The following is a 273,914-nucleotide window of genomic DNA, read 5'->3' on the forward strand; positions in this document are numbered from 1 at the left end:
ATATATAAGTAAAACCTGCCCAGTCTGTATAACGTTACCTGTATGTATGTTTTCAGGGCTGACCGTCACTTGGTATTGAATAACCGATTGATATGTTCTTAGAGAAGACCATTTCTCCTGTCTGAGCATACCTGTAGCTCTTTGTGTAGGGTTGAGGCCTCATGGAATTTCTCTATTCCATGTTACCATGTCTGTTGTCCTTGTTCAGCTCATGTTTAGGCAGTCATGTTAGTGACTTGATGGGTGCAGTTTCTGACCTTAATAGGAGACAGCAAACTTTGAGATCCTCTGGCCCTTACTGTACATGAATAATAAAAACAGAGACAGATATTGGGATTCAGCCTGAAGATCAGAAAAGCAAAGCAACTAAGCCACTAGAAAGCTCTTATCTCTATGTGCACTACCACAGTCTGGCCTCTAAGGCTAACTAGCATGGCTGCTGGGATTAAATGTGTGTGCCACCATTGCCTGGCCTGTATGGCTGACCAGTGTGACTGTTTTGTGTTTTGATCTTCAGGCAAGCTTTATTAAAATAAAAATGAAATATCAATTTTGTCTGCAATAAAAAAAAAGGCTATAATTAGCCGGGCGGTGGTGGCGCACGCCTTTAATCCCAGCACTCGGGAGGCAGAGGCAGGCGGATCTCTGGGAGTTCGAGGCCAACCTGGTCTACAAGAGCTAGTTCCGGGACAGGCACCAAAGCTACAGAGAAACCCTGTCTCAAAAAACCAAACAAAAAACAAAAAAAGGCTATAATTAATATAAGAAAAAATGGTGCAATAAGAACAGTAACTATATATAATATATACAGGCAATAAATACATTAACAATGTCTGCTGTGGGACAATGGTCTGTACCCTGTCACTTGTATTTTAATAAAATGCTGATTGGCCACTAGCCAGGCAGGAAATACAGAATGGGGTGACTAGAACAGGAGAATTCTGGGAAGAGGAAAGTCACAGTCCACAGTTGTCACCCAGATGCAGAGGAAGCCAGATGAGAACACCTCACTGATAAAGGTACCAAGCCACATGGCAAACACAGACAAGAATTATGGGCTCAGATAAGTTTTAAGAGTTAATAAACCTGAGCTAATAGGGCAACCAGTTTATGATTAATGTAGACCTCTGTGTGTTTCTTTGGGACTGAATGGCTGCAGGACCAGGTGGGACAGAAAACTCTGTCAACAAATGTCTAGTTCATTTGCATTTGACAAATTCAGAGAAAATACTTCTTATCTGTCCTGTCTTGGTGAGTCCAAAGTCTTGTACCTAATTTACTTTCTATCATAACTAGCTTTCTACATCTGGTAAACAAGGACAACTATAACTATCTAGTCTTCAACTCCCTCAGAGACCCAAGAAGTAAATAATAGTAATTGAGTAAGCAGGAAGTACAAGTAAGTGACTTCCAAAAAATGTGAGAAATGACAGAAACAGCTATCTACCTAGGCAGTCACCCAAAATTCCTCTGCAATGTTGGGGCATCCAATCTTTAGCCTATAGGCCAAGGCAATCCAACAAACTTTTCCATGAAGCAGGATATACTGAGGGACTGTTCCTCCTGTCTTGACAATGTTTGACAGTCACTGTCTTTTGTGTCCTACTTGTCCGTTAAGCTAGTATACTGTCAGCGGTCAAGGCAGGGACATTTTCTTGCCCAGGAGCTTACTTTTACCACAAAGTAAACTCCATGTGGAGTTTCTTCCATATCCATTGTCATCTCTGAAGTAGATTGGTGCTGCCAGGAGGAGACATGTCTCATTGTCATAAAAAAAAAAAAAGAACCCATGCTATTTAAAAAAAAAAATCTTAAATGTTATATTCTATAAATCTCTGAAATGTTTGAAGATGACTTATCTAAAATATCTTTGATTAATCTTGAAAACATTCATAATGTGACTATAAGTTTAATTATAATAGGTGATTTAGCTACTAACCTGCATTTCCTTATTATCCTAAACAGTTGGTAATAATAATTTTCAAAGACTAGAAATTTGCATTACATTGTTAAATAAGTTATATAGGTACAATAACTTGAACAAGAGTAGAAATGTATATACAATATGTTCTAACACAATTTCAAATTTATATCAATATAAAAAATTTGTATACAATATACAAAAGTCTAATCCAGTGTAAAACTAGTAGTTGCTTTTAAAAAGTAGATTCTAAAATACATGCTTTTATATCCTATCTGTATTTCCTTTTTCAAAACAAGAACTCTGAATCTAATCTCCCTTATTCAACTTTCCTCCTGGCCATAAAAATAACAACTTGTAACCAACCCCTGTAAACAATGACAAATATCCATAACCCAATGAGAGACCCAAAGCCACCTACCCCACCTCTTGGAAGTTGTGTTCCTAAATTTATTTCCTGCTCTCTGGGAGCAATGGCGTTTTTAAGGGATCCTGAAAATAAAAATTTGGGTTACTTGTCAAGTCTTGAAAGAGGTAGCTGTATCACTTGTTGCCCAGTTTCTGCATAGTGAGAAAACGTAGGGCTTATCTCAGTTCCTGGGTAGAGTAGTCTGTTAGGCTGGATTATCTCAGCTAACCACCTTGAAATTGTTCTGATCAGTTTGTACTCCAAAGCCAGTCTTTAGGTGTGTTTTTCGGCTTAATGGTGTTATCATAGTCCTAGAGGAATTGTTGTGAGGCCACATTATCCTTTTTAAGACTTCAAAGGACAATGTTAGGTGTGCTCATCGTTCACTGCAGAAAACTGATAAAGATTCAAACCCAAAATCATGTACAGGAAGGTAGATGAAACCTTTTATTAGAATTAGTTAGTACCATTAATATGTATACATAATAATATGTATATATTAAGTTTACAAGTCTTGCACCTTAAGAAAAACTGTTAAAGAGTCAATAGAAAACCAAAGGATTATGAGATTAGGGACAATAAAGTAGTCCTTAAATTTTTGTTTTTCTTCTGTACCATATAAGGTGGCTCTCTGACATGAGACAGAGATTTTGGATTTCACATTAATAAGCATGCCTGGGTTTAGAGAAGGAGAAAGCCACACTCCAACTCCAAAGCAAGCTTTATTTTTTTAATTGGACTGGGACTACAAAAATACCATTTGTATTATATGTCTGTAGAGAATAGCAGAAACAAACATTTAAGACAATTTATGAAATTTTATCCTGTTGGAAATGTGATGTACCAATAGGCCAATTAACTCTTTCTTGAGACATTTTTTTCTGGATGATTTGTTCTTTTTCTTCATATGTTTCCTTTGTCCAGTGGTCTTCAGATTTCTTAGCTGGATACCTTTATTCTCCTGAAAAGACAGAAACAAAACCCTTCCCCAACCCTAATTTTGGGGAAGATTCTCTTTTACCAAGTTATATCTGATCAAATGAAAAGCACTCGTTAGTTTTATAGGTTAGTTTAAAACATGCTGTTTGATGAACTATCATCTCTCCTAATTAAGAACTGTCTCTTGTTAAAATCACATCTTTATTAATTTTGATGATTCCATAGCTTTTCTTCTCCTGTGGAAACAAAAGCAAACCTTTCCCAGTGCAACACATGTCCTGGTTTCCATTCTGAGGTCATTATATCTTAAAAGTATTCCAACTGAATTAATTCCGTAGTTTTTTCTACTATCCAATGTCTCTCTGCAGATGCTGTTCCTTTCTCATTAACATTCAGAAAATCCAAAGTTAGTAAGTTATACTATCTATTTCTGGGGGTATTTATTAGCCCGTTATGTTTATTTAACATTTCCCTTTGAATTCATTTTGGTCTTTCTATAACTGCCTGACCTGTAGGATTGTGTGGTATACCTGTAATATGTTTATATTATAATAAGCAAATGTTTATTTATTTATTCATTTTGATAGAAGCATATGGTATAGCATTGTCTGTCTTTATTTGTGCAGGTATACCCATGATGGCCTTAACTTGTAGCAAATGTGTAATTACCAAATCAGCCTATTCTGAACTCAAAACAGTTGTCCATTGAAAACCTGAATAAGTATCAATACTGTAGTGTACATGTGCTAGTTTTCTAAATTGTACAAAACGGAATACATCCATCGGCCAGATTTCATCCCTTTGAGTACCCTTTGGTTTACTTCCTGCAGGTAGTGGTGTTTAGTTGTATAAAGAACAAATAGGACATTTCCTTATAATTCCTGTGGACTTCCTGTGAGCCTTCTGAAGTGCTTATCCAGGAGATTCTGCCTTGTGAAATTTCTCATGTGAAGTCCTGGACTGGTGCCAATCCTTTCCTAATACCTCCGCAGGTATTGCTTCTTAGTATTCTTCATAGTTAATCAGATTAATGTCATTTAGAATCTTTCTTCTTCATTAAACAACAACAACATTGAAATGAGGAAAAACAGTTTAAAAAATACGGAAAATGGGCTGGAGAGATGGCTCAGCGGTTAAGAGCACTGACTGCTCTTCCAAAGGTCCTGAGTTCAATTCCCAGCAACCACATGGTGGCTCACAACCATCTGTAATGAGATCTGGCGCCCTCTTCTGGCCTGCAGGCACACATGGAAGCAGAATATTGTATACATAATAAATAAATATAAAAAAAATACGGAAAATTGAGGATAAAAACCAAACACATGGAACAAGTGAACTCTTGTTCTAAAATTTAAAACTAAGGTTACGGCAGTGTTGTATAAGAACATACATTCCTGTACAAGTAAAATTAAAAAGCTTTAAAGAATGGAAGTCTATTTTACGTGTAAATTCCATAAAGTTCTTTAAATCAGCCTAAATAAACAAATCACGCACAAAAAAAATAATAATTCCTGTGGCTTGTTGCCACATGATGGGAAAATCTTTTTTAACCTTTGGTATTGACATATCTTTATGAAATTCTGAGTCCTCCAGCACATTTCTAACCAGTAATTAATCCATTTCTGCATTACCTTGTGTTAGAGGACCCGGCAGGTGTGTATAGGATTGAATGTGTGTTATGTATATGGGAAGATTCCTATTCCTGAATATATCTTGTAACTGAATAAATAATAAAGTCAATTCTTTATCATCTGGTATAAATTCAGTGGTTTCTATATGCAAAACAACTCTGCATATTAAAAATCAGTAACTATGTTGACAGGTTCTTTAAAATCCCTTAGTACCATGAGAATAGCATATAATTCTGACTTTTGGACAGAATTATAAGGGCTTTGTTCCACATTACCTAAATTTTCTGATTTGTAACCTACCTTTCCTGATTTATTTGCATCAGTATAGAATGTAGGGGCTCCAGTTATTATTTTGTCCCATTAAGTGCAAAGAAGAATCCAATGAGTTCTCTTTATAAGTTTAATTCTCTTGCTTTTGGAATATTTGTTGTTAATCTCTCCCAAAATATTACTACAGGCTCTTTTCTATAATTTATTTCTTTCCCATAATTTGTCAATTTCATTATTATTAAAACCTACTATACTTTCTAATGGGTCTATACCTACTAATTAATAAAGTCTCAATTTTTCTTTTAGAATTAACTCAGAGACCTTCTCCATACAAGTTTTTAGTTTTTTACTCGATTTATGTGATAAAAAGATCTGTTCTAAGATAATAACTTCCGTCTGCATTTGAATTTCTGTACGGGAATATTTGGAGGGTGATATAACCAAATTCAGTTAAGATCTGGAGCCACACAATCCACATGTGCATTCTGTAATTTCTCTTCTATCAAAGCCAATTCTCTCTTAGCTTCAGCTGATAATTCCCTGGGACTATTTAAGTCCTTGCCACTGTCTAAGGTTCTGTTTAACTGAATCAGTTCATCAGGTTTTATCTCAGTAGAGCTCCATAGATGGGAAATGTCTCCTAGCAATCTCTGAAAGTCATTAAGAGTCTGCAATCGATCTCTACTAATTTGTACTTTTTGAGGTCTAATTTTTTGTGCATATTTTATACCCTAAATAATTAATATAATCACCGCTTTGCATTTTTTTCAGGAGTAATTTGTAATTCCCAACAAGGCAAAATTGTCTTTACTTCTTCAAATATCCTTTCTAAAGTATCGACATTTGAGTCAGATAACAAAATGTCATCCATGAAATGATAAACTATAGACTGAGGAAACTGCTTACATACCATTTTCAATGGATGACTTATAAAATATTGGCACAGGGTGGGACTATTTACCATTCTGCATGGGAAAATCATCCATTAATATCTCTTAGCATTTTGAGAATTATGATAAGCAGGGACCATGATGGCAATTTTTTCTCTGTCTTTTTCTTGTAAAGGTATAGTGAAGAAACAATCTTTTAAATCAGTACCTGTAAAAGGCCATCCTTTAGGCAACAGAGAAGGAAAAGACTGTAGAGGACCCATTGGCTGAATCACCTTGTTAACAACAGCTCTTAGATCTGTCACCATGCTCCATTTCTCAGATTTCTTTTTAACAATGAATAAAGGAGCTTATCAGCTGTATGTGTTCCCTTATAGAATTTTTGGGGTCATTTATGTCTACTATTATATCATCCGCAAATAGCAAACGTTTGACTTCTTCCTTTCTAATTTGTATCCCTTTGATCTCTTTTTGCTGTCTTATTGCTCTAGCTAGAAGTTCAAGTACTATGTTAAATAGATAAGAGTGAACAGCCTTGTCTTATTCCTGATTTTAGTGGAATTTCTTTGAGTTTCTCTCCATTTAAGTTGATGTTGGCTGTTGGCTTGCTGTACATTGCTTTTATTATGTTTAGGTACGTTCCTTGTATTCCTGATCTCCTCAAGACCTTTATCATAAAGGACTGTTTGATTTTTTTTCAAATTCTTTTTCAGCATCTAATTGGATGATCATATGGATTTTTCTTTCAGTTTATTTATATGGTGGATGATATTGATAGATTTTCATATATTGAACCATTCCTGCATCTCTGGAATGAAGCCAACTTGATCATGGTGGATGATTTTTTTGATGTGTTCTTGGATACCATTTGTCAGTATTTTATTATTTTTGCATCAGTGTTCATCAAGGAGATAGGTCTAATTCTCTTACTTGCATCTTTGTGTGGTTTGGGTATCAGGGTAACTGTCACCTTGTAAAAAAGAGTTTGTCAATGTCTTTTCTGTTTCTATTCTGTAGAATAATTTGAGGAGTATTGGCATTAGCTCTTCTTTGAAATTCTGGTAGAATTCTGCAATGAAACCATCTTGCCCTGAACTTGCTTTGACTGGGAGACTTTTGATGACTACTTCTACTTTCTTAGGGGTTAGAGGATTATTTAAATTGTTTCTCTGTTCTTGATTTAATTTTGGTATGGGTACCTATCTAGAAAATTGTTCATATCCTTTAAATTTTCCAATTTTGTGGAGTTTAGGTTTTTGAAGCATGACCTGATGGATCTCTGGATTTTCTCTGTATCTATTATTATATCCTCCTTTTCCTTTCTGATTTTGTTAATTTGCATACTCTCTCTTACTCTGCCTTTTGGTTAGTTTGGATGACAGTTTGTCTATCTTGATTTTCTCAAAGAACCAACTCTTGTTTCATTGATTCTGTGTATTGCTTTCTGTTTCTATTTTGTTGATTTCAGCCCTCAATTTGATTATTTCCTGGCATCTACTCCTCCTGGGTAAGTTTGCTCCTTCTTGTTCTAGAGCTTTCAAACATGCTGTTATGTCACTAGTGTGGGATTTTTCCAGGTTCTTTATGTAGGCACTTAGTGCGATGAACTTTCCTCTTCCACTGCTTTCAAAGTGTCCCATAAGTTTGGGTATGTTGTGCATTCATTTTCACTGAATTCTAGGAAGTCTTTAATTTCTTTATTTCTTCCTTTACCCAGGGATGATTCAGTTGAGCATTGTTCAATTACCATGAATTTATGGGCTTTCTGTAGTTAGTGTTGTTGAACTTTAAGCCATGGTGATCTGATAAAATACAGGGGGTTAGTCCAATTTTTTTTGTATCTTTTGAGGTTTGCTTTGTGACCAAGTATATAGTCAGTTATAGAGAATGTTCCATGAAGTGATGAGAAGAAGGTATATTCTTTTATGTTTAGGTGAAGTGTTCTGTAGATGTCGATTAAGTCCATTTGAGTCATGACAGCTATTAGTTTTCTTGTTTCTCTGTTAAGTTTCTGACTGAAAGACCTGTTCATTGGTGAGAGTGGAGTGTTGAAGTCTCCTTCTCTTAGTACATGGGGTTTGATGTGCGATTTAAGCTTCAGTAATGTTTCTTTTACACATGTGAGTACTCTTGTATTTGGGGCATAGGTGTTCAGAATTGAGACTCCATCTTGATGGATTTTTCCTGTGATGGGTATATAGTATCCTGCTCCATCTCTTTTGATTGATTTTAGTTTAAAGTCTATTTTTTTTTAGATTCTAGGATAGCTACACCTGCTTGTTTCTAAGGTCCATTTTATTGGAAAAATATTTTTCTAACCCTTTACTCTGAGGTAATGTTTATCTTTGAGGTTGAAGCGTGTTTCTTTTATGCAGCAAAAGGATGGATCCTGTTTTCATATCTATTCTGTGTTAACCTGTGTCTTTTTATAGGTCAGTTGAGTCCATTGATATTAAGAGATATTAATGACCAGTGACTGTTCATTCCTGTTATTTTTTGGTGGCAGTGTTTGTGTGTTTCCCTTCTTTGGGGTTTGCTACTATGAGGTGTGAGGTTACTTGTTGCCTATTTTCTCATGGGTGCAGCTAACTTCTTTGGGTTGGAGTTTTCCTTCTAGTACCTTCTATAATGCTAGATTTGTGGATAGGTAATGTTTAAATTTGGTTTGTCATGGAATACCTCGTTTTCTCTATCTATGGTGGTTGAAAGCTTTACTAGGTATAATAGTCTGGGCTTGCTTCTGTGATCTCTTAGTGTCTGCAGCACATCTGACCAGGACCTTCTCGCTTTCAGAGTTTCCATTGAGAAGTCAGGTGTAATTCTGATGAGTCTGTCTTTATATGTTACTTGGCCTTTTTCCTTTGCAACTCTTAATATTCTTTCTTTATTATGTATGTTTAGTGTTTTGATTATTATATGGCAAGGGGACTTTCTTTTCTGGTCCAGTCTGTTTGGTGTTCTGTAAGCTTCTTGTACCTTCATAGGCATATCATTCTTTAGGTTGGAAAAGTTTTCTTCTATGACTTTGTTGAATATATTTTCTGTGCTTTGAGTTGGACTTCTTCTTCTTGAGTTTGGACTTTTCATGGTGTCCCAGATTTCCTGCATATTTTTTGTTAAAGATGTATTGGGCTTAACATTTTCTTTGACCAATGATTCTAATTCTTCTATCGTATCTTTGACTCCTGAGATTCTCTCTTCCATCTCTTGTAATCTGTTGGTTATGCTTGCAGCTGTAGTTCCTGTTTATTTACCCAGATTTTCCATTTCCAGAATTCCCTCAATTTGTGTTTTCTTTATTGCTTCTATTTCAATTTTCAAGTCTTGAACTGTTTGCTTCACCTGTTTTTTTTTTTTCTTGGTTTCCTTGGGTTTCTTTAAGAGATTTTTTTTTTATTTTTTCCAATTTTTTGATTTTTTTTTCCTTTCCTTTGAGGAATTTTTTTCATTTCCTTCTTAAGGGTTTCTGTCATCTTCATAAAATTATATTTAAGGTCTTTTTCTTCTGCTTTTTCCAGTTTAGTATGTTCAGGTCTTCCTGTTATCATCTTCCCATCTCTTCCTCCAGTTGGTGAAGGTGGGGCCTGTGGCTTAGGTAGTCAGTCTTCCTCTGTGTACAGGTGGGTCTGTCTCTACCAGATGCTGATAAAGCTCTACGGCCCCTCTCCAGGGGCAGTCTGGGCCAAGGCTTGGGTGGTCACAGATGTGGTGGAAGATGGTAGCCTTGTTACATTTTCAAACTGTCTAACATATTATCATACAGAGACACAAATCTCTCGATTATAATGGTTTTTCCCATTTTTTAATGTGGGGGGGGGGGGGGACTCTGTTTTAAGTAATTCCTGTCTTAAAGAATTCCCAATTGTCTTACTGAATCTGCCTCTGATGTTGATGATCTGAGGCTTTTTTGCTTCTGTGTAGAACAGTAAAAGCCTGACCGGATTTCAAGACAGCTGCCTAGTTTGGCAGCAGGCTAAGAAGGGGATTCAGGGAGAGGCTGCCAGGAGAAAAAAAAAGAAAAACTTAGCCAGTAGGGCAAAGACTCTGGCCTCTTGTAGCTCTGGCCTATGCCAGTAGCTATAAAACCACAGGCAAACAGCTTTTGTGTGAATTTGTACTCCAAACATTTGGAGTAAAATGTAGCATGAATAATAGCTCAGAGACAGATATTTGGGTTCAACCTGAAGATCAGAAAAGCAAAGCATCCAAGATACTAGATAGCTCTTACCTGTATGAAATCTTCAGACCAAAAGAGGAGAGTTCCTGTCACGTTCCGCTTTTTACTTCTTTCTAGTGTTGGGGTTAAAGGCGTGCACCACCACTGCCCAGCCACTGACTAGTGTGGCTGCTGGGATTAAATGTGTGCCACCACTACCTGGCCTGTATGGTTGACTAGTGTGGCTGTTTTGCATTCTGATCTTCAGGCAAACAATGGTACCTTCTGGTACTGTGAGATAGTACTCAGGCATTCCGGTCAGTTCCAGCTCAGGGACCTCTGGGCCCTGTGTCGGAAATACAGTGTTTCATCACTAGGCCTTACCTTCCTCCTCTGCTGGGACAACCCAGGGTGATGGAAATAGCCTGTAATGTTTGGGAGTCTCTTGGATGGTCATGACCAATAGCTTAAAAGAAGGCTTCTCATACCTGATGTTAGATTATCTTCATCTCTTGAGAGCATTGACAGTCCAGATGGGAAATTTTCATTTAAATTATATGTTTATTTATACACTGACTTAAGTATTGTGAATATTTTTAGGTAGATAGTTAATAGCATGATTCTTTATGACTTTTTCAGAATCTTTATTGTTGTTTTTACCCTCCTTTTTTCCTGTATTTACCAGCCTGCTTTGTGACAGGTTGTGGGACCACCAGCACAGGTGTGGGACCACCTACAGCGAATGGGCCATCCCTATCAATCATCAATAAGGAGATGCACCACAGGCTAGCCTAGGGGTCAGACTGTTGAGGACATTTTCTCAGTTCCCTCCTCCCAAATGATTGTGGCTTGTGTTAAGTTGCCATAAATCTAGCTAGCACAATGTACAAATTAAGAACCGGCAACAAGCTTGGTTTGCTCCTGAAACTACAAGCTGTTCAAGTTTACCTAGACGAGTTTGTACCACAGGAAAGATGGCTGCATTGGTCCTTAGTCTGAAACATAATATGTCCTCCCAGTGAGAAATCACTGTGCTGCACACGTGGAGCTAAAAGCAAAGCTATTCAATGTGCTTGTCTGGCTGGAGCCAACGCCAAGGAAGAGCCAGCCTCAAATAGAAGAGTTTACTAGCTTACGTAACCACCGGCTTATGCATTTTATACATGCTGTCATCCTTAAATCTCTGTTATGTCCCATCCCTGTTACACTTGGAACAATTTAAACAGACAGGAGACCAGAGTCTGACCACTTGGGCAGATGGGAGATTTTCACAGCAGATACTGACAGAATTGTTTCTTAAATTCATCAGTGTTTTCTTTCTTTTCAAAATGACACAGGGTCATTCTGCCTACCTGGCAGAATTATGCTTTTTCTGATAAGAGCACAGGGTACGTAATGGCGGAAGAGGACTTCATGGCTGGTTGTAAGTCGGGTCTATCTTCGTGTCTTTGTTGTGGGAACAGAGCTAATAGCTGATGAATCCTGGTAAACAAATACCTTACATCGCAGAATCCTAAATTGTGCTTCTCTCTAACAGGCCTGGCTAGCAAATTGCTTCTATTCAGGGTGTTTTGGAGGCAGTGTTCCTTTAAGCTCCACTTGGGTGACTTAATGTCTCCTAAGCAAATGTATTAGTAAATGCTTTATAACATGACTTTTACTACTTGGAGAGCACACCCTCTCTCCGCAGCAACACGCTGCTCTAACCCCGACACTGGGTGCCCAGCCAAGCCTCTCACCTCCTTGGGCTTCTTGAGTTCCAAGGACCCTGTGGACCAGAAGATGGCAGGAGCAATGTTGCGTCCCCATGAATGAAACTTATCTAGAAATAAAACCCACACAAAGCAAGCAGAGCCAAGAAGAAGATGAGGAAGACACAACACACCAGAATGTGGCCTCCAGCTCTAACTGCCCTGAGCTACCCTGAGCTTTTCAGTCAGAAGCCAAAGAATGATTCACTTTGCATAAGCTACTTGGAGTGAAATTTCTGTCTGGAACTGAAAGATGCCTTGCACACTCAGTAATAAGTGCCAACACTTTCAACAACAGTGAAAAAGGATTCAATCAAATTTGCATCTTAAACCACACATGATTATCCTGGAAATTCAGCTGCTCGGGGGCAAGCAGTTTTTGTTTTGTCCTATTTAATTTTGGTTTTAGACAAGGTTTTGTTATCTAGCCATGGCCCTTATCTCACAACCCTGTCAGTCTCAAAGTGCTAGGGTTACAGGCATGAAAGGAATCTTGGAAAGAAAATTCTACTTTTAGTAATTATTAAATTTCCCCAAATACTTGTTTACTCTTAGTTTTACACATTCTAACTACAATATCTATTCTAGATTTTTAAATATTATAACAGAAAATACTTATAAAACTAAACAGGAAACTTAGCCGCCCCTTCCACAGACAGCAACTCGTGTGTTTTGAAATGCCTGTCTGTATGACGCATGTGCCTGTGTTTTCACAAAGGTGGGATGAGATCGTACCATGGGTTCCTTACTCTTAGAGTACTGACAAATTAATGATCTGGAAAATAGTACGTGGGAAACCAGAACCACCAGCTTCAAGCTTTGAAGTAAGAACTCAACCCTGGAATAAGTACATGCCAAACAAAGACCATTGCTGTGTTAGAATATGTGTCGTGATTGGCATATATATGTGTGTGTGTGTGTGTGTGTGTGTGTGTGTGTGTGTGTGTGTTTGTGGCTTTTAGTATGTTTGCTGAGAAATTTGATGTTATTTTGCTGTGTTGGCCTTTGTGAATGCATTGGCTCTTTCACTAGGGCTTTCTATATTTGTTTAGTGTTGCTTTACAGACTCAGCATAGTCACTGTAATGGGTTCGTGTCTGTTTGAGATTCCAAATGTCGATTGTATTTGAATGTCCATTTATTTCCATGAGTTGGTGGAATTTTCTGCTATTATTTTGATTAGATTTGCTATGCCCCTAAGTTTGCCTATGTGTGCACATGTGTCTATGCACAAATACACACGTTATGGGGGTGTTCATGTGTGGTGGTACACATGGTGGGTATGTGTACACACGTTATGGGGGTGTTCATGTGTGGTGGTACACATGGTGAGTATGTGTACACATGTTATGGGGGTGTTCATGTGTGGTGGTACACATGGTGAGTATGTGTACACACGTTATGCGGGTGTTCATGTGTGGTGGTACACATGGTGAGTATGTGTACACACGTTATGGGGGTGTTCATTGTGGTGGTACACATGGTGGGTATGTGTACACACGTTATGGGGGTGTTCATGTGTGGTGGTACACATGGTGGGTATGTGTACACACGTTATGGGGGTGTTCATGTGTGGTGGTACACATGGTGGGTATGTATACACACGTATGGAAATGCACATGTGAAGGCCTCGGGTGCCACCCACTCATATTTCCTTTAAGACAGGGTCTCTTACTCGTCTAGAACTTGCCAACAGCTGGCTAGCCAAAGCTCCAGGAATCACTTGTATTTCTCCTCCAGCTAACTGCTTAGCTTTGTCTATGAAGGTGGCACAACCTAGAGTCATCTGAGAGAGGAATTGCCAAGATCAGATTGGCCTGTGGACATGTCTGGGGCAGGGATCTCTTGATTGCTAGTTGATACAGGAGGGCCGAGTCCACCGTAGACAGTACTGTTCCTAGACAGCTTGTTCTAAACTGCGAAAGAAAACTAGCTGAGAAGCTAGAAAGATTGCTTAGTGGTTGAGCACTTACTGCACTTCCAGAGGACCAGAATTTGGTTCTCATCACCCATATAGCAGCTCACAACTGTCTTTAAATCTAGTTCCAGGGGATCCAGTATCCTCTTTTGGCCTCTGTGGGCACCAGACACACATGTGATACACATACCTATGTTGCGGGAGCTCCTTCCACTCCTTCAGCCAATAGCTGCTGAGATACCAGCCCATTGGGGCATGGTCCCTCTCTCTCTTTAAAAAAGCTGCCACTACCCTCTGCTCGCTCTCTGGCTTCCGGCTCCCCTTCAGGCGACTAGGCTCCCTTCCTGATTGCGCAGAGGGCTGTTGTCTGGGACGGTGATCTGTAAGTTTTTCCCCCTTAAATAAATAACCATTCTACTAATCATAATTCCAAACTGGTGTGGGATTGTTTGTGACTTACGCCTTTATACCTACATTCAGGCAAACGTTCACACTCATAAAATAAAAATGAATCTTAGAAAGACTGATGCTAAAGCTGAGGATAAGGCAACTAGCAAGTCCCAGCATCCTTCACAGCTCCTGCTATCTTCTTGGCTGTGAACTGAGCTGCTTGGTTGAAGGTGTTCTGATGTGCAGAACAGCACATGGGCCTGCCTTGAGCTCCTGCTCTAACGCCCGTCAGTGATGGACTCTGACTCCTCCTCTCCTAAGTTGCTTTTGGTAATGGTATTTGTCAGAGGTACAGAGAAGAAACTAGAAGATTAACACTGGGGTTGCACGGGCACACTGACATGCCCAGCCCTTTTATAAGAGTTCTAGGGTCAAATTCCTACTCATGCTTGCAAGGGAAGCACTTCACCAACTGAGCTATCTCCCCATCATGCACGCATGCATTGTGTGAGTCAGTACTGTGAATGCCAGGCCACAGTTACATAGAATGAATAATTTATGGGTAGCAGAGAACCAGTTTCTGCCAGTTGGAAACTCAAATGCCTATCCCTTTGCCAGATCATATTCTTATTCCACCCTGTACACCCTGAGAGATGTGATTGACAGGTACTAAGTCCTGGAAACCTGGCTGGGGTGAGATGGGAATGAAGAAACAACAGACACATACAGAAAAGCAGGGTCAGGCGGGCTGTAAGGCTTACTCTGATGGAGGTACTGATACGAAACCCAGAAACTCAGGTAGCATAAGGAGAGGCGTCAACTGGTCTCAGTGGCAGGTCTCTGGAAGAGCAGTCTCAACTGTAAAGGAAGTCTCAACTTCCTCCTGAGTAGGAAGCTAATCTATACTATTTATACACTGGCCTTAGCTAATGGCATTCATTGGTACTTGAATAATACTTGAACTCAAGGACGGCTTTGTCATTTCCGTAGATCTGATTCATTCGTGGTATTGATATGGATGTTCCCCTGTTAGCAATACACATTCACTCAGGCTTCCTCCACTCGCCACAGACAGAGATGAGGAATGCCAGTTAGACTTCCAATACAACTCACAGGTTGATATTCGGGATACAGGCACAGCTCTACAACACCAAGGCAGAATGCATCCTGAAAGTGATTCCAGGCCACCAGCCTCTCCTGTCTTCACTCAACCAACACTGACTGAGCCTCTATCATGATCTGAACAATAAAGTTAGAAACATGAGCCCTTTGTAGTCTCTAAACCCAGGCAACAATCCAGGAAGGAGCAAAGAGCCAACATCAGCCTCATGGGACAGGAAAACAGGAAGAGATTCTCTTTTGCCCTAAAAACTGTAACCCCTGTCATCTGAAAACTGTTATTGTTAAGGACATGGTAAGTGAAGTGCAGAGTGGAGGCCTGTGTGCAATGATGGTCTCTGAGAAGGAAGAGAATGAGAAGGAGACCTCGGGCAGGCCGGAGAGAGCTGTGGGGATCCTCAGGGAGGGCTGTTAGCTGCTGCCACTCCTGACTCCGTCTGCTTCCTTCTTAGCATTGATGGGAACACCTCCCCAGATTTGGAACATTGCCTTCCAGGGGTTTTCAATGAAAGATACCTGTGATCTGTTAGAATAGAAAACAAAGGCGCAAGAGAGAAAATCAAATGGGCCTCTTGGTTTCAGATGCTCCAGCATAGAGTCCTAACATCTGGGACACTATCAGATAAATTATGTTTGTCTATTAAATATCTGCTGTTTTATCAACATTAAAGTTAAGCCTGTGTAAAATGAAATTATAACTTCAGAAGAGATAACTGTTTACCCTCCTCCTGCCACATTAGAAAAAAAGGAAGCACAAAAGAGACGTTCTGTGCTGCTGGGAGCTGAGAACAATCCCGTTTCCTTCCCGTTGGCTGTTTTTTTTTTTCCATGATACAACATATAATTACAGGATTTTTTAAAGTGTCCAGCAGATGTGTACTATAGACCTCAGTGCTTCCAGTGGACAACATGAGTTTCTCCCAACAGGCAAAGAGAACCGGAAACCCACAGGGAAAAGGGCTGGCTATAATGTGTACAACTCATTTCCTGTTCTATTTTGATGTTCTGGTGCTAGCACAGCTTTATTGATTAATTTATTTCTTAATTAATTATTAACTAATTAATATTTGTATAGTACTGGCTTTATCTTGTTAAAATTAAAAGTTAAACATTTGAAACACCATACTGATTCTAATTTTCCACCCTATAATCTTTGTACTACATGACACATATACTGCCTATTTTTAATAAGCTTTTTTTAATTATTTATTTATTTGAAGAGGGGTGTGCATATGTGTATGATGGTCACAGGTCAACTTCTCTTCTCTCCTACATGGGATCCAGGGAATGAGGTTGGATTTCCAGGCTTGTCTGCAAGCACCTCTACCCACGGAACTATCTCCCTGACCCCAAATAAACTCTTAGAATGGGTTCAGCAAACTTAGAAAAATGTGCATAAATAAATGAGTTTCAATGAGTTATCACAAACACATCAGTCCACCCCATGCCCTCCCAGTCTACCGCCTGTCCCCTCCCCACCACACCAATTTTTGAAAATATGAATTAGGTTCGCCTCTGTTTGAATTCAGTGCAAGTGGGACTAAGTCAGCTTTTGTGCACCTTTGCTGTCATTTGGTTTGGTTTTTGTGGGGCTGGGGCCTGAGCCCAGTGACTTGTCCATGCTGTGCTCTGAGCAGCACCCCCCCCCTTTCCTCCCTCCCTCCCCCATGAGATTGGGCTGGGAACTCAGGGTACCTGTCAAGCACTCTCCACATTGTCAGCATGTAGTAGTAGCCTTTCCTTCATTATCTCGGTACAGATGATTATCACTTCCTGGATGAGAGAAAACTGTACAGATGGGTATGAGAGTCCTCACAGCCTGGGACTCCACTTAAACCTCCATTTCCTTATCTTCACACTCCATGTGAGTGCGCAGAGCCACCACTGTCTACTGAGGGTGTGTTTCTGCCTGCAAGAATACTTTCCAGAAAACTCTAATCATTGTACCTCAGCCCTGTGAGGAACGTGTCTCTGCTTATCACTGTGAATTCAACCAGGCCTTGCTGAGCCCTCTGTGTGCACTCTGGGCTGTGTGAGTGCTGCTAAGCAGAAGGAAGCTCGGATTAAAAGCAGCAATAAATCCACTACACAGGTTACTCAAGGACACACTATAATTAGAAATGGTAAGAGAGACAGGTGGTAGTGCACCCCTCTAATCCCAACACTCTGGAGGCAGAGGCAGGCGGATCTCTGTGAGTTTGAGGCCAGCTTGGTCTACAGAGCTAGTTCCAGGACAGCTAGGGCTACACAGAGAAACCTTGTTTCGAAGAGACCAACAGAAGAAGGAGGAGGAGGAGGAGGAGGAGGAGGAGGAGGAGGAGGAGGAGGAGGAGAAGAAGAAGAAGAAGAAGAAGAAGAAGAAGAAGAAGAAGAAGAAGAAGAAGAAGAAAGAGAATGGTAAGAGAGATTCAAAGTAGTTCAAGAATTTTTAAAGCCAGCAGAAGCTTCACTCATTTCTGGGATCAGAAAAACGTTGAGGAGGTGGCTATAGAGGAGAAGACAATCAACAGGATAATCTGTGGACGTAATCTAGGTTATGGTTATATCCTTAGTAAAACCTATAGAGTGAGGGTGTAGAGACACGTATGTGATCCCAACATTTAGGAGACTGAGCTAGGAGGATCATGAATGTAAGGCAGTCTGTACTATATCTGACCTGCTTCAAAAACAAAACAAACATGCCTATAAATCAGGCATTTGTAGATAATATTGAATGTGCAGTTTGGCTTGATCAGAGGGAATACTGTGGCTGGGTCTGAAAGCCAAGTGGAAATCAAATAGGAGAACCCAAATGTCAAGATGAGGAAGGAAATCTGCACCCATCCTTTGAGCTTCTAAAACATGTTAATGCCCTCTTCCAACAGCTAAGTCCGCCTACCTTGCTGCTCAGTGAAGTGTCAGTTTCCATTACTCTTTTGAATAATGCTCTTTTTTCTTTTTCCATTTTCAAGTGTGTGCTGTGCATGTGTTTGTAGGCATGTTTGTATGCCATCCCCTGTGTACACAGGTGTGCATGCACATAGGTGCACATGCATGTGGAGACCTCATTCTTTCAGGTAGCGTCTCATAGTCAAACCCAAAGCTTGTGGATGTGACTAATCCCACTAGTGACCCACTCTGGGGATCAGCTGCCTCTCAGGGTTGGAAGTCCAAGCAGGTCAGCATGGCTCATCTGGCACCTCCACGAGCTCTAGGGATCTGAACTCTGGTCCTCATGCATGCGTGACAGGTTAACCACCGGCCCACACCCCCACTCTTCTGTAATTTAACTATAATCTGGATTCTGAACTAGACATTCTCGCGGAAATATTCCTGTCAAGATACCGTGTTTCTGTACTTTGTTTCTAACAACAGAACCCATTCTGTCTAGAGGAAGAAGGGAGGGGATTCGTGTAGAGGGGCACTGAATTATTCCCAAGATTGAAAGGCAGTCTAGGAAAGTGAGCATAGAAAATAGAACAGAAGAAAGAAATCTCTGGTACCCTAAGACTCTGCTCCCAGACCAGACCATCAGGTCTTCATGACCATTGAATATGTAGCAAGCTTTCTTTGTCAAACTATCTTTGGACCTCCAGCCTGCAAATAATAACCCAGAGACTTCTTACTAATTATGAGATCTTAGCCTTAGCTTAGGTTTTTTTTCCCCAACTAACTCTTGTAATTTATTTAACCCATATTTTTTAAATCTACATTCTGCCACGTGGCCTGGTTACCTCTTCTAGTGTGGCACTTGCTCCTAGGCTATTAGTGGAATTGCCCACCTACTTCCTTCTCCCAGTTTCTCTGTCTAGAAGTCCTGCCTATTCTCTCCTGCCTAGCTATTGACCATTTTGTTCTTTATTAAACCAATCAGAAGGCACCTCAGGCAAAGACATATCTTTAGAGTGTAAACAAATATTCTGCAACAATTGAACCCTCCCAGAGCATGTCAGTATAAGGTGACCTGGGTGCTCAAACTCTTGCAAAAGAGTCAAGATCCTCAGCAAGGGGAATCATCTGTTTGAACTTAAGTTATGATCTACCTCTCTCCCTGGAGCCAAGAGGAAGAGCAAGCAAGGGCTTCTCTTGATGATTAGATTTGATTGTTAGCTTTACACAACCTAGAATTGCCTGGAAAGAGGACAGTCTAAAGTAGGTTGGCCAGTGGGTATGTCAATGGGAGAATTGGCCAGTGGGTACGTCTGTGGGAGAATTGCCTTGATTCCCATTGATGTGGGAAGACCTGTAAAAAGCTGAATGGTCCTGTAGCACCCGTGCCACTAAAAGATGGTACGTGAGCTGGGAACTAAGCTGGAGACTTAAAAACACATAGACTTAAAAAAACATGGAGACACTGGGGGGTGGTCATCCTTGATACAAGAATGCCAAACCCTATTGTACTCAGGGGCAGCTTATAGAGGGATCCTTAGCCACACCCAACTCTTGGGATCTTTCAGCTGCAGACTCCTCAGGCTCAGAGCATCTGCAGGCACAGGTGTTTTGCTCAGTTCACTCCAGCAGGCAAAGGGTCTAAAGCAAGCAAAGAAAGTCAAGGGGCCAGGGCTCTGCGGCTCCCAGCAGAGCCCTAACTGAAAGTGGTTTGGGATCCAGGACTGTCCAAGAGTAGATGAAGCTGGTAGGGAACTGAGCATGTGCACATTCATTGTCTGTGCTCTTGACTGTGGATGTAACTAACTGCTCCAAGTTTGTGCCTTGACTTCCCAGAAATGAGGGTCTGTTACCTATCTCTCTTTAAGTTGATTTTCATCTGTGTTTTATTACAAAAATAGAAATACAACTAGAACAGCCCCACGAGTAGACAATATTTGGTTTAATCTCTCCCATCTTCTAGGCTGTGTAGTCTCTACGTCTCGGTCTACCTCCACGTCACTCTTCAGCACCAGCTACTGAACACGTCACTTCCTCAGCTCCAGGGAAATGGCTTTTTCCTCATTCTTCTTGGCCTTTCCACTTCTCCATTCCCTTCTTAAGTATCAGAGCTCCTCAAATTCCTGTCTTGGTCCAGCCTCACCTCACAAACTCCTCGGGTAGCTGGATTCATTTCATCAGCTTCCAATATGAGCTTTAATCTTTTGCCCCAGTCTTTACTCTTATCACAGGGCTAAGTCACATGGTCCCTCAGTGACAGCATGTCCCGAATAAAATTTTAATCTCAGTTCCTTAAAGCTTCTCAAATGACAACTGGCCCCGTTAGAAACACAGTCATCCTCAGTTCCCAGTTATATAGACTACCAATTTATTCCTGCTACTTCAGAAGCATTCCTTTACCTAAGAGATATTTAATGTCACCTGGCTCATGCTGCTTCCTAATAAATTGAATACTTTATTGTCTCATGGGGAGAGTGACAGTGTAAAGAACTGAGGTAGAGGGGATGACTAAGAAGATAAAGAATGCAAAGATGGAGAGAGATGGAGGCAGAATAAGAATATAATGAGAAAGGATTCCAGGTTTCTGGGCCAACCAACCAGAGAAGCCAGAAGAAAACTGGGACTTTAGAAGAACATCTGGTTCGAAAGGTAGATGAAGATCGTTCTTCAGTTTTGACCATGCCCTATTTGAAATGGAACATCTGGATTGAAATGTCTAGTGAATTGTGACATAATAATGACAGGTGCAGAAAAACAAGAGATTTGGAGGCCACAGTCTTGTAGTCATTCATTCAGCTATCTGTTGGTGGACAAGATCGTGACAGCGGGTGAGACAGACAACCAGGAACAGACAGAAAACAAAGACCCGTGAGCCAAGGTTGATCTCCGGAAAGATTATTTTATCAGAGCTGGCAGAGGAGGTCCCCATCAAAAGGCTGTGAGGAGAAGCTCCTGCGGGTAGGGGCTGAACAAGGAATGTAGAAGACAAGGATAAGGTAATAAATAGTGTGGTGCAGTCAGATGCAACAGGAAGTGTGCTGGCCTTTGCTGTAATGGAGGTGTCATCCAAACAGCGCATGTATCTGAGAGTAGCCGAGAACGGCACCAGGAATACCTGTTCCATAGTAAACCCTGAGCATGTCCAAGGAGGTTGAGGCAAGGGCAAGCTTTTAAGTCAAATGTGGAGGATTGCATAATTATAATTTGATTCAACAATCTCTGTCTACAAAGATGGACGACAAGGGTGTTGAGGCTCAGTAGCAGAAGTGTTACGTGTCAGCTGTTGGAAGATGTCTGCTTCCATTTGAAGTCTGGTCATTTTCACAACTCTCTGTGGCACTTGGGTAGTTTAGTCACAGCAAAGTCAGGAATGGGGTGAGGTGAGCGCAGTCTTCAAACTGTCTGAAGCTGGGTCCTCAGATTTGGCTGTAGTACCAAGGCATGATCCACAAAAGACAAATTTGGTAAGGTGGCTGTATTAGTTAATTACTCCCCTCCTTGTGTTACAAAACACCTGACAAACGAACAGTCCTCTGTGGGGCTGTAGGAGCAGCAACATGCGGCAGCTGGTTACATCACATCTGCAATCAGAGAGCAGAGAGTTGAATGGTGGCGCTCAGCTCACTTCCCTCCGTTCCTCCAGGACCCCAGCCTGTGGGATAGTGCACGCACACAGTGACGGAGTCTAGGAACCCCCACACAAACATGCCAAGAAGTTTGCATCCTCGGTTCTTTCAAGTCAACAGTTGGTGGTAACTATCACTGTGGGCTTCATTCACACCAAAACTGCTCCACAGAAAGCCACTCTTAGGAATGGAAACCCAAGCCATGACCTGGGAGAAAATATTTGCCAAGTGCCATCTGATAAAGGGCTTGTTTCCAAAATAGACAAAGAACCCTTACAACTGGACAGTACAAAAAAATAGACATCTCAGCAAACAAGACACAGAGAGAGCAAAATAAGCCCAGCAAAGATGTCACAAGGAAAGTAGAAGTCAGCTCTACTCGTTATTAGCATTAGCCTTGTAGAGAAGAATGAAATGTCTTCCACAACTAACTTATAAAGGCAAAGTGTTGTTTTAATTCAGGGTTCTGGAGATCACAGTTCATAGTCAAATGACCCTGTCATTCTGGAGAGGATGGCCATGCCCAGCTTTTAACATGGGTGATCGGGATCTAGAGTCAAGTCTTTGTCCTTGCGTATCAGGTACTTTGCCAACTGGGCCATCTTCCTAGACCCAGTTTCAATAGTTTTGAGGAGCAGTTTAGAGAATCACGTGATTATATTAAATGCTACTATTGTAGAATGGCATATAATGGAAAGTTCTTCAATAAAGCTAACTTAAGATGAGGGTCTGGTGCTGCCCATAACCACGTGGAAACAAAAGAAGCTTCAGAGATTGAGGCTGCCTTGCTGGCCCTAGGGAAGGTGGCCTGGCCTCACTGGTCACTGCAGAATTAGAGCTGGCCCTGACCTGCGGTGATGTTCTGTTTGGGATCTAACAAATAAAGCTTGACTGAAGATCAGAGTGCAGAGCTAAGCTACTACTTAGCCATAGAGGCCAGGCAGTGGTGGCACACACCTTTAATTCCAGGACTCAGAAGACAGCAGTAGACAGATCTCTGTGAGTTCAAGGCCACCCTGATCTGCACAAGATTTAATCTGTCTGAAAGAGAAACAGAGCTCACACAAAGATGATCCCAGCACTTGGGATCCCACGCCTTTAATCCCAGCACTTGGGAGGTGAAGATGGAGTAATATGGCTGGGCAGAGAGAGGATTATAAGGCGGGGGGAGACAGGAGCTCAGATGCAGTCTGAGGATTCAGTCAGAGGAGCAGTCCTAGGTTTTATAGAGACAACATTCAGTCTGAGGTTCATAGAGACAGGATCACCTATTTGGCCTAAGGTAGAGGTAACAGTTTGGCTGGCTGTTCTGCTTCTCTGATCTTCAGCATTAACCCCTATATCTGACTATGGGTTTTTATGATTAAGAACAATTAGATTTGTGCTACACTGACCCTCACAGGAGAACTGACCTCTGCCTGGGAGAGGTGCTCCAGCCCCACCACAGGCAAGGGAGAACTGACCCCGATGGCATGGGTGGAGGGGAGCTGGCTCTGCCCCTTGCCTGAGTGGTGTAGCACCAATGGCCTGGACTGACCAGCTCAGCTAGCACCTCGGTACTGAGTATGTGACTCTGATGTCTCGGAAAGGAGATGGACCATCTTGATACCATGATATTCAACCGTGGCTCCCTATTACAGATGACAGCTATGGTTGGGTCAAGGGAGCCCTGGCAGCATCAATTGTCCATGGCCAGACCTAGAAGGTCAGTTTGGGAGTTGTCTGGGTCTGATGTCTCCATGCCACAAGGTACAAAAGGACAATCGATCACCCAATGCCCTTCCTTGTGGCACTTCGAACATGGTCTGGGGGACTGATATGAGGATTAGGACACATCCATGTGTAATGCCCATTTTCTCTACATTAGAAACATGGACCTGGTGGCCCTCGAGCCCTGGGAGGCAAGGGAATGGCACGGCAGGACGGTTAGGTCAGCATTTGATGTTAACAGAGGTTTCTGTCCTGTCTGGCCCCACGGCCATTCACTCCCAAAGAAACACATAGAGGCCTACATTAATTTATAAACTGGTTGGTCTATTAGCTCAGGCTTTCTTTTAACTAACTCTTACATTGTACATTAACCCATTATTCTTGTCTGTGTTAGCCTCATGGCTTGTTACCTTTTATCAGCAAGGCATTCTATTCTCATCTTGCTTCCTCTGTATCTGGGTGATAACTGCAGACTGAGCCTTTCCTCTTCCCAGAATTCTCCTGTTCTGGTCACTGCACCTATACTTCCTGCCTAGCTACTGGCAAATCAGCATTTTATTAAAACAATATAAGTGACAAATCTTTACAGGGTGCAAGACCATCGTCCCACGGCAACTTGACATTTCTGTCTACCGTTCTTATCATCCCTTCCATGGCGTACCTTAAAAGCCAGCTCTAATAAGAGTTCTGCCTGTGGGGTCAAGGGGCCTTTCTCCAAATGCTTAAATTTAAACCTAAAGTCAGGGAAGCTCTGGGAAAAGAAATGGGTCGTGAGAAGCTGTTTGCCTTCTGGGGTCTCTGTATCTAAATTAGTGTATTACAAGAGAGCCTTTGTGAGGCGGTCCAAGAATTGAAATGGATTTTCATTCTTATCTTGAATGACATCTAAGAGTTTATCATAGTTTACTGGCTTGAGAGCAGCCTTACATAGACCCACCAGGAGGCAAGTCATAAACCAATCTCTAGCTAAAATACCGCCTGGGTATTCTATTATTTATTATAATCCCAGTATGGATCCGCTCTGGAGGCCTCCACCCCGGTGGGCGTGCCGCATTGCTCTGGTGCACTTCCTCTGCATGTACTCTGGCCTACTCCCAAACTCACCTGCACTCCTCAAGAAGTAGGTTATTAGTAAGGATCATAAAAATATCATGAAAGGCGAGACTGCAAGATTGGGTAAAGTACTGGAATTGTTTTATGAACGAGGTAGAATTAGACTTGTAAAAACTCAGTTTCTCTTCTATGTGAGAGAGTTCTGAGAGCTAGAAAAGAGTGAGGACCTTGACCAGCCCATCCACACCAGCTACTTCTCAAGTCACTACACCAATGAAATTACTGGGCATGAGAACGGACCATGAGATACACAACAGAACCCACTTTAAGAGTTTAATTGGGGAGAGAAGGACGTGTGCAGGCCTGGGGAGCCTGGTGCAGAAGAGAGCCTGGAGCGACCTTGTCTAGCTTTTAAAGGCTGCCTAGTGCATGTGCACACATAGATCACATTGGCCTTGAGGATCCTGGGTGTCTAGGTAACTTGTCTGAACGCTTGATGGCACACGTGTGGCTGTGGAACCCAGAAGTGCCAGCACATGGAGTGGCTAGACGTTTTTCCAGAGCTCTGGGTGATGGAAATGATTATAATTAGGTCTACTTCAAAACCATATCCTGCACAAAATTGGAAAATCTAAAAGAAATGGACAACTTTCTTGATAAGTACCATATACTAAATTAAATCAATACTGGATAAACAATGTAAACAAACCTAAAGTTCCTAAGGAAATAGATACAGTCATTAAAAGTCTCCCAACCAAAAGCAGCCCAGGGCCAGATGGTTTCAGTGCAGAAGTCTATCAGAATTTCAAAGAAGAGCTAATATCAATACTCCTCAAATTGTTCTGCACAATAGAAGCAGAAAGAACATTGTCAAATTCTTTTTATGAGGCCACAGTTACCCTGATACCTGAAAAGTTTATGCACCCCAATAAGCATCTCTGCCAATGCAGTAGTCTGAATCTGACTAAACCAAACCAAATTTTAAAAAAGCCTAGGTTTAATGGATGGAAATGCTCCGGATGGCTTTCCAGCCCCCCAGAGAGGAGACAAGACCTTTGAAGAGAGAAACTGGGGAGATCAGAAATGCTCATGGGTTGGCAATATCAAATAGTAAAAATAACAATCCTACAAGAAGAAATCCACAGATCCAGTGCAATCCCCATCAAAATTCCAACACAATTCTTCACAGACCTCAAAAGAACAATGTTCAACTTCATTTGGAAAAACACAAAACCCAAAAAAGCTAAAACAATCCTGTACAGTAAAGGAACTTCTGAAAGTATCACCTTCTCTGACTTCAAGCTCTACTATATATAGTAGTAAAAATAGTTTGATATTGGCATAAAAACAGACATGAGGATCAATGGAATCAAATTGAAAACTCTGACATAAATCCATACACCTGATTTTTGACAAGGAAGCCAAAAATACACAATGAACATTAGCTCAACTATGTTCATAACAACATTACTAATAATAGTCAGAACTTGGAAACAACTAGATGCCCCTCAACCGAAAAAATGGATAAAGAAAATGTGGTACATTTGCACAATGACAATTACTCAGTGGGGAAAAAAAAAATGACATCTTGACATTTGCAGGCAAATGGATGGAACTAGAAAAAAAAAATCATCCTGAGTGAGGTAACACAGCCCCAGAAAGACAAACATGGTGTGTGCTCAATCACAAGTGGTTATTAGAGGTAAAGCAAAGGATAGTCAGGCTGCAATCATCAGCCCCAGAGAAGTTAGGTAACATCGAGGACACTAAGAGGGATGCATGGGTCTCCCCGGGAACAGAAAATAGATGAACTATCCTGGGTAAGTGGGGGTGGGGGGAGTAAAGGGGAAGGGGTGGGGGAGGGGAACATGAGAGATCAGGATGGTTGAGTTTGGGGTGGGACAGAGGGGGAAATATCTTAAAGGAGTTATCTTGATAGAGAGGGCCATCATGGTGTTAGGGAGAAACCTGGTGCCAGGAAAACTTCCAGGAACCCACAAGAAAGACCCCAGCTAAGACTCCTAGCAACAGTGGAGAGGGTGCCTGAACTGACCTTCCCCTGCAATTAGATTGGTGACTCCCCTAATTGTCATCATAGCTCCTTCATCCAGTACCTGATGGAAGCAGATGCAGAGACCCATAGCCAAGCACTGAGCTGAGCCTGGGAGTACAGGTGAAGAGAGGGAGGAGGGATTATATGAGCACGGAGGGATCATTACAGGCCAGAGAAAGCTGACCTCAGCTTGTGGGCACTCACCGACTCTGGACACAGAGCTAGGGAGCTGGCAAGAGACCAGTCTAGGCCCTCTGCATCTGGGTGACAGTTGTGTAGCTTGGTCTTTTATTGGGCCCTAGCAGTGGGACCAGGACCTGTCCCTGATGCATGAACTGGCTCTTTGAAACCTATTTCTTGTTCATTCTTGATGCATGGGGAAGTAGCTTTGTTTCTGCCTCAACTTGATAGGCCATGCTTTGTTGATTCCCAAGGGAGACCTTACCCCATCTGAATGGAGACAGAAGAGGAGTGGTTGGGGAGGGGGAAAGAAGAGAGGTGATGGGAGGGTATGGGAGGAGAGGAGGGAGGGGGAAATTGTGGTTGGTATGTGGAATAAAATAAAGGAAAAATTATATTATTTAAAAAAAAGAAAAGAAAAAGAAATTGAGAATGACAGAATAGAGCCAGAAAATGCAAATTATGAGAGCACTGGGAGGAGCTGCTGAGGCTGGGAGGGGCTGCCGGGGCTGGGAGGGGCTGCCGGGGCTGGGAGTGGCTGCCGGGGCTGGGAGGAGCTGCCAGGGCTGTGATGGGTGGCCCAGGGCTGTGTGGAGCTGCCTAGGCTGGGAGGGGCTGCCGAGGCTGGGGTGGGGGGGGCTGCCTAGGCTGGGAGGAGCTGGCCCGGGGCATACATCATTTACCTGCTCATGTGAGTCAGTGCACCCAGCAAATATAACTGCCTGGCAACCCTAGTGATTAGTTGTTTGAAACACAGATATGGCTGCAGTCTGCAGTTACATTTAATAATGATGCTACTTAAATTGTATCTAGAACTTCGGGAAACATCCAAATCCCTTGTGATATCATTATTCACAGCACTTTGTGTCCATTCTGTTTACAAAGAAAGTGCCAACTATAGAAGGAAAGAGTGGGGGTTTGGATTCAGATAGCCCTGGATGCAAATCTCTGCCTCACCCACTTCTGTCTGGAAAGTACTTTGCCTGGGAAGGGTCGGGGTCCTTCACACACAGCCCCTAGGCTGTCATTTCGGCTTTAGCTTGGACCACCATCCAAAGTCTGGGCCTGATTCTCCAGCTTTGCACGAGTCTTAAAGACATTTTTGTGTGTGTGTGTGTGTGTGTGTGTGTATCTGTGTGTGTGCATGTGTGTGTATCTATGTGTGTGCATGTGTGTGTATCTGTGGTGTGTGTGTATCTGTGGGGGAGGATGTGTATCTGTGGTGTATGTGTGTGTGTATTTGTGTGTGTGAGTGTGTGTGTATCTGTGGGGGGGTCATGTGTGTGAATCTGTGGGGTGTGTATGTATCTGTGGTGTGTGTATGTGTGTGTATCTGTGGTGTGTGTGTGTGTATCTCTGTGTGTGCATGTGTGTGTATCTGTGGTGTGTGTGTGTATCTGTGTGTGTGCATGTGTGTGTATCTGTGGGGTGTATGTGTGTGTATCTGTGGTGTGTGTATGTATCTAAGTGTGTGTATCTGTGTGTGCATGTGTGTGTATCTGTGGGGGGGTGTGTATCTGTGGTGTGTGTATGTATCTGTGTGTGTGCATGTGTGTATCTGTGGGGGGTGCATGTGTGTGTATCTGTGGGGTGTGTGTGTGTGTGTGTGTGTGGTGTGTGTGTGTGCGCACGCGCGCTGACTGAAATAGATGAGGCTCAAGTCCTCCCACATCCTCACCAATACGTCTTTTCTCCACATTCTTTATTACAAGCATCTCAGGCAGAGTTGATTTCCATGCTTTGTAGCTAAGATGATCGTGAATAATCTCAAAATGATTGAATCCTAAACCTTGCAGATAACACCTCCCCTCACCTTTGTTTGCAACACTTCAACTTTGGGAAAGGATTAAACTTATTTGACAATTTCATACACACACACACACACACACACACACACTGCAGTCCGGTCACACTTGCCTCCCATTCTCTTACCCCTCATACTAACCCTCCCTTCTCCCAACAATTTCACCTCCATTTTCGCGACTTTTTGCTCTCAGACTCACTGAGTTTTGCAGCAAGGATAACCCACATGAATGTAGCTATGAACTATGTACTGGAGCATGGGTAGCTCTCCAGAGTTCACACTGACCCCTCTCCGCAGCAGCCATCAACAGCCACTACTTCCCCAGGAAGGAACAGGATACCATAAGCCCTAAAATATTTTTCTAAGTCTAGAAACTGCTTTCGACAAGAGGGTAGAACATCAAGAAGTCAATACTGCGTAACCACAGAAGGCACAAGCGTACAAACCATAGGAACTGTCCACACTGTTTGTAGCTGGACCCTGCCTGCAAATCTTAGCACCTGGAGTCCATACCCAAATCTAGTCCCAGGCCCTGGGTTAGTAATATATCCTGAGAGTCTGAAACCCAGACTGCTGTGAGCTGATGGGTAGGCAAATGCCCAGCTCTTCTCTGGGAGAAAAATGTTCAAAAATACTTTTATCTCTTCGTTAAATTGAGAAAATTCATACACCATAAAACTAATTTCAAAGTTTTATTTCAATGTTTTAATACATATCCACACCATTATATGACTATTATCATTGTGAACAAGCCAACAACAGCCTCTGCCATCCGCCCACAGGCACGGCTGCTGTACTTTGGATGGGTTAGGCTACGCTGGAAATTTCACATACGTAGATTCATGTACTGTGTGGCGTTTTGTGATTGACTTACTCCCTTACCATGATGTCTTCTGCCTCATTTATTATATCGTGCATCAGTAATCCCTTCCTTTGTGCCACTGAGTCACATTTCAAGATGTGGATAATTCACCATTTGTTTACCCATCATTCCCACTTTGGGTAACTCTGAGTAATGTTGCCATGAACATTCATACAAGTTTGTGTGTGAGCACGCTTCTCCAGCTCTCTCAGGTATGTGTAACTAGGAGTGAGCGGCCAGGCCACAGGGTAAATCCATGTTTAGTTCTCTGAGGGAGAGGGAAACTGTCCTCCAAAACAGCTGTGCGTTTTTTATTACTTCCATAATGACTAAGAGTTCTAGTTCCTCTACGTTCTCACCAACACTTAACATATTTTTTTTCTTTTCTTTTCCTTTTTAGACAAGGTCTTCCTATGTAGTCCTGGCTGGTCTGAAACTCATTAAAATCCATCTATCTCTGTCCCATAAGTGCTTGGATTAAAACTGTGTGATATCACACCCAGAGTACCTTCTTTCTTTCTTTCTTTCTTTCTTTCTTTCTTTCTTTAAAATTTTCACCTCCTCCCATCCTCCCATTTCCCTCCCACTCCCCCCCACTCTCCCTCCCCCTCGCTCTCCAGTCCTAAGAGCAGTCAGGATTTCCTGCCTTGTGGGAAGTCCAAGCCCCCCCCCCCTCCATCCAGGTCTAGGAAGGTGTGCATCCAAACAGACTAGGCTCCCAAAAAGCCAGTACATGCAGTAGAATCAAAATCCAGTGTCATTATCATTGGCTTCTCAGTCAGCCCCCATTGTCAGCCACATTCAGAGAGTCTGGTTTGATCACATGCTCATTCAGACCCAATCCAGCTGGTCTTGGTGAGCTCCCATTAGATCAGTCCCACCGTCTCCATGGGTGAATGCACCTCTTGCAGTCCTGATTTCCTTACTCATGTTCTCCCTCCTTCTGCTCTTCATCTGGGCTTTGGGAGCTCAGTCCAGTGCTCCAATGTGGGTCTCTATCTCCATCCATCGCCGGATGAAGGTTCTATGAATGGTGATATGCAAGATATTCACCAGTGTGGCTATGGAACAAGGCCAGTTCAGGCACCCTCTGCTCTGCTGCCCAAGGACCTAGCTGGGGACATCCCCTTGGACACCAGGGAACCCCTCTAGAGCCAGTACCATCTTTTCTGAAATCATTTTTTTCATTATAGAGTAGGCATGAAATAATCTCTGGTTGAAGTTTAAGGACGAATGGCACTAGATGCGTCAGTCTTGAACACGCTGCCCATTTATATTATCTCCTTTGGAAAACAAAGCAAGCATGCGGATCTTCACCCATTGTTGTGGGGTGCTGGTTAGTACCGCATCCAGGCAGCTCGTTCTTTTGAGACATGTGCACTGTGCCACCTCCGGGTTCACCAGTGGGGTTACCCTCGGTTTGGTCACACTGGTAGCTTGCTTGATGACATGCGTTCTTTTCATTTCACCATCTGCATTGGTTTTTCTAAGTCTATTGTAACAAAGTACCACCAATGTGGAGCCTAAACCATGAATCTCCACAGCCTCTGTCTGAAGCCTGAGATCTGAATCAGTAGTGTGGGTCCTTCTGGGAGCTTGAGGGACTTCTGTTTCACGCCTCTCCTTGATTCTAATTATTTTCAGGTAGTTTGTGGTGTTCCTTGCTCAGGAGAAGAATTAGCCTACTCTTGGCCTTCCTCTCCTCTTAGTGTTCCTCTGTATGAATATCTGAACCCTAATTTCCCTTTCCAGGATGACACAATCACACTGAATCCTACTTCAGTATCATCTCTTTTTAATTAAATACATCTGCAATGACAACCTTTCCAAATAGGATCTCATCTGAGGTCCTGGAGTCAGAACATCAGCATGTGAGTTGGGGCGAGGGATTCTTATGAAAGCTGATGATCTCTCCTGCCTCTTCCTGATGCCGTCTTGATGCTTCTGAAGTCACTGTTTGATACGCTACATGCCCTCAACTCCTTACTGTAGAGCCTGCTTCTGGAGATATTAAAGTTAAAGCAAAGGGGGGGGGGGTGTATGGGAAAGGGGCCAGCCAAAGAAACCCACCCTGGCCCTAGAGCCAGTGAAAGAAAACACACACCCTGGATCTGAGACCTGAGCCCGTGAAAGAAACACTTTTAGCCCTGAACCCAGAATCTAAGAAACATGCCCTGACCCTGAAATCAGCGCCTAAGAAACACACTCTGTCCCTAGAACCAGAGTCAGGGAAAGAAATACGCCCTGGCCCTAAGATTAGAGCCAAAAGTCTAAAAAGGACCAGTGAATAAAAAACACAGTTTGGCCCTGAAATCAGAGCTATCTTTGCCCCCTGAGCAACTAAACTAAGTAATCCCTAAGCAGAAAAACTTCTCCCTGGGAAAATCCACCTTCAAGAAGCTTTATATAAATCCCCTGCAAGTTCAGTTGGGGCCAGAGGCAGCCACTCTCGTGGACTCCTCCTTCCCAAATAAATCTCTTTCTCAAAAGAGTCTTGGGTGAAGATCTTCATTCACCAGCACCGAACAGAAGAACCTGGCTGGGATGTCCCTAGGGGACTAAGCTGAAAAACCTTGCTGAGATGTTCTCTTAAGGGGCAGGGAAGGGGGGCCGAGCAAGGCTGAACAGTACAGAAGAATCTTGCTGAGACATTCCCTTAAGGGGGTTGAGCAAGGCTGAGCAGAAAATGTAACTTTTCATGGGAGTTGGAGGAGTTTGCTACCTCAGCGGCTTCCTCTTTAGCAGAGTATAGGAGAAGTAACATCTTGGGCCACAGCAAAAGAAGCAGATAGCTCAGCTAGGACGCCCCCTTAGGGAGACAGAGCAGAGCTCGGCTGTAGCCGCTCTATAGGAGAGGGGTGGGATTGCTACACCTTGCAGGGAGACCATCTCCCACAACACCCCAGCTTCAGGTAGCTTCCCAAGTCAGAGCACCTTTCCTTCCAGGGCTGAGTGGTCCTATTGAAGCTCCAGCCTCTTCCGGAGCTATCCTATTGCGGCTCTACCCCTCCAGAGCTGTCCTATTGTGATTCTGGGCATAGCCTGGATTCCTGATAAGTCAGGATATCTTTGCAACTCCTACAAGTCAAGACACCTTTCCCTCCGGGGCTGAGCTGTCCTCTCATGACTTTAGCTTCCAGAGCTGTGTCCTAATGCAGCTCTAGGTATAGCCTGGCTTCTTGATAAGTCAGGATATCTTTACAGCTCCAGAGCTGAACACTCACACACAATCAGCATCTCCTGTCCTTCTGACAGGTTGGGAGATTTCAGTAACCCTCATTTTAATTCTCAAAAAGTACCAGAGGTTTTGGCTAGAAGTTCTAAATCATGGGCCTTTCCCAAAGAATTGGTTATGATGGTAATTCCAGGAATAGAATTTCATTCAGTAAAATTTTACAGTTTATACTGTAACAAGTCTCAGACCTTAGTAAGCCCCAGGCATTAGCACAACTGACTCCATGATGGAAGTACCATTCAGGCCATAAAACTCAGCACATAGACAACACTGCCAACCAAAACAAAAACAAAGATCTAATCCATCAAAGTCCATAGTTCTGAGAAAGTCTCTAAATGTACTAACAATGCTTTTTGGCTCCTATAGTTCCAATTTTAACTAACTGTTCTTGTTAACTGAAGTATGACAAGCCAGGACATGGTTTTTGTGCATAAAAACTCACCCTGAGGAAGGCTCAGGGCTACATTGGGACTACACAGTGTAATCTCTGGCCAGCTGGCTTAAAGCCATGTCTGAGCAGTCGTCTCTGGTAGATACTTCAAAGCTATCTGTGGAATTGTCAAGGCATAAGAATAATTACAGATGAGGTAGTACTTCAGGAGGAAAGGTTTGGGGCAAATTTATGCGGATTGAATATGAATCCTCACCACACATATTAGATTTTTGTATCCACAAACACACTAAACTTCCCCAGGCCTTAGCCCAGGATCTACCACCTACAATGCTCTTGCTATCTTTCAGTTACAATTCAGATGTGTCTTCTTCTATCAGGTTATTCCCCAGTTAGTCTAACCAATGGGGAATCCAAGAGTGATGTGGGAGCTGCACCTCCCTGGCACAGCCATATCAGACGGCAACAATGGCAGAAGTCTTGAGGCCAGCACAGCTGCTTAACAGATGCAGCCAAACCGAGCTGCATGATGGTTGCCGGGCCTCCTTCGTTTTCATCTCCACCTGCTGCATACTTGGGGGGCTGTTAATATTTGTACAGTTTGGGGATATTGGATGGATGGAAATTTTCTTATGAATCAGTTATGCCTTCTCCCAGGAGTACTGTTTCTAAGCTTCCCCGGGAAGCTCCTGAACATGCTACCCCTCCTGCTTTTAGGAAGATAGCCTTACCTACTTGAGTGTTGAAATACGGAGCGGCGGGCTGTGTCCCGCCACCCGGCTAGCTTTACCCAAAATAATTACACGGAAACTGTATTCTTTTAAACACTGCCTGACCCATTAGTTTCAGTTTCTTATTGGCTAGCTTTTACATATTGATCTAACCCATTTCTATTAATCTGTGTAGCCCACAAGCTGGCTTACCAGGAATGATCTTAACCTGCGTCTGTCTGGAGTGGGAGAATCATGGCGACTCCCTGACTCAGCTTCTTTCTCCCAGCATTCCATTCTGTTTACTCCGCCTACCTAAGGGTTGGCCTATCAAATGGGTCTAGGCAGTTTCTTTATTAATAAGAAATCACTCCCACATCACTTGAGGGTCTTCCTTATGCCTTGGAGGCTGGGACACACATACAGAAGCCAGAGGTCTCTTTATGAGGCTCTGAGGCATTAGGAAACATCTGTCCCTGTACTTATGCAGGAACAAGATATTCAAAACAAAGTAAACTCAGAGGGTCAACAAGATTCGGTGGGCTGGAGGAGTTGGCTGAGTTCAGACTGCAAGCCTCTTCCCACTACATACTCAGGCAATTACACGGCATATATGGCAACTTCAGGTTAGCTGAGTTACCTCTGCCCTACACAGGGACTTCCACTGATGACCAAAGTATGGCGTGGAAAGGCGATAAAGAATGAGATGTCAGGACCTCCCCTTCTTAGAAAAGTTAGCCCATGCAGAGCCACTGCATCATCAGAATGCCAAGAGTAGACATAGAGACAAATTCTATAAAGAAATAAATGTAAATATTGTGTTATGCCTGAATCTGAATAGTCACTACAGTAGCTTTGGCCTGAGGATAGTTCTTGGGCACTCTAACCATGAACTTAATAGACCAGGTGTCACACGCCTTTAAACCCAGCACTTGGGAGGCAGAGGCAGACAGATTTCTGTGAGTACAAGACCAGCCTGATCTACAGAGTGAGTTCCAGTACAGGCTCCAAAGCTACACAGAAAAACCTTGTCTTGGAAGAAAAAAAAAAGAGTTAATAATCCACTGTTTGGAACATGAAAATCTGCCTGGACGAGCTTGGAGATTTTGTTTTGCTCTAGTGTCCTGTAGCCACAAAATCGACCAGCCTGAGAGTAGGCCATCAAATGTCCCTAGAGTCTTAAAAATTGGGTTATGGGGTTAACGAGTAAGAATGAGTATAAAAGATAGCTCCGCTCATCAATGGTGTCAAAACTTAAGGGGAAATGATTGGAAATGATAATGCTGTTCTGTCATAGTTTAATTAATGGTGATTAAAAGATGAGCAAGAGGAAGTGAAATAGATACAGAATTAAAAATGAGTCATTCGCTCCCGGGTAGTTGTTAAAGCTGGGGTGAGTATGTGAGAGTTCCTCATACTCTGTGAATGTGTCAAATTTCCATAATAATAAAATCAGGAAAACATTCCTCCAGCTTTAGTGAAGTAAAAAAGACCATAGGAGAATTGGGCACAGATGTGAGGAGCCAGGCCGCTGCTGTAAGCCAGGGGAGAGAGAAAATGGAGCCTTGACCTAGTGGGAGCAGACAGGTTCTCGGAACACGGAGGCCTTGAACCGAAAGGACTTGCTCGCCAGCTATGCACGAGGTAGAGAAAGAGGGTGCTGTCGTGAGTGCAATCTGAGTGAACCACCGACAGAAAACCTTGGGAGAGTGTCAGGCCTTGAATTTGGATCAATATACAAAAATCCATACCAATGTAAAATATTTGAGATTAGTGGTTGTTTAAAAATAGACTCAGCCACCCACCCTTTTATCCCATCATTCTATACTATCTTCCCCTTCCCCCTTCAGAAAGAGATCCCTGAATCTAATTGCCTTTGTTTAGCTTTCTCCCTGACCATGACCAGTAACAATTAGTAACCAACCCCATAAATGTATGTACAGTCTGCTCTAACAAAAATAATCTCAACTTTGTATCACTATACAAAAAATCCAAGCCAATGTAAAATATTTAAAAGTAATAGCGTTTTGAGTTTAAAAGCAGATTTGATAATCTACCCTTATATCCCATCATATCTATATCCACACCCCTTTTTTTCAAAACAAGAACTCTAAATCTAATCTCCTTTATTCAACTTTCTTCCTTACTTTAAACAATAACAATTTGTAACCAACCCACCTAAACAATGAGAAGCATCCATAACCCATTGAACAACCAAAAATCACCCACCCCACCTCTTGGGAATGTGGGTATCACATCCTTAAATTTATTTTCTGTGGTCTGGGTGTGGCTGCATTTTTAGGGGATCCTGAAAAGAAAAATTTGGGTTAATTGTCAAGCCCTGGGAGAGATAGTTGTATCATTTGTTGTCCAGTCTCTGTGTACTGGAAAAGTGCAGGGCTTGTCTCAAGTCCTGGCTAAAGAAGTCTTTTAGACTGGATCGTCTCAGCCACCTTGGAGTTGTCCTGAGCAATGTGTAGTCCAACGCTGATCCTTAGGTGGTGTTTTTCAGCTTATGGTGTTATCACAGTCCTGGAGAAATCATCATTGTGGGGCGCCATCCTCCTTTTCGAGACTTCAAAGGTCACTGTTAGGCATAGTCTTGGTTCACTGCAGAAAACTTAACTATTTTAAATGTCACATGCAGCAGATCTCAAAGAGGTTAGAGGATCAATATGTGCTATTTACAGCCAGGTACAAAAACTTACTTCTTAGTTACCTAGTTACCCAAACCTGAAATCATGTACAGGAAGCTAGATGAAGCCTTTTTCTAGAAATAGTACTCTATATGACCATTGATATCATTATAAAAAAAACTTTAAAATAAATATATTTTAATCTTACAAATCATTAGATAATATTTATGGCTCAAGAAAAGATTCACACACACACACACACACACACACACACACACATACACACCTGCTACCATCTTCCACACATCCGAGACCACTGGAGCCTTGGCCCAGCCTGTCCCTGAAGAGCCTTGGCCCAGACTGCCCATGGCGAGCCTTGGCCCAGACTGCCCATGGAGAGCCTTGGCCCAGCCTGTCCCTGGAGAGCCTTGGCCCAGACTGCCTGTGGAGAGCCTTGGCCCAGACTGCCCTGGAGAGCCTGGGCCCAGCCTGTCCCTGGAGAGCCTGGGCCCAGCCTGTCCCTGGAGAGATGAGCATCTAGATTCCAGCTGGAGGAATCAGCTCTCTAGGCCCTTGCTCTGGGAGATGTCTCTGTGATTTCTAGAGTTTTGTAAGTTGCTTACTTCTCATTTACTTAGGTAATATTGTATCTTTCTGGAGTCTTTGGAGTTGAAGAATAGTTAGTTATAGTTTTCCTTAGTTATGATAAAGATTATTGTAATTTTTACTTGATAACTGTTTTGTTATATGTAATTTTGCTATGTTAAAGTTAAAGCCTTTCCTTTTTGTTTAAATAGAAAAAGGGGAAATGATGGAGGAAGGTCATTGGTTAAGTAATAAAGAAACTGCTTGGCCTCATAGGTTAAAACATAGGTGGGAGGAGTAAACAGAACAGAATGCTGGGAGGAAGAGGAAGTAAGCTCAGAGGCCACGCTCCCCTCTCCTGGACAGATGCACGCGATGAAGCAAGCCGCCAGGTCAGACATGCTGAATCTTTCCCAGTAAGACCGGTGCTACACAGTTTATTAGAGATGGGTTGATCAGGATATCAGAATTAGCCAATAAGGGCTAGAGCTAATGGGCCAAGCGGTGTTTAAATGAATACAATTTGTGTGTTGTTATTTCGGGGTATAAGCTAGCCAGGTGGCTGGGAGCCAGGTGGAACACAGCCCGCAGCTCCTACTACACATCCTGTTGCCCCACACCTACCCACCAAGCCACAGAGACACCTAGCAGCCTTCACACACCTGCTATCATCTGCCACCACTTCTGTGATGACTGGATACTTGGACCAAACTGTACCTGGACAAAGCCTTGGCCTAGCCTGCCCCTGGAGAGGAGGCTAAGAGGCTTATCAGCACGGACCGACCTGCACCCAGAGGAAGAGTGACCACCTAAGCCACAGGCCCCACCTTCACAGATTGAAGGAAGAGTGACCCCAGAAGCACAGGTGCCACCTGTGCCCCCTGGTGGAAGAGATAGGCAGACAGCAGTCTAAGAACATCCAACAGCATAAAGATCAATAGGCCACCACCAGAACCTACTGATCCTAGAATAGGAAGGCTTGAACATCCTAACCCAGAATAAGCAAAATAAAATGACATTCAGTATAGTTTCTGAAGATGATAGAGACCCTTAAAGAGGCAATAAAAAGTTCCCTTAAAAAAAAGGAGGAAAAGACAAACCAAAAAAATGGAAGAAATCAATAAATCTCTCAAAGAAACCCAAGAAAAAACAATCAAACAGGTGAAGCAAACCGCTCAAACAGTTCAAGACTTGAAAACTGAAATAAAGACAATAAAGAAAACACAAATCGAGGGAATTCTGGAAATGTAAAATATGAGTAAACAGGAACTACAGATGCAAGCATGACCAACAGATCACAAGAGATGGAAGAAAGACTATCAGGAGTTAAAGATATGATAGAAGAATTAGATTAATTGGTCAAAGAAAATGCTAAATCCAACAAATCCTTAACATAAAATACCGAGGAAATCTGAAACACCATGAAAAGACCAAACCTAAGAATAATAGGAATAGAAGAAGGGGAAAGGCAGGACATTTAATCCCAGCAGTCAGGAGGCAGAGGCAGGCAGATCTCTGTTAGTTTGAGGCCAGCCTGGTCTACAAGAGCTAGTTCCAGGACAGGTTCAAAGCTACAGAGAAACCCTGTCTCGAAAAAAAAGGAGAAATCTGGCTCAAAAGGACAAAAAAATACATTTAACAAAATCATAGAAGAAAACTTTTCCAACCTTAAGAAGAATATGCCTATGAAGGTACAAGAAACTTACAGAACACCAAATAAACCAGACCAGAAAAGAAAGTCACTTGCCATATAATAATCAAAACACTAAATATACATAATAAAGAAAGAATATTAGGAACTGCAAAGGAAAAAGGCCAAGTAACATATAAAGACAGACCCATCAGAATTACACCTGACTTCTCAGTGGAAACTCTGAGAGTCGGAAGTTCCTTATCAGGTACGCGACAGAAACTAAAAGATCATGGATGCAAGCCCAGACTACTGTACTTAGCAAAGCTTTCAACCACCATAGACAGAGAAAATAAGGTATTCCATGACAAACCAAATTTAAACATTACCTATCCACAAATCTAGCATTATAGAAGGTACTAGAAGGAAAACTCCAACCCAAAGAAGTTAGCTGCACCCATGAGAAAATAGGCAACAAGTAACCTCACACCTCATAGTAGCAAACCCCAAAGAAGGGAAACACACAAACACTGCCACCAAAAAATAATAGGAATAAACAGTCACTGGTCATTAATATCTCTTAATATCAATGGACTCAATTCACCTAAAAAAAAAACCACAGGTTAGCATAGAATGGATGTGAAAACAGGATCCATCCTTCTACTGCATACAAGAAACACACCTTAACCTCAAAGACAGACATTGCCTCAGAGTAAAGGATTGGAAAAAAATTTCCAACCAAATGGATCAAAGAAATAAGCTGGTGTATCTATCCTAATATCCAACAAAAGAAACTTTAAACTAAAATCAATCAAAAGAGACAAAGAAGGACATTTCATATTAGTCACAGGAAAAATCCACCAATGCCCCAAATGCAAGAGCACCCTCATATGTAAAAGAAACACTTCTAAAGCTTAAATCATACATTAAACCCCACACACTAATAGTGGGAAACTGCAATACCATATTCTCACCACTGGATAGGTCTGTAAGGCAAAAAATTAACAGAGAAATAAGGGAGCTAACAGATGCTATGACTCAAATGGACTTAACAGACATCTATTGAACATTCCATCCAAACATAAAAGAATATACCTTCTACTTAGCACCTCATGAAACCGTCTCAAAAATTGATCACATACAAGATAACAAAGAAGTGTGAGTGACGTGTGCATGCATAATTAATCGGAAAAAAAACAAGATAACAAAGAAAACCTCAACAGATACAAAAAAAAATGGAATAAACCCATGTATCTTATTGAATCACCATGGCTTAAAATTAGAATTTAAGAGCAACACTAATTTCAGAAAGCCCACAAACACATGAAAATTAAACAATGCTCACCTGAATTATCAATGGGTCAAGGAAGAAATGAAAGAAATTAAAGACTTCCTAAAATTAGATAAAAATTATCACACAACACATGCAAATTTATGGGACATAATGAAAGCTGTGTTAAGAGGAAAGTTCGTAGCACGAAGAAGCTGGAAAAATGCCACAGTAGTGAGTTAACAGAACATTTGAAAACTCTAGAACAAAAAGAGGAGATGGCCATCCACCATGATCAAGTCAGCTTCATCCCAGAGATGCAAGGATGGTTCAACTAATGAAAATGTGTCAATGTAATCCACCATAAAAACAAACTGAAAAATAAAAACCACATGATTATCTCATTAGATGCTGAAAAATCTTTCAACATAATACAACATCCCTTCATAATAAAGGTCTTGGAGAGAGCAGGGATACAAGGAAAATAACTAAACCTAATAAAGGCAATATACAGCAAGCCAACAGCCAACATCAAACTAAATGGAGAGAAACTCCCAGCGTTTCCACTGAAATCAGGAATAAGACAAGGTTGTCCACTCTCTCCATACCTATTCAATATAGTTCTTGAGGTCCTAGCTAGAACAATAAGACACCAAAAGAAGATCAAGAGGATACAGATTGGAAAAAAAGAAGTCAAACTCTCACTGTTTGCTGATGATATGATAGTTTACATAAGCAACCACAGAAATTCTACCAAGGAACTTCTATAACTCATAAACACTTTCAGCAATGTAGCGGATACAAGATTACCTCAAAAAAATCAGTAGCCCTCCTTTACACAGATGATAAATGAGCTGAGAAAGAAATCAGAGAAACATCACCCTTCACAATAGCCACAAATAGCATAAAATATCTCAGAGTAACTCTAACCAAACAAGTGGAAGACTTATATGACAAGAACTTTAAATCTTTAAAGAAATAAATTGAAGAAAACAGCAGAAAGTGGAAAGATCTCACATGCTCTTGGGTGGGTATAATCAACATAGTAAAAATGGCAATCTTACCAAAAGCAATCTACAGATTCAATGCAATGCCCATCAAATCCCAGCAAAATTCTTCACAGACTTCTAAAGAACAATACTCAGCTTCATATGGAAAAGCAAAAAACCCAGGATAGCCAAAACAATCCTGTACAATAAAGAAATTTCTGGCGGCATCAGAATCCCTGACTTCAAGCTCTACTACAGAGCTACAGTACTGAAAACTGCCTGGTATTGGCATAAAAACAGACAGGAGGACCAATGGAACCGAATTGAAGACCCAGATATTAATTTACACACCTACGAACACCTGATTTTTGACAAAGATGCAAAAAATATCAAACGGAAAAAAGAAAGCATATTTAACAAATGATACTGTCATAAGTGGATATCAACATGTAGAAGAATGAAAATAGATCCATATCTATTGTCATGCACAAAACTCAAGTCCAAATGGATCAAAGACCTCAATATAAAGCCAGACACACTAAACCTTATAGAAGAGAAAGTAGGAAGTACACTTGAACGCATTGGCACAGGAGACCACTTCCTAAATAGAACCCCAGCAGCACAGACGCTAAGAGAAACAATTAATAAATGGGACCTCCTGAAACTGAAAAGCTTCTGTAAATCAAAGGACATGGTCAACAAGACAAAACGACAGCCTACAAAATGGGAAAAGATCTTCACCAACCCCACATTGGACAGAGGGCTAATTTCTAAAATATATAAAGAACTCAAGAAATTGGTCATCAAAAAAACAAATAATCCAATAAAAAAAAATGGAGTACAGACCTAAACAGAGAACTCTCAACAGAGGAATCTAAAATGGCTAAAAGACACTTCAGGAAATGCTCAACATCCTTAGCCATCAGAGAAATGCAAATCAAAACAACTCTGAGATTCCATCTTAAACCTGTAAGAATGGCCAGGAGCAAAAACACCGGTGACAACTTATGCTGGAGAAGATGTGGGGTAAAGGGAACACTTCTGCATTGCTGGTGGGAATGCAAGCTGGTAGATGTCAGTGTGGTGATTTCTCAGAAAATAGGAAACAATCTACCTCAAGACCTAGCAATAACCACTTTTGCGTATATACCCAAAGGATGTTCAATTTTTCCACAAGGACTTGTGCTCAGCTATGTTCATAGAAGTATTATTTGTCATAACCAGAACCTGGAATCAACCTAAATGTCCCTCGACCGAAAAATGAATAATAAAAATGTGGTATACTTACACAATGGAGTACCACACAGCAGAAAATAACAGTGACATCTTGAAATTTGCAGGCAAATGGATGGATCTTGGAAACATCATATTGAGCGAGGTAGCCCAGGCCCAGAAAGACAAATATCATAAGTACTCACCCATAAGTAGTTTTTATACATAAAGCAAAGAAAAAACAGCCTACAATTTACAATCCCAGAGAATCGAGACAACACTGAGGACCCTAAGAGAGATATGCATAGATCTTATCTGCATGGGAAGTAGAAAAACACAAGATCTCCTGAGTAAATTGGGAGCATGGAGACCATGGGTGAGAGGAAGGAAGGGGAGCAGAGAAAAATGTATAGCTCAATAAAATCAATCAATTAAAAGAAAAAAGCAGGTTGAGCAACCTATGGGGAGCAAGCTAGTAAGCAGCTCCCCTCCGTGGCCTTGCATCAGCTCCTGCCTCCAGGTTCCCTCTCTGTTTGAGTTCCTTTGATGAACAGTAATGTGGAAGTGTGAGCTAATGAACCTTTTCCTCCCCGGGTTGCTTTGGTCATGGTGTTTCATCACAGCAACAGACCTCTAACTAGGACAAGATGCTTTGCAAGGGCTACAGGGGTGACTCAGTGCTGAGAGCACTTGTTCCCCTCCCAGTGGACTCAAGACAGACAGCTCACAACTGCCTGTAAACAGCCCCAGAGGGTCAGATGCCTTCTCTTGCTTCTGTAGCCATCCACACACGAGGCATACACAGACACAGATACATAAATAAAAGGCACTAGGCCATTGGTGCTATGCAATGAAACTTGCTATTGCAAAAAAATATTAATATCTGAATAAGCAGAAAGCAATTGCCTTCAAGAGTGAAACCTGGAAATGAATATTGTCGAGTCCAAAGGAAACTCCCCTCCCCCCAGTTCTGGTGGTTAGACAAAAGCCAACATTTCTCAAGAATTTGTGAGATGGGTTCCTCTCTAACAAAAGAGCCAGTTCCCGTATCACTGGCAGAAGAGACAAATGTCTAGCTGCGGCCCTCCTAGCACAACAAAGTGCATGCTGGCCTCCTGCTCTCTCAGAGTCACAGGTGCCTAGCTCTTCTCCCTCCTCCCCTCCCAGGAACTTCTCCACAGGAACTTCCCCCACCCCCAGCTACTCCTTTCTCCTTCTCAGCCACTGTTTCCGCTGTCCATCTCTTTTGCCCCTTTCTCTTCCGTCTTCCTATCCTGGTCCTCCTCTGTCATCCCTCTCCCCTCTCCTGGCCAGGCCGAGTATGCTGGCTGTGTTCAGTCTACTACTTTCTCTTCCTGCTCTGGATTCTTATAGATGCTTCTGACTGTACACAGTCTCTGTCTCTCTGTCTCTCTGTCTCTCTGTCTCTCTCTCTCTCTCTCTCTCTCTCTCTCTCTCTCATATACACAATAAAACCTTCCCTTAGCCATACCTTGGAGCAGCCACGTCCTCAGTTTATACAGAATGCTGATACTGAATTTTGCTAGAAAAAAAAACTGGTGGAGGTCGGGAACTGGTAGCTATCAATGATTACTGATAAATCATTTTATATGCCAAGCACTATGTATCATAGGCTTTTTTTAATGATAGCTTTTGATTTTTCAATACAAAATCTAATTTCACAAAGTTAGGCAGCTAACATAATCAGCAGAGCTGAAACTAAAACCTGGTCTGTCTGATGCTAGAAAACCCCTTTTAGCTAGTGGGCCAAGCAATGATTTTTTGGCTTGTCTTCTGAAAGTACAGCATCCCTGCTACTGTGAGGCTCATTTGTGTGAAACCGTCTTGACCAGGAGTTAAACAGCAGAGGAGTTTGCTTTTTTCTGTTATAAGAAGTCTGGGCACAGTGGGTAAGGGTGGGTACACCCCTTTTTCTGTTGAGTGTTCCACCCCTGCTCACCCCAGGAAGAAAACTGAGGAGAGAGGAGGAAGTCTTCCTCAAGAAAGCAAGCCTTACCTGGACTTCCTTCTGCATTTCCTTTCTTCTGCATTCCGTGTCCGGAATTGTGTAGCTGTGTTCTTCCCAGCAACGACACCTGCTGCACTTTAGCTTGGTAAATTGCTTCCCTGGAGGAGAAGTCGAGGTGGGGAATTACTCTCGTAGGCATCTGACAATTCAGACGAGAGCTAGCTGGGACAGAAGCCTCAGATCTCAGTTTCTAGGAGCTTGGAGCACCTGTCCTAATTCATTTCTCCATTTCTGTGACAAAATTCCTGACAGAGTACCTGTGACCAAATAAGCAGGTAGGCTCCTTTTGGCTCAGTCTCCAGGCTACAGCGCATCATGGCCTCGAAGGCAGGAGTCGAGCCAATATGGCCAGGAAAGAGAGAAAGAAAAGCTCAACTCGTTTTTCTCCCTTTCGTTCACTCCCAGACCCCAGTCACCTACATTCAAGGTGGGTCTTCACACCTCGGTGAAGCTTCTTAGAAAATGTCCTCCCAGACACATTCAGAGGTGTGTTTCCATGGCGCCTCTACATCCGATCAAGTTTGCAAGGAAGGTTAACCATCACAACACCCTTCTGAATGAATTTTGTTTGAAGGGAGGCAGAAGAAGCTGGAAGGAGAGAAACTGGGAAGCAATGGGTCTGTCACAGCCTCCACCACCAGCACCCTGAACACGCCCTGGGGAGGGTGCAGTCTGGTAAGTAGCCGTTCTCACACCTCTCCATTGGAAAAGCCTCAGGACAGCATTGATAAGAAATTTGGGCATAGAGGGGGAACAAGGGCATGTGAGGATTCTTGGTAAACTAGGAGCATTTGAAGACCAAGTCTGCCTCCTGGAGCACTGAGTAAGGCTCTATGAAAGCGCAGGCTGGCTCCTCGGAGCTACTTCTTCCAGCCCTGATGTTACCAAGGCACCTCTCCTTCTGGGATCGTACTGGCGGATGTGTTAAGTCTAGCATGTAAGGATGGTGTACACCTAGTTTAGAGAGATGGATGGATGGCCCTGTTTAAAGAACACACTCCACAGATAGTGGCTGTTGTTTTTCTTCTGTCTGTGATCTGCCACTGCACACCTCCTGCATCCTGCCCCAACACAAAAGGATCCCCTAGTCATTTCTGGTGCTCTACCTTCTCTTTGTGTGGCGGGAGGGGAGCACAACCACAGCTTCCCTTGAGTTCATTCACGGCTTCTTTCTTCCAGGATGCCACCTCTGAGATAGGAGGCAGGCACACCCCAGTTCCCCTTACAGACCACATTTAAACCCCCCCGGGGGGGCTTTATTACCCCGTCAGGCCATTTATGAGTTCCTGGCGAGGTCAGTTTAGCCCCCTCGGGAGGGCAAAAGGCCTAGACTATAATCCTGAACTTGGATCTGCTTGAGACAGTGGGAGAAAAGCATGTGGTATTTTAAATAACAAGTCATAAATTCTCAACAAATATTTACTGAATTAACGCTGGCCAGCAAAGGAAAAAACCACAAGGTATATTACTGCAAATTTTGATTTTTTTAAAAAAATAGAATTCATAGTGCACTAAGGCAATTGCTTAGCGGCACAGGCGTCTCAAGTCATGTCGCCTTGGGAACATCCCCATCTGCAGACAATTGCCAAGGGTAAACCTGAGAAACTGACGGCATGATGGGAGCACCTCAGGCTGGGCTTGGGTCCTCAAGGTCTCGCACCAGGGAGGGGTGCAACCTTCTGCTAGCTCTCTTTTCCAGCCTTCCCGGTGTGGCAGCCTTTCGTCGCCTCACCGGCAGGGGACGTCCTACGCAATGTCTAGGGAGTGCGTGCTCACAAGCCAGAGCCTGCTTTTTCCAGTATGAGCCAGATGGGCGATCTCTGCGTGGATTCTGGCAGCTTACCCAGAGCGCTCTTGGCCAGGCTGGACTGAGAGAAAAGAGGAGTGACCAGATTGCTCTGTTAATAACCTGGGACAGGAAGGGGTGGGGTGGGCGGGGCGAGCGGAGGTGAGCTCCGCCCCTTGTGGCTCACCTGGGGCGAGTGGGGCGGAGGTGGGCGGGGCGAGCGAGGGTGGGCGGGGCGAGCGGAGGTGGGAGGCGCGCTGCCCCGCCCCTCGGGCGTCACGAGGTTGGAGGCTTGAAGCTGCTCGCGCTAAGCAGGTGCTGAGGAGCGCCAGCCGAAGTGAGCCCACGACTCTTGGGGGCCACTTGACTGTCGCGTCGCGAGGAGGTTTCACTTCCCGGGACTCGGGGTGGCGCCGCGCCGCGCCTCGCCGCGGTGGGCTTCAGCAGAGTCGAGGTGGACGAGGGGCAGAGTCCCGCGGGCGGCTGGTCCGCACGCCGCGGTTCCCACGCTTCGGCAGCAGAGGGCTGAGGTGGGTGTGTCTCGTTCCTCGCTGGCTTTCTGGCACACGCCAGGGCGCTGCGACTGAACCTTGGGCTCTGCCGGGCGGTTAGTACTGGAGCGCGCCGACTGGCTCGGGACCCGCCCTGGGAGCGCGGGGTTGAAGCTACTTCTGCGGAGGTGGGCGAGCGGTGCCCCCCCCCCCCCACACACACATACACACTCCTGGACTGCAAGGAGAAGGAAACACACCTGCTTCGGCTCCAGCTTGTGCAAATGATCCGATAAGGGCGTTGCTGCTCACGTCCCAGAGGTAAATAACACCCGTGGTTAGAGGACACACGAAGGTGGTATCGCGTGTGCTTTATATTTATGAATATAAATGTAAACATTGACACATATAAACATTGACACCTTGACAGGGCCTATGCCTAGCCTTTCGTTATGAATCAAGTTTTTAAAGTTACTGGAGGTCGACTCCTATGAAAACTGCAGGGGTTGGAAACCTGTTTCGACTGTGTCCTGTGTGGTTTTGGAACGTTCTGGAATTTGAGGAAATGTTTTTAGTTTTAGAAAGGGTATCATACTTACTTTTACGATTTTTTTAAACACTGTGTGCATCTCTCTCTCTCTCTCTCTCGTTCTCTCGTGTGTGTGTGTGTGTGTGTGTGTGTGTGTGTGTGTGGTGTCTCTCTGTTGAGGTAAAAGGACACGTTTTGGGAGTAGTTTCTCCACATGTGATCGTGGTTGAAACTCAATTGTTCTGACTTAATGGCAAAAGCCCTGAACCATGTTGCTGGCTTCATAATTACATTACTTAAAAACTGATTTTTTTTAGGATTACTGACTGAACTTGACATATGGATTGAGAATTTGATTCAGGGTTTGGGGTGCAGGAGTGCACTGGGCCATGAGAGGTTAGCAGCCAAAGATGGATGTTCGGCACGCAAGTCTTGTCTGTTTTAGCATGTGTTGGGTCTTTTAAAAGTTGCCACACTGCTTTTCTCATTTGTTTTCCAGAAAGGAAGTTCAGCACTGTCCAGGTGACTCTAGTTTCAAAGCCTTTCATATATCAATTATTTTTCATAAATTGGATGTAAATACGGCCTCATCAGACTGATCCAAAAAGATCATAGTCTCATCTGCCTTACACAGGCTCACAGGTGTTTCTTAAGTGGATCAAGTTCATGCAGGTGGGTGCTGGCTCAGCTTTTTCTGAACACACACCATTGGCAAACCTGGGGGTTAGGCTGCCTCCAGTCAGGCGGTTTGTATCAAATGTGTTAGCATTTTTTCCCAGTGGCTCAAATCCCCTCTGAGTTATACTCAGCAGAAAGCTAGGCCCGGGCTTTAGGTCTGGCTCAGCAGTAGAGCGCTAGCCTGACAGGATCCAAGGCCTGGGCTGGGTCTCCAGCACCTTCAACTCCCCAAAACAGACCAGAGTAGTGAACTACTCGTGTCCTCTTGGGCTCATGCGCACTTCTGGAACATTCTGTATGTCAGTAGTTTTGTAATGATGAAGACAACATAAGATGAGTGGGGATGTACTTAACCCTTGAAAAGATCTGTATTTTTTTCCATATTTATTCCACTTTGCTCTCAGGATCATGAAACAAACATCCAGCCAAGAACTGACTCCCGCAGTCGCTTGGTCCATGCTGTTCTTTTCTTTTTGTTTGTGTGGAGAGATAGATACATTCATCTAAATTATTTTCCTTCAGATTCTAACCTGTAAGTCTTACCGGGCTCTGTCATACTTGATTGGCAATTTGTGAAAGCGTAGATTCCAAGATGGGACAGTTGAAGTACAGTGGATGAAGACAGGGAAGGCAGACTCTGCAGCAAGAACCCTTCTTCTAAGTAACTTCACTACAGCTGGATTGAATGTTCCTTTGATTTAAGAAGAGACACCAGAGAGAGCTGTGCCTGTGATCGTGGATTGCTGAAGTGTTAGAAAAATCACCCCAAAGGGAAATACGAGTTTATTCTTGAGTCAGGTATGAAGGACCACGGTTTAGGAACACAGATTCAGGCTTCCCAAATAAATGTTCTAATGTGGAAATGGTATCATGATGTTTTTATAGTTAGAGGACAAAAGAAAGTCATAACTTAAGTCACTTAAAAACATGCATTGCAGAAACATCAGTTAGGCAATCGCAGCACAGAGGGGAGAGCCCTGCCTGATGCTGGCTGATAGACCTTAGCTCTGGGGGGATGAAAGTTAGCGATCTACTAAGTTAATACAGTCCAGAGGATTTTACTGAGAGTCACAAGGCCGTTAGGCCAGACAGAATTGGGCAATGAGTGGTTGTTCAGGAGACTAAAGATAACACAAAATGATTTGATCTAGATCTACAGACACCCTAGCTCTCCACAGTCATGGAGTTCTCATCAGCTAAACTGTTCACAGGTATGGTGGGTTTGTGGATGTTTTCTGTTTTGTTTTTCCTTTCTGGGAACTTGGTTCACAGTACCTCAGTAAAATCAGTTGGCATATGGTTCAGTTTTCATTGTATGAATGAAAGAAATATGCAGTGGTTGCCAGGCACTTAGATCCATAAACCCACACTCCCTTAGTTTCCAAGAAAATAGGAAACCAAAGGTGACAGACTCATTTACAGTTTTGCCAAAATGAGGTGAGAGGTCTGTGTGGCTTTTCGCTCCTCTGCTTGTGGCCATCCCACCGTATGGAAGGGTTGGACATAAAGGCTGTAGCGTGTAGACTTTGACCCACACTAAGTTAACAAATCCTTCCTGTTGGGAAGGAGGCCTCGGCCACAGGTTACCTCACTGTCTCTGCATTCTGTTACTTGGCTGATGAATGTTACTTAAGGAGCCCCACTGTTTAAAAAAGAGTTTCAGTGGTTTGGGGTCTGGTGAAGTAACATCATCACCCATTTCAGGCCTGTCAGAATTCTTTGTCAGTAGACCCTATTTCCTTTCTTTTTTCTGTTTTTTTTTTTTTCCAAGACAGGGTTTTTCTGTAGCTTTGGAACCTGTTCTGGAACTAGTTCTTGTAGCCCAGGCTGGCCTCAAACTCACAGAGATCCTCCTGCCTCTGACTCTGGAGTGCTGAGATTAAAGGCATGCGCCACCACTACCCAGCTAGACCTATTTCTTTAAGAGATACAGCATATCCTTTTTAAAAAAAAAAAAACAAACTTTTTTTTTAATCTGCTCATGACAGTTTAAAATCACCCACAAACTAGAAAGAGCAAAGTTCTCTATACAAAGGAAAATATTGATGTACTATATAATATTAATAATATAGATCTCAGGAGCATTATGCTAAGTAGATTAATTAATACAAAAACACCTACATTTAAAAAATAATTTAATTCTTTGAGAGTTTCATATAGTAAGTTTCGATCATGTTCCCCCTTGTCCCGCTCCTCATCGTCACCTCCCTACCCACCCAACTTCTACTTTTTTTTTTAAGCCCATCCTGTCCAATTTATTGCCCAACTCCTCTTGGGTGTGAGCCCTGCCCTGGAATGTGGCTGACCTACCAGGAATCACACAGTTAACCGACTCTCTCTTCCAGCAGCTATCCGATGCCAGCGGCTCTTGGGCTACTGGGTGGGGTTTTATGCCCCCCATTGTCTTGAGCTTCAGCAGTTTTGTGCATGTTGTCACAGATGCTGTGAGTCCGTGTGTTGTTGTCCTGTTGTATTTTGAAAACACTGTGTCTTTGATGTTATCTGCCATCTTGGTGCTTGCACTTTCTCCCCCTTCTTCCCTGAAGATCCTGACCCTTGGGGAAAGGAGTTTGATATAAATGTCCCATTTAGATATTTTACTGAGCACTGCAGTCTTGTTCTCTGCATGTCGACCAGTTGAGGATCTCTGTGCTAATGGTCATCTACTCGAGAAGCTTGTCTGACAGGGCTGGGCAGTGTGCTCATTGACGGGATAGCCGAGAGTGACTAGGGGTTGTTTTTACACTGTATCCATCTGGCAGAACAGTAGTGCCAGGTTCTCCCCTAGGAGCTGTCTAGCCACAGGTTCTGGGCCCGGCCAGCAGTGTCAGGTATGCGGTCCATCTAACGCAGTGGCCATAACTTGTCGGACCATTTCTGATTGTAGTTTTCAGGGTCCACAGTCCGGTGGATGCATAGTACTTCCCAGCAGTCCAGAAGCTAGCCAGGTGGGGTGAAGCTTCCCGTTGAGTACCAGCTAGATCAAGTATGTAGTGTTTCCAGCAATAGGGTCTTACTGTCCATTTCTGAAGAGTAACCAAGAGCCTTAGCAATAGCCTGTACTGTTTGGGGATCTCTGGAGCTCCATTGGCTAACACAGAGTGACCTTCTGTATCTTTTCTGTAGAGGTCATCCAACTTAGGATCCTTAAAGCCTGTAAACACATTAATTTTTGTTTTATTTTGTTTTTCAAAAACAGGGTTTCTCTGTGTAGCTTCAGCAGTCCTAGAACTTATTTTGTAGACCTGGCTGACCTTGAACTCACAGAGATCTGCCTACCTCTGCCACTCCAGTGCTGAGATTAAAGGCCTGCACCCCCTAATTTTTTTTAAAGAAAAAGATAATGGCAGTCTGACATCCAGAGTGACCCCCAGAGTATTAGCATGAGATCACAATTACATAACTACCCAAAACAGTTTTCTCCCTAGTCCTCTAAAAGAAGATGTTGTGGAGAGAGAAAGTTGCCAGGTCCCTCCGTAGCAAGGCAATGGCCCGATGCTTTCTTTCTCCAGATAGATAGTGCTAAAAGCTGTTATAGCCCTACAGATGTGACACCATCTTTCTCACGACTTGTTTGCCTAAAGGGGATAAACACATTAGAAAGGCATGTTGGTGCCCTCTTTGGCCTGGATGTGAGAAGGGGGGGAGTGGCAGCCAAAGTCAGCAGCCATGTTTGCAAACACAGCTGTCATCTGCCTCAACCTTCTCGCCTGGGAGTGGGGGGGGGGGGGGCGGGGGGTTGATTTCCTTCCTTCTTTCCTTCCTTCCTTTCTTTTTTATTTTATTTAATTAATATTTTTCATTTATTTACATACTGACCACAGTTTCCCCTCACGCTTTGATTTTCAATGAAGGGTGACTTTGTGGTCTCAGGAAGCCAAACGTTGACTTTTTTTTTTCTTTCTAAAGATTTATTTCCCTTTGTGTGTGTGTATGCATTTCTGTGTGTTTGCCATGTATGTGTGGGTGCCTGAAGTGGCCAGAGGAGGGTGTCGGGTCTGCTGAACCTGGAGTTACAGATGATTGTGAGCTACTTAACAAGGATGCTGGGAACCAAACTTGGCAAGCACCTCTAACCTCTGAACCATCTCTCCAGCCCTCTTTGTTGTTGTTTTTCTGATACAGTGCCCATGTAACCCAGGCTAGCCTCAAACTCTGCCTGTGCCTGAGATGACCCTGAATGTCTCCCACACCTGCCTGCACCTCCTGCTGTGATCCTGCTCTTGGCTTTCCACAGTCCTGGGGATTAAACCCACAGTCTAATGTGTGTGGTAGGCGAGACATCTCCCACGGCTCTAATGTTCTCATCCTCTTTCCACTTTTTTAAAGTATGGAAGAAGAAAAATTTAAGAGTCCATGCTAGTCTTGTTATTAATCATACACCTTTTAATTTTTTTTTTTTTTTTGATTTTCGAGACAGGGTTTCTCCGTAGCTTTTGGTTCCTGTCCTGGAACTAGCTCTTGTAGACCAGGCTGGCCTCGAACTCCCAGAGATCCGCCTGCCTCTGCCTCCCGAGTGCTGGGATTAGAGACGTGCGCCACCACCGCCCGGCTTACACCTTTTAAATTTTGAGACAGAGTTTTACTCTATAGTCCAGGAACTCACTATATACTCCAAGCTAGCCTCAAGCTTATGGGTGATCCTCCTCCCTTGGCATCCTGAGTGTTAGGATTACAGGCATGAGTCATCTGACGTGTAGGGCAGGGGTGGAGCTATGTGTCTGTGCACTGGTGTGCTCACCCATTCCTGTGTCTCTGGAGGCCAGGGGGTGATGTCAGGCATCTTCTGCGAGATGATCTTACTGAACTTGGAGCTCACCATTTCGAGTAATCTAGCGAGGTTGCAAGCCCCCAGGTCCACCTGGCTCTGCCGCAGCTCCACACGCCGCCACGCCTGGCTTTTTCACAGGGATTCTGGGGACCGGAACTCACATCCCCAAGCTTCACCCGCCAATCTGCCCCACCAGTCCTCTTAACAAACACATTCAATTCTCACAGATCCGCCTTACACTGGGTATCACATCACAGCCCGTTTTTGGAAGGGAATCATGCTTAGAAGACTTAGTAGTTAGCTTGATGGCTTGTTACTCGCAGCATGACTGTAGCTTTAGAGCAGAGGCCTGAGCTTGTCTTCAGGGAAACATTAAATGGAGTGGAGAAGGAATTGAGACGGGCGGGGGCGGGGGGGGGGGGGAGGTATGTGTGCATGATTAAGCAGCTCTGATTGTTGGACTCGAGCGTCCAAACACCGAGGAGGAGTCGCCCCCAGAGACCATCTCACACACACAACCGATGCAAAAGCATGAGGATTTTATTAATTCTGTCATGACAAGGTCCCCCAGCATTCGGGAAGCCGAGGGACCTCGAATAGCTGGTACAGTCTACTTTTAAAGGGGCCACAGAAGCAAGGGGGGTAGTTCTTTGACTATTCTGATTGGCTGATTTGAAAGGGCTATTACCAATAATTGACTGGAGAGCTATTGCCAGATCAGATGAGGTAAGAGGTCATTTTGACCCCGTTTCCCAGGGGACCGAACCAAAGCATACGTATATGGGTAATTGTTCAGGAACTGAGTACGTGCGAGTGTAGCTGTTAGGTCCTTGGTTCCCAGGGGAGGAAGGGAAGCACTATGGCACAGAGGCTGAGAGGATTCAGAATTGTCAAAAATGGCCTCAGGATTGTCTTAAAGTCTTATATGATCAAGGGTGTCTGCTTGGCCAGTGTCTCAGTTCTGGTTCTGCAAGGTGGTCTAAGGAAGTTGTTACCTCTCTCGTCACTTTAGGGAGCAGTCTGGTTCCTACAGGGTGATTACTTCTGCTCTCAGGGGAGCCTCACCCAACAGAGATGTTGCCTTTATCTTGAGGGTAATCTGTCCTGTGAGGGTTCCCTGACCCTGGATGCCTTCAGTCTAGAAGGGAATGAGCGAGGTTGGGTGTATTGATGTTTCATTTGTATTTTAATAAATAAAGTTTGCCTAAAGATCAGAGAGTAAAACAGCCCCACTGGTCAGCCTTATGACCAAGCAGTGGTGGCTCACACCTTTAATCCAATTAGACACACTAGTTTGCCATAGAAACCTGGCAGAAGTTGTGCACGCCTTTAATCCCAGCCCTAAAGAGGAATATAAGATGGGAGAAGACAGCTCTCAGTCTCATTCTGAGATTCCTGGAGGCAGGATCGCCATTTCAGACTGAAGTCGAGGTAAGAGTCAGTGACTGGCTGTTTTGCTTTTCTGACCTTCAGGTTGAACCCCAGTTCCTGTCTCTGGGTTTTTATTAATGGTGCTACGGCTAGATAGACAGCTACTCCCGGAGTGGGTGGCATGCGTGTGGGTGTCTGAACCAAAGCGAAGGAAGCACAGCGCCAGACTTTCCTCCAGGTACTCTGCAAGCCTCGGCGCCTTTACCAAAAGTAGAATCTCACTGCCTGGTGCAGCAGCCTCCACCGAGCCCTCGCTGTGAGAAGTGAGCGGTGCATTGTTCCCAGCCTCTCTGCAGTGCCTCACGTACTCTAGGATCTCTGCTGTGCACCAGCTGTGCATCATCTAGGTGCTACCCTGATAGTGCAGACTCTCCCAGCACCCTCCATGGTGACATACACCAGCTGTCCATCATCTAGGTGCTACCCTGATAGTGCAGACTCTCCCAGCACCCTCCATGGTGACGTACACCAGCTGTCCATCATCTAGGTGCTACCCTGATAGTGCAGACTCTCCCACCACCCTCCATGGTGACATACACCAGCTGTCCATCATCTAGGTGCTAGCTCGATAGTGCAGACTCTCCCAGCACCCTCCGTGGTGACACACACAGCTGTCCATCATCTAGGTGCTAGCTCGATAGTGCAGACTCTCCCAGCACCCTCCGTGCTAACACACTGGGGACCCGAGTCATGGCCAGCCAGATGAGTTAAAAAGAAAACTGAACCTGCATGGAACATCAGATCTGGACCCAAGAGATGGCTCAAAGAGTTCATCTGAGTTCCCAAGCCCAACAACCTGACTTCAGCCCCTAGAAATCACATGGTAGAAGAGAGCTTGCTTTTGCATGTTTTCCTCTGACCTCCACACACATGCCATGACATGTGCTTGAGTATGCACATGTGTGCATATGCACACACAAAATAGATGTTTAAAAAAGAAAAGAAAATTACTTTTTTTTTTTACATGATCTGTTCTTCTAAGACATGTTCCAGGGATACTGAAACTGGCACCTCTGTAGTGAAAGCCGCTGGGTTCTTGCTCCCGCAGGTCTCCACTATCCTCCAAAGTGTTTGCGATCCTCGAGTTTCTTCCTATTTCAGTAAGTATATCAGGCATGTGGGCAGGGAGCATAGATTTGGGAGTGGCGAGCCGGTGGCGGAGGCTGTGGCACAGAGTCGAACCCAGTAACTTGTTTGTTGCCAGGCTATCAAAACTGGTGTCCCCCAGTTTAATAGCAGGACAGACAGAACTGGTTGGGTATAGTGGAGCACGTGCCTGTAGTTCCAGTTGCTCTGGTTACTGAGGCAGACTCATAAACAAGTTCAAGGCCAGCTGCAGCAAAATCCTTTCTCAAACAGACACACACAGGGGCTGGGGCCATAGGCCATGGTAGAGCCCTTGCCAGCATCCTCCAGGCTCTGGTGCATGTTTACATATGAGGGACACACATGTGGAATGACATGCTGGCACATATGTTTGCATGCATGTGGGGGCCTTAGGATGACGTCGGCATTGATCCTCAGTCATTCTTGCCCTTTATTTATTAACCCAGAACTCCCAGTGTGGCTAGTTTGCTCCAGCGATCCTGTCTCCACCTTCTAAAGCTGGGATTGCAGGCTGGCTGCCACGCCACCCATTGTTTACTTGGGTTCTGGAGACTCAAACCCCAGTACTGATTCTCACTCAGCAAGTACCTTAGCCACCGAGCCATCTCTCCAGCCCTCCAGTACCAGGGGAAAACAAAAAACAAAAACAACAGAAAAACCTAAAGGGCCAACCAAAGGTAAGTGCAGAGGCTCTTGACCTTTGAGAATGGGAGAAGGCTCGTGTTCAATATCGCATGTGCCTGTGTCGGGAGAACACAAGTTCGGTTGCTGTGCTGGCTGCCTTTATATCAACTTGTCAGAAGCTCAAGTCATTCGGGAAGAAGAAACCTTAATTGAGAAAGTGCCTCTCCCCAAGTTGGGCTGCAGGGAAGCCTACAGTGCACTTTTTAACCTTTAGATTGATGTGGGAAGGCCCAGCTTACTGTGGGTCATGCCAGCTCCAGACTGGTGGCCCTGAGATATAGAAGAAAGCAAACTGAGCAAGCTGTGGGGAGTAAGCTGGAAAGCAGCAGTCCCCCATGGCCTCTGCTTTAGCTCCACCTGACGTCCCTGGATGATGGCCTGCAGGCAGTGAGCTGGAGTCAGCCCTTTCTGCCCCATGTTGCCTTGGCCATGGTGTTTATCCCACCGAGAGCCCTACAGAGAGCAATCACCATCCTCACGCTCGTCCGCTCCTCTGGTTTCCATGACGCTCTAGCTGTGCTCAGGTACAGTTGGTGTTGGGGGCCTCAGGGTTGGGAAGCGGTGCCCATAATAGTATGCCACAAGCTCCTTGGAAGTCGGAAGGTAGGGCTAGTGCACCCTGGGAACTCCAGCCTGATGCTGGGAGCAAAGTGGTCCTGAGGCTGGGTTCAGGAATTAACCTGAGCTGGATCCCAGGCATGCTGAAAGGCTGCCAGGATTTGCCCCTCCCCGTTTCTGCTCTGCCCACCTGACTCCGGTCAACTGCAAGTCTACTTCTATATGCTGCTTAGGCATGGCTTCTCAGAAAGCTTGGCTTGGATGAGGAACTGAGGCACTGGCCCACAGTCTGGCCTCCCAGATGCTTCCGCAAGTCAAGTCTCAGGTGGCTGGATTTCCTCAATTTGAAACTTTCTGTTATGGTCATGGGGTCGGTGTTCTCGTCTCTGCTGTGACTACAGTTTCATCACAGTTCAAGTTCTCTTCAGAATATGGTTTCCTTCCCCAGAGCCTTTGAGTTCCACAGGCCTGGGCACGCACAGAAATGGAATGGTTTCGGGAAAAGGTACTGTCTTAAGGTCTTTGTCAACAGACTCACTGCAGGAATGTCGTCTGGATAATAAGGAAGCAGCTTACCATAGGGCTACAGATGGAGTTCCTGCTTAGGCCCACATACATAAGCCCGTCTTATAGACTCACAGGTTTTGTAAATGGCAGGTCAGCGGGCTGGTGGTTGACCTTCTGGGTTCTCTGGGATTCAGGTTTGACTCTGTGCTCTGTCAGGATCTCCTTGGCCAAGTGAAAGAGGGCTGCCTGACTGTTGGCTTGAGAACAAAGCAAGAGAAAACAGTCTGGAGTGAGGGACTGGGGTGTGTGGGGGACTGAGGTCTGGGGTTTCCATCCCCTCGTGTATTACAGGTCCTCCTGTGTTTAGCCTCTTCTTGTCATACCTCTTGTAACAAACAGTTAGCAGCAATGTCCTCCTTGGAGATGAGGCTCTGTTAGCGCCTGCGTGGTAGAAGGTCATGGGGGTAAGGCGTTCCCTGTTGTTCTTGGCAGTGGGGTTCCCTGTTGTTGACTGAGCCCATATGGCTTATTTACTCTGTGGACACGTTCTCTACCCGGTAATGCTAGAAGGAAGACAGAAAGTTACAGGTGCTCTCCAGCTCTAGCCTGTCTTTGTAGAAGGGGCTATGGGCTGCCCCATGACAAGTGGTGTTGTGTGCTTCCTGCACCGGCAGCTTTGAAACGGGTGCAATTTGCACCCGTGTCCTGGTCTTAGGCTCTGTTATTTGGGAAAATCCCCTCTGACTGTGACCATATGGAAACCCGCCCTCTGTATGTGTTCATGAGAGCACCAATGCCCCCCCCCCCCATGTGAAGAGCAGGCAGGCAGTAAAGAGAAAGAGCGGGCAGGGGCCTGGGGTGGAGTTGTAGTTGTGCCGACTCGTGTACCAGCTGGGGATATGCGTACCTCACAGATGGCATGAGGGCCAAGAACCATTTTTGAGATCCTGCCGTGGGCACAGTGAAGAGCGCCATCCAACTTGCTTCTGAAAGGGAGCGAGAGCGCGCAGTGAGCTGTGAGTGACCACGGTCTGGGAGCAGATTCTGTGTTTCAGTGTGAAAGCAGCCTCACGAAGTCTCCAGAGGCACAGCACGAAGAAGCCCCAAATCACGATTCTTTTCAAATACTTAGTGGCTGCGTCAGATAGGAGGCTTATAGCAAAGTGGGGCAGCTCTGCCGTGGGCCTCAGACGCTACCACCGCCCTCAGCCCTTCGATTGCTGGAGACTATGGGTCTGCTCGTACAGTCCAAGGCCAGACACAGAGGTAGCCGAGGAATGACTGTTTGGGGTTAAAGCTAGCCCAGGATCATTGGAATTAGGTTATGGACTTGCAACATTCCGCCCTCCACACAACACTGGAGTTGATCCGACAGCCAGGCTTTGTGCAGTTTGTGTCTAGAAGTTCTTATGCAGTTTGTAATGGAAGCTCCAGAGCAGAGTACAGTTTACTTTTGAACTTGGAAAAGTATTGTATTATTAACTAATAGTCCCACTTGGAGTATTAAGCACCTTCTATCCCCTTACAGGGCTCTCTGGTGTGTGGCTTTGTCAGCAGACTCTGTCACTGTTGCTGCCTGGAAGGAAAGAGGGACATGAACTGAGGTTCTGGGGAGAAGTAGCCTGGAAGTGGGCATCAGACTGGGTGTTATCTTCTTTATCAGAGATAGGGGTGTGCCTGTCCATTGCTTATGCCTTTAAGGCGTCCATGAGAAGGGTCTGCTTCTGGGGAGTGAGCTAGCCTGGTCCTGCCTTCCCAAGCCTTGAATAGTTTCTGTTCTGTCCCCTGGCCCTGCCATTTTCCAGGGACATCCTCACCTCCCAATCCTAACCCTGTCCTCGTTCTTTCCTGTTCTACAAAGTATAAAAGGAATTGAATATTTTTTAAGTGAAATGCTTACAGATTTCTGTGTCATCCTTGTACGGGGACCATGGTAGCCTCTGTCCTTCCACCTTTAGTAAACACGCTGAAATGGACCTTTAACCCCTGTGTGAAGAGTAACCACTCCAGTGACAGCTTAAGAGATGCCTAGGAGAGTCCTCAAGCTTGTCCCTGGTGTGACTGTGATGGTGTTTCCAGAGGGGATAGCAACTGAGGGTGGGTTTGGTCCAGGTGGAACAAAAACTGAAGAAGACAGAAGCCCATGGCTACTAGTTATCTCTCCTCTCTCTTTCCTTATGTCTGTCATAAAGTGGGCAGCCTCCCTCTGCTAGGCCCTTCCACCAAGAGGTTTCTGCCTGCATGGGAGCGGTAGAGCCAGCTGACCATAGACTGAACCCAAACCATGAGCCAAAATAAATGCTTCCTTCGGTAAGATGATTTTCTTAAAAGATTGGTGGTGGTGGTGGTGGTGGGGTGTGTATGGTGTAAGTGTATGAATGCCAGCATACATATGCCATGGAACATACGCAGAGGGAAGAGCACTACTTCAGAGAGTCAGTTCTGGGGTTTGAACTCAGGTCTTCAGACTTGTTCAGGAAGCGCCTTACACACTAGGCCATCTCACTGGCCCAAGATGATGGTTTTTCCTGCTCTTTCTCACAGCAACAAAGTGACTAATACACATACCTTACCCCTCCCAAGGATCCAAAGATACCAAAATTTTGGTATATTTCCTTCTTTGTTTAAGATAGATTCATGCTGTAGCCCATGTGGGCCTCAGGCACAAGGTGATGTTTCTGTATCAACCTCCTGAGTGCTAGGATCACAGATGTAATCCAGCTTTCCCCCAAAACTTAGTACATTTAACAAACAATGTTGGCATTTTAACCCAGTTGTCATGCCGTGACTAAAGTTTACCATTTTGTTTTTCCATGCTTTGTAAATATTAGTAGCCTCGTGGCCTTTCAGCAGTTTTCATCCATTCTCTTAAAAATTAGAGGGCTGGGGCTACAGCATCGTAGCAGAGCATTTAACATTTGCAAAGCCTTGAGTGTGAACCCCAGAGCTAAAATAATAATAAAATAAAATTTAATTATGCCATTGCTCATTTTTATTTTAAATTATTCTGTATTGACCATAATAAACCTTTGATCCCATTTCAGAATATTCAAGATGGTTGTTGTGGTGGTTTGAATAGGAATGGCCCCGATAGACTCATGTGTTTGAATGCTTGGCCAATAGGGAGTGGCACTATTAGGAGGTGTGGCCTTGTTGGAAGAATTGTGTCACTGTAGGGGTGGACTTTGAGGTCTCACATGCTCAGGCTTCTCCCACTGTGCCACACAGTTCACTCTCTGTTGTCTACAGATCAAGAGGTAGAACTCTCAGCTACTTCTCCAGCACCTTCTCTGCCTGTGTGTTGCCTTGCTTTCCACCATGACAATAACGGACCAAACCTCTGAACTGTAAGCTAGTTCCAATTAAATGATCTCCTTTATAAGAGGTGCCATGGTCTCGGTGTCTCTTTACAGCAATAGTAACCCTAACTAAGACAGTTGCCATAAAAATAGTTATGTATTCAAACGTTCTGCAGAATTACAAATGTACTTTACCTTATGGAATATGTAAGATGGTATAAAAAGTAAATTGTGCCGGTGTTCTCCTGTGTTCACTTGGAGATGGCCATCTTAGGTTAGTGACAGGGGCACCCACCTTATCTGGGAACTTGATAGAATGCAGACTCTTAGGCCAACTTCAACATACCTTGAACCAAGATCCTTCTCTTAACTGTGCCACCTTTTCCCCTTCCTGAGGATGGGGGAGTTCTGTCAAGCGTGCCTCTGAAAGGCCTGCTGTGTGTGGCTTCGTCTTCCATCTCTGGACACTGGTAGTGACGGTCTTTTCCTGTTTGTTCTCTTTCTCCAGAGCGTGTATCTCATGGCTTCAGGAAACAGTCTCTCTACTGACTGTGGCATAGTTCATTTGACTGATTCCCATTATTAGCAGGTTGTTTTGATTCTCAGCAGGGAGGGCATTTTATGGCTGTTGGAAATACACCAGAATGAGCTGGTCTGGTGGTTCCTTCCCCACTTCCTTTTAGTTAATTCTTAGAATGCTGCTATTGGACCGAAGGTACGATTGCTATAAATATTCTTTATATCCTCCCGGAGTGTGCAAAGTGCCTCATGCTAGCCTAGGCAGACAATGGGGGAGCAGAGCTTATGGCTCCATTTTTGTCGGGCCTCGGGGACTGGCTCAGAGCAGACGCTGAGGTCATTTAGGGTGAATGGAGAAGGGAACATAAGTGACAGAGGGATGGGCAGTTGCCTGTGGTGGCAGGGTTCTTTCCTGGCCGAGTCCTGCGTGGTCACAGATATCACTGGCTGGGAAGTGGCCTCTTCTCTGGTATGTGTGCTGTGTGCACAGTTCAGACTTTCCTCCCAGTGTCCCAGGGTGCAGGCGTGAAGTCTACCTGTAGTAACTGCTGGTGTGAAGTGACTAGTCTGTAGAATGTGACTGTGACCAGGCTTGGGTTTGCTTCCTAAGTCTGACACTATTAGGTTTCAGAACACCAGGTGCTCAAAGTATGTAAACTTTATTCTGGAAGGTGTCCTAAGATTTTTTTTTTTGATAAAGAAAAAGTCAACTGTCATAAATGTGATTCAATTAGAGTTTGAACTTGTGTACACACAGAAAGCGAGGGGGGAAGGGAAGGAGGGAGGGAGGGAGGGAGGGAGGGAGGGAGGGAGGGAGGCCAGAGCGTGTTGTTTTTGAGATTCATCTCTGTGACTGTATGTTTAAAAGTGAGTGTGTTGGATGCATATGGTTTCTCTGTCATAGCGGCTCTCAATCTGTAGGTCGTGACTCTTTTGGGGGTTGAATGACCTTTTATCCGGGGTCACCTAAGACCATCAGAAAACACAAATATTTACATTAAAATTCATAAACAGTAGCAAAATTACACTTATGAAGTAACAACGAAAATAATTTTATGGTTGGGGTCACCACAGCATGAGGATTAAAGGGTTGCAGCATTAGGAAAGCTGAGAACTCCTGGGGTACCACTTTTTGCCTTACTCCCTTAAGACAGGGTCTCTTACTGAACCTGGAGATAGATTAGTGCCAGTAAACCCACACAAATCTCCCATAGTTCTGAGTTACAGGTGTAACAGCCATACCCAGCCTTTTACATGGTTGCTGAGGATTTGAACTCAGATCTTCATGGTTGGTCAGCAGTTGTTCTTAGTTCTTACCAACTGAGCATAGATAGATGTGAACCACAGTGCAATTGCTGGGAATTGAACTCAGGACCTCTGGAAGAGCAACCAGTGCTCTTAACCTCTGAGCATCTCTCCAGCCCCTCTTAAGTAGTTTTTATTAACAATTAATATTTTGTTCCTTAAATAAGTCATAATTTTTCCATGTATCTTTTGCGGCCCTCTGAGATGCCACTGAGCTATCATAGATAAAGCTGCTGTAAACATTCTTGTAGAAATCTTTAACACCGTCTTACTAAAGCCACTTGTAAGTTCTTAAGTATGTTTTTCAAGATTTGAGCTGTTGTCACCAAGTGCAGTTTAGAATTCCTGTTGTCCCCAAACCTTCATGTCGATCCTGCCCTCTGCTGGCCCTGAGCAGCCAGCAATCTGTTTTGTCTCATAAATACCAAGGTATTTTATCTAAATGAAATCTTAGTGCATGGTTTTGGGGATTTGACTTTTGATGGGGAAGTGTGTACGGGTGTGGGTGCTCATGGAGGCCAGAGGATAACCTCAGGTATTTCTCAGGAGTCTTTTCTGAGACATGTTCTTTCACTGGCCTAGGGATCCCCTGTCTGTGCCTGTCTAGCTAGATCACAAACATACATCACCAGGCCTGGCTTTGTGTGGATGCTGGGGCTGAACTCAGGCCCTCATGATGACACACAAGTGCTTTAGTAGAGGAGACAGCTCCCCAGAGTTTGACTTCTTAAGTTCCATTTTTGAGATTAATCTGTGTTGTAGAATATATCAGTAGTAGTAGTAGGCTATTCTTTTGTATTGTTAAAGGATTTGCTTTTATGAAACAACATAATTTCTTACCTATTTATGAACTGATAGGCATTTTAATTGTTTCACTTAATTTGGTTTTGGTTATTTATATAGTTTTGGTTATTACAAATGCTTCTGGGAACATGTTGTTGTGTATATGTATTTGTATATATTTCATTTTTATGTCTCAGGTGAATTATTTTTTTTGATTTTTCGAGACAGGGTTTCTCCGTAGCTTTTGGTTCCTGTCCTGGAACTAGCTCTTGTAGACCAGGCTGGCCTCGAACTCCCAGAGATCTGCCTGTCTCTACCTCCCGAGTGCTGGGATTAAAGGTGTGCACCACCACCGCCCGGCTTTCTCTGGTGAATTTTTAAGAGTGTAGTTGTCAGATCAAGATTATGTTCAACTTTTTAAGAATCTGACAAACTATTTTCCCAAGTGTCTGTGCAGTGCTAGACTCCAAGCAACAGCGTGTGAGGGATTTGATTTCTCCACTTTCACAGCAACATCCAGTGCTGGACATATTTATTATAGCCTGCCTTCATTACTTTTCTATTGTGCTGAGACACCATAACCAAGGCAAGCTTATAGAAGAAAGGATTTAATAGGGCTTTACTGTGGAATAATAATCCCTTTGTGCACTGTAAAGATTTGTCACTGTGATTGTTTTAATAAACAAATTGGCCAATAGCTGAATAGAATAAGGTAAGATGGGAGAGCCAAACAGAGAATTCTGGGAAGGAGAAGTGAGGAGTCAGGGGTTGCCAACCAGACACAGAGGGAGCAGGAGATGAATGCACTATGCTAATAAAGAAACTACCATGTGTGGCAGAGTGTAAAAAAAGTGTAAGAGCTAGTTAGTAATAAGCTTGAGCTATTAGCTGAGCATTTATAATTTAAATTATGCCTCTGAGTGAGTTATTCAGGGAAATGGCCTCTGGGTATTTGGGAACAGGCAAGTGGGAGAGAAATGTCTAATTCCAGGGCTTACAGTTTCAGAGGCTGAGTCTATGACCATTATGGTGGGGAGCATGGTAGCAGGCAGGCAGACAGGCATGATTCTAGAGTATTAGCAGAGAGCTTGCAACGACAAGGCAGAAGAGATAGCTGGGAATGGTTTGGGCTTTTGAAACATCAGAGTTCTCTCCTGGTGATGCACATCCTCCAACAAGACCACTTTCCAGAAAGTTCCACCAGGTGGGGACCAAACATTCAAATATATGAGCCTTTGGGACTGTTCTTTGTTTTTGTTTTTCAAGACAGGGTTTCTCTGTGTAACAGCCTGCTGTCCTGGAACCAAATCTGTAGACCAGGCTAGCCTCAAACTCACAGAGATTCTCCTACCTCTGTCTTCCCAGTGCTGGGATTAAAGGCGTGCACCACCGCTCAGTCTAGAGTGCTGTGCTTATTCAAACCACCACACAACCATTCTCTTGAGCATGTGACAGTGTAGCATTATAGTTTTTATTAACATAATTTTTATTGATTATTTGGGAATTTCACATAATGCACCCTGATCACCTGTTGAGGGAATTTTGATCTCCTTGTTTACCTTGAATGGGGGTGGAGCTAGCAACTATCTGACTGGAATTGAGAAACCAACAGTCTGAATAGAGAAGATGCACAGGAAGGAAAGGGCAAGGACTTGAGCTTGGTGATTCCTTTTGGTTTTAGGACCAGTGAAGAAACACAACTCCTGCTAGGTCTCCAGCCAAAAAGCAAGGTCAGCTTGTTGCTTCTCAGCTTCTCTGATCTAACAGGTTTCCACACACACACCCATCTGACTTCCAAGTCTTTGCTGGCAAATAGAATGATAGATACATAGTTTAAACCTATATATCATGGCCCTGGCGGCCACGGTACCAGAAGGTCCTCTAGGCCTGAGTGGCCATCAGGGCATTGACTGTGGGACTGTGGAGCCCAGATGGTAATTGAAATACCACTGCAGTAGAAGCTTCCTTGTCCTTTACAGCCAGCTGGAACACGGATCATGAACCTCCACCTGGCCTCCAGTATCAGCGCCTGCCACAGACCTCAGTTGCTCCAGTGTGCAGACCAGACACCAACATGATCCCCAGCAACAGCCCGGCCCACAAACATCCACCTGACCTCCCGAACACGGCCCTCGGTAGCAGTATGGACCACAGACGTCAACATGGCCTCGGGTGGCAGCACAGGTCAGGCCATACATGTCAACATGGCCTCTAGCAGTAGCTCAGGCCTGGAACGTGGACAGTGGTTCAGCTTCTCTCTACCGTGTGTGCACTTAGTTCTTCCATCTTTCCCACCCCCCGCCATTGCGAACCCGCTCCTCCCAGTGGCTTTGGGAACTAGCACATCCCTGGGTTTAGTTTTCACCCACACAGCTCTACGTGCAAACACCTAATTACCACAAGTGTGCCTCAAGGCCTCTCCTGGCCCACTGAGACTTGTGCAGACACGGCCGTGCCTCGGGTTTTCACCTTCAGTGGTGGTGATGTGCTCCTGGATCTGGTCCAGCAGCTTGGAGATGGAATAGGTGCTGGAGCTGACTGACTCGAAGCACTATGTCTGGGCTGGGGTGGCAGCTGAGCTGCCCAGGCCCTCCTGGCACAGTAGTTTTAATTGGCATTTTCTTAAAGATGAATGGTGTAGAGGACTTTTCCATCTGATCATTAATCATTTTATGTGGTGAAATGACTACTAAATTTTTGCCAGTCCTTTTTAAAACACTTATTTTTTTTAATTAAAATACAATTACATTATTTCCTCTGCCTCCTTCCTCCATCCCTTTCATTCCTCCCAGCTCCTTCTCAAATTCATGGCCTCTTTTTAATTATTACTATTACACGTACACACATACACCCACGGGGATGGCAATCTGCTGAATCATGTAGTTTTGCTTGTATGTATATGTTTCTAGGGCTGTGTAGTGATATTTCGTTTATATTTTAATAAATAAAGCTTGTCTGAAGTTCAGAGAGTAAAACAGCCATATTGTCCAGCCTTATAGACCAGGCAGCAATAACACACACCTTTAATCCCAGTAGACATACTAGTTTGCCATAGAAACTGGGTGGTGCACGCCTTTGATCCCAGAACTCGAGAGGATTATAAAACGGGAGGAGACAGCTCTCAGTCTCATTCTGAGATTCCTGGAGGCAGGATCACCATTTTCGTACTGAGGTCAAGGTAAGAACCAGTGGCTGGCTGCTTTGTTTTTCTGACCTTCAAGTTGAACCCCAATTTCTCTCTCTGAGTTTGTATTATCGGGCTTCAGGGCTGACCACTTAGTATCGGACAACCATTTCGGGAATGCTTTTCATTTAGAGACAGAGCTCTGTGAAACTTCCCCGTTCACACTGCATGTCAGCTGGTGGTGTCACTGCTCAGGCCTTGTTTCAGCAACCCTATTGTGACTTCATGGGTGTAGCTTCCCTGTCTAGAAAACACAATTGTGCAGCAGACTTCCTGGTCCTCTGGCTCTTACAATCTGTCTGCACTATCATCTGTGACATTCCCTGACCTTAGTGCAGGAGTTTGTAGTCAGAGACTGCTCGTTTGTTTCCCGGCCACCCAGCCCGAGTAAACACACAGAAATTATATTAGTTGCAGCATTGTTTGGCCTATTAGCTCAGGCTTCTTCTTAACTCTTATATCTTAAATTAACCCATTTCTGTTAATCTGTGTATTGCCATGAGACTGTGGCCCACCAGTAAGGTTCTGGTGGCATCTTTCTCCTTTGTCAGCTACACTGCGTCTCCTTGATTCCTCCTCCTCTCTCTGTCTCTCTCTCCACACACACACATGTTCAGATTTCCCGCTACTTGTTCTTTATATCTCTGTTTGGATTTCCTACCTATCTCTGCTCTGGCCGAAACAGCTTTATTCATTAACCAGTGATATTCACATATCACATATTCACAGCATCCAGAGGGGAATCCCACATCATCTCCCCTTTTCTGTCTAATTAAAAAGGAAGGTTTTGATTTTAACATAGTAAAATTACATATAACAAAATAGGTATCAAGCAACAATTACAGTTATAATATTTAGTCATCCATTCTGTCTTTGTGAATCTAAAGTTTTATATCTAATTTATCCTTTATCATAACTAAGGAAAGCTATAACTGTCTTCAACTCTTCAAAGACCTAAGAAGGATATAATATTACCTAAGTAAACCAGAAGGGCATTGTAAGCACCTTCCAAAGTTTTAGAACTGACAGAGACATCTCACTGCCTGGACAATCACCCACAGTTCTTTTGTAATGTTGGGGCATCCATCCTCAGCCTACAGGCCCATAGAACCTGGCAGACTTTTCCATGAAGCAGGAAATTTGGAAGGCTGTTTTGCCTGTCTTGGCAGTTTGTCAGTCACTCTCTTCTGTATCCTGCAGAATGTGACAGTTTCTTCTGTGAAGAAGAAACTCTGAAGGACCATCCTGTCTTTTGGAAAGTTCAGCAGTCACTTTTCTGTGGGTCCTGCATGTGCAGTTCATATAACATACCATCTAGAAGTCCAGGAAAGAGCAGTTTTTTGCCCAAATGGCTAGTCTTGTCACATTGAAGGCAAATTCCATAACAGGTTTTTATTGATGCCCATCAATGCCCATCAACCTCTCTGAAGTAACTAGTGCTGCCAGAAGCAGACATGTCTCACTGTTGAGAAAAGTCTAAGTTCTTACAATGTTTTAAATGCCATATTCTATAGGTCTTTGAAGTGTTGAAGGTAATCTAACTGAATTATATCTCTCTATATCTAGAAAACCTAACTAATATGAATACAGTTTGACTATTAGGACTACCTATTCATCTGCAATTTTTAATTATACATTACATTTTTAAATGAGCTGTCTAAACAGTAACAGAAATACATTTAACAAAATTGCCCTTAAATTTGTATCAATAGACCAAGATCCATACCAATGCAAAGTATTCATCTCTGTATCATATCTCCCTTTAAGAGAGAGAGAGAGAAAGATTGACTGTGACCATTAATGATTTATACCCAACCTCTTTTAAATGAAAACAAACATTTATAAACAATCATTTTGGGAATTTGGGCATCATTTTGCTCAAACTGCTCCCTGCTCTTTGTTGGGGTAAGTATTTTTAGGGGTTCATGGAAACCTTTTAGGGGGGTATTGTTCTATCAAACCACTTTAGCCTGGAAGGAATCTACAGGTTCCCATCCTCTGTGGAAACAAAAGCAGAATTTCTTTTCCAAAGTAACATACCCTTAGACTCAAATTTTGAAATCAAGATACCCTTAAAACATATATGTTGGTTTAGCTAGCAGCTCCCAAAATCAAATGTCTCCCTGCAGTCAAAAAATTCAAAGAAAACACAACAATATACATAATCCAGTCTCTGTATTTTCCATCTTTACATGGCTTATCTTTCTTTACTCCTTTAATCTATGACTGTCTGTACTCTTTTATATTGCTTTTACTGTCTCTTTAAAGACTTTACTTCTTTTTATAACTGTCTGTATTCTTCTTCCTCTTTCTCCCAAGCCTACGTACATTTTAAAACACACTGTATCTCATTTAGAGGTCTTTTATGTCTGAATGTGTCCTGTTGTGTATCTGAAATACTTTTCTGACAAGGAACATTTTAAAATGGTAAGCAGTGTGATTGCAGAGCCCTAGATGCTGGTTCCACCTCTCTTGGCCTTTCAATATGGCATAGGTACATTACTGCCAACTCTGGAACTGCTGGGTAGGAGCCGTGCTCATCACCTCAACTCTGGGAAGCACCATGCAGCACATAAACCCTTTTTGTCTCAGTAAAAGCTAAATCTGCCATGCAGCATGCTGTGTGGCCTGGAAATGTCTCTGTGTATGGCAGCAGGAATCGCCATGCTTTCCTACCTGTGCATACCTAACAGACCTGATCCAGCTGCTTTTCCAGGCAGGGGTGCTGAGCAGCATGCATGCTCTCAGCTACTTTGTTTCTAACCCCAAGTATACAAGCACCTGGACCCAAAGTGTGTGGCTGGTGATGCACGTTAGCCCCAAACCTATGGGCACCATTTTGTAGTTGGAGACTGCTCATTTGTTTCCCAACTGTCCAGCCTGAACAAACAGACAGAAACTATTATTAATTGCAACACTGTTTGGCCTCTTGGTTCAGGCTTCTTATTAACTAACTCTAACATCTTAACCCATTTCTATGAATCTATGTATTGCTACAAGGCTGTGGCCTACCAGTAAGGTTCTGTTGGCGGCGTCTTTCTCGTTCGGCAGCTACAATGGCGTCTCCTTGACTTTGCCTGCTCTCTCTAAATATCTCTGTTCGGATTTCCCGCCTACCTCTGCTCTGCTAAGCCATTGGCCGGAACAGCTTTATTCATTAACCAATGCTAATAAAACATTCACAGCGTACAACAGGGGTTGTGTCATGGATGGATCTGTTCAGCTCAGGCACCCCACCAGTTGTTCTCTGCCTTTGAGCAGTTGTAGGTTTCTGCAGTGGTCTCCATCTGCTTCAGAAGGAAGCTGCTTTGATGTGTGGAGGGGCGAGAGCCACACTGAGCTGTGGTGTAAGTGTCTGGAATACAGTTAGGGATGGTGCTCAGTTGGAAGAGTGGCAGCAGTGGGTTCTCTGAGATCCGTGATGCCTCTGGCCAGGAGGGTTGCTAGGTTTCCAGTCCCAGGCATGATTTTCCACTTGTTGATGAGACCTGATATCCAGCTAGACAGCTGTTTGTTACTGCCAGAATATAAGCGCCACTATTGCACCTTTAGGGATAGCGTGCCCTGCTGGCCATTGTGGCTTGTGGGCATCCTCTTGGCAGCCTTCCTAGCACCATCAGGTAATAGAAGCTAGTCCTCAGGAGGAGGCCCTCAGGCCAGGTCCAGCTTGAACCCTCTGAATCCTGTGGGCCAAATATACCGTTGTCTTCAGCAATAAGGACATACCTTCAACTCCTGGGAGACAGCCCAGGGCAACAGTCATAACCTGTGTTGTCTGGGGAGCCTTTTGGACTCCCCTGACCCAAGCCCAAAAGGAGGTTTCTCAGACCTGGTACTGGGGTTTGTTAAATAGTCCACAGCTCTCAGAAAGAGCATTATCGTAAGTAGCTTCCCTTCGTGTGTGAGTGTGTGCGTACCTACGCTTTGTCTTAGTGACTAATCTATCGCTGTGAAGAGACATAACCAAGGCAACTCTTAGGAAAGAAAGCATTTAACTGAGTGATTTCTTAGTTTCAGAGGTTAGTTTATTATTATTATCACGGCAGGAAGCAGACAGTAATTGCACAGGAGCAGTAGCTGAGAACTTTACATCCTGAACCAAAGCAGGGAGGAGGCTAAGACAGAGACTAGGAAACCTCAAAGCCTACTACCCCTAGTGACACGCATCCTCAAGGTCACACCCACTCCACTACCACACCTCCTACTCCTTCCTGATCAGTACACTAGGGACACTCAAATGAGCCTGTGGTGACTGTCCTCATTCAAGAAACCATACGCTTACATATGTGTACTGTATATAAAGTAACATTCCCTGTGGCTGTTTCAAACATCACCAGTTAATACCTCCCTTTTCCTGTCTCTCACGTTAAATCACCCAGATCCTGCTATTCTGGTCTCTAGAGCTCCTCCACCCCAAAGGTTCACTTTCACTTCCCGGCTTCTGCAGTTATTCCAGGCTGTGTACTCCTGTGTGAAGATTTAGGGCTGGAAACCACAGATGAGAGAGAAGATGCCGCATTTGTCGAGTTCCACCCATTTACCTGTAAATTTCATGATTTCATTTTCTTTACAGTTGAATAGTATTCTGTTTGTATATGTATAATAAGTCTCATTATCCATTCAATAGTGGAAGGACGTTTAGGTTTCTGCATCTTAGCGACTATGAGTAGAGTGGCTCCATTGCCTTCTGTGGTGAGGAAGAGCACACTGGAGCGGAGCTCATCACCTCACAGCAGCCAGACAGCAGAGCGAGACAGGGAAAGTGGAGACTGAGGACAAGATAGACCCTTAGAGTCACATCCCCAGGGTCCCCGTCATCTGCTGATGAAGGCAGAGCCCCCAGTGCAGTCAGTTCCTAAAATCCCAGCCGCTGGCAGCAGGCCTTCAATATGTGAGCCTTCAGGGGACACTTCAGACTCAAATCCTGAAACACAGCACCAGCTGGGCCTCTTTTCTGGTGTTTGGTATTACTGGTTTTAACTTGGCTATTCTGAGGATGCGAGGCTGCACATCATCGTGGCTTTCACTTTCCTTATGATGGCCGTGGAGAGTTTCTAGACGTCGCTGGCTGCTTACTCATTTTCTGCTCAATGTGCTTCAGTTTCATTGATTCTGTTGTAAGTCACCTTGCTCTGAGTCCACAATGCTCTGTGTGCATAGTGTGGCCACGTGTCATTCATTAGATGCATGTATTAGAAAAAGATTTCCCAAATAATTCCTATGCTCTTTTGGCGTTCTATGATTAGAATTTTATTTTAATGAGTTTCTAATCAATTTCTGTGCCTTTAAAAACATTGTAAGGATTTTTTTTTCTTTTCTGCCTGCTCTAAAGGTTGCAGAGATACCCTCCTGACGGACAGCTGAACAGAGTCCTCATTGCTTACCTCCTCCACATGGAAAAGCTAACGATGCAAAATTGTGTTCTGAGGTGAGTGACCATTGGAGTGCCTGGGAACTAGAGACTGGACTCCTGTGAGAATCTGAGGCCAGGACGACAGCACAGTAAGGAAAACAAAGTGTCTTGGTGCCTGCCACTCGACACTCACAGCTCGAGGAGACCAGCCTCCCTGCGAGGGCGACAAAGGGGTCCATTACGGAGTCAGTGTGTGCTCACAGTTGTCACTCCTGGAAGTTTGCATAACCTTCATGCTTCTTAATGTCAGGAACCTTAAAAGGAGCTCACATAGTCCACTGTGATGCCCCAGGATGCTATTACTAAAGCCGGCTTAAAAGGCTATCTGAACTTAAACTGGCATTGGAGTCAAAATCCTCACCTGTGTGTTCCCATCTTTGGGACTCTGCAGACGTTCACTGTGCCCTATATTGTAGGGACAGGCATTGTAATAGAACAGTGTCACCCTCTAGAATCAGGACACCAGGGTGCCTTCCCTTTGGGAAGGGCTGGCTGTCAGGAGCATGACTAGCCATAAGCACGGAGGCTCATGAAGGCCCACGAACTCCTGCCACCTGTTCCCAGTGCAGCCCACCCAAGTCTCTTCGTCAGCAGTAGTGCAGTGCTCATGCTGGTCTGCCAATGCGGCTGTGCCAAAGGGGCCCTGGACATCCCGTGGAGTCCAGCATTGACCAGTCCCCAGACGAGCAAGACCAAAGAGAATGTACTCAGCTCGGCTGTGTAGTCCACCTGGGTGCACTATAGAAGCACAAAGGAGCACCAAGATTCTGCTCCCGCCTCACCCAGGAAGTGCCTGCCACCTTACCCACGCACCCTGTCTGACCATATGCTGCTCTCAAGTCTGCATCACTGATTGGTTACAGGGGCAAGTTCTACCCCGTGCACTCTGCTGGGGCCAGTCATGCTGAAAGCCTGTGCTATAGCAAAGCTCGCACGCATCAGCAGATCCTGAGCAGCTTTAATTGTCCGAAAGGGCTGTGACTCCCACTCTGTGCTGCACCCTCCTCTGCTTTGGTGTGCTCCACAGAGGAGTCGGTGGGTTTCACCTCCAGGGCTGCACACATTGCACACGCTGCACGAAATCATTACTCATGACCAAAGAAGTTATAGGGAGACTGTTCTGTGGTGGCCATCTACAATGCCAACATGGCAGGAGAAATCTGCCTTTAAGAGGGTCATTTCGCCAAAATGGTAGCACTGTCTGAATTCCAGCTACACAGATCTCAGTGTGGGAGCGTGAGGAATTGAACTGAGGAGTGACTTGATGCGCTCAGAGAAAACCCTGACTGTGAAGTTCCAAATAACCTAAAGGGATGAAGTGTTAAAGAATGAAAAGGAATGATTATTACTGGGGCCAGAAAGGGGCCTGTGAGGAGGGTGTAAAAGGCATTGCAGGGATGAATATGAACCACGTAGAGGACAGATGTGTCATAGTGAAACCCATTCTTTTTTACACTAATTTGCAAAGAAAAAATTCAAGGATGAAGGAATGATTATATTTTAAAAAGTGAGATCCAAAAGAATACAGTGAGATGATACTAAAGAGATACTACATACTATGAATGCAAGATTCCATAAAGAAACATATTGAAAAAGAACCAAACAGGGGCTGGAGAGATGGCTCAGCGGTTAAGAGCATTGTCTGCTCTTCCAAAGGTCCTGAGTTCAATTCCCAGCAACCACATGGTGGCTCACAACCATCTGTAAAGAGGTCTGGTGCCCTCTTCTGGCCTTCAGGCATACACACAGACAGAATATTGTATAATAATAAATAAATATTTAAAAAAAAAAAGAAAAAAAAAGAAAAAGAACCAAACAGCAATCTTGAGATGAAAAAACTTAGTAAATTAAATAAAAAATGCATTTGCTAGCCTCAACAGACAATCTAGATTCAGCAGAGGAAAGAATGTCTGAACCCGTGATCTTATCCCATCTCACCACATGCTGTATCTATCCTCCAAGTCCAGCCAGGCTGGCATATGCTACATCCCATCCAGCCTGGCCAGTGTTTTATTGCTGTTAAGAGACACCATGACCATGGCAACTCTTATTTTTTAAAAAAGCATTTAATTGTGGGATTCACTTACAGTTTTAGCAGTTTTAGAACCATGACCATTATGGTGGGGAGTGTAGCAGGCAGACTTGGTGCAGGAGCGGTAGCTGAGAGCTTACATCCTGACCCACCGGATGGAGGAAGAGAGAGAGGCTGGGCCTGGCTTGGGCTTTTGAAACCTTAAAGCCCACCCCCAGTGATACTTCCTCCAACAAGGAAGGCCACACCTCCTAATCCTTCTCAAGTAGTGCCACTCCCTGGTGACAAAGCATTCAAATCTGTGAGCCTACAGGGGCCATTCTCATTCAAACCACCACACCCCTTATCAAAGAAACCTCCCTTTTCGGAAGACACAGACAGACCATCATGGAAAACTACAGTTGGTCAAAGTGAAGAAAATAGCCTGACTGTGAGGTACCAAGCCCCAACTGATATATCTACAATACAATTCCTGCACCCAAGGCTCAGGAACGTAAGGGAGAGGGTAGAACGGTTATAAATGGCTGAGGGTCAGGAAGTCTGCTGTGAGGCTGTGGCTCCTAAAAGTAACAAGGAAGCTCTACCCATGACACCTCAGTATGAACCTACGTGAGACCTGAACAGTGACAACACTAATGACATTCTAACATCTACTGAAGATCTCATGATCCCCCGCCCCTAGAATGAGAACCCAGGGATGAGGCCCCTAACTAGTTACCCAGTACCAAGGGGTCAGCCCTGAAGTCCTATAGCTAGTCCAACACTAAATGGACCCAACAGGTTGTGTTTACATATTGATGCAGATGTGTAACAGTAATTAAAGAGATCGTGAATTTGAGAGGGAGGAAAGGGAAGGGATAACTGATGTAATTGTATTTTAGTTCAATTTATTTTAATATTAAAAAGACTATTGTAACTTGAAGACAGGCCTTTTGAAAGCTCAGTCAGGGCAAGAATATGTATTCAGGACTTCTGGGATACCATTAAGTGAACAAAGAGTATATATTCTTTTGAATACTCAAAGGAAAAAGGTAAGGACACAAACCATTTCAATGAAATAACGTGAGAAGAATCAAACCTTGGGTTAAATGCAGACATATATGCAAGTGAGGTATATTAGAGCCACAGTTTGACCAGAAAAGATCTTCAATACAGGATGCTGTAGGCAAGCGTAAGTGCTGAAGTTCAAAGCAAAGAAAAAAATTTTAAAATCTATTTTAACATAGGAAAGCCCTAGTCCCAATCCAGCATGTTCCAGTTGGATTAATAGCAGATTCCTTTCTGAGCTGGGGGCGGGGGGGGGGGGGAGCGGCACATCTTTAATCCCAGCACTTGGGAGGCAGAGGCAGGCAGATAGATCTCTGTGAGTTCGAGGCCCACTTGTCTACAGAGTGAGGTCTAGGACCCCCAGGACTGTTACACAGAGAAACCCTGTCTCAAAATAACAACAACAACAACAACAAACAAATAGCAGATTCCTCAGCAGAAGCTACAGGCCGGGGGGGGGGGGGGGAGATAAAGTGATATACTGAGGTCCTGAGAGAAAATCACTTCAGACTAAAGCTGCTGTACCCAGCAAAGCTAGCCTTTGGGAATGAAGCAGAAATAAGACCTTCTGTGGTGGTTTGAAAGAGAATGACCCCCAAAGGTAGTGGCACTGTGAGAAGGTGTGGTCTTTTTGGAGGAAGTGTATCCCTGTGGAGGTGGGCTACAAAGTCTTATGTACGCTCAAGATACTGGCCAGGGTAACACACAAACCATTTCCTGTTGCCTACAAGATGCAGAACTCTCAGCTACTTCTCCAGCACCATGTCTACCTGCATGGCCATGCCCCCACCATGATGATAATGAAATGAACCTCTGAACTGTAAGCCAGCCCCAATTAAATGTTTTCCTTATAAGAATTGCTGTGGTCGGGCTGGAGAGATGGCTCAGTGGTTAAGAGCATTGCCTGCTCTTCCAAAGGTCCTGAGTTCAATTCCCAGCAACCACATGGTGGCTCACAACCATCTGTAATGAGGTCCGGTGCCCTCTTCTAGCGATCAGGCATACACGCACAAAGGATATTGTATACAAAATAAATAAATTAAATAAATAAATAAAAAGAATTGCTGTGGTCATGGTGTCTCTTCACAGCAATAGAAACCCTAACCTTTCCAGATGAAAAACAACAAAAGAGGAAATTCATGACCAGAAAACAGCTTTTTTGACCCCCTGCTCCCAAAGATGGACTACCATCCCACAACACAAAACGCATTTAGTCCAGCTTGCACTTCTGTAGTCTTAACACTTCAACACTACTCAAATTCCATGTCCAAAATCTCTTCTGAGACTCAAGGCTAAATAAATCTTCTAAATTTGAGGCCCTTTTGTAAAAATCAAAACCGCAAGTCGCATGCTCCCATTAAATAGTGATACAGAGTGAACAATCCCATTCCAACCAAGGAGGAACTGGTTCTCTCCTTCCACCATGTGGATCCTTAGGATCAAACTCAGGCCATCATGCTTACCGGGGAGCTCCAGATTCGGCCAGAGACCCTGTCTCAAAGAATAAAGTGGAAGAATGGTTAAGGAAGACTTTCAGAACCAGAGGCTTACTGCTCTGATTCCTGAGTGCTGAACTTTCAGAACCAGAGGCTTACTGCTCTGATTCCTGAGTGCTGAACTTTCAGGATCACACAGAGGGGCAGCTACAAAGTAGGTGAATCAAAGACACGGATCTAGGTTCTCAAAGTCCTCTGCCAGTGTTTGCCTTGCTCCTTATGAGTACACTCAGGCACCAGTAAGATGAAGCAAGCTGGTGGCGGACCATGTATCATACATGTCAGGCCGGTTCTGCAGACTTGCAAGATGCCAAAGGCGTAGGCTCATGAAGCCTTCGACCAAATTTCAGAGCAATCCTGGGAGGCCAGGCAATGTGTAGCAAGGTCCAAGTTCTTCTAGGAAGATGCTGAGAGGGCAGTGTATGAAAGTATGAGAGTAAAGTCACGTGCTAGCAAGGAGGGACATGGAGGAGGCAGACTGCAGGCACAGCAGAACCAGAAGAGAGGAGCTGTTCATTCTGCAGCTAGCAAGGCTGTGGGGCCTATGGGCTCCATTCCCCAGCCCAAGGGTCTGCTCATGACAGTCTTCTTCCATCTGCTGTCTGTGCTGCACGCTACACATGGGTCTGTCATGACAGTCTCCTTCCATCTGCTGTTTGTGCACACGCTACACACGGGTCTGTCATGACAGTCTCCTTCCATCTGCTGTTTGTGCACACGCTACACACGGGTCTGTCATGACAGTCTCCTTCCATCTGCTCTCTGTGCCGCATGCTACACACGAGTCATTTACTAGTCATTCACTCATTTTCTAGCTTCTAGAGTTTCGTCTTAGAAAATTTATTCCTTTAGAACAAAGTACTTTTAAAAGTTTTCAAAGCCATACAGGTGACAGGTTTTTTTTTGTTTGTTTTTTGGGTTTTGGGGCTTCAGTGGTTGCTGGGAATTGAACCCAGGTACTCTCCTGAGCTACATCTTCACACTCTAACATCTTTGTAGGTACACTGAATAACCTCACTGATGGCCAAGCCTGCCCCATCCCCACTGCCCTCCACACATTTCTCACCCATGTTCACACTTCAGATTTTGAGGCAAATTCTAGTAAACTCTTCAATATGCATATTTAAAACTCTTAATTTCCATTTCCTCTGTAAGGACTCTAGAAATACAGTCACGTGCTGAGGTACTATCATTTAGGGCTTCAACATCTGAATTTGAAGGAAACAGAGTTCAAATCACCACAAAATTAAAAACTCCTTAGTGTGCTAAAATTTCTAGTTAGCACCCAACTTGACTATAATTTTGCTTTAATTCATCCAATAAGTTCTACACATTGTACCTTCATATATATCTTAAGTCCCCCTTTGATGGGTTTATATTTTTCTTTTATTGAAAATAGATGTTTAAAAAAGAATAGATGTTTTTTATACAATCTATTCTGATAATAGTTTCTCTTCTCCCAGCTCTTCAGAGAATCCCCCACCCCCCCTCCCGCTGGTCACTGAACTGTTAGAATTTTACCAATGAAACAAGTCTCATAGATTGCCAGTGGGTGATTTCTTCCCTGTCCTCTTTTTGTATGAGAAACTACCGTTGAACTTGAAGGTCCTTTGGCAGGTTGGCTTTGTAGGTAACAGTGATTCTTTCATCTCCTCCCCTGATGAGTGACTTGCCTCCATCTTGAACATCTAGGGCTGCAAAATGACCCTTTTCAGGTTTTATCCTTCCTTTATTTGGCAGTTGCTTGTCTACACTGTTCCGTCTCTAGGTGGTGCAATGTGCAGGAAATCCAGCAAAAACATGTCGCTCAGTATTTTCTCATTTAAGAAGAATAGTGATTTGGTGATTAGTGTCCTCCAATGTCACAAAAAAGGCATTCTTCTTCATTTTCTCTGTATGTGTGTGTGCATGCCTGTGTAGAAAAGACCAGCCTTCAAGGAAGACGTTGTTTTCACAAATTAAATCACCTTGCACTTTCTTGGAAAATTAATTGAATTTTTTGGATCTGTTTTTTGAATTCTTTTCTGTGCCACTGACTTATGGGAAAGTCCTTATGCTAATACCATGCTGTTTTTGTTTCTGTACTTTACAGCAAGTAAAGTTATATAAATTGTTAGATAAAACATTACATACAAATCATTTTCATTCTCCTGGGACATGTATCTTTCTAGATAAATCATAAGTCAGCTTGTCAGTTTCCACAAGATAAGCTTTCTGAGTCTTCTAGTCTGTGTCTCTCTTCACTGATTTAGGACTCCTCTTCCATAATAATTTTTGGTTTTCAGAATATTGTGCTTTGTCAGTTGTATCCTTAAGTTTTTCTGATTTGTCCTGTTCTTGTACAGCTTTGTAGTATTACATAAATATAATCATGATTTGTGTTAATTAGCCAAGCTTTACTTTGGTTCCATAAAAGCCCCTAAGTACATGGCCATGTCTCCCTTTCCTTCTTTTTAGTCTGTGTTCCTTTGAGTTCCTATTCCTGCACATTGCGTGGGTGGGGTCCCTAGTGAGACACTCAGTAGGCATTGGGAGTGGGTGTAGGACGATCTCGAGGGAAACCGCTCCCCGGGAACTAAGCATGAGGTGTAGGTGTGTCTTAATCTTGCCTGTCTGGTTGAGAAAGTTCCTTTCTGTGGCTTGTGAGTTTGTATCCTGTTGGGTTCTATGAAATACTTTCTGTATTTCCTCCGTTGATCTTGAGGCTTTCCCTACCCTCAGCTAACATGGGGAGTTACTAGATTTTCTAAACTGGTTGGCACTGGTTCTGTAGGACTTTGTGTTGGTAGATTCCAATGTGAGTGTTTTCTTAAAGGTTTGTGTTATTATGTTCATAAAGTATGTTGATTTATGATACACTTTCCTTGAACACAGTCCATACTTACTTTTTTTTTCTCAGAACCACAAGCTTTATTAGCCGGAAGATGTCCTCATGAGCCCAGACTGCTGGAACTGGATGTTCCCGAATGGGCAGTCCTAGTCCTAGTCCTAGCCCTTTGTTCCAGGTTTCGACTGGCCTTTTGAAGGACTTGGTGAGTCATGACCAACTGATCACACGTGACTTTCTCCTGGTGCTTTTTCTGCTGCAGAAGTTTTGCTGGTTCTGTAGCTTCTTTTCCTGTTGAAACAACTTTCTGTGCAGTTTGGCGATCTCTGCCTTCCTTTCTTCAATCTGCTCACAGCGAAGTGAACACTGGCCATCTTTGGGGACTGAGAGCTTCTAGAAGAGTGTCAGCAACCTTGAGGCTTCTTCCAGGATCAGCCTGGCTGTGCTCATGCTGAAGAGAAACTTGCTCAGAGGCACAGAGAGTGGAATCGTTGGCCCCAGTTTTTGACCTGTGGGGCTCAGAACCTCTTGAGTTTGAATGTCCATCTCAGCAAGCAGTCTCTGGCCACGGCTGATGGGCTTATGGGGGGCATCATAGTCCTCAGTGAGGCCCAGCATATGGTGGCCACTCATGGTGTTCAGCAGTCAGGCAGGGCATGCAAGGAGGACTGATGATGGACATGCTCCTGTCACAGGAGAGGGAGTCCACGTCAGTTCCAGAGAGCAGAGGAGGCCGGAAGCTGATTTCGGTGCCATTGCCCGGGTGGACTCAGATAGATCAAGTGAATTATCACTGGCCTCAGGACGTTTGTTGCCATCATGTTTGTCCAGCTGAAGGGACCACTTGGTAACAGGGCCTTGACAGCCAGAGTGAGGCCCCTTCCTGGGGCGTCTTCACTCCCTGTGACAGCTGCTCCTCAGGGTGTTGTTAGTCTGGATGCTCCTCTGTAGCTGCTCACGGAGAACCCCCATCTCTGTCAGGAGGCCATGCAGGTCGCTGAAAGAATCGGGCCCATTCCAGGCTTCTCTAGATGCCTCGCCTTGGGCCTCGTTCTGTAGCTTCCTATGTCCAGCTTCTTATCCACCTTCAGCTCCACTTGGAGGGCTGGCGCAGCTTATCGTTCTGTGAGAGCAGCTGCTGCCTTGACTTCACTTCTTCCTGTACCTGCTCAGCTCCTGGCGGTGGCTGCAGATCCCCTGGGTCAGCTGCCGATTGTGTCTCTCCTCCTCGCTGATGTCTCTCTGCAACCTCTCATTTTCCCCCTTCATACTGGTGTGCTCTAGCTGAAGGTGCTGGAGACCTACAGCCTTCCTAGACAGGGACTCAAGTCATTTCCCATTGCCTTTCTGTTTATTTCTGGACCCTTTCTCGAGCGTCATACGGAGGGCCTGGTTCTGCTTCCTCAGGAAATGTATCTCTGATGCCAGAGAGCTGTGCAGCTCTGAGCAATAAGCAGAAACATTTGTGGAACCTTGGTCAGTCTCAGACCCCTGCCGTTCCAGCTGTTTCCGGAGCTTCTCATTTGTTTTAATAGGTTCATCCAAACGCTTTCTCAAAGTTCGAATATCCTGTATGTGTTCCATTAGTAAGTCTTGAGGAAAATGGCTCTTTATACTCGGGAACTTCCCAGTCTTGTTGTCTGCCTTCTGGTCTCGGGACAGGAAGGACTTCCCACACATCCCACCATCTGACAGTGTGTGAGAGGCAGAAGGCCCAGGAGAAGTCAGGCAGGAGGTGATGATGGGTTAAGTCGTCTTCCTCAGTTTGTAACCTTTCTTGCAGTTTCTTCTCCGACCAACACTCCATGAAGAACCAGCTTTTCCAGTTGCTCAGGCAGCTCAGCACACTGTGTTAGCTGTTCCCAGAAGCCATCAGCCACTCAACTATCCACATCGCTGGCCTGCAGAAGCTCCTCGCATGCCTTGATCATGGTGCTCATGTGTTGACGGTAAATGACAGGTGTCATGGCTATCCTTAATCTGCTGCCGCTGAAAGGGGAGCTCCCTGGCTTGGGACTGAACCAGTGAATCCTATCTTGACGGGGAGTGGTCTCGGAACTTGTTCTCCAGGTCTTGGATTTCACTGAAAAGTTTCAAGTTAAAATTCTGCTCCTTCTGTAGCTCCTTCTGTTCCACCAGCTGCTGAGTGAGGCTCTCTGGCATCCCGCTGTCAATCATTGTAATGGCGTAAACAAATGCAGACAGATTGTAAAAATATATATACAGCTTTAATGGCAAAATAGACTTACAGAACCACCGTTCCCCCGGAGACCAGGAAAGCAGAAGGAGAGACGGCTGGGAGCACGCTAGCCAAATTTATAGGCAAACATTAGCCCAAGGCGAACACGCCCCCTAAGGGGTGGGACTTATCCCTACATCTCCCCTTTTTGTCTAAATAAGACAGAACTAAACCAAATACAACTATATACAATAATAAAAAAATAAATATAACAAACAATATTGAGAACAAAAGTTTTGCTAAACATTCTATCTCAAGGAGTCTAAATAATGTAGAGAGTAACTACAATTATATAATCTTCAACTCCGTCAAAGATCTGAGAAGGGAATAAATATTACTTAACAAACGAGATACATCCAAAATGTGCAACAATTGACAGAGACAACTGACTACCTGGGCAATCACCCAAAGTCTCGTTTGCAATGTTGAGTCAACCAACTTTGGCTAAGGCCTAACATAACTGACATACCATTATTAAAGGCAAGGAACTTTTCAAAACTATCTTACCCTGTCTTGGCAGGATATGACAGTCCTGTTTTATCCAGTGATGCATGCTTTGTATCTCTGTCAGTGGTTGAGGTATGGGCATTTCTTTGCCCAAAGGCCAGTTCTGCCAAATAGAAAGGCTCCAGGTGGAGTGTCTTTGGTGCTCAACATTCTCTCGGGAATAGAGCGGTGTTGACAGGAGCAATTGTGTCTCCCTATCACGAAACTCTGAGTTAGATTAAAGGCCATTTTCTATAGCTCTTTGAAGAGGTTGAAGACTATCTATCTATACTGAGTATAATCTTTATATATCTAGAGAACCTGATTAGTCTAATTATAAATGACAAACTTAGATGACTATTTATCTATATAATTCTCAATATCTATCTAACTTAAAGACTAAGACAATAAACAACTGTGTAACAAATGAGGATAATGACCTCCAAATATAAACACTGTACAAATATACATTGCAATATGGTAAATATATATCAATACACAAACATTATATAAGTATCTTAATCAGAGGTAGAAATGTACACTGCAATATGGTAAATATATACAATATATATTTATCAATACAATATATGTCAATACATAAAAAATGTTTTAAACAGAGATAGAAACATGCATGCATACAATAGTCAATATAATTTAACTTTGTATCAATATACAAGAATCGATACCAATATATTTGTCTAAAAGCAGTAACTCACAATTATAAATCTATTATCCCATCATTTTCCCTCTTTTTTTCTTTCAAAATGATCCCTGAGCTTATAAAATTCCTCCCCCAACCTCCCAACCCCTAAATGATGTCCCTAAACCCAGGGGTAAACTTTACTGGGAGAGGGGATGTCGTCCTCTAGAATTACTTCCAGCTGTCATGGGGACGACGTTCTTTCTGGGAGATCCTGTGAAAGTAAAATGATGGTTAAATTTCAAGATCAATGTCTTTAAAAATTGCAAATAGTCTCTGAGTATTTTGTGGAGGTCTGGCCAGAATGTTGTACAAGATGTGCACCATTTCAGCTAACCAAGTTGGGATCGTCTTGTGCAGCTGGTATCCAAAACAGGTCTTGTAGTAGCGCTATCAGTATCATGATGTCATATCAACCAGGTAGAGTTGTTGTGGGGCCCCATCTTCTTCCTGGAAATTTCAAATGTCACTTCAGGAAAAACTCATTGTTCATTGTGAAAAACTTAAACATTAATCATATAGACATACATATATATATTCAATGAAAGGCATGATAGATATATTCAATGAAAAGTATGATAGATATGGAGAAAAGCAAAGATGTTTTCTAAACTCATATTTCTTTCTGTCCCATATCATGGCTCTTGACATAAGACAGAAACTCCAGAAACTCTGGGTTTTTCTCTTATTAACAGGCTTGGAATTGGAGAGGGACTGAGCCAGAGTCCAACTTCAAAACCAGCTCTACGTATTTATAAAGAAATGTTTAATAAGACATATATATATAATTAATACTTACAAAAATGTGTCCATCCATCAGTAATTAAATATTCAGGGTCCCTTAATTTCTTTGAAGATGAGTATTTTCCTGTGGAGATAAGAAAAGAACCCTGCCTCCAACCTATCTGTATTTCTTACCATCAGTATGCTCACCATCCTTATGAAAGAATTGTTATTTATCTTTTCCAAGTGGCTTCTCTTCTTCAAACCAAACCTTTATTAATTTTGACGGTATCCACAATTTTTCCTCACCTGTGGAGATAAGAGCAAAACCCCTTCACCAACGTAGCACATCTCTTGGCTTCCATTGTGAAGTCAGCACATCCTTGAAATAAACTGGTTGATTTAGTTCAGTAGACTTTTCCGTTATCCAATGTCTTTCTGCAGCCGTTGTTCCCTTCTCATTAGCGTTGAGAAAATTGAAGGTTAACAAAGCATTATGTAACCTATTTCTGGGGGTGTTTTTCACCCCTTTCTGTTTGTTCAACATATCCTTTATAGTTCGATTTGATCTTTCTATGACTGCTTGACCTGTAGGATTATATGGTATACCTGTAACATGCTTGATATTGTAATAATCAAAAAACCGTTTCATTTTCCTAGAAACATAAGCAGGACCATTATCCATCTTTATTTGTGTATGTATACCCATGACAGCCATGACTTCTAATAAATGAGTGATTACTGAATCAGCTTTTTCTGAACTTAAAGGAGTTGCCCACTGAAAGCCTTAATAAGTGTCAATGGTATGATGAACATATTTTAATTTGCCAAATTCTGCAAAGTGGAACACATCCATCTGCCAGATTTCATTCCTTTGGGTGCCCTTTGGATTAGCCCCTGCAGGCAGTGGCGTTTGGTTATAAAAAGAGTAAGTAGGGCATTTCTTTACAATCTCCTTAGCTTGTTGCCATGTAATTGAAAACTCTTTCTTCAAACCTTTGCTATTAACATGATGTTTTTTATGAAATTCAGAGGCTTGTAGCACACTACCAATCAATAATTGATCAATTTCTGCATTACCTTGTGCTAGAGGACCTGGCAGACCCGTATGGGATCGGATATGTGTTATGTACATAGGGCAAAGCCTGTTCCCAATCAAATCTTGAACCTGGAGAAACAATAAGGTTAGTTCTGTATCATCAGGTATAAATTCAGCAGTTCCAATATGTAAAATAACTCTTTCTGCGTATTGTGAATCAGTGACTATATTAATAGGTTCTTTAAAATCCCTTAGCACCATAAGAATGGCATATAATTCCGCCTTCTGGACAGAATTATAAGGACTTTGTTCCACCTTACCCAAGTCTTCTGATTTGTAACCTGCCATCCCTGATTTATTGGCATCAGTATAGAATGTACGGGCTCCAGTTATTGGAGCATCACGGACGATTCGAGGAAGAATCCAAGAGGTTCTCTTTATGAAGTTAAGCCTCTTGCTTTTTGGATAGTTGTTATTAATGTCTCCCAAAAAATTAGCACAAGCTCTTTGCCATGGTTCATTATCTTCCCATAATTTCTTTAGTTCATCAGCAGTGAAAGGCACTATAATTTCTGCTGGGTCTATGCCTGCTAGTTGATGAAGTCTCAGCTTGCCTTTTATAATTAACTCAGAGACTTTTTCCACATAAGTTTTCAGTTTCTTACTTGGTTTATGTGGTAAAAAGATCCATTCCAAAATAATATCATCTCTCTGCATTAAAATTCCTGTAGGAGAAATTTTTGATGGTAGTATGACGAGAATACAATCGAGCTCTGGATTCACCCTGTCCACATGTGCCTATTGTAATTTTTCCTCAATCATTGTCAGTTCCTTTTCTGCTTCAGCTGTTAATTCTCTGGGACTGTTTAAATCTTTATCACCATCCAAGGTTTTGTTCAAATGAATTATTAGATCAGGTGTTATTCCAATAGCTGGTCGTAGACTGGAAATGTCTCCTAACAGTCTTTGAAAGTCATTAAGAGTCCGTAGGCGATCTCTCCTAATTTGTGCTTTTTGTGTCTTAATTTTTTGCAAACCTATTTTATAACCTAAATAATTAACAGAATCTCCCTTCTGAATCTTTTCGGGAGCGATTTGCAATCCCCATTTAGGTAAAAGTATCTTTATTTCTTCAAACATTCTGTTCAAGGTATCCATGTTTGAATCGGATAACAAAATGTCGTCCATGTAATGGTATACTATAGATTTGGGAAATTTCTTGCATATTATTTGCAATGGTTGGTTCATAAAATATTGGCACAGGGAGGAGCTATTTAACATACCCTGGGAGAGAACGGTCCAGTGGTACCTCCTCGAAGGTTGAGAATTGTTATAAGTAGGCACTGTGAAGGCAAATTTTTCTCTATCTTCTTTTTGCAAAGGTATAGTGAAAAAACAATCCTTTAAATCAATAACTATGAGAGGCCATCCTTTTGGTAATAAAGAGGGCAAAGGAATTCCAGATTGCAGAGGGCCCATAGGTTGAATAACCTTGTTGATGGCCCTGAGATCTGTCACCATTCTCCATTTATGGATTTTTTTCTTAACCACAAATACAGGAGAATTCCAAGGGCTGGTAGATTCTTCTATATGTCCAGCATCTAATTGTTCTTGTACCAGCTGTTCTAAAGCCTGTAACTTTTCCTCAGCTAAAGGCCATTGCTTTGTCCATATTGGTTTCTCAGTCAACCATTTTAGAGGCAAGGCTGTTGGTATCTCTGAAGGGACATCAATTGCTTGTTCTTGTACAGCCCGAATGGCCGGTTTTCTCCGTTTGTAATATCTTTTAATATTATTCTCAGAAATATAGGCTCTAGAAGTAGCAGGAATGTTAATTTGGGAATTCCATTGTTGTAATAGGTCACGACCCCATAAATTCATTGCGATATTGGCTGCATATGGCCTTAATTTTCCTATTTGTCCCTCTGGCCCTATACATTCAACCCATGTCGTGCTCTGCCTTACTCGAGATAGGGTTCCAATTCCCAGGAGCTGAACATTTACATTCTGAAGAGGCCAATACGGATGCCAAGATTCTGGGGTAATGATACTTACATTAGCACCTGTGTCCTGCAGGCTAGTAATAAAAATGCCATTTACACACACTCTCAGTTTAGGTCTTTGATCATTTATAGAAGTTTGCCAAAACACACATAACTTATCTTTCTGATCATTATTGCTTGTAACAGTAGGCATGGGGCTTCCTAATTGTCCTGACGAGGCACGTTCTCTGCAGAAACTGGAAATGACTGAACCATGTTTGCCATGGGGGCCTGTGAGGCCCCCCCTCTCACGTTTCCCGTCTGTATCAGGTTGCCTTGTCTATCTTTTGTAGACCTGCATTCATTCGTCCAATGTCTGCCTTTTCCACATCTTCTACATAAACCTGAAGGTTGAGTCCTCCTATTTCTGTTATTTCTAGAAGATGCATTATTATTATTATTATTTCTGAAAGATGCATTATTATTATTATTATTATTTCTAAAAATCCGTTGTCTACAATTCCTTTTCATATGACCCATTTTGCCACAATTAAAACATTCGGTATTCTGGTGTCTCCTTTTACCATTGGAAATTGCTTCTTCTACCCATGCTTCAGTGCCATAATCAAATGTATCAATATTGAGTGTATGCAAGACCCATTCTTCCAAGGGCGCTGATCTGAGCTTTAAAGGGCCCAAAATCCTTTTGCATTCCACATTTGCATTTTCATAAGCCAAAGACTCAATCATTATATGTCTTGCTTCTGGGTCAGATATCCCTATTTGTACAGCCTTAGTTAATCTTTGTAAAAAGTCACTAAAGGGTTCTCTCTGACCCTGTTTAACTCTGACAAATGATTCCATTCTCTGTCCTGGGTCTTGTACCCTGTCCCAAGCCCTTAAGGCTGCTGTAGTACACATGGAGAGTGTGTTTTCATCCAAATTAGCTTGTTCCTGAGGGTCGGAAAAGAGCCCTTCACCTAGAATTTTATCTAGGGAAATGTCAATTCCCTTCGCTTTTTCCTGCTGTTCTAAGAGTCTAGCCTCTTGCCTGAATAAGCATTTCCATTTCAATTGTGGTCCACTCTCGAGTACCGCAGAGCTCAGCTGGAGCCAGTCCGAGGGGGTTGCTCTGCTTGTTGTGGCCCAAGATCTTAGCATCTCTTTAACAAAAGAGGCTTGCATCCCAAAAGTCATGACAGCCTGTTTTATTTCCTTGAGATCATTCATACAGACAGGCTCCCATGTATCCTCCTTGATGACCCTAGGGTTTCTGGAACCAATCACCTTCTCTGTTGTTATTACTGGAAAGGCAGGAAGAGCTGTAGGTAGAGCTGTAGGTAGAGCTTTGCGGAAATTGTCCCGGAGAGATTTACCCACAGATGTAGTTAAAATTTGCCTTTCTACCCTTTGCTTTTCTTCATCAGAATTTAGAAATTCCTCAATCTTTTCAATTCTATTCACCATTGCCTTCTGCAATGTCTGAATCTCCTGTCCAGAATTATGTTCCAAAGCCTTCATTGAGGATTCTAAAGTATGAAGTTTGTCCATTAGAGATAACATCTCATCTTTGGACATAATTTTTATGGCATAAACCGTGCCTTCTTGTATTGACAATCTTTCCGTCAATCTGTCATAAGCTTTAGACAAAATCCGATTGTCACATTCAGCAGTTTTGATTCTCTCAGTTAATGTTTCATTTCCTACAGAAAGGGACTGAAGCTTACAATCCAAATCAGCTGTTCCCTCATCCATAGTAATGAATTTCTCCTTAACATCAGCCTGGAGAACTTCAAACTGATTCTTGAGAAGATTGTCATTCTCAATTGTTTTTAAGCGTTCAATCTCTGCCTTAAGAATCCTGGATTTGTCTCGTAAAGACTTTATCATATTTCTATTATCAAACCATTTAGTGCCAATGAAAACTATGAATCCCAGAAGGATCCATAGATGTGGGGTGATAGACACCTCTTGTAAAATCTCCCACATGGTACAAATTAAAAAAACTGTTAAATTCTTGAACAGTAATGTGTTCAGACATTTTATTTATAAAAGAAAAATTTTTTACCTGCAATGATCGGTTCCTGCCAGTGGTGGTCTCTGTGTTTTTGGAGCCTGTCCTAGAACTAGCTCTTGTAGACCAGGCTGGCCTCGAACTCACAGAAATCCACCTGTCTCTGCCTCCCAAGTGCTGGGATTAAAGGCGTGCGCTACCACCGCCTGGCCGGCCTGAAACTCACAGAGATCTGCCTGCCTCTGCTTCCCAAGTGCTGGGATTAAAGGTGTGTGCCACCACCGCCCGGCCAAGTCACTTTGTATCAGACCAAATCTGCCGCTGTGGAAGCTTTTGTTGCAAAACCGCAGGTACTTGAGTTTCTGCTAATTCAGGCAGTGGGGTTCCACTCCAAACTTAGCCAAGGCAGGCAGGGAGGGGTTAATTGCTCTGGCGAGCAGGCGGGGCAGAATGGGCCTGTGTGGCCGAGTGTGTCTCGGACTCCGCACTGGGGCCCGAGTCACGAACTAAAAAACAGCACCCAGGAGGGTGCTGTGTTAGCTAGCGGGCTACCCGCTTGGGTCGGGGCAAAATAGCCCGACGTTGGACGCCAAAATGTAACGGCGTAAACGAATGCAGACAGATTGTAAATATATATATACAGCTTTAATGGCGAAATAGACTTACAGAACCACCGTTCCCGCGGAGACCAGGAAAGCAGAAGGAGAGACGGCTGGGAGTGCACTAGCCAAATTTATAGGCAAACATTAGCCCGAGGCGAACACGCCCCCTAAGGGGTGGGACTTATCCCTACAAATCATCTCTGGGGTTAGTGGACAGAGGATTTTCATATGCTTCACATACCGTACTTGATGCAAACTTGAAACTGTCATCTCTTCATCATCTGTTTGGCCCATAGGCTTGTTCAAGCCATCTTGAGCCCCATCTGCCCCACAAAAATCTGTATTAATGGCCTCACTACACTGAGAGGCTTCTGTAACTGGACAATGAAGTTCTGGTAGCTATTCAGCTCGGTTTGCAAGGCATGGGTTTTCTGTTTTAAGGCTTCTGTGTCATTGGGGATATTGATGTTCTCAGACTGGTCAGTCCCAATCACATAGTCTTTAATGGAGAGTTGACTCTTAGAATTCAAGTAAATGGCTACAGAGGTTGGGCCTAAGAAGTCTCCAGTGTTCTCTTTGCATGCTGGTAATAGGGCAAGGTCATCAGGTGGACACATTTCAGAACCCATCTCAAAGCTTGTGTATTGGTCACTGTCTGCTTCCTTGTCTTTCCAAGCAGAGTATGTGGTTTCAGGTCCTGCTCTCCTGGGTTGTCCTGGTAGGCCGCTCTCACAACAGCTGCAGGCCCATTCAGCAACGCAGGGCTGGGTAGTGCATCCCCCTCCATCACTGCCTCTTCCAGAATTAGCTTGTCATGGAGTTTCTTATTGCATGGTTCACACTCTTCCAGTTCCCCCTGCAGCTCTAGAACCGGAACCTGGAGCTGAGCTACCACCTCGGGGGAAGCAGGAAGGTCATACACACTTTCCAGTAACTCAGAAGCTTTTAATTGGAGCATCAAGTCTGTCTTCTCAGCATCCTTGTTGATTGTACTAGGGAATGGAAGGGGAGTGGCTCATAGCCCTGCATCTCACACAAGGCCTCTGACTCAGGGTCAGTGCTGAAAGTGGCCTCTTCTGGTTTCTCTTGCCAAGCTTCTCTCTTGCCCTTAGATTTGAATTCATGGGGGGGTGTCCTCTATGGTGGTAGTTTGCACTGAGGCATTCTTCAGCTCCACCTTGGCTCTGTCACCTGTCTTTACTAGCCAGGTCCCCCATGTTGACTTGAGTTCATTGTGTGACTTGGAGAATGAGTCGTCTGGGTAGGAAAGGTAAAGTTCATCTCTCAGCTGAGCAGATACTTGCTGAAGTGCCTTCTTAGCTTTACTATCAAGGTGATCTCCAGGAAGTTCCTGCTCTCCCGAGTATATTCGTTCCAAAACCATGGCACCCAGTGCTTTCAGAAGATCTGGTCTGGCTCCCAGCAACAGTGTGGCCTTCTTTGGAACAGAGTGGCAAACAGGCCTAGGAATTTGTCTTCTAGGCTCTGGTCTCCAAGGATACCAGGTGTGTTGGCCCCATCATGGTCTAAAATATTGGAATCCATATGCCTTAAATATTCATTTTTGCAGTCACTCTTGGCATAGTCCCCCATGATCTCTGTTTTGTTGACTCAAGTCTGTCGTTTCCCTGGAAACCCATGGGAAAGAGAGATCAAAAATGGTTTTCTTTAGGTGCTGGTTGTCTGTGTGCAGGTCCTTCACAAACTGTATGAGCTCACTGACCTTTTTCTTGAATTCTACTTAACAAAAATGCTCCATTTGAAACTGATTGTGCTCTTAAGGCAAACAGATATGATGTCCAATCACTATAAAGTGAAAACGGTTCTTCTTCCCGCCTCCGAATTTCACTGAGCTGCTCCTGCAGGGCCTTTTTCTCTTCCAAGTGATGTTTCTCTTTCTGCCATTCTCTTGTGCAGCCTCAGCGTCTGTCTCCTTTGCTTCCTCAGAGAGGCAGAAAGTCCCCGGAGTTCTCCGGATGATACATTCTCATCGGGAGATACCATCTGAGATTTCTCCTCGTTAAGCACTGAATTAAAGCTTCTCTGCTCTTTAAAGACAGCTTCAACTCCTCAGTCTGTCCTTGTCTTCCAGAGCCAGAGCCAACTCCAGGTCCCCCGCCTGCATCTTCTTCATCGCAGAGAACTTGCTTTCCAAGCTGAGGCGAAACGCCTTCTCTGTTTCCGTCTCTGCAAAGGCCTTCTCCGGTTCTGCCTGGGTGGCTTTCACATCTTCTAGAAGATGTATCTTTCCGTCAGGAGGTCTTCCACCTGCTGCACCTTCGGCGAGGCTCTTCACTGCTTTGGAGGCACTGCTAAGCAACTGATCTCTCCCTGCTTCAGACTTCCCCTTCCACCTTGAGTTCAGTGTCCGTCCTGTGGACGCGCTCAGTGGGCACACACTCCTGCTGTACCCTTTCCTGGGGAAGTCGATGCGGAGTTTCCGGTTGTTCTCCTTCAGCTCAGTGATCTGATTCTCAAAGTCCTTCATGTTCCAGGCTCTGAGAGCACAGACCTTTTCTCCTGCCACGTTTGGGAGCACTCCATTAAAAATATGGAGCACTTCACGAATTCGCATGCCATCCTTGCGTAGGGGCCATGCTGATCTCCGTATGTTTCCAATTTAGTATATGTGCTGCCGAAGCAAGCCCCTATACTTATTCTTAGACATTCGGTAGAATCAATCAAGGGAAGCAACTGTGTTGAACCTTTTTGAGGAAAGGCTTTTAAGCAGATGTTTTAAGACTAAAATATTTTGTCTATTGGTACTTGCGCCTGTATTGTGCACTTGCAGCACAGATGTGCCTGCTGATGCTGGAACTAGAGTTACAGGTGGCTGCGAGCCGCTAAGTGGGTGCTAGGAACCAAATCCAAATCCTCTACAAAAGTAGCAAGTGCTTTTATTGCTGAGCCATGTCTCCAGCCAGGGTTGGTTTCTTTAATAAAGATACTTAGCACTCTATTTGTGGGTAAGTTTTGGTATTATCTATACTGTTTCATCACAAATACTTATTTTTAATTTATGTGCATCAGTGTTTTTCAGCAGGAAATGGGAAGTCACAGACAGTTCTGAGCTGCCTGCTATGTGGGTGCTGGGAATTGAACCTGGGTCCTCTAGAAGAACAGCCACCTCTTCAACCCCAAGATGTGATTTTTTTCTTCTTTTCTTCTTTCTTGCTTTCTTTTTTTTCTTTTCTTCTTCTTCTTCTTCTTCTTCTTCTTCTTCTTCTTCTTCTTCTTCTTCTTTTTTTTTTTTTGAGACAGGATTTCTTCATAGTTTTGCAGTCTGTCCTGGAACAAGGTTTTGTAGACCAGGCTGGCCTCAAACTCACAGAGATCCGCCTGCCTCTGCCTCCTGAGTGCTGGGATTAAAGGTTTGCACCATCACTGCCTGGCTATCACAGATGCTTAAATTATTGGAAAAATGGTTCAAAATAGTCATTAATTATCTTAATGATTACAGAAGCTTTAGCCCTGTTACTGTTCTTAAATTTCATTGATTTCTGCGCTTTAGTATGTCCTTTCAACACTCATTTCTTGATGTTCAAATTCAGATCATTGAATTGAGATATTCTTTTCCTGTTTGAACAAGTCAGAAGGAAACCTAAAAGCTACTAGAATACCTAAATTAAAATTGAATTGTAATATAAACCAATTTTCTTACATTTGTATTGCTTTTCAAAGTTACAGTTTTCTCTAATAGTTTTCCTGTTGTGAAATACATAACATGAGTTTAAAAACATTTTCAAAGGACACAGAGAACTAGTCAGTGTAGGCTTTCACAGTCATCTCAAAATCCCAGTGGCTTAATGCAGCGAAGGTTTGTTCATGCGGTGCATTGACTGTGACTCCTCAGCAGCCGTACCCATACCCAGGGCCCACACTGGCAGAGCCTCCATCATCCGGAACTGTATCACCTAGCATGTGGCAGGGAAGAGAACACTGAAGGATGTCCCCACATGGGCCCATCTCCCAGTGAGAACCTAGGAATTAATGCGCATATGTACATGGTGTGTAATATGTGCTGGTGTCAGTGGACAACACAGTCTGCTGAAGTACTAAATAAAACGGGAAATTTCCATTGTGTAGATTTCAGGAGCGTCAGTGTTGCGCCTTATCAGTTATATATAACAAGTTTTGAAACCACTATCAAACAAGAATTACATCTTAAAAGAGTGTACATTTATGTTTTGGAAGGATGGTTTTCTGAGCCAACAGCTGACTGCAGTCTCCTGTGGGTACAGTAGAGACAGAGCCCCTGCATTTGGATAGGGCCTGTTTTTAGGTGGTGCTTTCATGGATAGGCTGGGCCCCTTTCTTCACTTCCACTTGTGGTTTTGGCCATGACTGATTTTAGGACTAGGGTATGTGAAACCCTGACAAGCTCAGGAGTATTCTCCACAGGTCCTTTCCATGCAGTGGCCTCACACAGACAGCTGTGGCACTGTCTGTGTCCTGCATCCCAGGCCCAGTGTGGACACCGGCTGCTCCTGTCTCCTGCTGCAATCAGTGCAGAAACTTAGGACCAGAAATGAGGTTCTGCAACACGATTGCTGGATTATAAAAGTACCTGAAGTTACTAACCCTTTTTACTCTCATGAATGTACAGAGAATTTTCCAGAAGCAGTACAATATGTGGGGTATCTAGACAGATTAAATGCGGATGAGAATTTAGCTAATATTCAGCTAGATACTAAAACAATTGTGAAATTGTAAATTTGCTCAATTGTTTTTGGTTTGGGAAAATATAGTGATTTTTCATTTAAAAATATTATTTAGAACAAAAGTGTTAGGAAATCCTTAAACCAAACAGTAAGAACTACGTGTGTGGACACTGGGAAGACTGCTATTCTATGAGAGTTCTCTAAGCAGATGCTGTGTTAGGTGTGCCCAACTCCGCATCAAGTGGACTGTCAGTCTAAGCACAGGCCTCCTTCCTGCTCAAAGAAACCGAGATGGGAAGCAGTTGGGCTGCCTCTAGTCCAGGATGTTTGCTTTCTCTACAGGGACATTTAGACTGTTAATGATGGCCACTTCTGTTTCCCTTCACAGAGGTTAGGCATACCTTTTGTATAGTGGAACAACACACAAGGAGCCAACAGTATAGCATGTTAGTGTAGTATAGTAAGTATAGCATAGCTCTCAGGAGGCAGGGGCTGGTGAACCCTGGTCTACAGAGCGAGTTCTAGGACAGCCAGGGCTACGCGGTGCTATAGATAGAAAGCACAGAAGGGCCCCGCAGGTCTGCCAGCACTTCCCTGCTGTGCCAGATCTCAAAGACAAGATGTCTGGGAAAGGCCTTCCATGTGTGCGCTCCAGGTTGCACTTGAGGCACATGAATAGATACAGGAAAGGACCTTATTCTGTACATCTCTGAACCCCTGTGGAGCCTTCTCAAGGGAAACTCTGGACAGGTAGAGTAGAAGACGATTTCGCCTCATTCTGGGAGCCTACTGAGGAGAAAATACTGGAATTTTTAGATATTTGTAGTAGATTATGCAAGAAGGGACTACATATATAAAATTCTCTAAGAAATGTTTCACCTGAGAAAGTTTTCTTTTCTATAGCCATACTCAGGAACCACTGTAAAACGACCCAGAACTTTACTTCTTGCGTGTTCCCTTTAATTGCTTTTCCACCTCCAGACGTGTGCCTTCCCTGGGTTTTCTCCCACACTCTGTGTCAGATTCCTCATCTAGCCGTTCCAGGCAGGTTTTAGAACCGAGCCTTCGTGAGCCCCTGGGGAACACTGAGTGCTCCAGACATTAGCCAGCGCTTTCTGGCTTTGCTAATTCCTTTGGATGGATGATATAAGCAATAGAATCGCTGAAGATAGAGCATTCTCTTGCTTCTTTTACTCCAGAGATACACTCTTAAGCCTGGATTTTAAAGAAATTGCTAATTTTCATTCATTTTGGGAGGAACCACAGTCTATGTGTGGAGGTCAGAGGATGACCTGAAAGAGTCAATTTTCTCCTTGCATCACATGGGATTGTGGATTCAACTGAGGTCATTGGGCTTGGCAGCAGACACCTTCACTATCTGAACCAGCTCACCTGCCCTGAATTTTTGTGATTTTTTTTAAATATTTATTATGTATACAATATTCTGTCTGTGTGTATACCTGCAGGCCAGAAGAGGGCCCCAGACCCCATTACAGATGGTTGTGAGCCACCACGTGGTTGCTGGGAATTGAACTCAGGACCTTTGGAACAGCAGGCAATGCTCTTAACCTCTGAGCCATCTCTCCAGCCCCTGGGATTTATTTTTAATTGTGTGTTTGTGTACACTTGAGTCAAGCTGCCCATAGAAACCAGAAGCATTGGATCCCTGGAACTGGAGCTAGCTAGCTATGAAACATCCAGCGTAGGTGCTAAGAACCAAACCGGCTCCTCTATGGGAGTATCTGCTCTTTACAACGGAGCTAATTCCTGGCCCAGGGTTTTATAAATGTGATCCCTCAGAATTTTCCTCCCTCACCCCAATTTTAAAACAACATTGGCATGTTTAAATTTAAGCCAGTGTGTCTCTTGTTCCAAGGAGAGCTTTGTGTGGTCTGTCCTTCCCTCCAGGCTTTCTTCCTTATTCAGGCCACCCCAATTGGGCATGCATTGTCCATCAGGTGGACAGCTACATTTCTTTGTCCTTGTTTGCTCGATCTGGAATGGACCGTTTTCAGAGAGGGTCAAGTTAAACTGAAGTGAGGATGGGGGGGAACCTTGAGTGCTTGCTTATTGGGTTTCTTTTATACCTATAGTTTTAAAATACTGTATTTTTAACACAATTTTTACATATTTTTATAAATAAATTGTACACCTTAATAAGTTTATGGCACACAAGACTGATGGTGCTGGGTCAGAAGATCCACACTGAGTCAGCAGAGCTGGCCCGTAGATCTCTCCTGGGTCAGTCCAGTTGCCGACAGTCACTGGTGGGCCTCAAGCAGCCCCAGCAATTAGTTGAAGGCCCAGAGCAGAGTAGCCCTCCAAAGCCTGCCCTGCTGCGTCCTATACAGTCACAACAGAAGTGTCCACGTCTTAGCCCAGAGCAATTTCACCTACCTAAACAGCCCCTCGTAGGCCCAAAGAAGCCCCTGTGGTCACTTCTGGGCCCAGACCATCTTCGCAAACCCCAACCGTTACTTCCTCTACCTGATTGCCCTTCACTTCTGGGGCGGCCTGGCCCCCCAGCCTCTTCTGAGGCCCCTTTGTCAACCGAGGCGGCAGTTCCTACTGGATGGTGCCAGCCCGTCAACCCCAGCCTTTGATCCTGGGCCATCCCTTCAGGCCCTTGAGGACACAGTGGACTCAAAACTCTGCCTATCTAACCACAGGTTCTGGACCTTATTGAGATTCAGGTATGGGTTCTATCTTGTGGAACAGGCCTTAAATCCAATCAAAAAGTGGTTGGTTACTTCTATAACATTTGTGCCACTATTGCCAGGCAGGTTGTTGTTATAGCTCAGAGTTATAGCTAGATGAGACAATTACTTTTCTCCTCTGGTAGCATATATAGTATCTTCCAGCAACATAAAAACTAGCCAGTAGGGGGAAAGCTTCCAGGTCAGTACCAGCTAGATTTCTCAAGTATGTGTTATCTCCAACAATAGAGATTTGTTTACTTATTTGTTTTTCCAAGACAGGGTTTCTCTATAGCTTTGGAGCCTGTCCTGGAACTAGCTCTTGTAGACCAGGCTGGCCTCGAACTCACAGAGATCCGCCTGCCTCTGCCTCCTAAGTGCTGGTGGGATTAAAGGTGTGCGCCACCACTGTCCAGCTTAGCAATAGGGTTATACCATCAATTTCTAGAGGGCAACCAATACATTGGCAATAGGTTATGATGTTTGGATGATGTTTGGGTGCAGGTGTATGAACATCATTGACAAACAACTCAAAAATAATAAGTGACCTATCCCAGGTACTGGTGGTATGATTTGGAAGGTGTATGGTATCTAATTGGTTTGCCTATCACTCCCAGCATAACTCCATTTAAACTTGTACTTTCCAAGGGCCTTTTGTTTTTTTTTTAAGACAGCTTCTCTGTAGCCTTGACTGTCCTAGAACTCACTCTGTAGACTATCCTGGCCTCAAACTCAGACACCCACCTGGCTAGCCTCCCAAGTGCCAGAATGTAAGGTGTATGTGCACCACCAGTGACTCAAAGGCCTTTAATACTATCCCTCAGCATAGTCTCTTCTCTACTGTGCACTCCCAAGCCCTGCCCCACTTAATCATTTTTGATCCATTTTTCTCCAAAATGTATCAAGAAGGGATGTTGTTTTGTTTTGTTTTGTTTTGTTTGGCCATAGGCCTTTTCTATAACTGATGAGATGATCATGTGGGTTTTGTCCTTCTATTTATGTGAAGGATTACATTTACTGATTAACTTATATGGAACCACTCTTATATCACTGGGAGGAAGCCAACTGTATCATAATGATTAACGGCTCAGTGGTTAAGAGCATTGCCTGCTCTACCAAAGGTCCTGAGTTCAATTCCCGGAAACCACATGGTGGCTCACAACCATCTGTAATGAGGTCTGGTGCCCTCTTCTGGCCTGCAGACATACACACAGACAGAATATTGTATACATAATAAATAAATAAATATTTTAAAAAAAATTTATGTCTTCTTAGATTCTGTTTGCAGGTATTTTGTTGAGATTCTTTGCACTTACATTCATAAGAAATATTGGTCCTTAATTTCCTTTAGTTGGTCTGCACAATGGAATAACCTGAGGAATATTGGTGTTTTGAGGGTTTTGCAAAATTCCAAACTCTTTCTGGCCCAGGCTTTTTTTAGTTGCGAGACTTTTAATTGCTGCTTCTATCTTTTTAGATGTTATGGGTCTACTTCAATTTTTAACTTTGATAGGTTGTACACATACAGAAATGCATTTCTAAAGCATGTCTTTATGATTCTGTGAACTTCCTCAGTTTCTGCTGTAATGTCATTCTCATCTCTAATATTAATTTTGATCTTCTTTTGGTTAATTTGGCTAAAGGTTTGTCAATACTATTAATGTTTTGAAAGAACTAAATCATCTTTTCATTGTATTGTTGTTCTATTTCATTGATTTCACCTCTAAGTTTAATTCTTCCTGTCTACTCTTTTTGGGTGTCTGTTCTTATTTTTTAAAGCTTTCAAGTGTATCATTAAGTTATTTATATGAGCTATCTGCAGCCCTAGCTGGTCTGGATGTTCTATGTCTCTGTAGACCAGGTTAGCCTTGAACTCAAGAGATCCACTTGCCTGTGCCTCCTAGGAGCTGGTATTCATTCAACACACATGCCACTATGCCTCTATGTTGCGTAATATTACACTTTATATTTCACTTAAACTATTGTAGAAATTTATCGTCTTTAATGTGTGAAGTTTCAGCAAGAATAGAAATAGTGCTTTCACTAGAATTAATTTTCCTATCTGAATAAGCTTTTTAATGTTGTTCTTGTAGAAGGGATCAAACCCAGGGTTGTGAACATACAAGGCAAATGTACTACCTACCACTGTGCTACATCTCAGCCCTCTTGATATTTTAATGGCTGCATACAGCACATCTTAATGATATGCCTACCGTGTGTTGGGTTAACCCATCTAATTGTTGACATCCCTCAGATTTGTTGTTAGGATTCCGCTGTTTTTCTGGCTGGTGTGTGTGTTTGAGATATATGTTGCTGTCTGGGGTTTTGAGAGGGTAGAGTGCTGGAGATTACTCCAGGAGGGGTTTTGTATATTCCAGACAATAAACTTTATCCAATCTCTTTTTCTTGAAAGGCCATTTCTGGAATATTCTTCCTCTCTGACTGCTTTCCCACTTGTCCATGCATTTGACACTCAAGCTTCAGCTCCCGCCCTTTGCTCTTGTATTTTTGTTCTCGGGCACCTATGCCTCCAGTCCTGCTCTTTCCTGCGTTCTCTGCCCAGCTGCCACATTTAAACAAGTGTATCCTGAGGAGAACTCCTGCTCTTTCATAGGCTCCCAATATTCTCAACCTAGTGATTTTTGAGCTTCAGAGAAATCTAGATGGAAAAATGTGAAAATGGCTACTCAGAATAGCCCCTACACATAAGCTCTAAATTTCACTGTCAAAAGGACAAAAAGAGAGCTTGTCTGGAGCAGCTGATTACCCTGAGCCTGCTTCTTCTAATGTTCTGACTGAGGTAAATGCAAGTTGTTAAAATTAGTAGAGAAGTCACACTTTTATGTAATATTTAAAGACAGCTCAAAAACTGACCACGTTTGATCGTGATCTCTATTCATAGTGTTAGGAGAGATCACTGTCTGTGCATCTGTTTGTCACTAGAAGTGCCACTTCACTCACAAGTCACGAGTCTGTGCAGATGGAGAAGCATGTGGGGTTTTACAGTAGAGAGACCACCAGATAACATCAAGGTTTTTCTTCTTTTTGCAGGGAAAGAAAACAAAGTGAAGCTGTTTCTTGTCCTATGTCTTCATCAGATCGTCTTGAATTAAAATGACAGCTCTTCCTTCAGAGAACTGCTCTCTCCAGCCCCTGTCACACCAGTCGAAGCAGCCCGTAGATGTTAGCTGTCTGTTGTTCCTCATCATACTTGGGAAAACGTTATTGAATATCCTCATGCTAGGGCTGAAAAGGAAAGACACCCACTGGGGCTTTATGGAGTGCTTCTGCTTCTCACTAGCATTTGTTGATCTTCTGCTGTGGGTTAACCTTTCCATTCTGTTCTACTTCAAGGACTTTGTAGTTCTAGGTATTAGGTTTACACAGTATCATATTTGTCTGCTCACACAAATTATTTCCTTCACTTACGGCTTTTTGCATTATCCGGTTTGCTTACTAGCTTGTATAGATTACTGTTTGATTCTGTCTGGAGCCACCAAGCACTCATCTAAGTGGCGAAAGTTATTTTATTTCTTGACAGTCATTTTAACTTGGATTTCAGTCTTTGCGTATGTTCTAGGAGAGCCAGCCATCTCACAAAGCCTGCAGACACACAGCGCTTCTCTGTACCAATGCCCTTCCTATGTCAGTACACAGAGTTACTGGCTGTCACTGTCTATGCTGGTAGTTTTATGTGTGGCTTTTCTGATTTCGTGGCCGGAAGTTGTTGCCATGGTACAAGCTATTAGGATAGCATCCTATATGAACAAGACCGTCCTCTACTGTCCCTTCCCATCCCACTCTGGAGTGAGCACTAGAGAAGCACTCTTGCCCAGGCTTATTGTGTGCTTTCTTGGTACCTGGTTTCCCTTTGTAGCACTTCAGGTCCTCACCCTCTCACTCAGAGTTCAAATCCCAGCATACATAGAAATGAATGTGCCCTGGCTGTACTTTGTCAACAGTTTTCTCATTGCTGCAATTTCTTGGTTTAACTGCCAAAAGCTTTATTTAAGGGACAGCACATTACGTCTGGATCCTTTTGTCAACTGGAAATGCTGTTTTGTTCCAATCCATAGACTTAAGCAAGTGGAGAGGCCCGTATCCATAATCATCTGTTCACAGTCTGCTGTGCTGGGAGGAACTCCAGAAGCACCACGGACAGACCTGGTGGCTCTGGACACAGAACTGAAGCTCGTGTCCCCCTAATTTAGAACTTCTCAGCACAGCCTCTCTGTAGTGGATATTAAATAGTGCTAAGGACACAACAAAGTTTCTATGCCTGTTCAGCAACACTGTGTGAGTATTTGATGTTAATCCAAAAGTAAAATAAACACATTAACATGTGGCCAGCTTGATGTTTACTCCAATTTGAGATTTCACTGCCAACTTTAAGATCTGAACTTAAATATTTTATCAACTTTAGAGAAAAAAATAGACTTAAAATTATTTGGTATAAATAAAATTTAAGGGAAATATTAGCTCATTTTATTTTTTATTTATTTATTTATTTAGTTTTTCGAGACAGGGTTTCTCTGTGGCTTTGGAGCCTGTCCTGGAACTCGCTCTGTAGACCAGGCTGGTCTCGTATTTTTTATATTAGCTCGTTTTAAATATAGCTAAGATATTATAAATATTCATGGAAAGTTTCAGCTGTTCAGCTTATGGAACTGGGATCCATAGGAGCTCTTGCCATAACATACCAATTGCATGTTCATTTATGTCAGATCATAATCATGTTAGCAACATAGACTATAAAAAGCCTCAGACTCTTATTTAGGGCTAGATGATTCTGTCTTTTAGGGTAACTCCACACATTGTATAAATGCCAATGACACCTTCCCCAGAAGTGGCAATCACATATTCCCAAACCTCCTGGGCACAACTCCTCATCACTTCCAATCTTCTGGGAAAACAACCCCTAAAGAGAAGCAATGTAAGTCAGAATAAGCTGAACTCATATTATGAATTAAGCTACATAGATATGTTGGCTGCTCTTTAGAAACACCATGTGTTTCAAGAACCACTCCTAGCATTTCTAACATGAGTGGCTTAGAGGCTGGGGCTAGACTCACTAGGAAGAGTGCTTACAGCACACACAAAGTTTATGTATGCTGTAGTGTAGTAGTGTGTGCCTGCAATACCTGGGGAGCTGTAAGCAGGAAGACAAGAAATTCAAGGTCATCCTTATAACCTTGATGTCAGCCTGGGCCACAAGAGATTTTTTAGTCTCTCTCCCACCAAGCAAGATGTTTTAACAAGTACTTGTGACCTGCGTTTGATACTTAAGAAATCAAACATTCCAGACAACACTTTGTGATGCAAACCTAACCTGAGTCATTCTAAGAAAAAGGGCACAGGCTGGGTGATGGTGGCACATGCCTTTAATCCAAGCACTCAGGAAGTAGAAGTGGGCAAATCTCTTGAGTTCAAGGCCAGCCTGGTCTACAGAGCAAGTTCCAGGACAGGCTCCAAAGCTACACAGAGAAGCCTTGTTTCAAAAAACCAAAACTAAATAAAAGCGCTAGCACAATGAGGTGGTGAAATAAACTAGGAGGCAATCACTGGGATGTCACGTTTCATTTGTTAGTGCAGAGGAAATGCCAGCTGCCTATAACCTGAGCTTTTATTATCCCAATTTATGGCTCCTATTTTCAGATATAAAACCTCGGTGAATGGCTGACCTGATTTAAGTCATATACTCATCTGTGACGCTTGACGCTGGGGACTGAACCCAGGGCAGCAGACATGCTCCTGTGATGGTGCACTGAGCTCAGCTGGCCTTGTAGTTCGTGGTGCACGCTTTCCTCGCCATGTTTGTCTCCGCCTTCCAATGGCCATAACTTGAGAATAAAACATACTTAGCTATATTGAACTTAATGTATACTTTTAGTAGATTATATGCTAGGAAATGTATAACCAGTTCAGCCCTCCATTAAGGTTCCCATATCTCAAAATCTTAAAGAAGTAAAAATACAATAACCAGTCAGGTTTTTATTTGTAAAGAACTGAAGTTACAACTGGTCTACAATATATTATTGTAATATAAACAACATAAATATCCTGTAGGCCCACCACTAACTTCCACCCAGACCCACTCAAAGCCTTGTTACAATACTCTATGTGAAAGTGTGCAGGTAACAAAGGTGCAATCCAAGCAAGTTTAAGCAGCAGAGTATAAGGTGCTTCCATTAGCAGTTAACATCGCCAGCAAACATCTGATGCTCCGTTTTACTCACTGAATAGACATACGAACAGGAAGTCTAAAATTCATACACATGCGACTTAATATGAAAGTGCTTTCTCTTTTCTTAAAAAAATACATCAAATGAACAGTTTTTACATAGATAATGGTGTGCTCTTATAATGCAAAATTAACTTCATTTTCAGGTTATACATTGTAAAACTGTAGCTATGAACACCAGTCTAGGAAGTCTATGCTAAGGTGCTACAACTATGTCATTTTCTGTGAGGACTTTAATACAACATCCCATGTAAGACACATCCATAAAACCTTAATATTTGCTTTCTCTAAGATTAAAACACATTTTCTTTCCCCGTTGGTGGTGCTTTTTTCCTTGATGAATCATCTTTTGAGATTTTATTATGAAACTTTGATTATAGAACAATGGGAAGAATCAAAAGTAAGATTATTTTTTTAAAATGTGCTTAAAAGGTTAAAAAGTAGTTAATCACAGCAACTTGCCCCTGTGGAACAAATCTGAAGCAGTAAAGAGAACATTCTACCTGAATCAAGAGGCTGGAGTCCTTTCCTACTGTCAGCATCCGCTCCTGTGCACACTGTCTGCAACACACAACCTGCATTCCTAGCACAATCCTGCACTTTCTAAGAACGTCTCAATTTTGGGAAAAAACAAAACAAAACAAAACAATAAGACACATCTTTTGAATAAGGTGATTAGCAGTCCATCAATGTGAGAAATCACACACAAAATTACAATTTCTGTATTCTTGGCTGAAGTATGAAGTTCCAAGAATACATCTACAAAATCAGTGTTAATGCTACAGAGATCTAAATAGCATGGGATATTTTACGATTTAGGTATACTTTAAAGAACTTAAAACACTTTAAGAGTAACCAGCATCACAGAACAATTTAAAGGCCAGATTACTGGGCTATTTAGATTAGTATGCCTTAAAAAAAAAAGAAAATCTGTTCGAATGCATCCATTATATATAGTCATCTAACACTTTACTTGGACATTTTCCCATCTTAAAAAGCTACAGCTATGATACATAAAAGTTTTTAAAATATATTTTTATATCTTTATAAAGAATGTTAGTATCATCAAATGATATTAGTATTTAAAGAAAAAATTACAACCTGATTCACAGAATCCCAGAGTTACAAGAGAATTTACCCAATTATAACTGATTGTGACTCCATCTCTACTCCCCAAACACTTGCCAGCGCAGCAGGACCTGCGTTATTACCAGTCCTGTGTGTCATGATGCAGTGCATCCCTCCTCTGACTGACAGCAGCACACACCACAGTCAACACTGGAGAAACAGCAGCAGCCTGTTCTAGCCTCCTCTCAGATGTTTCTGTTTTGGAAAACTGCTCTTATCAATACTGGATCTAAAGATGTCTAAGATTCCACATCAGCTTCTCATCTGCCACACGCCATGCCCAGGACTAGTCTGACACTGCCTGTCACAGCCCTCACAGCGGTCACGGCAGGTGTTCTCACTGTTGTCGACAGATGTGCAGTATGAGAGGGGTGATATGACTGGACCCCTCGGTTGTTAATAACCCCAGTTCCCAGGCAACAGGGCATTAACTGGGAGTAAGTACATATATGCTTAAGCAGCAGTGAGGTTGTCTGGGAAGACTGGATTTGTTACTTTGTTTTTTAGTCGTATGTGCTGCACACAGCGAAGTGTCCAGTAGTGACAAATGGATGAACAGGTGCAGTCACCTGTGGTAATCCCAATTATGGAGCTCAGGACTAGTTTTAGAGCTGGGGGAGGATATTTCTTCAGTAATTACTTAAGCCAAAAATCAACAGTGCAGGAATCACACTGCACATTCAAATGAGATTACAAACCAAGCTAATTTGCCATCTGGAGCAATCCCAAGCTCACAGCCACAGTGTTTCATCTCCATCAGCAGGGCAATGCAGCTAGTGGATTTATGTTACTCACTACTAAAGAAAAATAGCAATTTTGCTCATTTTTTAGTACTACCAAAACACTTAACACAGGTACTAAGTACATGAACTTTAAACACTGTACATATTTAGTTTACTTGAGGCAAGACTACAAACGTCCCTTCTACAGTGGGTTCCTGTTTGTTTCAATGATGTAATCTCCACGCCTTTTCACCACTGTCAGAGAAAAGTCCACAAAGCAGTTAACACTGACGTACTCCATTAAGCCAATAGGGACTATGACATCTAAGATGACGACTGGTGTTGATTTAGACAGTATAAAAGGACTTAATACATCCCTCTTATATTTCATAAAGTTATGCCATGCTAGCATGTTTTAAATTTATACTGATTGTTTCAAAATTAAAATTCATTCATTACATACCGTCTTTAAAATTTTTCTTTCTACAGATTCATACCCAATACTAGGAATATCACAGAGAGCAGTAGGTGTACACTTGAAAAGCAACAGAAAGACCTCTGCCTAAATATAAGGTGTTAGAATCTCATTTTGTACCTAACATTTTACTTTAATTGCATTTTTAAATAAAACACAATGTCCACAAGCTACCAAAAGGGAAAAAAAATAAAATCACCATGGAAATAATTTCCCGTAACGATGGCACTTGCCAGAGAGTGTGGACACACATGGGACTCTGACTTAGGGAAGCTGGGACCACTTCACAACAGAGGGCAGGACCTGCTAATATTTTACTCTGGAACATGATGGTAGTAACTGTTTTTCAATTGGTACCTTGTAACTTTCAAAAATAAAAAGAAAAATTTCTCTTAGTATAATTTCAAAGTAGCTTGAACTCTAGAACTAATACGCACAACTTATAAGGTCTTAATATTTTAGGTAACTTTTTAAAAAAGCTAATGTCACTTTCAACATTTTAAATTGAAGAAACAGCTTTTATTTCAACTATAAACTATAGGGTAATGCATTTTATAATCTTCTAACACAGAGAATTTAAGCTATATGATTCAATAGGTTAAAATTAAATATTAGTAACATATTTACTATTTCTAACACTTATTTTTACTCATCTAAACTGAAAACTAATCTTTGAGATGAAACAAAATATTCTAAATGGACTGATAAGATATCAATACTGGTGGCTGTGAGTTAAACAGTTCATGTCATGAACACAGGCAGGCTTGTGCTTACTGGGACCCAGTCAGGGGAAAGAGCCAGTCACTGATCCTCAGACTGAGACACAAACTGCCTTACAGTGCCCTGAAGACTGTGTCAACTGTGATATCCAATGTGGAAACTCCTCTAATTTCTGTCTACTCACAACAACTTCTAAGTTCTGACAGATACTCTCTTTCCCCCTCTTACTAGTTATCCTTAGAAATTCAGGACTACTCACTTGGGTACCAGTGGTACCAGTAACATCAGCTCACCTCAGAGCAGGGTCAGGTGATAAGAGAAAGAACTCATTTGATTAAAGGCAAATCTTGACATTTAAAACCACCAGGGCTAGGTTTGGCATGGTGGCACAGACCTGCACTCCAGCACTTGAAAGAAGGCCAGAGGATCACAATTCCAGGTTAGTAAAGGCAATCAAGCAGAAAGCACAGGATGTAAGCTCAGAGGTGGAGTGTGAAGCCCTGACCGCAGACCCTAGTACCAGCAAACAGAACAACTAACACACTGTAAGACCTTCACATTGCTACAGTGGGAGTCCAACCACCCAGCACCATGGGTCTTTCTAAGCTGCTAATGACCACCATCATGTTAAATGTCTTCATTTAGCTAGCCATGTCATCTTCCTGTCAGCTCCCAACCACAAAAAAAAAAAAAATGGGTCCAAGGTCCAACTAGTCACACAGTTAGATGTACGGTGCACAAGAAACATACCTAGGAAATGATTTGCATAGATGGACAAACCTTTCATTGAAATACAACTGGTATGGTTATAAAGGTCTAGCCCGTTACAAAATCCTGAAGATTTCCAAGCAGGATACTACCCAGCCCCAAGCCAAGAACTAATAAGAAAGCTCTATGCAGCTTATTTGGGGTAGGATTGGGGGCAAAAGGGGCTTAGTGAAGGAAATGAGGTGAAGCCATTCCATGCCACTAATGATACCAGTTGGCAGCAAGTGTTGCCGGCATCACAAAGGATGAAAGTCTTCAAACTGCAACATACAGCCTCTCAGGCTGAAAACACGTCTGAAATGTGTTAACAGTATTACCAGTCAGAGTTCACACAATGACAGCAGCTGCAAGATCAGCTTCATTCACATGCATCAGTAATAATTTATTCTAAAATCACACATACACATGAAATCAAAGCCTAAAATCACATGACTCTATCTCTTCCCTACCTCTCTGGTTCAGGATCGTACTGAGTCCCTTAAAGCATGGCTCTGAGTTCTGAGGCACACGACTAAACAAACTTGTAAGAAACTGTGTCCTGTGCAAGACGTCAATCCAAGACTCGTAAACAGATCTGTGACTAACAATTTTGCACTTATTATATGAAGATTGACTATGTAAAAAATTATTCAAAAGCATGGTTCAATACAAACAACAAAAAGAGGAAAGCAGCAGGATTCCTAAAACACACACAAAAAAAACCCACTTCTATTTATTTAGGTAACCCAAAAAGTGCAGAAACGTGTTCAATGCTGCAATAATGGAACTAACACAAGTGGGAAGTCCCACTTGCCTCTTAGCCACTCTCTATCTAGCTCATTCACCGCCATCTCTCTTCTCTTTTCTGCATCTCTCCTCCCAGGTGAAGCTTTAACCTGGATGTCACAATTAGAACTCCACACAAATGGAAGTGAATGTAACCATCGCAGATCCCTGCCCTCAAAGCTGTCACGAAGACAGCATTCCTCTGCTGTGCTGATTTATAATGAAGCTGTGTAGCTGTGCCCTGCACACGTCTACACAAAGCTTGTAAGTACTGTCATATAAAGTAACTTTTACAACCCAGCTGTTTGTTTCCCTAAGAACATAGAACTTAAAACAAATAAAATGTGAAAGGTATGTCCCATGGTGGAAAGGGGTTTAAAGTAAGGAAATGCAAACTCGAGTAGCAAAAATAGGATGAACCCATATTCCCCTCTGCTTGTCATTTTTTTTTTCCTCCAGGAAAGTTCTTAAAGCACTTAGTAATACAACAGGGAATGAAACTGGCATTCTTCCTATCTATGTCCTACTGAACAGTCTAGTGCTCAGGAGAGAGAGGGACATACATATTATTAAAGCTTTCAAATTAGGATGATTAAATTAAAGAAATACCTGCAGCAATGGGAGAACTACCAAATGACAGCAAATAAGCCATTTCTTAATAAAACAACCCACTTATAGGGGAAAAAAGTGTATTTTCTTGTTGAATTTAAGTGCGGACAACAGAAGATCTGGACTACATCTAAGATTAAGGACAAGAAGGCATTCTCCAGCAGAAACTCTTCTTGTACGCTGCTTAGGGATACTTAAAGGCAGTGCTAGGCCCAGGGGCTTCTCATAAGCACACAGTGGGCTGGTTCTAGTAGAACTGTAGAGTTAATACCTTAAATGTTATATATATAAGCATTTGCAAGAGGGGAAGCATTATTGCTGGAGGTCTATACTGGACAATCAACTCTGTATTAACTGTGGATTACTACAATCCAGTTTTAATTCCAGAGGAAATCTACCTTTGTGCCTCCTTCATATAGTAGCAATCTCTGAGTGCTGCTTAGTCTATGTTTAGGAGGATGAGGGGAAAATCTATGACAACTCCCATGACGACTCATTACTACTAATAAATGAGATGGACTGGAGAGTACCTACCTTTCTAGAAACGTTAATAACAAAATGTGATGCAAAGAAATATGTAACAGAGACTATACTACTGTAGGTTTGAAACATGAGCCTCCTGCTACTTTCACATTCTGAGTCTACACAGGACTACAGTGAACACCTCTTCAACTACTACGTTAACAGTCCCACAAAGCATACATTCAAACAAGAGGCATCTAAAGATTAAAAAAATTACCCACTATATTTTTGTATAAAAATAACCAACATTTTCTAATGTACACAAACACAAAAGATAAATATTTGTGATACCTTTGTGACATCTGTTAGTCTTCTACTGGCTCAACAGAGTCTCTGGAAAAAGCAGTGAAGATGAGTAAGCTTAGACTCTGCTGTCTCTTACGTCTGTGGCCAGGATTTGTGAGCCGCTCCTTTAACTGTTGAGATTTCTCGATGATGTAGTAAAGATCTTCTGATGCCCAGCACTTAAGGCTCTCAGAGCACCCACAGAAATTTCTGTCTTAACATCCTAACTCTACAAAAAATAACTGCTGAGTGAACACTCGATTAAGAGAAATCACTTTCAATGCTTTATGGGAAGAATCCAGGCAGGGTCGCTCCGAGAGCACACGGACGGGTCACACCCCACTGCCAACCCTCCCAGGCATGACTCACCAGTACAGGGCAACAGTCAGGAAAAGGTGACCAGTGCCGTACACCCATCAGTCACATGTTCTGTAAATTACGCTAATCTTGTAGACCAGTTTTACGGATTTTCTTCCCTTTTCTAGTATACAGTTAAAGTGTAAAAAAAAAAAAAAATACTTCAGCAGAACATTAATGCCATCTGAATAATACTTCGCTATACAGGTACTCCTTATCAGACCTTATCTTTAAAGTATGCTCCCTGCACGTGAAAAAGACCAACACGCGGCACTCCTTGCGCACCAGCTTCTGAACCTTGGCACTACTGGCATCTCTAACAGGTCACTCTTGGTAATAGTCCTGTGCACTGAAGAGCTTTCAGCAACACCTCTGGCTGCCACTACCACCTCCTCGATTCCTGTAACAGCCACAGGCTGTGGTAACCAGAATGTGTCTAGAGATTGCCAAATGCCCCCTGGAGGACAAAAAGAGACCTCTCCACTGAGAACTATTGCTCTTAATGTACAAAACCAAGAGGAAAACTGTCAGTCATGCCGATCTGGGTGAAGTCTAGAATACAGACATTTGTGACCTCCATAAATACTGCTTATGCAAGAACACAATCCTGTTTTAAAGACAAAGCATTTGTCAGGAAGATATGTTTTTTAAACATACTGATACTTCATTGCATTCGATTCTGTCAATGGGCTCCTAAATTACCTTATAACTCTATGATAACCTTTGGAAAACTAACAGGGTAGAAAAATGTATAAGAAAACAGAATCAAAGGAGGGGGGGTGTAAATCAATTATTTTTAAAAGGCTTCTTTTATACTAATGATAAACATTACCTTTAAAAAATTATCTAGTATAACATGTTTCTTTGAAAAATATGGGCCTCTGTAACAAGTCTTTCAGTGTTGTATGTAACTGGTAAAATTAACTTTACCAATGTTGGCTAATTATGAAAATGTATGATGAGTTAGGGTATCTGAAGAGAAATGTCGGCACTGCAAGTGGCGGTCCCAAAGTGCTTGGCCTTCCATCATCAGTCTGATATTCTCAGCCAAATGAGGCTTTACCATTACCATTAAGAGGGATAAAACTGATATTACATCAACGTCCTGAGTTCCTGTTAAGAGTCCTTCAGAGAGTTGATGCGTGCACAAATCTTCAGGGCTGGGCCCAGCTTGATGTTCATTGCACTCATGAGATGGTCTTCTTTTAGCAAGAGCAGGGCCTGTCCATCAATCTCTTGTGCCCTGAACTCATCTGCAACATCCTGGCAGCCTGGAATTCCAGGAGAAGAAGGTTAGAGTTACACACAATTAGACGGAGCTCCTAACAGTGACAATTGTTCTGTCCCTGGGTCTGAGAGTTTGCAACAGAAGCTAATAAACCATTGTCTTGGTAAGCCTGGGCTTTATCCTTGAAGAAGTCAAAACCAAGGAAAGTTTACTTGGAAATCTTGCTTTTAAAAACAGTGCAGAAATAATAACAATAGGTAAGAGCAATCAGTCAATACATTGCATTTCCCATGCAAAAATGACTTCATTCTGAGGCTTTACACCTCATGGGCTCATCTTCCCAAAAGATAACTTCACATATAGGCAGAGAGGAATAAAATGTTATGCCATAAATAATAATCTGGAAATATTTTCTCAAATGTCAGATTAAACTTCCATGACCACCCAAACCTTCTTTGAATTCACATGACTCCAAGTGTGTCTAAAATATTTGTATTGCTCCCTCAGAAGAGAACAAACCCCCCAGTATTACATATTACAGGACTGCTGACAAACACCATACTGTTCAACTCGTAATGTCAACTTCAAAGCTTAACATCACTCAACTCATTTCTACTCATTTTTCTGTTAGCCTGTAGGCTGGTCTTGAACTTACCTTGTTTTCCTACATACATGCATGGATTACAGGAACGTGCCTTAGCCCCCATCTGTTTTTTAGAACCCAGATCCCTGAGAATGGCAGGCGAGTGCTCTACCTCTTAACACGTCACCACACCCCTTAGCACTCTTCACCTTAACTTTTTGGTAAAAATAAAACAGTGCAAAGCAAGCTGTCTCTGAGATCATGAGATCTTACCTGGCAATCTTCTACCAAGCAAGCAGTGCAAAGCCTCAACCTAAAGTAGGCTCTTACTATCTAAACCCCACTATTCTATGGCCTACCAAAATACCCAATCATTCCTATCATAGGAAAGAGACCTTTAAGCTCAGTAATGAACTAAAAAGCCCAAAGAGAAGAGAATGCAAAAACATGAAAGCTTCCTTACAAACAGTGAAAGTATAAAGTTAGCTTAAGAACAAGACCTAACAGCTATACGGCCTTTCTGTATTCAAATCAGTATTCCAAGGGGGAATCACGGAAACAGATGATTAGAAAATAAAATGATTAATTTGCACCTTGGAATACAACACTTTGCTAGGATGATTCTCCTTTCCATTGTGAATGTCATCATCGAGCTTGTAAGATGACAAGGTCTACCCACAGACACAGGAGCACCCCCAAAGCACTACAGTGCAGCAGACATCTACGTAAGGATGGATGAAGAAATGACTGACTGGAAAAACGTCACCCACTGTGGAGAGCTGTCTGTGGAGTAACATGCTTCACGCATGTGTTCACGTGGCCATCATTTTCCTCAGTGTCCCTACTGGCTGTTATTTCTTCCTTTACTGCATCTTATAGAGCATCTAGCTTTTCATTTCTCTATTTTGGTAATTTCTCAGACTTTCAAAAAATTTATATTTCAAAGTCCTGTATATGATTTGTATGGTTTTGCCCAAGTACCACACATATAGATGAAACGGGATTACTCACCATAGAAAAGCCCCTTTTTCTTTTCCCAGAGGTAGCTCTCAACAAAACTGACTAATCTTGCATCTAGTTGTGACTTCATCCTTCTTTTATGGAAGAACTAAGGTTCTTCTCTCCAGTCTTATTTATAAGAACCAGGGAAGGAAAGAGAGAGAGAGGATAGGCTTACTTAGATTCAGAAATGAGGAGTAAAAGAGAGGGGACCACAAAAGCTGCACTGGGAAGAGAAATAAAAAGCTCCTGAGAGGAAGTACTCAGCATGCTCTTCTTCCTCTTGACTGGGGTTCCTTTACAGATGTCAGTTTGTAGGTAGACAGTAAAGGCGCTAGCAAAATAATTTTAAAGTGTATTGGAAACAGCATGATTAAATAATATGTGTTACCATTTTTAGATCCCAATTTTCTCAAGCCAACCACAAAAAGTATCATTAGCACAGAAATGAAAAAAATATAAAGTGACTTATAGAAAGGAGACAAGCACACATCTAGAAACTCACTGAGGAAAAACAAGATGGTTTTTTAAGTATTCAAGATAGTCAGAGTAAAAGTTCTGTGAGAGCCCAACACCCTGAGGCCAAGCACTGAGTACATTACACACAAAGGAGGCACCTCGTGACCGAGTAAACAGCTCTAGGTAACACACTGGCCCTGCTCGTGTCCCACCTGAATTTTCCAGTGTCCACAATCAATTCTCCCACTTTGAAATCTAAATCAAAACATTCTATGCACAAACTGACCTCACTAAAGTTGCAGGAAAGACACCAAGTGCCAGTCAATACTGCTGTATAAACATGTCCACTCAATACTGCTGTATAAACATGTCCCCAAAGACATATACAGAAAGAGTTATACTTTAAAAAAAAAATTCCTACTTTACATTCCTAAAGAGAAATCCAATCTATGGATTCACAGATCAGCATAGAACAGTCTTTCCAAAAGGGCAGTTCACTAAAGGACAGTACAGAAGATAGCCTGCAACTGGTTAACCAGAAGGGCTCTGTGCCCACAAGTTCATGGTACTTCTCACCCTAACAGCTCTGAGACTGAATCTCCTACCTGGGTGCTTTAACATAGACCCACTGAGTACTTAATAACACGATAACACACAAAAATAACAGAAACCCAGGAGTGAAAATACAGGGGCCCTGACTACAAGGAAGCTCATCCTATCTGGAAAGAAAATGTAAGACATCACAAAATGTATACGCTTGTTCCCACTATAAGAAAAGCTTGTAAAAATACTCAGGAAAAGGAAACAGCCTGAAGGAGCTCAGAAAGATATTTATAAATGCCAGAGAGGCAGAAAGCGAAACACATTTTCCTAGTGTAAGATTTACCCTAAGCTACTCTAAGATAAACTTTTGGAAAGGCAGTAACTGACTGCACAAATAGGATTATTTGGTTGGTTAAAGCAATTCATAAATACTCCCATTTCATCAGCAAGGAAGGGAGGGAGGGAGGACGGCCTAAATAGAACCAATCAACGCTGTCTCTTCTTAATGATATGTAATGATATTAAATGCAAATGAACTCAGTAAAACAAGAAAGTCTAGCCGGGTGGTAGTGGGGCACGCCTTTCATCCCAGCACTCGGGAGGCAGAGACAGACAGATGGATCTCTGAGAGTTCGAGGCCAGCTTGGCCTATAGAGTGAGTTCTAGAACAGCCAGAGCTACACAGTGAAACCCTGTCTCAAAAACCCAAAAGAGGGGGAGGGGAAGCTGAAGCTAGTGGGTAAGTATCAGAGAGCAGGCAGACATAAGAAGTTACCCTCAGCATTAGAACGGATGTCACGTTTTTACAAAGGAATCAAGTTTGTCCTACTCTACAGTGTGAATTAGCTTTCAAAAATATATGCACGTCTTTCTTGTTTCAGTTTCTAAAAGAATCGGCTGAGGAAATGAAAAGGAAAATGATTAGAAAATAGACAAGCAGAAGGGGAGAAGTGTCTGATTCACTCTCCTGCCCTCAGAGATCAGGACAGAGAAGAGAGCACCTTACTATTCACCGACTGGGCACCAGAGCAATGGCAGGACTAGTCAGTCCGTTTTTCACTCATTTGGGGGCATGAAGGAGTGTCCTCATTCTGAGGATAGGTAAGAGGGAGCAGGTCACATTTCAATAGCAAATGCACAGTTTCTCTAGCCTTGAATGCCAAAGCTGTGGATGGACATAATGTCACTTTCCTGTGAAGGCACAAGGAAAGCATCCAGGCTAAGGGAGTCACATACCAGGCAAAGAATGGATGAAGGCCCAGACATCATCGACTGTCCATATAGAGGGCTCTGTCTGTGAAACTGGAAGCAAGTCACTGTTCTCAGGCATTTTCCTCATCCTCACATCACGCAGCTCGCGTTCTCTTTCCCGCTCACTCTGCCTGCGCAGACGAGTTGTCATGGCAGAAGGCACAGAATCCTCATGAGAAGCCAAGTCTTCTTCTGCAGATGGATAAGTAATTGGAAGCTGGAAAATGCAGTAAAGTAAAATACAGCATTGCACTTCCCTTGCATTTCTGAAAAGGACATTGTACATTGAAGCAAGCTTTCTACAGACCTGCCTAAGGATATGTTCTCTTGCTGTTCCTTCAGGGCCACTTGGACGACGGCCCCGATGCCCAAGACTTTGATTATCAGGCTTACGATTCCAACGACTAAGTGCAAATTTTTTAGAACAGCTAACATTGTACCTAAGAAATTCAAGAAAGAAAAATCAAGCAAAATATGGAACAACCAATTTAGAATCTAACTGTAATTTTAAAGTACAATTGTGACATAGAAAGTACTAGACAATTATTAAGGACTATAATATCTCACAAAGTACAGCTATCTTATTGAATGGATTAATTTAACCTACAGGTCAAAAATAGCCTCTGTGTATATTATAAAATATCTCTCAACATAATACTGGATACCTATAACAAGGTAATGGTATTTTCTCCTGATTATAGAAAAATAATGAAAAACCTGCAAAATGCAGAAGATAACTTGCAACATAGCAAGAAAATTCATGGTTCCAGAAGAGATACTTTGTAATAAATATTTCCAGAGCTTATTTAAACTATTTGACAAGTAATATATTTGGAGTTTTGCTTTGTCTTTTGCTTTTAATGTATATGCAGGTACTAGAGTACATTATGTATGCAGACATATCTACACATGTGGACACTAGGGTTTGGTTCTTAGCACACAATGAAAGACCACAACTGCCTGAACCCCCAAGTCTAGGGGCTCCAATGCCCTCTTCTGGCTTCTCTATCAGGCACACACAAAGTGCACATATATTTTTAGAGGCAAAATACACATATTAATTTTGTTACTGATAACTATTCTAGAATAATATATGTAATTTTGTTTACCTATGTTTTATGAAAATATCAGAGATGGAAGTAAGGAAAACTCTGAGAAATAATAGACTATTTGTTCTCTAAAGATGCAAATGTCCCTGAGAGCCACTGAAATAACTGAAGAAGTCCTGCTGTGTTCCTATGGGTTTATCTGTGGGCTCAGCAAAGTGACGTTCTGATATAACTAACATATCAGGTGACAAAACTTACTACTGAAGAAAGGAGAGAACTAGTCTTGTGCCTGGCAATTAATCCTTATATATTTAGCTCTCCAAGAATGACAGCCAAGCACTTCCCTGACCTGACTCTTCCTCTCTTCCTTGCTCTGTCAGCCAGGCTTCACTGTGCTAGGGTCCCTGACTGAAAGAGGTTCATATGAAGTAGTCCCTGTCTGGGAAAGGGAGTGGCAGACAGTGTTAAATATCCTGGTATACTTCTAAACATCCAAGAGGTTCAGAATACCCTGAAAGACAGACCATTTCACAATTTGTAAGTGGTTTTGACCAGCAACAGAAATTTGCTGTTCTTTCATGTGTTTCATGCAAAGTGAAATTCAAGTTAGAGCATAAATCCTACATAATCTTATAGACTTACTACTAATCATGAATAAACATTTGAGTAATGAACTGAAGCAATGAGTCCACTTTTGATAGAAATTTACTTTTATTATTCTCACTAAAGGTAGTTCTGTGACAAGTATACAAAATGGTATGGTCAAACAAGAAAATCACTGACTTCTTAAGAGAATATAAATTTCAAAATAATTAACCTAAGCATACCCCCCAGGTCTTCCAAAAGAGCATCTGGTATTTGTAGCTGCTAAGCCATCTCTCCAGGCCCCGTATTAATCTTTATAGACTAGTGTTCTATCTGGTATGGTGGTACATTGCTATGACCTGTATTAATCTTTACAGACCAGGGTTCTATCTGGGATGGTGGTACATGGCTATGATCCCAGCACTTGGGAAGCAGAAACAGGAGGGCCATAGAACGTTGGAAACCAGCCTGGTCTATACAGTCAATTCAGGTCAGCCAGGGCTATAATACAAGACCCTACATAAAAAAATTAATTTCAAAATTAATTAGTAATTAATTAGTTATGATTTTTAAAACACAAAAATTAATATTCTATCATATACTTACATATGCTATAGGAGAGATTCTCCAAAGCATATCCTTGTACCAGATGACTGATGCTTCATGAGTATTCACTATGAAACTGCATTATTAGTACATAAAATTTACTTAGTAAATTCTAGTAACGAGACACAGAGTAAGTGGCTGCTGACCTAACCTTCCCCGTTGTTACCATAGCTAATTCCTACCAAAGCTCATCTATAACCACGTCTTGACGTTTTTGCAAAAGTTACTGGTTCTCATAAACAAATCCAAGAACACCAACATACCTTTTGGCACATGACATGGTACAGAATCGTTTTGACCGTAAAAATTCATTAGGATATCCCATTTTTCCACAGAATTCACACTTAAGCAATTCACTATCCATTTCTTCTAATGTCTCTAAAAAAAGAAGGGAAAAGCCAAAACTCTGAGTGGTCAAAATTTCTTTCAGCCTCTAATTTTAGTTACACAACATTGTCAGATCAAGATTTCTTCACCTTCTTTGGATCCAGAGCTACTCTGGCTGGGCTCCTACTAATTCCTTGTTTCTACATAAGAATGATGTTTTTTTTTTCTATACAATAAATTCATCTATACAAATAAGCATAGGCTAGTTTTGCTAAGAATTCAGCATGTCTAGAATGTACAAACAGCAATGTATGAGTTACAAACACTGAGAAATGAAATGAGGGCCATGTACTCATGGTCCACTAGAAAGAAACAATTTCAAAAGGCAGAATGTGACATATGAATTTGGTGACAGCAGAGAAACCCTTTAAATTCCTATGGAGAGGAGACTGGTTTCAAAATGGAGACACTTCTGTATGTTTGATTTTAGTAAGACATATAAAATATTATGTGCTGCCGGGCGGTGGTGGCGCACTCCTGTAATCCCAGCACTTGGGAGGCAGAGACAGGCGGATCTCTGTGAGTTCGAGGCCAGCCTGGTCTACCAAGGGAGTTCCAGGACAGGCTCCAAAGCTACAGAGAAACCCTGTCTCGAAAAAAAAAAAAAAAAAAGTAAAATATTATGTGCAGTGTATGACTAATTTTATAAAGATATACTGTCAATTTATAAAACAGTTCCTTTTAGTATTAAATAAAATTAATTCTGCTTTTAAAATCTCAAACAGTGTCATAATGTCCAACTACTGGTGCATTTTCTAGGGTGCTCCCTGCTGAGTAAGAATGCTAGTCCTAACCCCAACCCCAACCTTTTTAAAACCCTCTCCTTCACTATTACCTCTTCCTTCAGGCACCTAAAGTAAACAGCTCAATCTTCATGACCTTTCCCAAAGAGCTGAAGTAACTATTACATGGATGTCTGCTCCACTTCACAGTTTCCACGTAAGGACTAAGAGTACTGGGGCTGAGAGATGGCTTCTCTTCCAGAGATCCTGAGTTGAATTCCCAGCACCCACATAGTGGCTCACACTCATCTACAAGGGATCTGATGCCCTCTTCTGGTGTACATGAAGACAGAGCACTCACACATAAAAGTGGGAATACGTTTCATATTGTGATACTAATATGGGATCTTGAGGTGCACAAGAAAGGAAAGGTTAAAGTTTAAAAGTGTTTGCATTAACTGTACTGATTTTTTTGTCAACCAGAAGGAACTCAAATGGGGAATCACCTCCAGCAGTTGGCCTATGGGCATGTCTTTGGAGCTTTTTTTTTTTTTAAATAAAAGATTGAGGTGGGCCAACAGTGGGCAGTGCCACTCCTGGGTTTTGTACAAATCAGCAAGCTGAGCAAGTCAGTAAGCAGTGTTCCTTCATGGTTTCTGATTCAGGTCCTGCCTCGGCTTCCTTTGATAATGGGCTGAAATAACCCTTCCCCTGCCAAGCTGGCTTTGGCCAAGGTTATCACAGTAGCAGAGAAGCAAATGGTACATACCATGAATTTAATAGTTTGCTTATCTTAAAAATGGGTGGTTTTTAAACTGAAATTATTCACAAAAAAAAAACACAGCCACAAAGTAAATGATCACACCATTTTACTCTAAATTTTATTGCATGAATACTGGTTTATACAATAAAAAATGCCGAAATTATAAAATGGCCTTGGAAAATTAAAACTATGAAAGACTTAAAATGTTAGCTTGTAGAAAAAGACAAGATCTCCTGAGTAAATTGGGAGCTTGGGGACCTTGGGAGAGGGTTGAAGGGAAGGGGAGAGGCAGGGAGGAGAGCAGAGAAAAATAGAGCTCAATAAAAATCAATAAAAAAAAAATGTTAGCTTGTTTGTTTTGGTTTGGTTTTTCAAGACAGGGGGATTTCTTTGGTAGCCCTGGCTGTCTTAGAACTAGATCTGTAGACCGGGCTGGACTGGAACTCACGGAGATCTGCCTGCCTCTGCCTCCCGAGTGCTGGGACTAAAGGAATGCACCACCACCACCCGGCACTGTGTAATATAGTTCTCTACTCTGAAATATATTAGCCATCTTTAGATTTTCTTCTCCTTCTGTAGCATCTTGTCCTGTCTCCCTTTAGTCCGCCCCTTCCTCTCCCCACTTAAGACTGCAGGTGTCAGTCATATGCCAGACCTCTAATACATCCAACAGAGATGACCAGCACAAAGCTAAACCCTTTTCAGTTTATTACAACTGCCACAAAAACTTGAATAAACCCCCCAAGTCCTAGGTCTTCATCCATAAAATCCCCTCAAGCCCGAGGTCTTCACCCAGGGTCCTTCTGTTATTTACAGCGTGGTGAATTTCGATGTGCTCCTACATCCTCTGTACATCTGTTCACATCCTGATCAGAACTGTTTTTCCTGCCTGTTATCTTAGATCTAGGCTTGCTCCTTGTCTCGTTTAACATAAAACAGAGATCAAACTCTTAAGAAATTCACCAAGCTGAAAATAACTTCAGCTAGTTCTGTCTTCTTGTTATCGAAATCTAACATTTGCTGCTCTGGAATGGAGATTCCCTAATCTCCAACAAAACAAACAGTTCCTTATGGGAAGGAGGGTATGCTTTCATGTCTTTCTGTACATACCTTTCATATGCAGGCACACTAGCAATGCTATATGTTGCCCATTATATTTTATAAACTACAAATATCATGAAACATGTTCTAAAACTTCCCAGAAGTCCATGCTCCTTCTGTCTATTCAGCAGGGTTGACATGACAAACACATTTTAGCCCAGAACTTTCATTTATATACTTCTTACAGATACAAGCAAAAGAAGAAAAAAGAAAACCTAAACATTCATCTTCACTACTTTTCATCTAAAATATGAAATGTCCTCACATATAATCAACTAATTAAAAACATGTATTTGAGAATTAAAATAAATAAAATTAAATTCTAATAATGAAAGTCACCATGGTGACCTTGTTTGGATCCTGATGCTAATCAGATGACTGTGAAAGAATATGCTTCAAATAACTAAGAAAATCTGAATATGGATCAGGTATTACACCAAAGAATTATTAATTTTGTCATTTAATTATGTAAGAAAATATCTGCTTTTAAGAGATACATACTATATCAGTGAAATAAAATGGCTACAACTTTCATAAAGGGGGAGGAAAGGATGGAGGAGAAGTAGGAAAGAAAGGCAGCAAAGGGAAGTTTGGGAGAGAAGCAAACAAAACGATGCATGACATGAGACCGTTCATAGCAATGGACCTAGGGATAAGGGAAGAGCACACAGCTCTCTCTAACTGAATGCATGTTTAGAGTGCTTCATGGTTAGGAATCTTCTACACAGAAAAAAAATGAAACTGAGCTCAAAATAACCAAACATTAGTAAAAGTCAAATGTTATACTATTACAGGCTTGGTGGTTCAAATAAGAAGTAAAAATGTTGACTACTTCACAACAGCTTATAAAACACTACCAACGGCAGGTGCCACCCTCTAAGAATCTGAAGGATGACGGTTTTACTTACCAACATGCCACTTTGGTAAATTTAACATTGTGTAAAAACACCCAATAAGGGGCTGGGGTGATAGCTCAGTAGGTAAGAGCACTGGCTGCTCTTCCAGAGGACCCAAGTTCAATTCCCAGCACCCACATGACAGCTCACAACCTTCTCTAACAGGAGATTTGACGCTCTCATATAGACATACATGGAGGCAAAACACCAATACACGTGAAATAAAAATAAATAAAAAAAACACAATAAAGAAACATAAATTAAATGAGTATTTGCAAAAGAATAAATTAATTTTAGAGATCCTAAGGATAATTACAAAGACAAAGATGTTAATGAGTTTACTATTATAAGCCCCTGACTAAACACTTCAGACTGAATATCATCAACTGAAGGGCCATGATCAAATGATAAGAACAATCTCTTATGAAGACTCCTACACAATACAGCTAGGTAGTTTTGTTTCATTGGTTATTTCTTTAAGCACACATTCAGAATCCCATTTTTAAAAAAGTACAAGCTTGCCGGGCGGTGGTGGCGCACGCCTTTAATCCCAGCACTCGGGAGGCAGAGGCAGGCGGATCTCTGTGAGTTCGAGGCCAGCCTGGTCTACAAGAGCTAGTTCCAGGACAGGAACCAAAAGCTACGGAGAAACCCTGTCTCGAAAAATTAAAAAAAAAAAAAAAAAAAAGTACAAGCTTTGCTAACTATAAATAGGTGATCTAAAAGGCACAGAACATCAGTTTTGTGTTTACCTCAACCATTTTTATCAGTTTGACTTCTAAGGGATATCTGGTATTAGAGTATAGTCAGTTGAAAAGGAGCTGGGACAGTAAGGAGATTAACAGTATTTTTTTTCTTAGAACAAATGTTATCATCTATTGGCTGAAGAGAACACCCTGAATGTAACTGTAATACCCAGTTTATAACACCCATCACAAGAATAAATCTAAAACCACACACCTAAATGCTCTATATTTTGAAGCAAATTCAGTAAAACACTCATTTGTTACTTATTAGGTCTGCTTTTTAAAAGCAAGAATTGACTGTTCTGATTCAGAAACTTTTAAATTGCTTTTCCCTCACTAGAAATCTACTGTACAAATCAGCACCAATATTACTGCTCTCCTAGTTACTGAGTTATCAGAGTGGTTAGCGCACCCATTATTCTGGTTAATAGAGTGTTCACATACTCACTGTATGTAAGCAAAACTAAATTCTTTCCAAGTGAAAACCTATGCAGAATAAAAAGTTTATCCTATTTCAAGCAATAAAAGTCATAGTTAAAGAAAAACTTTGATGGGAACCACAGACCTTCAGCAATCATGTCTTCCATCTCAGTGTCAGATGAATTATCTGCATGCTTTGTGTTATTCTGTAGTTCTGGCTGAACACACACAGAATTCACCACCTGATTATCCAAAAGAGGCCTCTTTTTCACAGGTTGGTCTATCAGCAAAGATGAGCGACTCACCTTTAAATGGAAAAGAGAATAAAAAGAAATAATCTCTAAAAATTAATCAGCAATAAATGAGTCTATTTTTAAAATGACCCCTCTGAAAGAATGGTAGTTGTGATATTTACTTACTACTCAATCATCAAATCCAATAATTAAGGGCAAATCATCAAGTAGAAGGTTCTATACATATGCACTACTGCTAGCCAGCAGCAGAATACACACTGCAGTCATATACAATGCACTGCTGCATTAGGCAAGTAGATTTTTAAAAAAGTCTTAAAATCTAGTGATTCCTTACATTTATAATATTAAAAACAGGAGCAATCAAATTATCCTGCACAATAGGAAAGCAGTGAAAGGGAGGCAGTTGCTACTTGGATTGATTTATTTTGCAGTTCTGGGAACTGAAACCAAGGTCTTGCACTAACTATACCCTCATCTGTTTCTTTAGAATGTTTTGTTGTTGCTGTTGTTTATGCGCATTGGTGTTTTGCCATGGGTGTTGGGTCCCTTGGAACTGAAGTTACAGACAGTTGTAAACTGCCATGTGGGTGCTTGGAATTGAACATGGGTCCTCTGAAACAGCAGTCAGGGCTCTTAACCCCTGAGCCATCTCTCTAGCCCCTCTTCAGAATTCTTTGAAGATAGCCTCTCACCATGTAGCTCCTCTTGTCTCAGTCTCTGTCCAGTGCTGGGATTACAGTCCTATGCAATGCCCATGTCCAGCTTCACTTTTCATGGTACTATTCAGTTCAGCAACCATCTCTTTTTCCCAAAGCTTGAACACATGAGACTAGCTCTTTCTAATACAAGGCTGTATGAATCTGCAAACATCTTATGATTTGGTGGTGAAGACTGGGGAACAGTCATGGGTGTGGTGTGTTCATACTTACACAGGGGATGCCTTTTCCCCAGTTCACACTGCCCAGAATGTCTGTGTGTTATTTACTTTGAGAGGGAATCTTGCTCAGACTGGCCTTGAACTTGAATTCTAACATCAACAGCCTAAGTAACTGAGGTTACAGACCTGTGCCACCAGACCCAACTTACCATCATTAGCTCGCGCATGTGGGGAGGGTAAGAATGTACCACAGCACATATGTGGACAGAAGAGAACAAATTTATGGGGTTAAGTATGCTCTTTCTACCTCTTTGTGGGTCAGATTGCCAAGTTAGCATGGAAATGGCTTTTACCTGCTGCACTATCTTGCTGGTAGCTTTTAAAAATACAGAAACACCAAACAGACTGGACCAGAAAACAAATTCTCTTTGGCACATAATAATCACTAAATACACAGAAAAGAGAAAGTATTAGAAGCTGCAAAAGAAAAGACCAAGTAACATATAAAGGTAGACCTATCAGAAAAACAGCTGGCTTCTAAATGGACACTCTTAGAGCCAGAAGGGCATGAACAGATGTTCTACTCACTCTAAGAGACTATGGATGGCCAGCCCAGACTACTATATCGACTAAAACTTTCAATTTCCATAGATGGAAAAAGTAAGACATTCTATGATAAAACCAAATTTAATCCTTATCAAGGAGATACAAATTGGAAAGGAAGAAGTCAAAGTATCTTTATTTTCAGATGATATGATAGCATATATAAGTGACCCTAAAAATTCCACCAGGGAACTCCCTACAGCTGATAAACACTTTCAGCAAAGTAGTTGGATATAAAATTAACTCATAAAAATCAGTAACTCTCCTAAATAAAACTGACAAATGGACTGAGAAAGAAACCCAGGAAACAACACTTTTTACAATAGCCACAAATAATACAAAGTATCTTGGGGTAACTCTAACCAAGCAAGTAAAAGACTTGTATGATAAAAACTTCAAGTCTTTGAAGAAAAAAAATCAAAGAAGATATCAGAAGATGGAAAGATCTCCTATGCTCATTACTACCAAAACTAATCTACAGATTCAATGCAATCCCCATCAAAACTCCAACACAATTCTTCACAGATCTTGAAAAGAATATTTTCAGCTTCATGGAAACAAAAAAACCAGGATAGGCAAAACAATCTGACTAGTATAGAACTTCTGGAGGTCTCATCATCCCTGACCTCAGATTGTATTGTAAACTATATAGGAATGAAAACAGCATGGCATTGGCATAAAAACAGACATGTCTGTCAATGGAATCAAACTGAAGATGCAGAGAATCCACACACCTATAGACATCTGATTTTTTTTTTTTTTTTAAGAAGCCAGAAAAACACACTGGAAAAAAGACAGCATCTTCAACAAATGGTGCTGGTCAAATTGGATGGCTGAATGTAGAAGAATCCAAATAGACACATACTTATCACGCTGTACAAAACTTAAGTCCAAATGGACCAGACTCAACATAAAGCTGCATACACTGAATCTCATAGACAAAGTGGGGAACCGCCTTAAATTCACTGGCACAGAAGACTTTCTGAACAAAACACCATTAGCACAGACACTAAGATCAACAACTAATAAATGGGACCTGGTGAAACTCAGAAGCTTCTGCACAGCAAATACCATCAATAGAACAAAGCAGCAGACTATACACAGAATGGGAAAAGATTTTTACCAACTACATATCCAATAGAAGGCTAATATCCAAAATATATAAAGAAAAAAAACCAAAATATATAAAGAACTCAAAAAACTAGATATCAAGAAAACAACCCAATTTGAAAATGGGTACAGATCTACAGTGCCTAGCTCAGTCATAATCAGAGAATAAATATAGAAACCCACAGTCAGACAGAGAGGGACCTCAGAATATTCAGCCCTAAATGGAATGTCTCCATCAAATCCCTCCCTTCACAGTTCAGGGAGCCCTGTGGAAAAGGAAGCAGAAAAAGTATAAGAGCCAGAGAGGACTGAGGCCACCAAGAAAACAAGCCTTAGAAATCAACATGTTTAAGGGTCACATAAACTCAGAGACTGAGGCAGCAAACAAGCACCTTTCCAGGTCGGTACCAGGTTCTCTGCATATTATTTTATGGCCTTCAATTTAGTGTTCTTATGGGATTCCTGAGTTTGCAAATGAGTAGGCCTCTGATTCCTGAGCCTTCTCTTGAACTTTTTTCCTTCTGTTCTTTTGTCCTGTCCAACTTTGAAGTAAGAGTTTTACTTTATTTTATTTATTATCCCTTAGAAGCCTGTTTCTTTTCTAGTGAGAAACAGAAAGGGAGTTGATCCAGATGGGAGAGGAGGTAGGGAGGAACTGGGAGGAGCAGAGGGAGGGGAAACCATAATCAGGATATATTATTTGAGAAAAAGAAATCAAATTTCAATAAAAGAAAACATGGGGTACGGATCTTAACAGAATTCTCAAAAGAGGAAATCTAAATGGCTGAGAAGCATTTAAAGAAATGCTCAACATCCTTAGTCATCAGGGAAATGTAAATCAAAACTACTTACAGATTTCAGCTTACACCTATCAGAATGGCTAAGATCAGTAAGACAAATGACAACTCGTGCTGACAAAAATGTGGAGTAAGGTAAGCATTCATTCATTGTACAATCACTATGGTAATCATGTGGCAACTCCTCAGGAAGATGTGAGCTGCTTTACTCATGATCCAGCTATACCACTCTTGAGCATATAACCAAAGGATGCTCCATCCTACCACAGAGAAACTTGCTCAACCATGGCCTCTGCTACTTTATTCATAATAGTCAGGAACTGAAAACAACCTAGATGTCCCTCAAAAGATGAATGTATAAATAAAATGTACATTTATTTACACAATGGTATATCACTTAGCCGTTTTAAAAAAAAAAGACATCATGTAAACAAATGGAACTGGAAAAATATTATCCTGAGTGAGGTAACCCTGACCCAGAAAGACAAATATGGTATGTATTCAATTTTATGTGGGTATTAGCTGTTAAGTCAATGATAAGCAAGCTACAATCCATAGAACCCAGAGGTTAGGTGAGTAAGGGACTGGGGGAGGGGGAATAAGAAATAAAATAAATAGTTATGGATGGATGGAGCAGGAGACTGGAATGGGAAAATCAAGTGGGGAGGTGGAGGGAGAGGGGTACAATGAAGGAAACATGAGGAGAGACCACTAAAATTTGAGGGATAGTGGTGTAGGAGATCCTTCTGTTCATGTGTTGCTTTCATAAAGAAACTGCCTTGATAGGGCAGAACTTAGGTAGGCGGGGGACAGAACTGAATGCTGGGAGGAAGAAGGGCAAAGTCAGAGAAGCTATGGATCCTCTTCCTCAGACAGACGTCAGTTAGAATCTTGCCGGTAAGCCTCAGCCACGTGGCGATACACAGATTAATAGAAAAAGAGTTAAATTAAGATGTAAGAATTAGCCAATAACAAACTAGAGCTAATGGGCCAAGCAGTGTTTTAATTAATACAATTTCCATGTGGTTAAACCGGGCGGTGGTGGCGCACGCCTTTAATCCCAGCACTCGGGAGGCAGAGGCAGACAGATCTCTGTGAGTTTGAGGCTAGCCTGGACTACAAGAGCTAGTTCTAGGACAGGAACCAAAAAGCTACGGAGAAACCCTGTCTCAAAAAATCAAAAAAAAAAAATTTTTCCATGTGGTTATTTCGGGTGTAAGCTAGCCAGGCGGCCAGGACAGACAAGTGGCCCTCCTCCTCCTACAGGATAGTATGAAAACCTAATACAGTAGAAGCCTCTTAAAATATAGACATACTTGAAGGTGATCTAAAAGAAATCACCAAATAACAAGTAGACAGAGCCCTAACTTGTCACCAAATGAAGCTTCCAGTGCTTCCAGTACTGGGGTTAGGTTTCATCTACTTGAGTTGTTGGGCAAAGCTGTCCCATGGGAATTCCAAACAACCAGGCTGCTGCCAAGACTATAGGCTGCTCTCTACAAACAGCAAGGCTCCAGTGCTGAAGACAATACCTACACAACTCACTGAACATGAAGAAGTTAAGCTCGTGTCTCATAGAGCTCATTCAGCCCTATGGTCTAGCATTTTTGATACAGGAGGGTGGGTACTCTGCATGATATCAAAGGAGAAACATAAATACCGACCTAGCCACTAACCCTTTGATCTACAATGATATTCTGCCTGCAAGATATGCAAGTGCAATAGTGCCATAAATCTTATGGGAGTAACCACTATCTGATTTGACTTAAGGCCCACTCCATGAGATGAACCATACCCAACTGCTTGGGTGACCAAGAACCAGAGACTAGAAAGCCCAGGAATCTACGGCAAAACCAAACACTACTGTCCTACTTAAAATAATAATAGCAATAAAGTAATAAAAATGACTCCTGGTGACATTCTGCGACACTCATAGATCAAGTGCCTTGCTTAGCCACCAATGGAGAAGTTTCCTCCTGCAGTCAGACAATTCGCTGAGAATGAGAGTCCTTGTAACATTCAAACACTAAACAAGGAGTCTCCATCAAATCCTCCTCAGGGCTCAGGAAACCCACAGAAGAGGAGACAGAAAGAGTATAAGTTAGAGGGGATGGAGGACAGACAGGACACCAAGAAAGCAAGATCCTCCAAATCAACAGGATCAGTGCCTGTAAAGACTCAGACTGGAGCAGCATGCACGGGACCTACATGAGTCTGTTCCAAATGGAGTCCTAGAGGTAAGAGGAGAAGTGAACACATGCACTCATCCCTAACTAATAACCACTTGCAAATAAAAGTTTAGTTCTCTCCAAGGGAGTCTCCCTGCAGAAACAAACCACTCGAGAACAGTCTGCATGTAGGCTGCAGGTCAACAGAAAACACGTCCAATAGCATTACTGGAGGCTCCTTGTCTAGGAGTATCATATCAGGGCTTACTTTTTTAATTATCTTATTTTTTATTTTTATTTTATTTATGGATATTTTTTCTGTCTCTTTTTACCCTACAAATCTTTTGCATATATATAAATGGCTCCCAGTTTAGTGCTTTAATGGGATTCTTGAGTGTCCAAACAAGTGGGTCTCTGTGTCAAATGTTTCATGTGTCTTTTCTTGGTCTCTTTTTCTTCTGTTTCTTTTTCCTCTTCTAATGTATTAGTTTTTGTCTTATCTGATCATATTTTATTATTATCCTTTAGAAGCCTGTTTTCTAATGAGAGACAGAAAGGGGGTAGATCTAGATGGGATGGGAGTTCGAAGGGACAGAGAAATAGAGGGAGGGAAAACATAATTAGAATATATTATGTGAAAATAAAAACTACTTGTTTTATTTTGTTTTTTGAGACAGGGTTTCTCTGAGTAGCCCTGGCTGTCCTGAAACTCACTCTGTAGACCAGTCTGGCCTCAAACTGAGATCCGCCTGCCTCTGCCACCCGAGTGTTGGATTAAAGGCGTTCATAACCACCACCTGGCAAAAGCTACTTTCAATAAAAAGGGAAAAAATCTGATTAAGCATGTTTTCAAGTTCTTCCTTAATAATAATAATAATAATAAATGCAACACACACAAAGATGAACATTTTAAATGCTAGAGATGAAAGTCATGGCCACCTACATGCTAAGCAAGACTGTACCAAACACTTATACCCTAAGTTCATACTTTATTTTATAGATAAGGATACTAATGTTCAGAGAGTTTAAATTACTTCTTTTTAATTTATTTCTGGTTTTGGCTGTCCTGGAACTCAGACTGTAGACCAAGCTGACACCAAACTCACAGAGATCCGTCTGCCTCTGCCTCCTGAGTGCTGGGATTAAAGGCGTAAACCACCACCGCCTGGCTAGATTACTTCTTTACAAAGCACTTAAATCTTGAGCAAGCTAATCACTGTAATTACAGGACAAACAAGCTCCTCAAACACTGAGATACTAACATCAACAACAAATAGTCATTGTGTTCAGCATCGGGAATCCTTATTTTAGAAATATTTTCAGGAAAATTTTAAACCAAGAAAATGTACTAATTCTTTTTAGGCAAGCCCTCAGCTAACCTGGAAAGAAGGCTGGTTGTAGAGGGGGAGGGAACCATGGCCTACTGGAAATTTCTGTAGGGGCTGGAGAGATGTTCAGCAGTTAAGTACCGTAGATGCTTTTTCCAAAGGACCCTGGTTTGATTCCCAGCACCCATATGATGGCTCACAGCCACCTGTAATTCCAGTTTCAAGGGTCTTAAGCCCTCTTCTGCTTTCTGAGGGCCATAAGCACACACATGGTGCACAGCCACATGCAGACAAAACACCATACCCAAAAATAACTTTTCTAAAAAAAACTATTAAAGTAGAATCAAAATTTTGTAATTAAAACATCTGTACTTATGCCGGGCGGTGGTGGCGCGCCTTTAATCCCAGCACTTGGGAGGCAGAGGCAGGCGGATCTCTGTGAGTTCGAGACCAGTATGGTCTACAAGAGCTAGTTCCAGGACAGGCTCCAAAACCACAGAGAAACCCTGTCTCGAAAAACCAAAAAAAAAATTAAAATAAAATAAAATCTGTACTTATTTCAGTATCTTAATATGCCTCAAGCAAAATTTATAGAAGTAATTCTACTAAGCAATGCTTGTAGCAGATGAGGAAACAAACTTTCCATAAAATAATGTTTCAAAATACTACTACTTTTAGGAATTTACGCTATAAAAACTATTTAAAATGTGGATAACTTACATAAAAATGTATATCTTTCTCCCCACCCCACATGAGTGGGGGGTACTGAAAATATCAACAAGCACCTCAAACATGCTAAAAATGCATCCTTTCACTAAGTTGTATCTTAGACTATTTAAACAGTGATAAGATGAAAACAGTGTTTGAGAGGATTTATATATTATGGTTGTACATAAGGTAGATTATGTCACATTTCAAAATGTGCAAAAATGTTATTATTGATAAATAAATGCTCATATATGAAGTAAAAAAGGAATTGTATGCATAATAATAATCTTGATTACGTGAATATACATGCACAGTGATATTATTACTTGTTCTAGATAGTTCAAGTTTTAAAGCATGAATTACTTTTATAACATGAAAAAGTTAAGTTGTAATTATCACTACAATGACAATAATAAGTAATAGCTATGGTTAGTAAATGCCAGGTACAGCAAAGAATAATGCTAGCATATTTAATTCTCACACCCAAAGAGCATCTCCATCAGGCAGATAAGCAAAATTAAGATCAGAAATGGTTAATACAAAATGTCTCAGAACCTATATAGGAAAATACATAAAATATTAGAGAGTAAAATTCTTTAAAATACTCAAAAAAATCAACCTTTAAAATAAGATTATAAGTATTTTCTTTTCTTTTTTTTAAATATTTATTTATTTATTATGTATACAATATTCTGTCTGTGTGTATGTCTGCAGGCCAGAAGAGGGCACCTGACCTCACTACAGATGGTTGTGAGCCACCATGTGGTTGCTGGGAATTGAACTCAGGACCTTTGGAAGAGCAGGCAGTGCTCTTAACCACTGAGCCATCTCTCCAGCCCAAAGATTTTTTTTTTTATTATTATGCATACAGTATTCTGCCTGCATGTCTGCCTGCAGGCCAGACGAGGGCACCAGATCTCATTACAGATGATTGTGAGCCCCCATATGGTTGCTGGGAATTGAACTCAGGACCTCTGGGAGAGTAGCAAGTGCTCCTAACCGCTGAGCCACCTCTCCAGCCCCTATAAGTATTTTCTTAGAGAACAGCAGCAGACAATTTTTTTTAAGATGGTGTTATATGGTTAAAAATAACTTCTAAATTCCCTGCCCTGCGGGAAGTTCAAGGTCCTCCCACTTCTATCCAGGTCCAGGAGGGTGAGCATCCAAACAGGCTAGGCTCCCACAAAGCCAGTTCATGTATTAGGATCGAAACCTAGTGCCACTGTCCTTGGCTTCTCATCAGCCTTCATTGTCCGCCAAAAAAAAAAAAATTAACAACAACAACAAAAAAAAAAAATAAAGAAAAAAAAATAAAAATAAAAAAATAATAACTTTTAAAACACAAAAAGCTTTCTACTTACAGGAAATGGCTCCAATCCCTCCTGAATCACAAAGCCTTCAATAACATGAGTCAGGATCTGTGGTTTGACAATAGCCTGTGGAGGTTTGTTTTCTAGGCTGGGAGCGCTGCTGGCCATAGATGTGCTATTGCCCCTCGTGGCAGCAGCTGGAATTAGGAGTGGTGGTGGAGGAACACAGCCATGGGCAGGATCTGAGGGAGACTTAATCACTGAAGCACTGACTGAGGCCACAGCAGGCAACTCCACTTGCTCTGAAAGAAAAGGGATGGACCTTTAGCCACCTGCCCTGCAGAGACGGAAGCTCACTCAGACCTGCTGTCTTCCAGAAGCATTATGCTTACTGTATAATTTCATTGCACAATATCCACAGAAGGAAGAAGCTAATATCCCCTTTCTATAGACGTACACTAACATGCTCAAAATTATCATCTAAACCATTTTTATTATCCCCATAAAACATGAAAATATCCTAAATATCATTTTCAAATTTCAAAAATGATCAGTTGAATTTGTCTGCTTTTAAGCTATACAGATAATAAATACCTTACATTCCTCTTTATTCCACATGATACCTAGATAATCATTTGAAAAATTAAAAAGGATGGAGAAGTGTTGCAGGAGGTCCTCCCATTCCTCCAGCCTATCACCGCTGAGATACCAGCCCATTGGGGCATGGTCTCTTTCCCTTTAAAAAAGCGGCCATTTCCCTCTCCTCTCTCTTTTTCACTTCCTGCTCCGCTGGTGACTAGACTCCTTTCCTGGTTGCGTAGAGGGCTGTTGCCTGGGACAGTGATCTGTAAGTTTTTTTCCCCTTTAATAAATACCACCCTATTAATCATAATCCCAAATTGGTGTGGCATTGTTTGTGACTTACGCCCTCAGAGAAGCCCCCAAGTAAGTAGGAATTCCAGTGATTAGGCAGGTTGTAGACTGTAACTGCAAAGCTGGGAGGCCCACCAAATCTTCTCAAATGTGTTTTGCTTTCTAGCGTTGCTGTATGTGCTGATGGGGAAATGTTGGCAGCCCACAGGAAGGGTTAGCTGACAATCTGATGGGTGAAGAGTCACTGCCACCAGTAGCACCAGCCCTTGACTGTCAGTACTACAGTAGAGAGAAGTTTCCATCTAGACATACTAGTGAGAACAAACTTCTGAAGAAAACAGAAAGCATGTCTGCAAAGACCCTCACTGAGCACTTAGGTGGCTGGTGCCATGTTCAATGCTTTCATACTGTACCTCAATTCATCTACAAGTAGCCTATGGGTGATCAATGTAATCAGCTCCATCTTACAAATAAGGAAACCAAGACACAGACAGATTAACTTACTTGCCTCAATGGCACACAACAAACAGGCAATGAAACTGGGGCACTGTCCCAACCAGGCGGTGGTGGCACACACCTTTGATCCCAGCACTCAGGAGGCAGAGGCAGGCGGATCTCTGTTAGATGGAGGCCAGCCTGGTCTACAGAGTGAGTTCCAGGACAGCCACAGCTACACAGTGAAACCCTGTCTCAAAAAACAAGGACTGATACCACTACCAGTTAATGATGCTAAAAATATAGTTGACTTAGGTAGAAGAGAAAAAAGAATAGGCTCTTTAAAAAACAGAAAACTCAACTGATAAAGCAGGGACTGAGGTTATAGATTAGTGGAAAGTGCATAAGTAGGAAGCAAAATAATAAACCCCCTGTGCCACAAAATACATATTAAAATTCCAAAGAAAAAATGGAAACACAAAGAGCTCACCCTTAGTAAGACCAATCTAATTAATATGCTGTAGGTTTAACCAACACTATTATAGCAATAATAATCTATTTTCACAAAGATAAAATATTGAAACTGTTGTTTAATGCCATATAATTGACCAGGCATTTACAAAGCAGACACAGGAAAGATCTCTCTGAGAGTTCCAGGCCAGTGAAGGCTACTGAGTGAGACAGTGTATCAAAAACAACCAACCCCCCATGCACAAAATAAGGAAAAGAGGGAAAGAAAGACAAAGAGGGGGAGGGAGGAGGGATGGAGAGACAAAAGGAAGAAGGAAGGAGCAAGAAAAACAAAGCACCCATAGATTGGTAACTAGCTAATGTCTGTGAATATATGCACAACTATCCACATGTATTATCAAGCAGAAACACTACAATATCCCTACCCATGTGTTCAATCATCACAAATACTTCTATGGGACAAAAGACCCAAAAAAACACTATTAGGTATGGCTGAAAGTTATTTTTCTACACACACACACAAAAAAAAAAATCTATGGGAATTAAAATAAAATTCAAAATAACTCTAACCGATTTAAAGACACTTTCTTGCTCAATAAATATAAAACTACATGTTATGGTTTAAATGGACATTCCAAAATTCCTGTGTTAGGAACTTAATCCTTGACAGCAGTGTGAAGAAGCAGAACTTTATGGAGTGTGAGCAGGACCTCATTTCCATCATGGAGGAACTGTCTGGGATGCCCACATTGCCGGTGATGCTTCCACCATGTAAGAGCTCCGCAGGAAGGTCCTTGCCAGGTGCAGCACCTGGACCTTACAGTCCCCACACTTCAGAAGCACAAGCCAAGGGTTCCTGTCAGGTAGCCTAGCTGGTTTCAAACTCCACATCTTCCCTCCTCAGTCTCCTAAGTGCTGATGCTATAGGCATTTTCACCATACTCAGATCAAATGCACAAAATGGACGAAGACATTGCATTAAGTAGAGTTTTTTCAGAAAATACTGCTCAATGATAATCTGAATTAATCTTTTTTTTTTTTTTTTTTTTTTGGTTTTTTGAGACAGGGTTTCTCTGTGGCTTTGGTGTCTGTCCTGGCACTAGCTCTTGTTCTTGTACACCAGGCTGGCCTCAAACTAACACAGAGATCCGCCTGCCTCTGCCTCCCAAGTGCTGGGATTAAAGGTGTACGCCACCACTGCCCGGCTGAATTAATCTTTAGATCATGAATAAAGTCCTCTCAAGTTGTGTTTAAAAAAAATAATCTGTAAGTTCCTGTCTTTATAAAAACCTAACATGGAGTCTTTGCTAATTCACAGGAGGCTGTTAGAAAGCCAAGCACGAGCGACACCCGCCACAACAGGACAGAAACTCTACTGCACTGCCCTCGAGGCAGCTCTGACTTTGGAATAGCCTGCTGGATTTATTTACAGATACACACTGGGCTGTGAGTTTGTCCTTCCTTTTTAACATGGAAACTTTTAAAGATTTTTTTATAGATTTTTAAAATTTCAATCATGGATGGAAACAAGTCTGGTTTTTATGACTTGTTATATTTATTTATATATATTTATATAAATATATATATATATTTATATTTATATATGAGTGTGTGCAGTGCCTGTGGAGGCCAGAAGAGGGTATGAGATCCCCTGAAATTAGAATTATAAGTAATTGTGAGCTGCCATGTCCATTCTGGAACCCAAACTCCAATCCTCTCCAAGAGCAGTAAGGGCTTTTAACCACTGAACCAACTTTCTAGCCCCAAACAAGTCTTTTTTTTTTTTTTTTTTTTTTTTTTTTTTTTTTGGTTTTTCAAGACAGGGTTTCTCTGTGGCTTTGGAGCCTGTCCTGGAACTAGCTCTTGTAGACCAGGCTGGTCTCAAACTCACAGAGATCCGCCTGCCTCTGCCTCCCGAGTGCTGGGATTAAAGGCGTGCGCCACCACCGCCCGGCTAAACAAGTCTATTTTTATAAGTTACTTAGTTCCATCATTTGCCAGGTTATTCTAAATATCACTGTCTTACTCCCCCTTCCACATACCACGGAGGAATGAAGTAAATTACAGGAAGACTGACGTGTCTACACCATAACTGGCAACAGCCGGAAAGACGGGCTTGGAAGGGTCTCAGACAATACACGAGGGAAAAGTCATGAAGACCACCGTGTTCCAACATTTCACATTTGGTATTAGCAGTAAAAGCCACATTTAATTTGTAATAAAAGCAGAAGTACAATCAAGTAAGGTGATATTTCTACTTTTGAATCAAAACTTCAGGACATCTGCAGCAACAAATGCTTTCAAAGTAAAGAAGCTTTACATACTGGCTGAAAATGTAGGTTATGAGCAGAGCTTCCTAGCATGCCTAAGACCCTGGTTTTCATCCTCAGCACCACCAAAAAGCAAAAAGTTTAAAAAAAAAAAAAGTGAAACCAGGCATCATGGTGCACATCTTTTTTAATCCTAGCACTCTGGAGATGTGAAGCAGGTAGGATCTCTGCGAATTCAAGGCCGGTCTTGGCTACATATAGAGTCCTAGGCCAGTCAAGACTATAAGAGACCCTGTCTTTTTGGGGGGAAAAAAAGATTTAAAAACAACAGAAAATAAAAATATCTGAGACTGCTGACAGCCTGTGTAGCCCAGGCTGGCTTCAGACAACCGGTTAACCTTGAACTCATGATCCTCCTACCTCAGCCTCCTAAGTACTAAGAGTACAGGTGTGCACCACCACACCTGGTATCATGGTTAGGAGTTCTTTAAAAAGGACCACTATGTACTCTATGTACACTATGTACACTATGTACTCTATGTACTCTATGTACACTATGTACACTATGTACTCTATGTACACTATGTACTCTATGTACTCTATGTACACTATGTACTCTATGTACACTATGTACTCTATGTACACTATGTACTCTATGTACTCTATGTACACTATGTACACTATTGCACTATGTACTCTATGTACACTATGTACTCCATGTACTCTATGTACACTATGTACACTATGTGCACTATGTACTCTATGTACACTATGTACTCTATGTACTCTATGTACACTATGTACACTATGTACTCTATGTACTCTATGTACACTATGTACACTATGTACACTATGTACTCTATGTACACTATGTACTCCTTGTACACTATGTACTCTATGTACACTATGTACACTATGTACTCTATGTACACTATGTACACTATGTACTCTATGTACTCTATGTACACTATGTACACTATGTACTCCATGTACTCTATGTACTCTATGTACACTATGTACACTATGTACTCTATGTACACTATGTACTCTATGTACACTATGTACACTATGTACACTATGTACACTATGTACTCTATGTACACTATGTACTCTATGTACACTATGTGCACTATGTACTCCATGTACTCTATGTACACTATGTACACTATGTACACTATGTACACTATGTACTCTATGTACTCTATGTACACTATGTACTCTATGTACACTATGTACTCTATGTACTCTATGTACACTATGTACTCTATGTACACTATGTGCACTATGTACTCCATGTACTCTATGTACACTATGTACACTATGTACACTATGTACTCTATGTACACTATGTGCACTATGTACTCTATGTGCACTATGTACTCTATGTGCACTATGTACTCTATGTACACTATGTACTCTATGTACTCTATGTACACTATGTACTCTATGTACACTATGTACTCTATGTACACTATGTACTCTATGTACACTATGTACTCTATGTACTCTATGTACACTATGTACACTATTGCACTATGTACTCTATGTACACTATGTACTCCATGTACTCTATGTACACTATGTACACTATGTGCACTATGTACTCTATGTACTCTATGTACACTATGTACACTATGTACTCTATGTACTCTATGTACACTATGTACACTATGTACACTATGTACTCTATGTACACTATGTACTCCATGTACACTATGTACTCTATGTACACTATGTACACTATGTACTCTATGTACACTATGTACACTATGTACTCTATGTACTCTATGTACACTATGTACACTATGTACTCCATGTACTCTATGTACTCCATGTACACTATGTACACTATGTACTCTATGTACACTATGTACTCTATGTACACTATGTACACTATGTACACTATGTACACTATGTACTCCATGTACTCTATGTACACTATGTACTCTATGTACACTATGTGCACTATGTACTCCATGTACTCTATGTACACTATGTACACTATGTACACTATGTACACTATGTACTCTATGTACTCTATGTACACTATGTACTCTATGTACACTATGTACTCTATGTACACTATGTACTCTATGTACTCTATGTACACTATGTGCACTATGTACTCCATGTACTCTATGTACACTATGTACACTATGTACACTATGTACTCTATGTACACTATGTGCACTATGTACTCTATGTGCACTATGTACTCTATGTGCACTATGTACTCTATGTACACTATGTACTCTATGTACACTATGTACTAAGAGTACAGGTGTGCCCCACCACACCCAGTATCATGGTTAGTTCTTTAAAATGGACCACTATGTACTCTCAGAGTTGCCTGCCTCTGCCTCATGACTGATGGAATCAGAGGCGTGAGCTACCATGCCCAGTATATTTTCTATTTTCAAGAGAGAAAAGAGAAGAAAGCTGATTTCCCTCTTCTCTCCTTCCTGGATAGTCACTTTAGGGAATAAAGTTCAGAGAAGGGAGCAAACAGACACAGCATGGTCAGAGAAAAGGAAGGCAGGTGCTACTTTGTATCAGACCTCCTCAGGCCCCCACCATTTGCTTCCATACCTAGGATAGTGTTTTTCCTTAATTGAAAACAATCATGAGGGCCATGAAATCATCAAACACAGAACAATTTAAATTAAGTCTGAGTCAATATTGGTATAATCTATCTTTGGCTACGGTTAACAGTAATATCAGTTTAATGCCATCTCCAATGAAAAGAACATTCCTATTTTGCCATCTATCAAAAAGAATCTCCTCCTATATTTTGTCTCCTCACCTAACAGAGGATGTTCAGATGTCAGGTCCTCTCCCCGGCCCACAGTTACGGCTGCTGGAGACAAGGTGGGTGGTGGTGGTGTTCTGTCCATCCTCGCACACTCATCTGGCTCCTCTGCCATTTCTTCCTCACACACATCTTCTACTTGATAAACCTGCAATGACAAGTCATACTGCCTTCAGATATTTTCAAAACTACATCTAGTGTGGTATTCTGAATTTAAAAAAAAATTAATTCTAAATATATTAAACTAAAAACAGGGCAAACGTCTATACTGACAAGCTGAAAGGAGAACTTTGAAATCACTCACAAAAGTGTTTACACTACTCAGCAGTGCACCACTGAAAGCACACTGTGGGCCAGTTATGTGACCTCGGAACCACGGGCTTTCCAAATGATAATGACCATAACTGAACATATTTTCAAGAATTAAAAAAACAGGGTTTTGGCTTTATTCAATCAAATAACTATTTTAAGAACACCATTGAATCATGAATCAAAACAGGGGCCAGTACTTTATAGACACTCTGAGTAAACTTTCAAAACAATATATGCCAGGGCAATATAATGCCAAAAATTATATGTAAGATTACTCATTGTTAATAAAAACTAAATTAGGAAAATTATTGTATATGAAACTACAGAAAAGTCAGCAATCATATTTTCATTCCCTTTCTGTTCTACTCAAGAATCAAATGAATTCTTAGAGTTAGTACAATACATACAGATCTTTCTTTAAAACTGAACACATAACCTAAGCTATGTGGCTCTACCTCTCAGTTCCCACGAAGAAGGTTTAGTGCCTTTAATGCAACTGTGACGGTTTTACTGAAAGACTTTTGACATCAAAATCACAGAGGAAACCGGGCAGTGGTGGCGCGCACCTTTAATCCCAGCACTCAGAAGACAGAAGCAGGTGGATCTCTGTGAGTCTGAGCCAGCCTGGTCTACAGAATAAGTTCCAGGACAGCCCCGACTACACAGAGAAACCCTGTCTTGAAAAAAGAAAAAAAAGAAAATCACAGAGGAGAAACCATGTAACTAGAGCTAAACTACTCAACTAAGGTTTTATTAAACTTAAGGATTAATTTTCAAAGTGTCTCTAGAAATTAACTGATGTACTTTGATTGGTTGCTATTTATGAAAGATAATCTACTAACACAAAAATGTAAGACAGTTCATTTCCATTCGTGTGGCAAAGCTTCTGCTTAAATTTACAAAGATTGAGGGTTTTTTAAGATTTCTTAACTAATTAACATTGAAATAAATCTTAACAGTTAAAAAAACTTGTAACATTCACAAAGTTAACGTTAAGTGACATCTATTTTAGTTAAATGCTGAAAAAATTATAATTTGAGGTATCTAGAATTTAATACGAAAATAATTAAGATTTTTAAATCTGGCATAAACCATGTAAAATACTATAAAGTTTTATTTATGAACATGTGCATAACCACAAGTAATACTGGTTTAATAAAAAACAAACAAATAAAAAAAACAGAAACAAAAACTCAAAGCATCTACTTAAAATAAAACACCCATCCAGGAATGGTGACACAACCCTGCAATCCTAGCATTTAGAAAGCTAAGACAGAATACTGAGTTCAAGACCAGCCTGGGAGCATAGCAAGAGCCTACCTAAACAACAGCAAAAAAGGATTAAACATGATTTTTGCTTAAAAAATAAATAAATAAAATTTCTGAGGGTGGTAGTGTTGCTCACTCTTAGTCCCAGTATTCAGGAGACGGAGGCAAGCAAATCTCTGAGTCCAAAGCCAGCCTGGTCTACAGAGTGAGTTCAGTGATAGCCAAGCTACACAGAGAAACCCTGTCTCAAAAAACCAAAAAACAAAAACCTAAAATCCCACCAGAGTTTTTTTTATATTTAACATGATATCTTAAACTATGATCCTAATTAGGTACTAAGTAGGCAACATTTTTTAAAAGATATCTTTTTGCAACCCAGAAACAGAAAACTGCTTCACGAGAACCTCAGTCACAAGTGGAATCAAGTCAATTGTTACTGTATGCTACACAACTGACAGCCACTACTCTGCTCATGCTAACAGCAATGTTTAGTATATATTAAATAATATACTAACAATATAGAATAATACTCATCATAGAATACATCACTACCAACATACCTAGGGGTTAACAAACGACACTAACAAAAATAAAATAAAGTTTGTGGGACCTACAACCTAGAAGGTGCGGAGTTAATTCAGAGGAGCGGCTGGAGAGCTGGCTGAGGGCAGCCATGCAAAAGTGGCTTCTTAGCCAGTTCAGTCCATGGCACTCTTTCCCTCACAAACAGTTCTTTCAAAGATGGCCACAGCCAAGCTGCTAACCCTCTCCCCTCAATGCTGGGCCACCTGCTGCTGCAGCATCTGGTACACTATCTTTTAAGAAAACAGAGCTCCACCGTGCACAGAATTCTGACTTTTTGAAAAGTAGTTTTTAAAAAAGGACAAGACCATAATACAAATAGCATTGTTTTTTCAAATTATCAATCAAAGAACACTATAAAATAATTTTCCTTCTTATGATGAGGTTGAATAAAGAGAGCTCTTTATAATCTCCCATATAAAAGAAAACAAGTTTACAGGTAAATAAAGTAGGCAAAAGAAATTTGTCACACATGTCTGATACAATCGGCACAAAAACATCTAAATGCAACAGCTAGACTCCTGAGGAAAGTAGTGATCAGAGGCTTTGCTCGCAAGATCACAACAAACTACACAAGTCCTATTTAGCTCATAACTGTAACTATTCTAAAAATAACGAAGACCGCCAAACTTACCTTAGTAAAGTCCACATTCCCATCTGTCTCCCTTCCTAAATAAACTGAGGAACATGTGTTTATTAGTTCTAAATCATCTATCCTCAACATATCTTATTTACACCCAATTTAAAAAAAAAACTGTTTCTTTTATAGAAATATCTTTTTGAAAACACACTGATTTAGTTTGATAATTCACCTTTTCTTTCAATTTTTACATCTTATTAGAAAGAAATATATTTACACTTAAGTACTTAAAATAATCAAGGGTAGAAATGGTGTTTTTGCGGGAATGACAACAAAACAGCAACTTAAGTGAGCAGCTGCTGGGAAAGGACTTAGAGGACACTGTGTGCAGGGAGCGGCCTGCTGTCACACAGTAACGGGACAAAATCAGCAAGACAGGCCCAACAGTATTTTCGGCACAGTATTTAAAGTGTTTTATTTTGGGCATTTCTGCCCTAATTATTTTAGTCCAAAGTCTTCTTATTAAAAAGGATATAGGGAATATGGAAATTTTATTGTTTACTCACTGAAAACCAATCTCCTAATTAAATGTTAAGAAAATGAAATGAAATTTGATTCCTTTGAAGGTACTGAATTCTTCCTAAACCTCTGTTTTCCATGCTTTTGTTTTGGCAGTACTGGGGACTGCACAGGGCCTGGCCCATGCTAAACAGGTGCTCTACCACTCAACCATACCCTCAAAGCGAAACCTACTATAAGAGCTCTAAAAAACCATGAAAATAAACACAGAGGCAATCAAAGAACAGGGTTTTCTAACATCCGTTTCTCCTGGTTTCTGGCTTTCCAGGGCAGTAACAGGCAAAACTGAGCAGCTCCGTGTCTGTTAAGATCACTTAGGATAGAAAAACAAACTACAAAATAGTCATAAGAGACAAATGTTTCTACTAATGAAGAGAGCAAGACTCCTTTCCTTTCTGAGATTAATGTTACTTGATATCTAAATATTTCAATTTAGAAATATTCTGTATGGACTCTGTAGCCAAGGCTGCTCTTGAACTCACTGGACAACCCAAGATGGCCAAGCTCATGCCCCAGCTTCCCAAGAACTGATCTGACTTTCAGTGATGTTCAAAGTTTGACACAAAACTTCCTTTTAGAAAAATTTTTTTTCCTGAATAAGAAACTGAATCTGGTCATTCTGATTAAACTCATAAGGACCTTATTTCAATTTTTGCATAAAACATTTAATGAATTTTAATAAGTCCTTCAAGAGAAAATTTTGAAAGAAGCTACTTTCAAGATAACCTCCCTTTTCAGGCCTCACGTGTCCGTTTCGAGAGGCTCACTCTGACACATTCCACTGAAATCCCAATTACTCAAAATTCTTACTTCATATAGTGCACTTCTGTTACTCTCAGTGTCAAAGACAGAGACTCAGGGTTTTGAGCCTTTTAACTGAGAAATAACTTAAATATATATTTTCTCTTAGTAGATAGAAAGTTTAGAAAGTCAATTGTTTTTTGCAAAGTTGAATTCTACCCTGGAATAAATGTTTTTACAGTTTTAATTACAAAACACAATTTTGTCAAAAAAGTTATATCATACAATCATACCTCTTCCTTGAAAGAAAAGCTGCTCAAGGCCCAGGACTTCCAAATGCACCCAACTGAAAGGTTAGCTAGATAAACCATGCGCTTAAGAACATACAGAAGGGATCTATGAAGGATAATCACCTTAAGAGAAAAAACTTTGTGCAGATGACACTGGTTCAAATGCATTCCCTTGGGGAAAAAAAATCAACTCTGTAAAGATAGCAGATGGATTTGTTTAAATAGTAATAAAATTAACGAGGGACTTTAATAACCATCACAAATTTAAAGCATGCAACCATACTACAACAAACGACATTTTTTCCTTTGCCCATACAATACATTGTTGGAATACTGACACAGGAAAAAGGCAAGCTTAAAAAAATCATAGACATTTAGATTTAACAGTACAGCACAGTGTGGGGGAACCAGCTTTACGTTCAGTTCAGCAAGAAAGTCAAAGAGCTGCCGAGGGCTTACCACTGGTGGATCAACAGGTGCTGGTGGCTGTACTTGGAGATTTACCGCAACAGTCTGTGGAGGAGGAAGAGTCTGAAATGGCAACTGGACCAGAGCTTCTGCAGCAGGTAGCTCTTCTTCTGACACCAAAGCATTCTGCACCAAAACCTGGCCCTGGGATAGAATTTCAGGCTGCACTTGTAAAGACTGCATAGACTGCAAGGGCAGTGGTGGGATCTGAGCTGGAGGAGATGTCGACATCTGTGGAGGGGTTGCGATTGGAATTGGAGATGACTGCAGGGCTGAGTATTGCTGGTGTGATGTTGGAGACACAATCTGCTGAGCAGGGGACACCAAGGCAGACTGTTGGACTGGGCCAATGTGTACAACAGGGGATGCTGCAAGTGGAAGATGGGATGGAAGATTCAGCTGTGCTGTGGGTTGTACCTGATCAGCAGTAGCCTGCTGCAAATTTGGCCCTGTTTGAAGAGCTGAAGACACAAGAGGGTGTGGCTGGATAAGTGCTTGTGGATGGATAATTATAGTAGGAGACTGACTTGGGGAATGAGGTGGAGGAGGAGACACCACTACAGACTGCTGTGCCGACTGTGCCTGATTAGGAGACACAGTTAAAGGAGGGGGATGGCTCTGAATTGGTGAGCAATGCTGTGACTGGGCATTACTAGGAGCTGGAGAAAGGCCATGGTTTGGAAGCGGGATACAGTGCTGGGATGGGGGCGGATCTTGAGTTGGACTCTGAAGGGTGATTGGCTGAATCTGCTGTTGTTGCTGTTGTAAAATCAGCTGATGATGGGAAACCTTAGGAGGTGGTGAATGAAGAGGAATCTGTTGATGTTTGATTAGAGAATGAGGCTGAATTGGAGAATATGAAGCTGTGAGAGAAAAAAATGACAATTAGTACTGATTTCAAAACAAAACAGTTTTTACATAAATCTAAAGAAGGAGAGTTTTCACATTAGAGAGTCATAGTCATTAGCAGTCTGTTACAAGTCTTCTAGTTTGACATTCTATGACATTCTCCTTGCAAGGCTAAAATACTAGATGAATAAGCTATGCTGTGAAGCCCTGACAGAAAAGCAATCTAGTCACATATGTACAGCCTCCCACGTTCTACTCTTCCAGTCGACAGAACAGCTTTACAAGCTTAGCACTTAGGTCTCTGCACTTGAGTCTCCTGACTCTGCCTCTTCTCTGAAGGGGAAGTATCAGCACTCAAGGATGACTTCAAGATAAGATCTCATCCCGTCTAAGACAAAACATGTCCCAAACTAACAGCATAATCGATTAGCTAGAAAGTTTCCTAACTGAGCATTTTAGCTTGAAGGAAGTCTTTATTATTTGATCAAAATGAAATTGTTTCACATAAAACGTCAATCAATTAAGCAAAATACATGGCTGAATCTTATAGTGGAGGGGCCATTCCAAACCTAAGTGAGCAAGCAATTTTTTGCAGAGAATGCAGGAGTAAGATCATGATACCTAAATAAGGGATGGTGTTTATTCCTTTGCACTCAATGGCAAGTCCAGAGTGAGTAGTAAGCACTGAGTGGTATCAATCAGATCTCCTCACAACGGGAACAGTGCCCACCATGCTGACTCTTTATGCCTAGGACTGAAAACTGAGTGCACTGGAAGATAACTAAAATGACTGCTTAATACCACACAAAAAATCACACACATTTAAGCTGTCATGGTAAGCACACTTTTAATCCTAACACTCACATGACAAAGACACATGGATCTCTGAGTAGAGGTGAGCCTGATCTTCATACATAGCAAGTTCCAGGCCAGTCAGGACCATAAGAAGACCCTGTCTCAAAGTCTCCACCCACACACACCCAAAAAATACTCATCTAAATCAAATATAAAGACAGAATTTATCTCTCAATGTAAATATAAAAGTTACATAGCACTTTACATCCTTTTATATTCAACAACAGTGATGGCAACAGCCTTATACAACTTCTAATAACTTTTTTCTTGAACATTTTTACATTTTATTATAATTTAAAATTTGGGGATCAAGCTGATGAGACCTTTTGCAGTTAAGAACATTGGTTGCTCTTCCAGATGACCTGAATTTGGTTCCCAGCACCCATGTGGCAGCTAAGAACTATCTGTAACTACAGTCCCAGGGGATCCGATACCCTCTTCTGTCTTCCTGAGGTACCAAGCACACAGATGATATACATATATATGCAGGCAAAAGTCATACATATAAAATGATATGTTTAAAAATTATAGAGAACCTAGCCGGGCAGTGGTGGTACATGCCTTTAATCCCAGCACTTGGGAGGCAGAGGCAGGCAGACCTCTGTGACTTTGACTGGAGACCAACCTGGTCTACAAGAGCTAGTTCTAGGACAGGCTCCAAAGCTACAGAGAAACCCTGTCTCAAAAAAAAAAAAAAAAATTACAGAGATTCTTTAAAGAAATCACTGCCAGGCAGTGGTGCACACCTTTAATGCCAGCACTCAGGAGGCAGAGGAAGGCGGATCTCTGAGTTCAAGACCAGCCCGGTCTACAGAGTGAGTTCTAGAACAGCTGGAGCAACATAGAGAAACCTTGTCTAAAAACAAAAAAAAAAGAAGAAAAGAAAAAGAAAGGAAGGAAGGAGGGAAGGAAAGAAGGAAGGAGGGAGAGTTCCAAAACAGGCTCCAAAGCTATACAGAGAAACCCTGTAAATTTTTTTGAAAAAAAAAAATTACAATTTCACTATCTATTAATTATTTTTAAATGAAAGGCTGGGTTATAGCTCAATACTAGAACACAGGTGTGTGGCATGGGCTCAAATAGCACTAAAAAAGGAAAAATGAGTTCTAAAATTTAATCTAAAAATAATTTTTCACGTAAGCTAGTAACTGAGATGAAGACTGCCAGCCTCCACAAATGTGGCGACAGCTGTGTGATACAGCGTTAGAGGAGACGGTGACTAGATCCTGTGACTCCAGACACAGCTGTGTGATACAGCGTGCAGAGACGGTGACTAGATCCTGTGACTCCAGACACAGCTGTGTGATACAGCGTGCAGAGACGGTGACTAGATCCTGTGACTCCAGAGAGTGCTTCCCGTTCTCTCAACACCTCTTCTTTCAGATGAGGAAATGGTCTTTTCGCCTCCATTTTTAATAAGAATGTTATAATTTAACTTTAAAATCTTTGTCAAGTACTTTTTAATTTTTACTTATGTGTCTGTGTGTGGGTCCCTGAGAAGGTCTGAAGAGGGCATCAAGATTCCCTTGAGCTGGCAGTCCTGAACCATCCAAGGGTCCTGGGAACAGATCTCCAGTCCTTACAAGAATAATCACTCTTAAATGCTGAATTTTCTTTCCAGCCCCACGTTTCATGGTCCTGAACACAGGCGATATATACACTAGGATGAGTTTTTGTGCTGTTTTAGGTAAATTATCTGATATTTCAATAGAGTAACAGTCTATAATTTATTTAAATTAAATTTTTCTTAGATCAGAAGTCAGAGTGCAAGAACAAGTCCTAGATTACAGGATGAGAACTATGAGCAAGAAAAGCTGACAATGTCTACAAAATTGTGTCCTGCTTGTTAATTTCTCTGACTTTAACGAACACTTTATTATTGTAAGAACAGCCTAATATTTGAAAGATTAATGACTGACTTAGTTTCTCTTATATTAAAATAAAATATCATTTCATTCAACAATCACTGCAACCCCATAAAGAAGAAATGACACTAAACTAACGCAATATGACGGATCAACTGAAAGCACTATCAGAGGAGTCCTACAGCCTGAGCTGAGGGCTCTGTTACGAACTGTTTGCCCCTTCCCCAAATTCACCATGCTGAAACGACAACCCCAAAGTGGCTACATGTAGAGATGGAGAAGGCAGGGAAATAGGTCACATGGGATCCTGGGAGTGAGGCCCTGGCACGGCAGAGATTTGTATACCAATAAAAAGAGATACTAGGGCTGGTGAGATGGCTCAACAGGTAAAGGCCTTTGCTGTCAAGCCTGATGAGCTGAGTTTGACCCCTGGAACTCACATGATAGAAACAAAGAACCAGCTCCTACAAATTATCCTCTGACCTCAACATGGACTCTGTGAAATGCTCATGCCTGTCCTACCCCTACAACAAATAAGTAAGTACCCCCAAAACAATGTTTTTAAAGAAGTTATCAGAGCTCTCCTCCCTCACTGTGCACACACAGGGAAGTCCAAGTGAGGACAAAAAGAAAGTGGCAAGTAGGGGGCTGGAGAGATGGCTCAGAGGTTAAGAACACTGGCTGTTCTTCCAGAGGTCCTCAGTTCAGTTCCCAGCAACCACATAATGGCTCATAACTATCTGTAATGAGGTCTGGTGCCCTCTTCTGGCATAGAGGTATATTGTATATGTAATAAATAAATATGTATATTAAAAAAAAAAAAGAAAGTGGCAAGTGGCAAGGTAAAAAGACAGTCCTCATCAGAAACTGGGAGTGGCCAGACTTGGCCTGAGACTTCCAAGGTTATGACATTTCTTGGTGGCAGCCAGACCAAACCACTAGAGGATTTTTTTCACTGCATGTTGAATTAATTTCTAAAGAAAAGAAAAAAGGGGGAAAAAGCCCTCTAAAAACTGCATAGTTTCCTGATTTCTAGGGATGTGGTTAAAGGTGAATTCTCGCCTTTATATATTAAAACAGAATTATTGTCAAGTGTGGTAACACATTCCTTCAATCCCAGCACTTGGGAGGAAGAGAAAGGCAGATCTCTATGAGTTTGAGGCCAGCCTGGTCTAGGGAGGGAGTTCTAGGACAGCTAGGACTATACAGAGAGACCCTGTTTCAGAGGGACAAAAAAAATTATCAATCAGGCACAGTAGGAGGCTGAGGCAGGAAAGTTGTCATGAGTTCAAGGCCAGTCTGGTCTACTGTCTTCTAAATAAATAAACAGAATTGCTAACACATGAAAGCTTCCATCCTCAAGGAGAAATGGTCAAGAAAATCAGGTTATTTTTAGACCCTAAAATTACATGCAAGAAAACAGTAACCATCTCCACTACAGTAACTATTAGACAACCATATTAGGATATAAATAATACAAATAGAGGGTCTGTTTTCTTCTCTATTTAAAATGACTGCTGGCCTAGGTCTAGCTAAGGAAAGAATAAGAAGACGGGTCTCACTGGACCCTGCCCTCTGACCCGTGCTCAGGCACAGCAGGCACTGCTGCTCCACACACCTCGAGCCCTGGTGCTGCTGTGAGGCTGAGAATGCTCTGGGCAATGCTGTGCAAAAGCACAGTCATCTGACCAGAGACAACACAGACCAGACCACACAACAGGGTATAGACATTTACTACAGAGAGAGAAACAATATCTAAGTATAGCATGAATGGATTTACTAGCAAAGTTTATAGCACTCACTTCTCTAAGATTCATTCACAACAATCCTAAGCATGGTGGTAGCTAAATAATGCTAAGGGGAATGACTGATAATTTCCAATGCGTCAGTGTGGAAACTGGGTGATTAGTCCAAATATACCCACATACCTATCACAGGCAAACGAACAGAAGACAAACCTTCGTGCTATTACTATGAAAAGGTGAAAAGATACAACAAAGTGCTGAAAACCAGGCCTATCACAGCCGTTACTAAGAACACCCGCAAGGGGCTCACTGTCCAGTAAAGAGGTCTGGGTTCAGAAAGCACTACAGTTGAAACAGGTCAAAGGAAAGAGACATTTCAACTTAGAGGAATCAGACAATGCTAAGATTTTGAGAGTTTGTAGAGCTAAGAACATGGACAATCCTAATAGAAGAAACATAAGAAGTTAAAGGGCTGTAACTCCATGTTAGAGCGCTGTGTGCCATATGTGGGAGGCACTAGACTCAATTCTCAGTACCAAACACACAGAGCAATCAGTCTAGGGGGAGAGTAGACTTCAATAGTATAGAACAAGGGTCAGAAAGCTCACTCTGGTTGAGGAACCATGAAGCAGGATTACCTGCAGGAAAGAGATCCGCATGGCAGAATAAGAATGAAAAGGACTGCTTCCTTGACAGCTTTCCCTCAGATGGCATCCCACACTAGTAGTGGTGGATGAGAAGTTAGGAAAATAATTTCTTTATTTGCCCAATCTGTTTTAGTAACAAATTTCCACTAATGACTTAATTAAGATGCATTTACTTTTTACTAAAAGCTTAAAAATATGTACCACTAAAGCATACTAAATAAAGACAATTCTTTTTTAAAAGCTAAAAGATTTAATTAATATAAAGAGAGCAACACATCATAAAGACATTAAGTGCCAAGTAACAACAATGGAAGACCATTGTTTTGCTGTATAACTTGTTTCAATTACTAGGTTTTCTAAATTTTTTCAAACTACTTAGTGAGATCTTCTTTAGCTGACAAAAATTCTCACTTAAAAATGTTTTAAAATTGTTACTCTTATTCAAGTAGCAAGCATCCTTTGTTTTGCTGTCTGATAAGAAAACAAATAAGGCAACTATTTTTGACGAACATTCATCCCACCTGGTGCTATTAACTGGTGAATGCTTGAAGTCCGAGTGACCGCTGTGCTTCGAGATTCCAGGCTTGGGCTTCCTCCCTTCTTGCTCTCTGGAGAAGGGTCTCGTTGGCTGATTTTAGAACTGGTCACTGTTGTTTTATTATGACAAATTGTCAATGATTGAGTTTGACCAGTGCTTTTTGGTGGGCCATTCTGTGAGCTAGATAAGACACCCAACTTCTGGCTGCGTAATGTTAAATTCTGAACCTAAGAACCACATAACAAAAAATAAAGATGAAAACATGGCTTTAGCTGATACAGCAATCATTACAATAATGACAGTAATTAATATTGTGCCTCCTACACAAAGAGGTCCACACTCCTGAGACAACCAATAATCTTTAAGGAAACCCTTACAGAAAGGTCGCTCCACATGAGCGTGTCTTAACTACTATGTGGCAGGCTGGAAAAGACATAGAGGGTGGGTATAAGACAGTTGTGAGTGAAAGAGCAGGACAAGAAGACCAGGAAGAACTAAATGAAAACCAAACCAATATTAAGGGGAATAAGGGGAGGGGCTGACAGCAAATGCAGTATAAATACGAAGAAACGGCTCTGCCATGCACTTCATGGAAAGTGACCAGTTTTAAATGCGTTAGAGGGAGTACTGTAAGACAACTGACTTATCTAAGCATCTGCTCCGGTGTGATACCATGAGAGCATTTTCCGAAAGCTTCTTAAACTGAAATTCTGTTACTGACCACTCAATGTCTTTGAGAACAGAGCTCTGAAATGGGTAAACACTGTAAACTGACAGGATTATCCAAATTCAGCTCACCTGAGCTTATACCTCTCCAAAGAGCAAGGCAGAAAATGCCTCACCAACAGTAGCTTCTTGCTAAATACACTTAGTACTAGCAATGGTCTCGGAGGGTCAAAGGAGGCTCCATCTAGACAAAGCTAATGAATGACAAGCTGCTGAGGTCTAACTTCTTAGTTGGTGCTCAAGGCTCTATTCCCGGTCCAAATGCCAAAATAGTATCAACAGAAGGTAAATAAACAGTCACGTCAGGCAAGTTTCTATCAATTCTACAGCTACTGTTAATGTGTGCAAATGAAGTTCCTCGCCATTCCACCTCAAAAAAGATACATGTGAATAGGCATGGTCCCAGGACAAGCAGTGCTAGGAGGAGGTAAGGTCTCTGCCTCTACCACGGGAGTAGTGAGCAAATGGACTTAACATCTGAATAGACTGTTAGGAGGCTCTGGAGCAACAGAAGAAGGGAGTGGCTGTAGAGAGGATCACTAAGGGGATATCTTTGAGGGAGAATTGGGGCCCTGATCCCTTCCTGTCACTCTCTCTGCCTGGCTGCCAAGGAGTAAGCAAATTAGCTCTAACACACACTCCCTGCCATGACACTCTGCCTCTACGCCCCAGAAAACAACAGCACCAGCCCACCATGAACCAAAACTACAGGCCAAAATAAATTTCTTTTATTTTTTTTAAATTGTTTCTCCTAGGTTGTCAGAGCAAAAAAACTAATACAACAATCACTGGAAACCCCTCTAAGTGAGAACATATGGAGCATCCTCTCTGATTTCCCTCCCATAGTTCCTACTGTGTCAATATGTATCAAATACCATTGGTTTTAAAGTCTCATACAGAAAGTAAAATGTACTGTATTCCTTGGGTTGCCACTCAAAGTCAACAATGTAGGCCCAACCCACTATGAATCCACTTTCTCTTCTCCAGTCTACAATCTTATACAACTGCCAAACTGCTCTCACTGTCCTATAAATACACCATATACTTCCTTCATTAGGTGCCTTTTGTTCTGGCTTTGCTTGAACTTTCTTTCTCAAGCCATTATTAGCAGTTCAATAATCTGCTTGGCTCTCTCAGAAGAGCTTCCTGGAGTTCTTTGTGAAGAATTTGCCCTTTCACTCCGGGATGTTTCCATGGAATCTGAGTGAGACTGGCCTACAGCACAATGTCTAGCTTGTCTGTACATGACCAACATACACATTTGTGAAATGGTGAGAGGAGACTCAGCTAATAGGGCCAGAGCCTCCAGCATTGACTTTTGCACCCCTAGCAATTCAGAACTACAAAACCTGGGAACTTCCTAAGTCAGGGATATTCTCTTATTACAACTGATTTTGAAATCACATCATATAGATATTTGAAAGGTTATTTAGTTCCACTTATGGCTTTTATGCTAACACTACAATTTGTTCATATTTACTAACAAACTTCATTAAATATCTTGGTGGAGGCACATTAAAATATCTCAGGAAGGACAGAGATGTAGCTAGGTGGGCCTAATATGTATGAGGCCCTGGGATCCATGTCTGGTATGACAAAAGAAAAAACAAAAACTATTATCAGTATAGTGATAGTAGCACAGGCCTATTATCACAGCACAAGGAGGCAGAAGCAGGAGGAACACAAATTCAAAGCCAGTCTAAGAACCATAGTTAATTCCAGTACAGTCTTGGCCATACAGCAAAACCTGACTCTAAAATACGTAAGTAAATAAACAAGTAAGTAAAACAATAAATTCACCCAGGAAGAGCTACATAATAGAGAATATAGCATTTTCCACAAATGATTCATGCAGTAGACCATATAATAATGATAACTGAGAACAAATATGCCAAAAAACTTGAATGGCTCCTTCAGGATGAATAGCATCTGAACAGTAAATGAAGATCTGACACAATGACCCCTAATCCCTACACACCACACTGCTTCCTGGAATCCTGAAAGGCAATGTTCATGCCTCCACAGTTAAGTATGATGTTATGTTCTATAGGAGCTTGTAGACTTTAGATAACCTGCTGCCATCTTCACTCAAATACTAACTTAAAGTAAATAACTTACACTGTAGAAACTGCAGCACCAGAAGTAACACTGACTCACTACTGGAAAGACCACATGTTCCAGGACAGTACCTTTCTGGGGAGAGAGAATCCATCCCCAGAAGAGGAGTAATGGGCATCCTAGCCTTAATTTTCATTTCCCCTAAAACAAGCCTATGATTTCTATAAGAAACTTTGACATCATGCATGAGGTATTTTTGCTAACTTCACTCTAACATCCTATGATATATAATGAATATATCACTACCAAAATAATTCTCGGAATCGTTTAACTGAAATCAACCACTGCAGATATTACTGCAGCATTCTCACTGCAGAAGAGGGGACTGGAGGGGTGGGTAGTGCTGTGCTGAGCTGACTTCTCAAATCAGCATTCCCTAGGTTGCCCTTTGATAAGCAGGATCTTATTCTTCTGTAAACATCCTTTTTGTGCCAGTCATGGTGGCACACACCTTTAATCCCAGCACTCTGGATGTGGAAGCAGACAGATTTCTGTGAATTCAAGGTCATCCTGATCTATATATAGTTTTCCAGGTCAGCCAGAAGTATACAATAAGATTGTCTTAAAAAAAAAAAAAACATTTTTACTGAGGAAAAAGGAATTGATATAGTGACTTTTGTAGTTTAAATAATAACATTAAACTACAAATCTGATACTCTTAATTTTAAAGAACACAATTTTTAAACTACATACTTAATTTTTTTTAAAGTAGAAAAGTAAAAAAGAAAATAAAAAAGGGCCATAGTGGCACACTCCTTTAGTCACGGCACTCGGAAGGCAGAGAGAGGCAGGTAGATCTTGGATTTCAAGGCCGACCTGTTCTATCTATTTAGTGAGTTCCAGGACAGCCAGGGCTGCACAGAGAAACCCTGTCTTGAAACACACACACAAAAAAAAAAACATTCATACCCAATAGTCCTGAACCTGAAGTTGTGTCTCTGTTGGTCAGCATCGCCTATCACTGCCAGCCTCATTCACTGTCACACAAAATCAGTGTTCACAGAGAGATCCCTTCAGTCACCTGAAAGCTTTAACCAAGTCAGACCCACACAGCCACAGACCTTGGACAGGTCACATCCTATGTCACCAGAAGACCAATTCACAAACTACATTAGCTGCATTAAAGACTCATAAGAATGTTTTCGTCATGAGAAACAGTAAGAAAATGGAGTACCATATTAAAAAGAAACATTATCTCCTAAGCAGCTGGTTGGTTTATCATGGAAACTATCAATCATTTAAATGGTTATTTATTATCTCTTCATTTCTAGCTTCTTGAAAGCTAAGAATCACAGGTGTGATTTGTCTTCACACAATGTCAAATAATAACAGTAGTCAGTAGATAAGATATTTCATTATGTGGCAGCACTGTGATGAGAAGCTTCTGATTGCCTCACTTGTCACTTGTAACAGCTGAGAGCTATCATTTCCAATATAAAGTAAAGCAATTGGAGCTGAGCAAGGATCATCTTAAAATTAGCATTTAGTGAGCACTATCTAGCAGACCCTGTTAAGTAACTGTAAAGAGCCAGGGAGCAAGTTAAGAAAACTCTGTGTTGGGAGCTCACCAAGGCCAGCTGGACTGTGACTGAAAAAGCATGGGATAAAACTGGACTCTCTGAGCATGGCGAACAATGAGGGCTGATGAGACGCCAAGGACAATGGCAGGGGGTTTTGATCCTACGTAATGTGCTGGCTTTGTGGGAGCCTAGCCAGTTTGGATGTTCACCTTCCTAGAAATGGACGGAGGGGGGAGGACCTAGGACTTACCACAGGGCAGGGAACCCTGACTGCTCTTTGGACTGGAGAGGGAGGGGGAGAGGAGTGGGGGGAGGAGGAGAAGGGTGGGAGGAGGGGGAGAAGGGTGGGAGGAGGGGGAGGGAAATGGGAGGCTGGGAGGAGGTGGAAACTTGGTTTGTTTTTTTTTCTCCTTTTCTCAATAAAAAAAAAAGTTAAAAAAAAAAAAGAAAACTCTGTGTTTACTCAGCTACAATCTTTATAACTAATACATGAAAATTAGTCTTTATTATTAAATGTATCAATACATAGAAGTTCTATTAAAAAAATCAAAGAATATTAATTATTACTATCTCATTTACTTCTTATTGTTGTTATTTGGCATTTCAAGACAGGATTTCTCTGTGTAGTTCTGGCTGTCCTGGAACTCACTTTGTAGACCAGGCTGGACTTGAACTCAGAGATCTGCCTGCCTCTGCCTCCCAAGAGCTAGGATTAAAGGCGTGCGCCACCACCGCCCAGTTACTATCTCATTTCTTACATTTACCAGAAAGCCGGAGTATGAAACGAGAAATAAAATCCACCAGGCATGGTGAGTCATGCCTGTAATCCCAGCACTGAGGAAGCTGACACATAGTGAGGGACAATTCTGTATTCTGTCAATTATGTTTTAAATAAACACTGATTGGCCAGTAGCGAGGCGGGAAGTATAGGCAAGACAACCAGACAGGAAGTAGAGGCAGGGCAATAAGAACAGGACAATTCTGGGAAGAAGGAAGCTATCTCTGCAATCCTGCCCAGACAAGGAAGAAGGAAGATGCGACCTGCCCCGCTGAAAAAGGTACTGAGCCATGTGGCTAACATAGATAAGAATAATGGGCTAATATATGTTATAAGAGCTAATACGAAGCCTGAGCTAATGGGCAATTTATAACTTATGTAGACATCTGTGTGATTTTCTTTGGGACCTAATGACTGTGGGAACTGGGCAGGACAGAAACCCCAACAAGCAGGACCACCTGTTACACAGGGTGACTCATGCCTGTGATCCTAGCACTGAGAAGCTGACACAAGAATATTGTCTCAAATTGAAGACCTGGGGTATAATATCAAGTACTAGGCCATCCAAGGCTAGTACCAAAACCTATTCTTAAAAAAGAAAGTTAAAAATATACCCAAATGAGGGGCTGGAGAGATGGCTCAGTGGTTAAGAGCATTGCCTGCTCTGCCAAAGTCCTGAGTTCAATTCCCAGCAACCACATGGTGGCTCACAACCATTTGTAATAAGGTCTGGTGCCCTCTTCTGGCCTGCAGGCATACAGATAGACTATTGTATACATAACAAATAAATAAAGACACATTTAAAAAAAAATATACCCAAATGAACAAAAGCTATTTTAAAATGTGTAAGTAAATAAAAGGCCAAAGATGACCAACATCTGAGTGAATATCTGTCATAAACATTCACTACAAAAACAACAAAATAGTACCACATAAAGCAACAGTCTATTCAATTATTTTAACTTAAAGTTTATTCAATCTAAATGATCATTATGACATTTACTGAGATATGACTTGCAATAAGATGCAACTATTCTATAAGTTTTGACAGTAGGTCAAAAGTTATGGAATCAGAGCCAGCAGTGATGGCACATGCCTTTAATCCCAGCACTTGGGAGGCAGAGGCAGGCAGATTTCTGTGAGTTCAAGGCCAGCCTGGTCTACAAAGTGAGTTCCAAAACAGGCTCCAAAGCTGCAGCAAACCCTGTCTCGAAAAAAGTCAAAAACAAAACAAACAAACAAAAAAAGAAAAAGGTATGGAACCAACACACTGAACATCCAACCATCACACTGAACATCCCTCCTAGTCAATTTTTCCTACCTCTATTAACCTAATTTTTTCACTATGGAGGGTTTTTCTGATTCTGGAATTTTAAAACTACAGAATCACAGAGGACATACTTATTGTGTCTAGTTTCATTTGCTAGCCGTGCTTATGAGATATACTAGTGGTTTGCTCTTTTCCCCTCTGAGCACTATTCCACTGATGACTATAACACCATCTGTTTGTACATTCAGCATTAGAATACTTAGCCATTAAAAACTATTGTACAGTGTCAGTCTTCATCTCAGCCACCCAGATGGATGTATGACGATGATCACTATGATATATGATGTTGGACATTTTTATCTTGTGCTCATTGGCCTTTTATATACTGTCTTTTTGTCTTTTTGTTTGTTTGTTTGTACTTCTGACTGTCCTGAAACTCACTACATAGACCAGGCTGGCTGCAAACTCACAGAGATCTATTACCTCTGCCTCCTAAGTGCCAGGATTAAAGGCATGCATCACCATACCTGGCCTATATAGTTAGAGTTTTGTGTAAACTATCTCTTCAAATATTGTTTCCATTTTTAACTGATATCATGATCTATTACTAAACTATAAGCATTTTTTATATTCTAGGTACAATCATTGGTCAGATACATATATTGAGAATAGTTTCCCTCAGCTTGTATCCTAGATACTCATTTTGTAATGTCTCTTTAAAGAATAATTTTTAGTTTAAGTCCAATTTATCACTTATTTTTGTTTCTAGTTAATCTTTTTTGTGCCCTAAGAAGTCTTGCCCACCCTAGACTTGCAAAGATGCTATCCTTCTTTCTCCTGGAAGATTAAATTTTTTATTTTTACCTTTAGGTCTACATACTACTTTTAGTTTACTTTTTGAATAAGAGAGAAGTTTCATTTTTTTCCATAGTACCAAATAAAGTAATACTCTACTTATGTTTTTAACTTCAAATTTGCCTGATTTAACTCATTTTTAAACTTAAAATTATCATCTACTTTGACATATCTGTTATGTAACTACTTGCAAAGGAAATCTACAAAAAAGAATATACCTCATGTAAGAAAGAAATCTGGTAGACAGCAAAACTAAAAATACTGTGTCAATAATAAAACTCGTGTTAATCTTGATGAATCAACACCTAATAATCTAAATCTGTTTGATTATATGTCATTTCTACAAAACAAGCATGCTCTTGGAGCTCTCAGTGCTTTATGAACTTCACCTGAAAGCCATGGCAATGCACTCTGAAGCAGAGGAGCTGAAACACGAACGCAGTGACCGCCTTTCCACTGAGAGAGACCCAGACCTCCAGTACCACACTGTGATACACAATCTCACCTGAGCAGCTGCAGACTGACAGGAGGGTGACGATGACGACGAGACAACAGGAATGTCAGACTGCACAGCAGCCACAGTGGTAGCGGGTGTGAAAATCAGCTGTACAGACAGAAAACCAAAAATAACACCCTAAGACTAAAGAACATGTCCCACACACAGTGTGTAGCAAGCAGGCAAGAGACTGAACTTTGTGACAGAGAGACAGTGCAGTCAGGACTACCTCCTAAGCAAAAGGCTTCACACGACAACAAAGTTGTGATCACAGAGCTCAAAAAGTCACCAACAGCTTTGAAATCGCTCACAATTCTGAGAGTAGGGGAAAACTACTCAAAGAAAAGAATGTGTTTTGGTGAGATGAGATCCTCAAACCAAATTCTGTCCCAAATAAAAACTACTACCTCAGGATTCCTAAGATGGAAATGAAAATAAAACTGCACTAGGATACAGATTAATTTTGGTAAGAAACAGGCAAAGAAACACCAAAAAGTCTCTTCAGTCCACACATTAACAGTGCCACATACTACGATGTTTCTCAGCTACAAAGGACCGATCGTAGGACAAGTAAGGTTGCTCTTGATGTTAACCCTGTTTGTAAAGGGCGATTTGTTCTAAATATAAATGCTCGAATGTTAAAACAGAGGAGCAACCAAAGGCCTTCATCCCAAAACAACAAAAGAGAAAAACAATCCATACATCACCATCTTGTTTTCAAACTTTTAATATTAAACAAGTACCATTAATTTCTAAGACAATACAATCTACTCAATCTAACTGGATTTAGTAAATAATGATGGGCTTTAAAGTGTGGAGACACACTATTTTTAAAGTCATTTCAAGAAGTACTTGCTACCTTCCTGCTATTTAAACTAAAATAATCAATTAGGGACCTTTTCTAACCTTGAACATTTACAGTATGTATTAAATACAATACTGGGTTGCACTGTGATTTTCATGCACATACATGGCCGTCATATTCACTATCCCCTGCTCCTATTTACCACCCCCCCTCATTTCCTGAACCCCTTATTTTCCTCTAAACCCTTTTACATTTGAATTCTTCTCTCATTTACTTACTGAATCTACGTAAATTCACCAACAAATTTTCTTACTTTTGGTGCATGCAACCAGCCTAAAAGCACTCCACCCAAAAACGAAGATTTTCTTGTTTGAGTCATATGAATTGCCCATTTTAAAGGTCAAAATCATCAAAACAAAACAAAAATATTTCAAATGGTTCAAATCATATTATTAAAGACAATTTCATGAGAAAAAGTAATCCAGAAGAGGTGACATTTACAATTTGTGAATAAACGTGTCACATCATCACTTCCTGCCAAAAATAAGACTGAAAACTTGCTTTCCAATTTTCAATGAATAGGGATCAGATATATAATCAGTTCATTGGTCAAAATCTGCATACTAAGGAGGCCGAAGATGGTGAGTATTGATAAGATGCTTGTCTAATCATCATGATGCCCTGGTTTCAATCCCTGATACTGCAAAATTAACTAACTAACTAATTAGGTTCATATATATATATATATATATATATGTATATATATCTTATATAAATAAAAAGATATATATTAAAACATTTGTTTAACTGTATAAAATTACATCAGCCAATGTCTACATGTCTTTAAAAATGTCAACAATAAAATCAGGAAATCAGTAGGTATCTAATTATAAAATTATCAATTAACATTCCTATATTAATAAAAATAAAAGCTGAAGTAAACATAAGAATGCAACCTTACAGAATTTGAGACTGTAATAACCAAAGCTATGAATTATCTGAAAAACTATCAGAACTCCAATCCAGATTTCAGAAGGTCCTTGGACATAAATTCTTACTTATCATTGAAAACTAAGTTTTTAGTATTTCTAACTATTTCCTCAAATCATCAATGTCAGCAGAATAATTGATTTATATAACACTGTAAATAATAAAACTGTAAGATGGCATCAGTAATAAAAAGCTCTTCAATTGTAGAGATCTCAAAATATAAAAAAAGGTTTTAAAATCAGTACCAGTATTAAAAAATATTATTACCAAGAAGACCTATTAATTCACAGTGAAACTTTTATGCATATTTATAAGTGTTCAAAGGCTGAGCATACACACATGCATGCACACACACACACACTCACTCACTTGATAAATACTGCTTAAGTATTAAAAATGCCTTATTGCATCAAATCCAAAAGCATTGGAACTCTCCAGTCCTCAGATACTGAAGAGCTGGTATCTTAAATCTTACCATCTGAGCTCGGAGATACATTTGAGCTTGGCTGGCAGTCAAGGTAGGAGAGGTACTCCCTAGTAACATAGTCTGTTGGGTAATACTGCCACTGGTGGAACTGGAAGCCTGGGAGCGACTCATCAACTGAGCAGGTGTAGGAGAAGTGGAGAGGTTGATCTAAGGAAGAAAACGTAACAGGTAATGCCTCCATATTCTCAACTTCAGGAAGCTGAAAGCAAGACAATCAATGGTAGAAACCTCAAGCATAGGCTTTGATCTTCGACAGAGCCCTTCATTTTGGGCATCAATTTGCATACAAACACAGACTGCATGCAAACACACAGCACAGACTACTTGCTAACTGGAACAACTTTCAAACACATCCACATTTCAGGAAGATTTCTAGAAACTTAAAAATGGCTTTACTACTATCTCCCCCAAAACTAGGGATAATGTCCAATTACTTTATATTACAAAGAGTGACTTTAAAGTTCTAATTGTAATACATTGTTTTGTCACACTGTCATATTTTGAGGAGCTTCTGAAGTGAACAAAAATTAAAACACAAATAATTCATTTATATATGAAAAACATGTGGGTAACGTATAATTACTGTAATGTTTTAACTTAAAGGTTCTGAAAACAAGAAAATATAATTGCTATCTGTTAAACAGATGGAAAAATCCTGAATATTGGCTATGAAATTAATGTATCAACATTTTCAAGTTTAAAGTCATGTTTAAGAATTAATTAGAGCCGGGCGGTGGTGGCTCACGCCTTTAATCCCAGCACTCGGGAGGCAGAGGCAGGCGAATCTCTGTGAGTTCGAGGCCAGCCTAGTCTAGAAGAGCTAGTTCCAGGACAGGAACCAAAAGCTATGGAGAAACACTGTCTCGAAAAATCCAAAAAAAAAAAAAGAATTAATTAGAAGCCAGGCAGTGGTTGCACATGTCTTTAATACCAGCACTCAGGAAGCAGAGGCAAGCAGATCTTTGTGAGTTCGAGGCCAGCCTAGTCTACAAAGCAAGTTCCAGGACAGCCAGAGCTATTACAGAGAGACCTTGTCTCAAAAAGCAGAAAGAAAGAAAGAAAGAAAGAAAGAAAGAAAGAAAGAAAGAAAGAAGAGAGAGGAGGAGGAGGAGGAGGAGGAGGAGGAGGAGGAGGAGGGAGGGAGGGAGGGAGGGAGGGATACTTAGCAAGTTAGCAAGCAGAGGTAGTGATTTATGCCTCATGTAATCCAGCACTCAAGAGGCTAAGGCAGGAGGCTTGTGGATTAACAGCCGGCCTGGGCTACTGATGATTAAGTGACAGGTCAACCTGGGGAACATGAGATCTGGGCTAAATAAATAAATAAATAAAATTAGTATGTCGCTGAATGGGTGACACAAGCTTGTAATGCAGAGCTAGAAAGGCTGAGGCAGGAGACCTACTAGTTCATGGTGAGTCTGAACTAAGCTGCACTTCAAGTTCCTGGCCAGCATGAGCTACATAACAAGATCCTAGCTCAAAAATAGAAAGTGCATATACTAACAGATCCCTGGAAAATACATTAGAAACTGTCAACTTGCTTGGATCTGTGAAGGGGAAATGGAAAGAGGTAGGTGGAGAAACAGGGAAAAGAGAGATACATACATCCTTTCTCGTCTTTCCAAGTCATTTCTGTTCATGTACCACCCATTCTTAAACAATTTCAGAGAATAACATAATTCAACCTCACCTTAAATCATTTTTGTGGAACAAAGTAGAGAACAAAATTATGAAATAGCTTACTAGACTTCTGATTCAGGAAGTGCAGTTGAAATGCACAGGGAGCAGGGAAGGTCAGTGTCCAGGGTCAGTCACAAATGCAGACCCAGACATGTAGGAGCAGGGAAGGTCAGTGTCCAGGGTCAGTCACAAATGCAGACTCAGACATGTAGCAACAAATGACACCAACGCACCTCTAGGTTTATTAAGCCTACAAAGATGGAATGTCCACGTTGGTCTATTATACGGTAAAGCTGGAAGTGAAATCTCTATTTTGAAACAAGATTCTGAGAAAGGCTGATCAATATGTGAAAAGTTACACTCATGTATGCTGAGAAGCAGCTAGGAAGTTGTTACACCTGTCCTGATATACTGGAAGAGTGGAGGGAGGCATCTTAGAGATTCAAAATTTCAGGGGTTTACCATGTGTGGGTATAAAGTCCAAATTCACACTCCCTGCATAGTCCCCTAATATAATCTCATACATTAGCATTTGATGGAATAAAACGGTGAAGCAGGGCTCTTCAGCAATATTCTATCAGGGAAACGTCAACCTGAAGTATCTGTACATGAAACTCCCCTCATGAGCCCCAGGTGTGACACACAGGAGACGGTCATGGCACAGTAAGAAAAGACACTGCTGAAGAGGAGAAACCCTTTACATCACCTGGGTTACCCCTTTCCAGCCCCAGACAGACTCTCCGACCCCTAAAAACCCTAATTCTAGACTAGTACCCACTGACTAAATCTTTCAACCTGCCCTTGCCCTAGATAGGATTCATAAACTCTGTGATATGAACTGAAATTTAGTTGCCTGCAAAGACTTGAATTGCATACAAACCTCAGGAGCAGAGGTGGGGGCTACAGGGGTTAGTGCTGCATCAGCCACAACAATCAGAAGGTTCCAGTCTGGGGCTAAGGTGTTCCTGGAGATCACAGGCTATAACCCAGGCTGCATTTTCAAGTTATCTGTCTTTGAAGTCCAGAGATTCTTGTTTTCCTTGGTTAGTTTTACTCTTGATGTTGGGTTCGTTTTTTTCTTTCATTCTTCTTCAATGTATTTTTCAGTTCCAGGACTTGTGTTGTTTTTTTTGTTTTAAATTTTAATCTGTTAACTATCTCTGATGAAATCTCTGAATTGGTTTCTGTATTTAAAGTTTTCAGCTTCCTCAAAGCAGCTATCTGAAATTCTTTGTTAGGTGCACATAATCTATCTTGCTAGGGCCAGTAGGGGATGACTTTTGTCCTTTCAGTGTGTCACAGCTCCTTGGCCTTTTCCCTGTCTACCCCAGGTCTGAGCCTTGCTACTTCTATATCTGTTTGTAATGAAGTAGATGTCTGTTTTCAGTCCTTGCAGTCTGGCATGCTAGGCAAGTACTCTATGATCAAGTTACACTTTTAGGCTTAATAACTAAAATTCTGAAAACAATCATCCTTATTTTCAAATTTCCTGAAAAGTGCTTTAATACAACACCCTTGTTAAAATAATTACAAAAGGTATGAATTAGAAATTTTCAGGCATATTAAGGATTCAAGTTTATCACCAATGTGCTCACTACAAGTAAGGCATCAGAAAACAGCCTGTCAAACAGAATGCCCACCATAATAGCCTTTGACTACTTACTTGTATCTTTGGTACCCAATACTGTGGCTGACAGCACATCAGCATTAAAAAGTACTGAACACAGGCTGGAGAGATTCAGTAAAGTGCCTGTCGCACAAGGATGTTGGTTCCAGTACCAACTGATAAGGTGGAACACACACACATCTATAATCTCATCTCTGGGAAGGCAGAGACAGGAGGATCCCTGGGACTTGCTGGATAGCCATTCTGAGGCAGGCAGGGAGCTCAGTTTTAATTAGAAACCTTGTCTCAAAAATTAAAATGGAATATGATCACAGCATCACAAAACCCTCCACAAACAATCTGTCCTGCCTGCTAGATGTGCTCAGAATTTGTGGGAGTGGCCAGCCAATGTCTGGTTTAACTTGAGGTCCATGCCACAAGAGGGAGCTCCTACCCCACACTGCCTAGATGGCCAGGAACAAGAGACTGGTTACTAGGGAAGAACTAAACACAAATGATTTAAAAAAAAAAAAAAACAGAAGCAATGAAATGATTCCTAATGATATTCTGCTATACTCCTTGTTCAGTCTTCATCAGAGTCTTTCTCCAGCAGCAGAAGGGAGCAGGTGCAGAGGCCTATACCCGAAAACCCCATGGACAAGGGGGAGAAAAGACTGTAGGAGTCAGAGGGGAAGGAGATCACCAAGAGCATGAGTAGACTGTCACCTAATAATTCATTGCTCATTATTACTTCTGTTACCACATCTGTCTCTGTTGTGAGATATGTGCACAATGGGTAAAGATACATTATTGCTATGACTGGTTTAATTAAAGAGCTGGATGGCCAATAGCTAGGCAGGAGGTACAGGAGTACTTCCCGGCAGAGAGAGGGAGGAGGAATTGAATCTAGGCGCATTAAAGACACTACAGAACAAGTTAGATACACAAAATGGGCGAGAGATAAAAGTCACATAACAAAACAAAGACTTAAAAAATGAGTTAACGTAAGCAATAAGAGCTAGTGGGACAAGCCTAAGATAAGGTCAAGCTTTCATAATTAATAAGTCTCTGTGTTGTTATTTGGGAGCTGACAATTCAGAGAAAAATCCAACTACATTGTCTCTTCTACTGTTGAACCAAGTTTTGCAAGCTACTTAGCCATTGTAATATGCTTCTGGTCAAATCACCTGTGGGAGGGCTAGCTCACCAAAACAATAAACAAAACAAACAAGACAGCTATTCTCCCTTCATACTTCTTGTACCCAACAAGCCATTCAGTTTTGGCATACTCCATGGTACAGTGCTATCTATCTTAGGACAAGTATCATTATGACATTTAAAAGTATATTCACGTGGCCAAGATCAAAAACACTGATGACAACTTATGCTGGAGAGGATGTGGGGAAAAGGGAACACTTCTGCATTGCTGGTGGAATTGCAAGCTGGTACAACCCCTTTGGATGTCAGTGTGGCGACTTCTCAGAAAATTAGGAAACAACCTTCCTCAAGACCCAGTAATACCACTTTTGGGTATATATCCAAAGGATGCTCAATCGTGCCACAAGGACATGTGCTCAACTATGTTCATAGCAGCTTTGTTTGTCGTAGCCAGAACCCGGAAACAACCTAAATGCCCCTCGATCAAAGAATGGATAAGGAAAATGTGGTGCATTTACACATGGAGTACTACACAGCAGAAAAAAATGATGACATCTTGAATTTTGCAGGAAAATGGATGGAGCTAGAAAACATTATTTTGAGTGAGGTAATTCAGACACAGAAAGACAATTATCACATGTACTCACTCATAGGTGGTTATTAAACATAAAGCAAAGAAAGCCAGCCTACAAACCACAATTCCAGAGAATTTAGACAACAATGAGGATATTAACAGAGACTTACAAAGATCTAATCTACATGGGAAGTAGAAAGTAGAAAAAGACAAGATCTAGTAAGTAAATTGGGAGCATGGGGACCTTGGGGAAGGGTTTAAGGGAGGAGGGGAGAAGCAGGGAAGGGAGCAGAGAAAAATATAAAGCTCAATAAATATCAATAAAAAAAAGAAAACATAAAAAAAGTTAAGCGTTAAAAAAAAAAAAGTATATTCACGGCCAGGAGGTAGTGGCACATGCCTTTAATCCCAGCACTCAGGAAGCAGAGACAGGTAAATCTCTGTGAGTTCGAGGCCAGCCTGATCTACAAGAGCTAGTTCAAAGACAGCTAAGACTGTTACACAGGGGAACCCTGTCTCGAAAAACAAAAAACAAATTTTTTATTCACTTGGAATCACAGTTTCTCTAAGTACCTCACACATAAAGTCATAGAAAAAAATGCTTGTTGTTGTTTGAGACAGGGTTTCTCTGTGTAGCCCTGGCTGTCCTGGAATTCACTCTGTAGGTCAGCCTGGCCTTGTGAATTCACATAGATCCACCTGCCTCTGCCTCCAGAGCTTTGGGTTTACAGGTATATGCCACAACTGCCTGGAAAAATAAGCCTTTTTTTAAAACCTCAGATTTTCAAAAGTTCTATCTCCAACCTATTACTCCCATTTCCAGGCACTCGTTAATTAAACAACAGCCTCATGACTAATAAGTTTACTTTTGCAAAACAATAATTAAAATTTTTAAATCTAGGAGAAATTTTAGGATACTTACAGATGTCTGGGACATACTTGACTGCTGTGTGACACTTCCTGTCGGGGATGTAGCTGGCCTTCCACTGGACAAGCTTGCCTAGAATAAGAAAACTATTGTAATATGTCTGTAAAAACATAAAGCTAAAAACTTCCTGGGGGGAGGAGGGAACAAACTCTTCCTTGAGTCACAATAATACAAAACTACAGTAAAAATTCTCAAGTGTATCTATGAAACAAATCATTTTATGTTCAACATGGCTTGACCCTGGTCATTTTTCTTAAAAGAAAAAAACAAAGGTGAAAACAAATGCCACACTGACTGGTCTTACTTCTACATTTCTGTATGGATTGGTTTTATGTTACTGCATACATGTGCTTCACAGAACACAACTTCTACCATGTGGGTCCAAGGAACCAAACTCAGTTCATCACATCTATCTGTTGCCAAGCATAGCAGCAGGTGCCTTTACCCTCTAAGCCATCTCAAAGACCCTAATCATGCTTTATTAGCTGCACTCTCATAATGTATACTATGTTGGTAAATTGTCATATGTTGTCTGAGCTCACTGAGCAGTTAGTACTAGAAGTAGGATTGCCCCCTACAAACATCAGCCCCAAGCATGTTTCATTATGTCAAGTGTCTACTGAGACTCCTTGCCTGGAAAAGAGCTGGACCTCACAAACTCTGTGATAGAAGGGAAGAAAGAAGCAAAATAGCCCAAGAGAAGAAAACATAAACCATTCCCATCAGATATTATTATTGTCTATTCCATGAAATAAAAGTGCTCAAACTGGGGCTGGAAAGATGGCTCAATAGTTAAGAGAGCTACTCTTGCAGATGGAGCAGGGTTGGATTCCTAGCTTCATGGACAGTGGCTCACAACTGCTTGTCACCTGCAGCTCCAGGGAATCCAATGCCCCCTTCTGGCCTCCACAGGCTCTAGCATACAGGTGAGCATACAAACACACACATATACATAAATAAATAATACAGGGGGCTGGAGAGATGGCTCAGGGTAAAGAGCATTGCTTGCTCTTCCAAAGGACCTGAATTCAATTCCCGGCAACCACATGGTGGCTCACAACCATCTGTAATGAGGTCTGGTGCCCTCTTCTGGCCTGCAGGCATACACACAGACAGAACACTGTATACATAATAAGTAAATAAATAAATATTTTAAAAATAAATAAATAATAAAATACTTAAATATGTAAATATTAAAATAAAAGGGAAAGAAAAGCTGGAAGTTTGGTCATAGGGGAAAGGGTGTAGGTGGAGCTCAAACACACAGAGAAAACTCTAGATGACTCTTTCTTTGCTGTTTTTTGTTGGAGTCTGTAAGTACCAATTTGATGACGCTATCTTTATACATTACTATGCATTCTTTTACTTGGAAGCCTCACCCAACAGGATACTCTGCTCCAACTGGCCATGTCCACTGGGAACTTCAGCTAGTTGGATGGGTTTTTGCTGGTTTTGCAAATCCCTGATCTGATATTACTTTTCTGCTCTGTTATTTGTGTTGGTACTTGGCAGTCTTACCTGACGGGATACTCTTCTTAACCCAGGGCGTTCCATTAGGAACTCCAACTGACAGCCTCAGTGGGGCTTGCTTTGCTGGCTATTTTGAGCACCTAATTTGATGTTTTTATTTCTACCTATTTATCTATACTTTACTTTCGCTTACTATCTACTTAACAAACTCATTCATTCAAAACATAAAATAAGCCAGGTGGTGGTAGGGCACACCTTTAATCCCAGCAGTCGGGAGGCAGAGGCAGGTGAAGCTCTGGGTTTGGGGCCAGCCTGGTCTACAGAGTAAATTCACCAGGACAGCCAATGCTACACAGAGAAACCCTGTCTCAAAAACCAAAACAAAACAAAAAAATAAGACTATAGTAGATCATTCTCCAGACTGTAAGAACACTCATCATCAATTTCATTCTATGTTATCTTTAAAAGTTGAGTTCCGGGGCTAGAGAGACAGCTTAGGGGTTAGGAGCTCTGGCCACTCTTCCAAAGGACGCAGGTTCAATTCCCAGCACCCACATGGCAGCTCACAACTGTCTGTAACTCCAGTTCTGGGGGTCCAACACTTTTGTACCAATGCACATAAAATAAAGTTAATAAATTTAAAAAAAAAAAAGAAGTTGGCCGGGCGGTGGTGGCGCACGCCTTTAATCCCAGCACTTGGGAGGCAGAGGCAGGCGGATCTCTGGGAGTTCGAGGCCAGTCTGGTCTACAAGAGCTAGTTCCGGGACAGGCACCAAAGCTACAGAGAAACCCTGTCTCGAAAAACCAAAAAAAAAAAAAAAGAAGTTGAGTTCCTACTCCATCATGAAAAAGAAACTAAGAGTTGCAGAGATGGCTCTGAGGGTAAGAACACTTGCTCTGTAAGCCCCAGGACACTGAGTTTGAATCCCTAGCATTCACATAAAAAGCCAGACATGGCTTTACACTCCTTCTGGTTCCTGAGACCTGTTTCAAGGCAAACAGATAGGAGATCTATAGAAAGAAAACTAAAGACACCTGGCACCCTGCTCTGGCTTCCACATGAGCACATTTAAATACATATAATCACACACTCATAGGGATCTCAAACAAACCAAAACCGCTAATAATTTATTTAAAAAGGAAATAAAAACAGGTAGTTGTGATGCACGCCTTCATTCCCAGCACTCGGGAGGAAGAAGCAGGCAGATCCCCTAGTTCCAGGCCAGCCAGGGCTACACAGAGAAACCCTGCCTCAAAAAAAAAGAAAAGGAAAGAAAAAGAAACTCAAGCTATAGCAAGTCAATGGGTTTCAATTTTCTTAAATCATATACATAAGTATTATTCAAAACAGTATTCTAAATTCTACTACTGAAGCCAGTTGATGGTGGTGCACGCCTTTAATCCCAGCACTCTGGAGGCAGAGGCAGGCAGATGGATTTCTGTGAGTTTGAGGTCAGACTGGTCTAGAGTGAGTTCCAGGACAGCCAGGGCTACACAGAGAAACCATGTCTCAAAAAGATAAAACAAAACAATAACAAAAAAAATCTACTGTAGAAGCCTAGCATAGTGGTACACATCTCTAATATCGGCATTTGGGAGGCAGAAGCAAGTGGATTTCCATGAGAATGAGGCCAGCCTGGGCTACATAAGTAAGAAGACACTGTCTTTGAAAAAAGAAAAAAAAATCAAAAGTACACTATTGAAAAGAAGCAAAATACCTACGATCAGAAAAACATCTTTTTTCAGGTTCTGCAAATTAAGATTATTTTTTGTTGAGATTTAAGATTAACAACTAAATCTCACAAAAAGTTTAAATTGCGAAAATGTTTTTAAGACACAAACATTTAATGATAAAATTAAGTTACTGATAGGACTGATTTCATTTTCCTCTTGTACTTTTATTCCACTTGATATTCTTTAATGAATATAAACTACAGACACACACAAAAAAAAACTAGCTTACTTTTGGATTTAAAAAAAAATGTAATTCATGTAACGTTAAGTATTCAATGTTGTCCCTAAAATTTCAGAGACAAAAGTACACCATATACAGAACATTTATCTAACTTGGATAAGAACAACAAGACAACATACAAAATCTATCCATTCTCCTCCCCTCTAGGGAAACAATCACAGACGTGAAGAACGCTGACAGGACACCTGCCTATGTACTTCCAGCTGTGACTCTCTGACACACTGCCCGCTGTGTTCTCACCTGGACAGCAGCGAGGCTCTGGAGCTGGGAGCTGCTGAGATGCTGCTGCTGAAGAGCAGCCGTGTGCAGCATCAAGTGCTGTTGCTGAGCCGCGTACATCTGCTGGAGGTACTGAGCAGCCGAGCTGGGGGGGCGATGCAATGCCTGTTGAATTACCTGTGATAAGGTAAGGACCCTATGTCAAACCAGCATCTCAATCTCTGTCTTTTCCCCCTTTGGTTTTGAGGTTTTATGCATGCTGAGCCTAGGCTCCACCATTGAAACGTCACATCAACCATCAGCTTAACCATAAACTTCAGGATAAAAAGTGCAGTTCAAGTTTTTACTATTTTAATACTCATTAAGCTTATTGAGACATTTACCTATTGTTACATATCACTAGGTTAAATTACCCAGATCATTCACTTAAAGTAGAATGGCAAAAATACATGAAATCTTAAAATCTCATTAGTAGTCAAAAAAATTACTAATTAAAGGGATATGTTAAGTTATACCTATAGGATGGACAAAGATCCAAAAGAATATTACTACTGACTACAAAAATAACCCTTCCTACACTAGTAGTAAGAATTTAAGTTTTAAAGGTTTTCTGAATACAACTTGGTAGGTTTCAGGGCATATGTAAAAAGGGTACTTTCACCATGCAGTCATTACCAACAGTACAGACAAATGCAATGACCACCAGCTACACGTCCAGCAAGTACATAAAAATGGCTGGAACAAAGAAGAAGGTTTAACTTTCAACTGAACTTGAATTTTAGTTTTAATATAAATTACTACAGGTATGCCTAGTGACTTCTCTATTATACAGTGCAGATACAGAGCTATATGATACAAAGTACCAATATATTTCAAGGTGAAGAAAATCACTGAGTAGGATACCATTTGGTCTTAAAATACTCAAGTAAATAACAAGTAAATATGATAAAATTAGTGTCTGGTTTGAACTTTTCTACACGTGTTTGAAAGTCCTTCAATTATATTAAATATTGTATAAAATTAAACAAGTATAAAAAGACTCAATAATTTTTTAATTTTTAAAAAATACCTGATGTTTTGTTTCCACATAGGACTAGTCTTAATCTTTGTTTTAAAACTGTATTTCTTTATTTGTGTACTGATGTACCATGGCATGTGTGTGTGAGGTCAGAGGAAACTTGCAGAAGCTGGTTCTCTCCTTCCACCATGTGGACTCTAGGAATCAAACTCAGGCTGCTGGGCTCAAATACAAATGCCTTTATCTGCTGAGCCATCTCACCAGCTCCTGGGACTCTGGCAGAAGAATATTTTAACAACTACTGGAGCTGGGGACCTGGCTCAGTGAAGGACCTAAGTATGGCTCCCAACACCATGTGGTCGTTCACAACTGCTTATAACTGCAGTTCCAGAGCACCTGACACCATCTTTGGGTGGAAAAGTGGCACACACGTGGTTCACATATATACACGCAGGCAAACACACACATTAAAAACATATATATAGGGCTGGAGCGATGGCTCAACTGTCAAGAACACTAGCTCTTCCAAAGGGCCCAGACTCAGCTCCCAGCACCCATGTGGTGGCTCTCAACCATCCACAGCTCCAGTTCTAGAGAACGGGACACCCTCTTCTGGCCTTCATGGGCACTTCATGCACTTGGTGGACATACACACATGCAGTCAAAACACATAAATAAATCCAATCTTTTTAATAACATTGAGTAATTTTGTTAAAAATAAACTTATAAAAATCATTAATTACAGTGATTATTAATAGATATAAAATCTGAGCCCTCACAGAGGCCAATCATTCTAAAAAGTCAATAGAAAAGCCTCCTCCCATCTGTTCAAAAGGTAAGTCATACTGCCTCATCACACGCACTGTGACTCTGGACCAGCAGAGCTCCAATCTCAGCACTACAGCAGGGTTTCACAGCACCCATGGAGCAAAGGTACTATAACCCACAGGAAGTCAGGAGAGCTAACATAAAGCTATGAAGTCCTTTACTCAGATTTCCATGAGTTACTGTTCACTTGTGTTCCTACCTCTCTCAAACTACACACCGTTCCTGTTACGAAGTCTTCTTAGATTCCTAGCTGAGTACTCATAGCCAAAGACCATGGACAAAACACTAAATGACCCAGACCTACAGTATTTCTCTTTGGTCATATAAATCCACATATGATCTTCTAATTCCATAACAAATTTCTACAAACTCACACTGAGTAACAAGTGAACAGGCAGCCTGATGCCGGTTCTCTCAGCACCGCCGGTGTGAGCAGTCTACGCACCACAGACACCCAGCACTGAAACTGCAAGTTACAGCACAGCACACCATTCTTACTGTTTCTCTACGGAACCAGGGTGAAGAGAATCCACACGACGAAAACAGAAGATAATTAATTGGGTCAATGAACATGGCTTTGAAGACATCGTAGATGAGGTAACTCAGTGGTCTGTAATAACTAGAGTCTGAGCTTCCTGAGAGACCTATCAGTGCCTGCTCAGTAACATTTCATTCATGAATTTATCCAGTTTAAGTGAAAAATGAAAAAACAGCATAGTCAAATATCATACCATCTGTATGTTCTTCAATATAATATCCTTCCACATATCACTCACACAGAGAAAACAGAAGGTATTAAAAGCATACTGTGCATTCAAGTTTGAATTTCTGCTGTGTTGACTAGGTCTAAAACTGTCCTCTATCTACCATGAAGGACAGTGCACAGGGAGGAGTGTAGGATAAACAGTGAAGAAAGCAACTATTAAAGAACATTTTGATTCCCAGTACAAAAAAAAAAAAAAAAAAAAAGCCACACAACTTTAAAGAACGCAACTGAGGATCCTATAAAATGAAGGCAAGTACATGGAAGCAGAAGCTGAAGTCAGAAAACCTACCAGCAATGTGAATTTGTAATTATTTAGTCTATTTGAAACTCTGGTATTCCCATTTGTAAAATGCCTACTGCACAGAGGTCTGCTGAGGATTAAACAAAATAATCCACATAAGGAAAGCATTCATTAAATGCTTGGCACAAAAAGTTGTTCAACAGACAGACACTACTATCATTTATTAGAAACTGTATGTCCCCCACACAGTTCTAGATGCTTCATTTAATTCTCACAGTAACTGATAAAAGCACAGTGTTATCCTCATCTTACTGTTTCCTGGGGCTCAGGGAGACAATCACGCCTTTTGCCCAAGGACACACAGATATTAAGAAAAATGAAAACAGAGTTCAAACAAAGAACCCATCAGACTGCAACACTCATGTCTTTTTTAAAACAATACTTTATTGTCTCTACTGGTATAAAGTTCAACTAAGTCAATTTTACTTTCTCAATTAAGTGACTGCATAAAAGTCTTTCAAAAATATTCTCTTCCCTCTCTACCAAGAGGCTGTAGAGCCGTCCTGCTTAGAGCTCTTACACCGCCTGGAGGTGAGACGTTCTCTCTAAATCACTGGTGGGCTCAAATATTACATAAGTCAGAAAAGCAGCTATCTTAAACACCTTACACATAATATTTTCACTCTCACGGCGGCACATAAAGACATTCAATTATAATTTTCCTGACACATAATCTTTTTTTATTTTTTTAAAAAACTACCTTTTCTCATTTTATATGCCAAATCCTTTTCCTACTCCTTCCCCTCTTCCTGCTCCTTCCACCTTCCCTCCCCTCCCACCCCCCATCCCACTCCTCAGAGAGGGCAAGGCTTCCCATGGGGAGTCAACAAAGTCTAGCACATTGCTTTGAGGCAGGACCAAGGTCCTTCCCACCACATCTAGGCTGTACAAAGTATCCATTCAAAGAGAATGGGTTTCCAAAAAGCTAGTACAAGCAGTAGGAATAAATCCTGGTCCACTGCCAGTGGTCCCACAGTCTGCCCTAGTCATATAACTGTCACCCACACTCGGAGGGTCTAGTTTGGTCCTATACTGGTTCCCTCACTGCCTCACACATAATAAGATTCATATGGATAAATGTAAGGCCTCTCAATAGTACAATTATTAAATACCTTTATTGGTTTTTAAAAACTTAATATTACTTCTTTTCTTTTACTTGATTTTTGACAATACTAGAGAACAAACACAGATTAGCAAGCACTCAACCACTGAGCTGCATTCCCAGACTGAACTTTTGCAATTCTATCTTAAGATATGAATCAACACATACAACGGACTTAGGAACAAAACAGTACACCATCTTCAGTCTTAACCTCACCACGCACATAGCTGAAATACCTGAACAGCATGTCGGTCTGAACCACTGTAGACAGAGATCTGCGGTTGCTGCATTCGAGAGGAGGAAGTGGTAATAGTGGTGGTGGTAGTGCTACTGGCTGTCGTTGACACTGAAGAGGTTCCAGAGTTTGGTTCGCTATCCATAGCTGCACTGTGATCCTTAAATCTGCAGACAACACAAAGGATCAGTACTGGTAAAAAGCACTATTTTATGAACTTTAATGAATACTCACTACAAACACAATTAGTTAAGAGTCTAAATGTCTTAATACAATAAAGCTAGCACACAATCACCAAATAGAAGGGAAACATACTTCTCCCATACACAGAATAGTTGATAGTAATATCTGCTAAACGGAATTCAAATGACTCAGAACAGTAACTGAGACCAAGGCTAGATTGAAGTTCATGTTTGTATTATTGAAAAAGGACAAATTTGAGAGACAAGAGAGTAGACACAGGGTCCCAGTCCTAATCAAGAAGCTATCCGCAATTGACACCCATTGGCAATGGGAAAATAAATTTTCTCCCAAGAAGTCTCACTGGATATATCTATCAAGGCACACTTCAGGGCAGGTCCCATGCCCAGAAGTCAGCCAATGCAAAATGAACTTTTATGGACCTTTTGCTTCATTTTGCTTTGTTTTGGCAATTTTTGTCTAAAATTGATCTTTTGGTTATTTGATTTTCGCTTTTGTAGGCCGTTGTGGGGGGGGGGGGATATATTTCTGGGTTTCTTTTTTCTTCCCATTCCCAAAGACAAGGTTTCTCTGAGTAGCCCTGGCTGTCCTCAAATTCAGAGATCTACCTGCCTCTGCCTCCCTAGTGCTGGGATCAGGCACGCGCCACTACCACCCAGCTGTTTCTGGGGTTTTGCTTTTGTTTTTATGTTTGTTTAAAAAGACTGAGAGGAAAAGAACAGAGCTGGGTAGGTAGGGAGATAGGGAGAATCTGGGAGAAATTGGAGAGGGAAAAAACATAATCAAAATATATTGTATGAAAACATTTTCAATAAAAAGGATAGATTTGAAGCCCAGAGGTGGTGGTGCACACCTTTAATCCCAGATCTCAGGAGGCACAGAGGCAGGCAGATCTCTGCGAGTTCGTGGACATCCTTATCATCAAACAGAGTTCCAGGACAGCCAGGGCTACACAGAACACAGAGAGACTCTGCCTCAAAAGGGGGGGGGGGCAGATTTGATAGATTTGAAACCAAGCAATATCAGAGTTCTCTGCTTATTTATGCCTTCTTGGATGTCTACAGGGAAGATATGTGTCTGTGTGCTCCTGTACATGGGAGTTATGAACAGTTCTAAGCCACAATGTGGGTGCGAGAATTGAACTCGGGTCCTATGCTAACTGCTGACCATCTCTCCATCCCTCAAAGTCATTCTTAGCTATACTTTAGAGAAGATTCCTCAGGACTTAAAATCACTAGTTTAACTGTAGGTGCCATAGGTTATTTAAAAAGTCTCAGGAAACCTGGTGTGGTGGCACACACACATGTAATTCTAGCATTTAGGGAAGGTCATCCTCAGCTAAATATGGCCAACCTGGGCTACACAAGATCCTGACTCTTAAAAAGAAAACTAATTAATTAAAGAATAAAAATTAAAAAGTTAGTGGGGCTGAAGAGATGGTACAATGGTTAAGACCACCAGTTGTCCTTGCAAAGAGCCTGCCTGGGTTGATGCTCAGCACCCACACAGAGGCTCATAACCCTCCGAACCTGAGTCCCTGGATCAGATGCCTTCTGCTGGCCTCTGAGGAGCCAGCCACAAACCATGGAGTAATGCAGAGACATATATGCAGGCAAAATACCCATACATATAAACATTTCAAGTTAATTTTTTTACAGCTCTCAGTAGCTTTTTTTATTAGTCTACAACATTGTCCTTACTAATTCTAGTACAGAGTTTAGCTTACTAACAGATTAGTCCACTGAAGGAAATGAAGTAGTCAATAAAAGCAACTTCTTTTTTGTTTGTTTGTTTTTGTTTTTCGAGACAGGGTTTCTCTGTAGCTTTGGAGTCTGTCTGGAACTAGCTCTTGTAGACCAGGCTGACCTCGAACTCACAGAGATACGCCTGCCTCTGCCTCCTGAGTGCTGGGATTAAAGGCATGCGCCACCACCACCCAGCTCAACTTCTTACACCCTTACAAAAATCTTTTTTCATGGAGAATTTAAAATTTGGAGCGGTGGTAGAATACAACTGACTCACTTTCCTATATACAGCTAGTAAAATACATTTTTGTAGCAAACTTTATAATCTTTCCCCCCCCCCAGTATTACAATCTTATGTCATTTATGCTATGGTGCAAAGTTTCACCTAACTAAATGTTTTAATAATCTCGAACCTCTAAGGTCAATCCCAAAGGCTTCCATGTTGTTCCAAACTGAAACCCACCAGCTGTCACAGCAGGGTCAGAGCCCCACGGGAGGTTTTACTAGTTTCCCCTTTCCTTATCTTTTTCTCCTGAGAAATAAAATTTAAACCAAGTGACATTCCCATCGTTGACAAGAATGTAACAAGGACATTGCTTGTCTTTCTAAAACAAAGCAGCGGATCACTATGTAGCCCAGGCTGGCCTCAGTGAGACTCATTCTCCAGCCCACCACCCCTGAATTAACATCCACTTTACAGAAGGGAGGGGAAAACGGGGAGGCGTGATTTCTCACTACTTCTTTTATTGTAAGTTGAACCATACACTTTTATACTTCGCTATTTTTTTTAATTGCCTTCTAATCAGCAAACCACAGTATCATCCGGCACCTGTTCAATATGACGCGCAATCAGCAGTAAGGTAAAATCTTACTCCAACTACCCTCTGTCATGACACGTTTGCACCATGTACCAACGACATCAAAATCCCAGCCCAGACCCTGGTCTTTCAAAGTCATATTCTGCTCAGCTGTGTTCTCAAGCCCAAACGCGATGGCAAGTAGTTAAATAGTCACAGAGAACCTAGACATTAATTCTAAACATTGGTGAGTGCAACTGACCAAAAATCATCGCATTACGTTTCGAGGCCTGGTACAAAAGAACACTTTCGGTTAAGTGCATGGGCTTGGCGTGGAAATAGCAGCACCGTTCGGCTATGCCCCCACAGAGGCCTACCCGGGAACCACTGAAGTTTCGAGTCGCTAACCCAGCATACCATCACAGCGCCACCCAAGAATGCGGCCCTCCAGGGAGGAGGCACGCCGCTGCAGCCCGAGCCCGGAGGGGCCAGCCAGGAAAGGCCCGGTGCCTCGGCCGCCGCTGCTGCCCGCCCGGACGCCTCCCCGCGGTCCCCCGCGGTCCCCCGCCGTCCCCCGGCTCCGCGGTCCCGCCGCACGGGCGGACGGACGAACAGCTTCGGGCCGCAGGAGCCAGCGCGGAGGCCTGGCGGAGGCCCCAACCCGACACACCTCGGCGGGGCCCGCGGCCAGGGTGACAGCCCAGGAAGAGCGCCCCAGAGCTCGCGTCCAGGGAGACCTCGCAGGCCCGGGCCCCCAGGGTGGCCGCACGGGTAGGGCCCCGCGGCGGCGGGGCCGGACCGCGCCACACGCACTCCCGAAGGGAGGCTGACCCGACCTGCCACCCTCCTCCTCGCCCCCCCCCCCGCCCCGGCTCCCCCACCACGCCGGGACTCTCGCTTCTCCTCAGCCCTGCACTGTCAGCTTCAGGGCCCTGAGAGCTCCCTCGGGGGGACGTGTCGCTGCCCTCCCTCGCCCCCCGGTTACGACATCAGTCACCAGCAAGTCACTCACTCCGCTTCCGCCATCTTCTCTCCTCCATCACTACCACGGCGTGCGCATGCGCCTCCCCTTCCCCTCGCCCGAGCCGAGGGGCGGGCTCCGAGCTACCCAGGGGGCCCCTAAGGTCACGTGAGGCCAGCGAGTCGCTGTCTCCCTCCCACCTCAGCTCTCTGCGGAGTGGCCCGAGTCTCCCTACGGATCGCTAGCGGTCCTTCGCAGCCACCCGCTAGTTCTAGTCAGAATCTTTGCCTGAGGCCAGGGTCTGCGACTGAAATAGAAAAGTTCTGCTTAGCGCAGGAGTAGAAGTTGATCAAATACTTGCAAGAAGTCCTGGGTTCAATCCCCAGCACCGGTGGGGCGGGGCCCGTAGAAAATGTAGGCAGGAGAAATTATAAAAATCCAAAGGCTGGGCTGGAGAGATGGCTCAGTGGTTAAGAGCATTGCCTGCTCTTCCAAAGGACCCGAGTTCGATTCCCAGCAACCACATGGTGGCTCACAACCATCTGTAAAGAGGTCTGGCGCCCTCTTCTGGCCTTCAGGCATACACACAGACAGAAAATTGTATACATAATAAATAAATAAATATTAAAAAAAAAATCCAAAGGCATCCTAGGCTATATAGAAAGGCTAGTCTGGGCTATATGAAACGGGAGACCTTGCCTCAAAAAAAGAAAGCCAAAAAATGACTACAACGGGGGCTGGAGAGATGGCTCAGTGGTTAAGAGCATTGCCTGCTCTTCCAAAGGACCCGAGTTCGATTCCCAGCAACCACATGGTGGCTCACAACCATCTGTAATGGGGTCTGGTGCCCTCTTCTGGCCTGCAGGCATACACACAGACAGAATATTGTATACATAATAATAAGCATTTTTAAAAAATTGACTACAACTGTAAAATATTAAATATGTGTATCCGAAGTAGTCTTAATCTGCTGAGTGGATTTTGTAGACATCCGTACACTTACATCACCTTACTTCACAGATCCGTGAAGCATGTAACAGATAGTTCTGTTCTTGACAGAAAAAGAAGCATTCTGATCATAAATAATGTCTCGTGTTTGCTGGGATCAGTCAGGGTTGCTGTTGCTGTGAGGAAGGACCATACCCAAAGCACCTCGGGAGGAAAGGGTTATTTTGGCTTACACTTCCATCACAGTTCACCGTCAAAGGAAATCAGGACAGGAACTCAAACATGGGTTCGAACCTGGAGGCAGGAGTGGATACAGAGGTCCTGGAGGATGCTGCGAACTGGTTTGCTCAGCCTGCTTTCTTATAGGACCCAGGACCACCAGCCCAGGGGTGACCCTACTCACAATGGGCTGGACATGCATCATTAATTAAGAAAATGCCCAGCAGGCTTGCTACAGCCTGATCTTATGGAGGCATTTCCTCATTGGAGGCTCTCTCCCCTCAAATGACTCTAGCTTGTGTCAAGTTGACATAAAACTAGCCAGTACAACTGACTCCTTGTCAATTTGACACAGAAACATATATCACTTGGTAAGCCACAATCATTCCATTCTTTTTCTTGCCCAAGATCACACATAAAGACATCACAATAGAAAACTTTACAAACGTCAACAGTCCCATCCTACAGCCCTTAAACATTTAAATATTTAAAAATGTAGTCTCTTTTTAAAATCCAAAGTCTTTTCTAATCTAATTCTCTCAACAATAGGCTCCCATAAAATCGAAAATAAACTAAATACTGCCTTACTTCAAGAAGAAAGAACCACGGATAAGTCACAATCAAATCAAACCAAAACCAAACTCCAACTGTGTAAATTCCTCAATGTCTGATGTCCAGAGTCCACTCACAATCTACTGAGACCCTCTGAAGGGCTCAGGTCAAGTCTCTGGCTCCATGTTCTACAGCACACACAGCTAGGCTTCTAGTTCTAGCTGGCTCCAGGACTGTCGCTGGTTTTGGTGGTCATCTCATAGTACTGACACCCCCAAAATGCTGGGGTCCTCTGTGGCAACTGGGCTGCACTTTCCCCAATAGCCTCTCCTGTGCTGTCTTCATGGTGCCAAGCCTCATCGTCCTTGTGTGACTCCTTTAACTGTTACTGCGGCTGCATTTTCACCAATGGCTTCTCCTGGCCTCTCCCAGTGCCAAGCCTGAGCTGTTCTTCCTGACCCCGTCATGTCTTCAAAACCAGGACCACCTGGGTGACTTCTACACTACCAAAGTCAGCTGTCTGCAAGAGCTACAACCTTGGTCACCTCTGGAACGCAGCTTCTGTATGCTGGCTCTGAGGGAAAACTTCCTAGAAGATTTCACCTTAATGATGCGGCTCTCTTCTTAATCCTCCTAATTTCTCAGCACCGGGGGACTGCCGTCAATTGCCCCACTTCTTCAATGGTTCTGCTTTCTTGTTAGCCACGGCTGATTCCTCAGTTGACCAGAACCACCGATCCTTAATTCATATTGTGCAACAGCGACACTCAAACTTCCCTCTGGAACTTCACAAGCTGGGAGGCCTCCAGCCTCTGCATTTCACACGCATTCTTATCTTCCAAGGCCATAGAACAGCTGCCAAGCTTTGAACACCCAATGGCAATCCTGGTAGCAAAATCTCTACGTAAGGTTAAATTACACTTAACCTTGGAAGGGAGAGTAGCATTTCCCAAGTAGCCTCACAATGTCCCTGTTCCTCTTTTTCAATCTGTTAGCAATTTTTAAACATGATTTTAGATTGTCTCAGACCTATTGAAAATCATTAGTCAGGGTTCTCTAGAGGAACAAATCCCATAGACTGAAACACACACACACACTCAGAGAGAGATGGGGGGGGGGAGAGAAAGGAGTTTCATTCGAGTGGCTGACAAGCTGTGGTCCTACAATGCTGTCTACCAGCAGAGAGCACAAGAATCCAGCAGTTGTTCAGGCCACGAGGCTGGATGTCTCAAATGATCTTCAGTATATGCCAAAATCCCAAAGAAATAGGCTCTAATGCCAGAAAAGGAATGGACTTGACAACCAGAGTGAGGACAAGCAGGCAAAGATCGAGGGTCCCTCTCCCGTGTCTTTTATATAGGCTACCAGAAGAAAGTGTGGCCCAAATTAAAGGTGGCTCCTCCCACTGCAAAAGATCCAGATTTAAAATGAGTCCTCCCAACTGGTCAGTGGTGGCACATGCCTTTGCACGCCTTTAATCCCAGCACTCAGGAGGCAGTAGCAGGTGCGTCTCTGTGAGTTGGCGGCCAGCCTGGTCTACAGAGCAAGATCCAGGACCGTCAGAGGCACACAGGGAAACCCTGTCTCGAAAAACAAAACCAAAACAGTGGGTCCTCCCTCCTCAAATGACTCAGTTAAGAAAAAATCTCTCACAGGTGCCATGAGCACTTTAGTGATTCCAGCCATAGACAAGTTGACAACCAAGAATAGCCATCACACACATTCACTGAGAAAATCAGTTTTACTGCAAACCCATCTTAATTATGATATGGGTGAGTGAAAATTACACTTAACCTTGGAAGGGAGAGTAGCATTTCCCAAGTAACCTCACAATGTCCCTGTTCCTCTTTTTCAATCTGTTAACAATTTTTAAACATGATTTTAGATTGTCTCAGACCTATTGAAAATCATTAAGACCCTTTGAAAGTTTTATATACTAGTTGGGGGGATGTACAATTATATATTTGAATGCATGAGGCATAAAATTCCACTATATAAATTAGAAAAGGGCATATAGACTTACTTTCACTTATTAACAGTAATGTGCTATAACCAAACACTTACTAAATCGAATAATCTAGAAGCTGAAAATGTTTCTATAGCCTGCCACCTCTCTGTCAGTCACATGCTTGCCAGTCCTATCTTCCTTTGTACACTTGTGAGTAGCAGTACACACTGTTGGCTTTATCTCCCCGGGTGCTGAATAGTGACAGCACAGAGCATTAAACTGCAAGGGCACTTAGCTGTCACGTGATCCAACAGAGCAAACATCCATGTTAACTGCAGAATTCGGACCATGACCACCTATCACCCACTACAGAGGCATTTTTGTCATGAGACCTCAGTACAAGTAGGAGAATACCCAAGAAGCACTCAACGATGCCTTGGACCGTTCCTGCTCAGCCTTTCTGCATGGTGTGCATTTAACCCTCCACCAGCATCCCAGAGAGTTTGAGAAGTGGGACTTTAGGATGAAGCCAGTTTGAGTCCTTTTTCTGTCATACCATCATTTGTGAACCCCTGAAAACCATTCAGCCCCAGCTTCAAATGATATGCTCATCTATGTCCCCACCACCGTGGGCACAAATGAATTCACCAAAGCACAAAGTTGTCATTGTATACCGCCTCCACTGTTACCAACTATGGTAGTTAGCCTTAATTGTCTACTTGATGCAACCTAAATCATGGGAAGAGAGCTTCAGTAAGAAATTGTCTGTTTTAGGTGTGTCTGTAGGCTGCTGAATTAAATCAACTGATGTGGAAAAACCCAGTCCACTGTGGGTGGCCTCATTCCCCAGGCAAGGGCTCCGGAACTGTATAGGACTGGAGAAACTAAGCTGAGCTCAAGCAAGCCAGCAGGTGTGCATTAACTTCTCTTGGCTCTTGGCTGTGGATAGGTGTGAGTAGCTGTTTGATAACCTGCCTTGACTTCCCCATAATGACAGGCTGTAACCTGGACTTGTTAGCTAAAAGAAACCCCTTTCTTCACGGGTTGATTTTTGTCAGGGTATTTTAGCACATGAGCAGAAGGGAAACTTGTTCACCAGCCTCGGCCAAGCTACCATTCCCTTTCTCCCAGACTGCAGCAGTGTGCACCTGCAGGTCACCCTGTTTCAACCCCTGTTCTGTGCTCTGTTGTTCACACAGTAGCTCGCAGGTGGAACGTAAACCACAGTATGACGCTGTGCTGCTGAAACGCTCCAGTGTCTTTCCGTCCTGCTTCTCTCAGAGCCTTGAATTCTTAGCACTGACTTGAGAGAGGCATGCTTGAACACTCTCCTCTTATTTCCCCCCTCCTCTTTCCTCGCTCTCCCCAGCCTGGACCTTCACTACACACTTCTGCTATGATATTGCACCTCACCACAAACCAAAAAGCACCTGTTCCACTGAGCGGTATTGACACACACCTTTAATCCCAGCACTCGGGAGGCAGAGGCAGGTGGATATCTTGAGTTCGAGACCAGTCTGGTTTACAGAGCAAATTCCAGGAAAGCCAGAACTACATAGGGAAATGCTGTATTGGAAAACCAAAAACCACGGGAATGGAGATATAGCTCAATGGTTAAGAGCACTGACTGCTCTTCCAGAGGACCGGGTTCAATTCCCGGCACCCACATGGCCACTTACAACTGTCTGGAACTCCAAGATCTGACAGGCTCACACAGACAAATATGCAGTCACTAATGCACATAAAATAAGAATAAATAAATTAGCTGGGTGGTGGTGGCGTACGCCTTTAATCCCAGCACTCGGGAGGCAGAGGCAGGCAGATCTCTGTGAGTTCGAGGTCAGCCTGGTCTACAAGAGCTAGTTCCAGGACAGGAACCAAAAGCTACGGAGAAACCTTGTCTCAAAAATCCAAAAAAAGAAAAAGGAAAAAAAAAGAATAAATAAATTATTAAAAAAATGAAAGCCAGGTGGTGGTGGCGCATGCCTTTAATCCCAACATTCGGGAGGCAGAGGCAGGTGGATCTCTGTGAGTTCAAGACCAGCCTGGTCTACAAGAGCTAGTTCCAGGACAGGCTCCAAAGCTACAGAGAAACCCTGTCTCGAAAAACCAAATAAATAAATAAATAAATGAAAAAGAAACAAAAACCAAAAAAGCACCTGTCCAAAGAAAGTATGTGTCCCCACTAAAATCTCTGAAATCAAGAGCCATTTCCTCCTTTATAAGTTATTCACCTCAGTTATTTTGTTATAGTAACAGAAAGCTGATTTACACCAGATTATTTATTCTACAACAAATGTTAAGCTTCAACATAGTATTGAAGGAGCAATGTATTTTGGAAAGGGAGTAGAATATTTTCCAGGTAATTCAGTATTTGGAAAAGGGTAGCTGAGTGTGTCATTCCCAGCAATTAGGAGGTAAAGGTAGAAGGACTAGAAATTCAAGGTCATATTCAGCTAGTATATATATATATATATATATATATATATATATATATATATATATAAAAAGCCTTTATGATGTCAGGCACTGGCTCATACTCAATGAGGTTAAGAAATCGCATCCTCTCATGAGATCACATAGCAACATCTTGGTCCATTCTGGTCTCATCTAAAGACTCAAGTCTGCACTCTATTCCTCCCCACAAATGTCCCCTGGTTTCTGCATTTCTTAGGACTAAATCTAAAGGACCTTTTTTTAAACAGTCTTTTTATTCAAAAACATCATCCAGTTTCTGCTTCCTGCTGCCTTTAGACACCAGCCTCATCCAATCCTCACCATTCAAACACAAGGAAAGCCTTTCCCCTGCTCAGTCTTTGCAGTCACCATCAGCACCACCAAAATTAGCAGTAATAAAATACCGAGGAGGAGGAGAGACAGAACGTACTGAACCCCAACGACTGCTTGGCATGGGCTCTACCACCCACTGTACACAACAGTCCATGATGCAGACCTTGGTCTTCGTCCTGCAGAAGAGCTTTGTCACGTTAGTAAGATTAAGTTGCGTTAGCAAGGCCGCAGAGTTACTCAATGGCAGGACTAGCATGTGTGATTTTTTTTTCTTTAAAATTTATTTTAGGGCTGGAGAGATGGCTCAGTGGTTAAGAGCATTGCCTGCTCTTCCAAAGGTCCTGAGTTCAATTCCCAGCAACCACATGGTGGCTCACAACCATCTGGAATGAGGTCTGGTGCCCTCTTCTGGCCTGCAGACATACACACAGACAGAATATTGTATACATAATAAATAAATAACTATTAAAAAATTATTTTATTAGTTATGTGTGTACATATGCATCCGATGCATACGAGTGTGGGCTCGCACGTGCCTTCGTGTGCACACGGAAGTCAGAGAATAGCCCTCAGGAGTCATTCTCTTCTACCCCTGTGGGGTCCAGGGATGAGACTTATGCTGCCAGGTTTGTGTAACAAACGCCTTGACCCACTGAGCCGTCTCACCAGCACCCGAAGGCGGGCTTTTGGCTCACCTCCTCTACCTACTGTCCTCACTTGGTATTGTTTTTTAAACTACACATACCATTTTCTTGTGCCACTTCTCACAGCCTCTCCCAGATGGAATCAGCTGTTCCTATAGTGTTCAATATGCATAGCACTTACCAAGGCTTTTTTTAAGCTGAGATATAATTCATAGAACATAAAATTTACTTAAAATAAATGCTCAGGAGTGTGTGTGAGTCTATGCACATGATTGTGTAATCAGCATTCTGTAATTTCTGTCACCCCTCTAGCAGCCCCGTGCTGATCATGTTTTTCTCCTCTCTCTGACTTTCCTGCTACTCCAGGTAACAACTAACCTGCTTTCGGTCTCTGCAGATTGCCCATTGGGCATTTAATATAAAAAGAATCATATGACGGGTGGTGGTGGCACATGCCTTTAATCCCAGCAGGATTAAAGGTGCCTCACCGCCTACCAGCTCAGCACATTTAATTCTATGAAGCCAAATTCATCTTTTTTTTTTTTCTTTTTAGCTGGGTCTCACTACGCAGCCTTAACTGTCCTGGAATTCTCTGTGTAAACCTAGTTGGTCTGCAAGTCACAAAAATCCACCTGCCTCTGCTGGGACTCAAGCTGTGTGCTTAACCAAGCCCGGCCCATTTTTTTTTCTTTTGTTGTTTGTGGTTTCGGAATCATATATAAGAAATAGCTCTCTACGTCGAATCATAGACCAACGACAATCTCTCCGAAGTGTTTTAGAATAAACTCTTACATCCAGGTCTTTGATCTCCTTTAGGTTCGTTTGTATAAGCAGCTGAGGGAGAGGTCCGCCTTCACTCCTTTGTGTGGAATGAGTAGCTAACTGTCCCAGAACCATTTGTTTAAAAGCAACAACAGTGAAACTGTTCTTTTCCCCACTGACTTACCTTGAACCTTATCACAGGCCTTTAAGTAAATATTGGTGGAGCTCGGCTACTGTGATCTACTTAAGTGTAAGGTTTATGTTTTCCTACCTAATGTCTAGCAAAGGACTAAGTATAAGCCTTCAATAAACATATCTGATGGGTGAAAAGCTGATTTACAACTTCTAATATCGACCCAAAAACGCTGAAGCTAGACCATGCTAGGTGCACAGGAAGGTTTTATACGTGAAGGTGAAAGTTGAATGGATTTTTCAAATCAAAGGCTCCCAGCACGGGGCTCTAGTCTTAGAATTATAGACTGCCATTAGTCCTGAAGATCATCAATCCTGTCTTTTCTGCTGAGGAAAAGCAGGCTTGAGCAGCCTAAAAGCAGGCCTTAGCCTGTTACCTGTGTAAGGAGGCTCCTGGTTGCCCTTGAACTAAACACCCAACCTTTGCTTTTGAGCTCCTGATAAGGTGGCTTTTATTTTAGTCTTGATGAAAGTCTTTTCTAAATGGATGGGGACTGCTTCTGTTTCTGAGATAACTTATCAGAGAGTTTCGTTTGTCATTGTTTGTTTTTTGGTTCTCTAACCTGGCTGTGTCTAATTACATCTGGGTTTCTACAGATCCTACCTGTTCTCTCAAGATGAACAGTTTCCTTGGTGTTGCGCAGCGGGACTGCACGCACACAGTCTTAACGCTATTTGATGTGTGGCCTTTCCAAGAGAACTACACCAACTAGAGAGACAGAAACATTATCTCTTAGTTTATTAAAAGAAAAGAAGTTTGTATCTAGTGGACATACAGTAACTTTCTTTTCCTTTCCTTTTTTTCTTTTTTTTCTTCCTTAGGCATCCACTATGTCAACCAGTCTGCTCTCAAATTCACAGAGATCTTCCAGCAACAGATATTTCATGGTATCTTTTGTGCATTTAAACAATTCCTTTTTCAAAACTATGAAATTCAACTGGAGATATAAATCATAGCACAAGCAAGGCCCTGAGTTTAACCCACAGGACAGGAAGAAAGGAAGGAAGAGAGGGAGGGAGGGAGGGAGGGAGGGAGGGAGGCTACCAGCCTTAAGTTCCATTCTTTTCCCTACCATAGAAAGGGCTCCTAAGTTTGCAGCTGTCTCACCTTGAACAAGTCCGTTTTCTCCTCTCGAAAGCATAGCAGGTTCAGGCTTGTTTAGTTCTCGGAAGGGAAGGAGAAACCGTAGGTTGCTTTAAGTGAGAGGCTCAACAGAGGCAACAGCTTTCGTTTGGAAAACATTCTAGTAGTTCACTGTCGAAGCAACAGAGAGACCAATAGCCTAATAAAGAATATGTGTAAAGTATTCCTTAGCATTATTTTTAAACACTTCTAGAAAATTTTTTAAACAGATAAAAAAACATAGACTTCCCTCTAAAGGTCAGAAAATTCACTTTTAAGAGAAATTTGAATTGTAGTCTTAAATTATTAAGAGGGAAGGAAAATACACTCTGCCCCCTTTCTAGTTCACGCTTGCTTCCTAATGATGTGATAGAAAGAGATGGACTAATCCAGCCTGAACATAATCAGATTTCGGAGCTGTCTAACTGGGTTAAAATACAAAATCCAGACGAAATATTGCTGAGGATGTAGCTCAGTTTGGTAGAATGCTTGGAACACCAACGCTTAGGAGGTAGTGGCAGGAAGCTTAGTAGTTCCAGACTATCTTTACCTATATAGGGAGTCTGAGGTCAGCTTGGGATACGCGAGGTCCTGTTTCAAAAACAAACAAATGACAATGAAAACCACAATAGAATTTAAAAGATTTTTTTACCTTATTTTCCATGTCTGGGTGTTAATCCTGCATGTATGACTATGTGCCATGTTCGCCCCTAGTGCCCTTGGAGGCCAGGATTCACCAGATCCCCAGGAACTGGAGTTAGAGAGGAGGGTGGTAGACTCAGAGCCAACTCCTCTGGAAGAGCAATCAGTGCTCTCAACTGCTACGGCTCGGAGCTTCCTGGAGGATTCAGCTTAACTGTGGACCCATCTAGCCCACCCTTACTAATAATTTTTTGAAAAGGATAAATAAAAGCTGACTGAATAAGAAAAATGGTATATGAAGAAATGGCTCTCAGTACGTACACTGGTCCTCATGTGGGGAACCTGCTGGTTGTTAAAGGAACAGGTTACTATGGGCTAAAGCAGACTCAGCACTAGCATGCAGATAAAATGCAACAAGTAAAACTAAGAATTTCAGGAAGTTATAGGACTTTTTCTTCATCTATCAGAAAGTTTAAATTACAAATTTAAGCTATTTTTATTTTTATTTTCCTTTTGAGACAGGGTTCCTCTGTGTCTTGGCTGTCCTGGAACTCAATCTGTCGACCAGACTGGCCTTGAACTCAGAGCTCTGCCTGCCTCTGCCTCCTGAGTGCTGAAACTAAAGGCAGACGCCACAACCACCCAGCTTTACTTTGACTTCTTTCCATCATTTAGTTTCTGTGATCAAAACCATGTAAGTAAGTTACATATTTAACTACTTTTAAGTTGTATCAAAGAATGGAAAACCCCACTATGTTATAAAATCAGCCATTTCACTGTTCTGAACTTTATTTATTAAATGAAGACGTTTACTTAGATTTATTTTTATTTTATGTGCACTGGTGTTTTGCCTGCATGTATGTCTTTGTGAAGATGCCAGATCCTCTGGAACTGGAGTTACAGACAGTTGTGAGCTGCCATGTGGGTGCTGGGAATTGAACCCGGGTCCAGTGTGGGTCTGGGGATTGAACCTGGGTCCTCTGGAACAACTGCCAGTGCTCTTAACCGCTGAACCATCTCTCCAGCCCCAACTCTTAAATACCTCAAACTGTAATTTGTAGATCCACAAAATTAACATCACATGAAACCAGTCTGAAATGGAGACTCTGAGACCCAATTCTAAGCCCTCTAAGCCTCAGCAGACTTAGGTGCATATTAATGTTGGAGAAGAGGCATGGATAACAAAACAACTCCCAGTTAGTAATTTAAGCATCCCGTGATTCTGTTTGAAAGATTCCAAACAACAGGCTGGGAGATAGCTCAGAGAATAAAGTCGTTGTCTTGCAAACATAAGGGCCTGAGTTTGATACCCAGAACGCATATTTAAAAAAAACAGGCACGGTGGTACACACTTGTAATCCCAGTTCTGGGGAAACGAGAGACAGCAGATCTCCCGCGTTTATTGGACAGCTAGCCTAGCCTACTGGCAAGTTCCAGTTTGCTGAGAAACCCTGCCTCCGGGAAGAAAAGGTGGACATTACCTACCCTAAGGAGCAACTCTTGAGGCTGTCCTCTGACCTCCTTGAGCACAGGAGCCCCCCCCCCCCTCACACACATTATGCAGATTCTAAGTGAGATAAAGTGAATTAGGTAAAACTCTCCCTCACAGCGGGGATTTACCTGGAGGAAAAGGACTGTTAACAATCTACACTCAGTTTTAAATTAGCACAGGAAGACCAGGTGAAAGGTCAGGATCTCCAGAATCCTCAAGGTGGGAGGAAAGAACTGACTCCCTCAAACTGTCCTCTGGCCTCCACATGCACACGAACAGTTACAATAAAGAGAATTCTTGTTGTTGCTGTTGTTTGTTTTTTTCAAGACAGAGTTTCTCTGTATAACAGTCTTAGCTGTCCTGAAACTAGCTCTGGCCTCAAACTCACGGAGATTCACCTGCCTCTGCTTCCCAAGTGCTGGGATTAAAGGCGTGCGCCACCACCTGGCCAGTATTTAATTAAAGCTTGCTTCAAATCTGGCTTTAAACTGTGGTGGTGATCTTATTCTCAACCAGTGGGATTAATGATAGAAAAGCAAAACATAAGACTTGCTTTATTCGATGTTGCCGCCTTCCTTCCTGTCCTACTGAGGTTAAATTTAGTGTTCAAGTAGACATAAACAATAGTTTACTTTTCCATTTGTCAATACAAATATTATCTTTCCATTATAATTTTTATGATGTAATAATTAGTTTTTGTGAAAATAAAAATCGCCTTTATCTTATTTATTTCTGTCTGTGTGTAGGGTGCCTCCGTGTAGTGTCAGAAAGCAACTTGTGGCAGGCAGTTCTCTGCCGCTGCCATGTGGGTCCCAGACTTGAATTTGGGTTGTCAGGCTTGGCAGCAGGTGCCTTAGCCCACTCTGCCATCTCACCAGCCCTAAGCCGTCCTCTTGATAACTGCAGACATCCAGTGTTGCTGACAGTATTCAGAAAGATCACGGCAATGATGGTTTCCCCGCTTGATTTCTGGTTTTCAGCTATCAACAGGAGTTACATATGTGAGTCGACCCTCAGGTCAGTAAGCCCATGTGTGTACATCCATCATATGCAGGAGAGCTGGTAACCTGAACATTCGGCCCCCAAGAGACCTCGCCTTCTGCATCACAGGCCCAGCGTACTCACATTCACCCCAGTAACTGTGCCTTAGCAAGAAATACCCCAAGTTTTATAGAGTGAAGCCATGGGATGACTTTTCACACCAAGTCCGGCAGGTGAAATGACGCTTTCCGCTCAGGATGTCCCATGGGCCTTCCGGAAGAGCAACAGTGTCCCCCTAGTAGAGCTTTGATATGTAGTGGTTTTCTAAGAAAGTCAACTCCAGCAAAGCAGATTTTAGTGATCGTTCTCATCCAAGCCTTCTCTTACTCGAATCACTACATGTGCATGTATGTCCACATGTATGTCCACACGTATGTGGAGTCTCCCCACCAGTCCTCTGACGTTTCTATTTTTCCTCTCTGTGTATCTTATTTACATTTTTCAGCATGCCACATTTTTGTAAGGATTTAAAATTGTTTTATGTGCTTGTATGTGCCTATACATACGTTTGTACACTGGGTACATTCAGGCGCCCACAAGCATAGGATGCCCTAGAATGTGATTACAGACAATAGTTACTGGAGTACAAGCAGTTGTGAGCTGCCTGGCGTGGGTGCTGGGCATCAAACCCAGGTCCTCTACAAGAGAAGTTAGTTCTGCCAATCACTGAATTTGATGTCAAAAACAAAATGGGGTGGATGGGCACAGATCATTCTGTGTAGTCAGGATGGTCTCAAATTTCCTGTGGAGCCCAGGATGACCTTTACCTTCTGATCGTCCTGCCTCTGCCTCCCCAGGGCTGAGGTTACAGCTTCCCCATCGCTGTAACTTCCTGGGGATCTGTGATGGTTAATCACCGTTGTCAACTTGGCAGAAGGACCTGGAACCCCTACGGTGGGAATTCCATAGGAGATTATCTAGACTGGATTGGACCATGTGCATGCCTGCGGAGGTTTTTCTTCCTTTTTTTTAAATTTATTTATTTTATATAAACTCGTGTGAAGGTGTCAGTTACAGACAGTTGTGAGCTGCTGTATGGGTGCTAGGAATTGAACCCCCAGGTCCTCTAAGAGAGCAACCAGTGCTTTTAACCCCTGAGCCATCTCTCCAGACCCAGGAGGGTCTTTTCAGTTGGGTTAATTTTGGTGGGAAGACAAAGCCTAAAGGTGGGTGGCACCGTTTCAAAGGCGGGTTAGGGACTGGGTAAGGAGAGAGACAGCAAGCAGAGCATAAGCATAGTTTGCTCTTTGTTTCTTGACTGTGGATGCAATGTAGCTAGCTGCCAGGAGCTCCTGCTGCTTCCACTTCCCCAGAACTGTAAGCCAGAATAAACCTTGGCTCTCCTAAATTGATTTTGTTAGTGTTTTATCACAGCAACCCAAAAAGAAATTCTGAGAGGATCCAACCCAAGACTTCATGTGTTAGGCAAGCACCACCAATGAACTACATCTCCTGTCCTGCACGGGCATTGTTTATGGGGCTTAGCCTTCAAACCAATCTTTTCCTTTTCTTTGAAGGTTCATGAGCCACTTCTACTTTCTTCTCCTTTAGCAGTCCAAATGGTAGCTGCAGCATTTACCGTATAATCAAAATAGATTGATTTTGTGTAGCCTCCACATGCAAAGCAGCTGCTAATGTGGGGGCCGGGAGATCCAGGAGCTGACTAGACACAACCACAAACGGGAAGGTCCAGTAATTTTATGCGTGTCAACAAGACTTTACAAAGTAACATTCCTGCTCCGTGAGGCAACCAAAGAAAATGGCAGCTTGCTTCAAAAGGCTGAGTGTGGAGCTCTGCGATGTAATTACTGGCTCCCTCCTAGTTGGTTCTCTGGAGCAGGAGGCCATTCAGCAGCAGTCACACGGTCCAGTCACGGGGTGAACAGCAGAGTGTGCTGATGAACTTGGTGGCTTTATCTCCCACGGCCCTCCGGCGGGCACTGCATACCTGACAGACAACAGGAAACCATTCCGGCCTGGGAGCTCCATCTTTCCCCTGATTTATCCGAGGCCCCCAAATGTGATTTAGTCCCAGTCAAGATCAGAAGAAAATCAATACAGAAATACTGGAGTTCAAGGGGAAGCAAGCAGAGGTGGTTTCTGAGAGACAGGGAAAGTACAGCAGTTTTGTCAGGGAGAGGACTGGTTTCCTCCTGAAGGAGACTGTGGCAAGCTGGGTAAAGGCTGCCCATTCAGAGACATTATTGGAATGTGTTCACATTTTCAGTGTAATATGCCATCTTTAGGGAAAGCTCTGCCTCTCTAAATCAGAAGGTAACTTCTATTTTAAGGTGAACGGTTGGCACTGTGCAGACACCATTAAATAACATTAAACGGTGAGACGTCTCTGGGCTCTCGGCTGTAGCTTATTGGGTCAGCGTGGGCTTAGCACGTGATAGGTCCTAAGCTCAGTTCCCAGTACTCAATTCAAAAGAAACAAACAACTTTCAGAAGAAATTTCTGTGTTTGGACAGAGGCTCTTTAGTCACGTCATCCACATTTTAAAAATTTTTTAATTGTGTGTGTGTTTGAGTGTGAGTATACGTCCATAAATACTGTGTCCTCGGAGTCTAGAAGAGGGTGTTAGATCCCTGGAAGCTGGAGTTACAGTGAGTCATGTCTTACCTTGAGGTGGATATTGGGAATTGACCATGGGACCTCTCTAGGAGCAGCAAATACTCCTAACTACTGAGCTCTCTCTCCAGCTCCAGCATGTCATTTGCAGGTCAACTTCCTCCTTTAGTCTAACTGGAAACAATGTGTTGTTTCCTTCTCAAAGAGAAACGCCACTCTAGGAATTGTTCTTGCTTATTCTTTGTGTCAGCCACTACTTTGCCTTTTTCTTTTTATTAGCTCGTGTCCTGATAGCACATCTGGACTCTACTCTGCTTGAAAGAGAAGAGAGCGCATTAGTGCCTGGCACCGATTTAACCCACAGAAGGTACTAGCTGAACTTTCTTAGACCACTTTGGGTATTTTGTTGTCTTCAGTAGATAGGTGAAGTTTTTCATTTGTTTGTTTGTTTGGTTGGTTAGTTTTGATTTTTCGAGACAGGGTTTCTCTGTAGCTTTGGAGACTATACTGTAACTCGCTCTGTAGATCAGGCTGGCCTCAGACTTACAGAGATCCGCCTGTCTCTGCTTCCCAAGTGCTGGGATTAAAGGTGTGCACCACCACTGCCTGGCTAGACAAGTGTTTTATAACTTTTTACTGGATTTTATTTTGATTTTGTGTATGGATACCTGTATGTGTGTGCATGCTTGTGTATGCATGTGTGTTTTAGAATCAATAAATTAACTTTATTTTTATGATTATCAAGAAACAAAATATTTTCCCAGCACTCGGGAGGCAGAGGCAGGCGGATCTCTGTGAGTTCGAGACCAGCCTGGTCTACAGAGCTAGTTCCAGGACAGGCTCCAAAAGCCACAGAGAAACCCTGTCTCGAAAAACCAAAAAAAAAAAAAAAAAAAAAAAAAAAGAAACAAAATATTTTTAATAATGCTTCAATTAAAAATAAAGCAATTCTATTTCAAAGTAAAATTATATTCATGCTTTAACACTATATAATTAGTGTGTATAGAGCAGGGATTGGGAAACCATATGTAAACAAGTCTGTGTGGCAAGAATGAAGAGAGAACCCAGAAATTATCTGAGATGAAGTTGGTCATGTCAGTAGAGTAGGGAAGGGGATTCAGGGAAGGGGAAATTAAGAAAAGGAGAAAGAAAAGTTGAGTGATCTTATTACCTATCTATGCTAACTTGAATTAGTCTAATTATCAGACTCCAGCAAAGAGTCTTGGTCATTTTTGCTCATGAGTTTTGCTTGTTTGCTTGTTTTGAGGCAGGATCTCTCTATGTGGTCCTGGCTGTTCTGCAGCTCCCTATGTGACCAGGTTAGCCTCGAACTCACAGAGATCCTCTGCCTCTGCTTCCCAGATATGACTTTTTCTTTTAAGGTTAGTGTAGTGGATACCCCGGAACTTAGCACCACTGACTCCTTGATGAAAGTGCCATTCAGGCTGTAAAACTCAGCGCGCAGACAGCACCACCTGCCAAAACTAAAACAAGACCCTCATAAATCAAAGTCCGTACAGTTCTGGGAAAGTCTCAAAATGTACTAACCTTGATTTTTAGCTTCTGTAGTTCCACTTCTGGATAACTGTTCTTGTTAACTGAAGTATGTCAACCCAGAACATGGTTTTTGTGCTTAAAGGCTCTATTTGAGAAAAGCTCAGTGCAACACCTGGCCAGCTAATAAAGACTTTCTATTGGCTTAACCCGTGTTTGAGCAGTGTTCTCTCCTGAATACCCTACAATAGTTAAGCAATGGGCTGGTCTGATAGCTCACCTGTGTGTTGCCTACCGACAGGAATAAGGACCTGTGATGAGCCCCTAAAATTTATGTAAAGAGCCAGGTGTGGTGGCATGAAGCCAGCTGTGGTGACTTATGCTTAGAACGCCAGTGCCAGGGAGTTGGAGACAGAGGTAGCTCTTTGGGCTCACTGGTCAGGCTGTTTAGCCTAATTGGTGAGTCCCAGGTTCCAATGAGAGACCTTGTCTCAAAAAGCACGGTGCAGAACTCAAGAACAATTGCAGTGGGTTTTTGATCCTACTGCACGTACTGGCTTTGTGGGAGCTTAGGCAGTTTGAATGCTCACCTTATGAGACCTGGATAGAGGTGGGCAGTCCTTGGGCTTCCCACAGGTCAGGGAACCCTGATTGCTCTTCGAGCAGATGAGGGGGGGGGACTTGATCGGGGGAGGGGGAGGGAAATGGGAAGCGGTTGTGGGGACGAGGCAGAAATCCTTAATAAATAAATAAATTTAAAAAAAAAATAGGTACACTGAAAAAAAAAAAGCACGGTGCATGGTTCCTAGTGAGGGACGAGACTTGAGGTTGGCTTCTGGATTCCACATCCACATGACAGATGTGCACATGATGTGGGAGTCCCCTCTGCATGCTGTGAATACTATTGGTTAATTAATAAAGAAACTGCTTTGGGCCCTATAGTATAGCTATAGGGGAACAGAGCTGGTGGGGGGGGACACTAAGCTGAATGCTGGGAGAAAGGAAGCAGAGTCAGAGAGACGCCATGTAGCCACCAGAGACGGACACCGGAATTTTACCCAGTAAGCCACAGCCATGTGGCAATACACAGATTAATAGAAATGGGTTAAATTAAAATAAGAGTTAGCCAATAAGAAGCTAGAGTTAATGGGCCAAGTAGTGATTTAGTTGATACAGTTTCTGTGTGATTATTTCAGGGCTGATTATCCGGGAAACAACAAGCGGCCTCCTTACTACATGCACATACAATTACGCACACACACCCAACCCCCACACGCAAAGCTCAAGTAAAATGACGTGATATTAAAGCACGACCACGGAGTCTGTGTCTATCACTTGTCCTCTCACTCACCATTCTCCAGACAGGCTATTGCTTCGCTCCGGAATGGGACAAGCTCTCTGATGGCTGCAAAATGAGAGAACATTTGCAAATAATACTTTTAAGTCTCTTAAACGTATGGCTTTTTAGCACGAATTTGATTTTCTATTACAGGTATTACAAGCAGTCAGAGGCAAGTATGCTGAGTCCAGCTGCCAATGCTTATCTCAATAAGGCAATAAAACCCTCCAAATGACCAGGGTTTCCAGTCTGAATAGTTTTCTCTCCTTTTAATGATGTTGTCCCAGTTTCAGTAAATTGCAAAGGGTGGAGGCTTATGCCAAGTTGAGGATATTGATTTCTTCCCTCAGTACAGGGAAATGAACTCAGAGCCTCATGCACTCCAGGCAAGCGCTCTACCGTTGCACTGTGCCTCAAGCACAAAGCAGAGGATATTACTAAGGGTCTATAACATTTAGGAAACAGGAAAAATGGACTGGGAGGCTTCCCATGTTTTATCATTTGAGACACAGATAGTGAAGATCTAGTGGCAGATTTTCACGACCACCTGAAGGGCAGATCCACATTTGATCCCATCTGAAGGGCACACAGGGGTGGAGCTAATTCAGAATGAATATAAAAGTCCATCAGTGGGAGAGTCAAAAAAAAAAAAAAGGAAGGCTTCTTTGCTTCTCTCTCTTTCTTTCTTTCTTTCTTTCTTTCTTTCTTGACAGGGTTTCTTTGTGTAATAGCTCTGGCTGTCCTGGAATTCGCTTCATAGAATAGACTGGCCTCAAACTCACCTGCCTCTGCCTCCTGAGTACTGGGATTAAAGGCGTGCACCACCACTGCCTGGTAAAAAGGCAGGTCTTATGGGAAGATGCTTTTAAAAAGTGGACTCATGAAATTGGAAGGAAAGATGACTGAGCAGAGCTGGGCACTTGGTACAGACTGTTGAAACTAGAAACTCTGTGACAAAGGGTATGGCACAGGGCCTCCCAGAGCCTCAGGGCAGGGCACCAAGGACGGGGAGGTGTGCAATAGCCTGGAGTTTGTGAGGATCCTACCCAGATCAGTCGCCCTGCCTAGCCAAGATCACCCTGACTCTGGGCAATAGCAGGATAGCCAAGATGAGTCCTAGTGCTAGACCAGAATTGACAGTATTCAGAAACCCTGAACCTTACCGATGACTCATTGCAATGAATATTTGCAGGTAAATTTGTTTGGCCAAAAAAATATACTGTGTGACACACTGCAGTTTGCAAAGCCACTTCCATAAACAAATATGTGATGGAGAGGAGGGAAAGAAGGGGAAATGGAGTGCACATGCGAGGTGGAAAGAGGTGGAACTAGAGACGCAATGGCAGTGAGGGCTGTGGGAAAAGGCCGAGGTAGACCGGAGAGCACATTGTTGCCAAGTAGGACACTCAGGGTGGGCAGCAGCCTGGAGCTCATTGGGCACCATTACCCTGGCTCTGAGCAACGACAGGATGTCTAAGATGTAGAATGGTTCATTTTCTGGATTGGGCCTCCTCCAAAGATGTCCATGGTTCATGCTGCCCCCGGAGGACATGTTGGTATCTGTGGTTCGAGCGACAGTGGGGGCACATGCTGTGGTGTCCATGGTCCATATGGCCTTCTTATGTGTCCTAGGACTCACTGTGTAGCTGTGTAGCTGAGGATGGTCTTGAACTATTGATTAGTTTCCTCCACTCACAGGTGCTAGAATTGCAGATGTGTGCCACCATATCCAGCTTCATTTCCTTGTTTTAAAAGTTACTACAGATGTGAGTTTGGGGAGCGCCCAAGTTGGCCTTTTCTGCCCACTCACGCTGCACCGTGCTTTCTGAGCTGCTAGCTAACGCCCTGTCACCAACCACCCACTGTCATGATCATCTACCAGGACCTCATCAGCCGTGATGAGCCGTTCTCTGACACCTACAAGATGTGGCAAAGCACAGACAAGGAGTGACTGGAGGTGGCGGACCAGACGGTCAGTAGAACAGAGGGTAGCGTCTGTGACTCACTCATTGACGGAAATGCTTCTGCCAAAGAGGAGGGCGAAGGCGCTGAAGCACAGTAGTCACCCGTGTTGATGTCATGAACCATCGCTTAGAAGAAACAGCTCTACCAAAGAGGCGACAAAAATCACAGCAAAGATTACATGAAATCACTCAAAGGAACTGCAGAACCGATTGAGCACATCCTTGCTGATTTCAGTAACCACCATTTTTTTATTGGTGAAAACATGCGTCCAGATGGCATGGTTGCCCTCCTGGAGGGCGTGTGAAGATGATGTGACTGTATTCAAGATTTTCTTGCCCAGCCATGGGGGCACGTGCCTTTTATCTCAGAACTCGGGAGGTGGAGGCAAATGATCTCTGTGAGGTCGAGGCCAGCCTGGTCCATAGAGCGAGTTCCAGGACAGGCTCCAAAGCTACAGAGAAACCCTCTTTCGATTAAAAAAAAATGTTCTGAGTAGGTTGTTAAATCTTATTCCTCCTAAGAAAAACATATAGGCATCCTCCTGAATATTAACCTTCAGCAGGCGATGAAAGGAGACAGAGACATTGGAGCACCGGACATAAATCTCAAGGTCCAAATCAGGAGCAGAAGGAGAGAGAGCACGAGCAAGGAACTCAGGACCGCAAGGGGTGCACCCACACATTGAGACAATGGGGATGTTCTATCGGGAACTCACCAAGGCCAGCTGGCCTGGGTCTGAAAAAGCATGGGATAAAACCAGACTCTCTGAACATAGCGGACAATGAGGACTACTGAGAACTCAAGAACAATGGCAATGGGTTTTTGATCCTACTGCAGCACTGGCTTTGTGGGAGCCTAGGCAGTTTGGATGCTCACCTTACTAGACCTGGATGGAGGTGGGGGTTCCTTGGACTTCCCACAGGACAGGGAACCCTGATTACTTTTCGGGCTGAGGAGGGGGGGACTTAATTGAGGGAGGGGGAGGGAAATGGAAGGCGATGGCGGGGAAGAGACAGAAATCTTTAATAAATAAATAAATTATGCGAAGAAGCCATGTTTCCAGTGCCCTCAGATACTCAGGCTGTTTTTAGAACTTCCATGCCTACAATCTCGGCAAGCACGAGATACAGAAAAAACGCGGCTCCCTATATTTAAGAAACAAGTCCCAGAATCCCACCGGGACTCCAAATCCCAGAAATCCACGCAGCAAATCATCCAGGAAGCATAGCCGACTAGCCGCGGACGCGACCAAGTACAAGAATGGGGGGGGATCAACCCTGAGCGTGTGTGCCCTATAGGTTTTTCCATAGGGATATTTCCGTTTAAAAGCTTCATTTTAGAATTTATAGTGGAATTCCAAGCGCTCTCCATTTGAGAGCGTCTGGCGGTAGGCCGGCGGATCCCGTTCCCTCCCCCGTGAGGATGAGCGCGCCGGGCTCTGCAGCTCCGGCGCCCGCCCTGCCGCGGAATGCGGCCTCGGGAGCGAGCGTGGTGGGAGGAGCCGCGGCGGGAGGCGTGTTGTGCAGCGCGGCGGGAGGAGCGTCGGGGTGCGGGCTGTGGTGGCGAGGCGGCCCTTCGCTCAGCGCCGCGGGCTAGGCGGGCAGGTCGGCCAGGCGAGCGGCCACGGCTTCCCGACAGGCTCGGGCGGCCAAGTCCCTCGCGGCGTCCGGCACTGCCCCGGCCCCCTCGGCCTCCGGCGGCGAGGCGGGGGAGTGAGGAGATGCCGACCCAGAGGGACAGCAGCACCATGTCCCACACAGTTGCGGGCGGCGGCGGCGGGGACCATTCCCACCAGGTCCGGGTGAAAGCCTACTACCGCGGGTGAGTGGCCGCGCGGGGCGTGGGCGGCCTCGGCCCGGGTTGGCGGCAAGGGTGTTAGCGATGGGGCTCGAGCGATCCCGGGGGCGGCGAGGGGCGCGGTTGGTGGCACCCGGGACCAATGAGTGTAGGTCGCCAAGGAGTCGGCGGCGGAGAAGAGTAGGTGCAACCGGAGGGGAGAACAAATCAGCTGACCGGGAGATTTGCAACTGTCGGGACTGGGTGGATTGAGGATTTCGAGGGAACCTTCTGTTCACCGGCTGCTGTCGTTTCGGAAGCCTGAACTGCTCCAGTTAGCTGGCTCTTCCCATTACCGACAGGCCTGAAGCCTCCGATTTTTGAAATCAGATTTGTATCTTCGCAGTGGGAGAGTTCCTGAAGTGAATCTGGACTACGGTCATCCAGCCAGTATAGGAGATAAACTTAGTACTGAAGTCGATGCTTTTTTAAAGGATGTGCACCGGCTCCTTAGATAAGGTCAGAATTAAGTGGGAAATGTGCTGGTCCACATTTCGGAAGCGCTGAGTTAGGGCGAGGTATCGAAAGGCGAGAAGACAGAGCTTTAAATCCTGTGAGCGTTACTCACTTGATTACCAAACGTTCAAACTAACGTGGCTGCCAGAAGTAATCCAGTTCTGAGATCACTGTGTCAAATAATTTTCTAGCGTGTCTTGTAAAGCTCTTCCCTTCCTTGAGATCATTTCGGAGCACTGGGGAGGTGAAAGGTTAGCGTGAACATGGAGACTGGAGAGTAGGGATTCACAGAAAGCCCAACTGCTTGTCTAGGCAGAACTAAATTGCTTTTGCAAATTTCAAGTACCACATGGTTCGAAGTGCGCGCCTGTACATTCCTGAGGGTCAGTGAGGATAGCAGACCTTCTGGTCGCTCTCTCTTCATTTCAAAGAGAACTAGAGCTCCACATGCCTTCCTGCTTCCTTGAAAGGCCTTAGGCTTGTTATCATTCAGCCTCGGTAAGGTCGACTGACTTCAGGACTAATTTGTAGGACTTACAGTAGACATTGTTGTTTTTCTTAAAGCATGGGTAACAGAGCTTTTGACTTTAAAACAATCCCCCCCCATAACTTTTTCTCTACATTTTCTTTGAATTTTTTGAGAAGTTGGTAGTTTCCATAATAACCGCTTTAGCCGTTTTGGTTCATGGTCACCATGAACAAACTTTGCAAGATTGAAAGAACCACAGCCCCCGCTTCCAAGAACAAACCCTACAACTTTCTGATAATTTGAGAGATATTTTACTTTAGAACACTGGTTCTCATCCTTCCTAATGCTGTGGCCCTTTAATACAGTTCTTCATGTGGTGATCCCCAACCATACAGTTATATTCATTGCTCCTTCGCAACTTTAATTTTTCTATTGTTATGCATTGTAATGTAAACATCTGTGTTTTCTGATGGTCTCATATAACCCCTGTGAAAGGGTCCTGTAGCCTTCAAAGGGGTTGTGACTCACAGGTTTAAAGTGTGTTCTATTTTCAAAGTTGGCAGCCCATGGCTCTTAGGTGTAGAGGGTGAAATGCAGTGGATTTTAAAGGAATTGTCTGATTATTGATAGGGTAACAAACTAGAGTCAGTATGACTCCATGCTCATAATAGGAAAGCACACGTTGTGTACAGGTGCAGAATAAAGCGTGGCTTTCCGTCTCTGTCTCCACGGCTCTACTGTTGATGGTTAATTTGTGGTTCTTCTGAAGGTTGCATATATTGTTCTAAAAGTTGCATTTATGGGTCTGGAGAGCTGGCTCAGCCACTAAGAGCACTTGCTGTTCTTCCAGAGGACCTAAATTAGGTTTGAAGTGCCTTTTTGTTTATTTATTTATTTATTTTTATTTTTTTTTTGGTTTTTTTGTTTTGTTTTGTTTTTTTGTTTTTTTTTTGGTTTTTCGAGACAGGGTTTCTCTGTGGCTTTGGAGCCTGTCCTGGAACTAGCTCTGTAGACCAGGCTGGCCTAGAACTCACAGAGATCCGCCTGCCTCTGCCTCCCGAGTGCTGGGATTAAAAGCGTGCGCCACCATCGCCCGGCTCTGTTTATTTATTTTTTAAATAATTTATTTAATTCTATGTACATTGGTGTGACAGTGTCAGATCCTCTGAAGCTGGAGTTAGAGACATTTGTGAGCTGCCATGTGAGTGCTGGGAATTGAACCCCGATCCTCTGGAATGGTAGCCAGCGCTCTTAAACGCTGAGCCATTTCTCCAGCTCCGGGTGTGAAGTATCTTTATCAGGTGGCTCTCAGTTTTTTGTAACTGTAGTTCCATTGGACCTACTACCCTGTTCTGGCCACTGTGGCACCCCCATACACGTGACACACTTGTACATAAACAGAAATAAATTGCCAGAAAGTTGTATTTATATTTTTGAAGTATCATCTCTAGATAGCATTTGTTGATTACTTCCACTGAAAGATGAAAATTATAGTGTATGTAATTCTTATACTGTATACATCCTGTCTCCTGTGTATCTCAGATTTCGGTTGTTTAGCTATTGTTTTTAGTTTTCTACTTACTATACTTAGCCACAGTGACTCAGTGAAAGAGGAAGGGATTAATGCTTTTTCATTTTCCCCGTATTTTTAATAGTTTGACAAGTGCAAATAGGTATATCATGTAAATAATGTCCAGTATTTCTTTGGAAAGAAATCAGTGTGTTGAACTCTTGAAGTACAGGTATTCTGTAGGGGTTTTCTTATTTATTGCTCCAATTATTTAAAAAAGAAAACACGAAAGTATGCATATATGATTTTTCTGTTTAAAATTTCTTGAAGACATTCTAACTAATATCTTTTAAAATTTAAGAAGTTTTACTGAGGAAAGACACAAATAACTACATGCCATTAGTGCTTCATAGTCAACAGAAACGCCCTCCAAGCCTCCTAAGGACAACCTCAGTGCTCTAAACTGTACCATTTTCTGTTCTCTGAGTCAGCCATTAAGATTATATGTTTATTAACAATAATCTAAACTGGTGATTATTATTCCAGCCAGCTGCTTATTAACGTTGATGAGACAAAGATGAATCACTAGCAAGGATAGTTAATAAATAAGTTGATAACAATCCCATACATGATTAGAAAGTGGACTCCCCTTCCCTTATATTGGGAAATAAAGGAGGCCTTGCATTTGAAAAATGTTTTTTGGGCTGGGATACACTACCCGGTTGGTGCAGTGCTTTCCTAGTATGCCTGAGGCCATAGGGTGCATCCCCAGCTGCATAAACCTGCTGTGTGGGACATTGGAACCCCACCGCTTAAGAGGTAGATGTGGGAGGATCAGAAGAGTGAGGTTGTCCTTGCTGCATACTGCATTTGGGACCAGACTGGGTTACACGGGATTTTGTCTCAGCAACAAAAACTACCCCCGAAGAAAATTGTCTTTTCATTAGCTTTTTCGAAAGGCCGTATTCCTCCTAACAGGGCTACTTCCCAGTGAAGGCTGAACCTTCGAATGTGTTCAGCGGGTGAATAACCCTCTCCTTTCAAGTGTGCATGTAGTGTGCTTAGTCTGTTAAACTTGATTTTGACGGAAAGTGTTTCCTTTTAGAAGAAGCATGCAATTTGAGTTTTTTCAGTTTTTAAAGTAGATTTTTCTAGTTTTTAAAAGCACTGACAGTCTGGTTTGACTGGAGATCAACTAAGAGTGCCTGTCTCGTGGTCTGTACCCCTTTTTCCCCAACATGGAAACTCTTGCCGGTGGCCCTTTTCAGTTGTTAGGTAGTGCTGTTGGAGGAAGAGAAACAGGTTTTTTTGGTTAGTGATAGACTGCCATTGTGTGCTGATTCTTATGTAAAGGTACTTGTGGGAGAGAATTTAACCAGGTAACGACTGTGCTGCTCATTGTTTACACTGTATGTGTACAGGACTCACAGAAAGCCGTGGTTGTTGTTTTTGAGCCGTTGTTCCTTCAGCGCACACCAGCTGTTTTTGGCAGTGCGGGGGATCACACCCGCTCTTGCAGCCGCCCTCCTGCCGAGTTATGTCCATAGCTCCAGATTGACTCTGCACATTTGGAATGTAGAGCTGTTTGCATTTTTTTCCCCTTACAGTGAACAAGCCCCGTCAGGTCTTGTTTTTAAGAGTATTGCAAAATTATTTTAGCTGTGTACTTTTGGGCATTGAAGCTGAGGATGTAGTTAAGCTGGTGGATTTCTTGCCCAGTGTGCACAAAGACCTGGGTTTGATCCAAGCACTACATTAAACCAAGTGTGGGCCGGGCGGTGGTGGCGCAGCCTTTAATCCCAGCACTCAGGAGGCAGAGGCAGGCGGATCTCTGTGAGTTCTAGGCCAGCCTGGTCTACAAGAGCTAGTCCCAGGACAGGCTGCAAAACCACAGAGAAACCATCTCGAAAAAAAAAACAAAACAAAAAAAACAAACAAACAAAAAAACCCAAGTGTGGTTGTGCCTGCCTGTAATCCTGGTATTTAGGAGATAGAAGCAGGAGACTTGGGAAAGACTTGTCAAGTTCATCCTTGGCTACATAGTCATAGTTTGGACCATATAAGATCCTGTCTCAAAAAACGAAAGAGGTGAGAATGGTAGAGTGGGAGCCAGATCCATGGGGCAGCTGACCCATACTTGGCCAAAAAGAGAAGAACCCACAGAAATCCCGAGTTTGGTGACACTGAGATGAGTGGCTTGTTGGTGCTGGGGAGCTGGGGGAATTAGCGAGGCCCGAGAAGCACGCGCACACTGAAGGGCTGAAGAAGAAACAGAAGGGAAGCAACTGTTTAGAAAATTCTCCCCAGAGGGAGACATACATTCCTCCTTCCCTTCTCCTCCCCTTCTTGATAGTCTGGGCAGTTGGCTGGCCTAGAACTCACCGCTAACCCAGGCTGGCCTTGAACTCTCCATCCTCCAGGCTGTGACACCTGAGTGCTGGGATTACAAGGTGATTGGTAACACATTTTCCTGTGTGGTCTCTCTCCTTCTTTCCCTCCCTCTCTCCCTTCCCTTGGTTTCTATCTGTTCTTACACAGGGTCCCCATTTGGCATATAGCTTACTCTTTAGGAGAGGGTGACTGAGCTTCTGGTTTTCCTGCATCTCTTTTGAGATGGAAAAGCAGGTGTGTGCCACCACACCCCGCTTTTATGACAAGCTGGTGCTCTAACCCAGGCGCTCATGCATACCATGCAACCATTTCACCAAACTTAGCCGGTTTTCCAACCTATTTTTCCTTCTAATTTGTTGATGGGGCATTGACATTTTATTAGTAAAGTTGCCAGGCATCTCTCAGTTTTTCATTTATCTGTAGATTTTTCATTTTGTGTAATTAAATCTTTTTCCTCCTTTATATGTGCCTTCCTGGTTTGTTGCCTTAAGTAGATGCCTTTCTCATTTACAGGTGGCCTACAGTTTTGCTTGTGCAGGTTTTAAGCAGTCACCTTCTCAGTACTTTATTTTGGGGTATACTCATCAGTAGTTTTCTTTTTTTTTTAAAATATTTATTTATTATGTATACAGTATTCTGTCTGTGTGTATGTCTGCAGGCCAGAAGAAGGCACCAGACCTCATTACAGGTGGTTGTGAGCCACCATGTGGTTGCCGGGAATTGAACTCAGGACCTTTGGAAGAGCAGGCAATGCTCTTAACCACTGAGCCATCTCTCCAGCCCCTCATCAGTAGTTTTCTGATACAACTTATGTTTTAAAATTCTACTAGCGTTTTTTTAAGAGGTCTTTCTTTCACTGCTGGTTTGGAGTAAGTGTTACTGCATTTCTCACAATGTGCACAGATAACTGTCTATTCTCCGCCGCTGATTTGGGGAGAGATCTGTTTAGTACATAAGACAACTTGATTATTACAGGATATAGTTTGATTGCGTTGGTAAGTCTTATTTATTTAATCTTCTATTACCAGGGTTTTGGTTTTGGTTGAATATTGTGTATTTTACTAAGAAGTTCTTTCTTTCACAAATGAGAGCTTTGTTTCCTCTTATTTTGCATTGCTGTGACCAAAATAATCTGACGGAAGTACCTTAAGGAAGACGTTGTTTAGCGCATGGTCTCAAAGGGTCAGTCTTGGCCCCATGCACTCAAGTATGACATCAGGGTGGCAGATGCTCGAGGCAGAGGGCACTGCTGACTTTACAGTGGACCGAGAAGCAGAGAGCAAGACTGGAGGTGATGAACTGTCACACAGGCCTCGCTGTGTAACCTACTTCTTGACGGGGCCTCACCTTCAGTGTTTCCAGCAAAATAGTGCTTGCATGTGTGTACTAAGCATTCAGACAGTGAGCCTGTGAGGGACATTGCACGCTTATTGTATCCTTTTTAAATTTTATTATTTTAATTGGAGTCTTGCTGTGTTGCCTTGACTGGTGTAGCATTTCCAGCCTTGAGTAATTCTCTTGCCTCAACTTCCCTAGCACCTGGAATTGCAGGGTGTGACACTGTGCTCATAGATGGTTCACTTTTGAGTTTTGGAGGAGCACACACTGATATCCCTGTCAAGCAGTACCACTCCTAATGACAGCACATTTAAATATGTGAGCCCATGGGGGTCAGTTCTATTTAAACCACTACATCCATCGACAGAGCAGTTGGCCGTTGCTTTTTTTTAAAATTAATTTATTGCTGTTTTGTTTCCTTTGTTTTTTTGAAACAAGGTTTCTCTTTGTAGCCCTGTCTGTCCTGGAACTCACTCTGAAGACAGGCTGGCTTTGAACTCACAGAGATCCACCCACCTTCCTCTGCCTTTTGGATGCTGGGTAATTTATTTTTATTTTATGTGTGGTAGTGTTTTGCCTAGATGAGCCCATGGAGGTCAGAAGAGGTTGTCAGATCCCCTGGAACTGGAGTTTGGGTTGGTTGTGAGACGCCTTGGGGATACTGATGAGGACCTCTGGAAGATCAACAAGTGTTCTTCACCTCTGAGCCAGGCTGCTTGTTTTCGTGATGGTGGCCATGCTAACTGGGATGTCTGAGATCTCAAAATAGTTTTCATTTCCTGATGGCTAAGCATGCTGTACACTTTCCGTGAACTTATTGGTCATTTTGATTTCTTCTGAGAACTGTCCTTTCAGTTCATTAGCCCTTTTATTGATGGGGTGATTTTCTTGAAGTTTATTTTATGTTGTTTCTTACATACTCTAGATATTACTCTCCTGGGCCCAATGTGTTGTCAGCAAACAGCAAAGCTGTTTTTCCCCCATTCCGTGGGCTGTTTTTACTCTGGTGATTGTTTCCTTTGCTAAAGAGGTCTTTAATTTCATGTGTCCCTGCCTGTCATTCTTGGGATTATTCCTGTGTTACTGGTATCTGATTCAGAAAGTCCTTGCATTTCCTATATTTTGAAGTCCTTTTCTGTAGCATTTTCAGAGTTTCAAGTCCGCTATTAAGGCATTTCATTCATTTTGAATTAATTTAAAAATGGTTACATTTATTTTTTGTTTGTGCAGCACACGGGGGGCACACATGCTGTATAGTGGATGTGTGGAGGTCAGCAGACAACTTTTAGGAGTTGGTTCTCTTTACCATGTGGGTTCTGAGGATCGAATTCAGGCCCTTAGGCTTTGCAGCAAGCACTTTTACTTACTGAACCGTCTCACTGGCCCCCATTTTCAATTGATTTTTATGCAGAATTACAGATAGGGATTTTACTTTAGTTTTCTACTATGTACTATATATTACTGTATACTAAATGTAAAAATCTAATTTTCTTAGCACCATTTTTAAAATTTTATTTTATTTTATTTTATTTTTTTTTTAGTTTTTCGAGACAGGGTTTCTCTGTAGCTTTGGAGCCTGTCCTGGCACTAGCTCTTGTAGACCAGGCTGGCCTCGAACTCACAGAGATCCGCCTGCCTCTGCCTCCCGAGTGCTGGGATTAAAGGCGTAAAATTTTATTTTTAAATTAAACTATAGTTACATCGTTACCCCCTTTCTTTACTCCCTCCAACCACTACTATTTTCAACTCTTGCTCCTTCTCAAATCCATGATCTATTTTCTTTGTTACTGTTGCACACACACATACTCATATGCACACATGCATGTACAGATATGTGTGTATATAAATGCATAAACATATAAATAGAACGTGCTGGATCTGTTTAGTGTTATTTATATAAATATGGTTTCAGGACTGACTGCTTTGTTTTGGATGACCAATTAGGGGCTCATCCTTGGGAAAACTTAATTTCTCCTCTCTCAGCCGTCCTTAATTGCCTGCAGTTCTTTGTCTGGGGTGAGTTCAGGTAAGATATCACTCTTCCACGTGAGCATGTCTGTTGTGGTGTCCTTCTTTAGGACTTGTTTGGTCAGCCATATTATCTGAGGTATAACGGGTTTAGCATCCCTGTCATGTCTAGGAAGCAGTTTCACAGCAGTTCCTGGTCCTCTGGACCTTAGAATCTTTCCATCTCCTCTTCTGTGGTGTTCTTCAGCCTTAGACCCAGAACCATTTGTTAAAGAGGCTATCCTTTTTCTAATGTGTGCTTTTGACGCTTTGGTCAAGAATTAGGTGGCAATTGTTGTATGAACTTGTCTTTATTGTGTTCGCTGATCTGCCTGTCTGTTTTTGTTACCATGACTCTAGTATATAATTTAGAGATCGGGCACTTTGATACCTCTGTCGTCACTCTTTTTTTTTTTTATAGTTACATGTCTTTGTGCTTCTAATACCATTTTTTTTTCTTTTTTTTCTGTCGTCACTCTTTCTGCTTAGGAATTTTGTGTTCCCATATGAATTTCAGGATTGTTATTTCTAGTTGTGTGAAGAAATGTTACTGGAATTTGATGGGAATTCTACTGAATCTGGAGGTTATTTTTGGTAAATAGCCAGTCATCTTCTCTTTAATTCTGCCAGCCCATGAATGGAAGGCCTTTCCATTGTTCTCACGCCATCTCCAGTGCCTTAGTCTTTGCTGGAGAAATCTTTCACTTCCTTGGTTAAAATTATTTTTAGGATTATTTATTTATATATTTATTTAGAAACTACTATGAGTGGGATTTCTTTTTTTCCCCAACTTATTTCTGCTCAAGTTCACTGGTATGTAGAAAAACTACTGACTTTTTTTTTTAAATCCTACTACTTATAGTAGAAGCACTACAATGGATATGATTTTGACTTTCTGCTTTCCTGTTTGTGTCAGTTTTTTTTTTCTTATGGCTCTAGCTTAAAGATTGAATATTACTGAGTAGGAGCAGTGAGAATGGGCAGATTTGTCATGTTCTTAATTTTAGAGAGAATGCTCTCAGTTTTCCCCTTTAGTGGTTTGTCATCTGCAGCCCTCTTTTATTTATTTGTGTGCATGGGTAAACGTATGTGTGTGAGGGTGTGCTCACCTGTGCGTGTGCACGTGGAGCTGACAGCATCAAGGATCTTCACTGGCTGTTCCCCATCTCAAGTAAAGGGTCTTACTGAACCTGGAGCTTGCCATGCTGGCAAGGCTGGTTTATCAGCAAACCCTTAGATCCTCCTATCTCCCAGGCCCATGGTGAGGGGCAGGAACAGCTTTTCCAAGTGTGGGGTGAGGGTTGGGGGAGGGGCAGCAACTCTCCCAGCTTTATCATGTCAGGGTAATTGGGGTCCATTATCCCAGGGCCTGCAAGGGACAGGGTCAGCTCTCCCTGGGCCAATGAGGGGTGGGGCCAACTCAGCAAGGCCCTTATATTTTAACTCATGGTCCAACACTTGGTTCAACCCTGGATCACATGCGCTCCTGTGGGAACAATGGGCAGTGGTGTATCGTGGCACCCCGGGCCATGGACATTGGTATAGACCCTAGCTGTGGTAAGATAGTCCTCAGCAACTTTTGAGCCCAGATGTCACTATGGCACAGGCCCCTCAGATCGGCAAGGTGGCCCCAGGTGACAACCCAGACCTCGTGCATCTGCATGGCCTTCATTGGTACCAGGAGCTATGGATATTAGCACAGACCCTGGCACAGTAGGGCCACAGACCCACTGTAGCCCAGGCCCGGGCATGGATGCCACCATGGCCCCAGGTGATAGTATAGTTTATTCCGATCTGTGTGATCCCTGTGGCAACATGACCCTCAGGTCCCAATATGGCCTCTGGTATCCTGGGCATGTGTGCGGCCTTCGGTGATAGCAGGAGCTGCTGGCATCGAAATAAACCCTGGCTGTGATAGGGCCATGGAGCCAGACATGGCCCCTGGTTGCAGTTTGGTCCCAGTTGGCACCCTGGCCATGGGTGGCAGTGTAGTCCACTCAGATGTCCCTTGGTGGCAGATCAGAGCCCAGGCATCTGTGTGGCCATGGGACCCAGGCCATGGATATCAACACAGACCTGGCTGTGATAGGGCCATGGACCCAGACATGGTCCTCAGCAGTAGCCCAAGTCCAGATGGTACCCCGACTGCAGGGTGGCCCTCAGACACCAGCATGGCCCCAGGAGGGGTCCCAGATACTGGGCTCCCACCCAGTCCTCAGTGGCTATTAACATAGAACATCCTGCCGTAGGGCCACATGTTCTGATTTTAATGAGTATTCATGGCTACTGACTGCCTTGGGTTTCCTGGATGTCCTAGAAAGTGCTTTCGTTTTCATTTGACTCTAGAATTTTTTTTCCCCCCAGAGAGGGTTTCGCTGAAGCTTTGGAGCCTGTTCTGGAACTAGCTCTTATAGATGTAGATCAGACTGGCCTCGAACTCACAGAGGTCCGCCCACCTCTGCCTCCCGAGTGCTGGGATTAAAGGCCACCACCGCCTGGCAATTCTAGGAATTTTTAAACATCACCTAGATTTCCTCAGTATTTCACTGGTCGTATAAGAGTATATTGTTCAGTCTACAAGTAATTGAGTGGTTTCTGTAGTTTCTCTTGCTACTGACTTCTGCTTTCTTCCATTATGATGTGAAAAGATAAATACTTTTGCCTTTTCTAAGACCTGCTGTGGTCTAGATTGTGGTCCGTGTTAGGGAAGGTGCACAGACTGCTGAGAATGTTTCTTTTCTTTTGGACAGGCTACTCTGTAAATCTGTGAAGAACGTTTGTTCTGAAGTCTAGTTTAACTGAAGTTTATTATTGATTTGTATTTTGGATGAACTCTCTAAAGATGAGGTTCAGTAAGTCACCGTCTGTTACTGTATCAAGACTTGTGGGACCTTTTATGCCCAATAGTGGTTTTTTTGTTTTTTTGGGGGGGAGGGCGGATTTGGTGCATATGTGCTTACAGTTTTTACATATTCTTATGTATTCATTTAGTTATTTTAATAGAATTCCAGGTATCCCAGGGTGACCTGGAAACCTGTTGTGACTGAAGGTGACCTTGACTCTGATCCGCCTGCCTCTACCTCCCCAGCACTAGGGTTACAGGCTCGCACACCTGCCTTGGTTTATGTGGTGTTAGGTACCAAATCTAGGGCTTTAAAAACTATGCTTTAAAGTTTTATGTGCATGAGTGCTCTGCCTGTGTTGTGTGTATGTACATACCACGTGTGTGCCTGTCATCCAAGGGGAGACCAGAAAGGTGTCGAGTCCTGTGAATCTGTGAGTCCCTGGTAGGGGTGCTGAGAAAGAGCAGCACCGCTCTTAGGGTGGAGTCCTCTCTCCACTCAAGGCTTGGTGCGCGCTGATCAGCTGCATACCCAGGCTTGCTTCATCCTTTTGATGATTATTCCTTTTACTCATAGGTAGTGCCCTTGTTTCTCTTTAATTTTGAAGTCTACTTTCTCTGGTTTCAGAATCGTTGCACCCACTTGCTCTCAACTTTCATTTGCTTGTTTTAGGTCTTTGACTCGGCCTGTGGGCTCCAGCATCTTTCTCAGTCGACGAAACCTGCATTCAGAGTGGAGCTGTGCCTTAGCAGAGCTGCCTGCTGCCTGCACCTTTTAGCTTGTCAGCCAGCATCCAGCTTCCAGCTCTCCACAGCTGAGTCCTGGGTTGTGGCAGGTTAAATCCAGGCTCTCTGACTGTGGTTGTTCCCATTCTCTGGTCTAGGTGCCCAGGGTAACTCATTATCAGTCAGCAAATTCCCTCTTGAGATGGCATCTCTTTGCTCTCTTAATCACGTAGACTGCACTGTAGAGTGAGAAGGTGGCTTTTCTCTCGGTGACTGTCCACACACCTGTGCAGACGAACCTGCGCTGGTCTTGAGGCAGGGCTTTCTGCAGGAGCCTCTGTGCCGTCCTGCTGCAGTGGCTCTCCTCCATACTCTCCTGCTTGCTGTTGCGCCCTTCCGAGGGGAGGAGCCTCTTCCCTCACTGCTGGAACAGTCCTCTTGACTCAGTATGGAGGCAGCTTCTAGTCTTTTTCTTTAATTTTTTATTTTTAAATTTTATTTATTTATTTATGGATGAGACAGTGTTTCTTTGTAGCTTTGGAGCCTGTCCTGGAACTAGCTCTTATAGACAAGGCTGGCCTCAAACTCACAGAGATCCTCCTGCCTCTGCCTCCCAAGTGCTGGGATTAAAGATGTGTGCCACCACTGCCTGGCAATAGTCTTTTTTTTTAACTTATTTATTATGATTTTGTGTGTATGAGTGTTTTGGCTGCATGTATTATGTAAGTACACCACATGTGTGCCTTGAACCCACAGAGGTCAGAAGAGGGCATTATCAGATCCCCTGGAGCTAGAGTTATGGTTAGCTGTAAGCCTCCAAATGGGTGGGTGCTAGGAACTGATCTGGGTCTTCTGCGAGAGCACCGAGTGCTTATAACTATTGAGCTATCTTGCCACCGCTCTATATTATTTTTTTTATAATCTCTGTTTGGTGGTTTTGTGTGTGTGTGTGTGTGTGTGTGTGTGTGTGTGTGTGTGTGTATGGACATGTGCTACAGTAACTTGTGTCCTGTGTGGACAACATTGGATATCAGAATTAACTTTAAACCTCATTGGTGACAGGTGCCCCTCCCCCCCATGTGTGTTTGTGTGTAGCTGTGCTGGAGTTCACTATGTAAACTAGGCTGGTTTGAATTCACAAGATCCACCTGCCTCTGCTTCCCGAGTGCTGGGATTAAAGGTGTGTGCATCACTGTGCCTAGAGAGACAGGATCTCTCGATCACTTCTGTGTACACTGGTTCAAAGGCGATTTCCATCTCTCGTCCCGTCCTGCTATAGGAGCACTGAGATTAAAGATATTTGTTAGCATGACCTGCTTTAGGTGGGTCTGAGGATTTGAACTTGGGTCTTATCTGAGTCATCTCCTTTAGTCTGTTGTCTTCATTGAAAGGCATTGGTGGCTTCTTGAATAATAGTGTGAGATTACAAGACTCTTCTCTGCCTCTAAACCCTTTGTTCAGTGGTTCTGGCATCTGTGGGCAGTCCTGCCCAGACAATTGCTGTAAGTTAAATAAAGTTCAAATAAGACATTTTTTTAGATAATCCATGCATTTCAGAAGAAAAGTTTATATTTAAATAGCAGAACTCAGTGTTGCGTCTTCTTGACTTTGCTTTTAAAATCAGCCTTGAGGAGGTTTTACATTTTATATTTGAGAAAATAGGATCATTGGATTCCTAAACAGTTGTCTTCTGGAGATAACTAACAAAATAATGATGCCCCCCTTTTTTTTCCTTTAAAAAATAAGTAAAACTACCTAAATTTGCCACTTAGGGACTCTGCGGTAAAACACCAATCTGTTGATCATCCATTAAGTGATTTATGCTGACAACAGAGTAAAACCAGAAAAATCGTGTGTGTGTATTGTGCTTTCCCTCTTCTGAAGGCCGTGTGTATATCCTCAGCTCATGTTTCCTTTGTTATTGTAACCGGGATCTGTTCATTGTGGAGTGTTGTGAACAAGGTGCTTTCCCAAGGAAAAAAGTGTTTGCACAAACGCTCCCTAAATGCTTTAGCTCCTGGAACTTAAGGAATGGTAGTTAATAAACCACCCTACACTTAGTCTCTTAAGGAAATATGTGCTTTGGCTTTTCAAATATTTCACAGATATTTCCCCAGGTGTCATAAACCCTAGATATAATCCTCTGACTTGGGAGGCTAAGGCAGGAGATTTAAAGAATTCAAAGCCAGCCTGGGTTATATAGGAAGACTTTTCAAAGCCAAAAAAATAAGTTTTATTTTTAAGGTTCTGCTTTTTTTCCACTCATGAAAACTCTAGAGCTGTGTGTGTGCTTGACTTGTTTGTTTTAAGGTACATGATGTTCTCAGGGATTGTGGTGTATAATATGGATAGGTTTTTATGTCTGAAGAATAGCCATTGTATGTTATATAACACTTATCCATTCATCTTGGTGGACGCTTGTGTTCCTCCCGCCTCTTGGTTGTCGTGAACAATGCCCCTGTGAATATGGGAGTGCAGATAGGTGTTGAGGCTGTCGTGGAAGGTGTTGCTTCCTGGATTTCTTTTTTAGTCAGTTTGTCATTTGTTTATAGGAAGCTATTGATTTATGTGTGTTAATTTTGTATCCTGCTTATTAGCTGTAAAGAGTTATTGGTGGAGATTTTAGGGTAATACACTGTTATGGTCTGAATATTTGTGCCTACTCCCCAAATTCATATGTTGAAATTGACTCAAAAGATAAAATGTGGGGGATGCATTGCCTCTGGTGAATGGGATTAGTACCTTTGTGAAGTGACCCTAGACTAGCCCTTTTTAAGGCCACAACTAGAAGTTTCAAATCTTTGGAACAGAAATTGGGGCTGAGCAGGCAGTAAACCTACAGTACCTTCATCTTGGACTTCTGTCTCCAGGATGGACAGATGGACATAAATTCATTCCTGTTGTGTGTGAGCTATCTCGTGTGTAGAATTTATTAAATCAGACTGAAAGAACCAAGATATACATTGTCTGGCTTCTGTTGTGGAAAGCCATAGTTCAGAGTTTGAGAATGGGTGGGGTTTATTCAGGAGTAACAGTTAGAGAGGAGAAGAGAAGAGAAGAGAAGAGGCTCTGTGAATCTGTTTGTTCTTCTGTAACAATATTATAGACAGCATAGTCTACAAACAGATTTGGTGTCTATTCAAAGGTCTGATTTCTTTAGTCAGCATGGCTGTTTCACTCTGTTCTCCAACCAAGGCAACGACCCTCAATATTAGTGGAAGGGCCAGAGCGCAGAAAAGGGCCCACGAAACCCTGCATAACTTAATCACTGCTCCTGGAGGCCCACTTCTCTCTTTTTCTGTTCATTCTTTTTTTTTCTTCTTGTTTTATTTTTTATTTTTGACAAGATAAGGTCTCACTATGTAACTCTGGCTTGCTTAGAATTTACTATATAGACCAGGCTGGCCTTAAACTCAAAGAAATTCACCTGCCTCTACTTAGTGAGATTAAAAGCATGCATCACCATGCCCAGCATGGCCCCTCTTCCTCCTACCACCACAGTGATTAATAAATAGAGATTAAGTTACACCATGAGTTTTGGAGGGGACACACAGTCAAGCCAGAGCACAGGCTTAGGTAGAAAAACAATCAAGCTGCCCTGAAGTTGAAACTGAAGTGTCAGCATTCCAGACCCTTACAGGATGAGCAGGCGCATCTAAAGCCTTTATATTCCCTACGGTTGTTGGAGAATGGGGTGCATCTGTGTCTGCAGGCAAGGAGTCAGATGTTGAAGGGGCTGATAATGGAAGGTGTAATGGTGGCAGCAGAAATCATCTCCAGTACTGACTGGGGGGTAGGGGTGCTGGATGCTGAGGGGAACAGCTCGGAGCACAGCATCAGTTACAGGATTTTTTAGATTAAGATTTGAAAATGAGTTCTTTTGCTACTGCCATATACTGTCGTGACTCTGTGATTTTTGTCTTTCAAAATCTGTCAGGTGGGCCTTAATGTTTAGATTGATAATTACAAAGTTTGAATAAGATATGGTTGCTTAAACATATTGTGTGTATTGTTGGATGTGGTGGCCCACACCTTTAATCCTAGCACTCAGGAGGCAGAGTATTTTATGGAGCAAGTTCCAGGACAGCCAGGGCCACTTTGTGAGACCCTATCAGAAAGAAACAAGACGAAGTGTTTTGTGAATGTTTATAATAAAAAAAAAATGTATTCCATTGTCAAAAGTGTATTTGATGGAAAAATGATTTTCTATAGAAACTTTTATCATTTCCTACATTACTACAGTACATTCAAGATACTTGAGCTTAGGAGTATGAAGCCAGGTGGTGGTGGCGCACACCTTTAAACCCAGCACTCGGGTAGGGTTCTGAGTAAACTAGTGTCTATTGTAGTTATGTGTATTGGGAATGTATGATCAAGTTGAAAAAAGAAGTTAGAGCAAGGTCTAGAGTCAAATGTGGCCGTTGTAACACAGAAGATGTGTGTAGAGATAATGGGCAAAGCATAGAGTATGAACTAAGTTCCAAAGGTGTGGGAGGAAGGGAGGAGGAAGAGGCCAGATGAATATCGCCGAGAACGTCTTGTGTCACAATGTAGAGAGCAGGAGACTTTGGAACACTCAGTTCCAAAATGGGATGTCTTTATCAAATTCCTCCCTTCAAGGACCAGACGAAGTGGGTGAATCCAAGGAAGTTGTGTCTTCCAGACACAGCAGGACTGACAGAGGCACACAAAATCTTAGCACTGAGGAGGGGAAGTGGATGCAAAGTCCCGCCCCAATTAAGAAGCTATTTACAGCTAATAACTTTTGGGAAAGGGAAAATTAGTTTTCTCCAGTGGAGCATTGCCATGGGGCCTGTCAGCCACACTCCAGGGCAGGCCCCATCCCCTGGAGTAGCTGGCCAAGCAAGATGGACTCTGTGATAGGTGTTTGCGGGCTTTTTGTTTTGATATTTCATCTTAATAGTTTTTTATTTTGTTTTGTTTTGATTTTATTTTTGTTTTTTTTTATTGTTGTTTTGGAGAGAAAAAAATGTAAAGTTAGGTGGGGAGGATGTGGGAGGTGTTAGGGAAGGGGGTTTATTTTGTATATGAAAAATCATCTATTTTTCTTTGCTTGAAAATGGATTTTTTTCATACAGTATAGTTTGATTATGGTTTCCACTCTCCCCAGTTCTTCCCCAGTTCCTATCCAGATCCATACCCTTTCTGTCTTTCTTTAGAAAATAGACACCTAGCCATGTGGTTGTGGCACACACTTTTAATCCCAGCACTTATGAGGCAGAGGCAGGTGAATCTCTGAGTTCGAGGCCAGTCTGATCTACAGAGCAAGTTCCAGAACAGGCTCCAAAGCTACACAGAGAGACTCTGTCTTAAAAAAACGAAAAAGAAAAAAAAAGAAAGAAAAAGAGAAAAAGACAGACATCTTAAAAGTAGATAATAATAAAATATAGTAAGATAAATAAAAAATCAAATATGGTAAAATAAATATGAAAAAGAGCCAAAGAAAATGCTGAAGAAATGCATAGATGCAGACACACACATGTTGGAAGACACAGGGATCCCATAAAACCCCAAACCAGAAGCCATAATATGTACACAAAGGACCTCGACTTGTTAGTCTAGTGCTCACTATCTATTGCTGTGGGGTCTACCCTTAAGAGTAGTTTCCCAGTGAGACTCCCCTGGAGAAAATTCATTTTTGGTTTGCAAGTGGCAATCAGAGCTTGCTTCTAGGTTAGGGGTGGGGGCAGTGTGTCCACTTCGTTCAGCTCTAGGACCCCATCTGGTGTAGACCTGTGCATGCTGCCCCAGTCTCTGAGTTCCTGTGTGTGCCAGCCCTGTTGTGCCTAGAATGCCTTGGTATCTTGATGCCTCCATTTCCTCAGTTCCCTGAGTCCTGAGGGGAGGGACTCTGTAGTAAATGGAGCTGTGGGCTGTCCTGCCGCCCAGCTAGCTTATACCCCGAAATAACACACAAATTGTATTCATTTAAACACTGCCTGGCCCATTAGCTCTAGTTTCTTATTGGCTAACTTTCACATCTTGATTCAACCCATTTCTAATAATTTGCATGTCACCACGAGGCCGTGTCTTACCAGGAAAGATTCAGCCTGTCTGACCTGGCGGCTGGCTCCATGGCGGCTCTCTATCTCTGCCTTCTTCCTCCCAGAATTCTGTTCTGTCTACTCCACCCACCTAAGTGCTGCCCTATCAAAAGGCCAAGGCAGTTTCTTTATTTGACCAATGAAAGCAGCGCATAGAAAGAAGACCCTCCTACACCAGGATTTGATGGAGACATCCCCTTTATGGATTAGTGTTCCAAGGTCTGCGACTTTCTGGCTAATGTCTGGCTGTGGGTCTCTGTATTTGTTCCCATTGCTGCAGGAGGAAGCTTCTCTGATGCTGGCAGGTCCTGAGAGGTCTCTCGATTTCCTGGTCTGCCTTGCTCTCTGCTTCCTTCTCTAGCTAACTGTAGCTGTCACTTCTTTAGGCAGATAGCTAGTGGCTGCTGTGTTAATAGTTACAAAAGATCCTTTGTGTTCTGTATTTCTGTTGCCCACTGGTCACAGCTCCTCTTTATTGTCATTTCCTTTTCTTTACTGTCTGAGTTAAAGTTCCTGGAAAGAACAGTACCTTCCCCCAAACCTTCTACGAGCCTGATCCCCTGGTGAGGTCTTGGGTGACTGGAGAGGTTGTCATGTTGCAGGTCCAGAACCTAGGAAGAGTTTATCTTGGGCTGCTTTTAGCTCCCTAAATAACTACTTCTTGCCCATCTCTGTCTGACCTAACATCCTGGTGTCTAATGAGTGAAACGTTTTGAGATGTATTGACTGGCCGCTACGTTCATGCCGAAAGCTAAGTAAGAGTGTCATCAGCGAGCATCTAGGCTGACAGCAGAGATGTCTGGCTTTGCTGGGAGTCAGCTCTCTGATGTCCCACCAGTGTGTTTGAAATGTGGATTTGATTTAACTTCATGAAAATGTTACCATGTTGAACATGGGATTTGGGGTAACTTGAGTCTGTGTTTCATGATCATGGCACCGATATTTGTCTCTAGAATTATCTATCCTTCCCTATGTTGAGGTCAGAGCTAAGTTTTGACAGTTAGGTATTCATCCTGTCCTGCATTGCCCTCAGGGATATTGTGAAGAAAATGTCTCAGCATTCGCTTTCACCAAGTTTAATTGTACTCTGACTGGGACAAAGGGTAGGCTAGAAACACATGCTTATCTTGCCCATGGGAAGGCTCTGCGGGCTGTAGATCCGGATGCTGTGATACAATATCCTGATAAAGCAACCTAGGGGAGAAAGGGCTCCTTCCAACTCTCTGCTTCACAGTCTATCTCACCTCCTCAGTCAGTTCAACCAAGAAAATCCCTCCCAGGCATGTCTTCAGACCAGCCTAAGCTAGACTGGTCCTCAGGCCTCTCTTCCCACATCCACAGCCAAGCTAACCATCCCAGCTACCTAGGAAATTAACTCTGACTCTGCATAGTAGACACACTTGGATTTGCAGTAGGAAGCCATGGACTGTGTTAATTTTATAAAAACCTTAAAGCTGGTCCAGCACAGAGTGCTGTGTGGAGTGGCCGCTGTGGAAAGGCTGCCTAGAGGGGGCATACCAGGCCTCTCCTAGAAAACACTCAACAAGTTAAGTGATTAGCTGGAGGGGACACCAGGCCTCTACTAGAAAACACTCAACAAGTTAAGTGACTAGCTGCTTATTGGATTTAAATGGTTCGTCTAGTACTAATATATTAATGCAATAATAGATATTGTTTACTATTTTTATTTATTAATACTTTTATTAAAAGTGTATTCCTGTGATTGGGGAGGAAGATTACCTATACTAAAGGAAGTTACCTTAAAGCTATTTTTGGAAAACAAAGAATGATTGACAGGTTTATGGTGGGTTATTTGTATAAGTCAAGGCTAAGGGAGCCAGGGTAACAGAAGGACGACTCTAAATGAATGGTAGACTTTTGTGGGTAGGAACATCTGGGGATGGGGTTTGAAGTAGAGTTTAGATAGTACAAGGCAAATGCTTGTAGAGGTGGTTGTGGAGGTGGAAGGCCTTGTGAAAGTGGCGGAGCAGTGAGCGCGGCTTTCTCAGTGACAGGACATTGAGTTAAGGTTTCCTATAAATCTGTTGTTTTTTGTACTGTAATTTTATTTCATGTTTTAATTGTTCATGTACACACAGATATAACTAGTTCGTCATGAGGTGTTCAGTCACATGTAGATCAGTATGACTTTAAACATGAAACTTTTTCTTTTTCAGGGACATTATGATAACACACTTTGAGCCTTCCATCTCCTTTGAGGGACTTTGCAGTGAGGTCCGAGATATGTGTTCTTTTGACAATGAACAGCCGTTCACCATGAAATGGATAGACGAGGAAGGTGAGTGACTGGGGGAAGGGGTGCTACCTGTGTGCGCATTTGCTTTTAGATGAAGTAAGAGTCCCAAGAAAGTTGAGAGAAAGATAAAGTAGAAATTTAACGCCACGCTTGAGTACTTAGATTAAGATAGAAGATTTAAATCAAAGTGCACAGTCTTTGCCTTTCCGTCTCCAAAATGAAGTAAGGCAAATGTTTTATTGGTGTGACATTTTAACTTAATTTTGATTATAAATGTCTTATATTTTAATATAAGAGTTTACTTGTTCTTAACTGAATGTACCGTAAAGAAAATGTCAGCGCAGTCATAGCAATTGTGGTCATTTTACTTCAGGGCAGTGTTAATGACTTGTACCCACGAAGCCCTGTGAACTGTTTGAGGATAGACATTGCTTGTCCTCACACTCAAGAGGCTCATCACAGTGTTAGACAGGGTTCTCTTAAGGACCAGGGCTGATAGATTGATAGAATGGGCAGCTTCCTCAATTCGAGGACATTGAGTTCAGGCTTCTCACCCTCCTGCCTTCATGTGTGTCTGGTGCCTAAGGAGACCAGAAGAGGGTATCTGATCCCCCTGGAGGAACTGGCTGCAGAAGGTTGTGGTGCCGGGAACTAAACTTCTACAAGAACAACAAGCAACAAGTGCTTTTAACTGTTGAGCCACCTCTCCAGCCCCTAAATTGACTTTTTTTCTTCTTTGTTTAAATAAAGGCAGGTCTTGTTATGTGGCCCTGGCCGATATGGAACTTGCAGTGACCCCTTCTTTGTCTCCTTATGTGAGCTATCACCCCTAGTAGCAAAACATTTCAGGTGAATAGTAACTGTGTAACCATTACTGCTATATGCTCTTACATAGAACAGGGAATGGTAGACAGGATTTTTATTTTACTTTATTTTGTTTTAGTTCTCTGCATAGTTTTAAATTTTTTATTTTTAACTGACTAAATATATAATTATGAGATGCAGTATTATGCCTTTCCTTTGTGTGTGTGTTTAATGTGAGTAGGTGTTTTGCTTACATGTGTGTCTCTGCATCATGTGTGTCCAGTGTCTGAACAAGCCAGAAGAGGGCCCTGGGTCCCCTGGACCTGGAATTACAGAGAGCTGTTGGCCAGCGTGTGGTTACTGGGAATAGAAGCCCGGTCCTCTAGCAATGGTACTGAGACTGTGACAGGCCTGACCTGTTTTTAGAAGACTGGGATTTTGGTCTAGAAAAGTTATATTTGAATGTTGTAGGCTGGGTTAAATAGGCCTCCTGGTAGGATCTTGCAAAACAGTATTGCTGAGAGCAATATGGATTATATAGGCCCATTCAGAGAAACAGTATTAAAAACTGGGCTAGAGACTATTCTTGTGATGTTTTGGCAAAAGAATGTGGCTTCTGGGGCTGAAGAGATGGCTCAGCGGTTGAGAGCATTGCCTGCTCTTCCAAAGGTCCTGATCCTGAGTTCAATTCCCGGCAACCACATGGTGGCTCACAGCCATCTGTAATGAGGTCTGGTGCCCTCTTCTGGCCTGCAGACATACACACAGACAGAATATTGTATACATAACAAATAAATAAATAAATATTTAAAAAAAAAAAGAATGTGGCTTCTGCTGTGGTGTAGTGGGAAGTTTCTTTCCTGCCCACCGGTTCCCAAATAACCTACACAGAGACTTAATATTAATTATAAATGCTTGGCCAGCAGCTCAGGCTTGTTGCTAGCTGACTCCTACGTTTAAATTAGCTCGTATTTCTTATCTACCCTCTGTTATGTGGCGGTGCCTTCTTTGGACACGGCATGTTTATCTCCTGCTTGCTCTGCAGCTCACAGCTCCTGACTCCACCCTTCTTCCCAGGATTCCGTTTGACTCTCCCCCTAACCTTATCTTGTCCTGCAATGGGCCAGTTGGTTTCTTTATTAAGCCAATCACAGGGACATATGTCCAGAGTATAAAGGAATATTCCACACTGTAGTCCTAAGACTTTGCCTGAGGTTAAATTGCAAAGAAAATTTCTTGAAGGACATTTCAGGACATGATATTAACTGTCATGTCATTTTTAGTAATCGCTCTTATGCAGGTCTACGGTGAAAAATATCAAGTGAGACAAAAAGAAATACAAAACTACAGTATGAAGAGAAAAAAGGGGGGGAGGAAATTGAATGTTGGAGTTGAGGCTTGTGCTAAGAGATAAGGGGATTAAGGAGAGGCCTGGTCCGCACGGGGCAAGATCCTACCCAGCTAAACTTCCAACTTGGGAAAAGAAAGGGCCTGAGGAATTTTCTGCCCTTTTTTTGTTTTTGTTTTTCTAGACAGGGTTTCTTTGTGTAGTCCTGGCTGTCCTGGAACTCACTCTGGACCAGGCTGACTTCGAATTCACAGAGATCCGCCTGCCTGTCTCCTGTGCGCTGGGATTAAAGGCGTGCGCCACCACTGCCTGACTGAATTTTCTGCTCTTAAGAGGCTACAAGGAAAGTTTCTGCAAAGGTGATTCAAGGCGAGGACCAGGCTCCCAAATGGGCATCTGAACTTGGCACTGTTGTCCTTACGGTTCTGTCCTTAGAGTCATGAGAAATACATGAGGAACGGTGTAGGGAATCTTCCTCCGCGGTGAAGGAGAGTTCCTGAGGCCTGGTGTGTGGCAAGGGGAGTCCCTGCATGGAAACCCCGAGATGCCATTGTGTGAAGTTCTGAAAGGGAAGCCTGGATTGTATTGGAGACCCCGCAATGTTTTAAGTACTGGAGCCATGGGTTCTCTCCCAAGGAGTTCCCGGGGAGTGGAACCAGCCCAAGAGAGATGAGTATCTTGCAGGCAACAAAGCTGGAAAGGCAGAGCCACTAAAGATTTATACTTTTCAGTATTTCCTAACTATGTCCTGATTCTTCCCTTTTTGAATGGTAATATATATCACATGTTGGAATATTTTTTTCCTGGAGAGTTATAGTTAAGAGATTGCCTTGAGTCTCAGAGGAGACTTTGAACTTTGGACTTTTAAACAGTGTTGACCATGTTAGATTATGGGAGTTTTGAAGTTGGACTAAATGTATTTTGCATTATGATATGGCCATGAACCAATGGGGGCCAGGAAGTGGTATATGGATTTAAATATAATGAACATGTGACCTAAGTTTTGTGTTCTGCATCTTGTCAGGTTATTTTACAAATAGTTGGATATTTCATATCTAACAACGGTTTTTAGAGCCTAATTATTTGTTTCTTTTTATAGGTGAAAAAAAAGTAGGTGTATTGAAAACAAGAAAAACCTAACGATTAATATGTGGGTTTTATCAATCCCTTAATTCTCTCAAAGTCAACTGCAGTGAGCAAATACTAAGAATGTATTTGTGTTTATTCTATAAATTTAGATTTGGTGATAGAGTTAGCTTTGAAAAGTAGCTTTCCTGGTCATCTTTGTTTCATAATGACTTATATAGAATGCTTTACCTATCAAACAAACATGGTCAAAGAAAGGTCACATGTGACACACAGGCACTCAGTTCAAGAAAAATGAAAGAGGTTGAATATGTTATCTGTGATGACTTACTTTCCAGCTTCCTTATGGTTATACATAAGTGCCAATAACCTCTCCAAACCACCCAGAGCCTAATCCATTATGACAAAAGGTTCATAGTCCAAACATGCTCTTCTTGTTCTTTGTCTTGTCCACCCGTGGTTTAGGTTCCTTGATTGCTTCTCTGCTAGTTCTGAAGACCTGTGGAGTACTGACTGCATAATAAACTAGAGACAAGAGAAGTACAGTACCTACTCCTGTCACAAAAAGGGAGACTCTGAGTTAAAACAGCATATACCACTGTTCCTCAGGGAAACTCGTTGCTGTTCTCTGAAAGTGGTTGGTCTTCCAGGACTAACATTGCTTTGAATCATCCTTCTCTTTTCCTAGGCCATGGCATTTGTAGTTCAGTAACTTGCTTAGACTTTGTCCTGCAGAGTTGAAGTCACATGTTCATTTGAGCATTGTAGACCTTCTATGATAAAGTTAAAACTGCCCCATTAGGTAATATCCATACCCATATAAATCTCTTTTAGACAAGATCCCATCTACACGCTTCTGGGGTTTGAGAGGCTCTTATGCTTAGCTAAGATCCTGGTGTAGAGATGGTGAGGTGGCTAAGCAGTTAAGAGTAAAAACTGCTTCCATAGAGGACCGTAGCATCCTTGGGGGGGGGGGTGAGGCTCATAACTGCCCGCAACTGCTGTAGCCCTCAGGGATCCAGCAGCCTCTGCCAGCAACTGCTCTGCAAACGCACTTACCTGGCCCCATATGCACCATTTTTTACGAAGTCTTGGTGTTCACTAAAAGCTCCATGAATCTGATCTTTGCTGTTAGTATGTTTCTTATTTTTATGACTTATAGATTGAAATGGAGAGGCAGCTTTATTTTCAAACTGAGCAAGACTTGGCAGGGAAAGGTTTTTCTTTTAGATACTTTTGAAATCCAAGTTTCACCAAAAATTATTCCATTCTTGACATTTCTCTGTATCCATGTCTACATAGGCAGTTGAAAGAATCCATTTTGGGGGATGGCTTAGTAGTTGAGGGCACTGGGTGCTCTTCCAGAGGACCCAGGTTCAATTCCCAGCACCCACATGGCAGCTCACACCTGTCTGCAACTCCAGTTCCAGCGCTTCTGACGCTCTCACACAGATGCACATGCAGGCAAAACACCTACGCACATAAAATAAAAATGAATACTTTAGAAAAAAAGGAAGAAGCCTTTTGATACTTTGAACCTTCTATGTAGTTATTGTGATTTATTTCAGCCACTGTTTTTAGGATTATTTTCTATGTTGCCTTCAGTGACAGTGATGTCACACTTTGTTCACTTTCCAATCATTTTCTCTGTTCTCAGGGCTTCACAAACAGCCCATGACTGCCATCTTCTGCCTTTCATTAGATGGAAAAGGCCATGAAATTCTTTTCCTTTTGTTCCAGTTTCTGGTTTGGTTACCTATTTCTGTGTAACACTGTCTTACAAGTTGGTGGATTGAAAACTTCCTTTTCACGGCTCTGTGAGTTATCAGGGCTAATGTTATAAATGCCCAGAAAAGATAAAGGGATTAAGGCTTCAGCAGCTGAGTTGAAGAAAAGAATAGAGACACTGTTTTCTTTGAGATAGTGTGGAAAGGAAATGACTTCACTGTGCTCTCATTGTAAACTGAGTATGATTGAAGATTAGGCAGAATCAATGGCATCTAGCGTGGAGGAATGTTTCCTGTAACCACAGCAGGGGGCGGATCCAGTTCAGGCCCCGGCTTTGCTCTAAGTGACTTGTTCATTGAGGAATGGTGTCATGCTGGATATATGTCACCTCTTGACTTCAGGAATGACTCAGCACTTTGCTTAATCAGGAGAGGTGTTTCTTCCTCCTTGTCCGTGTTACTAAAATTTAGCACTGAACATTTGAGAGTAACTCAAGCGGGTGTCCATCCCTAAGTAGAACATCTGTGACATCCTTCTCACCAAAGGTTCAGGGAACGTGGCAGAGGAGGGGTGCGAAGAATGTGAGAGACACAGGATGGGGAGTGGTGCTGTGGAGTGATGTCTTCTCACTAAAGCTACAGTTACTCACACAAGAGTGAGTCAGCGACATCAGTCATCATTCCAGCAGACAGTGCTCATAGGCTGTTAACAAAAAAAGAAGACATGAAAAGGAATAGGGATCTGTTAGGGTGCCTGGGAAGAATGGAGGAAGAGTTGGGGGCCCCTTGGAAAGTGCAGTTGGAGTGCACACTATCTGGATGCATTGTTTATATGTGTGCAAAAGTGGGGGCTGCTGAAATGGTTCAGCAGCACAGAGCCCTTGCTGCTCTTGCGAAGGACCCAGGTTCAATTCGTAGCACCCACAGGTGTCTTACGACTGTTTGGAACTCCAGTTCCAGGGGATCTGATGCCTTCTGACTGCCACAGGCACACATGTGGTACACATATATTATGCAAGCAAAATGCTTAATCAAATAAATCAATCTAAAAAAGTTTTTTTAAATGGCTCAAGCTGGACTATCTTAGTCCAGGGTGCTTTAGTGTTTTCTTTCCTGTGACTTGACTGAGCAATGTTGTAATGGGAAAGAAAATCTTTGACAAAGTCACTCCTTAGGGAAAGATCCCAACCAGCCATAGTATAGCAGTGCAGCTGCTTTTAATCCTCTTTTAAGGAAACTAGTATCAGACCTGGTGGTATAGACCTTGGGAGACTGATGCAGGAGGATTATGTGCTTGAGGCCAGCCAGCCTGAGTAATTTATTGAGACCCTATCCCCAAACAGAACAAAACAGGGGTAAGGCTTAGAGTGCTTGCCAGGCCTGGTCCTGGGCTCCATCCACAATACTAAGGAGAAGGAGGAGGCAACAGACTGGCTCCTAAACGTCCCCATCTAAGTGAGCCATGTCAGCCTGAAGGTAGTCAGAGCAGGTTTGCTACTCTGTGTGTGTGTGTGTGTGTGTGTGTGTGTGTGTGTGTGTGTGTGCACGTGACACACATGCACATTCATGCAGTACAGAGTGGTTTTCTGAGAAAGGCTTTTCTGTATTTTTTGTAGCCTTTCCTGGTACTAGCTCTTGTAGACCAGGCTGGCCTTGAACCACAGAGATCCACCTGCCTCTGCCTCAGAGTGCTGGGATTAAAGGCGTGCGCTACCACCGCCTGGCTCAGAGTGGTTTTTTTATATGTAAAAAATATGGTGTCTGGGCCCTGTGTTTGATTCTGTGCAACTAGAACTGGATGTGATGTCATCTACCGCAGAGAATGTAGGTTTAAGGAAGTGTCTAAACATCTGTCCTCATCAGTGCTCCTTCCATTACTGTTTATAGAATTTGCTTACAGTTATCCAACTCAGAGGGTGAAGACTGAGTTTTCCTTTGTGTTTTAGGAGATCCGTGCACAGTGTCTTCTCAGCTGGAATTAGAAGAAGCTTTCAGGCTCTATGAACTGAACAAGGACTCTGAGCTCTTGATCCATGGTAAGAGAACCATCTGCTGACTCTCCCAAAGCTGTGACTTAAACATAACTGTTTTTTTTAATTAACTCTTTAAAGGCAATCTAGGTATCATTTATTATGTGTGGCCTCTTTCCTATGTAATTGTCCTCTAGCTTCTTTTTCCTGTGCTAGATGAAGTAAAATGAGCCTGCTTCCTATAGAGTAGGAGAAATGTATTATCTGGCTATAGTCTTCCAGGATATTCAAATGTGATCTCCCATTGTTTTACAACTTACAACAGTTCCTGTACGGCTTTAGAAGTCTCTGTGCGCACATGTGTGTGTGCGTGCACATGTGTGTGCTGGGCAGGGACTACCCTTTTCTAGTATAAAATGTTAAAATGTTAGAGAAACAATCAGTTTTCCAGGTAGGTAGAGGCAGGAGGATCTTGTGGTCCAGGGCTACACAGTGAGAGTTAACTCAGTTATAGAGTACTTGCCTAGCACAGTTTCCTGTTCTGAGTGCTCTTAACTCAATTATGGCCATAATTCACTAGAGTACAGTTAGTTAAAAAGATGTTTCTCATTATAAAGAGAATTATATGCTTTATATGGTATGTTTGTAAATATATAGTCTGGAATATAAGCTAATATTTTGGGGATTTTGATACTATTTCTGATATTAATTCATTCCTAAATTGAGTACACATCTTTTAAAAACTTTGATTTTTGTCATTTAATTCTTTGTTGAAACAAAGTTTTCTACAACAAGGATGTTAAAAAGTAGTAGTTAGCTTCTTTAAGGCCCAAAAGAAGAAAAAGTGATTATTCACAAGGGTCAGGAATTAGTAAATCGAGCTTCTAATGTGTTACTTACAGTCATATTTATTTTCACAGAAAGTTGCTTTATATATAGGCTTGGTAAAAGTGATAGCCTTCAGTAGACTAATTTTGGTCATGTGTAGGAATTCTACCTTGGGTAACTCAAGTCACTTTGAATTTTGGATTAATTTTAATTCTGTATAGTTTGTATTTTGTAAATATGCTGTTAACTAATTTAAATTTCTTTCAGTATTTCCTTGTGTACCAGAACGTCCTGGAATGCCTTGCCCAGGAGAAGACAGTGAGTGTTTCTAATACTCTGTACACTTGAAATTCTAATTACAGTAAAAAGGAACAGAACTTTCTGTTTTGTTTTTCTAGACAAGGTTTCTGACTGTCTTGGAACTTGCTTTGTAGACCAGGCTGGCCTCTGTAACTGGAAGGCCACTTGTTTGTCCTGGTCGCCCAGCTAGCTTAGCCCTGAAATAACCACACAGAAATTGTATTAATTAAATCACGGCTTGGCCCATTAGCTCTAACTTCTTATTGGCTAACTCTCACATCTTGATTTAACCCATTTCTATTAATCTGTATATCGCCACGTGACAGTGGCTTACCGGCAAAGATTCAGCAGTCTATCTCTGGCGGCAGACCCATGGTGTCTCCCTGACTCTACTTTCTTCCTCCCAGGATTCAGTTCCGTCTTCCCCACCTACTTAAATTCTTCCCTATCAACAGGCCAAGGCAGTTTATTAACCAGTGAAAGCAACACACAGACAGAAGGACCTCCTACACCAGGCCTCCACTGAGAGGTTCACCTGCCCATGCCTCCTAAGTGCTAGGATTAAAGATATGTGCCACCATGCCTGCCTTAAGAAATAGAACTTTTAATTTGTTCGACTTACTCTGTTTCTTCAGTCTAATTTAGAACTTATTAACAACTGCCTAAGCTGTGCTTTTGCCAAATGGACTTCATCTAGCTACATCTTACATAATTGTCTGTTGTGCATATAAAAACACAATTAAATTAAGTCATGTGGCTTCATGTTTTTTTAATTTTGAATATTTTCAGATCTGGAAATTTCAAAACATCTTGGAAAAAAGGATACCTACAAATCACTTGTTCAGACTTAACGGAACTTAACATAGTCTGTTTGCCACTGTGCTTGCTTGTGTGCACACATAGGCGACTTCCGAGTCCAGTGACCCACTGTTACGGTCATTCATTTGCTTAGGCTTGCTGTATAGTGTGAGAATAAGTGTCTTGGCACTTCACTTCTAGATACCTCTGTAGATGTCACATTGTTAGGAATTGTTATAGAACCTCATTTTCTTTTATGGTTTCTACACATAAACATGACTTCAGAAAGAAAAGTAATGAATGTTTTGCTTTGAATTATGCAACACAAATAATAAAAACCCAGAGATAGATATTGGGGTTCAACCCGAAAAACCAGAAAAGCAAAGCAGCCAAGCCACTAGAGAAGTCTTACCTGTACCAGCGCTGGGCGACCACAGACTAAGCAGAATTAGCCTTTCTCTCCCATTTTATATTCCCTCTAGTGCCGGAATTAAGATAGTGCGACTCCCTAGTACTGGAATTAAAGATGTGAGCCGCCGCCACCTGGATTTGTTTCTGCATTGACCTTGTGTAGCCCAGGGTAGCCTTGAATTCACAGAGATCCATCTGCCGCTGTCTCCCGAATCTGGGGAGTGTGTGCCACCACTGCCCGACATCTAGTGGTTTAGCTTTGCCCTTCTGATCTTTAGACAAGCTTTATGTACTAAAACATAAATAAAATATCAGAATTATGTGAAATTTCCAAGTCTAAGCTTCTGATTTTATGATTTAATGCTCTTCAGTGAACAGGGAAAACAAAGAGCTATAAGGTTAAATAGATGTAATGTGTCACATAGGAAGATGGGGAAATAGAAGGAACAGGCAGAACACCCAGGCAGTAGTGAAAACCCAGGTTTGATTTCAGCTCACAGCATCTTCCTGGGGTTCTCGTGGAAGGAGAGTTAAAGCCATGTTGACTGTTTTTGCAGAGCTCTGGAGAGAGCCTAGAGCCACTGTTAACAGAGTTGACCCTGGCACACCCTGTGCAGGGCTCTGTGCCCGTGGAAAGCTACTGTAGGTAGATGGCATGCTTTCTGGGTAAAATGCTTCCCGTTACACTGCACACTCATTGACCTTTTCAAAGGTGGAGGTCTGACACCACCTTTTCCCCAGTCAAATAAATGTTAAACTAGAGAGGAAAATTGGTAACCATGACTAGGGTCTCTTGGCCCTTTAAGTTCTTAGACAGCAGTAAAGTATTTAAATTTAGGGTATATAATCTAATTCATAAGAGCATCTGGTAAGTTAACATGTGCTGGCCCTCACTAGATAATGTAGCACAAACACAAACACCTGTGTCTAGTGTCAGGGGTCATGCTGTGGGGCTCCACTAGTGTGCAAGGCCCTGGCTGCATCCCCAGCTCTGCAAGCAGAAGAGACGTCTAAGAACATTATAGCTGGTGCTTTCTACTTAACTTGAAATTGTGAAGTCAGTGCCACATCTGCTCTAAGGTAGTTCAGAAATGTTTCTTCCTGTTAACTAGCACTGATAAATATACCAGTAGATAGTAAGTACAATGTCTAGTGGATTGCAGTGACTACTAGATAGTGCATGTCATAGTGAGGGATTGCCAAAATCACAAATGGATTAGATTAATCTGTCTCCCTATGCGTTTTAGCAATAGTGGTGGCACACACCTTTAATCCCAGCACTCAGGAGGCAGAGGCAGGAGGACCTTTGTGAGTTCGAGGCCAACCTGGTCTGATGAGTTTCCAGGACTGTCAGGGCTGTTACATGGAAAACCTTGTTTCGAAAAACCAAAAGAAAAAAAAGTGTTTGTGGGAGCTGGAGACATGGCTCTTTGAGAGGATCTGGGTTCAGTTCCTGGCCCCATGTGGTAGCTCAGAATCATCTGGAACTCCGGCTCCAGGGAATCCAATCCCCCCATCTCACCTCCAGAGTACTAGGCAAGCACATGGTATACATACATACATGCAAGCCAAACACTGATAAATGTTTTTAAAAATTAAAAAAGGATAATAGCAATTATATAAAAACTTTGGAGTGGGCCAGACCCGTGGCTGTGTGGTAGAATGTTTATGTAACACGTGTGAGGTCCTGGGTTCAACACCCAGTATTGTACCAAAAACAGATCAAAAAGGATGAAAGTTTGTTGTAGATGGAGTTATATAGAAGTATCACTTACAGATTAACTTTCATGAAGAGGATGTACCTTTCCAGTGAAGAAGAGATGTAGAGTCAGTCCTTGTGGAGGTGTCTGTCGTGGTGGGCGCTGACATCTGATGTTTGTGTGCCTCTGATGGCATGCCATAAGAAAAGATCAACACTCTTATTATTTTATTTTAATTGTGCGTGTGCACATACCAGTGCCCATGCCTGAGAAGCAGAGAGCATTTGATCCCCTGCCCCTGTGTGCTTACGCCGCCATACTGGAGTTACAGGCAGTTGTGAGCTGCTTTTGATGAGGTGTTGGGAACTGAACTCTAATCCTGTCAGAGCAGTGAGGTCCACTCAACAGCAGAGACATTCCTCTGGCCCCTCTCCTCTTTAAAGGCATCTCTAGAGTATTTTTACTCAAAGGTTTATTTGGGTTTTTCAAGACAGGGTTTCTCTGTATAACAGTCCTGGCTGTCCTGGAACTAGCTCTTGTAGACCAGGCTGGCCTTGAACTCACAGAGATTGACCTACCTCTAGTGCTGGGATTAAAGGTGTGTACCACCACCGCCTTGCATTTGCTCAAAGTTTTAGCACTAACTCTGACTGTGAAGAGGCAGACTCTGCAACCTGGGATGTGGAACACAAAAATACTGCCCAAGACGTGAAGAGTAAAGCAGAGCGCATGGTTTTGAGTATGTTAGACGTGAAAACCAACCAACCAGACAGTCAAACCAAAGAAACCAAATGCAATGCCTGAATTGTGATTTGCTCCTGTGTAGGACATGACAGCTTTGAAAGACAGTTTTGGAACCGTTAAGAAAGAGAGTTTGTATCTGCACTTTCTGCTGAGTTAATTCTCTAAGATGCAGAGGTTATATTGTGTTATGGATGTCTAGAGTGAAAGTCATTGGTTTCAGACGCTGCATTTTCTAATCATTCTGTGGGGACAAAAAGACTCTGTTTTTGTTTGTGTTTGTCAAGAAGATATTAGATATAACAAAAGAGTAAGTAGTACCTTGTGAATCGGGTAAAGGATGCAGACATTTACTCCTTTAGCTTGTCCAGGAGCTCCAGTTTACCTCAGGTGTTAGGTGGGAATCTCTTGAAAAGAAAACAGTACTAATTATTCCAGTGTCAGTGCCCTGTGTGTTTGCAGCCAGCCCTGTAGCGAGCCCATTCTACATTTCAGTTCTAGTTTGTGTTACTATGGTAAACATCACAGAAAAGTCAGATTTAATTAAGTGCCTTTTATTCAAACTTGCTCTTTAAACTCTCACTCTCTCTTCAGAATCCATCTACCGCAGAGGGGCCCGCCGGTGGAGAAAGCTTTACTGTGCAAATGGCCACACTTTTCAAGCCAAACGTTTCAACAGGGTAAACTTGTTTTGTTGGATTCTAATACTTTGAGACATGTATTTTTATTTATTTATTTTTTTCTCCCTATGAGAGAAAGATAGTTTGTTATTAAATCTTGTTAGTCCTTTTAAAAGAAGCAGCAAGGCCTTGATCTGCCGCCCTCTACCGCTGGGGCGCACAGCTATTCTATCTAACCAGGCACACTCTGGTTAGAATAGCACTTCCTTCACTGCCCGCTTCTCTGCTTCACTCACACACAGCCTGCCGCTCCGAGAATGGTTCCAGCTTTTTAAGAAGGTCCTGATTAGATGAATGAATGCCATTCGTCTTAGGTTAAACTTCTAATGTTTGCATCTTATTTCCAAATGAGTCTGAAAAAAAATATGGGTTTTTAAAGTTATAAGAAAATTATGTTTAAATATAATTCAAAGCAGGCAGAAATTATTAAAGTTTATTGTATAAGCCCTTTAATTCACTGTTTAGAAAGCAGTAGTAGTAGCAAGGCCTTGGCTAGCTTTCACAATATGAGGCAATTTCCCGAGTGCTCTCCCTGTGTTGACTCACTAAATCCTTACTTGGCCCTGTGAAATAGGTACTGTATTTCCATTTTATAGATGAGAAAAATGAAGTTAAGTCTTAACTGTTTAGCCAGTGAGTCCAGAGCTGGGGTTTGAGAGCAAGCAGTCTGTTGGCATAAGCCTGTGTTTAGAAACACCCCTACCCCTTTATTGACACAGGTTCTAACTGTGTTGCTACAGTTGGCCTGGTACTTGGTATAGCTGAAGTTAACCAAGAACCCATGGCAATTCTTTCTGTCTGCCTAAGTGTGGGAGTGCCTGGTTTAACTTCTTTTGATAACTATACATTTATGGATTTCAGTTCTACAATTAACTTCATGTCCTCAATTCATCAATGTCACTAGAGATGAATGTCCGAGATCCCCAAATTCTTCTTACCAGTGGCCCTGGCGACACTAAGGCCCAAGTTCTCTAGGAAAGCAGGGTTTGCCCTCTGCATAATCGGGAAGACTGTGGGCTTATTAGCCACTTTTCCTGTGTTCATTACTGTGAAATTTCTGTGAAGATGAAAATTTCTTGAATTTAACATCAGAAAGCAACATGGTGGTATATTCATGACTCTTTATACTGGCTGTCTTCTCTTTATTTTTCACTGATCTTCAATAGCCTTTGAAAAAAAATTATGTGAAAAAATTTTGTTTCATCTGATTTTGCTATAGGCTGACAACTGATGCCATGATGAGGGAATTCAGTTAGAAGGAAAACCAGCGATTTTTAAATTTCTTGGGTTGTTTGTTTATTTTGCTTTTTTTTTTTTTGAGACAGAGTCTTAGTATGTAGCCTTGGCTGGCACGCACTATGTAGACCATACTGAACTTACAGATCAGTATGCCTCTGCCTCATGAATTCTGGGATTGAAGACACAATGAGCAAGCTGTTGGGAAATGGGGTTGTTTTGTTTTGTTTGAGATAGGTTTTGTTGGTCTGGCTGTCCTGGAACTCTCTACGTCGGCCAGGCTGGCCTGGAACTTCTAGTGATCCACTTGCCTCTGCATGCTGAGTGCTGGGATTAAAGGCCTGCACCACCACTGACTGTGAATAAATGTTCTTGAACTTACTCTTTGCAGCGTGCTCACTGTGCCATCTGCACAGACAGAATCTGGGGACTTGGACGACAAGGATATAAGTGCATCAATTGCAAACTGTTGGTTCATAAGAAGTGCCACAAGCTTGTCACAATTGAGTGTGGGCGGCATTCCTTGCCACCGGTAAGGCTTAGAGAATTGTTTGTTATATTTGTGTGTAGCATGCTTCATTTAACAGGGCTAAAGCAGGAAGGTGTTACAGAACTGCATCTCAGAAGATATAGTGTGCAGGCGTTCTTTACATTCTACTTACGATACGTAAACTTTGCAAGTCTTGAAGGAACCGTTATCAAATGCCGTCCAGGCAGTAGTCACATTTTTAGTTGTCTCATAAAAGTTACAATTTTCATTCTGAATTAAGAGTCAAACAGTTCTTGATTGATACTTCTTCCATACTTTTTAAATTCCCTGGTTCCTCCTTCCTGTATTTTCCGTAGAATTTTATTGCAGGAGAAACAATTAGTTTTTTAGTCATTTAAAGTATTTAATAATTTTGTTCATTACTTTGAGTGTGTCTTTTTTTAATATGCTTCTAGTAAAAGTGGTGTTATTGATGTACATCCTTTTCCAACTCATTTTTCTCAACAGTATGATTTGGTCATTTTTTTCAGATTTATTTTTTATTTATGTGTATGTATATGTATGTGCCCAGTGTGTTCTGGCCTTGGAGGTCAGAAGAGGGTGTCAGATCCCTTGGAACTGAACTGCCCAGTATGAGTGCTAAGAAATGAGCTCAGGCCCTTTGCGAGAGCTGCAAGTTCTCTTTAACTGCTGAGCACTGTCTCCAGTCCCCTTAGCTATATCTTGTATCCTATTTTTATTCGTTGTTCTTTTGTGCATGTGTTATGCACACGTGCCACAGCATCTGGAGGTCAGAGAGTAACTTGGAAGGTTGTTGTCAGGTTTCAGAGGGAGGAAAGGTAATGTAGAAGGGGGAATCACGGTTTTATTTCTAACTCACCTGAAATCCCTTGTGTATTTTTTTTTCTGTAAAAATTATGTCATTCATAGGAGTAGTGCATGGCTTTATATTGTTAAGTATTATAATAATAATGTAACTCATATCACTTAGAGTTTTTCACATTTAAGTTTTAATACGATACATCCCATTGAGATACTGTCATTTCTAGGTATATAGAGGTTTGGGGGTTTGAAAAGAATCTTCTAAGTTACTGTGTCTTTGGAACTGTTTGTAGGAACCAATGATGCCAATGGACCAGTCATCCATGCACCCAGACCATGCACAGACAGGTAAGGGCAGTAGCGACTAGAGACTGCTCTGGGGGCTTTTTAAGTCTAATCTCTCACATTAGACTTCATGTGGTTTTGTTTTTTATTTTTTGAGTTAGCATGCAGTGTATTAGATTTCATGATAGCATTTTCAGATAAACTTCTGTTGCTTCTCCTTCCCCGTTTTCTCCTGTATTCCCCACTTTCAGCCCTTCTGCCCCCGGAGCTCCTCGCCACAGTCGTGTGGTAGCCTTTTAAAGCCCAAGTTTAAAAACATAGTGTACATAAGCATATTTTGTGTTTGTAAAATTTGTCACAGTATTTTAATATACATATTTAGCATTTGAAAAAACAACTGTGTAAGCTAACAAATGACATTCTTAGTTCAAATAATTTCTTTTGAGAATCCTTTAAATTCAGCAAGCCTAGTTTGTTTTCACAGTGAGAAAGTACAAAGCTGAGTTTGGAGCCATGTTGACTGTTGAAGCAACTTGGTTTTCTTCAAACCCTTCCTCTGGAAATGTAGAGATAGAGCGTAGCAGACTGACTGTGTGGGCGAGTTAAGTGCGTATCTGGGGGATGCTGAAGCTTAAAGAAAGGAGCTTGACCGGTCTGAGCTGAGGGCTGCTACTCCTCCAACCCCCAGCAGTGTTGAGGAGCAGAAGCCCGACGTGCCAGGTCTTCATCTCAGTAAGAGTCAAGCATTTCTAAGACGAAGGTTATAGGCCTGCCATCTCTGTTTGCGGGTGTTAAAGCATTTCAATAGGATTTATAGTCCTCTGTAGAGAACAAATTATTCATAAAGAAGAGAAAAAGCAGGACTTGACTGCCAACTGGTGCTTCTTCTCTGCCTTCACTACTCTTTCTTTTTAAATGATCTTTCTTTACCTTATTTTTTTTAAAGATTTATTTGTTTTATGTGTATGAGTGCTCTGTTTGCATGTATGATGACTTTATACCACAAGAGCACATCAGATCCCACTATAGATGGCTGTGAGCCACCATGTGGGTGCAGAGAATTGAACTCAGGACCTCTGGCCAGTGCTCTTAGCCGCTGAGCCATCTCTCCAGCCCCTTCACTACTCTTAACAAATATTAAGCTTTCACTAATTACTTACTCATATGTAAAAACTAAGAAAAACCATCAAAAGAAAAATTTTAAGTCAAATTCATCATTGATTATTTTTCTTCTTTTTCAATATTTGGTTTTGAATTTTTAGTAATTCCATATAATCCTTCAAGTCATGAAAGTCTGGACCAAGTTGGTGAAGAAAAGGAGGTAAGGCAATTTGTACTACTGTACACAGCATCATTCCTTCTTAGAAAGATACGGTCTCTTAGAAATGTAACACTTGGAGCTGCTTACCCACTAGACAGTAACAGTCAATCAAGGGAGATAGTTAATGATTTTAGAGTTCTGTTTTTATTTAAATCTTTAAGTAGTTTTAACTATGAAATAACTTGAAAATTTATTTTCACTTTAAGATACCATATGCAAAAAGTACAATATACATAGGAATAGCATTTAGTACTTGATAATATTGTTTGAAACATACTGCAGATTCTTCTGTTTTCTGGACTAATTGCTTAAAGTGTAAATGGTTAAATGTCTTAATTGGCATTTAAAATATTATTGTTATTATTGTGTGTGATGTGTAGGAATGGGATGGGCATGCTGCCATATGCATGTAGAAGTGGAGCTGATACTCTAATATCTGCATATGGCTTCGGGAACCCCACTTAGGTTGCTAGGCCTGGGTAGCAAACACTTTGTATTTCACCTGCTAAGTCATCTGGCTAGTGTTTTCTTTTTTCTCTCTCTCTCTATTAGGCAGTTTATTGGGTTTTAATATTTATTTTTGTATGTATCTGTGTAAGAAAGTGCCACATATGTGCAGGTGGTCATGGATGCCTCAAGAGTGTGTCAGGTCGATTGGAGCAGTAGTTACAGGCTGCTGGGAGCTGCCTGATGTGGGTGCTGAACTTAACTGCTGAGCTGTTTCTCAAGTCCAGGTTTTTGTTCTAAAACAGAAATTAATTAAAACAATAACCAGTTTTAGAAAAGCTTTTGGTGAAAAAGAATGTCATGTGTTATCTGTTCCCGGTCCATTGTCTCGGAAGCCCTTTAACCTCTTCTCTGTGTGAATAGTGTCTAAATCTCTGGTTTTGAAATGTGCGTCTGGTCATGGAAGATTAGTCCTTACCTTTTCTTCTTTTCAGTTTTTAGTGCTTGATGGCTGTTATCGTCCAACTTTTTGTTATGGAAATTTTTTTAATTTATTTATTTATTAAAGATTTCTGTCTCTTCCCCGCCACTGCCTCCCATTTCCCTCCCCCAATTAAGTCCCCCCCCCTCAGCCTGAAAAGCAATCAGGGTTCCCTGTCCTGTGGGTAGTCCAAGGACCACCCACCTCCATCCAGGTCTAGTATTTGGTACAGAAGTAGCAGACAGAACGTTGTAGCCAAGCCCCCTCCCGTATGCACTGCTCAGTTCAGTTACTGTGAACATACAGTGGGTGCTTTGTCTCCTCACTTGCTTTACTCCAGCAGAAGTTTGAAGTAAATCTGTTGATCCCGTGTTTTTAGTGTGGCATCTTAGACTAATTACCTTTTGTTTGTTTTCTTTTGTTCTTTTGAGTCAAGTTCTCCTGTTGCCCAGGCTGTCCTAGAACTCCCTGCATAGCTAAGGAAGATTCTGTCTCCTGGTCCTTCTTCCTCCCCCTCCCAGATGCGGGATTACAGGTGCTCCTGCCCTGCCCGGCTGCACCCCAGTCTCTAATCTGTTTCATCTACCCTTAGTCTTTCTTTCAGTTTTGTTCTTTAAGGCTGCATGTTTGCTTCTCCATTGCCAAGGTTGTTAACATTTATAACCTGCTCTGCCACTGTGACCAGGTCTTCCTTGTCCTGTTGTAGGCTGATTGAGTCATATAAAGGAAGAAAACCCTAACATTAAAGAATGTGTCCTCTGCTCTTCCAGACCGTGTATTGCTCATATTTCTTTAATCTGCTCTTTGGTGGCCTTTATTCCTTTTTTTGGTTGTTTTTAGAAACGTGTTGACATTTTATCATTATCATCATTATTCTTACTGCTTTGGTGGTCACACCTTTTCAATACATGTAGCTAACGCTCAGACGATGAGATGTGGCTAGATGGATTTTTGACACAGTGAGCACTATAGGATGACCTCTCAGAAGAAAGATGTACCACCACTCCAGAGGTCTGTCTTGCAGCTTCTGATCATGGCAATCCTGTCTCCCCCCTCCCCTAAAAGTAGCCATTGTCTGCGCCCCTTTATTTGCTCTTGTTCCAGCTGTAGAAACAGAGTCCTACAAAATGCATGTTCTGACTTCTCCCGTGTAACATGGATGAGTGTTTCGCGGAGCAGTACTTCAGTTATTTTTATCATTCCATTTACCTGTCCCACTTCAGTTTTCCCTCTCAGTTGGAAGTATTGTGATGTTAAGATGAAACAGTTTTATAAGTGTGGTTTACTGACCCCGCTGATGAAAGCCAGTGCGTCCTCCCAGCTACTCAGGATGCTGAGGCAGGAGGATCACAGAGCCAGCCTAGACAACTTAGTGAAGTCAAATAAAAACTGAAAAAGGGGGTTGGAGAAGTTTGAGAGGTCGAACATTTACCTAGCATACATGAGGTCCTGGGTTCAGTCCTTAGTACTACATAAAATAAACATTTCACTCCTCAGTACTTCATAAATAATTAATTATGTAAGTTAATAACAACTTTGGGGGGGGGGGCTGGAGAGATGGCTCAGCGATTTAGAGCACTGGCTGCTCTTCCAGAGGTCCTGAGTTCAATTCCCAGCAACCACATGGAGGCTCACAACCATCTGTAACGAGATCTGGTGCCCTCTTCTGGTGTGTGGACATATGTGGAAGGAGAATGTTGTATACATAATAAATAAATAAATCTTTAAAAAAAAATAACAACTTTGGGGCATAGGTAGTAGACGTGCTGAAGAGTATGTACAGTCCACTGAAAGAGATGGTGGCCGCAGGTTTCCATTTGTGAGTTTGTAGTTCCACCAGCAGTGTGAGAGTTGTGGTTGCTGCTCGTTCTTGTCCACGCTGTGCCTGGTCAGTCTCTAGTAAGCCAGTCCTTAGATAGTGGAGATGGAGATGATGGTGGAGATGGTGGAGATGGAGATGGTGGAGATGGAGATGGTGGAGATGGAGATGATGGTGGAGATGGTGGAGATGGAGATGATGGTGGAGATGGTGGAGATGGAGATGGTGGCGATGGTGGAGATGGAGATGATGGTGGAGATGGAGATGGTGGAGATGGAGATGATGGTGGAGATGATGGTGGAGATGGAGATGATGGTGGAGATGATGGTGGAGATGGTGGAGATGGTGGACATGGAGATGGTGGACATGGAGATGATGGAGATGATGGTGGAGATGGTGGCGATGGATGGTTTTTAAACTTGTTTTAAGCTTTTATCCTATTGCTGGTTTATATAGCTATCCTGTAGCCTTAAGATTCAACACAAGCTGTTGAAACTTTGATCATTTTCAAGAAGATGCCCTTTAAATTAAACTTAGTACTTGAAGTTCAGTCTTCTTTCTTCCTGTCTTCAGTGATATTTTTGCCATATTTTCATTTTTTGATGTGTGGGGGGTTATAAAGCAGCATTCTTTATTTAGATTTCCCCACATTTACCCACTTGGTTTTCTATTTCTAGTGCCTGGCCTTTTCCACCTGATGTTTTTTTCTTCTTAAAGAACTAAATTGGTATTTTCAATAATGAGAATCTAGTATTACAAAGTCTAATTATTATTATTTCTAGTTTCTTAAATGTGAACTTTTAAAAATATTTTTAGATATGTTTATTTTATTTTATGTGTATCAGTATTTTGCTTTCATATATGTCTGTACCACATGTGTGCCTGGTGCCTGTGGAGTTGAAAAGAGGGCATCGGGTGCCCAGGCGCTGGAGTTGCAGACAGCTGTGGGCTGCCATGTGGGTGCTAGGAATGGAACCAGGGTCCTCTGGAAGAACAGTGATCTTCCTTTCCATCCCCATGACCATTCTTTTTAAACTGTTGTTTTTAATTACATGTATGTGTGTTTATGTGGATGTGCACGTCCACGCAGAGGCCGGAGGAGTCAGAGCTGGAGCTTTCGTTTCTTTCTCTTCTCCCCTCCCTCCTTTCCTTCTCCTATTTGCCTTTCTTTTCTTGATATTTTTAACCATAGGATTCCTGTTTTATGCTTTTTTTTTTTTTAATTATTGTGGTGGGATTTCTTTTTTCTTTTTTTGAGACAGGGTTTCTCTTTGTAACTTTGGAGTCTCCTGAAACTCCCTCTATAGACAGGCTGACCTTGAACTCACAGAGTTCTGCCTCTGCCTGCCGAGTGCTGGGATTAAAGTTGTACCCCACCCCCGGCTCCTGCTTTCTTCTTATGGGGCATGGTCCCTAAAGGTGTTCTTTTGGCTTTGCAGGTATCATGTAAAAAATTATCTTTGATGATCTGCATGAAGTGATGGATGTTTAAATTTCTAGTTTTAAATGAATTGAAAGGGTTCCTTTGCCATCCTTTAATATCAAATCTACTGCTATCTGTACTGCTTCCTGGTCATTTCCTGCCTGTAGCATCTCATACACTTTGGAGTGTGCCCTCTCACAGCCTGGGTTACATTTATCTAGTGTCTACCATTCCCTTACAGGCTCTTCTATCCTTTTTGGTTTTTTGAGACAGGGTTTCTCTGTAGCTTTGGAGCCTATCCTGGAACAAGCTCTTGTAGACCAGGCTGCCCTCGAACTCACAGAGATCCACCTGCCTTTGCCTCCTGAGTGCTGGGATTAAAGGCGTGCGCCACCACCACCTGGCTGACTCTTCTATCTTGATATTCTAACTTAAATTCTGTTTAGAAAACCAAATAATGCACACAGCTGCCACTGTTATCCTGTCCACATATGTTATCCTCCTTATCATCATCTCTTCTCCCAGTCATGAAAGTCAGAGTCATGTTTAATTCATGTGTCTCCATGATACTGTGCTTAAAACAGATCAGCTCTGTTCTTAACCCTTCTTAACTCACAAGCTCATCCTGTCTCTCAAAGATCAGATGTTTTAGATTTAGAATATATAAATATAAGAAAAGCGTTAAGAACTTAAATGTTTTATTATAGTTGGAACAGTGTGTTAGAAATAGAAAGAATTGAACAAAATATTTCCAGGTAAAACTTTGTTATATAAATGTTCTCAACAGGCGACAAACACCAGGGAAAGCGGCAAAGCGTCATCAAGTTTAGGTCTCCAGGATTTTGATTTGCTTCGCGTTATAGGGAGAGGAAGTTATGCCAAAGTACTGTTGGTTCGATTAAAAAAAACAGATCGCATTTATGCAATGAAAGTTGTGAAAAAAGAGCTTGTCAATGATGATGAGGTAAGCATGGTGATGTTTATGTTTTTTCTACTTCTAGACAAACCCTAGCATGTCCGAAGCCCTGGTGTAATCCAGAGTGCCACACAGACAGACATAACAAAAGCGCACTACTTCAGCATTGTGCGTCGTTATTGTGGTCTGCTTCCCTAAGAACATGCCTTAGGTAAAAATAACGTCAAGGCATATCATTATCAAGGGAAGTACTTGAGGTTTCTGAGTGTTCAAGACTATTTCATAATACTGGACATTTTGTTACTGTATTTTCTCTTTGTATAACTTTTGTTTCATGACAGTGAGTAATTTTGATATTTAGTCGAATTAGTTAACATTTGTGATGACTGGCTTGCTAAGAACAAATTTATCATAGTTTTGGTCATTTCATTTGACATAGATTTCTTTGGTGTTTTAAACAGGACATTGACTGGGTGCAGACGGAGAAGCATGTTTTTGAGCAGGCTTCCAATCACCCTTTTCTTGTTGGACTGCATTCTTGCTTCCAGACAGAAAGCAGGTGAGGTTAAAGTGGACAGAATGTTCCTGGGCTTCATCTGTTTCCTGTAATTCCTGTAGGAGCACTAAGAACTTCCTGCTACAATCAGCAGTACCAGTCTAACACCAGTAGTGTAGACAGCCAGCCCTTTAGTGCCCTGCACATCCACAGCTTAGGACATGATGTCTCCTTTACCTGACGTGACATGCAGACATGACTCACCTAGTCAGTAGCTCCTTACCCCAAGCAGACACTCTAGAGTGGAGTCCGTGTAGTTGTGCCATGCTGGGTTCCTTTCTTATGTCCGTGCCTCTTGTTCTCACTAAGTTCTTGGCGAGGACTCAATCAGCCCTTTATGCTGTGTGATTGCTGTTCTACTGGAAATGCTAAAACTGTACGACTCATTTTGACTGTGGTTCTGCCTCTGTTTTAGGTTGTTTTTTGTTATAGAGTATGTAAATGGAGGGGATCTAATGTTTCATATGCAGCGACAAAGAAAGCTTCCTGAAGAACATGCCAGGTAAGTTTTTTGTTTGAGTTGGATTTGTGCCTCAGGACTGCCTGACCTTGTGTCTGCTAGTTGAATACAGTACATAAACAAGTTATCTTGTTGCTATTATTCTTTGTAAGTCATGAGGAAGCTGAACTAGCTTAGTTTACATAACAAATTATAGTATACCTATCACATATTAAAATCTGTTTGTGTTCAGTATATCTTTAGGGTTTTTCAAGCAGTGACCAGTTGTAGGAAAATCATGTGTATGTTTTCTTCAATTTAAGGTTTTACTCTGCAGAAATCAGTCTAGCACTGAACTACCTGCATGAGCGAGGAATAATCTATCGAGATCTGAAGCTGGATAATGTGCTGCTGGACACTGAAGGACACATTAAACTGACTGACTATGGCATGTGTAAGGTGAGAGAGCCCTCAGGCAGCTTGCGACTGTCAACTGAGTAACTTCGTGTTCAGATGGAAAATGATCAACTGCCTTGTTTAGGATGTTTTGGAATTCTAGCTGAAGATGAGTGTACTCTCTGACCATTTAGATTCTCAGAATTCCATGTCTTTTGTGATATGTGTGTTTATATAGGGTTAAATATTTTTAATTGATTATAGCTTTTTTGTCTTGAAAGCTGATACACTTTTTTTTTTTTTTTTTTTTTTTGGTTTTTTCGAGACAGGGTTTCTCTGTGGTTTTGGAGCCTGTCCTGGAACTAGCTCTTGTAGACCAGGCTGGTCTCGAACTCACAGAGATCCGCCTGCCTCTGCCTCCCGAGTGCTGGGATTAAAGGCGTGCGCCACCACCGCCCGGCCCTGATACACTTTTGAAGAAAATTTGGAAATAAAAATTACCTGCAATCCTCATGTTAACCCAGTATTTGCATATCATCTTCCAATCTTTTACCATTTAGTAGACCCTGAAACTACTTGAAAATTTTCCTTAGGAGTCTGTTTTTATATTTAAATTTCAAATCTCTGATATAAAGTAAGAACAAAGTCAAATAAGCATTTTGCCTCATCTCAGATTATGTCTACTTATTGGTGGTTTATTCTTTTGGCAACAGTGTTTCATTTAGAGATCTGGTCTTTTGCCACAAAATGTCTAGAAAACTGTTCTACTTATTAATGCTCCTCCAACAAAGCATCTCCAGGTGTGTGAGTGTATGCACTGTGTTTATCCGCCTGGAGGAGGTGCCACTAGAGCAGAATTCCATGTTCTTACAGATGTAAAACACTTGAGTGGTATTGAGGATTTAATGTTACATCTGTACATCTTATATTAGAAAATAAAGCCTTCACACAATGTGTACAACTCAAGACCTGTTTCCTATGACACACCTTCATTTATTCTGTCATGTAAATGTTCATTTGTAGACAGTGAGAAGGTAATCAGTGCCCTCCTATGCATCCTTCACCTCTGTGTAGGAGACCCTTTGCTTGGCCATTTTTCTCCTAGAGTGCTTTCTCTCTCTGTTTTTTCTTTTTCTTTCTTTCTTTCTTTCTTTCTTTCTTTCTTTCTTTATCACACCTTTAATCCCAGGAGACAGAGGCAGACAGATCTCTGAGGTCAAGGCCAGTCTGGTCTATAGATTAAGTTCTAGGACATCAGGGCTACACAGAGAAACCCTGTCTCAAAAAAAAAAAAAAAAATGAATAAGTAACCACAATAATAGTGGATTCTTGTGAGTTTCAAGAGCAGATGAAAACACAAGCAAATTAGAACAGTGGTTTCTTCTTCCTCCTCCTCCTTCTTCTTTTCTTCTTCTTTCTTCTTCTTCATCACTGTTTGAACATGAGTAAAGATTACCAATAGCACACGGAGGCCAAGGCATGACTCACCTCTGCAGGGCTGAAGCAGGATGGTCATGAGCTCAAGGCAGACTTTGTCTTGCGAGATTTTTACCCCCCTCTCCCCAGCCCTGCAAGGACTGTCCTTCCCTTTGCCCTCAAACATATTTGACCATATTTATACTGCGTATATGGGTATATGTAACATATTTGGTTGTTTTTATTTTCTGTTTATTTGTTTGGATGGGTTTTGTTTTGTGGCTTTGCTTCTGCTTTATTCTTTTGAGACAAGGTCTCAAAACCTATGTAGCTGAGGTTGTCCCTGAATTAATAGTTCTCCTGTTTCAGTCTTCCAAGTGCAGGGATGGCGCCTGCACCGCCATGCTTGTTTTTTCTTTTTAGTTTTAGTTTTTAATCTAAAATTTTTTCTGTTTATTGGTTATTGGTATGTAGCCTGTATTTTCTGATAGAAGAATGTTAGAATCTTATGATTGAATACAATGAAATTTTCCTAACTTGTTCATTTTTATTCTTTTTTAAAAAAATATGTTAGTAGGTATGCAGAAATTTGTATTTGTTATAGTTCTTCATGGTTGTTCTATTTAGCTAAGAGTGTTTTCTCTACTTAGCCTGTTTGTGCATTGTGCCTTACTGTTCACCAAGGTAGAAGACAAGCTACGTAGGAAAAGTGACCAGAAGCAAGCGCTGTAATATCTGCAGTCATGTTGGGTGATTCGTTTACACCAGAAGGTGGCACCAGATCTCATTATAGATTGTTGGTTGTGAGCCATCGTGAGGTTGCTAGGAGTTGAACTCAGGACCTCTAGAAGGGCAACCAGTGCTCTTAACCTCTGAGCCATCTCTCCAGCCCGGCAAATATTATTTTAAAAGTGTTTTTTATTTTGTTTTGTATGAAACAGGGTTTCTCTGTGTAACCCTGGCTGTCCTGGAACTCACTCTGTTGACCATGCTGGCCTCAAAGTCACAAAGACCCGCCTGCCTCTTGGCTAAATTGACGTTAGCAACATCTGGTGTTGTTTTCACTATTTAGTAGCAATCCCAATTTTCATGATAAGATAACTGTTCATAATGCTATTTTTAGGTTTAATATATTGCATATACATGGTGAGTTTAGACAGTAGATGAAGTACAAGAGAGGTAAATTTAAAATAGTATCTTATCTTTTTTTTTTTTTTCCTCCTTTTTACCCTATGAAAGGAAGGATTACGGCCTGGAGATACAACTAGCACTTTCTGTGGAACTCCCAATTACATTGCTCCTGAAATTTTAAGAGGAGAAGACTATGGTAATAAATAAATAGGTGGTATTTTAGCTGTTGCTATATTGGTAGTTTAATGTGGTACCAACTACAATATAATATACTATAACATTTTAGTATTCATCCTATTAATATGAATGTTTCTTGGTTCTGTTAACCTATATGAAGACTCTCAGATTCTGAAACCAGAGCCAAAAAGAGTTTAGTATTTGGTGGAGTATACATTTAAATAACATTTTACTAATGACAAACACTGAGCAGTGGCAAGAACTATTATAAATAATTAACTCTAAGCTCCCTTGAAATCTGAGGTTAGCATAATTGATTTTATAAATGAGGGAACTGGTGCACAGAACAGTTTAAATAATATACCTAGATCACAGTAGCCAGGAATGGCCATCAGCTGTGTGAAATCAGTGTTGTGAACTCCTAGATTGTTCAGAGCCCTTGGGATATTTCCTCTAGGAGTCTAAAAGATGCTAAAGGCTAGGTCAGGCAGTCAAGCATCAGACAGTACATCGCATCCGCCTCTCCCCGCCCCTTTTCTGAGTCAGGGTCTGGCTCCATAACCCTGGCTGTCCTGGAACTTGCTATGTAGACCAGGCTAGCCTTGAACTAAAAGAAATCTGACTTCTTCTGCCAAGTGCTGGGATTAAAATGTGCACCACCACATCCGACTTCCATTAAGTTTTTTTACATTTGTATGTATCATTTTATTAGTTCTTTGAGAATTTCATGCAGTATGTTTTGATCGTATCTACCCTGTCCCATTCCTCCCAAATCCACCCCCCACTCACCCACCTTTGTGTCCTTTTCTTTTTCGCTCATGTCCAGTGTGTGCTGCCCACAGGAGCATGGTCAACTTACAAGGAGCATCTCTCTCTTAGAGGAACTCCCTCCCCCAGCAGCTATCGCTTGCAGCTCCTCATGTCTGCCCACCCTTCCCACGCTGGCCTTTGGTCTGACTAGAGTTTGCACAGGGCTTGTGCATGCTATCCCAGTTGCTGTGAGTTCCTGTGTGCAGCTGCCCTGATGTGTCTGGAAGCTGTTCTTTCCTTGTATTGGTCCAGCACCTCCTGCATTTATAGTCTTTCCCATCTTCCATAACCATCCCTCTGCTTGGGAAGAGGGATTCGTATATAGATGTTCCTTTTAAGGTTGGACCAGTTTTTCTGTAGTTCTTAGTGCCTACCAGACTATTTATAATCTAATTAGAATTTACATTTCATTTCATGATAAAGTAGATTTCTAATTGCTGGCTTTTCATGAATACAGAGAAGATTTTATTATTTGAATTTTCTTTCCAAAGGCTTCAGTGTTGACTGGTGGGCTCTTGGAGTGCTCATGTTTGAGATGATGGCCGGAAGGTCTCCATTTGATATTGTTGGGAGCTCCGATAATCCTGACCAAAATACAGAGGACTATCTATTCCAAGGTAATTTACAGGATTTTGTTAAGATTCTCAATAATGTAGAGCAAAATTAAGGCTTTCAGATTACTCTTCTGAGTAAGAAAGGAAATAATTTGGATATACACTTGTGACTTCCCGTTCCCACTCTAGTCTGTAGTCCATGTGCAGTGCTCCTCCCACACTCCTAACACAGCCGCTTGGCTTATCCACCGCAGAGACTGAGGCGGGGTCTGTGCCTGGAGAGTCTAATCTCTGCATGGGAACCGCGGCTTAGTGCCCAAACTCAAGAGAGGCAGAGTGTGAGGATATCAGAGAGCCCAGAGGTGTTAAGGCTGCAGTGCCCACAGCGAGGAGTGCTGAAAGCTGAACAGAAGCAGGGGCCATGCACAGGCTTCTCAACCACAAAGCAGTTAATATGAAAAGCCCCTGGCCTCGCTGGTGGTTAGAATACAGACTGTTAGTGAGCTGCAGTTTCATCCTGTGCATTTGACAGACTTCAGTCTGATGAGAAGTGCTTAGTGCTTGGAAGTATAGAGCAGTGGGAACTCGTCAGGACCGCTGGGGGGGGGGAGCATAATTTTACATTTCCTGGAATAATTATTATCTTTATACCTGTTGTGATATGAGCAGCTGAGCGGCGGCGGGGCTGTGTTCGCAGCACCCTGGCCGCCTGCTAGCTTATGCCCCGAAATAACAACACACAAATTGTATTCATTTAAACACTGCTTGGCCCTTTAGCTCTAGCCCTTACTGGCTAATTCTGATATCCCGATCAACCCATCTCTAATAATCTGTGAGCACCGGTCTTACTGGAAAGATTCTAGCCTATGTCCATCCTGGGTCGGAGCTTCATCGCATGTGTCTGCGCGGGAGCTGGGCATGGTGTCTCTGCTGAGGCGTCTGCTCCCAAGAGGAGAGCTGTCGAGTCTCTGAGCTCACTTCCTCTTCCTCCCAGCATTCTGTTCTGTTTACTCCACCCACCTATGTTCTAAGCTATGAGGCCAAGCAGTTTGTTTATTAACCAATGAAATCAACAGATTGATATATGACACTCCCACATCATATACCTAGTAAGAACCCTGTGAAGCAGGTGTTGCTTCTATTCCTGTTTACAGAGGAAGAAACTGAGGCACAGCAAGAATCTAAGAAATAAAACATGCTTGTAAATAGTAAATGCAGTGTTCAGGTGAGGGCCAGCTCTGAGAAGAAGGGCTAAGGGATTAGAAAACTATATGAAGAATTTCAGTTATGTGGATAATGTGTTTCCTGCTGAAATGCCTTAAATATCTTGGCATCTGAAGAAAAAACTTAAATATTCCAGTCACATAAAAAGCTGAAAATTACTGTCATTCTTACCTTCCTAGTTATTTTGGAAAAGCAAATTCGCATACCACGTTCTCTGTCTGTAAAAGCAGCAAGTGTGCTGAAGAGTTTTCTCAACAAGGTAAGAACCATGTGTGAGATCTGATGTGACCTCCATTCCCTACTGTGAGCCAGCCTGGTGAGTGGAGACGCAGGCAGTGCAGTTAGGGTGGAGTTTACTCCGTGGTCAGCGAGACACGATCAAATCCTGACCTGATTATCCTTGCCACATGGCCAATATAATTTACCCCCAGCCAGATTCTAGATTGATGCTTTTAGTGTGAGTAATACATAAATATCGTATCAGTGGAGGAAAAATGGGGCCTTAGGAATCACTAAAGCTGCATTTTCGGTTCTGGTTTTATGTGTGTTATCCATAACACCCATTGATCACTGTGTATTTTTTGAGCATGTGGTCAGTAGTATTTTCTACCCATTTCATATTAAGAATCCAATATCTAGATAAAATTCAGAGGAAATGAAATGGCATCTTAAAAATGTAAGCATCAATCACTTGTGGTAGTTGGTACACTAGAGGAGTTTAGGGTCTAAGATTATGAATTTGGGATTCATAAATTTTATTTCACATAAATAGGGTAGAAAATGGGCTATATTTGCCACCTTGAGCAGATAATGACAAAGTTTAATAAAATTGGAAATTGGCACTTAGTTCAGAGGGCTGTGTGTGTGTGTGTGTATTTGTATACCACGTGCATTACTGCATTACTACATTACAGGGAGGCCAGAAAAGGGCATCACATCCCCTGGAACTGGAGTTAGAGTTGGTTGTGAGCTGCTGTGTGGGTGCTGGGAGTCCAACCCAAATCCTCTGCTCTTAACCACTGAACTCCTGAATGACTCTTTTTTTGAGGGAAGATTTAAACTGGAAAGCTTATGTTTCATACAATGAGAAATAAAGTTGAGAGATGCTAATCTATAAAATAAAATGCCTTTTATGCAAAAGAAAACATTCCAGTTCACAGTAAGAGTAAAAGCCAAGGCTTTATGAGCTCCATCTCAGTCCAGTGATCAGGTAATTGCTGTCATTGTCTTAAGACATTAGGGTTTGTTGCTGTAGTTGAGCATAGGGTGTAACGCTGATCTAAACATAAGTATGATATCGTTCAGAGGGTTCTCAGTGATGACTGAACTCTGGCCCGTGAGAACGAGCTAGCAATGCTGCCCTTACTTTCCTCACATTCCTTCCTTGGCAGGGTGGTGGTCGTGCTCACTTGCCCAGGCTGACCTTGCGTTCTGTGTAACAGTTGGCCTTGGACTTCTGACATTCTTGCCTCCACCTCTCTCTTTAGGCTTTCTGGGGCGCCTGGCACCCAACTCACACACGGAGGCTTATTCTCAGTTATGAATACCCAGCCTTAGCTTGGTTTGTTTCTTACCAGATCTTCTTAAATTATACTGGCTACTTTTTGCCCCTGGGCTTTTCCTTTTTCCTACTTGTGAATATCATTCTTACTCCGAGGCTGGCTGAGTGGCTGACCCCTGATGTCCTTCTCTTGTTCTCTCCTCGTTGCTCTTCCTCTTCCTGTTTCTCCTATTTATTCTCTCTGCCTGCCAGCCCCGCCTATCCTTTCTCCTGCCTCGCTATTGGCCGTTCAGCTCTTTATTAGACCATCAGGCGTTTTAGACAGGCAAAGAATCACAGCTTCACAGAGTTAAACAAATGTAGCATAAGCATAAACAAAAGCAACACACCTTAAAATAATATTCCCCAACACCCGCTTTTTTTCATAAACAAAAATGAAAAGTTTTAACTTTAACATAGTAAGACCGTATACAACAAGAATAATTATCAAGTGAAGATTACATTCACAGTGTACTGAATTCCAATTCTTTTGTGTCTGGTCAATTTAAAGAAAATACTTCAGTGAGGTTATAGGTGTTCACCGCCATGCCTGCTCTCGAGTTCCCCGCTTACTGCCATGATAACTTGATGAAGAGCCCGGAGGAACCCTTACCTGTTGCGCTCTAGATGACTCGCTTGGTGGTGGGCTTTCTAGAACTAGCTAGACATTTCCAAACAAAGGTGCCATAAAACAGGAATCTCACTCATCTAGCCCTCGAAACACTGCTTCTGCCGTAGGACCCAAAGGAACGGCTGGGCTGCCACCCTCAAACTGGATTTGCTGACATCCAAGGACACCCATTCTTCCGAAATGTGGACTGGGACATGGTATGTACCTTTACCTTTTTTGTTGTTGTTGTTGCTTGGGTTTTACTATAACCAAGGGCCAACCTTTATTATGCTAATGAGTTATTGAAAAGCTAAGATATTTTAGCTTAAATAACTTAAAACTACTTACTCTATAGTACTTATAAAAAGCTTTAGAGAGCCGGGCTTGGTGGCGCACGCCTTTAATCTCAGCACTCGCGAGGCAAAAGTCAGCCTGGTCTACAGAGTGAGTTCTAGGACAGGCTCCAGAGCTGCACAGAGAAGCCCTGTCTTGAAAAGAGAAGATAAACAAGAAGCTTTAGAAACAGAAGAGAACATTAACGTACAGGGGCAGATTGTAATATTATTAAGGCCCATACCGACGTTCAGATTAATAAGATGTGGCCATGGTTGCTCAAATGGTGGCACAGCGTGCCGGGTGAGACGTGGGAGAGCAAGGTAAAGTGCAGAGGCACGGTGTTTCTGGGGCTGTCTTTCAGATGGAGCAGAAGCAGGTGGTGCCGCCCTTTAAACCAAACATTTCTGGAGAATTTGGCTTGGATAACTTTGATTCCCAGTTTACGAATGAACCAGTCCAGCTCACTCCAGATGATGAGTAAGTAATTCCTCACACTAAGATGTTTTAAACTTCTTTTGAAATCTAAATCGTAAGGCTGTTTATTGTTGAAAATACTCTCTAATTTATATGTAACCATCCATTGCTGGGCTGTTTAAAACTCTAGCCGTGGTTATAGCCACTTACTTTGTGTGCATTATCCCAGTTCTCACAACAGCCTTGTAGAGTGGGCATTTTCATCTTTACAGATGAGAAACCAAGGCTCAGAGAGGTTAAGGAGAGGTTCCCACCTGGGGCTGACTGACCAAGGCCTGTACTTACCAGTGGGCTGCACTGCCCCGTTCAGATATGAGCATTTCTCTGAGTTTCTGGGTATTCCTTTTAAAAATGATGCAAGTCTCTCGTGTGGCCAGCAGGGGTCAGAGTACTTGTTTGTGTCGCTTCCTTTCAAAGAGATTGTTTTGATTCATATTCTCTTCCTCCCTCCCTCCCTCCCTCCCTTTCTCCCCAAGATTTTCTAATCTAAGGGGCCTTTGCTCTTGGTGTTCACTTCTCTTATATCTCGGTCCGCACACTCTTGGCAGCTGTTCATTAGAGCCTTCTCTCAGGGACTACTTTTCCTGACTCTGTCTGTGAGAATTTATCCATCTTCACCACTGACTGGTGGAGGTGACTTGGGCGACTGTGTCTCAGGACTGTGACCTCTCTGGACGACTGTGTCTCAGGACTGTGACCTCTCTGGACGACTGTGTCTCAGGACTGTGACCTCTCTGGGCGACTGTGTCTCAGGACTGTGACCTCTCTGGGCGACTGTGTCTCTCGGGACTATGACCTCAGATGACTGTGTCTCAGGTCTGGCCTCTCCTCTGGGTCCTTATTCTGCCTCCTGCTGGGAAAGACCTCACTCCTGGAAGGCCGCCCCTCCGTCTGGTCTGCCCCCTCCATTCCCAGCTCTTACTACTTCAGCACCTTAGTTTTCCTCCTACCTAAAGACACCAGTTTTGCTTTTTACACAACCTGAGCCCTTCTGTGACACAACATGGTTGTGTCGCTTCGTTCTTTCCTCTTCAGACACTTAAAGAGACGTGTGTTGCTGTTCTTAGTAAGGAATGAGCAGTAGCTTCCAGACTCTGGTGGTCGGCCCTGGTAGATGTTTGTAGATGAGCTTGCTGCCTAACCTTTGGCAGGTGAGGGTGACATCTCAGTTTCTAGGTTTCAGAGCACTGTTTGGCTAGTCCTCCTCTCCCCCGTGTCTGGGAAGGTATGGCGCTCAGAGCACTGACGTCCTAGTTCAGCTTGTCTCTGTGAACAGTTGTCTGTCATCTTTCTCTGGACATGGCCACCTTCTGTTGCTGTGTTCAGTTCGTGCCTTGGAGACTTCAGCTGGCCCTGTATGGTGGATGTTCCTAACAGAGCTGTGTGTTAGAAGGAACAGGGGGGGTTAGCCAGAGGAGGGGTGCTCAAGTCTCTGTTACTCTTATCTGCCATACAGCCTTCTGTAGGACTGCATGACTTCTCGGATCCTGTTCCTTCTCATGGTGTCCGCCTCACAAGGATCCTGTGAAGAATAAGCGAGGGTGATTTCTGAGCTTCTTGCTGCTGTCCTTGGTCATGTCCACTTGATAAGGTTCCTATGAAGAAGCAAGGGTGGTTGCAGAGCGTCTCACTGCCACGCTGTGGTGCTCCTGAGCATGTCTGTCTGTTTGACATCTCACTGACTGACCGATAAACAGCTCAGATGACTCACTTACTGTGCTGTCCCTCGGTTTAGGTCATTCCTTATAGCTGCCTTTTGCACCACCACCTATTCCTGTCGACCAGATTCGGCTATGCTTGTTGATGTCTTTCAGCCGGCAGATTCTATACTACCCACTGCTGAGGCAGCTTTGTGTGTTTTCCTGTAGCACTTGGATCTGAGCTTTCTTTTCTTATCCTGTTGCCGTAACCCGAGATCCAGTCTCACACATTATACCAAGAGTGTAGTCCCCCAGCTCGTTGATTCCTCCTCCTTTACTGTGTATCCTATCCAGTGTGCTTCATGAACTGTTCAGTTCCCCAGCCCTAGTTAGAAACCTCCCAGGTGACAACTGTCCACACCCCTACCCCACCTCTGTCCCTGCCTTGCTTTTTAGCCCTACCACTAAAACACAAAAGGTGTTTGGGGCAGTTTGTCATTCACCCCTGCCCGCTAGCGGGTGTCATGCTCTCTCTCTCCTGACTCAGGTCTCTCTTTTCCTCTGTCATTTTCACCGGTTGAAATCCCTTCATGGAACCTCATTAGTCATAAATGCAGCGCCGCCGTCCTTCCAGTGGCCCCTCCCCCTCAGTGCCCTTCTAGTCCCCAGCTCCAGCTCTGGTGCGTTCTTCGTTTCTGCACGCTTGCCCGCCTTTCCAGTTCCGCATGCAGTGTAGTGAACGCCGACTGCCTTGATTTCTCCAGCTCGGTGTTGCCCTCCCTTTCCATGTGTGGTTAGAGAGGACTTGGCTTACACTGTGGGAAATATTGCAGACAGTGGGATTGGGAGATGGCTCAGTGGGAGAATGCTTGCTATGCAAGCATGGGAACCTGAGTTCACACCTCTAGCAAGTGTGACGACACGTATCTGTAATACTAGTACTCGGGATACAGAGATGCTGGGGACCTGGAGCTGTTTAACCATCCTTCCAGATCAGTGAGCAGAAAGTAAGGTGGGGGACTGAGGAATCCACCTGCTGTCGACCACAAGTACTGCTTTCTCTTAGAGCTTTGCAGTGTTGTGCTTGGCAGTGTGGCACGTCCCTTCAGGTCCTGGAGTGTGCCCTAAGCTAGGTGTCCAGGGTGACGCAGTGCCAGCCTCTCCCTCTGCTCCAGGTCTCGCGCTGCACTTGTTTCTGTTGCCGTTGCCTTTGGCTAACTTCTTCCTTCTCTTCACCATCTGCCTGGCTAAGTGATTGCTGAACTGGATGTTAAATTAGACCTGCCTATTTACCGTAATCAAGAGTTCTGTTCGGAGTAAAAGTTAAAACACCTGGGATTGTGATAATCTCTGTGTTTTTAAAAATCCTCAGCCTGATTCTGAGCCCTCTTGGCTCTCAGGCTGCTGCTTGTGGGGCTATTAGTTTTCCTCATGGGCTTTTTCCTTCCTAATTGTTCTAGAACTCACTTTGTGATTAATCTAAAAACTTGTTTTCTTTCCACAATTAAAATCATTTAGCTCTGTTTTTTTCTTTTTAGTTGTATTTCACTGTTTAAAGGCTAAAAAATCTTAATTATGATGAAAATAAATTCACTTTTCTTTCAACAGTGACATCGTGAGGAAGATTGATCAGTCTGAATTTGAAGGTTTTGAGTATATCAACCCTCTTCTGATGTCTGCAGAAGAATGTGTCTGACCCTCGCTTTCAGCTGTTCATTTGCTTACTGCCGTTACTGCATGGATCAGCCTGTTAGCCTGGCCATCGTTAGCGTTTTGTGTTGTCAGCTGCAGAATCTCCCAGCATCCTCTTCTAGATGATAGGACTCTTAGAGCTCGCTTCCCGACAGTCGTGTCAGACTTCAGTTTCTCTTGTTCTCCGGAGTACTCAGCAAGGAAGTACCACAGCTTCTCAAGCAGAGCCTCTGCTGTGTTGGGATGCAGGGTGGGATTACATCATCAGTCTCCACAGTTGTTGTCATCCTGGGAAGTCACTGGAAGGCCTAATTGTGTAGTGGAGGGTAGCTCGCAGTACATCTCATAAACTAGCTTCAGAGTTCCTTGAAGAATCCTCCTATAAATTTTCTCATTAGTTCGGATAATTATTGATATTTAAAGGAACGGTTATCAAATTGATACACAATTGACTTGTTTTAGTAAGAATTGGATTATAAATTAGCTATGTTTGAAAAATTGGCTCAGTGATTTATTTTGTGGGTTGTTTGTTTTTCGTTTTTATTTTTTTGAGACAGGGTTTCTCTGTAGCTTTGGTGCCTGTCGTGGAACTCCCTCTGTAAACCAGGCTGGCCTCGAACTCACAGAGATCACCTGCCTCTGCCTCCCGAGTGCTGGGATTAAAGGCGTGCACCACTACAGCCGCTTATTTTGTATTTAATTTTTTTTTCTTTTTAGAATAAGGGGTTAGCGTCTGAGCTTGCCTTCTCAGAGAGAAGTAGCATATGCAGTTCAAGGACCCAGAGAGCATATGGACAGTTGCTCAGTACATACAAAGGAAAAAGAAGGATAATAGTAATGTTTTATTTTCTACTGGGAATGAATCCTACACTTGCTTTTGAGATTTGTTTTAAATAATGAGGAAGTACTCACTTCTTCCCAAACTTAGAAAAGCATTCCATTCATTCAGGGGAGGCAGAGTGTATATATACATATATTTTATTACTTAGTATGCAGGAAAATAATTTATCTTCTAAGTAGAATGTCTTAACTACTTTTGATTCCTTCCCCAAAGTACATTGTTTGTACTTTTAGGACCAGTTAATGGCGTTTATGTATGACATGAGTAACTGTAACACGCGTGTTCGCAGTTCCTACTGAGTTTTAGGTCTATGGAAATAAACATAATACATAATAGAATGCATTTCAGAGGCAGAGTTCTTCAGTTCTCCACAATATTTTTATTAATATTAGTATTTAGCAACATTTTTATTTAAAGAAGTACCATTTAACATCATTCTGCTGTTTATTTTAAATATTTTTATATAAAGAACTTTAAAATAATAATCTAGATAAAGTACAATTGTCAAATCAGTAAAATTTAATTTTAGGGATGCTATCTAGTGTTGAGCTTATAATGATTTAAAACATGTAGATATTTAAAAATTTACCCTTTGGGGGATGCTATGTTTCATGAGAAGTGTAAGTTTTCCCAAGTCTGTGTCATGCATTCTTTTCTTCAGATAACGTAAGGCCGAGAGCACTGGAAGCCTCCGTTGACTGCAGCTAAATAAGGGACAGTGAGGTGGCTCAGCAGGTGAAGGACATGCTGCCCAGCCTGGTGGCCTGGCTCTGATGCCACATGGTGAAAGAAAAGGACAAACTCCTACAAGCTAGTACACCATGGCACACGCACACTCTCCCCTGCAGTAAAGAAATGGGCGGGAGCCAAATACACGCAGTAGAATGCATATCAGGAAGCAACTGTTTATCTGCATGTCCATGTTTGTCTCATGTTTGAGAAGTGTGCTTCCCCAATACTTAGGTTTATTTTAAGTCACAAGGCAGCATCACGTCATAAACTGGTAGAGAATTCTGGAGTGTCAGCACGCTTATGCCATTGACGGGGCTGTCCCTTGGGCACCTTGGAATGTCCAGCAGCCGCGGAGAGTGTGTGGAAATGCGGTCATTGGGGCCTTCGACTCTTTGGGACTTTGTATTTCATTTTGAAAACCATTTTCTTCAAGGTATTCTTTTTATGTGTGTGACAATATTTCTTATGGGGTGCGAGTCTACTTTCTGTGGTGAAACAGTTCAAGAAAGGTAATCAGTGAATTATCGCCAAATTTGTCTACGCATTAAATGAACTAATCCAAGCTACACACCTTCCCTGCCCTCATCCCCAGTAAAACTCACCCGTTTCCTGCCACTGCTGTGCAAATGAGCAGTTTTCTATCATGAGGTCTCTTATTAATGGCGGTCTTTGTTTTTAAATCTTTTTTTAACTAATAATATTTACTGTGTGTGTTTTATACAGAATTATTGTAAATGTCTTTAGTTCTGGTTTTCAGTCCTTATGTGCCAACTCCTTAAACGGATGTAAAAGTTCTCAAAATACTCATCAGGGGCCTCTTGGTGTGAATGAGCGGAGTGTCTTAGAAATCATTTAATTTGCATAAACTGTGGTCGGATCGTTTTATCACATGCAGCTGGATTGGATGTCTAGTTCCATGTGTCCTCAGTGCCGGTACATTTAGTTTAGAATTTGTTTTTATTTTTGTCATGTAGAATATTGTCTTGTTCACTATTAATGTAATCTGTATTTGTATAATTTTTTTACATTAAAATCTTTAAATAAAATGTTTAATACCTATGAGGAGTGGACCATTTTTAACAAGTGCCACATTGAAAAAAAATGATAGGGCACCACCTTAAATCCTAGCTCTTGGGAGACAGAGGCAGGTGGATCTCTGTGAGTTCAAGGCCAGGCTGATCTACAGAGCGAGTTCCAGAACAGCCAGGACTGTTACACAGAGAAACCTTGTCTCAAAACCAACCAACCAACAAAACAAAAACAAAAACAGGCCTGGAGAGATGGTTCAGCGCTTAAGAGCACTGGCTACTCTTCCAGAGGTCCTGAGTTCAATTCCCAGCAAACACATGGTGGCTCACAACCATCTATAATGAGATCTGGTGCCCTTGTCTTGCCTGCTGGCCTGCAGCATACATGCAGACAGAACATTGTATACATAATTTAAATAAGTAAATCTTTAAAACAAAAAAGTTTTAGAACTAGACTATCAACATTTGTTACAGAATTTCTGTAATTCAGACAACATTCTAGTAGTTGTGATTAAAGGATTCTAGTACATTTTAAACCTGTTCCTCAGTAGGTCTTCCCATGTGAAAAATAAGAGATCAACTGAACACGGAGTAAAAGCTTATCCAGACATTAGTAGCGGGTCATCCTTCTGTTAGGCTTCACACTGACCTGTTGTGTTCCCAACGGCTGGAACTTCACTCTCTGGATAATAGCTGGTGTCCCATGGACATAGTCTTCACTGTATAACGCTCCTTTCTCCATGGTAATTGCATCTTCATTGCCTTCATCTACAGAAAGCAGGGAACTGTATATTGAAGCCCTTCCCCTGTGTTCATCCTGATTGCAACCTTTGTTACTAGGGAAGTGCCTGCCATCAGACAGTTCCCTGCGTCACTAACACTCGGTGCTGGCTACATTTCCAGGCAGCCCAGCGAGGACCTTGGGGTTTTAGGGGGATTTTGCATGAGACATTGAGCCACTGGGATAGCCAGCTTTCCCCCGGAAGGCAAAACGGGTCTCCAGCCCTTGACACCTTGACAGCTTGTTTCTGAACAACACCAAGCAGTGTGTGTGTGGTAGAACTGGGCTCTTTCCTAGATTTGCTTCAGGAAGGAATGGAATAAGAGACACAAGACCGGGTAGTCCCAGTAGGCGGAGCCACAGATCTACTGTAACACACTGAGTAATACTAAATACGGCTAATAAGACTGAACGTCATTGACACTGACAGGAAACAGACTTGCAGTGTTCTCTTGTCAGTGAGAACGACCAAGGAGAGGCAGTAAGTACGCGGGGTGTGGCCAGTTTGCCGTCACATAACACAGTGAAGCTCACGGGTTTTGACTTTGTCTTGTTGCACTTACTAGATGTAGAGTAGGCTCCACAGAGCTTTCCTGCGTCTTGGAAATCCACAGGAAGAAGAAACTCAGATCATGGGTGCTCTCCCCCAAGACTAAGGTTGGTTTTGCACTTTGTGCTGAGAAATGGTTATTGGCTTTACCCAGTGGACCGGGAGAGCAAGCCGCCGATGCTTCTGATTGGAACGATTGTTCTTTGAGCTCAGAAGGAAAGATTTGGGGATGTGAAGTGTGACAGAGTGCCATCCTCACTTGGCAGTTCAGGCTCTGCTGACACTAGCACATATTTGCTCCAGTTGCTATTTTTAGTATTGGAGAAACAGAGTTGACTATACTTATCTAAGAGAGATTTGGTATGATGTTTTCTAGGGTATAGAAAATTTAAAACTATCAGACGCATCTACTAAGTTAGAGAGTTTGTTAGCTCATTTACACCACAGTAGATAGGCAGTACAGACCTGTGTCAGAAGCGTCCTGTAGAAGCTGGGTGGGGGTAGCACAGGGCTTTAATCCCAGCACGTGGGAGGCAGAGGTAGGCGGTTCTTTGTGAGTTCAAGGCCAGCCTGGTCTACAGAGCGAGTTCTAGGGCAACCAGGGCTACATAAAGAAACCCTGTCTCAAAAAAAAAAAAAAAAAATTTTTTTTAAAAGTGTTCAATATCCATGTCAGGGAAATGCAAATTAAAACTACTTTGAGATACCTCCTGACCCAGTCAGAATGGCAGCTGTCAGCAAGTGACAAAGGGTTGGGGCGAAAGTAATATAGCCTTTATGGAAATCAGTTTTGAGATTCCTCGAGTAATTAAAAATAGAATTGCCATGGTACCCAACTCTTTCACTCCTGGATCTATACCCACAGAACACCATAGCCTACCATAGATAGATGCACCTCTGTGCTTATTGCTGTCTTCCTCGTTCACATAGAATGGGAAAGAGCTGGAATCAACCTGTTTGTGCATCAACAGTGGACAGTGAAAATTTGGGAGTAGTGAATTCTCTTCACTCTAACGAAGAATATGATCACAACATTTATAGAATAGACAGACTATAATATTTTGTGCAGTCACAATCTCATAAAAAGCATCTCCCTCATAGGTGGAACCTAGCCAATATAACATGTATTTTTGCAAGCAAATGTATGTTTGGGTAGAGTTTACCATGCATGAAGAGAACACAGGAGGCTAAGTATTAGGGGATGAAGGACTGGAGGTGATGAGAACGCCTTATGCTCGGGTGTAAATTTTGTTTTTCTAGTTCCACTCTTGCCATGGATTTTTCATTTTGGGGGTGGATAAGTGCACAAAAATATACTCAATTGTGAACAAAAGAACAAAATCCCACTTAAAGCATCACTGTTTTTGTTCCAAATGGATGTTCTAAATATAGAAGTTCATTCGAGTTATGTGGCCTCAGTCTGGTTAATCTCAGCGTGTGACGTTATTTTTATTTGCAACATTTTTCTGTAATATAGTTTCAAAAAGGAAAGTGCTAGAAATGTATGGCTAAATTTCAAACTCAACACAAGCTGGGCATGGTGGCAAACAGCTGTAATCCCAGTGTTTAGGGGTTGGAGACAATAGGATTCTCCTGACTATATTGAGAGTTCAGGATCAGCCTATGATAGAAGACCTTGTCTGGAAAAATGGTTGGGGTGGGATGGTTCAGTAGTACAGGCCCTTGCCAACAAGCTGACAACCGAATCGGATCCCTAGACCTAGGTTGTGGAAGTCGAGAATCGCCTCTTGAAAGTTGTTCTCTGACCTCCGTACAGGGCTGAGCATCATTCTTTCCCCTGATAAATAAGACGTGAAAATCTTTCATAGGAACTTTGTGTTAGTGAGTAGTTTTGTGACTTTATATTATTGTCTAGGAATAAAATGTAGATTACCAAAATTTAACTTTGAAATTCTGAGTGTGCTTGTGGGTACATAGGCTATCAACATAGCCCCGAGTGGCCCTCAGGTCTCTCCTTTTGTTTGCTGTTTTTGTTTTTAAGATGAAGTTTCTCACTGGCCTAGAGTTTGACCAAGTAAGCTAGTCTAATTGGCCGGTGAGCCTCATGAATCCTTCATCTCCATCTTCCCATGTTGGGATTACAAACACATGCCATCTCACTTGCCTTTTTATGTGGTTCAGGGCGCCAGACTCATGTTTGTAAGGCAATCACTTTACTGACATCTTCCCAGCTCCCTGACCTGACCTTCCCAACTTTACATTTTAATGGACTCATAGGTGTGTGTGTGTGTGTGTGTGTACATGCGTGTGTGAGAGCACGTGTGTGCATGCGTGAGTGTGCATGCCTGTGTGATGTGTGAGTGCATTTGTGCGTGTGCGTGTGTGTGTGAGTGTACATGCGTGTATGAGAGCACGTGTGTGCATGTGTGTGCATGCCTGTGTGATGTGTGAGTGCGTTTGTGTGTGTGTGTGTGTGTGTGTGTGTGTGTGGTGTGTGTGCTGGGGGCTCAAACCCAGGGCTTTGATCATGTTCGGCAAGCACTCTTAATTCTGATCTATATCCTAGCCTGGAGAAATTTTGAGCAAAAATTTTTCCTGTCATTGGAGTTTCACTTAAAGCAGATGCTTCGATGTACAGAATGATACGAATTTGTAGACTCAGCTTTGCTGTTTTGATTTTTGTCTTTATTGTTACCGTTTGACCCACAGTTTCATACATACTTGGCATGTGCTGAGTAGCCCTGAAATCAGAGTCAAAATGTCAGCCTTGATGTTTTGCTAAACTTTCCTTATTTTAAGCTTAAAATACAGTGTAGGGAGATCCTCCTGTGCTGCCCAAGGCAGGGTTTCTCTGTGTAGCTTTGGAGCCGCGCTGGCCTCAAACTCACAGAGATCTGCCTGCCTCTGCCTCGATTGAGAGATTTTTTTAGCATAATATTTTTATTAGAGAATGTCATGCGTGTGTACATATTTTGATCATAAGCCCTGCGCTCCCCCTTTCCTCTCCCCTAGACCCCTCCCCACAACAGGTACCGCTCCCTACTTGCCTTCCTTCCCCTTCAGAACCCATGTTAGTGTTGCCTATATGCTTGTACCCACACCCCTAAAGAAAAATACCCCCCACCCCTTACTTGGGCCACCACCGCCAATAGCTCCTCAGCTAAGGGTGGGGCCTTGTGAGCCGCTGCCGCCTTCCCACGCGTGCGCGTCAGTTTTGGAATTTTGACTGGTTTGACCTTGGACAAGTCTTACCCGCAGGTAACTACAGCTGTGGTAAAAGAGTTAGGTAGCCAGCCACGACGCGCGTCCAAAAGCATTTCACAGCACTCGTCCTCATCCCTTGGCCTTAACATTCTTTTCTCTTCCTGAGGCGTTTGCTAAACTTGGGGGTAGGCTTGGGGTATTGATACTAATGTCAGATTTTGGTGGCCTAGCACGCTGAATTTTGAGTTCACGCTCACTGAAGAAGCTCAGCTGTCAAGGAGGAGAGCGGCGCAAATCTCCGGAGAGAATTGCTGGCGCGGCTGCTCTGAGTTGAAAGGTGAGGGCTCTTGGATCCCTCCAGCTCTAGCGGATTCCTCGGTTGCTGAGTGAAAACTTGTTTTTTTCCCCGCGGCTCCAGGGTTCCAGAGTTTCTGGTGGGGGCGGGTGGGGGGCGGGGAGGAGAGGATGTGGTAAATCCTTTTCTGGTAGTTCCCTCCGACCTGGCACTCCACCGCGTCCTACAAGTCTGTTTGGAGGCTCCATACTCGTTCTACAGTAGTAGGAAAAGTGCAATCTTAAGGCATTTTTCTTTTGATACTATGAACAATTGTGTTGCAGAAAAAGTTGTCTTAAAGTGGTTTTTGTTTGTTGTTGTTGTTTTGTTTTTTGTGTTTTTGTTTTTAGCATATACATGTGTTTATGTAGGAGATATTTCCTGGATTAAAATGTTCTTTCCCTAGCAGAGTGGTTCACGGCCTGAGCGAGAGAAAATGGGGGTTGACAGCATTGGGTCTGGTTGGCTGAAGGGTGACGCTCTGCTTCGCCACCACTAGGGGTCAGTCTCTTGCCTAATGATGGTCAGTATCCCCTGCGAGTGTTTCATACCCACAGGCAGGCCATTGGCCAAGAAGTTCAGGATTTTATTGGTGTCTTGATTTTATTGAAAGTCAACATACTAATCAAATTGCTCTTCAAGTGAAATCTACGTTATTTGGGAGTTTGGCTTTAATAGGATTCTTTTCCCTCTTTAATCTAAACACGTGATTTCTGTATTACCGTGTGATCTCTATTAACTGTGAATAAGAACCTCCTCTGTGTCAGGCAATGGGGAAATATACACGAGGGTTTAATTATACCATGTTCCTCCTATGAAGAATACTTCTAGTTGATAATAAAACCAGGGAGGGTTGAGGCAGCCATGGCGGCTTCCCTAACCCCAGCCTGGGTTACATGAGACCCTGTCTCAAATGAATAAATATGAAGCTAGAACTGACTTTGGTTATTGATGTGTGCAGGATTTCAGTTTAAAACAAGCCAAGGAGTTGTATTGTGAAGTTCCTGTATTAAATGTTACATGGCATTAAAGTGGTGTCCTTTACAGACTTAAACCATAAATTCAGACACTCAGGTAATCAGTCACTTATACATGATTTCAGCTGGGGCTACAGCTTGCATGAGTCCCTAGTTTTAATCCCAGGGATTGGCAGGAGAAAAACCCAACCAAACATAAAAACAGACACTGCTCTTTCAGAGGACCTGGGTTCAGTTCCCAGATGGCTCACAACCATCTACAAATCCAGTTCCTGGGGATCTGAGTCCCTCTGTCACCTCTGCACCAGGCACTCCTGGGGTGAACGCAGGCACATGCAAACAAAACAATCGTACGCATTTAGAAAAAAACACATGATTTCAGCAGCATTGCCTGGGGCTTGAGATTTTTATTTTACCATTATTGTACTGTGCATGTGTGGAGTGTGAGAATGTTACAGTGTGCATGCTGCCGGCAGAGACACCTTCCAGGAGAAGCTTCTCTGCATCCACTGTGTGTTCCGGGGCTGGAACTCGGGCCGCCAGGCTTGTCTGGCTGGTGCCTTACCGACTGGGTTTGTAAGTGTGAGATGCTTGTGTTGTGGGCGGAAATAAATAGCTTAACTGCCAAGAAATGATATTTTTCTTTCTAACCCTGTTGACAACTCCTCCTGCCACTCCTCAATTCAAAGCGGTTATTCACTTCATTGCCCAAAACAACTGATTGTAAATGCACCATAAATTGCTTTAAACCGCTTCCCACCTTCTCCTTTATAGGTTTCTATCAACACATTTTTTTTAGGTTTGTGGTGTTGTTGACACCACTTCTTGATCTGCAGTTTGACTCCCAGAGGACTCTCCAAAGTAGTAAAGGTTTCTTTCTGAAAATAGAGGGCAGCCCTGAGCTTTATTAAAACGGCCTGCTGCTGGTTTTTGATTTGTTTTGATTCCCAGAACTGCTACAGATATGTAACTTTCCCAAAGGACATCATTCCTCATGTTAGGGCCACCCAAGTAGAAATATTAGTACAGATGATTCCAGCTGCCGTGTGTTAAACATTTGTAAACATTCTATGGAACTGTTCAAAACCAGTGTGAGCCAAGCCCAGAGGGAACGGCCTTATGTAATCTGGTATAATAAGAGAAATTTTTTTTTTTTTTTTGGTTTTTCGAGACAGGGTTTCTCTGTGGTTTTGGAGCCTGTCCTGGAACTAGCTCTTGTAGACCAGGCTGGTCTCGAACTCACAGAGATCCGCCTGCCTCTGCCTCCCGAGTGCTGGGATTAAAGGCGTGCGCCACCGCCGCCCGGCCAATAAGAGGAATTTTAATACCACTCCCACCCGAACCTCCCTCCCCACTGTCCTCTGTTAACCTTCTTGTTGCCTGTGTCCCACTACGACCCACCAGAATCTCTCCTCTCCCCCGCCCTCAGTGGTCCCTTTCTAGGATTCTGTATTCTACGGCTACTCCAAGTTAAAGACACAGAACTGAAGATTCAACACTAAGATTCACATAAGAGTGATGACCAACTGGACGGTGGTGGCGCACGCCTTTAATTCCAGCTCTTGGGAGGCAGAGGCAAGTGGATCTCTGTGAGTTTGAGACCAGCCTAGTCTACAGAGCGCATTCCAGCACAGGCTCCAAAGCTACAGAGAAACCCTGTCTCAGAGAACCCAAAAAAAGGGGGGGGGGGGGGGCTAATGACAGTTAGATAAACGGGATGGGGAAGATAACTGACCCTGAGGATGTAGTCATATAAGAGCTGAATTGGAGTTAGCCTGCAGGATTATGCTCCTCCCAGAAGTCATAGTTGCCAAATGAAAAGCCCAATGTTGGGTGTAGGGACTCTTCCCTGAGTTGTTGGTTAAAGGTGTCCCAGAGGACCCCCCCCCAAAAAAAAATACACGTTATTGTCACTAGTATTGGCTGCCCACCAGAACTTGACATTAAAGAAGATCCTATTGCTGAAGACACCACACACTTTGGTCACAGGACATGAAAAAAAAAAAAAAAAAACAGGCTAGGACTGACCAGGAAACCCCCTCTCGGCTGCCTACCTCTCAGTAGTGGAAGGTGTTTTGTGGCCTGCTGGGGTGCGGAGAAGGGGAGCACCAACAGGCTCACCCAGCTGCAAACCCTGTGAGCTACAATAATGACCAGGATATTTTAGATGACACTGAGATATTTTAAAAGTGGGTATTTCAGATCAAGATGCCATTCGAAATGCCTGCCCTTCAGAAGGAATTCTCTATCCTTCATCGGGAAGGTCTGGTTTCAGTAGAATGACTTTGCCCTCATTATTACGGACACTGTAACTTGCCTTCCATTCCATGTAATCCTTCCTCCCACCCAAGCACTAACCAGGCCAGACAGCTGTCCTTCTGGGAGCAGGCTAGCCCAGGTGCACTTGCGATGCTGTACAACTTCTTAAACATCTGCACACTTCTCATTTAATCCCAAAGACCCTGACAAGTATCATTGGCCCTAGTGAGTACTAGGAGGTGTGGCATCTCAGGCTGGTGCACACTGGAAAGCTGTAACTGACTCAGGATCAGTATGGCACACTAGAAAGCTGTAACTGACTCAGGGTCAGTATGGCACACTAGAAAGCTGTAACTGACTCAGGATCAGTATGGCACACTAGAAAGCTGTAACTGACTCAGGGTCAGTATGGCTCCAGTTATGCCCATTAACTCATAAGAGCATCTCAGATTTTCTCTAAGCTTTTGTCTTTTTCGAGAGTGCGCACGCACAACCTGACGACAATCTCAACCTTGTTGACTCCGTGGTGCCCATTCCCGCAGCTCTGTTCGGACATGGTTCTTTCCGCTGGAGCTGCATTGCCTTGGTCCTGCCAGGCTTGCCCCACGCTGGATCTGGAAGTAGTGTGAGCCTCCTGTATCACTTCCCACAAAGCCCTCCTTGGACAGCCACGGTCTTCATGTCCGACAACAGGCAGTTGCTGTTGCCTTACCTGGCCCTGACTCCCTTGGCTAGAGGAACTGACAGGGCTACTGGCCTCTGGGAATCCAGGGTGCCCCGTGGGAGAGTGCTGGGTTCTCTTATATAGCCTGGAGAAGACATGCCTGTGTGCAGATTATCTGTGTTGTCCATCTGTCCATCTGAGACGTGCCCTTGGTGCTCCAGCCTCCCTGAGCTCAGGCCTTCCGAAGCTTAACCCTGCGCCCATCCCCGCATCCTGCTCTGCTAACATTTCTCCTACAGCCAGTAGGCCCCTCTTCGGGACAAATGGGGGCCTGCACCTCCAGCTTATCCATTGCTCTTCCCTGTTCCCTGGGTGTGTTCTGGGGGTGTCCTTTCCTTGCTACTGTCTCTCTTCAGGATGTTTCCGAGGGCTCCACCTACTTCCCCCAGCGTACTGTCCGTCACTCAGCCTGTGTGTGGAAACATCCTTCAAGTCTCCTGTTACCCGGGTTTGCATTGCGTAAATCCCACTCCTGCCTGTCTCGTCTCATCTGAGGAAGATTTGGTTCCTAATTCACATGGCTTCTCCCCAAGGCCTACCACCCCTGACTTCAGTGCCTAAACAGGACAAACACAAACCACCCAAGCGCCAGCCTGCATCCCCCCAGCCGCATTCGTTCACACCGAAATTCTTCACACACGCCAGCACCGTGCTCGCCACCCTTCACCCTTCCTCCGGAGCACAATGTCTAGGCTTCAGGTGGGTCACATCCCCAAAGAAACCTACCTGGCCATGTCCCTTAGAGTTCCCCCACTATCTTCTATCCTTGTACGGTCAGCACACCTTTCCTTCCTAACATTTCTCAGTGTGTGACTCTGGGTTGCCTGGCTTACTTCTTCACCGTCACCTTCAGCACAGAACTGCGACTATACCACCTTTACTCATCTACTTAAAACTTTCTTACTCTATCTCGTTTATTTCGTGGTGCGTGTGTGCGTGCACGTGCATGCATGTGTGTGTGTGCACTCGTGTGTGTGCGTGTGCATGCATGCGTGCGTGTGTGTGTGTGTGTGTGTGTGTGTGCGTGTGTGTAGTAGGATTCCAGGGATCAAACTCAGGTCATCAGGCTTGGCCACAAGCACCTTTTACCTGCTCAGCCATCTCACTGGCCCCGACTATTTTCTTTTGCCCTTCCAGAACCTAGAACAATGCCTGGCACAGAAATACCTACACATGGATATGCAAATGAGTGCATGACAAATGTCTCTGTGGGGTTTGGAAAGGGATCCCGCTGTCACGTGCTTCCACCCTGAGCAGAGTGTGGCACCATGAACCTGTCACTGCTCCAGCAGGACTGGGGCTGAGGGAGCAGCCGTTTTGGCAGTCCACCCAGATGGCTTGGATATTTCGATAACGCTTGGGGGGAAAACCACACAAAGGAAAGGCCTTCACCCACACATTAAGTGCTGACCTCGGCTAGACCCGCCTCTGCCAGGAAAGTGAGTCATTGTGGGTTTCTATGGCATTCCCCAGCACTGAGGCAAACACACACCTCAGCCAAGGCCATGGTGTCCCAGGTGAAATCGTGGAACTCAAGGGAAGGGGACGTCTGAAAACCTGTAGCCCACTTCTCACTCCTTGTTAGTGTTTCCTTTTGGCTTGTGCTGTGACCTTAGGAGCCGTTAGCTTTTATTTTGTCTCTAATATGAGTCTTGGAACAGAGCTATTCCAGCACAAAGATGGCCTTTCTGCATTAACCAGATCAATACACCTGAAAACCCTCGATGGCAGACGTTCCCTACATCAACGATAGATATCATTCTCAGAAATGCTGCAAGGCTTCTTGGACTGGAACCTGATGCAGGTAGAATATCTAGAGAATATTGGCTCGGGATTGAGGACAGGGACCTGATGTGGGTAGAACATCTGGGGATGCTGGTTCAGGATTGTGGACTGGGACCTGATGTGGGTAGAACATCGGGGGATGCTGACTCAGGACTGTGGACTGGGACCTGATGTGGGTAGAATATCTGGGGATGCTGGCTCAGGATTGTGGACTGGGACCTGATGTGGGTAGAACATCTGGGGATGCTTGCTCAGGATTGTGGACTGGGACCTGATGTGGGTGGAACATCTGGGGATGCTGGTTCAGGATTTTGGACTGGGACCTGATGCAGGTAGAACATCTGGGGATGCTTGCTCAGGATTGTGGACTGGGACCTGATGGTGGTTCAGGACTGTGGACTGGGACTTGATACAGGAAGAACATCTGGGGATACTTACTCAGGATTGTGGACTGGACCTGATGTGGGTAGAATATCTGGGGATGCTGGCTCAGGATTGTGGACTGGGACCTGATGTGGGTAGAACATCTGGGGATGCTGGCTCTTGGCATTTGCATATAAGTACTTCTCCTCCCAGGTACCTCCATCTGTTTGACTCCTTTTGGTTTTTTTTTTTTTTTGGTTTTTTGTTTTTGTTTTTTGTTTTTTTTTTTTTTTTTTGATTTTTCGAGACAGGGTTTCTCCGTAGCTTTTTGGTTCCTGTCCTGGAACTAGCACTTGTAGACCAGGCTGGCCTCGAACTCACAGAGATCCACCTGCCTCTGCCTCTCGAGTGCTGGAATTAAAGGCGTGCGCCACCACCGCCTGGCCTGTTTGACTCCTTTTGAAAATTCATTTTTATTTTTAATTCTCATTTTATTTTATGCACATCTTTTTGTGCACAATTTGTGTGCAATGCCTGTAGAGGGATCCCTGAAACTGGAGTTACAGATAGGGTGAGCTGCCAGGTGGGTGCTAGGATTGAACTCAGGTTTTCTAGAGGAGCAGCCAGTGCTCTTAGACACTGAGCCACCTCCTCTTCAGTGACTTCTTGAGATGACTTCTGGAGGCAAACACGACCTCCTGCTCTTTGGCCTTGGCCTATGGACTTCATTTCTGCTCGAAGAAGAGACGCTGACCCAGAAGACATCTGATTCCTCCAGCAGTTGTTCTCAAAAGCAGTACCTTGTCTCTACCATCGGCCCATTGAACACTGTGACGCAGGAGGAAGCAAGGGAGGGGAGGAGTTCTTCTAGGCCAATGTTCACAGAGTCCAGGAAAGTAGTCACCTACTCCAGGGCTGGGGTCATGGGGTCGGAAATGGAGCCTTTGCACCTTGGCTCAGCGTTGTTGTTTCTAGAAGCGAAGTGAATGACAGGGTTTCCTTCCAGACTTTAGGGGTTCTCACACGGGTGCCGTCTAAGATAGCCTAGGCCATCAACCCAGAACCCACCCCTCCCTCACACACTCCATACTCGTTACCTGCCTTCGCTGTTCTTTCCCTACCCACCCCTTCTTTCTTTTCAGGGTCTCCCTAGTATCCTGCTCTGGCCCTGAGCTTGAGGTTGCCCTGCCTCAGTCCCCCAGAGTCCTGGAGTTACAGATATGCCCCATCTCCCACAACCCGCACCTCTGCAGGTGTCCAAAGGGATGTCCCCAGCTAGGTCCTTGGGCAGCAGAGCAGAGGGTGCCTGAACTGGCCTTGTCCCATAGCCACACTGATGAATATCTTGAATATCACCATAGAATCTTCGTCCAGCTACGGATGGAGATAGAGACAGAGACCCTCATTAGAGCAATGGACTGAGCTCCCAAGGTCCAGTTGAAGAGCAGAAGGAGGGAGAAGCTGAGCAAGGAAGTCAGGACTGCGAGGGGTTGGTTCACCCACTTAGGCAGTGTGCCTGTTCTAATGGGAGCTCACCAAATCCAGCTGGACCAGGACTGAATGAGCAGGTGATCAAACCAGACACTGGATGTGGCTGACAATTGGGACTGACTGAGAAGCCATTGATAAAGGCACTGGGATTTGTTTCTACCGCACCTGCTGGCTTTTTGGGACCCTAGTCTATTTGGATGCAAAGCTTCCTAAGCCTGGATGTAGGGGGGAGGGCCTTAGACTTCCCACAGGGCAGGGTACCCTGCCCTCTCTAAAGGAATGAGGGGGAGGGAGGAGGGGGAGTGGGGAAGCGGGAGGGGAATGGGAGGAGGGGAGGAAGTGTAAATTTTTGAATGGGAAAAAAATTAAAAGCAAAACAAAACAACAACAACAACAAAAAAAAAACAAAAAAAACAAAAAACACGATGAACAAGGGACCAGCCAGACCAATGAGTGAAAAGTTGCTGGCCCTCCTTCTGTCTTGAGTGGATCCCGAGCCCACATGGTGGAAGAAGAGAACAGACTCCCCCCTCCCCCTTATTCTCTCTGGTCCTCACATTTGTATCATGGCACTTGGGTACCCCCATACAATAATTAAATTTAACAAACAAAAGGCAAACAATGTCACCATGGAAACAGTCTCTGTGTGTCCGTGAGGGCTCATATATGTAAAATACCTAAGACAATGCCTTGTAGCATTTCTCTCTGTGACGATCCTCCTGTGGCCCTGGCAAACCTGTAGTCACTCTGAGTGACACTGCTCTCACGTGGATGGAAGCTTGGCTCCTCCTCTCCTCACAGTCCAGGACAGATTGCAGCTCCAACAACAGTCAGGGGTTGAGACCAACTGTCTCCTAAGCGAGAGAGGCTGAGGAGGACCAGCTAGGTAGGTGTCAGGGAGGGAGAGGCACAAAGACTTGGTGTCCAGCAGCTGCAGCACACCGGACCAGAGTCCTCCGAGTGAGTGGAGTCAGGGAGAAACCCTGAACTGACCAGGAAAGGGCCGTGGCGTAAGTTTTAGATTACCACAGTGGGTGGACAGCCTTCAAGTCACAACCCAGGGGACACCGCACTTCAGGTCCTTCCTTTGCCTAGCCTCCTGAATACAGCCCTCCCTACCTTACCAACCATGTCCATTCCTCCGATTCAGCCACCCCTGGTCTCCTTGGGTCTTGGCTCACATGGCCGCCTTTCGACTGTGCGCTCAGCATCTGAGCCCTGTCCTGCTGTCCATGCCCTGGATGACCGACCCTCTTTAGCGCTTCCCCTAGAACCAGCTCCTGTTCCTCTCACCTCCATCTGACCTTCTTTCTCCTGGGCATTTGATTTGCTTTAATTTTTTAAATTAAAGTTTTAGGATGCTAAGGATTGAACTCAGGGTCTGTAAACGCTGGGCAAGCTCTCTACCATTGAGCTACCCCGGCTGAGCCTCCCCCCCCCCCCCCCCCCCCCCCCCCCGCCTCCCGCCCCATTTGTGTGTGCGCATGCGTAAATGCATCTTGTGTGGGGCTACACAAGTGAATGGTGACGTGTTCGTGCAAATGGCAGGCTGAGGTTGGTGTCAGGAATCTGTTTTCATTACTCTCTACCTTGTTCACTGAGGCAGGGCCTCTCACCCAAAACCAGAGCTTCCGGCAATGACTAGTTTCGCTAACCACCTACTCTGGGGCTCGCCCATCTCTGCCTTCTCAAGCTAGAATTACAGACGGGCCTCCATGCCCACCTGGTATTTTCGTGAGATCTGAGGATCCAAACTCCAGTTCTCACAGCTGGTTGGCAAGCACTTTAAGCACTGAGCCGTCTCCCCAGGCCTTCTTGGTGACGAAATCCCTCAGGTAATCAATTTAAAAAGAATAAAGATTTATGGCTGGAGAGATGGCCCAGAGGTTAAGACTGCTCTTCCTGAGGTCCTGAGTTCAATTCCCAGCAACCACATGGTGACTCACAACCATCTGTAATGAGATCTGGTGCCCTCTTCTGTCCTGCAAGGATACATGGACGGAATGTTGTATACATAATAAATAAATGAATCTTTAAAAAAAAAAGAATAAAGATTTGTTAGGCTTATAATTGCAGGTCTCACTCCCCATGCAGAGAGCTTGGCTGCCTTCGGGTCTATGGCAAGGCAAATGTCATGGTAGTGAGTATGTGGAAGAGAGGTTGGGGGCAGGGTCCCAATACCCTCTTCAAGGCCACTCTCCCAAAGTCCTTCCCTCATTCGGCCCCACTTCTCACCAGCCCCAGTACCTGCCAGTAGTGACATAGGCTGGTGACCAAGTTTTCCACACATGGCTTTTGTGAGTCATTTCGGTTCTGAAACTTAACAGATGCTAATGACGTGACAGAGATTTGGGGCTGGCTGACAGAGGACAAGATGTGTGCTATGGTTTGACTGCGTCCCCCCAGAAGGCAGAAGCTACTCCTCAGTGCAGTAAGAACTGAACTCTCGGTATTCTCGAGGAAGAGGGTTCATCTAATGACCACAGCAAGTTCCTTTCCACAGGTCAAATTCAGCCCTCTCCACCCCACTGCAGAAGGGTGCGAGGAGAGCACCGGGGACCTTGGATGTCTGGGTTTGAGAACTGTGAGGAACAAGCTTCTGTACATCGTGAACTACTCCTGTGGCTTGGCACACAGCCCTGCAGCGTGTTCAGAGGGCTGGATTGTCAGCCCAACCCTCAGCCTTGAGTGGTCACCAATGTCCAAGGAGGAAACCAACCCTGCTGAAGATAATGGAGCCTCCAAAAAAACCCCAGTGGTTCAGAAAACTCCTAAGTAGCTAAGACAACATCGGCAATGTGCCCTGACTGTGGACATCATCAGCAAAGCACCCCAACTGCCTGCCTTCCCGAACGCCCCAGCTCACAAGAGAGCCCTGCCCCGTGCACCCCTCTCTCCTGTGATAGCCATTCCTTTTTATTTACTTATTTTCCTATATACTTATTGACTTGAGATAGGGTTTCTTTTTTTAAAATATTTATTTATTTATTATGTATACAATATTCTGTCTGTGCATACGCCTGCAGGCCAGAAGAGGGCACCAGACCCCATTACAGATGGTTGTGAGCCACCATGTGGTTGCTGGGAATTGAACTCAGGACCTTTGGAAGAGCAGGCAATGCTCTTAACCTCTGAGCCATCTCTCCAGCCCCAAGATAGGATTTCATATATCCAGGGTGACTTCAAACTTGTATGTAGCCAAAAAGAACTTTGAACTTGGTATCCTTCTGCCTCTGCTTCTGGAGTGCCAAGGTTACTGTCTCACTAATGCCGGGTTTTATGTGGTGTTGGGGATGAAATGCAAAGCTTTGTGTGTGCTGAGCAAGCACTGTGCCAACGGAGCCACGTCCCTGGCACCTACAATGTCCCTGCTGATAAATGAGGACGCACACGGGTTCTGCTGAGTTTTGAATGATAACACGATCCTAGTAAACTAACAGGAACAGCTGGGCCATAGCCAATCTATCAGAAGCCTGGTTCACAGGCTGGCATCTGAAATGGGAGCAGATTTATGAGGCTGAGTCCTAATCCTGTGGGACTGAGCCCTAATCCCAAGGAGAGCCCGTCAGGGTTGAAATAAACTGTAAGGAACCCAGTGTGTGTGTGAAGACCTGACTGGCAAGGGCCACACTTGTTGGTGTCCAGGGAGAAGGATCTGTGTTGAGTACTGTATTAATTGTGTGTAAGAGTGCAAAAGAAATTGCTTTTCTTCTTTTCCTTTCCTTTAATTTATTCATTTGTTTTGAAACAGAGTCTCGCTGTGTAAGCTAGCTGTCCTAGAACTCACTATGTAAACCAGACTAGCCTTGAACTCACAGACATTTGTCTGCCTCTACCTCATGGGTGCTGGTATCAAAGGCTTGCACCATCAAGCCTACTTTGGTTTTTCTTCTTTTAAGTGTGATATCAAATGCTTTAAGACAAGTTAGACACTAGGTATAGAAGAAAAAGAGAACACTAGATGTTTACGTCTTATTCTGAAGATCCATCAGTGCCGAGTGCAGAACCCACGGCCTTGTATGTGCGAGGCCAAGACTCTACCCACGGAGACACATCCTTAGGACCTTAACTACTACAACATGATAATCTGGCTGGTTTAAAACACAGAAGCTGTTTTTGGGTTTTCAAGACAGGATTTTTCTGTGTAGTTCTGGCTGTCCTGGAACTCACTTTGGAGACCAGGCTGGCCTTGAACTCACAGAGATCCACCTGCCTCTGTCTGGGATTAAAGGCGTGTGCCACCATGCCTGGCAAACACGGAAGCTTTAAGGAGACACAGTCATATATACATCCTAAACGTTGGTCTGATGAGGAAATTCTCCAGAGCCTTATTTATGTTGTCTAGAAAATGGAACCTGGAGAAGAAGCTGTAAGTTGGTAAGGAGAGTCAAAATTTAAAAAGAGAAAGCTTTTTTTTTTGTTTTGTTTTTTTTAATTTTCACAAGACCTGACTCACTTAAAATGAGAGGAAAAACTGATAGAATGGTTTAAAAGGAAATGTTTGACTAAAGCTTGCCTGCTGTACCCATAGCTACCTGCCCACAAGACTGTGGCTCCCTGGTGACAGCTGCACTAACTATAGAAAAGCAAGTGGAAGATGAATTATGTAAATTTACATTGACTGAGGATCCTGCTGGAACATTCAGGAATCTTCATTATCACAATAAAATGAGGATTTTTCTTACATTGAAAAGCAGTTAGAAGACAATGTGTAACCTGCTATAGTCTTAGGATGAGATATGGGTCAGTCAAAATAACATTGAATCACCGTAAATTATTTGGAGGCCACAGCCATTTTTGTGAATTTGATAGGAAGCATCAAACGGCTTTTTGGCTTAAATTTAATATATTTTTAAAAAACAAATATTTACATTTTCTATAAATCTTCATTGGTAAGTAAAATAGAAACCTTCATGTCCTCTGCTTCGTTCCAGTCAGTTTTCTTATTTTTTTAAAATGTCAACCCACTTTAGGAATTTTATTAAAATCATGGAAATAAGAAAGAATAAAAAGCTTCCTTAAAAAAAAGTCAGGGCCAGGCGATGGTGGCGCACGCCTTTAATCCCAGCACTCGGGAGGCAGAGGTAGGCGGATCTCTGTGAGTTCGAGACCAGCCTGGTCTACAGAGCTAGTTCCAGGACAGGCTCCAAAGCCACAGAGAAACCCTGTCTCGAAAAACCAAAAAAAAAAAAAAAAAAAGTCAGGGGAGTGGGAGGGAAGTGGGAGGAGAGGAGGAAGTGGGAATTTAGACTGGTATTTATTTTTAAAGTAATAAAATAAAATAATAATAATAAAAAGAATAAAAAAAGTCAGGCTTAATGTGTGTATTTGTGAAGGTAGCTATGAAATCAGATGCCTTAATAAGAATGTGTGACACAATTCTTCACACTGAAAATTTAATAAACGCAGTCTTAGTGAGCATGCTAGCAGAAGCAAATGAAACTGGTATTTAAAGCATTTCTTGGGAAAGCATTATTCAACATCTAATTGAACATGCTATAATTTAAAATGAATCCTTTTTTTCCTTCTCAGACATGTTGGGAATGTAGCTACACTGTACTTACCAGCCCCTCTCTATCCAGACACAGGGAGACCAACTAGATGCTATTTGCTGTCTCAGCAAGGGTAAGGACCAGCCTCACACATTAACTCCGCTCTCCATCCTCAAGGATGTGTCAGCAGTCCAGTGGGGGAATGCTGAAGTCTTCCTCCACGCCCGCATCTCTCCAGATCTGGGCTGTATGTGGACAAAGGACACGGTGGTGTGAGGGTTCCCACTTGTTCCCACTTACCCCTGACACAGCACTGTGATCGGGGAGGTGCCTTACAAACATGAACTAATTAAGAGGAACGATACTGCTTCAAGGGACTTAGCAGGATGCGAAAATGAAAACCCACAAGCCAGCCAGCCAGGGTAAAGCAACACGGCCTAAGGCAGCGGGGCTCTGTTCTCTTTCTTGCTGGAGGGTCTTTGGTGGACTCTCAGGGAGCTCTGTTTGAGGTCAAGGTGTGTGTGTGTGGGGGGGGGTATTACTTGTGTGGAGATGCCTCAGAGGACCGGGACGAGTCCAGCCATCACATACATCTGCAAGAGCGAAATGTCCTCCTAAATCATGTTAGAGGCTTCAAGGATACAACCCTTTTAGAAGTGCCAAATCAATGCAAAGTTTAATTAATCGACTACAGATAAACTTCATGTGGAGAAACCCAAGAGGAAAGTCATGCTGGGAAACCAGACAGGGTGCAGGAGAGAGGTAGGAGAAGGAGCGCAGGGATAACCTTCAGTTTTTGTTCTCCTAGGAGGCCAGGAGACAGAGGAGGACACAGCGAGCTCCCTGGCATCTGACTGCACAGACTTCTCTGGCCCTTTCTTTAAAGGGGCGCTTACAGGATCCATACAGCACAGTGGCCCGTGAACTGTAGAAGACCCATGATGTAGGTGGGTCTTCTTTCTATGTGTTGCTTTCATTGGTTAATTAATAAAGAAACTGCTTGGCCTGATAGTGTTTAAAAGAATACAATTTGTGTGTTGTTAATTCGGGGCATAAGCTAGCCAGGTGGCTGGGAGTCGGGCAGCAGGAACACAGCCTGCCACTCCTTCTACAGCCCCAGCTTCTGGAAGAGGGACTGGAACACAGCAGACTTTGCACTAAGGGAAGTGGCTAACCAATAAGAGCATGTTTAAGATACAGTGTTCAAATTTCATATCTCAAGTTCATCAGTTTTGGGGTGGGGAGGTTCTGTTAGCAAAGAAATAAAATACTGGCCACGTTTGTCTGATGTTGATTTTCATGGGAGATCATGGCATAGTTGCTGAAGGAAAACGATATAAGAGGGTGGGGAGAGCTTCATTTGTAAAGTAGTTCCATGTATGGTCAAGAGCCAAGTTCAATCCCCAGGGCACTGTCACCTATATCAGTAAACACAGCACTGGGAAGAC

At 42.6% G+C, this 273,914-nt stretch overlaps 3 protein-coding genes, 1 non-coding gene and 2 pseudogenes across 21 annotated transcripts; 3 read left to right on the forward strand and 3 right to left on the reverse strand.

Annotated features, from left to right (window-relative positions):
- The first annotated feature begins 46,307 nt into the window (after positions 1 to 46,307).
- Positions 46,308 to 100,198, forward strand: Gpr160 (G protein-coupled receptor 160). 11 transcript variants are annotated; one of them, XM_041659329.1, is made up of 6 exons: positions 53,875 to 53,922; positions 54,971 to 55,022; positions 71,201 to 71,296; positions 78,756 to 78,888; positions 80,467 to 80,632; positions 98,877 to 100,196. In XM_041659329.1, exon 6 carries the CDS (start codon positions 98,940 to 98,942, stop codon positions 100,029 to 100,031), a length of 1,092 nt encoding a protein of 363 aa, XP_041515263.1. In that variant the 5' UTR covers positions 53,875 to 53,922; positions 54,971 to 55,022; positions 71,201 to 71,296; positions 78,756 to 78,888; positions 80,467 to 80,632; positions 98,877 to 98,939; the 3' UTR covers positions 100,032 to 100,196. The 11 variants fall into 11 exon arrangements, with proteins under 11 accessions (XP_041515260.1, XP_041515259.1, XP_041515268.1 ...); XM_041659326.1 differs by lacking the exons at positions 53,875 to 53,922; positions 54,971 to 55,022 and adding an exon at positions 46,308 to 46,834; XM_041659325.1 differs by lacking the exons at positions 53,875 to 53,922; positions 54,971 to 55,022 and adding an exon at positions 46,308 to 46,552.
- Positions 78,787 to 91,043, reverse strand: LOC121452775 (annotated as a pseudogene).
- LOC121453079 lies at positions 91,014 to 91,116 on the reverse strand. Its single transcript, XR_005974955.1, has one exon. It is a non-coding gene; the product is annotated as a U6 spliceosomal RNA (small nuclear RNA).
- Positions 100,199 to 100,422: 224 nt separating the features above from the next.
- Positions 100,423 to 175,772, reverse strand: Phc3 (polyhomeotic homolog 3). Of its 8 annotated transcripts, XM_041659320.1 has the most exons (16): positions 175,746 to 175,772; positions 171,992 to 172,157; positions 167,762 to 167,917; positions 164,071 to 164,148; positions 158,122 to 158,280; positions 155,861 to 155,959; positions 148,072 to 148,315; positions 141,581 to 142,452; positions 141,245 to 141,292; positions 136,763 to 136,916; positions 129,962 to 130,212; positions 120,901 to 121,060; positions 115,984 to 116,098; positions 113,788 to 113,920; positions 113,466 to 113,697; positions 100,423 to 109,688 (listed from the first exon to the last, which is right to left on the reverse strand). In XM_041659320.1, exons 1-16 carry the CDS (start codon positions 175,757 to 175,759, stop codon positions 109,534 to 109,536), a joined length of 3,036 nt encoding a protein of 1,011 aa, XP_041515254.1. In that variant the 5' UTR covers positions 175,760 to 175,772; the 3' UTR covers positions 100,423 to 109,533. The 8 variants fall into 8 exon arrangements, with proteins under 8 accessions (XP_041515254.1, XP_041515256.1, XP_041515250.1 ...); XM_041659322.1 differs by lacking the exon at positions 141,245 to 141,292; XM_041659316.1 differs by having other exon boundaries at positions 113,466 to 113,920.
- Positions 175,773 to 195,321: 19,549 nt separating this feature from the next.
- LOC121452776 lies at positions 195,322 to 195,723 on the forward strand (annotated as a pseudogene).
- A 1,186-nt stretch (positions 195,724 to 196,909) lies between these two features.
- Positions 196,910 to 254,577, forward strand: Prkci (protein kinase C iota). Its single transcript, XM_041659120.1, has 18 exons — positions 196,910 to 197,240; positions 217,237 to 217,358; positions 224,228 to 224,317; positions 225,347 to 225,397; positions 229,624 to 229,709; positions 231,337 to 231,477; positions 232,551 to 232,605; positions 233,805 to 233,863; positions 238,821 to 238,997; positions 239,411 to 239,508; positions 239,921 to 240,007; positions 240,268 to 240,403; positions 242,996 to 243,083; positions 244,366 to 244,491; positions 245,832 to 245,911; positions 247,931 to 248,020; positions 248,500 to 248,615; positions 251,861 to 254,577. The coding sequence occupies exons 1-18, from the start codon at positions 197,140 to 197,142 to the stop codon at positions 251,946 to 251,948; spliced, it is 1,791 nt and encodes a 596-aa protein (XP_041515054.1). The 5' UTR covers positions 196,910 to 197,139; the 3' UTR covers positions 251,949 to 254,577.
- The last annotated feature ends 19,337 nt before the right edge of the window (positions 254,578 to 273,914 follow it).

The sequence above is a fragment of the Microtus oregoni genome, unplaced genomic scaffold, assembly GCF_018167655.1.
Source record: "Microtus oregoni isolate MIOR12 unplaced genomic scaffold, Mior012 000010F_ref0000083, whole genome shotgun sequence".
Classification (NCBI taxonomy): Eukaryota; Metazoa; Chordata; class Mammalia; order Rodentia; family Cricetidae; genus Microtus; species Microtus oregoni.

Excerpts from the sequence above, each read along its gene's own strand:
- Phc3 (XM_041659316.1), bottom strand. Across the intron at positions 164,149-167,761 it reads AGAGCCTCGCTGCTGTCCAG|GCAAGCTTGTCCAGTGGAAG; the intron begins GTGAGAACACAG and ends TTCTTATTCTAG. Across the intron at positions 116,099-120,900 it reads GGAAGACATGATTGCTGAAG|AGACATTAGAAGAAATGGAT; the intron begins GTCTGTGGTTCC and ends TTCTTTTTTTAG.
- Prkci (XM_041659120.1), top strand. The coding sequence starts at position 197,140 with ATGCCGACCCAGAGGGACAGCAGCACCATGTCCCACACAGTTGCGGGC. Across the intron at positions 232,606-233,804 it reads CCCAGACCATGCACAGACAG|TAATTCCATATAATCCTTCA; the intron begins GTAAGGGCAGTA and ends TTGAATTTTTAG. Across the intron at positions 238,998-239,410 it reads AGCTTGTCAATGATGATGAG|GACATTGACTGGGTGCAGAC; the intron begins GTAAGCATGGTG and ends TGTTTTAAACAG.
- Gpr160 (XM_041659336.1), top strand. The coding sequence starts at position 98,940 with ATGACAGCTCTTCCTTCAGAGAACTGCTCTCTCCAGCCCCTGTCACAC.